Genomic DNA, 231,067 nt, shown 5'->3' on the forward strand with positions numbered 1-231,067 from the left:
CAGTACTTGAGTAAATGTAGACCTACTTAAAGGCTGTATAAGCAGCTCGTATAAGGAAATAAACATGATGTATATACAAATATATATTAGCCTATATATATTATTTCAGTTTGTTATAATTGGGAATCAGACAATATCCCTATTTTGGACTGTATACATTTTAAAAAAAAGCAAATCTTTATTATAATATTATTACAATGATTTGAAATGCTATGAAGTAAAATAAGGTCACTGTAAGAAGATTGCATTTGAAAAGTCTTCTGGTTCATTCCTTCACTCTATCATCTTCTGTCCACTCCTCAATCAATACAGGCTTCATCCTCTCATCCAGGCCTCTGGCGCTCCTGTGATTGAGCATTTGTGCATTGTTTCTTCCTTCCCTCCCTCCCTCCCTTCCTTCCCTCCGCATCCAGCTGGACTGCGGTCAGTCGGTGTACACCTGCACCACAGCGGGGCCTCATGCACACTCCGCGGTGTAAGATCTGACTCAGGGTCTGCAGGGCGGCGTGTTGTGTGCAGGGCTGAGCAGAGCCAAGGCCCGCCATTTCCCCTTCCTCTGTGGTCTTTTTTTTTCCTCTCGCAGCGCTTTAAAGCCGAGCAGCGGCGGCAGCGGCAGGAGGAGGAGGAGGAGGAGGAGGAGGAGCAGGAGCGGCGACGACTGGCGGAGCGGCGGAGGCAGGCAGGCAGGCAGGCAGGGATCCGGTGTGCCACATCGGGATGAGAGCGACACAGAGACCCGGGTCGGATGAGTCAGCGAGTGGACCCCGCAATCACGGCACCCCTGAGATCTGAATGAAAGACGGAGCCGAGCGGCGCAACGAGGAAGAAACAATCTAACATTTTTTTGATTGTTGTTGTCTGATTCCGCTTCTTTTTATTCCGCCCTCCCCTGGTCCTGGTCTGCCATAGCCTAGTTTTTCTATTTCCACCAAGGTGGGGAAATAAAGGGGAGGGGGGGTCCGGCAAAAGGTTGCGGACGAGGTGGAGGTTTTCTTTTTTCTTTTTTTTTTTTTTTTTTTTTACAACTAAAGCCTCCGAAGACCCAACCGAAGCTTGAATTCTTAAAAGTCTGTGGGGTTTTTTTTTTGTGTTGTTGTTGCATTGAGTGAGCGAAGATGTCGGGGCAGAGCATTACGGACCGGATAACTGCAGCCCAGCACAGTGTAACGGGATCCGCCGTGTCGAAAACAGTATGCAAGGCCACCACTCACGAAGTAATGGGCCCGAAAAAGAAACATTTGGATTGTGAGTATCTGTTTGTAAGAAAAGGAAACAACAAAAACAGTGTAACAGTGTTTCAAGTTAAATCACCGCAGCAGAGAGACGCCGCTGAGTTATGGCGATGGAGGAGCTACAAGGCCTCAAAGCCTCAGGATAGGCTAAATGCTACTGCTGGTTCATGTCAGGAGATTATATTGTTTTAACAGCGAGCACAGGCCTTGTCCACACACGGCTACACATAATTAAGAGGGTTTTAAAGCTGTACCACGCTTTATTTACACCTATAAATGATTCCCTTTTACATTTTTTTTTGCCATTAATTTGCTGTCAAACTAGCTTGTCTAGCTGTCTGGTTTTGTTCAATCCGCTCTCTTTCTCTTTCTCATATTCACTCACTGATTTACAGCTTGAATGTTTCAGCTCACACACCCAGTATACATAGTTATTTGACTGGTCTCTAACAGGAGAACCTTGATAAATCAGTGTGGACCGGTATAGGGGCCCCCTGCACTCACAGGCCCTGAATTAACATTTACAGGAATGCTTGCAATCCAGTTTCAGCTCCCATCTTGGTGCACCTGCAGCAGGACAAGTGTCTGTTTCAGCTACAGGGTGAAGTAACGTGACACCTGCTGTATTCTCATGATGCTTCATACCCTAAGAAATAATCACTGAGGTGCCACAAAAGAAGGAGTTTGCTTCCCTTTTTTTACCTCAGGATGTCAGGTCAGGCAGACTCCTGCATGTACCCTGACGTAAGCATAAGAGCTTAAATCCTCGTGTGATCATTAGTCTGATGCACTCCCAGTCAGAGGAGTCACTGCCTGTCTGTGCTTAGAGATGCAGTGGTAGATTTTCTGCATATCGATCTGCACTTTCAAATGTATGGGAGTAATGAAAGTGGTTTTTATGAAGGCCCTGCGTCATCATAAGAGTTCAGTAACACTCCCGGAAAAAGGTTCATGCTGTATCATCCTGTCTTAACTGGTAATAATGGTTATTTCTGGTGACTTTAATGATAAAGTTGCAGGTTTCCACACCTGTTGTGCCACTCAGGCGACTTCCCACGGAGGTGGGATGAGTGAAAGTTGGCAGAGTGACACTCTGTTGGCTCATCGTGACTGGCGTGTCTCATATGTACATAGATAATAATACAGCGTCATCTTGTTTCAGGTTGAAACAAAGGAGTCATGATGAGGCAAACACAGCAGCAAGCGTGTTTTAAAAGTTTAAAAGGATTCTTTAAGTCAGCTTAATGGTTTCTAGCAGAAATTATAGCCATTTAAATCAACTCTTTTTCATGTTTTACCTTCTTTTCTGTTTAGAGAAAGTGTTAGGAATGAAGGAATGCACAGTTTAGCTTGATATTAGTGTGGATACAATACATGAATTTAAGTCCTTTTTTATGACCTTACAGAGAAATACAAGTGTTGTTTCAACACTGTTTTGGTAACATTTTATCTGGATGGTCTGCAATAACATTTCAGCTGTTTTACTTTGTCTGTAGATCTCTAACAGGGTAGAATATATGTGACAATTCATGAACATACCCTAACCAAGATGTTTTTATGTGCCTAAACCTAACTAAACCTTAACTACAGTGTAATATCAGAAAACAGTTGTTGAATCTCAACTAATACGCTGCTGAAATGTTACAAATGAGCTATAAACTATCTGTTGGCAGACTATCCAAATAAGGTGTCACCCTTATTTCATTAAAAAATATGAAGCCAAAGTTGTTAAATGTTGTTGAAATACAAGAAGGTTTTCTGAAATTGGCAACATTTTGAAACTGATATAGACCGATACATACATAGACCGATACATACATACATACGTACATACAATCTAGGGGTGCAGCTAACAATTATTTTCATTTTTGAGTAATCTGCCAAATGCTTTCTCGATCAGTTGATTAATCATTTGGCCTTGGTGAAAAATGCTTTTGAAGGTGCACTGGCAATGTCTTGAAAACACTTGTTGTCCAAAACCTAAAAATATTTTTGACATTTTTGCTCGAAAATTGCCTTTTTTTATGAACCTTTTTATCTATACTTATTGGCCTAAAAGTGCTCTAAATTGGAAAAATTTGGATTGTACATCCTAAACCGATAAAATATTAAAGGTGCCCCGTGATGTTTTCTAGTAAACCAAAAAAAGTTATATTACATTCGATGTTTCTTATGTTCAGTGCATTGTGGGTCTCCTCAAGCTCTAACAAATGTGTTGCTACATTCACTTCCTCATAAAACATTTGCAAAGGTGAATTATTCAAATTATTATTCAAATCCAGCATTGTTTACATCCGTGTTTACATATATCTTGCAGCCTTCTTCTTTTCTCCCTTGGCTGCTTGTTGTTGCATATCTTGGTGTGTTACCGCCACCTGTTGATCAGCGGAATAATGTGAAGCGCTCCGCAGGGAACCTTTAAGTAAACAAGATTATTAATCTGACCAGACACTTGATTACAGCTTTATGATTTGTGACTATTTTGAGTAATCAGTGCTACAAACACATTTTGGTCAGTAACCAAACAGTGTTGAGGTTTGACATGCAGCCCCTACACATGATCAGTGCTACTGGTCAATACATCAATATTATAATAACAGAATTAAACACTTTTAAATCATCTAGTAGTCGTATTATGACACCGTGATTATACAACAGTGCGTTATTTCACAAAATAGTCTACAAATCAATTATTTAAAGCAAATTAAAGACAAATTTACATTTCGTTTCACACGTTCAGCACATAGAGGAGTTACAGTTCGTTACATTGGTTTTAAATCAGATATTGGAAAAATATTTTGGTATATAGATTATTATATATGTATATTATTATTAATGATACCTTAAATTGATGAAATTGTGATTTAAGTACATTGATTCCCACCGTATAACCCCGCCTTAATGATTATTTGTTTAAATGGAAGAGTTTTAAGTAACATCATGCACCATCACAACTGTTACATGAATACATTTGTGTCCCATGAATTAATTAGATCAGAAGTCATTCATGTCAACCACTGTGAATATTTAGCAGGCTGATTGTAACATGACAGTGCTGTCAATGCATCATTCTCCCCCATAGTCGTCGTCCTCCTCCTCTTCCTCCCCCACCTCCTCTGCTCGTCATCATCTTCTTCTCTGGGCAGTTCAGCCACCCATGCTAACTGCTGCTGCTGCTGCTTCTCTGGAAGGTTATCCTGTCCTACTTAAAGTCCCCCGCCTTTTAAAAAGTCAAATATAGGACAGAAAGGGAGGCCCAATTACCCCGTCAGTCTGATCACTGCTGTGAATGGCAGGGTCATTAGCGCTGCTTTGACGAACATCATTCAACCAGCACATGGGTGAACATATGAGAAGAGGAAGTGGGGCAGAACATGTTTGGTCACAAACAGCTTAATGCCTCGCACTTTATGTTGGTCCGTTAAAAGGATTTTATGTTGCCATTAACAATCAAAATAGGAACAACACAATCAGTTTCTACTCGTGCTGCAGTGATCCCTGACTGCACTGGCACAACAAGATGGTGATTTATTGTTTTATTATGCAGATTATATGTAGAAAACATCCTTGCTCAATTCACTGTTGCTCCATTTTTTACTCGCAGTATTTTAGAGTATTTTTTAAAGTTAAATACAATTACAAAGATTTTTCACAGTTTGGGCTTTTTAACAACGTACTCTCATATTTCTAATTTAACTGTTAATTTAACAAAGTGTAGGAAGATAAAACTGTTAAATGATCATCTCAGTTTCTAAATCCACTAATTTGTCTAATTCAGTGCAGGTTTCCACTAAACTGATGGAGGTGTTTGGTGATACATTTTTGAAAAAATGTTCAGTCTTTTCTTGACTAAATTTAAAAATATTCTCTTAAATAATGGCAGTTTGTGTTTCAACCTTGGGGATTTGTTGATGCCACTCACAGGTTACCAAATTAAACAAACTGCACACACGTGACCTGTTGTGGAGGACATGAGCGTGAGTCACATAAGAGACTCTTTTTGGCTCAGACTTTTTACTTTTTCATAGCAGGCGGCAGGTGTTTGTTTGCATTAACTCACAGTACGTAGGGTTTTCTATGAGTAAACCTAGCTTACTGTCATAGACGCACAGCCTGACACCTTCAGTTCAGACTTCAGGGAAGCTTACAGACAATATTGTGATATTAGTACAATCAACTTATATTACTCAACTCACCTCAGTATCCATTATGTAATGGGATTTTGGCTGTGACTGTTTGTGTTTCATACAGCATCTGATCTAAACTAGGTGGGTGATTTAATCTCAGAGAATTTGACTTCCTTTAATTGCAGTTGGGCCTTGAAGAACAGGAAGATTCAGCATTCAAGCCACATATCACGACATGATGACCGAAACACAAATAAACTCTATATTTAGGGCTTCACCTTATTTTCATTATTGAATAATCTGCTGACAATAGTGAAAAATAGCGATGTCTTCACATTAGTTTTGTCCAACTAACAACTCAAAAACCAAAAGGTAATTATTTTACTGTAACGCAAAGGAATCCACCAAGTATTGACATTAGAGAGGCTTGGAGCTTTACATTTTTGGCATTTTTGCTTAAAAGATGACTCAAGCGATTACCAAAATAGTTGCCAATTAATATTCTGTAGATAAATAATTTCAGCTCTGTCTCTATTATTGTTGCAATAAGAATATTAAGATATATCTCACAGTGTTTTTGCAGCCTTGATATTTAAAATATTTGAGGAATAAAGCATGGTATAGTGGAGAAGAGAAGTTCAACTTGATTCTGTCCCGAATCTTGACATTTTAGTGCAAAATATTTGAATTCTACGCACTCTGCTATAAATATACATAGCTACCTCCCTGTGCTGGTTGAAACCTGGCTATTGCACTTTTTGCTATTTGCTTATCTGGAGGCAGGTGACGTGTTGGCAGGCTACTTACAGTCCCCAACAGACACCAGAGAGAGTTAGCCTATCTGAGCCGTTAGCTTAGCTAATGTTACAACAGAGGTACCACAGAAACTTTTACAAACGGCTGTGAATGTGCTTCCAGTGACTGTCAAAGCTCCAGCGAAGTCCGTCACACTGCTCGCTGTTCCCTCCTGTGTCACACTTTGTAGCCACAAAGGCCACGCCCCCTCTAGGACCTAGCAAAACGTAGGGGTTCGGTGACACATTCATTTTGATGGACTAGTTTTGCAGCCTTTGACAATTAATTGCACAATTGATTTCGATTGATTATTACATGAACTGCTTCTCTTTTTGTTTCAGATTTGATCCACTGCACCAACGAGATGAACGTGAACATTCCCCAACTGGCTGACTCGCTGTTTGAGAGGACCACTAACACCAGCTGGGTGGTTGTGTTTAAGTCACTTATCACTACACACCACCTCATGGTCTATGGCAACGAGGTAAGACACTATGTTTAGATCATCCTCTAACAAAACGGGAAACTCAATCAGAAATACAAAAAAATAAAATTATCTCACAGCCGATTATTTGAGCGTTAATGTGTTATTAACCATTCGTGTTGTGTTTAACCTTTTCCTACAGCGTTTTGTCCAGTACTTGGCTTCAAGGAATACACTATTCAACCTCAGTAATTTTTTGGACAAAAGTGGTTTACAAGGTAACAATTTGATTTCTCATTTGTTTCAGTTTTAAAGCATTCTTAATTACTGCACCATTTAACAAAGAAAATATTGTTTTTAACTGTAAAACTAAATCTTCCTACTGCTGTTTTACCTTGAAGGTTACGACATGTCCACATTTATCAGGAGGTATAGTCGATATCTGAACGAGAAAGCTGTTTCATACAGACAGGTCGCCTTTGACTTCACAAAAGTTAAACGCGGGTAAGAACGTTTTTTGTGTAGTATTAAAACTGTTCTATTTTACATATGTGAAAAAGGAGGTTTATTAGGTTTGTTAATTATTGATTAATATCTCCAGTATTTTTTATAATTATTCAACAATTCATTTATTTTGAAATATGTCGATAATATGTGAATTATCCAATCACAATTGGTGATTGGATAACAGCGTGTGATGTCTACAAATAAGTTGTTTGACCCACCAACGATATTCAGTTTAAAAGGATTGAAAATAGAGAAGCCGCAAATCCTCACATTTTGAAAAGCTTGAAACAAAAAACAACAAACAAAGCAAATATTAAAATTTTTCCTTGATAAGTTAACTTTTAACGTTTATTTTTATAGGAACAAAATTGTTGAAAATAATTTCAGCACTACTTGTCTCCAATGTAAAATATTGCAAAAAAAAAGGTCAAAATATGCATGAAACAAAAACAACAGTATAATTACAGGCTTCAATGATTTTTAAGATTTTTTTTAAGAACTATTTTTTGAAAATCAAATAAATAATTTTAGTCATTTTGTAAAAAATGCAAAAATGCAACATTTCCTGGTTCCAGCTTCTCACTTATAAGGATTTGATGCTTGTCTTTGTTATATATATGATAGTAAACTGAATGTCTTTGGGTGGTTCGGACTGTTGGTCGGACAAAACAAGACCTTTAAGATTTTACCTTGGGTTGTGAGGAATTAGAACGACCATTTTACTCTATTTCTGACATTTTACAGACACAACAATGAATTGAGAAAGCAATCATCAGATTAATCAATAATGAAAATAACAGTTGCTTCCCTGTAATCGGTGTAAAAAAGGGGTCAGTCTGTTAGTGTGTTTTGAGTTGCACTGCTTTGCTCATCCATCTCTCCCTTCCTCCGTCTGCCCTCCATCTTCCGTCTCTCCTCTGTGCCCTCTCTTGCTCCGACTCTGCATGTGTCCACGCAGGGTGGACGGCGTAATGAGGACCATGAATACAGAGAAGCTGCTCAAGACTATCCCCATTATTCAGAACCAGATGGATGCCCTCCTCGATTTCAATGTGAGTTTAAGGTGAAGCGTCCCGCAGCTCTGCAGCTCGTGTAATAAAAAGGGTGTGCTGAGGCTGCTGCAAACAAAAGTCGAGATGCGTTATCTTTGTTCACATAGGCAGACGTTGTTTTTCTGTGTCAACATATCGCTGTGGAAAGGCTGTAAGATAAATGTGTTAGTTGATTGTTTTCCCTCAGGTCAATGCCAACGAGCTGACTAATGGAGTCATCAATGCAGCCTTCATGCTCCTCTTCAAAGACTCCATCAGGCTCTTTGCTGCTTATAATGAAGGCATTATCAACCTGCTTGGTAAGACCACTTCCGCTTTCAACCTTCTCTTTGTCTTTGGTTCATTTTGAGGTTGGTCATTTCAGTGTTTTTGTGTTTTTTTTCCACCAAACAGAGAAATACTTTGACATGAAGAAGACTCAGTGTAAAGAAGGTTTGGACATATACAAGAAGTTTCTCACCCGAATGACCCGGATATCGGAGTTCCTCAAAGTAGCGGAGGTAAATTATACTAAATGTTTGTCATTTTTTCTCGAATGAAATGAAATTCTTCAGTGATGCTGCAAAGGCACGATTGTAACTTTGTTTACGCTCTCGTCTTACAGCAGGTGGGCATTGATCGAGGAGACATTCCAGACCTTTCACAGGTGAGCAATTTGAAAACGCAGGGGCTCCAATAGAAGTATTTTCTTGCTTTCTTCCTCTTATTTCCAGCTCTAACTGCTCTTATTTTCATCAGCTTTGTCTTTGTCCAACTACAGTATAGTCCACCCGACACAAATGATCTTTAAAATGAGACACTTTGCATGATTTCCTTCTCGAGCGCATGTCTGCTAGAGGAGGTGGTCTTCTCCTGTTTCTTGTCCTTTTTCTTCTTCCTCTTCTTCTTCTGCTTCCTCTCCTGTTTCTTCTTACCCTCCCCGACTTCTCTTCCTTCTCTCTACAGTAAATAAAGGTGTTTTAAAGTGAGCACTGTATTTGCAACCCACTCATTAAATCTGCACAGTGACAGTTAGATGTTTTTCCTAATTGAAAATAAACTGCACATACTGTTGTGCTTTGCTATGGGAACCAATTTTTTACATAAATACTTTACCTCCGGAGAACTGCTGCTAAAATGCATTCCCCTCTGACTGTCACCACCTTTATATTCTGTATTTTCCCCCTTATCTTTCCACTTCAGTTCACAGTTTGTGTAAGTACTATCATTTCACTCTTCTTCTATGTCTGTGACTTGCTTCAGTGTTGTCTTTTTGCATGCCTCTGCTCTGACTCTGTCTCCTACATCGTGGTGAAAAACAGTTGAAGGAAAAAACACTGGCTGTGGTAAACTCTGTTCACTTTGGTCACATTATTGAGGTGTAAACCAGTGTAGCTCATCTACTGTAAAATGGCTGCCCCGTTGTGCTTAGACACGGCCAATTCAACGACGACCAGGTTGTTGAAAGTGCCGTGGTGCAGTACGTCATCCCACACAGATGTTACTCTCATCCAAAGTAGCTTTTTGGCTGGAATGCCGTCATTGATCAGTGGTGGGTAACCAATAGCCCAAAGTTGGTAGTTAACCTTTGTGGAGCAAAATCTAATCGCCTAATCAAAGACATCAGTTGGCTGTTTACACCTTGGATTAATGGTGTGATATGAGTTTGTCTATCACGGTTGCCCACCACTGTCTTGATGTCCATACAGATTACATTTTCTGTGTCTCAGGAACTTGCTGACTTGTGTGTTTTCTGTCACGACAGGCTCCCAGTAGCCTTCTTGAAGCTCTGGAGCAGCACTTGGCCTCTTTAGAGGGCAAAAAGGTCAAAGACTCCACTGCAGCCAGCAGGTACGTTAATCCTCCCATCACTTTTTCTCAATTACTGTCATCTTTTCCTTGAATCTCACACACTCTCTTTCCATAGTGCAATTCAAATTGCTTTACAGATGACTGACAAGCTGAAAATAAGACTTTGAGACTGGTGCACACAGAAAATATATAGAAATGGTGAAAATGTAACAATAAAACCAGTAAAATAGATAGGAAATCAAACAGTTTGATGTGAATTTGTACCCTTCTTGCAGGGCCAGCACTCTGTCAAATGCGGTCTCGTCGCTCGCCAGCACGGGGATGTCTTTCACTAAAGTGGATGAGCGGGAGAAGCAGGCAGCTCTCGAAGAGGAACAGGCTCGACTCAAAGCTCTGAAGGTGGGTTTGTTGTTTTTATAGAAAACCAACAATATTGCACTTAACATGCATTGAACAAACATGTTTGCAGTGTCTTTGTTGCCTGTATGTTTGAATTCGACTTCCACACTCACTCAGGAACAGAGGCTCAAAGAGTTGTCCAAGAGGCCCTCCTTCGCCACTACTGATACGTCGCCGATCTCCACCACCGGAGGCACTATCAGCACAGCACCAGCCATCGACCTCTTCTCTACACCCAGCTGCTCTAATGGGTACTGCTTAGATCTACTCTATATCCCTCTTTAGTATGGAAATTTGTTTACTATTTTATACATGTTTTAGTTTTTTAGTCCATGCATTCCTTTTAAGTTCCACTTCAGGGGCATTAAACCTGTGATGAAGTTGTGAACACTAACCTTAACATCCTCACTTCTTAAGTTGATATGGCCAAGTTGTTAGCAAACACACACACATCCAGTAGTGTTTCTGGTCACCTGGTGAATATAAAAGTTTGATATTCACTTTGTTTAGCTCTGTTTTTGGTCTCCACCAACCTCTGAGGGAAATATGTGACTCTTTAGCTGCTAAATGCTCCACTATGTCCAGCAGCTAGTTGCAAACTGTGTCTCTCTGCTGTTGTTACAATGGGTTTTCAGCTTTTTTTCTATGACACTATGAGAGCAGTGAGAGTACATCAAAACAATAAAGTTGCGGACCAGACAGCTCATATTTCCTGAGATCACTTGAGAAATTTAGTTAAAAATAAAACTAATCTACATTGTCACCTTGTTTGTGTCTCTGTATAGTATAGTATAGTATAGTATATTTTAGTCTGTTTGACCATTAACTTGGAAGACCCTTTAGACCAGAATCAGAAATCAATCAAAAGGGCTCCAGAACTGTTAACATTTTATTTTGTGTTTGTTTTTCATGCTTGTGCACAAATAAAGGGGGCGCGGGGGGTCCTTTAGAAAATGAGTTTAAAAATGTTTTTCTGCCTGCAGTGCGGTGAAGATGGAGAGTGACCTCTTTGACCTGCAGTCAACTTTCCAGCCCTCCATGCAGTCAGGCTCAACAGGGCTTCCAGTGGCAACAGCATGGGCAGGTAAAGAACACCTCCAACCAACATCTGTGTTTCTCAGTGACATGTTCTGCATGCTCTCCTTCTCTTGTTGTTGTCTGACTCTGATGCCCACCTCTTCCTCTCCACTCTTTTCTGTCTTTTCCTTTTTTTCTCTGTCTCTCTCTCCTCTGCCTGCCTAGATCCTTTCACCTCTGCTGAAGCTGGAGATGAATCCATGCCAAACCTTAACCCTTTCCTCTCAAAACTCGTTGTCGATGCCACTCACTTACCTGTCGTGTCTTCAGACGGTGTTAGCTTTTCCTCTAGGACATCTGGTCATGAAATGTTTGGTGGTAACGGCTCATTTTGTTTCTCCTCAAAAGTCTTGTCGTTCTTGTTCATTTCTCTGTAGTCACTTATAAGCATGACTAGCTTGCATGTTTACTGTGCTGCTTTAGTTTGAATGTTGATTTGTGCAAATGTCTAAATTTTCTCTTCTCTCTGTCTGAGCAATGCACCTCATTGCAGTTCATACCAAGCTCAAGTTATGTTGTTTTTTTTTAGTGAGAACACTTCTTACATGCTCTTATCAACCAGGACCCTCCATGTCCCACTATAGAGGCCATACACTCATTTTGCTTCACAGTTACCTTTCATCCTCTCTTTTAGTGAACAGTTTGGTGTTGCATTGTAATACAAACGTGCCGTAGAGCTTTAAGTTGAAACCTGTTCTTCTTTTACCAACACTATTTTTGATTCTCCAGATCGTTACAATCCCTTTATTGACACAAACTCATCCGTTTCAACCAATTACAAACGCACAGTGCGGATAGAACACTCCATCTCAGGTACTATGATGGCTCACCATCTCAGCCTATGTTTCCTGAGCCCTGGCAAACATAGGATCCTATGCAATAACCCCCCACCCCCAAGGGCTCTTATTTTTAAAATTTATGGTAAAAATGTGGACATAAACTAATTTTAAAGTAAAGGTTTGACATTTTGGGAAAAACACTTATTTGCTTTCATGCCTTAGAAGATTTATAACTCTCTCATATCCATCCATTTGTCTGCTGCCACACACATCTGCTTCTGTGTTCTCCTTTTAGGAAAACAATCTAAAACCAAAAGGGTGAAATTGATTTTTTTATTAATATTTATAAATATGTTTGTGCATTCATTATTTGTAAAACTGTTCTCCATCTACCAAATAGCATAATTTGAAACATATTTGCATAAAGCACTATGGTCATGGGCATATCCTAGGCAGAAGGTCACACTAACAGCCAGCCACCTGCTACACAATACTAGAGCCACAGACTCTGAACAAGAACCACACTAGCTTTCCTGCTAAATTCTTATCTAACTTACACACATGAACACTTCTTCTCGTGCACCATAGCTTGTTGAACGAGCCACCAAACAAACATTCACCAGGCAGAGGTGCACTGCTACATACTTGCATACATAATACAGTAGATGCTAGAGCTCGATGAGGAAAAATTCATTTGTTTTGGTGACCGATAGAGTGAAGTGTATAGTGATTGTACATATAGGCCACACTGTCAACCAATTTTAGAAATAAAGAACCAATAGAAATAAAATAAATAGATACACATCAGTAAAGAAAAAACTACAAGCATTTTTTTAAACTAAATACAATACACAGTTTATATATTGGTGCATATTGAATGACACATACGCTAATAATGATACCATGCCGGTATGTCTCCAATATGTCCGCTGGTTGCTCGGCAACTGGTCCTGTCAAGAAATAGTCCAGCATGTAACCCACGTGTTGTGTTCACACTTAATAATGTGTCAATGAATGAGCTTTAGAGGCAGATTTCATTATCTTTGGACAGAACAAGGCTTGCAGTTCGCCCCTGTTCCCACTTGTTATGCTAAGCTAAGCTAATTGCGTCCTGGCTGTCGCTTTTGTTCAGCGTACAGACATGAGAGTGGTATCAAATAAGCATATTTCCCAAAATGTCAAACTATTCCTTAAATCCCTCCCTCTTGGTTTCTACAATACTTTTCTGCACTATTTTATCCTTATACAACTCTTTACAACCCAGAATTTAACAACTACAAAATTGCTTCTTCTTCCTGTATTGTTATCATTTCACACCTGTCTCTCTGGCCTGGCCTTGAAATGCCTTTTCCTTTTGCTCTCTTTCTTCCTCTGTCTCTCTCTTCTTTGTCTTCCTGCTTCCTGTGGCGTGTCAGACTCCTTCTGTGGTCCAGTGTCCATTGCCCAGCACCTCCCACACCAGGCTCCTTTCCCCACTGAGCCCTCTACTGTAGCAGGTCTATTCAGAGGTAGAGTACAGAAGGCTCTCTCACCAGCATATTCAGCAGTAGACTAATGCTAGTTTTCAATTCTGTAGAGACCACTGTGATATTCAACTCTCCGTTCAAGTAAAAAAGTGATTGATATATGGACACTGTACTTACACAGGCCAGTGCAGAAACAATAAGAAACAAAAGTCGAAGCACTGATCAGTTTATCAGAGTAATTTCTCTTCATGTAACTCTGTGACTGGAACTGTCTTCTTTCTCATCTCTTATGAAGGATACTCAACGCCACAGGGTCCTCCACAGCAGTCAGCAGGGGGTCTCCAAGTGGACTTTGAGTCAGTTTTTGGAGCCAAAGCGACAGGCAGCAACATCCTCAATTCTGATGGTGAGGATTTAGCATTTAGATATAAGATAGATTATATAGATTTCTGTTTTTTCACTGAGGTAGACGTGCTTAATTGTAGTTTGCAAATGATGAATCATAGGCCCATTAGCTGTAGTCGAGAGATCTTGATATTAGACACACACTGTATCTGGTCCTGACGTCAGATACAGCTGAAACACCTGCAGCGCTCGGCCCGATCTTTCAAGTCACCGGTACAAGAACACACTGTTGTCTTCTCTGCACTATTTTTACCACTCCTCTGTTAGTATCTGCAAGCTGCCCAAAAGTGCAGAATGTCACTGTGTTGGTGTATTTGACCAACGCGGAGAGAAAATTGACGTCAAACCTTTGTTGCATTGCAAAAAAAATCTCTAAACTTGTAATTTATGGAATGAAAAGTCAGTTTTTTTTTTTGCGTTTAAATCAAAAAATGAGTCTTGAAGAAAATGAATATGCGACCAATTAAAATCTTAAGAGTCATGTTTCTCCAGAATTAGTGTATTTAAGTTAACAGCTCTTATCGAAGCAGAGCACTGAGCACTGATACAGGGCGTTGCCAACCACGTCCACTATTCTGAAATGGTTACATGTTGTACATCATCTCTCTCCCCTCATTTCCTACATCTTCTTTACTGTTGGCTATGTAATAAAGGCACAAAATGCACAAACAATGGGGTGCCCGGTTAGCTCAGTCAGTAGAGCTGGCGTCCCATGTACCGAGGCAGAGTCCTTGCTGCAGCGGCCCAGGTTTCGATTCCGACCTGCGGCCCCTTGCTGCGTGTCATCCCCTCTCTCTGCCCCCCTTTCCTGTCTACCTTCAGCTATCTCTATCAATTAAAGGTAATAAAAAGCCCCCAAAAAATACTTTAAAAAAAAAGAAGCAATAACAATAATGATTATTAAAAAACTGTTGTGATTGGTCAGATGTATTGAGCCATAACAACTACTTAGTTCCATTGTTGTCATTGTAAAACTACAGTGACACAGTGACTTTTAAAATTAATTTGTACCCCTATAAGAACAAATAGGTTTATTATCTGTGTATGTCTCGTCAGATATTGCCGGGGGCATCCTGAAACCGACTCTTGCCGGTTGCAACCAGCCATCTGGTCAGCAGCCAGAAAAACTGGTGTCAGATGACCTTGACTCCTCTCTGGCCAACCTCGTCGGCAGTGAGTGTGATGCTTTGCTTTCAGCTGCACTAATTAAAGTCTGTTAATTAAGGCACAAACTGGCAAAACATTTGGACCTCTAACTACCCCCTTGAATTCTCTTTTTTAGACCTCGGCATTGGGAATGGCACGATGAAAAAGTAAGTGATGGATCAGTGCTGTGTGGCTCTAACACACCCACGCCACTGTACAGAAACAACAACAGCAGCTTTGTGCTTTCAGGGCAGTTACAAGCTGGTGCTAACATCAAGTGTCTTAATCTACAGTGACATCCACTGGAGCCAGCCGGGGGAGAAGAGGATGACCGGCGGCACCAACTGGCAGCCCAAAGCGGCACCGACCACGACCTGGAACCCCGTCTCCATGGTGACACACACAGACTTTTCACTGTAGTGCTCATGATTTCTGCTCCGGCTATATTTCCTGTCTTATTTTACTGCCAAATGACCGGTCGATGCAATTGTACAATGTTGTTGTTTTTGAGGTCATTTGTGTTATAAACTCAGACATGTACTGGCCTGTTTGTGTCTCTTCAGCCACCGTCAATCATGGCCTTCCCTGCCACCACACCCACAGGCATGATGGGATATGGCATGGTCAGTATAATTGCAATGTGTAGATCTAGTAGCAGGCAAGCTTCTGTGCAGTCCTTTTAAAGTAAAAATTGTCGGATGTTACATTATGAATCTTACTAAAACAGTTCATGTCAGGTACCTGCTTATTGTTATTTAGAGAATTAATGAACTGCACTTAAACTGGGTCAAGTGAGCTGTTGTTTTGCTTTTGTCTTGTTTTATAAATAAAATGAAGGGAGGAGAATTCTCAATAGTTTCTGACCTTATAAATATTTAATTTCACTGGCAGGCACAGGCTTGTCTTTGTTATTTGCTATTTAGAACCAATTTCGTAACACGTGATTTAACATGTGATTAACCAGCATATTGACTTGTGTAACATCTCCTAGATAAATTCTGTTGATTTAAAGGCAGTATGTTTAGAATTCTACATGTAGCGGCTTTTAATTTACAAAGCAAATGAATGAAAGTTCACTATTATTGAAAGAAGTTTTGTCGTCTCTGTGCAACACGCTGCAGCCTCCACCAATGGGCTCTATGGGGATGATGAATCCACCCACCATGATGTACTCCCAGCCTGTGATGAGGCCACCCAACCCTTTTGGCTCTGTGTCTAGTGCTCAGGTGGGTGCACGGGAGTCTGACTTCTCCACCAAGCTGATGCATAATGAAGTCAGTATCTATTTGCGCAGTCATCAGGTTGAGTAAATAGGTGTATCCATTGTGCTGTGACGTGTACCATAATTAGTCACTGTGTAAGCGTGTGAATACAGCTGAAGATGATGACAGTTTTAACAATGGACCCTTCACTCTCTCGAGCTGAAAGGGACAAAAAAAAAAAACTGTGAATCATGTCCCTTGTTTTGACTCCCTGTTTTCCCCCCAACAACTCCTTTTTATTAACCCTTCTGTCATACATCACGGCTTCTCCAAACTAATCTCATCCCTCCTTCAGTCTGTACTGACTCTGACTTCTCCTTTGGTCCTCCTACTTCCTGTATTTCTTCCTGAAATAGCCCTCCGCAGCCTCTAGTCCTTCCAGCCAGAGTCCTCTCCGAGCCCCTGGACAGGACCCGTTTGCACACCTCTCTCTCAAGGATTTCTTGTAGAGCATCTCTTTAGGTACAGCATGCTCTTTGCTTGCGGGTGCATCTGCATGCATCCCATACCCAGTGCTAATACCCTTCTGTTTCTTTTTTATCTTTGCATACTCCTGATTAGATGCTACATGTATTTTTCTCATTGATCCTATTTTGTCTTGACCTTTGTTGCTTTCTTGCTTGTTTTGACATATTTACTGTGTCTTTGACGTAGCCTTTGTTCTTCCACTGTCATCACATATTGCTCAAACCTGTTTTCTCTGAACCTTGTAGCCATTGTTGACCAATTAACTGACTGTTGGCTAGGCTCTGTCCCCATAAGTTACTGTTGCCACTCCTGTTCCTTTCTCACACAGCACATAGACAGTTTACAATGATAACACTATCAGTTTTGCCATTGAAATTCAGTTTCAAAATCAAACTCATGCAGATTTGATCAGCTGTGGCTAGCTAGCTAATTTAGCTAAGGTTAACTCTAGGATAAAGTGCTGTCTCCTGAATGAATGTTTTCAGCTGACTCATTTTAAAGTCATAGAGAAGTCATCGCTCTCCCCAATTAATGATCCATGTAAAAAGTAACCACTTTGTTCTTTTATTGCAGGGTTGTGCTCTCATATAGAAAATTACTTATTTTAACACAACCCAGTTTGGTTGCTTAGCTGTTTGTATTTTCCCTTTTTAATTAAGAAAAGGCGTTTATTGCTAACGCTAATGTTGGCAGCATTTCCTGCAGTGTAAACTCAGTAGAGCAGGACAGAGCTGCTAACAGTAAACTAAATCCTGTTAGCATCCAAGATTGATAGAACGGGCATTTCCCTCCTGTAATTCAATAAAATAATGTAGTCAGTTGATGTCCTTGGCTATGGAAGTAGTGCTAGGTTTATACTGGTGTTAGTAAGCTAGCTAGCCAGACAGACTATTGCAGCTTTAAAGCAAATACACACACAGTTTAATCCTTTACCCCCTTTGCCCTTGTGCTTGTGGTTTTTGCTAAAAATAACACAACCTGCAGACCAAACCTACACCCAACGTTAACACCACCTCAGCATAAATGTGAAGCTTGACAGACTTGCCGTGTGTGCTTATGGTTGCTAAGGCCAGAACAACATTGTCCTCGGGAAGGGTTTAGCAAACAGTCATTTAACCTATTAATTATTCACATTTTAGCCCTTCACTAACATTGTCTGTTGCCTTTCTTGCAGATGCAGTTCATGTAATTTGAAGAAAAGTGTCTCTCGGAAGATGAAGCACTTAGCAGCAAAGCTTTGTCCTCGTTGCAGTCTAACTCTTCAGAGAAACATTCACACACCCCCAAATACAGACATGTCAAGAACACAATGGTGCAGCGACTGTCAGAAACCATGGTAACCATGTCCAAATGACGTTTGGCGATAGCTCACACCCATTATTCTGTAACTTGTCCGAGACGTCGAGTGATGCTGCTGTCTAAAACCCCCTTAAAGAGGATTCCTTATCCATTTTACAGTGTAATCTGTAAAGATAGTTATGGGTGCTGAGAAACTTGATGTTATGTATTTGGACTTACTGTGGTTGGATGTAAAGGCTTGATGTTCAGCGGGGAGGGGGTGGAAGGAAAAAAAAAGGAGAGCGGTCCTTCCCTTTCTTGATCCGATCATCCAGTCATCCATTCCCTACAGTTATTTAACTGTCACTAAGTAGTGATGCTAATGGCGTTTACACCTGTTTAGTTTTTGTCTTTTTTACCGTGTTTACAGTAGACATTCCTTGTGTGTTGTTTGTATTTATTTATGATTATTGGTTTAAGATTGGGGAAAAAAATTATGTAAAATCTACAGTACATTGAACACCTGTGGGAGTGCTTCAGCATTAAACAAGGACTATCATTGAGAGGTAGAGTTAAAAATAGCTATTATATAAATTACACCTATTAAGCGGAATGATAGAGCACTAAATATTCTACGAGTTTTGTGTTAAGAACATTTTTTACTAGATGAAAGATTTCACAATCTCTGTTGTACTTAAGTGCAGGGGTTAGAGTATGAGTCAGTTAACAGTATATAGTCGATTCTGTGCCTAGGGTTTTTTGCAATGGATCGGTTTCCTGTCTAGTTGAAAAAAACACTTCATCCACGAATCTGAAGCGTCGCACTGGGTGGTGGGCTCCATTTGCTTTAAGCTTGGCATGCCATTGACTCACTGACCGTATTCAAGGCTGCCTTTACTCTGAATGTGAAAGAGTTGTCTTCATGTTGCACACATCTTTCCACACTACAGTTCCTCAGTGGGAGTCAGGGTGGTGGGGGCGGGTGGGTCGAGGGCGGGAGGTGGGGTTGGGATTTGAGAGGACGGAGTGTGTCTGCTTGCTGGTTAGCCGTCGCTACGCTAATTGGGAAAAGAGTCACAGATTTGATGTAAATTAATTGTATAAAAGATCCAGAGGACCAGGGTGGAGTGGAGGAGCACTGTTGATCGGTGCTCTGTGTATATAAAAACTGACTGTTCAAAAGTGAAAGATGTATGAAATATGAAAGCAATTCAATCAAATTTGACTCTACCTAAGTTTGATTCAGGATATTCTCTGCGTTTGTCTCCGCAGATATTTTCTTTATGTAATTAGAACGTGTAGCAGACAATGACTGAAGTCTTTTCTTTCTTTTACAAATAAAGAGCAGCTTCCACAAACTATTGTACAGCATTTTTATTCCTTTATTAAAGCTGAATGTAAAATCTGTTGTTTCTGAACTCGGAAGGTTTAGACTTGTGCTGCCTGTCTGGTCGAATAGGAGGATTAGTGTAAGCTTATAAAACATATAGTACTTGCACCCAAGCAGCTCTTGACAAATACTAAAATAAAATAAATGCTGTCTGCATGAGGCACACTTTTTGTCATTTTATGAATCTACTGTAGCGGCTGTGTCTGTTCATGCTGTAAATTACTGCAGGGGCATACGTGATCCCTGGTTTGTTGTGGCAATTGGGTAAAGAATATGCACCATGTAAGGTATATACAGGGCCCGTCTTCAAGACAGAGACCCAATGGAGTGATAAAGCAGGACCCACCTCGAGGATCTTATTGTGTTACACAAGTAATCAAATTACAACAGGTTTTTGAGGGCCTCAGAAGCCCGGCCTCCCAGGACAGTCGTCCGCTTTTGTTCAGTTTGGTAACCGAGCCTCGTTGAATGGTCACAAATGAGATTAAGAAAGAAAAACATATTCCTGTTGCACTGATTAAGTAACCCAGAGTTCTTTTGAACTCATAAGTTATAAATTGGTCCCCTTAAATATCCCACAATGTATTTTCCCAGCTTCTGTCACATTCTGGTCTTACTGAGGAGATCAACAACAAACCAGGTGTTAATGGATGTACCCTGGAGTCACATCAGGATCTCAGAGATAATACTGCAGTACTTCAGGCAACTTTAAGGCTTCCACACGTATTGTTTGCACTGTGAACGTGTAATTACTGTTGGAAATACCCCATGTTCTCCTGGCCTGGGGATGTTACACCCTTTTGTCAAACACACTGAAGATATCAACCTGTGGAAACTGAGGACACCTGCTGGACACGACCTGCCATTACAGCACAGATGACACACATCAGTTTGATTTAAAAATAAATAAAATAAAGGCATACCTTTCATTTCAAATCATAAGCTGCTGCAGCAGCCTGAAAGGAAGCGGTAATGTGCTCAGCTGGCTGACTGCTGTTTCCTCTCGCTGCACACGTCGGGTCCTCCCCATCTGAAGACTGAGTCCGCCCTCCTCTCCTCAGCTCCTGTCCCACAAGTCCAGCGCATCCAGCAGCAGGAGCAGGAGCAGCCCTGTGGAGGAGGTGAAAACTTTTACTCTTTCACCTTGTTTTGTTTTTTTCAAACGGACACATCAGGATGGGAGTTATAAGAGCAGTTTATGAGAAGTCTGCAGGTGTCCTTTAAGGTAGGTGACATGTCTAATACTTGTTGTCAGAAAGTAAATGATGCCTAAAGACACGTTGAGCGATATGAAGGAAGGAAGTGGTACTCTGAATGATTAAAGGTAAACTTTTGTCACTTTTATTAACGTTTGCTTGCATTATAACGTTTATATATATGTGTATATTACTGAAGTAAAAGTACAACAGTATCAGCATTAAAATGTATTTAAAGTAAAAGTACTCATTATGCAGAGGGGGCAATTTCAGAATAATATACATTATGTTATTGGATTATAATGATTGATGCATTGCAATGTTATAAGCAGGTATAGGTGGAGCTTTAGTGATCTTTATACAGTTATACTTATTTCAATAATATTACATCATCATTTATTTGTTGATATATTTTGTAATACTCTGAAGCTGCAAGGTAACCCAGGTTATCAAATACTATAGTATAGCAGCAGATATTAGCAGAAAATGGAAGCACAAGTAGCTCAAAATTGTACTTATGTGCAGCACTTGAGTGAATATGCTTTACACCACTGTCAGTCACATGACTGTTTCTATCCTTTTTACTTTTAACAATCCATTGCTAGAGTTTCATGCAGACAAAAATCACTCACAACTGCAAATACAAAACTGACTATCCCTCTGTAATTTAAGGCAGAGATTTAGTAAAAACTGTATGTGTGCTCCCTCTAAAGCCAGATTTAACTCCGGGAAACAGTGTCATCAAATAAGTCAAGTTAAATTTAGTTTGCTAAAACTAGAAAAACAACTTGGAGGAAACATTTTCAGAAACGTTTTCACCTTTATCTCAGAATCTGCAGCTGTACAAAGACATGTATGAGTGGCCAATCTATTACTGTCAGTGACTGTATTACAAAGTCAAGGTGTTTTGACTTTGTAGAGTCTGTAGAGCTGTCTTAACATTTGTGTCAACAAATAAACCTAAATAAACATGCAAACCCTCAAGATACTTGTTATTATTTTATGGTGCAGAACCAGGGCCAGGCTCTGCTAAACAAATCTGTTTTGATTCGAATCTTGGCTTGTTTGTGAAATATTTGATCATTTATATTTATTTAAATGAAACCATGTGAGAAGTTTTGAGGAGAACTGCTAAAAACGTAGACATCTGAAATGTGTCAAAAGACTTCAACTAGACACTGCTTCTTTTGTAAGGGATCACAAGACAAAGAGATTGGGAACCACCTCTCCTTGGCATAAACAAGGTTGTTAAACTGTACGGAAACAGTGAGCAAAAGCCTTTTTTTTAAGGATGTGACAATGACATGATTTGTCTGACAGCAACAGACCCAGCTGGTGGACGTTAGCTGCTGCTGAGTGTTTCCACACCTGCCTGCTGAGAGAAGAAGGAGGAGGAACCATGATTGACCTGAGCCACCTGACGGAGGAGGAGCAGGGGGTGATAATGACGGTGCTGAGGAGGGACGCTGAACTGAAGAAGGCCGAGGAAGAGAGAATCAGGTAGAAATATGCGTCTCCCATGTATGGCAGTCAAAAGAAATGTGACATCCTGGAACAATGATTTTTATTTAAGGTGGTGAATGTTTCAGATGTCCAACAGAATCCTTCCCGGATTGTTTTACATGAGCAGAAACGTCTTCTGTGACATTTAGCCAATGTCATGTTATTCAGCTAATGTCATTTTATTGATTTAATAAGTCCTTCCAATGCCTGTTTTGTGAGAAGAGGCCTTTGTTGGACAGTAAACATACCGGTCAAAATGATACATGTCTGGCCATAATAGAATAACACAATAACAGCTTGGACGGATACAGACGTCGCCTCCATTGCGGAGATGCCTCAATGTGAGATGTGGAATTAGATTACAGCCAAGGATCATGCTGCTTCTGACCGACAGGAATAGAAACCATTAAAGGCCTCAGTGATGAGGGACACCTAACCTGTGAAGAGTGTGATGACCACAGTGAATCCCGATACTGCCTCCGTTCAACTTGGAATTAAAGACAACTTAGAAATCAGTCATTTCTAAGCTCTCTGTTTAGCCTCTGGGAGGGGTCAGACATTCCTCACAGTGTATATCAAAGGCTTGTTAAGGCAAACAAAAGGGCCTCGTATCTTTTCTGACCTCTCCAGTGTACCGAAACAGAAGTAGAAAACTTCAATCCAAATGCAACCATGCATGTAAACTAAGAAGAGAAAAAAAACCTCTTTGGAGATGTGTTTCATTTTGATTTTCAAGAGTCGAGAATGTCACGAAACAATGTGCTTTTCATTGTGAGTTTAATGGAATTGGCCGGCCAGGTTTTTCATCAGCGGGAGGCTGAATGCTCGCTGTGTCTCAACCAGTCTAGTGTAAAAGGATTAAGCCAACAGCCTGTAATAATGTGCTACCCTTTTTTCACATGACCGCCGTCGTTCTCCGTCAAGGGGGAAAGATGAGCTGGAGTGGTCATTTTAATGCATTTGATTTAATTTGAACTTGATGGAAATGTTTTCCGAATTCCTTCCTTTTCGATAGATCATGTGCAGCTGTTATATAAAGCTGATAGTGAGGCAATGAAAAGCAGAAGAGGGATAGATGGCATGATAAAGAATAGATTCATTAACGTTATGATAATATATGTCATAATAATATGATAGCATGGTTAGTTTCTTAAGATGAGTTGCCTCAGGAGATTAAAAACAGTAAAGATAAAAATAAGCAGCAGAAGTTCAAATGAATAAAATAAAACAACGGGGGAAGATTCACAGGATCTGAGTACCAATAGGAAAGATCCTGTGCATTTTATTTTTAATGCATTTACTATTTTCCAACCCTTATCTAAAATCTCCAGTTGAGCAGAAATTCATTCACGCATGTGGCGTAAACAACTTCAAAACACCCTGCTGTGGTCTGTTTCTTCTTTGTCCACCGCTGGCTTTATATTTCACCTCATATTTAGAGATTAGTGCTGCTCAAACTCAATTCAAACGGTGTCAGATTCTCGATTCAGTGTAGCTTAAAGGAAGCGCCGTCTTGTATTTGTTCATTCACAAGAGAGGGTCCTTTTTGTGTCTCCGTAGCCACTTGGCTGGAGAGGTACGGTGTCCTGTGTGTTTTTTTAAATAACTTCAGCTAGAATTAACATATTGCGTAAAAAGACAGGGAAACCTCTCAGTTTAAGCGTTTGCACACGACTCTTTTGTGTTTCCCCTCCAGCAAACTGGAGAAAATACTGAACAGTGGCTCAAAGACGGAGATCAAGCGGAAGTACCTGACCGGAGAGTGGTTTTACGAGGCCAAGTCTCGCAGGCACATGGACAAGATCCACGGGTCTGAGATCATTCTGGCCTCCATGAAACAGAAGAAACCTGTATTAGGTGTGTTCATTCTTAACTGTTGACAAAGGGCTTGTTTTAAAGCATGTGTTTTCAGCCTGTACATTACTCTGTGATTCTGTCAGAAACTTTACCTGTTATCTAGCAGCAGGTTGCATCTTCAGAGGTATTTCTATGCTCTCTCAGATGTCTACTGTCTGCCACGGAGGATACAATGTTTGCCTGGGGTGAAACCAAAGTTTAAATCTGAGCTTTTCACAGATGGCCACTGCTGATGCCTGCACAGTGGACTTATATGTTACAGCGAAGAAGAAGATCAGAGTAAAGTGGCACAGTTGGTGAAAAAATTGGATTTGAAGTTTATGATTTGGCCCCAGGCTAACATTTTATCCTTCGGAGCAGATAGTTGACAACTGTGGGATCACAAAACTATTACTGTGGCTTCTGGATAACAGGTGAAATATACCAATATAACATTTAGATTTTTACCTCTTAGGCTTGCTTATGGTGTGACTGAATCTCAGATAAATGGGGCCCGAAAATCTAATACAGCATTTTAAAACTGTGTATTGATAAACTTTTGTAAATTCAGCTCTTTTCCACTTCTCTGCTGCAGACGGGTCTCTTAGAATTGAAAGATCCAAGGCACCCAGCAGTCGAGGTTCAGATATCGTCGCTCCGCCAAAACCTGCCAGATGTTTGGAAGCACTACAGCCGCAGGATATCAAGTACACAGCCCTTTCTTATTCCCTGTCTTTCTATAACAGGAGTCTCAACTCCAGACCTACAAGCCATTTCCAGCCCTCCATCCCTCTCCCTCCAGTCGCAACATGATGTCAAAAATATCAAATAGACTTTTCTCTATTTTAAATTCCCCTTTACATGCAACTAAAAGTCCTATGAGACAACAATACCTGTGGTGACCCCAAACCAATTTGAGTTTGAGACCCCTGGTCTGTAACTTCTTCATGTTCGTGCTCAGCCTGCCGCAGTGCTGACTTTGTTCAGTGTGGTCTGAGGTGGTGTGAAATGGTGTGGAAACCTTAAACTGTTAACAAGGTTTTGAAATTTCAAAAGGTGGCGAGTGATGTCTTCATGTAGACACTTCATTGATTTGTCCAACACATATCTCAGCACTCTTAATCGAGTCTTGTATGGGTGTTTCCACTCTTAAATCTCACAGTAAAGGCTGAGATGCTACTACAAAGTGCCAATTCAGATTACATTAAATAGCTAAATTAAGTTAAAATACTTTGTTTCTTTCTCACTCTATTAGTGTGTGTGTGTGTGTGTGTGTGTGTGTGTGTGTGTGTGTGTGTGTGTGTGTGTGTGTGTGTGTGTGTCTGTGTGAGTGCAGTGTGTGTGTGCCGTGTGTGTGGTGTCTTGTGACTCAGCTTGTGTAAACATAGGTGGTTCTAACTAGGAACATGTCAGTTTTATAGCCGAGCAGCAGCTAACAGCTCACCACACTGCAGGATGTAGTCTGACGTGTTACAGAAAAAACAGGCCGACTGTTTAGCAAAGTGTTCAGTTAGAGCTCCCAGAAGAATTGCTCTAAATGAGAAATAACTGTTTGTGTTATTTCGAGAAGGATCAGGATGTTACTCTCCTGTTGTTCTGAGGTGGAATACCAGTAGCTTATCTATGTTGATATTTTTCTATCATTTTTTTAAGTAACTGGATTATTACGACATCCTGAATACTTTCACAGTGTGTTATTAAGTCCAGTTGAACTCCAGAGGAAGATGTTTTGTCTATCAGAATAAATCTTGGCAAACAAGACAAAATGTAACACCCTTCTTTGACAAGTTAAGTCAATATTTGATTTGGCCAAGCTTCTGTACTTTGTGGAGACAATGACAAATTTCCTAAACATACAAAAGACTCAAGAATGTAATTACTTAAACTCTGTCATCTGATAATGCTATGTTCCTGGGTAGTTCCTGTGTTATATTGCGTCTTATCATTCATTAATCAAAAATTAAAGATTTGCTCTCCTGTAATATGAGTCATATTGACCCACAAAATACCAGATATTGTGAGTTTATCTCATACGTTTGGAATTCCTTTGATATTGTGGTAGGTTCAGTTGGAGAGTTATTATCCTCTTTGATATCAGCGTTATTTACGAGTCAGCAAGCCCCAGTCATGCACATTACAGCATACTTGCTCCTGAGATGTTTTCCAGCAGGCACATCATGTTAAAATGCCTCTGTGTAACCTCGTCTGATGCTTTACAGTGCTTATATTTGAACTCACCTTTCCGTACTTAATGTTTAAATTGTTTTTTCCCTCAGTGATGCAGAAAAAGAGAATCTGAATTCAGCGGTCCGCTCTCCAAGAACGGTAAGCATATGTGTTACGGAACAGATCAGTCTTTTTCGGTACATTTCTTCCTTTCATTGGGGAAATCTTGTTACAGGCACATTGAGGTTATTGTAATGTAAAACATTAATTCTTGACATTTTCCTTCAAGCCAAGGCACAACCCTTTCAACCGTGCTTCCCTCATTGTTGTTGAGCCACCTGAAAATAATAATGACATGTCAACCAGTCGGGACCAGGAGTCGTCTGAAACAGGTTTGGATTGTAATTCGAAACAGACGAATACATTTATGAGGCTGTGAGATAGACATTTACTACATGATCCTTTCTTCTGTGTTTCCCTCAGAGCCCATATCTCCGCTCAAGAGCCACCCAGCGGGAGACGCTTGTCAGACTTCAGGGGGCTCCATTACTTCAGAGGGCTCATCTGTAGGGTTCAGGCCAGTGCCGAAGAAGAGGACATTTCTCTCAAGACGTACATCCACTCAGTCGGACAGCAATGGCCTGGGGTTAGATGCTCAGGTAGGGTCAGCGGCCGTTGTTCCTGCCCCAAGACCGAGCCTCCAACGAGGGTCCAGTGGGAGCTCTAACCAGTCCTACCCGAAGGGCCAAGACGAAATGCCTCAGAAAAGTGTAATTTCTGATCAAGTATCTCAGTCTGCTCAACCATCCAAATCTCTAGATGAAAACTCCCCGCAGCCACTCTGTGATGTGTCTCAGGTTTCGTCTAATTCCAGTCTGGAGAGAGAAAGAAACCCACCTTCTCTAACAAGAGACAGGTCAGTGAACAACTCTCACCTAAAAACTTTTATTAAGCCCTCTCATCTTTCCTCTGCAACTCACCACCTACACAATTACAGACCAGCCACGTACACCAGGAGTGATGCGTCCACTGACAGAGAAATCCCAAAAAAGAACGATGAACAAGAGGATGAGACACACAGGGAACGTGCAGAAGTGAACATCCTGCACACCGGCAGCATTCAGGATTCAGACAGAGAAAACAGCAGCATTGCGGGAACAGCAATGAGACAGGATGAGCTGAGTTTGCCTCAAAGCACTGGGGGTGAGTTCAGTAACAAGAAATAACTCAGTTAAAAGTTTGTACTAGCCATTTGGAGCTTGCTGGAGGCTGTTTTAGTGCTGGAGACCCAGGGTTAATTTTATATTTATGGTTTTGAGTGAAATGTCTCAACAACTGTTGGATTTAGTGCTATGAAATTTGCTACTTGTAATAAGTTTGGAGATCCCTTATTTTCTTCTGGGACCATCATCAGGTCGAAATTCAGTTTGTGCAATACTTTGTTTTATGACTAAAGTACCAGCAAAACCAGCAAAACTGATTGCATTCCCCATCAGCCTTAGCTGTACTTTGTGTTTATTGCTGATTAGCTAACACACTAAACTAAGACACTGAACATGGTACAAACAGTATATGCGCTTCATCAGCAACATCAGCTGACAGCATTGTCAGTGAGAGCATGTTAACATGCCTCACAGTGCTGCTAGCACAGTGGCTACAGTCTGGTTAATAAAAAAGTGGGCTCCTGGGAGATAAGGCGAACCTTCTGCAGGACAGACAGCAATCACTTTCTGACTTCATTTTGACAGGATTAAATTCTCTTTTCATACCTTTCTTTTCAGATCCAGATCCTCCAGTATCTTATGACCTCATCTTCATTGATAAGTCTAACAAGAAATCAAATCAGAAACATGGATTTAAATTATCCACCCAGACTACGAGTCCCACTGGTGATGAAGACTCCATTGTGAAGGTGCTGGACTGGTTCAACCGTAGTACAGACAGCAGTGAATGGTTAAATACAGATGATGGTCCAGAGGCCACAAAGAGCCCTCACAAACATGTAGAAATCAGCAAATTAAGAGGTGAAGATTCATTAAGAAAAGAAGCTGGGGATGTTATAAGTGAGAGGAAGAAAGAAAGTCTTGAAATGAAGAGAAGTCACTTACAAAAACAGTCCAATGAGGGTAAAGAGTTAAGAACAAAGGACAGAATAGGCAACAAGGAACTAACAAAAACACAAGAAGAGGTGACGAAAGATACCAGAGAAAGAATGCGGTCACAGGAATTTGTAGATAATAATGAAAGCCAACCACCGCAAATCGCTCATCTGAAGTCGTTCTGGGAGAAAAGCAATATGGGTCCTAAAATACTTATCAGCAACTCAATCACGGCCAACGACAAAGCACAAAAACCTGCTCGCCTCACAGCAGAGAAAGACGAGGAGAAAGTGAACAAACCCCCCGTGTCTGATATGTCCTCTGTGCCTGGAATATACAATGGGAAGGGGAGTTATGATAAGTACGCCTCAAATCATGGAGATGAAAGAGAACAGCTGGTAATCAGTCCACAAAAAGATATAGGAGACAATGTCCATTATAATAATAACAAGGATGTAGACAGACAAAGGAACAATAACGACCCAGCATACAACTCAGATTATTTAAAGTTAGTAGACAGACCCCAAGTAGCTGACAGAAGAGATTCAGACACTGAGATTTTAAGTGTAACTAGACTCAGTCCACAGCTAAGGGCAGCCATCCAGTCCAGACTGAGTCCAGACTCAGAGACCATCTCCTTAGTCAAACCAAATCCACAGCCTGACAGTATTTCCCAATCTAATGAAACGCCACTGCAAGACGAACTGTCCAAGACTATTCCTGCGTCTCAACTGGATATAGATCTCCAAACAAGGGACAGTCCAGACTCTGAGAAGCTCTATTTGTCCAGAAACAGCCCATATATGGACAAGCAAGGTGGGAATGATATACAGATCACCCAAAACAAACCACCAATGCGTAGAAGTTCAAGCGATGATGTTAAGAGGAGGGACAGTGAAGATAAGAGCATGCAATCCAGCATGTCTCCAAAACGAAAGGAAGATACGTCTAATAAAGACAAAATCAGCAGTCCTCACTCAAACAGACAAGGTTTACCACATCAAGAAAGTACTGCAGAGAGGATAAAGCAGCTCAAATCTTTCTGGGAGCAGGAGAGGAACAAGCCCATGTTTTACACCGGGAAACCGAAAGCTCTTGGGGATGGTAAAGTCGCTCGTGGTGCGAATCAGGCAAAACTGAATAAAAGATTTACAAAGTCGGAGTACGACTTGAGGTCAATTGGAAATTTTTCAGGCAGTGATGAGGAAGACGCTGATGGAAATAATCAAAATTTTACTGTCCTACCGTTGAATCAGAGGATAGAAAAGTCGTCCCCTAGTCTGGGCACAAGCCGAACACAATTTAACACTCTGCGTGAGTTCTGGGACGAGGCCACGTCAGATACCAAGGGATCATTTTCCTTTGACAAACCCAAAAGCCCCAAAAGGAAAGACTCAACAAGTGCCCAGCTTACATCTCAGGAGTTAAAGTGTGGTGACCCTGAGATTTACCGTGAGAAAACAAGACCAGCTGTCATGAAATCATCTCCGCCTTCTCAGAATCGATCAAAGTCGTCTCATGATACGAGGTCACGAGGAGCGAGTGACTGCAAAAACAACCTGTGGAATTATACAACAGCTGAGCAGCAGAGAGAGTCCAAAAGGAGCTCAAAAGATTCTAATAGAGAGGAAAAATCCACGAAACCACAAAGCAATTCAGGAAAAGAGACTCGCTCTCCTAAGACCAGAAAAGACAGCTTTAGCAATTCAAGCAGTCGTGGAAATTCAATGCGTCGGGCCACTAGCATGTTCGCTCTGACTGTTCCTGATGAAAAAGATCAAAGCCAGCTCAAAATGGATGTAAGCCCTGTTCACTCCCAGAGCAGGAAGCAGAGGCAGAACACTGAAAAGGGCACCATGTTGAGAAGAGCATCAGAGGACAGTGAGACTCTGACTCCACGTGCACGGGCATGTGTTCCCAGAGACTACCGCCATTACCTGGGCATGACAGATGACACCAGCGTCCACACCTCCTTCGTCCCAGCTCTTAAGGACGAGGGATCAGAGGGCAAGTCTGGGTATGAATTTGACCTGGATGGGCCGGTGAGAGCCAGCACTCCAGTGAGCTCAGACGACCGTTACGGCAGGAAGGGAAACAAGACGAGTCAGCGGCCCCTGTGGGCAAACTACAGCAGTTCAGACACAGGCCAGGAGTCATCTGTCAGCAGCACATCAGAAACCTGGTCCAACTCGAGGAATAGTTCAAACCGTGAGCACCAACTTCAGTTTTTTACAGTGTAATACATGTAACTAAAGCTGTTTTCACTGTAAGTCAAAGTATAAGAATCTAAAAATAAATGTCAGCATGCCTGCTACCTAAACCAGCCAATATAAGCTATTCTTGAAACTGCAATTTTCACCCTATCAAGTCATAGTCCTGTCTTAATGTCTGAAAGCCTCTTCTGCTCAAAACAAGTAAGGTAAACATCCCTTTTTTTGGACATGGAAGTTTATTCTTGACCTTAAAAATAAGTCTGTATTTAGTATTTTTAATAATAGTAATGATAAATAAATTGTACATAGTGCTTTTTTAATATATTCAGTTCAAGTTTTATTATATAGATTTTAAATAATCCAGATAAAATACACTAAAAAGTAGCCAAAGTAACATAAAAAAACTGAAAAACATTCAGAACACATCCAGACACTCCTTTACACAAAATGTATTGTCTAATCTTTCAGTCATGAAGACTAACAGTAAACAAATTAAATAATTAAAGGTTATTACTTGAAATTGTATTATTTACTGTGAGGCATTAAGATGCTGAGTGTTACAACACAGGTATAGAATAAAATCAAGTTTGGATAATAATAAAGAATAAAAACAAACGCAGTGAGTAAAGTTTAGTCAAGTAAAAGTTTATAATGAATGAATATGTAGATCTCCTACAGCTAGCATCTAACAGAAATGTTTTGTTTTATAAATTTCATATATACATGAGTCTTACAATGTATGGACAATCATTTGAAGTAGTAACTCCTGCTGTTTGCAAACTCATTATTATCACTGTGGGTTGTGTCCAGCAGTATCCTTGATATCATGTCTGTGTCGGGTTATCTGTGTTGGCAGAAGCAAATCTCTGTAAACACAGTGTGCACCTGCGGTCAGCTGCCCATGTTTAATTTGTGGGCTGGGCAAGATACATTGCTTTAACCTAACTGACACCACACAGATAAAAACACATTTCACCAACCTACAACTGTAACAGCAGTTACTAATGTCAGCTTTCTTTCACAGAAGTTTTAATAGCTTTGAAGCAGCAGCTATACCTATAAATGCCTCAAACACACTACAGAGAGTACATACTGAGTTGTACTGAACTGCACATTTGATGTACTCTTGTTTGGTTATTGCACACAGCATTTTATGTTTGCAAATGTAGACAGGTCAGTGGCAAATCATCCTATTTTGCTAATAAATCTATACCAAAACAATCAAATCAAACTCAAGCATGTGCAGACTCATATCTAATAGCATACACTATATATTACAAAAGTACCATTAATTATCTGCATTATTACCACAAATATTTAGATTTTCATTGATTATAAGTTGGGCTGAAATTTTGTTATCAATTATAAGACCCTTTTTCAGCAAGATAGCCTGCCAAACATTTGCTGCACCCAGGCTCTCAGGATTTGCTGTTTCCTTCGTCTAACATAATGTAATATAGTAAATTAAATATATTTGGGGTTCAGACTGTGGGTTGGACAAAATAAGACATTTAAAGATGTCACATTGTGCTCTGGGATATTATGATGGACATGTTCACAGGTTTCTCACAGGTTTTACAGACCAAACAATGAATTGATAAATTGGGAAAGAATCACGCTAATCAGTTATATAAATAATGGTTAGATAGTTACAACCCTAATTATAACTATAGACACATGAGTTCTGTGAGCAATAGACTTGCTTAAGTAAAATAATCTTCAGATCACCTTATATTGTCTCAAAATACCAACTCATTATTATATTTTAAGAGCAGTTAGAAGTTAAAACAAAGACTCTGTCCTCTGTTTAACATAATGTGTGTTCAGTATCACTGTTTACTTACTAATCTGAGCCTGTCCCGACTGTAAACCAACAAACAAAAAGTAAAGTTGATTAGAGTTTTTTTTTTTTTTTTTTGTAGGGGAGAATGACGATGAGGGCCAAAACCCTGTAAGGAAAGCATTGAGGCGAGCAGAAGCACGGCCTAAAAATCTGGCTAAAAGTATGGAGGACATCACAGCATCCTTGTCACCACGTGAGCATGCTCTCAACTTCCAGGTCAAATTGTCCATATGTGCAGATTATTTTGGATCACTGTGATTTATTTATTTATTTATTTTTCACAGGACAAGAAAGAAGGCAAGACCCGACTGCCGACATGAGACGAATCAGTGATGGTAAAAATTGCATGTTCATTTTCATTATGGATATTGTTGCAAGCACAGTGGCAAATGAGTCAAGATTTTGTATCCTCTGCTTCCCAATCCACCACTGTTTAGCTTCATCCATCCCATCACCCTCCTCATCCTTATTTTCGGATCCGGAGCACCTGAAGAAGATGAGCAAATCAGTTCCTTCGTTCTTACAGAAGGAGGTAAAACCACGCCTGCATCTTTTTGTCCAGTAGGTTAAAGCCTGCTCTGCATCCTTGTGCACAGAGCTTTCTGCGGCTGCTGTCTGTGTTTCAGGACGTTGGCAGAGACACTGACTCCAACTGCGAGGACAGTTACGACCGAGGAAGACTAATGATGGGCAACTCTTTGACTAACCTCACCAGCTCCTCTGGCATGGCGTCTGTGTCTTCTGTATGTTCACACACAGCCGCAGGAAATACTTACACATGCTTCACATTCAAACACTGCTCTCTTAAATTGTGCTGCTCTTTGGCTTTTAAGCTTAAATTGTGACATTAACCCATAATTTGTTTTTTCATTAGGAGTGGTATCGCTGTTTCAGTCAACACAATACATGTTGTGTCTAAGAGTTTAAACAAACGCTTTTCAAGTAAGGTCCAGAACAATCATTAAAAGAGTACCACTAATTTAGCATCGTTCTACTATAACACTGTCAGACTCACAAAACTAAATCTAATTTGATGCAGAGATGTCGTCCATTTTGCATTCTTCCAAAAAATCTGGAACCTACATTACACACAATGCAACTCTACCCCCAACAGTTTAGTCTATATTCAGGCATGTTATGCTGGTAGTGGCTAACATAGCCCCGAGCTGCATGCTGGTAAGCTCACTTCTGTCTAACTAAACATCCCCAGATTATTTTAATTTAACTATGCGCCACACTTGCTGGAGCCACAAAAAGCTTTATAGTGGCTTTATCCAACTATCTGCTACCTAGTAGCACCCCACAAGACTGTAAACAGACTTGTGTGTGTAAAATCAGCGGAGTTCCCCTTTAAAGGATCAGTGCGTAGGATTTAATGGCATCAACCGACTAAATACCGCTTACCCTCCAAGCATGCATGAGAAACTATGGTGGCAAAATGCAAAAGGCCCTAGCAAGAGCCAGTGTTTGGTTTGTCCCTTCTGAGCTACTGTAGAAACATGGTGGTTCAACATGGCAGACACCCTAGATGAGGACCCGCTCCCTCTGTAGATAAAAACAGCTCATTCTAAGGTAACGAAAATGCTTGAAACATGAAAAAAAAAATTTGTTCAGGTGAATAATATATTCCATTAATGCCAATAGATCCTCCTAAATGTTACACACTGGACCTTTAAAGTGGTAGCTCTGTCCCTGGCCTCTATCTCTAGGTAATACATTAGATTTTCATAAAATACAAGCCACTTATTTTTAAGATAAAACACATTATATAATGATAACAGTTATGACCGATGATATAAAATGCTTGCCTATACTTGTTTGTGTGTCCTAGCTGAGTGGAAGTGTGATGACCATGTACAGCGGGGACTTTGGGAATGTGGAGGTTCAGGGAAACATCCAGTTCTCCATCAACTACATTCAGAGGCTCAGAGAGTTTCACATCTTTGTGGCTGAGTGTCGAGATTTGGCTGCGGTCGACCCAAAGAGGGGCCGCTCAGACCCGTGAGTACTCAATTATTATCATAATAATCGAGGATAAACATTTCTATACTGTCTGCAGTGTTCATTGGCTGCTAAGTAAGACGAATGACTATCTGAAATTAACACTGAAAGAGAAATAGCTTGTTTACATACACTCTAGTTGGTTTTAAGTCATATCCTGGATGTAGCTGGCGGTGACTGAATCCTACTAACTGTTCAATAAATTGATCCATTTTGGTGAACTAACAACTTGGTTATTTAGTTTTTTTGTCCCACAAGCACTAGCTGCCAGATTCATTTTTGACTCTAGTGGAATTCACAGTTTGGTGCGGTCAAGCAAACATATACATTAATTTATTATATTAATTTCAATTATAAATTTCAATTATGAGTGTCATTTAAAGAAAAAATAGGTGATGGAAACAGCAGAACTGAATATGTCTAGGGTTACATCTTACAAAAAGTATACAATGTAAAAAATGCTCATGGTGGAAGTCATTCTTGACATGTTAGTTATTTTAGTTTACCAGTTGTTTCTGTGAATCAGAAAGGTCAATAACTGTAGCCACAGATCATATGGTATTATATACTGAAGTTGCTGTTTTTTTTACTTTTTAAGGTACGTCAAAAGCTACTTGGTTCCTGACAAAGCTAATCTTGGAAAGAGGAAAACATCTGTAAAAAAGAAGACGCTAAATCCAACTTTCAACGAGATCCTCAGGGTAAGAATCCACATATAATAAAGCCAGTAGAACTAAACATACACACTTTCCCACGCTGTACTGCGTAATACTTGGCGAGCATGACAATCAACAAACAAAAGCTGCTTGCTCTTCCCCGTCCTTACAGTATCGTGTTCGCATGGAGTACCTCAGAACCCAGACACTCATTCTCTCCGTTTGGCATCACGACACCTTTGGCAGGAACAGTTTCCTGGGCGAGGTAGACGTGGATCTTTCCAAGTGGGATTTTGACCACACCCAGATGAACTACTTAGCCCTGAAAGCAAGGGTAAGAAGAAAAACACACACACAAGGCTGCTTTATCCACAGCAGTTGTTTCCTCATCAAATAACAGCGGGTTATCTAAGAATGTGGTCAGCCTGCTCATTTCCCAAAAGTCTATTTGAGCTAGTTGTATCACATGCACTGTAGTTATTGTATAACCTGTGTACAAAGGAATTTCATTAGGGATTTTGGATCTACTGTTTTTGTAATGTATACTCTGTCAAACGTTTCAGACTATACCCACTCTAGCACCATCAAATGGTCGAGGAGAGATGAGACTAGCCGTACGTTTCCTGCCACAGATCATCCACAGCGAAGGTCGGCACACGGTTTTATTCTATTTTATAAAAACAAGCCTTGTTTTTTATGTCAATTTTAGTTATCCAAAATCCCACCCATTGTACAGGCTAGATATGGTTCTTTAAATATTTTGTATATTTTGTCATTTCTTCTTCAAAGGATTAGCTAAGGAGGCTTCAAACACTGGAGAGATTCACATTTGGGTAAAGGAATGCAAGAACCTGCCTCTAATCAGGGCCACCATTGACCCATATGTAAAGTGGTATGCACAAAACATCCATTTTAGTTCAAGAAACTGTTCTGCATGTTGGGCAATAGTCTCAGTTGCTTTCTTACTGAGAGTTAAATGAGAAGATTGATACCATTCTTAACGTCTGTACACTGGAAACAATTCAAATGTGAATCCCCTATCAGCACTAATTAACAAATTCTCTAATTAACACGTTAACACTAATTAACCTGTTTAATATGTACAAAAACAGTAGCCTAAAAACAACAATTTAGGTTTCTACAGGGGGACAGGTGCTACATTATTTCTTGGCCTCCTGGTGTATCCACTCCCTGTAACAGTGGACGGCCAACCGGATGTCATGTTACTGGATGAGAACGGGACGATAGGTCTGGACAACAAGACCCTAATAATTAATAAATTACATAAAATACGCAAAATCATTTAATTTAATATATTTATTATATTCTTTGTAAACAATAGCAACATATATCGTAATGCAGGTTTTGTTTTTCCCGTTCTGCTATTAATCGCCTGAACCCATGTGGATTCAGCATTTGTCTATGACAATTTAATCAAATTTGTCAACACAACAAGCATGAGAAAGCATTGGTGCATATTGAGACTGAACTTCTTGAATCTTGCTTCTGACAAATGCCCCCAGTATTAATTATAATAGAAAAAACTAAAACAAACTGAAAATAACTTAATTGAAAACAAAAATTTAAAATAAAATTTAAATTTAAAACAAAATGAAAATTAAAAACTAATGAAAAATACAAAACTATAATAACCCTTTGGACAGAGCTCGACTAGCTGTTTTCCTCTTGTTTTAAGTCCTTATGCTAAGCTAAGCTAACCCATTCCTGGCTGTAACATTAGCTCCATATTGAACAGGCTGATATGAGAGAGGTGTCGATCTTCCCATCTAATTCTCAGCAAGAAAGTGTATTTCCCAAAATGTCAAAAAAATTCCTTTACGGCATATTTAATTGAAGTTTTCCGCTGTATGAGTCAACATGTTTCCTTTCCCTCTTCATCCCAAGCTTTGTGCTGCCAGACACAAGCAGGAAAAGTCGCCAGAAGACACGCGTGCTGCGGAGGACAGTAGACCCAGCGTTTAACCACACGATGGTGTACGATGGCATCAGAGAGGCTGATCTAGCAGAAGCCTGTGTGGAGCTCACTGTCTGGGACAGAGACAGGCTAGCCAGCAACTTGCTAGGGGGCCTGAGGCTTGGAGCTGGAACAGGTACATCCTACTTAAGAATACACAAGCTCTAACAAATCAAGCGTTGATTTATATATAAACTGTGGCGTTATTGCTGCGATATGAAAGCAACTCACTGAGAAAGAGCAGAGGTGGCTAAAAATCTGAAGAGGGGCTTTAAACCAGGGTCATCTCATTGTGAGGTAAAAGCGGTAACCACTGAGCTACCAAACTGTTCACTTATTCAATATTCACTACTACAGTATATACACTTACATAGTATATATATAGAAAGAGAGATTTCTATTTAGAGGACAGTATTGTCTGCCAGATGACAAAATCAAAATGGTGTACAGTTTTCAGGTTTCAAATAATTTTCATTGTCGATTAATCTGGCTGTTATTTTTTTCGATTTATTGTTTGGTCAGCAAATAGTTTAAAAAAAAGAGTTAAAAAATTGCCATAACAATTCACTAAAGCTCAAGATGACATCTTTAAATTGCTTGATTTGTCAGAACAACAGTCCAAAACCCCAAGATATTCAGGTTAATATCACAAAAGACAAAAAAAAAAGCAAATCATCAGAATTTAGAGATTTTAACTCTCAAAATACCATTCTGTCGATTCCTAAATGTATCTGTTTGGATACATGATGGTAGGTCTTGGTTAATAACCATCAGTTGTACATTTCTTTATATATTCCACTGTTGGATGAAGTCCACTAAACTACCAAATGCTGGCAAAAGCCCTGTATAGCCCCGATAGTGAATGAGATCATAAATGTCTGTGTCATCCAAGAAAACTGACCTGTAGTCCTGAGAAGTCTAATCAGCCAAATACCAGACACCTGTGCGGGTGTTCCCCGGCTGTAAACACCCTGGCCATGGCACCCCTTATACAGACAATCATATCTCAAAAAGCAAAAGTCTTATCACGTAGATTTTTACTGAACATGCCAATACGTCATCGTAAAACTGGCCATGAATTGTTTAAATAATGTTACTAGATGAAAGTATGTGGGAAGAGTTCATGCAGCGCTATGTTTGTGCATTCCCACCGCTCACTTCCATATAAACAGCTGAATATCATACAGAGGTATGATAGTAAAAATTGAGAGAAAGTCCTAAATGAAAGGAAGAATTGGTAGCTCGCCTGGTTGAGCTGGCGCTGTGCTTTTCTCTGATCTCTGCTTGTTTGTGAAATATTGGATAATTTGACCACTTTGGGCTTCAAACAGTTATTTAAATGAAACCATGTGAGAAGTTTTTTAGGGGAAATATTACTTTGATGGAACTGCTATGAACTTATAGACATCTGAAATGTGACAAAAGGCCCCAAGTAAACGCTGCTTTTTTCTAAGGGGTCCCAAGCCAAAATGGTTTGGAACCACTGGTTTATTCTTTAATAATGTGATGCATTTAGAAGATTATCCTATTATGTTTTCCATGTGAATTCTTAAATTAACTAGTAACTGCAGTGGTGAAATGAATGTATGCTGCTGCTAAAAAGTTCATTATTTCACTCTGAAATGCAGTGGACATGAGTTAAATTAGTTGCATTGTTACTTTACACCACTGCATGTTTTTAATGCTTGTATTTGTCCATATGTCTCCCTGTAGGCAGAAGTTATGGGGCAGTGGTGGACTGGATGGACTCAACTCCCTATGAGGTGGCCCTATGGGAGCGCATAAAGGCCACCCCGAATGAATGGGTGGAGGACGTACTCCCGTTAAGAATGCTGAATTCTGCCAAAACTGCTTTTAAATAAGTAAAAGTATACCAAATTGTCATACTCCAAAGACAGTGTATTTTTGAGAGGTAAAACCACAGTAAAGTGCATTGATATAAATTACAGCAGCATGTTATGCCACCTAACAAAGCAGGGTGGCGTTGTGAACATTTCTGTCAACATCTTCCTCAAAGTCCACAGGTGCTCGAGGAAGAGGTGAAATGATACTATTGAAACACCCCTGGAAACTCCCCTGGAGAGTGAATTTTGTATAAATCCAGTAACTGGCACAACTGTGGGCTCTTATTCAGGCTGTAAAGAAGAAATTTAAGACACCTGCAGGTACATGTGTTTGCAGCACTGAGGCACGCAAGGAAATGTAATCATGAAACCATGCAGCGATTACACTAAATGGCCAATAAAAACATTTAAAAACCAACTCACATGGGTGCCCGGTTAGCTCAGTGGGTAGAGCTGGTGACCCATGTACTGAGTCCTTGCTGCAGCGGCCCAGGGTTTGAATCTGACCTGTGGCCCTTTGCTGCGTGTCATCCCCACTCTCTGCCCCACTTTCCTGTCTGTCTTCAGCTGTCAACTATAATAAAGGCAATAAAAGCCCAAAAAATATACTTAAAAAAAAAAATGTAACAAAACACCAAAAAACACAGGCAAGTCTGGGACAGCAGCTGTTAGATTTATATCCTCTAACACTATATACAGTATGGCTAAGGTCCACCAGTTGTATTCTAAATTTGTTAGTTACCCCCACTGTACAACAACTCTCTAAATATCTCATGAGATGATTAAGATGTAAACCAACATCCACATTAAGAAAAGTGATGGCAAGTAGTGGTAACCAAAAATGTGCTTTGCATTGTATTGATGTTTATTTATTGAAGTTTCTCAAAGAATGTTATTCAAATGTCCACAATAATAGAAGTTTATGGTAAACGGAAAAAAATAACATTTCTGCACAGAATCAGATCATACATAACATTTTCTTTAGTATTTATTATTTTTTTCCATCCCAGTACTTTAAAGCAGTGATTCTTAAACTGTTTCTGGCATGCCCCCATTCAGAAGCCAAGACAATGTCAACCCTACCAGATTTTTTATCAATCATTACCAATGATCAGGTAAGCAAATAATAAAAAAGTTGAATTTTATCAAAATAAAGGTCAGCATGATAGCATCAGCTAACTCTTGTTTGTTTATTTTCCCTGCATAAATCATCATTCAGCCCATGCACTGGCTTTATGCCCCACCAGGGGGCCCATACAACAATTTGAGAACCACTACCTTAAAGCTTTTGTCTAGTGATCTGTAGATTAACTTAACTTTGACATGTCCTTTGTTAAGAAATATCAAGACAATGTATTTTTCATTGCAGTGGACCTTTAAGAAACGTATCCTAAAAGTATATACTGTATCTATCTTATGTCACCTCAAACTATCTGAAACAATCTTTTATTCACTTATTCACTCTGAAGACCTTGTTTCTCAGACTAACATTTTGACAGTATTGTGATGAGTACATGAGATGAACTGCACTTAAGTATGTTAACCACAAGTGGGATTAAAAAAAATAAATGCAGAACAACTTTCACAATTGTTTATTTTTTGTTTTTTTGTATCCCATATTCTGATAAATGTCAGTGTTAGAGTAGAAATTAACCTACAAATGTCTGAATAACATGCTGGTTTTGAATGGAAAGTTGATGCTCCATGTCAAAATTTAAATCAACATCTACCTGATCAATTGACACAAAACTTTGTAGACTAGAAACATTCATGATTCTCTTGAAAAAATGTCTTAACTATCAGATGGATCGCCATCAAGATGGTGAACATGGTAAACGTCTGCTTAACTTCAGCACGTTTATAATTGTCTAATGTTAGTATTTAACCTCACAAACCAGGTAGCATGACTTTTTTTTTTTCAAAGTTACAGTGTCAGACCAGTTGGAAAAAGGGAATTAATTATTCATTAGGCAGGTAATTGGTACCAATTAAATATACCTTCTAGGAACATGTTTTAAAAGTACACTATTTGGGTGTTATTATTCATTAGATTCTGTAATAATTAAAACCAACATTTATTTATAATCAAATATTATTTTACTAATTCTGTGGCCCCATCTCCACATTAATCCTTGGTGTTATGTTATAAAGACACTATTGACCAAGATTACATAAAGAACTGTTATATCAAATGGAAATGTCAGTGACAGATGTCTTAAAACCTGGCAAATAAAACAAAAGCTATCCACATGGCCAAGTACCACCGGTGGATAAGTGAGAAAATATGTTGTTTTTTTTTTTTTTTTTGGTACTTTGGTGAAGCACTCTTGCAAATTGTAAGTATAGATAACTGCTGACCACCTGGTTGTGTTTGTGAAATAGAGAAGCTAAACATCTCATTTTCTACCGTATTACACTACAGTATGATAGTACTGACAACACAGTGGACATTGTAGATGATAAAGAGAGTTTCAGAGAGAAGTGAAGAGACTCTACCTTTTCTCTCTCTCTCTCTCTCTCTCTCTCTCTCTCTCTCTCTCTCTCTCTCTCTCTCTCTCTCTCCCTTAGGATATATGATTGTTTCTTTTTGGTTTTCAGGTGGAGAAAAACATAGTTAAGATGACATTGCAGACAATTACAGCCACCACAGGGATGCTGCAGCTGCTCATGCCGCGGGATGATGTACCTGTGTGAGAAAGGAAGACTCATCAAGACTTTTCATGATATCCTGCTACATGTGTCTATGTCTGTTAAGTAGTCCATCTAAGACATTTATATAAAACTAGTCTACAGACCTCATATAGGTATACACATTGTAAGTGTGATACATCACATTCAGGGTAGACTCTAATAATCAGAGTAAGATTGTTGGGATTTGAAATTGAATGACATTTTAGCCATGCTACCAGCATGGGGAGGTCTGTCAGCCCACCTCTTTGGTCCAGACTGCGATATCAACAACTATTGGATGGATTGCCCTGAAATTTTGAACAGACATTCATGGTGCCCAGAGAATCTCAATGGTCCCCCGACTATTCCTCTCGCACCACCATGAGGTTGACATTGGTGGTTTTAAGTGATTGGAAACTAGTGGAGCGCTGCCATAGCAAGCATATTACCATCATGGATGTGGTTACCATGCTGATGAAGCATCACTTTGCCTACGGTCTACAAAGCCACTAGCATGACTGACTCGTGTGATCAAGAGGAGATACTACAAGTAACTGTAACTATGATCATTATATTTTAGTTTTTTAATTACCTATAGTTAATCTAAAAATAAAGCAAGAAATGTATTTTTGTACGTATGTCTGTACTTTGCATATCTCAGGAACTGTTCATCCAATCGATTTCAAACTGAGCCAATGGTCCTCTTTGCTGACCCCAGGGAGTTGACCAGATGGTGGCGCTTTAACAACAAACTACATTTTACAAAGACTGTGTATGTGGTGAGTGGTTTAGAGAGGTGTGAAATCCAACACCAGAATGCAGAGCAGCTGAGCTAGCAATCAGGAATAAGCTAGTTTATTAAAAAAAAGGCAACGCTGTGAATTACCAGATACTTAGTTATTCATCAGAATTAAACATTTCCCACACAAACAGCTGCTGCCTGTGCCCGGTTCTTTTAGACACCGCCAGCGGTAATAACTAGGTAGGCTAAGTGGTCAATAAAAAGAAAAGACATTTTGCACTACTCTTTATGTTTCATTGTGCCAGCCCACTCATACAGATACTCTTACCGTTAAGAACTGAGGAAACTTGAGGATCTGCTGTAAAAATTAAACCAAAAATTTAATTTCAAGGTTAATATTGTTAATTCAACAAAATAGATATATAAGATAAAATAAACCAAGCACATGTGCACGTTAAGGTATTTAATTTGCTTTCCTCTTTTGCTTACGTTTGTATTTGTGATTTTCTTCAGTCTGATAGTATGAAGGGCTATTTGTGGTACTCAGACCATCAGTCACATCACTTCTCTGTTCAGTCACGAGGATGGCGGGCGAGGTGACTGTAGTTCTGTTTGACACATACTGGGCCTCTCTTTTCCGGCGGCCAACGCCAGGGCTACAATTCTGTTCCGAAAAAAGAAGAAGACAAAAGATAACTCTGTATTATTTAGATTAGTTAAAGTATGTTTGTAAGTATCTCATAAAAACTCACAAAGGAAAGCATCAGGAATCTTTTTTGGCCTTGACACTGTTGTGATTTGCTCATCATAGTTATTGCTTAATAGTCCATATGATGTCAAAAAGATGTGAAATTACATCATGTGCCTAAAAGTGTTTTGAAAAACCAACTGAGTATCAGTATATAAAATGCCCACAAAACTGAGCAAAAGAATAAAGATAATAAGACACACATGTTGGTGATAAAGCATAATGTAGAGAGTATTACAGGTATTAATTCGCTACACGAGGACACTTCACAGAGTCTGGTGGCACAGTGCAGGTAGAATGTGGAAACCGTCTGATTTTTGTGCTCCACAAATCTGAAGGCCTCAAAGGAGAATGTTGCCTTCTGAGACACCCCGTTGAGCTCCACCTTTGTTTGTGCACCACGAGTACACCTAAGGTGGGGAAAAAAAGATTTAAGTTTCAGAGTAGGTGGAAGGTATACTGTAGTTACATATATGCAACTCACCCCATAATAAGGTCATAATAGGTGCTCTGCACAGGATATGGACTTGTTGTAGCGTAACATCTGTCCAGCAGCACATTGAACCTGCGAGGACAGACAGGTCGATTTTAAGTGTTATTTTTCAGAAATTTAACTATGTAAAACTGCAGTACTGTCGGCACTTTAATGGAATAGTTCAAACATTTGAGAAATACATTTATGATGATTTGAAAAGATGTTGTATTTTTAGACTTTGTACGGATTAAAGAAACAAGATATACCCAAACATGTTAATCAATGAACTTCAGAGGTGTCACTGGGTGGATTTTGTTACCATTGGACAGAGCCAGGCTAGCTGTTTCCACCTGTTTCTGGTCTTCATGCTAAGCTAAGCTTACAGCCTCCTTGCTGTAGCGAGATTGGTATTGATCTTCTCATCTGACACTCAGCAATTAAACAAATCAGTAAATTTCACAAAATGTCCAACTATTGTTTTCAATACCTGTCTGTTAGATTTGTAGCTTCAACTGCAACATAAACCTTGGTCTTCAGGTTGAGTCCTGTTTGTGGGATAGTAAGTAACTCTTGGTACCCTTCGTCCTGTTCCACAGAAGAAACAACAAGTTAAAAATAGCAAAAAAATACTTTGTGTTTGAATCTAAAAGCTATAAAGTAGGTCTTACCTTGTAGAGCTGCATACTCAGTGTGCTGATGAAACTACCATTGTTGTCTCTTATTGCAAGATTCACTCCGGATCTGTATTAAATGAAAAGAAATTCATATACATGTATTTATCAAAAGGTTGAATGAATTATGCTGCTTATTTCACAAGCAGTGTAGGTGTCATTTGGGGTGGCACTTGATATACTCACACAGCCAGTTGAGTGTTGTTCAGGAGATACTGCATTGGGTAGAGGCAGGAGAACTTGTACAGGATCTGCGGACGATAGGTGATCATACCTGTAGAGGGGTCTACAGAGGTAACAGTCCCAGAGATGTTGACGTACTGGACATTTGAGAAGTCAGAAAACACTCCGCTTCCGATCCGATCGATTATCTATTAGAAAAACAAACATATATTGCACTGAGATCAGTTTTCAGATGTATTCTTTGATGGATCCAATCCTTGTTATTCATATGTTATTACATTCTGTAAAAATGTACGAAAAGAAAACTTTTACTATGATATATTCTGTACTTTTCTTATATTCTTATGTACTGGGAAATCTTCTTAATTGTTCTTCTAATATATATGAGAGGAAAAAGCATCTAAATTGATATATACTTTTAAAATAGTAGGTGAAGCTATTGTGAAGAGTACCTTAAAGTTATTATTGCAGGATGCGATGGAACTTTCATTTATGGGGAATCTGAATTTTAGGATTGGTGGGTCAGTGTTCCAGTCAGCTGCCCCGAAACACTCAGGTTTGTTGTACTCTCCATTGAGGACCATGAGAGACTCATTGTAAAGAGCTTGGTACACTGGGCAAAGGTAGATGCTCAGGTCCATGTGCTCAGTGCCGCAGACCACATTTATGTCAGAGTTTTCTGGGAGGGATAAAAAACAAGGGAGGATTTAAATCAACAGAAATGGAAGTGTGAAAACTACAGTAACTAAAGAACATATGAAAGAAAATGCCACAAAACCTGGGGGTCTGTTTGTGTCACTAAGAAGGCAGAGCTCTGGTATCTGGGCCTCAGTCCTCAACATTAGGCACACAAGGGTTACCAGTCTCACTGGTCTGAGGTTGCACCTGTGAGAAAACAACAAAACAATGGGGTGGTCTGTGGTGATAAACCTACAGAAAGTTATTGTCCAAGTTGGCACCTCCCTTGTTATTAAAGAGCTTTATAGTGAGTTTTAGCTCATTGTTTAGCTGTCAAGCCCACAAGTTTACTGTTTAGGACGGTTATTCATGCTGATTTCATAGTGTTTTTGGCCGGAGTAGGCTGCTGTTTCAGTGAAAAAACTCTAAAAACCCACTGTACAATACCTGCTGAGCACTAAACAGTTAGCAACAAGCTGCTGGTGAATATAGTGGAGAATTTAGCAGCTAAAGAATCAGATATTTCCTCAGGAGTTGGTGGAGACCAAAAACAAAACCTGAAGAGAGTGAATATTGGATATTTGCCAGCTTATTCTAAGGTAATACAAATACAATGATTTCATATTTTCAGGCCATTATACACTAATGAAAACATTAATGTTATATTCCATTTCTGCCAATAGAGCCTCACAAATGGACCTTACGATCAATATTAAAATTCTTAAAACTTTTCAGAGATTTTGACGTAAGACCTCTCCACGAGACGGGGATTCAAAATTGGGTGAAAATGCAGGAGCCACCTTTGGGCCTTTACCATTTCAATAGAAATTGTTACCAAACAAATTTGTAATTAATCAAATTACCAAAAGAGTAAATGACATACAGATAACCCAGAGCTTTGGCATCAAACATAGTCATGTCTATACAATATTAAGGTTTTTATCTGCATGTTTATTTCATATTTAAATGTAATTCACTGTAAGGGAGTACAGTAAAAAAACTGGGATCAAAATATTCATTTTCTTTTTTTCAGCAGGAACTACTCTGGAATAAAAAAAATCCATATCAAAACCCAAAAGGCCCATTTCTGGCTGGTCATGATTTATGCATGATCGTGTGACATTTTTTCATTTTACATGAAATTACAACTATCACTGAATTCAGTTGCATCTTCAACAAAATCTTTCCAGAGATAATTAATAGCAAACTGAGTTTTACTTTATTTCCTACAAATTTTGTACCAGATACATTTAATTAAGAAAGATACAGGTAGAAGTAACATTGGCTCCCAAGGATAGAAACAGTATTTGTTTCCATTGTTGCAATAGTGAATATTAGTACCTTCATTCAGGTATATCATTTCATATGTATTCTACATGGGGAAAGATGGTTAAGCTATTCTAGGCACTCACCTGTAAGTCTTCATTTTGTGTCTGCCTGTTTGTTTCAATACCTCTCCATTTATAGTGGCCACCAAATAACAAAGATGTGTAAGATGAAACTTGTCAGACAAAAGAGTAACATGAGCCAGGGGGCATAAAATGCAGGACTTCCTCAACAAAAAAAAAGGTTATTTTATATGTGTTATGTCCCTGTAGGAAGATCAATGCTGGAAAAAGTACACACCCATTGATACTTTGTTGATGTTCGTGAGAACATAAATCAGCTATTTGAATATGGGATGGAAAATCCACAGCAGCTCAGGAGTTTTTGATCCAACCTAGGGAAGTCCCGATTTGACCTCAACGATCGGTATCTCCGCTGATAATGTTTTACTAATACAAACTATTATATTAATTAATCCAAATACATTGGTATACTGACTAGGTGAAAATGCCCCATAGCAGAGTAGAATCATTTGTAAAGCCATGAACCTGCTGTGATGCTTGTTTTTTCTCTAGAAGTTTAGTCCTGTGCAGCAGCTTACAGTTATACAATATACTCCTTTACAATATACTGTAGGCTATTTATTCAGCATCATATGTTTCTCTGTAGTTCTGTTAACATGCAATTTGTTGGTTTGATTTGCTGAATGAACATTCAGATTATCCCTAGTTTTACATTTTATGATTACCTTTATGGTGTTTTACTTCTTTTTTCATTGTGGAGATTTTTTGTGTGATATCACTGAATGATGGCCTACAGCTGTGAGATGCTGATTAGGATAGGATACAACAGGGGTTCCCAAAATGTTTCATGTGAAGGGCCCCCATAACAGATGCACATTAGACCACAGACCAGGATGCATGAAGCCTACTGACTTTGGTAATTTCCTGTTTTTTCCTGTAGTGTCACCAACAAGTTAATTCTGTGTGAAATTTCTTAACAACCATTGGCTTGCCATCAAATGTGGTGCCAATAAAGTCCCCCAAAGGCTGAATTTGAATGACTTTGTTGATCCTCTGACTTCTCATCTTGCGCCACCAGCAGGTCAAAGCTTTGAATTATCTAGTGAAATATCTTAACATCTTCTTGATGGATTTGCTCAAAACAGAAATTGTGATCTCCTGACTTTTTTGTTGTGCCACCAGCAGGTTGAAAGTTTTATCCACAGCCAATCTTGCTTGACTGTATTTGATGGTGAGTGATTTTATACTCAGAAATGAGTCACTTATCACACAGCGCCAGTTTATTAATTAGTTTATAATCACCTGAAAAATGAGTTATTGTGTGTTTTTGGTATTGTAGCCACTGTAGTTTCGGGAGGGAGGATGTTAAGGATATTAAATGACAACGAGGAAACAATGTGACAATGTAAAAGGATGAAATGGGTGGTCTGTGGTGATAAACCTACAGAAAGTTATTGTCCAAGTTGGCACCTCCCTTTGTTATTAAAGAGCTTTATAGTGAGTTTTAGCTCATTGTTTAGCTGTCAAGCCCACAAGTTTACTGTTTAGGACGGTTATTTGTGCTGATTTCATAGTGTTTTTGGCCGGAGTAGGCTGCTGTTTCAGTGAAAAAACTCTAAAAACCCACTGTACAATACCTGCTGAGCACTAAACAGTTAGCAACAAGCTGCTGGTGAATATAGTGGAGAATTTAGCAGCTAAAGAATCAGATATTTCCCTCAGGAGTTGGTGGAGACCAAAAACAAAACCTGAAGAGAGTGAATATTGGATATTTGCCAGCTTATTCTAAGGTAATACAAATACAATGATTTCATATTTTCAGGCCATTATACACTAATGAAAACATTAATGTTATATTCCATTTCTGCCAATAGAGCCTCACAAATGGACCTTTACGATCAATATTAAAATTCTTAAAACTTTTTCAGAGATTTTGACGTAAGACCTCTCCACGAGACGGGGAGTCAAAATTGGGTGAAAATGCAGGAGCCACCTTTGGGCCTTTACCATTTCAATAGAAATTGTTACCAAACAAATTTGTAATTAATCAAATTACCAAAAGAGTAAATGACATACAGATAACCTAGAGCTTTGGCATCAAACATAGTCATGTCTATACAATATTAAGGTTTTTATCTGCATGTTTATTTCATATTTTAATGTAATTCACTGTAAGGGAGTACAGTCAAAAAAAACTGTTGTTTAGATCAGTACACAATCAGTACTCTAACTTGTGTTACATCAGTCAGTTTTTTCATCACTCAACCAACCTATAGCTTTCTCCGATTCAGTGTGTTCATGCATACAATAAGAGACAGTCAACGTTTTAATGTTTAGTTTAATGGTGTGTTTTGTTAAAGAATAAAGCACAAGTGCTTCCTTCTTTTTTTTATTTTTATTTAATATATATTTTTTTTTTTCTTTTTTTTATTATTTTTATTATTTTTTTTTTTTTTTTTTTTTTTTTTTTTTTTTTTTTTTTTTTTTTTTTTTTTTTTTTTTTTTCCCCCTTTGTTTTTTTTTTTTTTTCTAAAGGGGGGGGAATACCCCCAGGGTGTGTCCTTCAGGGACATAGCTTTGTGAGCAGGGGAAAAAGAAAAGCACAAAGATATCATATTATACTTCATGGGTATATTAATCAATATTGATGATTACTAACTGAACAGTAATGACCAAGAAAGTAGTCCATCACAGACAAATTTGCTGATTCTTACCATGAGCAGCCGATAAAGTTTGAGGGTACAGCATCATATGTTTCTCTGCAGTTCTGTTAACATGCAATTTGTTGGTTTGATTTGCTGAATGAACATTCAGATTATCCCTAGTTCTACATTTTATGATTACCTTTATGGTGTTTTACTTCTTTTTTCATTGTGGAGATTTTTTTGTGTGATATCACTGAATGATGGCCTACAGCTGTGAGATGCTGATTAGGATAGGATACAACAGGGGTTCCCAAAATGTTTCATGTGAAGGGCCCCCATAACAGATGCACATTAGACCACAGACCAAGATGCATGAAGCCTACTGACTTTGGTAATTTCCTGTTTTTTCCTGTAGTGTCAACAACAAGTTAATTCTGTGTGAAATCTCTTAACAACCATTGGCTTGCCATCAAATGTGGTGCCAATAAAGTCCCCCAAAGGCTGAATTTGAATAACTTTGTTGATCCTCTGACTTCTCATCTTGCGCCACCAGCAGGTCAAAGTTTTGAATTATCTAGTGAAATATCTTAACATCTTCTTGATGGATTTGCTCAAAACAGAAATTGTGATCTCCTGACTTTTTTGTTGTGCCACCAGCAGGTTGAAAGTTTTATCCACAGCCAATCTTGCTTGACTGTATTTGATGGTGAATGATTTTATACTCAGAAATGAGTCACTCATCACACAGCGCCAGTTTATTAATTAGTTTATAATCACCTGAAAAATGAGTTATTGTATGTTTTTGGTATTGTAGCCACTGTAGTTTCGGGAGGGAGGATGTTAAGGATATTAAATGACAACGAGGAAACAATGTGACAATGTAAAAGGATGAAATGGGTGGTCTGTGGTGATAAACCTACAGAAAGTTATTGTCCAAGTTGGCACCTCCCTTTGTTATTAAAGAGCTTTATAGTGGGTTTTAGCTCTTGTTTAGCTGTCAAGCCCACAAGTTTACTGTTTAGGACGGTTATTCGTGCTGATTTCATAGTGTTTTTGGCCGGAGTAGGCTGCTGTTTCAGTGAAAAAACTCTAAAAACCCACTGTACAATACCTGCTGAGCACTAAACAGTTAGCAACAAGCTGCTGGTGAATATAGTGGAGCATTTAGCAGCTAAAGAATCAGATATTTCCCTCAGGAGTTGGTGGAGACCAAAAACAAAACCTGAAGAGAGTGAATATTGGATATTTGCCAGCTCATTCTAAGGTAATAAAAATACAATGATTTCATATTTTCAGGCCATTATACACTAATGAAAACATTAATGTTATATTCCATTTCTGCCAATAGAGCCTCACAAATTGACCTTTACGATCAATATTAAAATTCTTAAAACTTTTTCAGAGATTTTGAAGTAAGACCTCTCCACGAGACGGTGAGTCAAAATTGGGTGAAAATGCAGGAGCCACCTTTGGGCCTTTACCATTTCAATAGAAATTGTTACCAAACAAATTTGTAATTAATCAAATTACCAAAAGAGTAAATGACATACAGATAACCTAGAGCTTTGGCATCAAACATAGTCATGTCTATACAATATTAAAGTTTTTATCTGCATGTTGATTTTATATTTTAATGTAATTCACTGTAAGGGAGTACAGTCAAAAACTGTTGTTTAGATCAGTACACAATCAGTACTCTAACTTGTGTTACATCAGTCGGTTTTTTCATCACTCAACCGACCTATAGCTTTCTCCGATTCAGTGTGTTCATGCATACAATAAGAGACAGTCAACGTTTTAATGTTTAGTTTAATGGTGTGTTTTGTTAAAGAATAAAGCACGAGTGCTTCCTTCATCATTGTCACTGAAGACATTTGTGAAAGCTTTCTTAGCCTGGAGCTAAGAAGGTTCTAAGAATACTTTTATCTTTGCTAAGTGCAGTGTGAAAAGTCCTTAAAAGTACACAATTTCTAACTGATTACAAATAATGAGACCATTCATTAAATACTTCAATATGACTCTGACAACATGATTAAAACTAACACTTAATTATAATACACAATTTTTGTACAGATTTTGTGCCCTTATCTCCACATTAATTAACTATGTGATTCACAATGATTATAAAGTTGCAAAGATTACTGCTGACCAGCTTGTTATACTGCTGTTTGTGAAATGGAAAGGCTAAATAGTACTATGACAGTATGATATATCTGATTATTGTTTCTCATGACTTGTTTTACTGTCTCAACAGCATCACGGTCATGCTTTGTAGATGATGAAGTATTAAACTGGCAGTTTGGGAGATGCGTCAAGTGACTCCACTCTCAGTCAGGTGATGTTACTGAATCATTGGTTTTCTCCGTCTGATGTACAAAGCAAAGTAAACAGCCATGGCGACGAGGAGAATAGCTAGGATGACGAGGCAGACAATTACAGCCACCACAGGGCTGCTGTAGTTGCCCTCAGGTGACATAGCTTTGTGAGCAGGGGAAAAAGAAAAGCACAAAGATATCATATTATACTTCATGGGTATATTAATCAATATTGATGATTACTAACTGAACAGTAATGACCAAGAAAGTAGTCCATCACAGACAAATTTGCTGATTCTTACCATGAGCAGCCGATAAAGTTTGAGGGTCTCCTGAAAAATGGAGCCAAAACTATGGTCAGTAATTTAGGATTCACATTTTGTGTCATTATTGGTAAAAAATAACTGATTAAATGAACAGTTTGACATTTTAGGAAATGTGCTTATTCGCTTTCTTGCTGAGAATTAGATTAGATTGATAAAGCTACTGTCAGTAGTCTTTCAACTTAGCTTAGCATAGATACTGGATACATGGGGAAACAGTTGGCCTGGCTCTGGTGAAAAAAATCTACCTATTAGCACCTATAAAGCTCAATAATAAACACATTAGCCATTGTTTAATACAAACAAAAGTGTAAAAATAACATTACAATTTAAGGTTCTTAATGTAATTGACTGCTGGCTGTAGCTTCGTTTGTAGCACATACACGAGAGTGGTTTCAATCTTCTCATCTCCACTCAACAAAGTAAATAATTGCATTTCCTAAAATCTCAAACTATTTCTTTAATAGAAGACACCACAAGGACAGATGGCCATTTTATAATTTCAAGTGTCCTCCAGACAAATCCATTGACATATATTAAGTTATTCATCTGGTTTAATTTGCACATTTTAAGGTAATACTGTTTATTTAGCATTTGTATCTATTCACCATATAAAATGTCATTGTGATTAGATGTAGGAATATCTGTGTTTGTTACAATTTGCCCTAAAGGCTCACCAATGCTCTGTTTTCCCACAAGAATGGCAGTCGAGGAGACTGTAGCGTTGGCCAACACATCCTCAGCTTCTCTCTTTCTCCTGCTTGGGGAACTTCCACAGTTCTGTTCAAGATTGATAAAATTAACAATCAAGACTGATGTAGACTGATGTATGGATTAATTACAGTTCCTATTTGTGATATCTTAAAATATCTACTCACAGGCATTATTCCACTACACAAGGACACTTCACAGAGTCTGGTAACACAGTGCAGGTAGAATGTGGAAATCGTCTGATTTTTGTGCTCCACAAATCTGAAGGCCTCAAAGGAGAAGTGTGCCTTCTGAGACATCCCGTTGAGCTCCACCTTAGTTTGTCCGTCCCTTGCACACCTTGGGTGAAAAAGAGATGGGAAGCGTGACTGCACATGTGGAAGTAGAATGAAGCTGAGTGTAAGTTGGAAGTTATGTACATGTGTGACTCACCCTATAAAAAGGTCATAATAGTAGTCAGACATGGGATTTGGAGTTGTGGTTGCGTAGCATCTGTCAAGCAGCACGTTGAACCTTTTAGGACAGACAGGTGAATTTTTAGTGTCTATTCTTTATATTGTAACTTTGTTTACTGTAACTTGATAAAACTTAAATACCTGTCTGTCAGATTAGTAGCCTTAACTGCAACATAAATCTTGGTCTTAAGGTTGAGTCCTGTTTGTGGGATAGTAAGTATATCTTGGTACAGTTGATCCTGTTCCACAGGATGGTAGAAACAAAATCAAGTTATTAAATGTTACAAAAATACTGTCTAAATCTAAAAGTTATAGAGTAGGTCTTACCTTGTAGAGCTGCATACTCAGTGTGCTGATAAAACTACCATTGTTGTCTCTTATTGCAAGATTCACACCTGATCTGTATTAAATGAGAATAAATTCATATGTTAGAAGGTCGAATGAATCAAAAATGTAGTTGATTCATGCTTATGTCACAAGCAGTATAGGTGTCATTTGGGGTGGCACTTGATATACTCACACAGCCAGTTGAGTGTTGTTCAGGAGATACTGCATCGGGTAGAGGCAGGAGAACTTGTACAGGATCTGCGGACGATAGGTGATCATACCTGCAGAGGGGTCTACAGAGGTAACAGTCCCAGAGATGTTGACGTACTGGACATTTGAGAAGTCAGAAAACGCTCCGCTTCCAACCTGATCGATTATCTATTAGAAAAACAAACATATATTGCACTGAGATCAGTTTTCAGATGTATTCTTTGATGGATCCAATCCTTGTTATTCATATGTTATTACATTCTGTAAAAATGTACGAAAAGAAAACTTTTACTATGATATATTCTGTACTTTTCTTATATTCTTATGTACTGGGAAGTCTTCTTAATTGTTCCTCTAATATATATGAGAGGAAAAAGCATCTAAATTGATATATACTTTTAAAATAGTAGGTGAAGCTATTGTGAAGAGTACCTTAAAATTATTATTGCAGGATGCGATGGAACTTTCATTTATGGGGAATCTGAATTTTAGGACTGGTGGGTCAGTGTTCCAGTCAGCTGCCCCCAAACACTCAGGTTTGCTGTACTCTCCATTGAGGACCATGAGAGACTCATTGTAAAGAGCTTGGTACACTGGGCAAAGGTAGATGCTCAGATCCATGTGCTCAGTGCCGCAGACCACATTTATGTCAGAGTTTTCTGGGAGGGATAAAAAACAAGGGAGGATTTAAATCAAAAGAAGTGAAAGTGTGAAAACTACAGTAACTAAAGAACATATGAAAGAAAATGCCACAAAACCTGGGGGTCTGTTTGTGTCACTAAGAAGGCAGAGCTCTGGTATCTGGGCCTTGGTCCTCAGAATGAGGCCAAGTTGGCACACAAGGAGGACCAGCCTCATTGTTCTGAGTGTGGACCTGTGAGAAGAACAAAGTGCTTTGAAAGAAAAGTTTTCAGAAATAGCCAATTTTTTTGCGTCAAAGACAACTGATCAACTTTCTTTACTTGAGGGAAAAATCCAACAAAGGTAGTAGAGTTACTTGAACCTATTATGCAATATACAGTTATTAGCCACTGGAAGGAAAGAGGAAAAACTTTAAGAAGCTGTAATTTATGTTATTTCCAATGAAATGACAAATATCTTTCAATTCAGTTGAATCTTTGAAAGACATTATTCAAGAGACAACTGATGCATATACTAGTTGTACTTCTGTATTAACTTTAACGTTTTTTGTTTTTTTTTCAAATAAACTGTCATTATTGATCAGATAAAGACCCTCAAATTCTATCTCTTATATCAAGTTATATTTGAAGATGCATTGAATCCAGAACCAAAATCACTGTATTTGTAAACTCTATTTTCTTCTTTGTTATTGGTATTTGGTATAGCAATAAAAATGAAAAGAAACAACATTGCACTAATTCGAACAATTCCATGATAGATTTTTCATCCAATGAATGAGAAATAAATCCAACCTAAAGTATTAAAGTAGCAGGAAAAAGAGGTGATAAAGTTATTGTAGCACTCACCCGTAAGTCTTCATCTTGTGGCGCGTTGTCAGCCACAAGATCCCTTTATACTGTCGCCTCTACAGGGCGTGTGAGGGAATGTCTCAGATAAAATTGTAACATGAGATGGGCCTGTGACATCCTCACTTTTCTGACTGTTTTACATACACTTCAAAATGTCAACAAAATGTCAACATCGATTGTAAGCAGTTTCTTTGAAGCAACAGCCAGCTATCTTTACTGGTGTTAAGTGATGGTATGTAATAATAATGAATATCCATTTCTATATACATGCAAGGGGAATTTGTTTTAAGGAAACAATAGAGTGGGGCTTCAGGATTCATCTGGAAACAATTAGCCTGGATGATGGTTTCTTAATCTGCATTTACCCTGATTGTATTACACAGCAGTTTAATTGAAGATATTCATCATAAGAGTTCAGTCTATTAATCTTAAATCATTATCCACACTTCCTGGATTCAAATATTGACATTGCAATACCTTTGAAGTTTATAATGTTTCCTATGACATCCAGCCTGTTTTTGGTCTCATTGCTTAGTTGCAGTAATCGGTCTTCATGCCATATGTCTGCAACTTGGTCGTATTAGTGTATTATGTGATGGTATTGATTTCCGCAAAGAAGATTTATTTTGGCTTGTCCCAATCCTCATTGAGGTCAGCCAGAGAAGTCCACTAAAGCAGCTGGCAGCTGGTGAGTATGGCATTTAAACAGTGGTATTTATTGCTTTTCTTTTAGAGATGAATGAGGTCCCAGAAGTTATCGCTTTAAAACTAATAATCAGTTTTTTGGATGTAATAAAGAGGAAGTGGATGACATACTGTGGTACCTTGTTATCACAAATAATAAAAAAAAAAAGACAAAAGTGTGAATATGAATGTTTACCACAGATTCATGACTCTTTTTGTTTACAGCAGTCAGCTTTAAACTTCCAGTAATGCATTAGCAATCATCTCACATTCGGTCTGGCACAAGATATTACTTTATATGTAAGATAATGCAAGCCTAATGGCTGGTGATAATGTTATGCAATGGAAAAACACTTGACTGCTGTCTCATATGGACAGGGAGAGAGTTGCATAGGAAACCATAATGTATACAAACAGTGTTTTATTTTTCATAGGCCTATGAAAGAGTAGGATCGCTTTTTTGAGATCTTTTTATGTGAGAAAAGTCTCATTATTGTTCTTCAGAGTGTTACTTTTGTAATGGATCAGTTTTTGTTATGGCCTCAGGCTGTAAACTGTACATAGAACATTTCAGTGCTGTTTTGTACAGTCAGCGAATAAAAGACACACCTATCTGAGAGAAATCCAAAGTCTTTTGTGAAGCATCATGACACGAAAGGGACTCCTGAGTAACTCGGGTCCCTAAAGAATAACACCACAATGCACCATGAGGATACAGCCTGAAAAAGGTGCCTGCTAGATTACTTTAGTCGTATCCAATGTCAAATGCCAGTTTTAATCTCTCCTTTGTTGTTTAAATAAGCATTTGTCATCAAGCCATGCCATCAGTGTTACTGAGGGCACATTTCTTAAAAACTTGGACCCAAAAGCAGTAATTGTGGTCACCCTTGGGAAATAATAATACTAACCTGGTACATGCCTGTGGCAGATTTAGGTCAGGACCTGTGATCAAAAAGACAAATGTTCTGTTTTTAAAAAAGGAGTGGACAGTGCGTGTTTGCTGCAGGTCTTTTAAATGTCTATAGTTCCCACAAATGTAATATCTTTGGAATTATGTCCCACTTATGGTGACTCATGACTCAGCTCGAAGTTTGAGGAATTTAACCTCAATTTGTACTTGATCAGGTAGTCAGTTAAAAAATACAGGCCGATACGAAGACATAGGGCGTTGAATATTTTGATTAAACAAGAATGAAGGATAGGATGACGCTGTAGCCCTGACATTGTGTAAACCAAGAACATGTTTTGTGAGCTTTCCTGGGATGCATGCAGGGCGAGGCTTATCACGGATATATCAGTAACAATGTATATGTCGGTCAACAAGTAACAAGAAATTGTTGTGCAAAAATGCCATCGATATGTCTACGGCATACGTGCCTTCAGTTTATCCTTCAAAGAGCACTAACAGGTTTATTATTCAACTAAAATGTCCCACTCAGTACATATCTTGGTTATAATTTTGTAATTAACCAAATTTAAAGGAATTGTTCAACATTACATGCTTAAATCGCTTTCCGGCAGAGGCACAAAGAATGGAAATGGGGGAAACAGCTTTCCTGTCTAACCCAGTCCACCATTAACAAATCCACCCACCAGCACCTCTAAAGGTAACTGAGACGTTATATGTAATTTTTTTAATCCATACCAGAAACCAAAGACAAGTATTTGCTGTTTTAATTAGGATTATGTGCCAGACTAGGCCTATTTCTTGGCTCTGAGGAGTTACCAGGCAACCAGCAGAGAGTCAGGGAAATGTGTGTTGTTTTAAGATTTTTTGTACTGATTAAACAAAAAAAGATATAAAGATAGTTGTTAAAGCAGCTATCAATGCCATTTTTATAACAACGATCCATCAAAAGACAATGTGGTATTGGTCACTCGTAGTAATGCACCTAGAAAGAGCAGCTCCCCTCAACTTTAGAGCTTTACAGTGAGTTTCAGCTAATTTTTCAGCTGTCTGTCATTGCAGCTTTACTGTTTCTAGCTATCTAATGGCTTATGGACTTATTTTTGGCCACCGCAGACAGTTGTTTTTCTGTGAGATCAGACACAGTTAATGAGTAGCTGGTGAACACAGTGGAGCATTTAGCAGTTAAAAAGCCTGACACGTATTTCCCATTCATCAGGAGACCAGAAACACAACTCCAAATGAACGATAATGTTGCTCCAGTAAGGTAAGCAGCTGTTTGCCATATCTACATAAAAGGTGACGATATGTCAGTGTTGTGTTCAACGCTTGTTTGTGCTGCCCCCAAGTGGCCAAACAAATCAGTTTCTTTATAGTACCTTTCTCACTGTTTTGTTTTTCTGGCTGCAACTCACCTCTTTACCTCCGCTTTCATCATTTTCAGCCCAGTTTTTGGTCACAGCAGTAACTAAGCTACTGGTTCAAGTATAGTTCAAGGTTCAAAGGTGGTCTTTTAGTATTGGATCTGAATGGCCTCCATTTGCTGAATGAACACTGTGAGATGCAATTGAACGCTCAGAAAGCAATTTAAGTGAATGTGAGTGTTCCTGAAGGTCAATAAAGAACACAATTTTCCCCCAATAATAATCTCTGAAAACATGTTGTACTTGCTGTTCCTGGAAAACATAAAGAAAAAAGGGATCTTGGAGTATATATATCTGTAATTGTTAAACTCCAAAAACTCTTACTTTATTGTCAGCACAGAACAGCTCCATCTATATGTCCAATTTGCCTCAAAGGGTAGTGTTTGGTTAATGACTTTATCAACATGCACCCCTTAGCAACAATGGTAGGCCACTGCTCATATCACTCTCATGTGTCCATGAATGTGACTCACAGATAATGGGTACAAAGGCACCTATGGATGTTTACACTGGAATAACAACAGTAACGTAAGTCCCAGAGGATAAAACAAGTGTCTTGTCTCTATAGGCAGTCAAGGCAATTCATGTGCAAAGAGGCTCTTGGGAACAAAATCTAAATTACATAACATGGCACAGTGAACACCAAATGTTTACATAAGATCTGACATTTTTAGTCATGTTTTTGACATGCTAAACAATAAGGAGTTGTCAATACTTGAACTGAGCCAAGCATGTGCAGATATGAAACAACCTGCTTTCCACATTCAAACCTACTGACTGCATAAGCTGCCAAATTAATGTGAAATTCGCTGTGAATTAATAGTTTTATGTCACAATGCTTAAAAATATCTGACAGTGGATACATTTCCTATCATATGTTACATCTTATATCTGGCTATGATATTTTTATTTTTATTTTATTCTAGTCATGTACATTTTATTTATATTTATTGTACATAATACTTGTTACATCCATCTTATCAGATCTTCCTTTCTTTTTTATATTGTAGGGTCAAATTCACCGGAATTGTTTGGTTTAAGTTCACAATAGGTTTATTTTGAACAATAGCTATTGACTGTAATTAGAACATGCTGTTCAGTGAGTCACACTATTAAACACATGCACCTGAGCAGTGTCATAATGTATTATAACAGTAACATTGGAGGAGTCCCATTTTTTTTTTAAAGTCACATCAGGACACAACACCTGTCTGTGCTGCACTGTAAATGGTAAACCAATCCCAGGGTTATAAAACTTGATGATCTGTGACCTACTTGGTTTTTTTTTTTTTTTTTTTTGATTGTTATCTCAGAAATCCACCCCAACCTCAGTGTCAGTGTCTAAACATAATATTTGATGTTGCATTAAAGATCATGTTATTTCTTAAAGATACTATATTTCAGTATCATTGAGGCTAAAATGCCTCACTTTAACCCTGGTGTGTGGTATTAAGCTGTCCCTTTTCTCCCAGAGTCTGCTTGTACTTTAACTCCTCTTCTGGAAGAAGAACCTTTACTCAATTAAAATTACAAACAACATACTGTAAATTTTAAATTCATGCATTCAAAATCTTTTTAGAAGTACATACAGCAGAATGACCCCTCTCAGAGTAATATGCATACAATAGAAATAGTATTGTAGGATTTCTATACACATAAGTTTAATCTTGTTGTTGGTCAGAGTGAAGCTAATTTTTAACTACTTAAATATTTACTTATATACTCATATACTGTAGTGTACTGTGGGGTAATGATACATCATATTTTTTAAACTAATCAATGTTTTATATGTAAAATGGAATGTAAAAAAGTAATAATTAGCTGTCTGTATTGTGGAGTAAAAAAGTTAATTTCACTTAAAGTAGTGGTATGTAGTAGCAGAAAACAGCAGTAAACCGAGCAGTGAAGAAGTCTGTCACTAAACCTTACTAAAGTATAATTTGTCACAAGAGGACGTGGACAGATTTTTTTTTGGACCAACAGGATCCAGGAAAGAAAATTATTTCGTTTCTGAGACGTTATAGCGCCACCATCTGGCCAAATTGTATCTAATTCAGCACTTCATTGAGTCTTCAGCAATACACCCTCTAAGTGTGAAGTTGATCGGGTGAATAATTGTTGAGAAAATTGACGGACATACATACATACAGTATGTATATGTAAACATACATATAGAACCTACCTACATATATACATACATATAATACCTATATATACATACATACCCTCATACATATAGTGCCTACATATACATATATATATATATATATATATATATATATATATATATATAGATACACACATACATACGTTTGTATATATATAAGTAGGTACTATATGTATGTATATGTATGTATGTATATAAATAGGTACTTTATGTAGGTTATGTATGTAGAGAGACATAGAGAGACAGACACATTAGTGCTTTACAGGATCTGAATACTTTTTCTAATACTCTGATCAACCAGTGTTCTATGGAATAACATTGAAGTCAATATTAAATAAATAATAAAAATGTTAAAAAATAACTGTTATTCATTGCCATATATTTTTTTGTTAAATCCACAGGGAGCCACTGCAGAGGGGCAAAAGAGACACATTACTCCGAAGCCGCAGGTCGCCTACCTTTGTAGCTTTTGAAGTAAGTTTGAATCTTGTGTGTATCTTAAGATTTCCGTGATCTCGCAAGAAGGTGTTAACACCAACACACCCGTGATGTGCCAATCTCCCACTCTAGGCAGAGTAGTTTGCTACTGCCTCCTCATTTGTATAATGAAGCAGAAATGCATAAAGAATTGTAAAAAGTACTTACAGAAATAAATAAGTGGCAGCGAGTGGCAATAAGATATTATATTATATATAATCGTATTATATAAGATATACATAATAAGAAATAAAATAATTAAATTAATGCTTAAAACTATTTTTTAAAATAATTTTAGTGTATTTAATGGCATAATAATTTTATTTAATGAGTCATTCATTTATTTCTAATTTATTTTAGATTTTGGCAGTTTGGGTCCTCCATAGAAAGCCACTTAAAATCTGCTGCATCCCGCCGATCTTGGTAGCAACTGCGGTGGAAAGCAGCAAACTGAATTTTTTAATTGGACCATTTATAGAGGCGGTGGTATGATGGCAGGTGATTGGCCAGAACCGCTCCTCCTGCGTTCTAGACGGTTCTAGACCGTTGAGTGGAAATTTAGTTGAGGAGGCGCGGCCGCTCCCACCTCACTGACAGCGGGGACAGACGACCTGACGGACCGAGAGTCACTCAGGGTGAAAAGCCAGCCTGCAGTATTAAAAAAAAAAAAAAACCCAGCGCTAACGATAAGCTGATTAAACAACATATTCTGAATTTAACGGAGGTGAGTATATATATATATATGCGAATAACGTGTTGAGTAACTTTTCAGACAGGTTTTATAAGAATTAAAGGAATGTAGCCAGTTAACGTTAAATCCGTTAGTCATTCGATAACGTCATTAGTGTCAACGGCTGCTTAGTTTACGTTACAAAAAAATAAAGCAACAGTTTAAGCTAGCTAACATTTTTGCTGTCGGTATCCATTCAAATAAAGCTGCATCTCGTGATTTACGCCAACTTCTCTTAATGATGACTAATTAATGCCGTAAGCTAACTTTTTATGTTTTATTTTGTAACGTCGCTGCGCTGCACGAGAAGGCGAACCCTGTATTGTTATTTTGTATAACATAAAAAGTTAACGTTAGATAGAGGCCGTGGCTAACAACAGGTATGAGCTGATGCTGGTTCCTCTCTGCAACATCAGACTGCGACTTGCACTGGAGAATTTATTTATTTTTAGGGGGTGGGGGGGGTTTGCAAAGTTGCTAATGTGCGTCCAAGTGACGCCTTATCTGCAGGATATGTTGCACAACGCCTTGCAATTTGTGTACAAGTTACAAGGAAGTGAAGGGAATAAGTCCAGAAAGTTCTCAGCCTCCAGAGGTTACACGCCCTCCTGCAGCGTTACTGAGGCTGCTGGTGACAGCTAACGTTCAGCTAATGGTCCAACATGTTGTGCAAAAAAACTAAAAGAACAACCCCCTTCAGCCTGACACCAAATTACTATTTACAACCTTTAACAATATTAGGGAAACTACTGCAGTAACAACAGGTTGGGTTGTATCAGTCAGTCTGTTTCTCATTAGCTTTTGTAATGTAAATGAAGATATTATATTCTTCATATTTCTGATTTGACTGACATACTGGTTTGATGAGCATCACCCGTTTTTTTTTTTTTTCCTGTCAGAAAAAATATTATTTTCATTATTGACTAACCAATTAATCATTTAGACTATAAGTTGTCATAAAATAGTTCAGAGCTCTAATTGTTGCAGCAGTGCACCAACAGTTGTAGTATTTTTTTGCTTGGAAAATTATTTTAAGATTTAATTGATTATCAAAATAGCTGAATTAATTTCTGATTGACTAATATATGAATATTTGTTTCAGCCCTATTTTTCTTCCTGAATCCTAAAACCCTTTCAGTCATCAGAGCACATCTCCACATTTTTACCCTGTCATGTACACTCCCCTGCAATAACCCTAATGCTCCACCAGAGGAGCCCACCCCCCAGTATGAGAGCCACTGCTTCAGAAGTAATGACCTCCCATGTGGCTTAACATTTGACTAACATTACAGCATATTGATGACCTGCTACTGTAGCAACAGTAAACATGGGGGCCAAGGCATTACTGCGTACTGAGTCATCTTAGTAACTTTGTTGTTGAGTGAAACAGGATCTTTATTTCATCAGCTCATTTTCCAGCTGATATATGGTTTTACTGAGCAAGTGATCTAGATAATTCATGAACCCAGCCTCTGAAACAATACAAACTGTATTTAATATAAATTATATTTAATAAAATAGCTCCAAGAAATGTCCCAGAGTTTACATATTCTAGTATATTTGTTTTTTGTTTCAAACCCAAATATAGGAATACAGTGATACAGGCTGGCTACAGTAAACCTGCTCCTTAGATAAATGCCCTCTCCTCCCTGTTGCCTGTTGCTGCCATAATAAAAGCAGCCGTTGCTAAGCTGTCAAATGTGGGAGGCTTGAAAACAGGTGCTCTGGACTTTCACTTCACTGACAGTTTGTTTCCACTTGTGTTTGAGTTGCTCAGTCTCTGATAATAGCCTCATTACCCCATCCTACAAATGTACATCCTGGTAGCCACCTGCAGTGTTTAACTCAAGTTGTTCATCTGTCACATACCCAGATTTTGTTATCTAGTGCCAGTATGTGATTAACAGCTCATCATTTTTATATTCTCAGGAACCATGTCCAAGGGACCAGCAGTCGGCATTGATCTGGGCACTACCTACTCCTGCGTAGGAGTGTTTCAACATGGCAAAGTTGAAATCATTGCCAATGACCAAGGAAACAGGACCACGCCCAGTTATGTTGCCTTCACTGACACAGAGAGGCTGATTGGGGATGCAGCCAAGAATCAGGTGGCTCTGAACCCCAACAACACAGTATTCGGTATGAAACATTTTTTAAGTATGATCAGTTAAGTTTGATGTTTTTTGATTACTTACTGTAACTTTTATTGTCCTTCAGATGCAAAGCGCCTCATTGGACGTCGGTTCGATGATAGCGTTGTCCAGTCGGACATGAAACACTGGCCATTTACAGTCATTAATGATGCTTCACGCCCCAAAGTTAAAGTGGAGTACAAGGGCGAGACCAAGACCTTCTACCCAGAGGAGATCTCCTCCATGGTGCTAATCAAAATGAAGGAGATTGCAGAGGCGTACCTTGGGAAGGTACACCTGTGTCCTTTTTTTGTTTTACAAAAATAATTTGTGTGTATTTGTTTACAGAAGGGGATATTTGTAACACACAATCTCACAAGTGTATTTTTATTTTCCTAGTCCAAAGTTTCTATGGTTCTACTATATTAATATAATGTTAATGTAAATAGGCTAGAGATCTTTGCGCTCTAATTTGATATGATAAAAACTGTACCTTTAATGTTGAGAAAGCCATTAATGTTTCATTAACTGCTGTAATATTTCCTTCTTCCAGACTGTAACAAATGCTGTAGTGACTGTGCCTGCCTACTTCAATGACTCTCAGCGCCAGGCCACCAAAGATGCAGGGACCATTTCTGGGCTGAATGTCCTTCGTATCATCAATGAACCGACTGCTGCTGCTATTGCCTATGGTCTGGACAAAAAGGTAAAATAATTGTTTAGGCTACAACATACAGTTTTTAGTTTTAAGGCATTTTGACAGTCTCACTTGAAATTTTAAGGTTTTTCCTTTGTTACAGTTTTATGTTTATTCTGGGTCTTTAAGTGTAATGTACTGCAGACTTTTAATGTGAGGTTTTTCAAAAAGTGCCTGCTGTAAGTGAATTAAATACAGTCAAATTACAGGTTGGATCTGAAAGAAACGTCCTCATCTTTGACCTTGGCGGTGGCACGTTTGACGTCTCCATCTTGACTATTGAAGATGGCATCTTTGAGGTCAAGTCCACAGCAGGCGACACACACTTGGGTGGAGAAGACTTCGATAACCGCATGGTCAACCACTTCATCTCCGAGTTCAAACGCAAGTACAAGAAAGACATCAGCGACAACAAGAGGGCTGTGCGTCGCTTGCGCACAGCGTGTGAGAGGGCCAAGCGCACTTTGTCATCCAGCACCCAGGCCAGCATCGAAATCGATTCTCTGTACGAGGGAATCGATTTCTACACCTCAATCACAAGGGCCCGCTTTGAGGAGCTGAATGCAGACTTATTCCGAGGAACCCTGGAGCCTGTGGAGAAGGCCCTCCGTGACGCCAAGATGGACAAGGCTCAAATCAATGACATTGTCTTGGTGGGAGGTTCCACTCGTATTCCGAAGATCCAGAAGCTCCTTCAGGACTTTTTCAATGGGAAAGACCTCAATAAGAGCATTAACCCTGATGAAGCAGTGGCCTATGGTGCAGGTATAACCCTGTTCTCTCTATAAACATAGCAGTGTACTAAAAAAACATCCTGACAAAGAAACTGAATAAGAAATGATCAATTACAAATGTAAAAGTCCACCTGTTTGTCCTGCAGCTGTGCAGGCAGCCATCCTGTCAGGCGACAAATCGGAGAATGTGCAGGACCTGCTGCTGCTGGATGTGACCCCCCTGTCTCTGGGCATCGAGACTGCTGGAGGAGTCATGACTGTTCTCATCAAGAGGAACACCACCATCCCCACGAAGCAGACCCAGACTTTTACCACTTACTCAGACAATCAGCCTGGTGTTCTCATTCAGGTATGACCACCATCTTTGAAAGGAACACTTAATTGTTTTAGAGAATTTCCAATAAATCATTTATTAATGGACTGCTCTGACATTATATCTACAGGTGTTTGAGGGTGAAAGGGCCATGACCAAAGACAACAACCTTCTGGGGAAATTTGAGCTGGTTGGGATTCCCCCTGCCCCCCGCGGGGTTCCTCAGATTGAGGTGACCTTTGATATCGACGCTAATGGCATCATGAATGTGTCTGCAGTCGACAAGAGCACTGGGAAGGAGAACAAGATCACAATCACCAACGACAAAGGTAACCTGAAGAAGAACTTCACCACTGTATTTTAATTGTGAAATGAATAAAGTGAAAGTGACGTACAGTACTCAGGCTTGTTTTCCTTTGAAATACAATCCATCAGGTCGCTTGAGCAAGGAGGAAATTGAGCGTATGGTCCAGGAAGCGGACAAGTACAAGGCTGAGGATGATGTGCAGAGAGAGAAGGTGACTGCCAAGAACGGCCTAGAGTCTTACGCCTTCAATATGAAGTCCACTGTGGAAGATGAGAAGCTGAAGGGCAAGATCAGCGACGAGGACAAACAGAAGATTACGGACAAGTGTAACGAGGTCATCAGCTGGCTGGATAAAAACCAGGTATGAAATAGAAGGGTAGTCTACTTCTGAGGTTTTACACATTACGCAACACAAGTGTTAATATAATTGTTGGGCTGGCATCAGATTGATACTTTGATACTTAAATTCTAATATGTCTTCCTCCCTTTTCTCAGTCTGCAGAAAAAGATGAGTTTGAACATCAGCAGAAGGAGTTGGAGAAGGTGTGTAACCCCATCATGACCAAGCTGTACCAGAGTGCTGGGGGAGTGCCCGGTGGGATGCCAGGTGGAATGCCAGGGGGCTTCCCCGGAGCTGGTGGGGCTCCTGGAGGAGGAGCGTCCTCCGGCCCCACCATCGAGGAGGTCGACTAAACTAGAGCAGACTTGCATGAGCTTGTTATCTTTTGAGGTTGGTGTGAGGGGTGATCACAGTCATAATATCACAGTTATCAAAATGGTTATACTCATAACTATTAACCAGGATTGTTTTGGGATTGTTTTCATCATTTTGTATGCCAGGCTTAAGGCAGCACTTCCACTGTGGCTTTTTCTGGTGGGCGGTCTTTTCAGGCCACTGTTGCTTTCAGGTGAACCAGTTAATGTTTGCATTGCCATGGTGTGTTTTTCTTTCTGAGTTGGTCATGTGGCTGAAAGGGTTGATTTTGCAAAATGAGACGAAATAAAAGATTGTTTTGAGTTTGGACTCATCGCCCATGTACTCTGATTGAAACAGATAACATCACACCTTATTCTAATATTGAGTGTAGGTGTTACAGTATATATAATATATATATAATATCACATCATCTTTTCAGAAAGGACACAAATATTTAATACCTCCTTTGAGTGGTTTGTATGATGTTGAGTGCAGGTCTTTTCTTAAGTGGCTTGTTGTTGGTAGTACACCAAGAAATCAAACAGGTGTATCAATCAGATAGCTATAACATTGTAACTACACACTCCGCTGATGGTGAATACTTTATGGTAATACAGACTTAAATCACACAGACATTTTACCCTCCAATAAAAAATGTTTATTACTTTGTCATTGTGATGTGATTTTAAACTGACATTCATTTGCTGATCCCAAATACAGTGAGCTGTATCAGCTCTCATACTTGTGTCCTCCACTTCTATACTGTGTTTAATTTGTATTTAAATAAGATACAGAGACAATACAGACAACAGTGTTTTCTTTCATTTATTTTGCTTATTCATCAATATTTATGTTAACAGGAAATGGAAAGCTCATTGGGGTGTTGATTGGGTCCTCTTGGCCGTATATTATGGACCAGTGCTTGTGTGAATGTGTGTGTTGATGTCTTTTGCAGGTTAGCGTGAGTTAGAGTTTCTTGGGCATTCATGCATTCTGTAGGCACACATGTAGAAGATACCTAGAAGACAATAATCACATTATTAGGATTACAAACATGAGAATGATCCACAACAATGTGTCTTTACTGGTTAATGTGGTAGGATGCATACCTGAGAAGAATGTGAGCACCACTGCCACCCAGCCCATTATATAGGACCAGGAAAATCGCCAGCTGCCATAGCGTTTACCATAGTAGTTCACTGTCACTCCTGTGTACACAGCCATAGCCAGCAACACAAAGAAGCCTGCACAAGAATAGAAATCATTTGGGTTAACTGATGAATGTCTTCACTACATCCGAGAGGCTTGCATGTATCTACTGAGGCTGAGGAGCTTACAGGAGATGAAGAAAAGGATGCCGGCTGCAAATGTCTTGTCAAATCCGTCAAAGGAGGAGTAGTGGATGAAGGCCATGACGCCGATCACAATGCCGATGAAACAAGCCAGCAGGGAAAGAATCATGAAGGCCCGGGTGGCATCCCAGTACGCTGTGGGGGGGAGAGAAGACGGGGAAAATCTTAAAAACTGGGAGACCAGACTTATATGTACGTCCAGTAGTAAATGAAGAATCATTTAAGTCTTTTTTAGTTTTATGCAGCCAACTCGACTCAACCCAACTCTGTAATGTATACAGTAGGTGTGTTTCATTTTCACAGCTCGTCCTGCTTTTCTCCAGCTCAAGCTTGCCTTCTAGTGTTTGGCCATGGATTTGCACCTGATTTGATGAATTAAAAGGACAGATGACTGAAAATAAAACCTGTTTTTACCTAAACTATATACAATGAGTGGTGAAAACTATTCCTGAAAAGTCCCAAAAAATAACCTGCACACTTTCCTAAGCAGAAATCTTCTAATACAGCAACTATACAAAAAAGAAACATCTGGGTTTTTTTTTTAAAGATTTCTTGATTTACATGACAGTAACAATTTCCATCTTCTTTGCACATGAATCTCAGCCATATTTTACCCCATCCATGCCCCAGAGGGAAGGAACCCCCAGTGTTGATCAGGGTTAGTGGGCGAGGTCACGCACTGATTGTCAGCAGACTAATAAATATAAATGAGGATCTGCTTGTGGAAGACACCAAGAGCGAGTCTTACCAATGCTGTCTGTGTGTGTCATGCATTTCCCCGGCACACAGTACCGCCACAGGCCCTGGTGCATGTAATTGCTGGAGTGACGGTACTGCATCCAGTAGTCAGTTGCCGTGGAGACAATGAGGAGTATGTTCCCGACTCCGGCACAGAACAACCCACCTCCCATGAAGCTGTACATCCTGCCAAAAAAAAAAAAACACTGACTGACACACAGAGAAAACAGAGCAGGTCAGGGCCTCGCCACATCTGGCCCCTGTTATACCAATTATAGCAGGCACTTCCTGTTACAGGGCATGGAGAGACAGATATGAATAAAACAATATCTAAATGCATTCAGCAGGATGCCACAAATGTTATGCCAGAGCTAGACAGATCTGATTATAGAAACATTACTCATTAGACAGTAACACTGAGAGGAAACTTACAAGCTTGACAAGCAGCGAACTCAGTCTGACAAGTCATTAACCTGTAACACTTCCACACTGAGAGGTGGGTCCATCTTTAAAAACACATGTTGTGCCGGCAAGCATTTTTCAAATCCAAACACATGTATTTTCAATTCTTATTAAGACCACCAGGTTTCCAAAGATACCAAACATGTACTGCTGAACTATGAGGAAAAGTTTATAAAATGATGCAAAAGAATAGCTAGAATATTATTTTTTTCTCGATTTGATTCAATGCTGCATCCATAAAAACATGGCTTCTTGGGTTTCAGTAATTCATAAATATTTGGATTTCCCCTAATTTTGAAGCTACTTAAAAGGACATTTATTTTGGAAAGTTCAATTGCAGCAATGAAGAAAGAGAACTCTGAAATACAAAATATTTCCACACATGGTTTGATATGAATGACCTACCTTTTATCTTTTTTTTCCTGCAGAAAAAGTCAGAGATTCCAATATTTCGGGTTGCCAAAGCACAGAGGAGCCCAATATTGCCCAGGGTGGCAGGAAAGTTTTGTTTGTGCGTAGGAAACCAAGCGAACAAACGGGCTGATGGAACAATGGAGCGTGCTGAGCCACAACCAATCACAGGGGATGAGTTTTGTGTTTTAGGGAATCTGCTGAAAATACAAAACTGTTAAAGCGCTGTGCACATCTCAGTAATACTGATGACACAGGGTTTTTTATTCAAAATGCTGCACAACCACACACAGTAAACTCATGGCCTGCAATAGGCTCACCCACAGCCATTGCTGGAAAAGTGTGTTTAACAGATTATTTTAAGCGGTAAAAATTTAAAAACTGAATCATTTGGAATTATGTTTGAGTTGATGTGTTTTTGACTAAATCCTTTTTGACTACTATGCTGAAGGAAACATTATTTTCATTAAACATCAGATTATTTCTGCCTTTAAATATAATTCTCTGTCCTGCCTCTTGAACACAAATTATTAAAATTCAAATTGTGAAATGCTCTAATTTACATAAAATCAATTCAGCTTTTTTTTTTTCCAGGCATGTGGAAGAAATGATGAAGAAAATACAGCAACTGCTCTCACTGCACATCCCTCATAATAACAAACTGAAGAGTAATTCATTAATATTACATTTAGTCTCATATTTTCTAGGTCCTGGCATTTATTCGGCACACACCCCGGAGGAATTGATCTAATAATTACACATGATTATAAAAAAACAAAAACAAAAAACAAACAAATGTAACAGTGTACTTGGGAATAAATTCACAAGACAAGATGTTAAGTTGGCAGAACAGAGCACGATGAGCTGGCAGGTGGGCGGCTAAGTCGTGAATTTGTCCAGTTTGGGTGAAGTCTTTTCAATAATTGTGATTTGTCTTTGTTGCGCGTCTTGTAGAGAGATAAGGAGTTGAAAGAGAGAATTATGGTTAAGTAATTAGTATTTTATTTGCTCGCTTGATGGTGTAACTGGTGTAGCACACTGTATATGAAGAGGCGTTGCTGTGGAAAGAATCAGGGAGGAACGGTTGAAGAGTTTTTAAATCAGGGACGTGATCAGAATCATAAATAAGGCCAGGCCTCACCTGATTTAAGAGCAGAGTTACTCCAAAAAAGCCCGGCATTTTTCATTTCAAGCTTTTCTATTTTACTTTAAAACCACCGTGGACCAGGCGACTTCATTGGTCGAACATGTTGACACATACAAGCAATTTGATCCCAGTTCTTAGTATCCTCAGTGTGCTTAAACACAGTCTATGGGGTGGCAAGACACGAACAATCACATATATCAATATATTCTTGAAAAAGCCCCTAAATTACGATATTTGAACTCAACAACATTACACAGTTGTGGCTCATTTGTAAAGCATTAATAGAAATATATAATGGTGGCATTAGAAATCAATAGATTGTTTTGTATCCAAATCTTCATACATTTTTCTAAACACAGGTATTCTTTCCATTAAACTTAAGCTTATGACTTAGTCCAAAATATGGCCATAACAGATAATTAAATTATGTTAATTTCTGTTTTCTAACTCCTTATTTTTTGTTTTGAGTGTTAAAACCGCATTTGACATCAAACTTCGGAGGCAGTTTGGGTGGCACTTTTTATGGGATGGCAGCCCTGTGCCAAGCCTCTAGATCCACCTCTGATACAACTAAAGAAATATAAACAAACTTTAACATTATATGTACGGTATGTACAGATATTATGTACAATTAGGCTGCTGTCAGAGGCCTAAACCATAAGATAGACCTTCAGCTATCAACTAGCTCTATAATACCTGTTATATATCCTTTAATTACATAAGAAATTTTATCAATTATGTTGAGGTTCTTATTGAGAGCATTGGGTGTTGAAATGTGTTCAATAGGCCATTTTGCAAAAAAAAAAGTAAATACTTAAGACAGAAAAGAGGTCAGGTCTGTCCTTTTTGTGGAGTATCTCTACTCTTCTAAATTCTTCTAAATATCAGTAGATCTCTTGGTGATTTATATTCTATTTCACAGAAAGTTCAGTGTCAATTACTGATGACCAACAAAATCCAGTGCAGGGACTTTGCATTACAGTTACCCTGAATGTCCCAGTTCTGACCACTAGATGGGGCCTTGTAACAAACAAAGGCTGAATCATTAGTTGGATTTTCTCTCATATGATCACATTTTAGGAATCTCAATCTTGAATCTCTCTTCACTGATGATTATGTTTTTTTTTACATGCTCAGTCAGACAGTGATGGCTTTTTGTGTCTGCTTCCTTTACTCTAAATCATTTTCTATCTTCAGTCATCATTCAGTCCCGTATTCCATGCAGAATGTTTTATTCAGTTCCTGCTTCCTTTAAATTGAGGCTTAAAACATTTTCTATTTGCCACTGCGTTTTATTAAATTATAAAGATATATTCTCTTGTTCATTACGTTTAAGGTTATTTTATTTTTCTCTCTATTTCTCCATTTTCATCTTGTCTTTTTATCTTGCATTCTGTTTCTTTTCTTATTGTATGCCTCTTTATGTCCCATGTAAAGCACTTTGAATTATGTTGTTGTCAAAAAAATGTACAACCAACTTGCCTTGCCTTAATTATTATTGATCCCATATACAGGGTCATACAGATGAACACCTGTAGAGCCGATGCAACAGCTTACTTAAAAGGTCCACTGTGTAGGATTTAGTGACATCTAGTGGTGTTTCAACCCCTTTGCCTCACACTCCAAGCCCTAAAGGTCCAGTGTGTAACATTTAGAAGGTTATATTGGCAGAAATGGAATATAATATTTATGGGTGTATTTTCATCAGTCACCTGAAAATAAGAATATTTTTTGTTACCTTATAATTAGTTGTTTTTAGGCCTCTAGATGTGGCCTTTTACGTTTTTTGTTTCGCTGCCACCATAGTTTGAGTGAGCTACGTGCAGTTGGTTGCTATCTGTAATTTCACGGCTAGATGCCACTAAATCCTGCACACTGGTCCTTTAAGTGAAGAGGAACTTTAACTGTGCAGCAGAACACTGTGATAATAAAACATTGTATGTTGTATGTTTCAGCACCTCACAAACTAAAGGACTTATTTCACTTTCTTTAAGAACTCTTTGTTATAAACAGTTATAACATGAACATAATATGTAATTATCTTTTTTTGTGGGTAAATGACATATTACATCAATTATTTAAAATAACTTTATATGTCTTAAAACGTGTCTGGAATGGATGTTTAAAGTAAACAAAAACAGTTAAAATACACTGATTTAAGAGAATAGGTTCCTATAGCAGAGGGGAAAAAATCTTATTGTTGACCCAGTTGAATACATTTGTTGACAAATGTGAAGTGGCTTCAGTAACAGAGTGTAGCTGGACGAGCTGAGCCATCTATGCGGGAGGGGTTGTGTAAACCACAGAGACCCTAATCCATGCCACAGGCCTAAAAGCATAAAATTGTAGAACCCTTCTAAATTGCATAACCCCTTCAAATTGCATCGGATTACCATTATCCTCATAGCCTGGTGGGACCCAGTGGGTATACGCCAAAGGCAGTGTCCAACTCACTTTCCACATCATCCAACTGCCTTCCTGCCAAAATACTGTAGTACTAAAATCTAAAAAGATCTGCACACAAGAGGCAGATGAAGGTGCAGACGTGAAGAAAGCCTCTTTATATCCCATCTCTGACATATTTCAGGAGTGGTACAGCAAGATGAAGGTCTCATTAAGCCCTATTCACAAACATGTCTTTTCACAACACTGCAATCTGAAGAAGGCATCAAACCTTATACAATATCTTGTATCAGAGTAGTCATTTTCTGGGAACATGAGATAACAGACTCAGAGTTCATTCAGACATCAGGGACATTTGGCTCTGATGGAAGAATTTGAGCTCATTCCCACCTCCTTTTATTTATTTTTTTTACCTCTTTCTCTCTGTCGTCTCTCTATATGCTGGAAAGGCATCTGATACATTTAATTTAAAAAAATATATTTTGTTCACTTTGCCCAAACGGTCAAATACAAGAATTATTTCAAAATATCTCCAAAATAGTATTTTCCATTACAAATAAAATATATTAATATATAAGAGTAAGAGGCTGTACTTAGCATGGTATTAGGATCAGCTGTAGTTTGTGCTGGATGCTAATGTCAGCAGGCTAACAATGATTACAATGACATTTCCGCATGCTGATGTTTAGCGGGTATAATGTTTACCACGTTCCATCTTAATTTTGTGTTTTATTGTGCTAATTAGCACCACACACAAAGTACAGCTGGGGCTGATGAGAATGTTTGGTAATTAATGTAATGAACAAATCATTCCAGAGCCCAAGAATGGGGGAATGTAGCCTATTTGTGCGCTTGATTTAGTAATTATTGATTAATAATTCAAATTAATCATTTATGAGCTCAATGTAGCCTAATTTATCACCTTCATGTGGTAAGCTTGTCTTAAGTTTCGTATTACTTAAGCTTCACTCTCATTATGAATGACTTGAATTTAATATTGTTTTATTTTTGGACTGAGATACATGTTTTGGTTGTTCACAGCAATGATGTGTGTTCTCTTTAAGACCCCTCGATGTATTTTAGGCTAATGGACTGTTCAGCTGTAAAAACTTTGATTATACTGCAGATGCACTGAAAATTAATTTGAGAATACAATTTATTCAATGGTGCGCACAAATTGCGCAAAGAGTTTTTTTTTTTTGACACCTCCAGATCTCCATAGATCATAAACGTGTGTACAAAATTACAAAAGTTTACAACCTTGATGATGGCATTAGTTATAGAGACAGAGCACATGCAAGGGGAAAACAATACATCGCTCTCCATTGACTTGTATTGCATGAAGGTGTCCTGTCACATCTGGCAGCAAGCAAACCCCAGCCTAAAAGCTGCTGTGTTTGTATGTTTTTAAGCCACCCATCCAAAAAACTGAGCCAAAAGTGGATACAGACATGAGGCATCAGCAATAAAAACTGTGAGGGGAAAACTGTGGGACCCTGACACTCAGTATGTCTAGTTTGTAGCAAAAATTTTAAAAATGATTTCGAACTGTAGAGGCTGAATCTAACTAAGTTATGCGAGGCCTGGTTTTGATCTCTGTTACCTTACATGATTATCTTACCTAGTGATTTGATCAAATGGTCGTAGTATTTCACTTCTGGCCATTGAGTGGGATCATTTCTCCAAGAAAAGCAAAGTAAGGAGAAGGGACACTGAGACAGACAGATATACTTTTCCTGTTTGGTAGACAAAGGGTGCTAAAATAATCCTCTGTCATGCTGAAATCTAATGTTTTGAGCTAGCTACTGGCATTCTGTTGGTGTTTCAGCCCTTGGTTTCATATTATGGTGCTGATTGTTTTACCCTCCGGTGGGCATGATGATGTGTTGCACGATCTCTCTATGTCGTCTTTGTCAGGGGAAGGGGAATATATTAAATGATAATAAAGCAAGAACAGAAAATATTCATTTGTGTGCACCAAATATTAATTTGAGAAAACAAGTCTCTATTGTAGTTCGGGGCATGAATGTCTGTACCAAATTTCATGACAATCCATTCAGCAACTTTTGAGATATTACAGACCAACATGGCCATACAAAGAGATATGTAACAATTCATGAACCCACCCCAACCATTTTTTTGTGCCTAAACCTAACCAAACCTTAATTTGTGAAACATTCCTTAATCTCTACTAATTGAAATGTTAAAAATATAAACTCTGTAGGCGGACAGTACAAATAAAGTGGAACCTTTCCTTCCGTAATATTCAGTATTATTTAAACACACACACTGTGGCACTTTTGTAATAAATGTTTTATTGGTCAGTTTAAAAATCTTGACAGAACTAACACACTGGTGATCTACAGGGATACCACAGTACACAGTCACACAGAGATGAGAGATAAAAACAGTAACACACACAAACACTACACACATGCACTGACACACACACACACACACACACACACACACACTCACACATCCGCATATGATGGTTTATTAACACATTTTCTGCTTCATGTCTTCTCCAGTCTTCTGAAACAAACAAACACACACACACACACACACACACACACACGCCATCATAGTTTCATGTTCAGGAGTAAACAGAAGATACATTCATTAATCTGCTGTACAATAATGTAGTAGTTACATTTACTTCCCTTTGCCTAAAAATACAGTATTTTTTTAAACCCCAGATCCATTTTAGTAATATATCTGATCACATCTTTTAAAAAATTGAAAATATGTCTATATACATGGAGAAAGGGTGAAGCAAATCACATTAAATAAAGATTAAAATCATCAAGATAAAAGAAAAAATGTTTGTGAAAAGGCAGATGGCTAGCCTTGACGCTTTCCCTTTAGTCTTCAGTTTTTCAACATGGCAACAGATTGATGGTTTCGCAAAGACAGGATATCATGGAGGAAAGAGGAGGATGTCATATCGTGTAATCGGCGTCTGTCTACATGAGGTTCTGGAAAAAATAAATAAAAATAGGGACGGTGAGAGAGAGGATCATTTAAACACCAGTTACATACAGAACCATGGAGGCTGTTACACAGAATAGAGTCTGACAGTGGCTGAATAGTTTAAGGTCAATACCAATATCAATATTTTAGGTATGTATTTTTCTATCCCCCCCCCCAATTCATAAATACATAGCACGAGCAAACAGCGTATAAAGGCGCCTTTGATTTTATTATTTCTGACAAGGACATTTTATCAATGAAAAATAAACGTCAAGTTCTTTCCTCTTCTCTGGTGGACAATCTATCAGTTCCTTTCCATCCACCTATTTTTATACGCATTTTCTTTTGCGAGTGGAAAAATAAGGCAAAATATTGCAAAGAAAGAAGATGTTTGTGCTCTTGGAGGAAGTGGAAAAATAAAATTAAAAAAATAAATCAGAATGTAAATGAAGCATAATCGCTTCTATCCTTCTTCAAATTAACACATATAAGAAACATAAATGTCATTTTTTCATCACGTTGTCATCATATGGTTTTACAGGCACTGTCATCTCAAAAAAGGGGTGCTTCTTCTGCGATGGTTTAATTGAAATATTATTAGTGCACCAACTGTTCTCCTGATGCACCCAACTCCTGTCTTTACATTACGGTAGTGAGTGAAAATGCACAATAATTCACATTTTCTTTTTCCCATTTTATGAAAATTCTGTTCATATTTGTGCTACATTTGGATGGAAACTTGACTTATGTAATGGTTGTGTTCTGCAATCCCCAGTTAATTATCAGCTGACATATATATTACAAACAGTATGCCAAAACCAATATACACAACAGCAAAACTGATGATATTGGCAGTGCCAACATATACTGTAATTCAGGTTCTAATGTACTTGCCAAATCATTCTGCTTCTTGCAGCTGAGAAAATAAATAAAGGTATAGTGACAAATATTATCTCAAAAAGAGGTGCCAAACCATCATTTCCAAATTAGCTTTTAAATTGAATCATAACTGAACATGCTGAGCACACGATGAGTAGCCCAAAAAAGTATTATTAATGTTACACTAGCCTTCATGATATCAAGCTCGTTACAGTTTCCAAACCCTTATTCAAGTCCATGCACATTTACCAACAAGAAAAGTTAGGGGGGAGTTCCGCATAGAAACAAATGGAAACTCAGCCTTTAGTTGAGTCACTATGTAAGATAACAACTTTTGTCAACAGCAAAATTCTTTCCATCCGCTGTCTCAAGAAATCTGACAAGCAGCTCAAACCGCCCTTTGAGTTTACTGTTGAACTGGCTGTGACCCACACTTTTGCAGACACAATGTGTGTTCAGCAGTTCTTACTGTAAGTCTAGACATACCTCATCTCTCCTCCGACTGGTGGTGGAGGGTCGTGAAAACACTCCTCCACCCAGAGACCCGTAGTCTGACATCTGGACGTTGGGCAGGAAGCTGGACTGTCCATATGGGATTACATTCTCATCTGCGGATGACAAACAAATCACTCACTAAGTTACAGCTGTATTTATATAGGTTAAGCCCTAAGTGATGCAACAAACTGAAAATAGACCCCCTGCTACTAAAAGCAGAGCTGCTACTACGAGATAATAAGTGTGTATGCACTCGTGGCAGTTGTTTCTAAGCTCAAAGGGGATTTGTATGAAGCATCAAGATAATATTAATACACATCTATTTGTGTTCCAGCTGTTGGAGAAAAATGGCTGCGGGGATAAAAACTGTTCTTTTATCTATTGTTGAGAGATACAGAATGATGCTACAGAGGTGAGTATCACACATTGTACTTACCCTGTGATGTCCACTTTGTAGGTCCTCTCCTTTGAGGTGAGAAATGTTCTCCCCTCTTCTGAACAGTAGGTGAGTCGCCCCCCTCTTTTCTTTCACTGTCTGTTCGGCTGCGGCTCAAAACATCAGCCAAGAGCTGCAGGGAGTCATCTGTAGGGGGAGGGGCTGGTGGAGGGGGAAGTTCTGCATATGATTGATCAACGGTGATTAATAAACTACAGACAGAAATGCTCCTTTAAAGGAATAGTTTGATATTTTGGAAAATATTCTCTTTCTTGCCAAGAGTTTCTTGCCTTTGCCTTAAATATGAAGCTCCAAACTGCAGTCAATTAGCTTAGCTTAGTATACAGACTGGAAACATAGGGATAAAGCTAGCGTGTCATATCTCATTTCTTTAATCCATATAAAAAAAGACACTGTGTAAAAATCACAATTGACTGTTTTACAGGGGTTAAAATGTGCCAAACTATTTCTTGCCCATGACATGTTGCCAGGCAACCAGTGCAGACTCCAGGACGTGACTGGTCCCGGCCAATAAAGAGTCACATAACACCCCGTAAAAACTCTCTGCAAGAAAGCCCATAAGCGTATTTCCCAAAATGTCAAACCTTTCCGTTAATAGTCTTTGAAATTATTTGACCAGAAAAATGCAAATTTAATTCCTAATCATCTTCACACATCTCTGTGAGGTTGTTAGAGGGGGTCTGCAGCCACGCCAGCAGCTCTGTTGTGCTGTACTTTGGCACAGTGGCGCTTTGAGCTAAATGTTAACATCAGCATGCTAAAATGCTCACAATGACAATGGCGAACATGCTGATGGTGAGCAGGTATAATGTTTACCAAGTTAATCATCTTGGCTTAGCCTAAGAGTGTTAGCATGCTAACATTTGCCAATTAGCACTCACCACAAAGTACCGGCGCAGCCTGATGAGTTTTTCAGGTATTTGGACAGAAATCAAATTATTGGACAAATTGGGATTATGACCTGATGATGACCCCAGGTGACAAATTCATTTTAATTAAGAGTTTATTGCAATTCAGCCTGTGGGTGTCATGAATGTTGTACCAAATTTAAATGCAATCTATCCAATAATAGTTGAGATATTTAAGTCTATGGACCAAAATGGACTATCATACCAACAGTAGAAGTGTTTCATACCTGCTTGGTTGTGTAGCTCTCGCCTGAGTTGTCCATCCTTGGGTGTCCTTTTCTTACTCCTGGATCTGTGCGCCTGGGCTGCGGGGCTCGACTCGGCAGCAGGAGCCACAGATTGTCCTGACAAGAAAGCACACTGATGTCATCCTCAAGAAACTTAGAATAAACTAAGGAACACTAAGCTGCACTTTGAATAAATGCAACATGATTTCCATGTACAAATACTTTCTGTTAGGTAACATAAAATAAATTATACATGACAATGTGTGGTTGTGCGCTGCCTCTTGGGAAGTCATTTCCAAAGATATGAGGCATTAAACTGAATTGGAACTGACCTTTGCCGAGGCTTTCCCCTTTGAAATCTTCTGCCCATTGACGGGTGTGGTACACCTCACCACCGGCTTCCCGAGCCTTGGTATTGGTAAACAGATCTGGGTTGGACTGAGAGACCTGTGAGCCTGACTGGTGACGGGTCAAGAGGTCAAAGTGCTGCAGCCGTGGACTCTCACCGGGCTTGTGTGTTTCTCGCTGGGGGGAAGACCTCAGTGTTGCTGTCAAGGACTGCTCGTCTGGTTTGGAGGGCAGGCTGGAGAGCTCCTCCCTGGAAGTGTCCATCAGGTAGGTCCTGGCAGGCAGCGGAGGACACCAGTCGTCATCGTCCTCCTCAGAGCTAGAGGATGGACAATGAATAACAGCAGCATGAGTGTGTGCCTCAGAGGGAAACACGGAGCATGTGACACACTTATATATAATAAATGTAAGTAAAACAACAGCAGGGCTCTGTGAAGCTGCACCAGCAGTGCTTTGAGCTTAATGCTAATGTTTACCACACCTGCAAACATTTAGGTTTCAAAATACAGGAGGTTTTCATGGTGGGGGAAGGGTTCAGTCCAACTCTGCTTAAATCTGCAGGTGTATTTAGAATTTTTTAGGTGGGACGGCGTCCTGCTCTGACATTTTAACAACAGATAACATTTGAGAAAGCTGGCCCGTCCCTGCATGACCCTTGAATCGGGTTGTGGGTTACCAGGTTGCAGTGACAGATGGGTTGAATCGTAGCGTGTGGATTGTGTTTCATAGATGACCGACCATGCAAATTACAGGAGTTTCCCGGGAGAAAGTACAAAACGATTACCTTAAGAAACCTGGGAAAAATGGGAACGTTGGCAAGTACGATGTTTATCATGGATAACATGTTAGTGTAGCATCTTAGCATGCTAACGCTTGTTAATTAACACTAAATTCAAAAGTACAGCTGAACGATGAGTAATTGACTAGTTAAGGGATTACCAGAGTTATTACAAATGGGGGATGGGAAATTATACTGCACTCCATCTAAAAGTTGAAGTCTTGAAAAGATGTTAACATATTCACATTATCAGTACTTATTATAAACATTCAATACACTTCTGTCAGTCATATACTGTAGCATAAACTTACTTCAATCACTATACATTGTCATATTTTTGTATCATTGTATCATAATGAACATACTTAGACTCTTTATTTATATTTAAGTATTTTCTATTTTTGCTTTTATTTTATATATGTATACCGATATATACATTTCTGTTTTTATTTCTAGATATAACGTTAGATTTTTCTATATAATTATTATTTCTATTTTTTAATGTCGTGTGAGCACCTTGAGCAGCTGTAATGAACAAATTTCCCCGGGGATCAATAAAGTATCTCTAATTCTGATTCTGACTATCCATAGAGAATTACCACTAACATGGCTAAAAATAATAAATATAAAAAAAAAACAATGTAGTACATATGAGTAAGGGAATGAAGACAGAGTTAGAGGGAACGAGACCCACCTCCATGATTTGTGTTGTCACTCCAGCGCCGTCAGGGCTAATTTAATGATGGAGTTGTCATTCAAAATGGAAAGTACTAATCTAGACTGTCAGATGGCGGCTAATGTCATTATAAAAGACACGGCACAGTCAGAACAGCCTTCCGATCCCACCCCGTTATGTCCGCAATCTTATCTGTCACAACTAGTTACAGGAGACGACCCACTCTGTAACCCCAAAGCACAATCTACTCACTGCCTGCAGACACAACTGTTGTTAATTTGAAAACTCCCCAAACTCCAAACTTTACTCAAGTTTTTGTTTGACAGTCTTGGCAGAGTTACAGGGCAGGTTTTGATATCCATCTGCCTTAATTCTTTCTGTCATGTAGGTGAAGTCAGTGGCCTTGATGCTAATAATAAACGGACTGAGTGAACATTAGACAGCACGAAAAGCAATGAGGAATAAAGGGTCTTCATTTAAAATATTGCAGATTTCTAAGTCTCACCTGTGTTGCTCCTCTTCTTTGTCTGTCTTTGTGTGACCTCTGTCTTTGTTGGCAGGAAGAGGCAGCGACAAAACGTCCACCCAGGTGAGAGGAGCTGATTTGAATGAGGACCCAGTGGACCTCTGCTTTACCAGTTTGTCTATAAAGACAAAACACAACATGTCATATAGTTTAAAAGGTGTAATCGGCGTGTTTTTATTATCTACACCATCTGACCCTGAGGATGAAACCGCCGGTGCTGTTTGAAATCACTGAACAAGCTCAGCTAAACACAGGCTTTTAAAACCCTCCTCTCCCCTTCCTCTGCGTATGAGTGCCTGAAGGACGTTTCTTTGTGTTGACCAGTTTTTTCACATTCAAGAGCATCCTAAGGTTCGCCCTAGAATTACGGAATGTGAAACTAAATGAGAACTTGGTCTCCTTTTTCTTTTACGGTCTTAGTTTCTGTACGTTTCCATTCAAATCTTAAGGCGAGGTTATGAGTAAATAGCAGGCAGAAGTAGTAGGCCAAGAGCTGTACGTGATCCATAAAAAGACAAAGAAAGCAAGAAAACATAAAGACATACCATACATGAATGAATAAAATGAAATGCGAAAAATTCCCACATGGCAAAGACTTGCGTCAGTGACTAATGCCATGCAAATGCAAGTAAAAGATTATATTATTAAAGAAGCATCACTATTCTTTTGTTACTGTTACATTATAGCATACATTATTTTAAATTAATAAGTCTAATATATATCCATATTTATTGTACAACATGCACTACAAAAAAATGCACAGGTGGAAGAATGAGAGTCAACCCTACGTTTGCTTGATTTTTATTTGAGATAGCAATGTTTGAAAGTTTACACAACGTCCTTAATAATGTTCGGCAGGCATAAAAACTGAATCAGCATGCATCAAACACAGTTTCAGTCAACAGAAAAACACATTGTTGGAAATCATTGTGCTAGGTGTACTAGACTGCAGGTAACCATGGCAACAATACTAAAGCTTCATGCTACATTATACGGTAACTTTGTGGTTTAAAATGAGTATAAAGTTGAACTATGGATAAAAAAACAAACACAGCTTATATATGTGCTCTGTAAAGTCGCCATTATATTACAAACTCACACTGTATGAGATCAGGTGAGATGTAATCACATTTCTTTCCTGTTTTCCGAAATTAAAATGGATTAAAGAGGCGGAAAGCACTCACCGTTGCTTTTCTTGGTATACTGGAGTTTTGCATATTCAGAGCCAGATTGACCAGACTGGATGGTCCACTGGTCCAGGTCCTGCTCCAGACCCACAAGGCCACTGTTCGACAGTATTGGATTGCTGCTGTATGGGTCTGGACCCTGGTTGTAGGACGTGCTGGAGTAGGTGTCGTAGTACGCCAGCAGGTCATCCTCAGCTGCTGTGTTGATGGTGCTGTAGATGGGACTGTCGTTGGACGCCGTGCTGCGTTTCTCCGACTGGTTCGGATAGTTGATGATACCAACTGCTGAACAGAAAGTGATTATGTTACATTACCAAATACAATTATCTATTCAATATTCTAATAAGAGTAATTTTCACTTACTGTTACTATAAAATCTGTCTGAGTCCAGTTTGCCAGAGCAGCAGTTGACAGAGTCTTTGCTGTTATGAGTGAGGTTTGGTGTGGGCCAAGAGTCAGCTAGCCAAGGGTAGTTGCCCATGTTTGATCCTAACAAGCCAGGCCTGGAATAGAGGGTTGAGATTATATCAACAGGTTTTTCTTTACATAAAATAAACAGTTGTCTGAATCAAATCATAATCTTCAGTTTACCCTCCATTGATGATTCCCGATCCCTCACTGTGAGCAAAGCCAACTGCAAGAAGAAAAAGCTCTTAGTTATGAATCTTGTTTTACTGCAGAAAATATTTTGTCTTAAAAGGACCAGTGTGTAGGGTTTAGTGAAATCTAGACAACAACAACGCTAGCATCTGTATTTGACGGTCTGGGCTGGGAAGTGTGTAAGAGAAACTACGGTGGCTGCAAAGCACACAAAAAAAGCAACCGCCACCATCTACAGCCAGTGTTTGGTTTGTCCATTCTGGGCTACTGTAGAAACCATGGAGGTTCACCATGACTCCACGGAAGGCAACCTGTGACGTCTGTAGATAAAAACGGCTCACTCTATGGTAATGAAAACATGCTGATTCCTATATTCAGGTGATTATACAATAACGAAAACATACCTTTGAATACTATATTCATTTTCTGCTAATAGATCTTCAAATAGAATAAGTTTTACACACTGGACCTTTAAGACTGATTCACTGGTTCAATGCATTTTGAACTAATTTATTCCCCAATCCAAGTAAACAGTTTGTCATAAACAGGGTTAAAGAGTGCATATTTTAATGGATATTTAATGGAAAATACACTGTTGACCTACATAAACTAAGAGGTGCACAGCAGATCTATTTATAAAATGCAAATGTCATTTGATCAACTGATGAACCTACGTCTGCTGCTGTATGTAGAGTCTACAACCTCTAAATGAACAAGATGATAATTGAACCAAAACTAAAACATGAATAAATACAATGTTTTGTCATTAGTCTAGCAGGAATATTAAATATTTATGGACAATCAAATGTTTTACTTAAAGCTTTAGGCTCCATTGAGTATTTATGATCTACAACAAAAATTTCTCAAAGTCAGAAAACAACTCACAACAACACAATGTGTTTATGTGCTCATGTGCCGAAGGGTATGTTCTAAAATAAACCACATGTAGTGGTTACTGTTTACATGTGTTTCACTGTGTCTTCACTGTTTTCCTTTATTACTGCCTTGAAAACAGCCAAGTGGGGATAAATACATTTTAATTAACTGAATATGCAGGGAAAATGCATGTGTCGCTTCACTAAAATAAAAACTAAAATTGCAAACATTCATCACCGCTGGAAATATCCTCAGCGGTCTATTAAGAACATTGTCACTGTCACTTAATGAAAATATAATCAGATCTTTCTTTACAACAACTGAAGCCTTTTTCTTCTCTCTGACATCTCCTTTTCATGAACATTTTATTCATTATATATATATATATATATATATATATATATATAATGTGACAAAGTGCATGTCAGGGTGTATGAAAATCCTGTCAATGTAACTTTTTCTGCTTTTTACAGTTAATTCTTTAAGGAGCAATCTTCCGGACATAAAAACATCCAAATGTGCTAAAAAATTTGACATTCTGGAAACACGACCTCAGAATATATGTGATATTTTCCAGTTAATACTTTGAACACCCAGCACCTGTCACAATGCAAAAAAAGATCAGATAGAAAAGTCAAAACTTCTCCCACTTACCTGCTGGTGTGTATGCGAAGGATGTGGTATAGTGTCCCAGCTGTTTCCTCCTGCGGTGACGGCAGTACAGCCAGCCACTGAAGCCCATTAGCACCAACCACGCTGCCACGCCCAGTCCTGCGATGAAGGCCGGCTGCCGGACAACACTTGTGATCTGCTCTGATATGCTGAGGTTACCGCCTTTCGTCACAGGCGTTAAAGTCTTGTCAATCGGGAGAGCTGAAAGAAAAGCAGTAACAGTTTAACACAAGGCAGAGGGCTGTTAGCATCTTTAATGTGATATCCTATCCTTATCCTGTATGATTTAGATGATATAATAACAATCTAGAGACAGTTTAAAGAAACAGGTTGGGGAAAGATTGGCACCACTCTCATGTCTGCCAGTAGATTGTTAGCTTAGTTTAACATAAAGCCTGGAAAGAGCTGGAAACAGCTAGTCTGGCTCTGTCCAAAGACAACAAAAGCCCTAAACTCACTAATGAACACATAAGAGGCCGTTTGTTTGATCCATACAAAAACTGAAGTGTAAAAATGACACTTTGTGGTTTTATTGGTGGCATAAATCTACAGAGTAACGTTTTTACGATTTGGTTTTTGCATAAATGAAGCAAACAAGATATATCTTGTTAATTGCTGAGCTTCAGAGCTGCTGGTATTGATTTTGTTACCTTTGGACAGCAGGCTAGCTGTTTCCAGGCTTTATGCTGAGCTAAGTTAACCGGCTGCTGGCCTCAGCTTCATTTTTACTGTACAGACATGACAGCTGGTATCAATCTTCTTACAAAATGTCTAACTTGTGTAAACAAAAAATAACTATTCCTCCCCAAAAAATGCCGCATAAGGGAAAACCAGAATGCTGTCAGCCACCAAATGTTATTCAGTATCCCTTCTAAACATGTACTAACCCACGTATGTGAAACAGTGTTAATAAACTTTCAATAATCACTACACGGTTTACCTTTTCATACTTAAAACACAAGTGCTGGTGATGCCTCTGTTGTGAAGTCACATCACACAACACAATCAACCTTTCACATACAGTTTACTGCGGTAAACATGCTGAGAGTGCATCTTGCCATATTCCTCTATCTGTCGTAGCTGCAACAGTTTGAGTGACTCACTGAGAAGCAGGCTGACAGGCGGGCTTTGAGCGCCCACACCCAGGCTGGTGACAGCAGCCACCACGACGGTGTAGCGGACGTCAGGCAGCAAGCCTGTCAGCAGGATGGACAAAACTGCTCCATCCACTGTTCGGTTTATTTGGTTCTCCGGCTCCATACTGCTGCCCAGACACCAGACCTGATCAACACCAGACACGGAGGGTTAATGTTAGAATCTTAAAAGATATTAACACATAAAGACATTCATTTATCCTGCAGACCATGTGACAAGAAGAGGTCTGTTATTATAATACATTTTTTTGGAATTGAAGCTTTATCTGGAAGCACATGGTGGAGATTGACAGATACAGCAGAGATAAAAAAGAAAGGGATGTCAGTGCAATGACAGTAAAAAAAAGATTTTAAATCCCGATGTTGCATATCGTGCCTGCAAATCTGCAGTGGCAGAAATATTCAGATTTCTTAAACCTTCTACAAGAAGTTTTTTAATGGTTATGAAACAATCTCACTTTAATACTGATGCTCTATATGACCTACATAAGCACAAGACCATCAGCGAGAAGATTGGATATGCATATCTATTTATTCCCCAAATGCCACTAAATCTTACACAGAGGTCCTCTGTGTAAGATTTAATAGAATATAAGTAAAAGATAGCAACTCCACAGTGCTAAAATACTTTACTGTAAGTAAAGTCCTTCCAAATTTTACTCACATCAAAGCAAGCACATGTAACTTAAGCCTGTTTTTTTAGCTCAATATTTAATAGTTGCTGATGTAATTCATGTTCTTAAAGCTGTAGATTATGAGCAGTTATATATATATATATATATATATATATATATATATTCATTTGTGAGAAGAGGAATGTGTTCATTCTTCTGTCAAAAGCTACATAGTCTCACTTTAAAAGCAAAATGTACCCAAAGTTTCAAAATAAAAGCACTCTTGTAGAATGTTAATGGCAATTTCATGTTGGTTGAAGTGGAGATAATGTCAGCTATTCTATATAATGATGAGTAATTTAATTAACAATCACATTTTATAAAATGAACATACTGTTTGTTTTTTTATATAAAAAGTAGTAAGAAGTAAAAAATATTTAGTTTGGACTCAGAACATTAACGTGAGTAAATGGTCTTAATTCTGTCTCTGCTATATCCGCATAATGTAAAATTAATCAACTTTTTATTAATGGAGATTTCGTAAAACTGTAAAACTGACTCAACATTTACATTTTAACATTCAAGCCATGTGAGGCTTGTACAACACACAGTGCAGTTTTCAACAAATTGAATGTTTAAAGGGATTAAGTCTGATCCTTGCCTCCGGCTGATGAGCCCCCACATACAAAAGGATCTGGTATTTCATGATCAGACTTGCTTGCGTGGGGTTTTCTCATAACTTTCTACATGCAGACGCAGATGGGAAAAATAATTTCAAAACAATAGAACTGTGTGTTCCTTTTCAATGTTTTTTTCTTTTCTTTGGAATAGCAGCCTGATGATTAGTAATCAGTGTTGTGCTCATGCTCAGACACAGATAATCAGAACTCCGTGTTTTTTCACAGAGTAAACAGATGACAGGGACAGTCAGCGTTCACAATCTGATGACAAAATTGAGTCTTTTTCGGCATCGCATGTACTGGCAGCAGATACCAGGCAATGAGTAATTACTAATTGTTAATTAAAATCTGTGTTTTTCATAAGTATCTAAACAACACTGCAATGTAGTTATGTCTGCACACAAATACAAACATTACAGATCACAAGAACAATTTGTTCTACTTTTTTTTTCTACAGCTGCGTCACTAATTGAGGTCTTAGTGACTGAGACAGATGGACAGGTGTTGACTCAGGAGTCGGGTGTAGTCATACGCTGAGAGTTGCAGTCTCACCTTGTACTCCCGAATGATGCCACTCTGAGTATTGTGAGGCGGAGGCTCCCAGGACACGCTGATACTGGAGCTGTTGGTGAGCTGAACCACTGATACAGCCTGTGGAGGTGCACTTAAAACTGCAGACAGAGATAAGAAGAAAAATTATATTTCAATTATTACTATTAACTGACTCCAGTGTTATGATAAATCTCTATTTTACAGGTCTGTCGTTTCTGGATAATTTCCCCATAACGTCCAAGAACTTTCCTTGAAACAATTTGATACTATCTTTCTGGAAAATGGGAATGTCCTTTAAAGAAAAGCTCAATTTAAATCCAATTAATATATCAGTTATTTATTTATTATTGAAAATGTTATTCTCAATTAATGGCACATTTTTTGCATTTTCAGTGGGCCTGCTGTGCACTGAATAAAAGACCAGTCAGTGCACAATAACACTAGCAAACGAATTAATTTGAAGTTTACCAATTGAGCACTTTCTCATTATTACTTCCTAAATTACACACTTCTTTCAAGCAACTTTTTGGAAATTAATAACACAATAATGGACGATAAACTATGGTATTACCCACATTTTGCCCTCTATTTTCATTTCATTTCATTTAACTATACTTGAAATTATTTAATTTTTCTCTTTTTGTGTTTTCAAACCTGTTTCAAATATTTTTTTTCCTTATGTAAAGTCTTTTAAATTGTACATATATATAATACACATATAAAGTTTGTTTGCCAGTGTTACAAAATGTTAATGAATAAATGACAATTTCTGACAATTATTTACTTCTATTTTATACTAATATCTTTACTTTATACTATTTATATTTTGAAAACAGGTTACTTTAGTTTTAATGCATTATCGATTATTATTATCAATATTATTATTATTATTTTGCGTCATTGCACACCTTCCCAACATCAAGACTGCTGCATATCACACATAACAGATGAAAATCGAAGAAGACAAAAACAACGTAGTGACGTAACAAAAACAGACAGGAGAGGAAGTTGTGAATATTTTGACAGATAGTGTGATTGTGATATGATTCATGATTAGTGGGAATGATCATTTTTGCATCACTATTTTATTTTATTTTTTTATTTTCACTGAAGAATGTCACATTTGTTGGGGTCTGTACCAAACAAACATGTTTTTTTCCATCTGGAGAACAAGATATGTAGGCCATTGATTTTCTGCAATACTACAGTACTTAATTATAATGCTGTTTTGACACAAATTTGAAATTTTTCAAATAATTGCAGCGTCAAGCTTGCAATTTTGATATTGCATTTGCCATATTGCAATTTGGATAATATTGTAATTAACTGTGCAGTCCTAGTTAATTCAGTCTTTTTTTACACAAGTATCTGTACTTCTACTTGAATAAAGAACGTGTGAATTAGTGAGCTTTAGATGTGCTGGGAGGCAGATTTTGTTACCTTTGGACAGAGCCAGGCTAGCTGTTTCCCCCCATATCCAGTCTTTATGCTAAGCTAAGCTAACCCGTTGACTGTTGCTTCATATTCTCGGCACAGACGTGAGAGTGGAATCAATCAATCTTCTTATTTAATTCTCCTCCACAAATAATATAAGCACATTTCTGAAAACATTTAACAGTTCCTTTAAGGACAATAATATCAACAATTATTACTTGATAAGAGTTCTATGCTATAGATAAAAGTTATTGATAATCATTTCTCACCTTCCTCAGGCGTACGCAGCAGAGCCATGAGGCTGTCATGTCCCTGTAACTCATTGAAGTAAGGGCGTATTTTGACTTCGTACTCTGTATTGCTGTGCAGATCTACTAAGATGGCACTATAGTCAGATGTGGCCTCCACATCCTGGACCAACCAGGAGCTGCCAATAGTACGATAGAATATACGATAACCCTGAACGTAGCGAGACTGAAGGGCAACCTGAAAAAAGTTGGCAAGACAAAAAAAAAACCATCAGTACAACATTTACATCAGTAATCAAAAGCAGAACCAGCTGTGTTTGAACTTCAAGCTAATCTGTTTGTGTCACGTAATGTTTGGAGGAGTTTTTGAAGTTAATGTTCAGAGATTAGCGTGTCCTCCGCACACTGCAAGCCGACTTTGAAAAGTTGATTTTTTCATAAACCAAGTATTCAACTCACAGTCCATGAAATCCTGGCGCTGGTAGGAGACAGAACCACAGGCTTCTGCAGGTAGACAGACACCTCTCCCAACTCTCTCTGCACCTGTCTATGGTCCACACCCTGTTCTGTAGGACTCCCGTCTGAAACAACAAACACATCCACTCAATCCAGGCCAAAAAACAGCTGAATAGCAGCTACTTAGCTGAAGAAAAAAAAAAGAAAAGCTTTTTGATGAAATTCAACATTGCTCAGGGCGGAAGAGCATCACACTGAGAAAGCAATTAGTTTTGAGACCGCACATGAAAAAGCAACTTTTTCTAAACCATGGCACATTATCTTGGCTGCCAGCCTTACATTCAATATCTCAAATTTCTTGCTTTAAAAATATAAACTGAAATCAAGATTGTACTCGAAGTCTTACATTATTAAAAGTTTTTTTGCTCATGTCACTCACCCTGCGTCCTGACGGGCTCGGAGATGGGACTGGGGTCGCTGAGGCCATAAGAGTTGACTGCTCGGACAATAAAGAGATAAACAGTGTTGGGGAAGAGTCCAATTACTGTGTGCCTCTCGTGCTTCACGTGGTCCGCCACCGTTTGCCAGGTACTGCCCACTGATTGGCTGAGGGGGGAAAAAAGAGAGATTTCGTCTAAGAAAAGATTTAATTATCTCAAAATCTAAATGTATTTCTTGTGTTCCCGGTTTAACTACACCAACATCGTGATAAAACGAGATGATTTCACACTTGAAGGTTAAGATCTTAATCAGGAGGATGTTTCCTGCCTTTAAACAAGGCTGATTATTAAACATACAGCAAGCAGGCAGTTTTTAAGGTACATTTCATTTTAAATAGGCAAATGTGTTGCCTTCTGTTGAGAATGTAATATTAACTCCTGCTACCTTGAGAGCAGAGCTTCATTATCATGTCATCTTAAGATAACAAGGTAATGGCTTTGATCCCAACTCCTGGCCCGTTCCTGATCGCCTGATAGTACCAAATGGATTAAGGTGAAACAGGCAACTGGGATTAGGGCTGCACTTGAAGATTATTTTCAGTTTTTGGTAATGTGTGTTTTTGCCAATCACATTTTTCCAGAGCACAAGGAAACAGTAACCAAGAGTCCATAACCTAAAATATATTCAATTTTCATGTCAATTCAGTAAACAGTTACTTGATCAATTTATCATTTCCGCATTGGTTGGGATCTTAAAGCAATAGATTTACATTTTGGGAGGATTGAGAAGATTGATATGCATGTCTTTATAATATGAAGCTATGCCACCACCAGCAATTTAGCTTAGCTTAGCATAATGACTGGAAACGGGGAAACAGCTTTATTGGCGCTTTCAAATGGTAACAAAATTCAGCTACCAGCATCACAAAAGCTCACTAATAAACAAGTCATATCTTGTTTGTTTAATTTGTAAAAAGATTGAGGAGTAAAAATGACAATTTGGGGTGTCCCCTAGTCTTTATGGTCAGCTAAGATCACCATCTCCTGGCTGTACTTTCATATTTAACAGACAGATATAAGAGTGGTATCGATCCTCATCTGATTTTCAGCAAAAAAACAAACACAGCATTTGAACAATTCCTTAAATGACGCAGACAATGTCAGAAATGTAAAGCCAGTCATCTATTGACATTGCCATGGCTCTTAAACACGAATGACTAAATGAGTGAACAAATGCATCAGCTGCTTCAGCTTGGATCCACGAGTTTCTGTGCATTTAAAAACACATCTCTGCTCTCAGCAGACAGACCGATGACAAGTTTTATTCCCTCTTTTTATTGCAGCAGGTTATAATGACGGTTTCTGAATGGGTCCAGCGGGGAAACAACAGCCCGATGCTGTGCAGTGAAGGGGACTATCAAACAGCATGAGCGCAATTTAACATTTTCTTCAACTCTGTGGAGGAGAAAATGGCGAGGTAATTACAACAAGCAGGCCACAGCATTTTCCTATCATCAATGGTTTCTCTTCTGCCACCTTAAACAACAGCAGCTGCTTTTACATAAATCCATCAAGATTTCTCCTCTTTTAAATCAGAAATATAGTATAGCTATGTGCTGTCCACAAGAATGAATACTAGAACAGAAAAATATATGTTTGTACTCCTTTCTTTGCTCCTGCTGATGCCTGAAAACACTTCCAAACAATTTGTTGGTGGTGAAGCGTGCAACAGTGAGTGGATCTTCATCACCAGCTCTGCGTGCCAGTCTGCCACACTGAGCTTTTCTTTACACACAGAACTAACTGGACTTGTGTGTGCGTGTGTGTGTGTTTGTGTCTGCACCCTCTCTCCTGCCTCTGTAATGAATGAACTCTCCAACTGGGCTACAGCAGCCCCTCCTTCAGTTGCCCCAGGACAGGACAGAGCTGCTGAGCTGACCACTGCAGTAATTGTCTCCTCTTTCACTCACTGTCTGTCTCACTAAAGCCTCTGGTTGGTTGTTAGGAGCTGCTATGGCTCTCCTCGGGATGCCACAGCTAAATACTGATGCAGTGAGTGTCACGGTTTCACTTCAGGACGTCGCTTAAAAGGACTGTCTCCCCCCCAGGCAGAGAGGAGTCATTCCCGAACTCTAATGACTCTAAATTAAGAAGACTTCATTATCCTGGACTAGTCTAAATACTAACAGAATAACACAGAAACATAGAGAGTGTGGATATAGTTAGAATTGCTACAGTACACACCCTTTTTAAATAGCTACAGTACACTTCCTTTCTCAAGAAGACTATCAGACACTGAGAAATTTTGTTGAACTATAAGTCAGACACAAGTAAAATGAGGGTGAATAAATAGTTTTAATGAGGCATTCCACCAATTTCACATCTAAAAGACAATTTCACAGTCTAGTAGTACTACATAGCCTCTGAAAACGGTTGTATGTTGTCTTGTGTCGTTCACCTGAGAAAAGTGACAGCGTATTCACCAGAACCGATGTTATAACATGCTTGAGACATATTTCTCCACACTTTATTGAAAGGGATGTATGTCATTATATTAAATATAATAAAATGTATTATTATTATTATTATTATTATTATTATTATTATTATTATTATTATTATTATTATTATTATTATTATTAATTCCGGTCTCAGCATAAGTAGTTAACACGGTTTACATAAAGTACAAAATGCAGCTGCACAGATTGTAACCAGATCAAGGAAGTATGAAGTTACTACACACTAAGTACAAGTTACTCTTAGAAGTGATTTAGAAAATGTTGTTGTTATGTAACTTATAAAGCCATTCACGGTCTCGCTTTATTTCATCAAGGACGAGCAACAGCCTATTTGTTCTCTTTGGCAGAGCTGCCCCTCTGGGTGAACTATATATCTATATATATATCTATATATATATATATATATATATATATATATATATATATATATATCTATATATATCTAATATATATATATATATATATATATATATACAAGATATATATAGATATATATATATAGATATATAGATATATATAGATATAGATATATAGATATAGATATACACACATATATTTTATGCTGTTGTGGCTGCATAAGTACATAAATACAAGTAACCTGTAAATACCAGAGATTAACCAAATTAAATCACCATATCATTCAAACTTGCATTACTCTTTGGTAGGCGTACCTCCGTGGGATACAGAAATGGGCAGCCCGCACCCATAAAAAGAAAGAAAAGTGATGCCTATTATTACTATAATGATATTGTGCTATCACATGAACAAACCTTAGCGAGCTAGCTAGCAGGCTAACATATAGGCAGCAGGGTTAGGGTTAGCACTTTCTCAGGTTAGAGCAACAGCCCATTAAAATGTCTGCGCAAGTCCTTGGTGTTCATGACCTGAATCAGTGGCTTTGTAACAGCCAACCCGAGGATCTCTTTTGATTAGTGTTTTACTTGCAACCTTGTTAGGAATGGTGCTGTATAAATATAGATTATAACTATCATTATTAATCCTCCCAACTCTGATTAACATGATAAACAAGTAGTGAATAACTCACGTACATACTATACATTTTGTATACTGTTATTAATGATCAACTATATGTGTATATTCTTGTTTTAATCAATCTGTATGTTTTTATTTTATGTGTACTGGGTGTTTTTACTTGTGGGCCATGTCAAAGGCAAATATCCATTACTTGGTGATGGACAATAAACATTTTCTGAATCTGCTGCTGACATTTAATAACTGATGTGCTGTTTTAACCAGGCAACCATATTAGAGAAATGTCAGCATTTAATGATATGCAGAGCGAAGCTTCAAGTGCTGATCAGAATAAAATGCTTTGTTAAGTAGGAGTTTAGCTACAAACTAAAAGTCACTCAAATTAACTCAAATCAGAGTTTTCAGCCTTGAAACATGTCTGAAAATGGTTCTCACAAACCTACTTTGACAGTCATGGGTGTCACTACATACCTGAAGGCCTCGATAATGTAGGAGGTGACAGCGGCGCCGCCTTCATGAGGGTTGGACTGCCAGGTAAGGGTGACGGTGTTTTTGGTCACCTCCGTCACTACAGGCTTCTGCGGAGGCCCTGGAAGCTGGATGAACTCAGAAGCTCTGGATATTGAAGAGACTCCATCTTCTGTCACACAAACAGGTAACAGATTTTGATCAACATTTTGCCTGAAACCGGAGCGGATCCTTGTCCTATTATGGCCACGGACTGTGCTCTTATGAAGACCACTGGCAGTGTGTAGTCGGAGGTGTAGCATGAGAGTGATAGAGTGTGAAGTGTAACAGAGAGACAGAGTGTGAGTGTGAGTGGTGTTAGTACCTCTGACAGTCAACATCCCACTCCAGCTTGACTCCCCTGTGGTGCTGGATACCACGCACGTGTACATCCCAGAGTCTGCGTCCTGTTAAACAGCAGCAAACATTTGAGACAGACACCCCGGAAAAGAAAAAAAGCGAAGAGAACAAGCAAGCAGTTTTACATTTTTGGAGTATGGTTTGGATCTATTTGGATTATGGAAAGAATGTTTAGATCAACAAAGTCTACGGCAAAATCCTGTTTTTACTCATTATATTTTCAGTTTGATTGTATAATGTAGCCACAGCAACTTATTGCTTACATGTTTGTGGATCATAATATAATATATATAACAATATAAGTCCATATAATGTAAGTAATTTCCTATTAACCTCCAATCCAATATGTTTTCAGTATGTAATTTAAAACTAATCATGGAGAAAATGAGAATGTCCTTGAAATAACAGCTCAGTTTGGACACAATGAATTATTCTAATTATACATTATTAATTTATTATTGGAAATGTATAGCTCTATATTATGTACTGCATGTTTGCCTTTAGACATTGTGCATGTTCAGCTGTGCATTTGAAAAATGCTCTACGTTATATATAATTATGGTCTTGTACCAAGTGAATCGCTTTTTTCCCCAATTACTGGTACTAAATTACATACAGGGTTCCTTCCATTTGCATGGAAATCATTTGGAAATTACAGATCTGTAAAACAAAAGGGTTAAACCTGCAGTATTTAATTTTTTGGCCACTTGGGGACAGTGGAAAACAAGGTGTAGACAATGGTGAGAAATTATCACCTCATTAAGTTAATATGGCAAACAGTTGCTTACACATAAATAATTTACAGAATTTATCATTTGTAGTTGTGTTGGAGGCCACCTGTTAAATGTAAGTCAAATTCTCTCCTCTAGCTCTGTTTTTGGTCTGTGCCAACTCCTGGGGGAAATATATGGCTATATTTAGCTGCTAAATGCTCCACTATGTTCACCAGCTAGTCACTAACTTTCCGTGACAGCTGCTGATGAGAGCAGTGAGAACGAACAAAACTGGAATATTGCGACCCATAAAACCCAAACAACGAGATGACAGACACCAAAAAGCTGCGTAAAAGTAAGGGGAACAGCAGTGTAAGGTGATAATTCTCTCCGGCTTTGTAGCAGCTTTACGTAAAAGGATCTGAATACTTTGCTGTCTGCCATCATCAGTTCATCATTCAAAAGTAATCCATGCATACCTAAAATATGACATTTTCATTCAGCAGTCGTCATCTAAGCCTCTAAAAGCTTCACTGCTACAAACCACGAGGCACCACACCACACCCTACTATACCTGCTCTCCTGTTAACATTATGAACTGTATACTGTGTATGTCTGCATGCTTCACTGACACTCTTGGTGTTTGCTCCAGCCCTGTGCTGGCTGAGAGCCAGTCTGCTGGAACTTATCATCAGACCATATGAGATCATCCACCGCAGTGTTGACCTCTGACTGACAGACAGCACAGCGTGTGGTGCAGGTGAACTTCTTTAGATGACTCCAACTACTGCTAAAATATTGATGCCGGGTAGGGGCATCAGCAGGGTAAATATTTTTAGTCCCTAACTCGTCATCTCCATTTCCCCTCTTTCTTTTTTCCCTTGTCATCCCCCTTGATGCCACACTAATGCATCTCTTCTGTTCCATTGAGCACATTGGCATGGCAGATTTCCCCCGCCTCAGTGGTGCACTGGACCAAAACTTAATTCTCCAAGTTTGCTGAGCACCACAGCCACAGAAACAGGATGAGAAAGGAAGTGAATAAGCCTAGTCCTGGAAGGAGGTTTAATTAAAAGCCGGTTAGATGATTAATCATCTATCGCCAGTCAATTAAGGGAAATTATGCTGCTTTTGCTCTGTCCTGCGTGCACTCACTGACCTCCAGGTGGGGTGATAGCACAAAGGGGCGACTGACTGCTCTTCCATCAAAGCAGAACACATTAGCATTTACAAACAAGCACCTTCATTTACATTACAATTACACACCGCATGAGCACATAATTGCGCTGGAGAGATATGCCCTGCCTTAGAGAGATTGGTCTTTGAAACTCAGCCTCAACCTTAATTCTACAAACAAAAACAGAATTTATAATGGAAAAGGGAGAAAAAAAAATATGTTGGCACGTGGGCTGCAAAGAAAGTGAAACAAGGTCAGAGATCAGGCAGGAATGTTTATAGTATTCTGTGCAGTTTTTTTTGTCATTTCCATCGGTCACACAGTCAATTTTTCTTTCAGTTTAAGAGCAAACGCCTTTCAAAAGTCATCCTTTTCATGCCCTTTCCAATAAATGACACTCACTTAACACAAACCCACACACACACAAACACACACACCTTTATGTCTGTGATTTGCAAAGTGCCATTCTCCATCAAGGTCATTTGCAGTTTATTTCCCTGAAGTCTCTCTCCATCCTTCTCCCATGAAATCTTTACTGAGGGCCCTCCGATCACACGGCAGTGCAGCTGCGCCGTCGCACCCCGGGATACAGTCTGATTGGCTGGGCCTTGGCGAATAATCGGGGGGACGCGACCTGAAGGACCTACCATTTTTTGGGGAGAGAAAAGGCAGAACATTATGTTAGGGGGTGTCATCTGTCTTCTGATTAGCTACACAGTGAAGATAAACATATTTGGAAGGCGTAAAAAAAAGGCCTACAGAAAATAATAAATAATAAAGTTGCCAGCCGCAAAGGGTGAAAATACTTTAGATGCTTAGTAGGCAGAAAATTATAGGTTGCATAAAGAGAAGGAAAATAGCTTAAATCTGCTGCTTACAAGCTGCCTGAGGAAGAACATTAAGTCTGAAATGCATTGCTCATCCAGCATGGGGTCTCTAACTGTGTTCTTTCTTTGCCTTCATGAGCCTTATTGTTATGCGCCTACTTAGTAATTAATATGTGTTCTCCTCATTAGCTGATATTGCAGAATAAAGCACAGACCTCCCCCAGGTTAAAAAAACGTGACTGTGCGAACTGTGTGGACCTGTGTGTTGAAGTCTCACCTCCCTCCACCTCCAACAGAGCCTTCGTCAAAACACTTCCTGCTACACTGATGGCCTGGCAGATGTAGAAACCAGAGTCCTCGGGGTGGACATCAGTGATAGTCAGCTCTCCGCTCATGGAAACAGAGTACCGACCAGACTGTGATGGCGGCTGGCCGGGGAACAACAACATCTAAACACAAAAAACAGACAAGCCAATCAGAAAATAGATATTGGACTACATTGTGTCTGTTCTTTAATAAATCCGTTAATCATTTAGTCTGTAAAATGTCAGGAAATAGTGAAAAATTGGCCCATGGTGGCATCTTCAAATTGCTTCAATTTCCAATCCAAAGATATTCACAGAAAAAAACTATTTTTTTTCCTTTTTTTTCCTTTATTTTGGAGAACAACCAATTAATAAAACAATTAATCAATTCAAATGTATTATCAGCTATGTTCTTGTGTTGTTGGACTAATTATTAACACTTCATTTACTAACAATAGTTTAGATTACTGATTAGTCTCTGTATTAGGCTATTTCTTCAGTTTATTTATATACAGTGATTATTTTATGTCTATAAAATGTCTGAAAATAATTAAATCACAATGTTCAAAAGCCCAAGGTGGCTTTTTGTCCAACAGTTCAAAACTCAAAGATCCCAAAGTCAACTTACTAGCACAGAAGATAAAGAAAAACAGCAAATATTAACATTTGAGGAATGGCAAACGATTAACTGATTATCAAAATTGATACAGATTGTTAAACTAATTTATTACGTGATTATCTGTTCCATTTCTTCACATTTTAGATGTTTATATACATTAAACCCTCTAGGGCACATCCCATTAAACAGAGTCTACAACCAGCAGCTCTGTAAGACTACCAAACTAATTAAATGCTAACATCAAAATCAAATGTCATTAAAATCCATCCAGGAAAACTCTGGGATCACCAAAGTTTTTAGGAACAATAATAGACCTTTTTCACAGCAGACATTTTTTGACATGAAATAGTAGGGTAAACACAGTGATGATACTACTTAAGGCTCTGTTCCATTTATTGTAGCGGAGCATTTACAACCTGCACAAAAGCAGCACTTGAACTAAACAGAACTTTAATTAGTATTATTGGTAACACCTACAGTATGTTTACCCTACTATTTCATGTCAAAAGGAAACAAATCTAAGCATAATCATCCAACAGATACTTCAGTCTGGACCAAAGTAGTGGGCCGACAGACAAACATTGCCACTAAAATGTCTAAAACAAAGGTCAGATCTGGGAGAGATGTGTTGTTTTGGGATGATTCCCACTAACAGACGTTTCATGCTGCCCATTCTGTTTTTATGTAAGTGAGATGGACGTGAACAAGGGGGGGATGCACATCAATCCAGTCAGCCATCCATTTCATTCCTCTAAGAGGCTTAGACTTCAGTGGAGGGACCAAGGTTATAAGGCTACACATAATCCCCCAAATACAGCAAAAAAAAGCTTTACAAACAGCCAAACCTTGCCTCAACCATCCTGCAGACTCAAGCTTATTCACAAAATCTGTGGCTGAACTTCCAGTTTGCTCTCCGACAAGCTTCTAAAAACATCTGAAGCTGCTCCTCCAAGTCAGTGAGCTCAGCTGCTGTTGAGCAACAGGGTATTTATAGTTGGGTACAATGTGGAAGGAGGACAGTATTTGTCTGCAGGTTTGCCCTGAAGAAGCAGTTTCCACACCTGGTGTACTTCAAGCTACCTCTCCCTCCTTCCTTTCTACTTCTTCCACCCCCTCCTCCCCATCACTACTCTCTTACACTGTGGTCGCGAAGCAGGAGCAACATTTGCCGCCAACGCAATACAGCAAAGCCTTCCAACACTTTGTCTCTATATCTCTGAGCCAAATGCAAATGTGCTGCTCTCCCTTGTTCGCCTCTCGCCCATTTCGCTTGGAAAAATGTGTCTTGAATAGTGTGGGCAACCCAAAAAAAAAGCGCCATAAAAAAAAGGATGATTAAATCAGACAAAACCTGTTCGTGCTGCGGTGAGTCTTTCTCGCCTTTGGAACAAAGGAGGTGTGAAACTCTGCCCGTTGATATATGACAAACAAAACAGTACGAGTAACGTTTTGGAAAAATCCCCAAACCACACATAACAACCTGAGGCTTGTTGGACAGCAAATTTATTCATATGAACTCATCAAGTGATTTGTAAAATAGGACACTGGATGTCTGTGTTACCGCAATAAACAGCATTAGAGGATCTCTTGTTCCCTGCTCCAGCCTCTTACCTGGCTGCCCTCTTTCTGCCAGAAGATGGCAGGTGGAGGGTTTCCTGTGGTGCCGCATTGGAAGGTGATGCTCTTCCCCTGGCTGGCAATCTGGTCACGGGGCTTTGTGGCAATCTGAGGTGGTACTGGAAGAGGAAAAGGAGTGTGACCACAAACGGCTTTTTGAATTCTGTTTTTCTCCTGTAAGAAGTTGGTTATGAAACAGTCTCAACACTGATGCCTCTGTATGACCTAAATAAGCACATAAGACCGTCAAGCAAGAAGATTGGCTATTTCTAGGTAGTTATTCTTAATGCCTGCCACCGGATCAGATTCTGTTGTATTCCCCTTGAAATCAGTAAAACAAGGCGGTGGAAACACTACTGCTTTTGTCCAAAGGGGCCACCAGAATCATTAAAAACTGAAAGTTCCTTGTTTCTGCATTAAGTAAAAGTACCAGTACAACAAAGTTACAGGGTCCTGCATTTAAAATCCTACTGAAGTGAAAGCACAGAAGCAAAATATAGACTATTTTAACTGTCAAAAGTAAAAGTACTCATTCTGTATAAAAAGTGAGTGTGAGTTACAAATTATTATAGATTACAGTCATATTGTCAATGCGCAAGCAGCATTTTACTGTTTGACTTTATATAAGGTAAGGTTGACTATTCAGCTCCTCTAAAGCGTCACATGATAAATCTGATTTTCAATAACCTTTGTAAAACAGTGAAGGCATTGTGCCTACAAACTCCACCACTGCTTTTCACCCTGATATGTATCAATAAAGCACTAATCAGCCCTAAACAAGCAAGATTTAAGAGTTGCCTCTTTAACCTTCTAAACTTTGAGATCCATCACTACACACTCATCGCCCTCTCATCTTTAATGAGAGACATCAGCTCAGTGTCCTCTGAAAAAACAAATCATCACAGCACACAGCAGCACTGGTCTGATGACATTTACCCAGTTATTCTGGGTACAGTCTGGGCAGAGCTGCCAATTTCCAGCTCGGGTCAGATCATTGCGTTAGCCACATCATCATCACATCCTCTGTAGATTTACACTGACCACCGCCTTCTACCTCCCGTCTGAATAATTGGCTCACACTTCCCGTCAGATGAGAAGCTTCTCCAGCTTGGATTCATCCTCTCTACAAATCTCTGCATGGCACATATGCAGAGACACACACACACACACACATATTTGGCTCAGTACACAAGATATCTGAGTCATCTGTGTTGAGTCGTAATGTTCTCACTAAAAGCATGTTCCCAAACACAGAAGACGTCTCACACGTTAATCAACATGAGTGTTTTTGATTATGTTTTTGTGAATTTTCCTTTTATTGATTTGTAATGTCTTTAAACAAATCTGATGTCTTAGTCTTATATGCGTATTGTCATATAATCTGTTTAATGCCGCTATAGTTAGAAATTAAAATGCTTAATATGAACAAGCTACACAGACTGTCGTGGAGAGAGAATATTTCTAAGTATGAGGCCTTAGGTTTCTTTCCCAATTAGAGAGATAGAGAGACAAAAATGGTGCCTATAGGGATAAGGATTATCATTCGACACCGACTTTGTATCGGATTTACTGCTTATCTGCTGTTTTGAGAGTTCATCTGATCAGATTGTTCAACCCAATTCATTTTAATATTTGAGTGTAGTGATTTCTACTTTCTGGTAGACAATATTGATCATTTTCACTGTAATTGTAGTTGTGTTACTTGTGTTATATTTATCTTGGATATAGATGATGTTATACAGGCTGGTTATGTTATACATAAATAAAAGCAAGAAATTCTAGCAGTGGTCTGTACATTTGTCTCCTGCATATTATCTGTCAAGGGTCAGCATTTTTCACTGTTCACATTTTTCTTTTGGCAGGTTAGTTTCACTCCTGCACCCAGAATTAAATAATTTGTTTGTTTGGCCTGGGTTCACCCCTAATATATAAGAGGTCTTCTAGTCTCACAAGGTCTGATTTGGTTTGGCCAGGGGTTGGTTGAATGAATGAATGAATGAATGAATGAATACATATATACATACATACATAAATAAATGAATGAATAAATATATAAATGCATAAATAAATGGAAGACAAGTCTTAATATTATAATAGTAAATCTACACAAGATGCTTCTACTACTACTACTACTACTACTACTACTACTACTACTACTACTATTATTACTTGTAGTACTATTACCTGAAGAGGCACGCCACTAATTTCATGTCTTATGCAGCTCTGGAGCAACTTTTTTCAAGTCTGACAAAAATAACCCTAGTAGTGTCATAATGATGTCATCATCATTTTGACTTGAGCTTGACTTGAACCTCCAAATTTATAACAAACATTGTTTGTTTTTAATTTGTGTTACAAACAAGGGGCATGGAAGAAAGGTGATGTGGTTGTTCACCGGTCATTGTAATGGAAAAATCCTATAGAGTTGCATTATGGGAAGTGTAGGTTCCAGTATTTTTTAGAGCTTGACCCATATATGGGACTAAAAGTCAGGATACGTCAGATTCTTATCTTAATAAATCTTAATTTTACTCTGTTTCTTATGAGCCTCCTAAATTACAGAAGAGCAATTCTAAATGGCTGGAGAGACCCTTTAATAATAATTCTGTACCTTGTCCTTATTTAAAAGTGAAGACCAAGACCATCACTGAGTTGTAATTAAAAACCTTACAGCTGCATTTTGAACTACTGTAGCTGCAAATGAGAGAAGGATTTACATGGTATCACAGTATTCTGACACACTCCCGCTACATGGCAGATGTGGGTTTGATAGGAGTCAGTAATCTGTTGTACATTAAGTCACTGTGGCTTACTTAATGCCTGACAGCAGCAACAGGCATGTTGTCATGAAGTCAGTGCCTAATGGAGGAACTTATTTACACCATTAGGCATTGATTGTTGATTTAAAAACCATTAAGAATACCGTACAGAAAGAAGCATGAAATACATTAGCATAACATAAAATGCCTTTTTGTAGAGAAGAATTAGATGGAAAGTGAACTTACGGAACGGGCCAACTGGAATGATGATAGGGTTTGAAACATGATGGAAAGAGATGGAAAATTAATGAGAGGGATGAAACGCTGAGCTACAAAACAAAACCGGTGATAGCATGGAAAAAAGCCCCCCCCCACACTCACACACACACACACACACACACACACACACACACACACACACACAAAAAAAAAAAAAAAATACTGAACAAAGAAGCAGAGTGAATAGAAAACTGCCTCGGTTTGGATTTCATTTACACCGATAAAGCATTAGTGGATGAAGTCGTCTGAGACAATTTAAACCAAGACTCGCGGAGAGAAAGAAAAAGGGCACACAGACTGAGGAGGCGCGAGGAGATAGAGAGACAGGAAGAGAGAGGGAAAGAGTCATGTCTTATTAATACTGGGACTGCACTCTGGCAGTGAGTTAAAGCACACATCTACCAAACATCTGTCACATGGCGTAATCCATACGGTTTAGCATAAGCTCTTGGCAGCACCACTGGACAGGGACTCAGAAAGATACACTGATATAAAAATACAGCGCATTGGAAAGGAAATGGAAATTTGCATGATACTGTTGCTATGTGCCTCGATGTTACCTTATGCATGCACATGGCTCTAGGTATGAGAGCTTTTATATGCATGCCTAAGTATGTGTGTGTGTGTGTGTGTGTGTGTGTGTGTGTGTGTATGTGTGGGCTTCCATACAATATGCATGATGTGTTTCGTACCGTGGACCTGCAACATGGCTGAGGCCTCTGTCTTGCCCACACTGTTCTCAGATGTGCAGGTATATGTCCCTTCATCCTGCTCTTTCACACGGAACAAACGGAGGCTGTTGCCGTTGCGGATTTCAAACCTGGGAATGAGAAAAAGAGAGATTATGAAAGATCTAACAGGAAAGCATGGCAAAAACGAAAAAAAAAATGAGCATACTAATCTACACAAAGCAAAGAAAATCTGTCAGGGGTACAAGATAATGTAATTTCTTGCCTTGTCAATCAACCTGTTGCAGGGATATTTTTTTTCCAATCAGGTGACATTATCTTGAAAGGAGGGAAATAATGTGCCTTATCTGCCTTAGATGTTGTTAGTGGATCCCAGGAAAATACTTGATTTAGGAAAAACAGCACTTTTATCTCTTAACAGCTGATTAAATATGAAGGATGGACAGAATTATTTAAATTACCAAATACAACCACAGTACAGAAAAGCTAATTCACCTGTCTATGCCTATGCAAGGGATGCAATGGATCAAATCAGTATAAGTCACTTTATTCCTCAGACTTATAAAACAGAAGAAAAAAAAAAGAAAAAAAGATGAACGACAGAATATAATATAGCTCTTAACAAACCTGAAAAACAACTTTGTCAGAGCGACTCTGTTGTAATTTATATTATAACGGTTCTCTACCTTGTCTGAGATATGCCTACATTAATACATAAGGATTTCTATCACTGTTGGATACGTGGGCTGACATACAAGCACTTTAAAATATTAATAATAAAAAAAAACCTATTAGCATGACTGTGCGACTTTAAGTCTGCGGAAGCTGCCCTTTTCTATATCTACAGATTAGCATTATAGCCCACAGTGAGTCCTTAACAGCCATACCTTCACATCAGTTGTGCATGGGTTACATTTATGGACAAGGGTGAACATGATAATATATAATAGACATCATCCTTTAGGTCATATCTGACATATCTGACATTTTCTGAGACCTATTCACTTTCTTGCCAAGAGTTAGATATGAAGATAGACTACTCCCATGTCTGTATGGTATAAAGCTACATCCAGGAGATGGTTAGTCAACTGTTTCTTGTTTTTATCTTAAGCTAAGCTAACCATCCCCTGGATGTAGTTTCGTATTTACAATAACTGAACAGGATCTCATGCATGCAGAATAAATATGAAGCTACTGCCAGCAGCCTGTTAGCTTAGCTTAGCATAAAGTCTGGAAACAGGTGCACAACAGGTAGCCTAGCTCTGTCCAAAGGCAATAAAATCCAGCTACCAGCACCTTTAAAGCTCACAATTAACACGTGGGTTTAAACAAGTTATAAAGGGTCATTATGCTTAGCTGACCAACTGCTTGCTGTACAGTTTTACTAACTGTACTAATGAGGGGGGCATTGATTTTATCATCTAACTCTGCATTTCCCAAATTGTTGAACTATTCTTTCAAAATAATGTCCACTAACTCTGGAAGTACTGTTTTTTTAATCTTCTTTATGTAGAATTATCACTAAATTCTTCTTTTTGGCATTCAATCTGCTTTCTGCACCATAATGGGACGAAACACTCAACAGCTGTTGTTGAGAGGCACTGCAGGGAGAAAATGTAAAATCATCTGCATTAATTAATGAAGTGACTTAATGATATATATAATGTATAACTCACATAGCTCAACATACAGTGTAAAACAGCATTTCTTAACCTACATTATTGGTTGTACTGTATAAGTGATTAGTTCTATGGATGTATTATTTTATTATTAGAGTTTTATAGAATTACGTTTTAGAGCAATATAATGCTGGAAATTGAAAAAAATGTAATTATTAACAGGCTTAGCTAAATATACATTACATTGAGTTTAGATAGAAAAAAGCATGAATCTGGTCACCGGAGGATTCTGCCAAGTAATGAATCCTCTTTTGTCTCTTCCATTTATGAATTTATATTAGCAAACTGATAGACAGACATGAATTAATGAACAATTACTCCACATATGTTTTCTGGGTCACATGAGTTAATAATCCAACACACAGCTCATCTCTGGTAAAGCTGTATTTCTTATTCATATGTATGTGCATCACCGGTCTGACTGTCTCTTACCTCCCACGGGGAAGCTCCCCTTCCTCTCGGCGCCATCGAACAGTGGGGGCGGGATCTCCGTGGACCTCACATAGGAAGTCAACAGTATCTTCCTCCATGACCACCTGGTTCACCGGCCTCCGTACCAACACAGGACGTTCTGCAGGAAGAGGGAAGGTTTGTCTAGCTTATGCTCTTTAAAAAGGACTTACCTAAGGTATATACATACATATATATCAGAAACTCACCATACACCACCAGCTCTGCAGGATCGCTGTCCCTCTCTCCAACCATATTTGTGCCCACACAAACATACATGCCAGCATCGTTCTTCCTGGTGTTAGAGATCATCAGTTTGCCCCCACGCATCTGAAAAACAATGACAGCTCTACAGATTAGTCTTAAGGGTGCCCTGAGTGAAGACGCCAGATATTATTCATTTTTATTTTCGCAGTCTTTAATAGAAAAATAATCTATATTTGTATACTCTTGCACTCCTGCAAACCTTAATTCATATTCAAGGCACTGTGCAATTCTACTTGCAATTGAATACATCAGTTATAATAACTCAATACTGTTTAATACTGTAACACCCACAGGGGCTAACCTATTCTACACTGATTGTTTTTACATGTTGCTAACTATACTTTCACGTAAGTAATATTTTTAATGCAGGACTTTTGCTTGTATTTTTATAGTGTCTTAGTTTTACTTAAATAAAGGTTCTGAATACTTCCGCCCCCCTCTGCTTCTACTACTGAACGTCCTTCATCAACTTCAGCTTGTGAATTCCAACATTTAAAAAAAACATCTGAAATTGTGTTCTGGTGTTAATTTTACACTTGAGAGGAGATAACAAAAGTGACAGTAGATTCTGAGGCATTTTCTGGTCCATAGAAAACCAAGGTGTCTGCGTCAAATTAGGGTCTATTGAAACTACTGTCATTGAAAATCAGTACCTGTGCCATTCTCCTGGACTGCTGAAAGTCAGTAATAAATGTTGAGTTTATAAAGATGTGAAGAAAAAGTACTTTTTATTTTTTTTAGAATTGTTTCTTTATAGTACTTAAGTGTAGATTTTTTTTTGTTAATTGAAAATGTATCCACAGGAATAAGAGAAACAAAACAACAAAATGGGCCTGAAATTCAAGGTTAACCTCTTGTACTCCTGATTTTCCCCTTAAAAGATAAGATTCTATACTACAATCTCATGAAAATACCACAACCAACAATGAGTCAGCCAGCCTCTCAATACTTTCTCATTTGCGTACCAAGTCTATGGCTCTCAACCTCAAGGCCATTTGTTCCTACAGAGGACATACATGTAATTCTATTTCCAGTTGTGGATTTATACACAGTTAGTGATCTAGTGAGAATTTATGGAATTCATTCTCATTTCATGTTCTTGAAAATTCACTTAAGAACTGCACTAAATTTGGATGGAAACTGCATAACACGGAGGGTATTAGATAGCTGTGTTTGTAAATGACTATCTATTTGGAAATGGGAGTCTGCCTTGTTCAGCCTTCATCCAGCGTTTATGTTGAACTCACAGAGATGCGTTCATCCTTGGTGCTGACTCGGGCGTTGTTGCGTTTCCAGGACACGGTGGGCTCAGGGTGACCACGTGGAGGCACACACTCTAACACAGCAGGCTCACCAGCGGCCACCACCACGTCACTCGGGGCCTGCCGGAAATCATCTCTCAGGACTGAAGAAGAAAACACAAAGAAATCTAATTAGCTTCAGAAGCCCTGTCTGTCTGATGTATTTTAAACAAAGGCTGGAAATCAGACCCACAGATCGGTGAGCAGCAGCGCAGACACATGACTGCTGTAATCAAAAGGAACACCAATTTGTCTTGGATATCATTTTAGACTTGTTCTCTTGAGTGAACCATCTTCTCCCTGAAGCTTGGCTGAAAACAAGCTTATTGAGAGAGAGTTGATTATTATATTTGTATGTGCATGACTGCTCAAATGCTTGGCAACGTCCTTGTTAGACTGCGCACTCGCTTTTAATGTTTTCCCAGGACCGTGTCCTACTCTGCTGTCTCTCCTGTCAGAGCAGATGAATAATGCACATCTCTCAGTCCAACATGGAGTAAACAAATAACAGCACATTCATAATTTAGCCCATGTGTGAGGGAGAAAAAATGGCCTCTGCATTAATGAAGGGATTGTGTCTCTGATTCCAAGCGCTATCTTATCTGACTCCAATAAAATCAGCACTGACGGAGAAAAGCCTATCCTTGTGTCACCCCTGAAGTTTGCACTCCCAGCACCCGGTGGAGGACGACAGGATGAGATGACTTTGACATGACGACCTTTGATATCTTCTAATCTTCTGCTGTGATTGACAGATAAAAGACTCAGTGTGAACTGTGAACTGCAGCCTTCTCATGAGACCTCCTGTACAATGGAAACTCATACTCGGATGCTGACAGGCTCACATTTTCAATCACACACACACACACACACTCGCACACACCGATGGCTTCACTCGTCATGTTGGACCACATCCTGTAGCTACAGCATACAGCCTTTTTTTTCCTCCACCAAAGTGTATTATTCCAGCATAATCAATCAATACAATCTCCTTTTACACTTTCATGAATATTTTAGCGATCTTTCACAGACCCAAAGATGAAAGATCATCTGCTTTTCTGTCAATTTGACAATACATGGCAACAGACTCACTATTAACACTTCTCCAACATCAACTGAGTGATCACATTTCACCTCCAAAAAGCAATTATCCAATCATAGCTTAGCAACCATAATTAGGGAAGGCAGGCCTGTCAAGTCAAGAGTATTTTTTTTATCCTTTCCAAAAACCAAACACATGAGAGAAAAAGTGTAAGGAATAGATTAAACTAAGTTCAACTGCTCTAAAGGAAGCTGCAAACATTTGAATGTCTGGCAAATTAGCTCGCTACCTATTAGCCTAGCATTACTTCCAAAGAGAAGGGCTATTATATGTCATTGGTTATCTACATCATTAAGATTGGGAATTAAGATGGTATAATATTTAAGTTGAGAGTAATGCAGCTCTGTCCTGTGCTGTATTTGGTTTGGGGAAGTTTATACTCCAGCCAACAAAGTGTTGTTTGACCAACACTAACACATAATAATAAGAATAATAAGAATAATGATTATTAATATATATGTTTTTATTTTAATTAACACACAGGTCTGAGCACACACTGAAATCTATACACATGCAACTGACATTGCTTGTCCAAGTATGTTTTTCTATTGACGGGTTGTGCCTGCAGCAAGGGAGTAAAAAACGCAGTGCTACAATATCATGACAGCTAATTCTGGACAATTTCAGTATTAAAATATGAGGAAAACTTCTGAAAACAAATCCAAAGGTAAATTTGTATGTGAGACTGGTTAATTACATTTTCAAAACATGTTACCACACGCCTGTCTTAGCCGGTCAGCTCTGGGTAACATGGGTAATGGGTAATGGGTAATATGACACCTAATTCCAGTGTGAAACTACAGCTAGAAGCAACAATAATACTAACTGAAACCACACCAATTTGGCTGTACAGGTAGTGAGAAATGTGAGTCCAACAGAGGTGGCAGCACACATTAAAAGTACAGAAACCTTGCTTGCACTAAGTAACATTAGCATTTTTGATAAATTAACATACTATATGCATGAAATTGCTGCTATATGCTGCAAAAGTCAAGAGCACACAATCTTTCCCCCATTGTATTCTACAATTAGCTTGTAAGCATACCAAATGCAAGTGCTTCTTAGAATAAATCACATTTTAATTACATATTTGATCATAATGCAGTAGGGCTGCACAATTAATCAAAATATTATTGAAATCGCAATATGGTCAAGTGCAATATGTAAATCACAGAAGCTGCCGTTTGTTGATAAAAGGTAAAATGTGTGACCAAACAGCATTATAATGAAGTATTGTAGTGCTGCAGAGATTCCCTGGCCTACAAATCTTGTTCTCCAGATTTAAGAAAACATATTTGTTTGGTATAGAGCCCAAACAATTTTACATCATCATGTTAATAATTTTATTCAGTGAAAATGAAAGAAAAGGGATATAAATTTGTGATGCAAAAATGATCATTCCCTTACTAATTGCAAATCTTAATGCAATACCTGTCAATATGATGTCCTCCCATATTGTGCAGCCCTATAATGCAGTAATACTGGGTCTGATCTATGTCTACCCTGTTCAGTTATTTTCATTTTTACATGGATAATCACTTGATTAAGATGCTGCATGATGGACACACTTCACAATCTCAGTCTCTTAGCATTCATTCATGTATGTAACCACCAAGTGCATTCATGACTTCTTGTTTGTCAGCAGGAAACTTCCAAAATTTTCATCAAATTGTAGAGTTAGCGTTTATCCTATCTAGCTGCATTTGATACAATCGAACAATTGTTTTAATTACTTAAACTTTCCAGCATTATCACTGTAAACTGCATACAGTGCTAGAACAGAAAGAGGTGTAGCTACAGAAAACAGTGACCAATCAGTTTTTAATCTCAGTTAGTCTTTACTCATTAGGATTTAGTAACGATACTGTAATCCACCTTAAACCAACTTAACTAAGCACTTAGTTAAGTCTAAGCTAATTACTAAATCTACGACATTAATTATCCACCAGTACTACATCTGACAGGTCTACGTCAACATGGCAGTACTGGCCTTTAGTGTAGCATCAATATTCAGACCCACTGGGCATGAATAAAATCTCATCTGAAATGACTTCATCACAGCTATTTACAGACTGAAAATCATTCCTCACTCTGTTCCACGTCTGTAATTGTCTTGGGTAAACGGTTATGAATATTCTAAAACTTGAAGCGGCAGACAGTTTTCCCTCAGGTCTGAGGTGGACATCAGTCAATCCGTACTTACATGCCCTTTTCTATAACTTGCTCCATGAGTTAATCAATCACACATACTCACCTCCTTAAACTAAACTTTATTGAAATGAAGTGGAAGTTTACTCTGTTCACCAAGTGGGATTTGTTTTTTAAGGCTAAGGAGGAGTGAGAAGTCTTTACAAAACGAAGACTTATTCGGAACTTCTAACATCTTTGACATTATTACATTTCATCCTCTTGTCATTATGCTGCAGTGATATTTAATAATTATTCATAGTCGAACACTGCAATACATCTCAGAGCATATTATGTGACAACAAAGGAAGAACCTCACTGACCAGGGGTGTGGGGAGCTTGCATATATATATATATATATATATGTATACACACATACATATATAGTGTGTGGACATCTGCCTTAAAAAGTTAAACACATTAAAGATCCTTATTAAACAGGACAATTAAGGAGCTTTTGCAGGAGCTATAACCAGTAAAGGCACTCACACTCCTCCCAAAGGTCTGTTCACCAAATAACCCCGACCCTGTTCACTTGGCTGCCTGCTTCAAATGCTTTGCAGAGCTGAAGGGCTAATTGAAAGCACTGCATTATTTTTAGACTTCCGTCTGTAAGGCCTGGTTAGATGTGTGCACAGAGACCTTTGTTTCACTGCCATGGTGACTGAAAGGAAAAAGTTATGGGTAGAGAGCTAATCCCTGAACTGCTCACATACACACCAACAGATACAGATACACATAGACGCAAACACAAATGCACGCACACACCTTTAGCATTTGAAACCCAGAGTCCCCGGGCACAGACTCCCAGAAAGTGGGACATTTGAGGGTTGAAACACATGCCAGAGAGCAGAATATATTCCTGACACCACTACCCCCAAACACTGCACAACACAAGCTCCAAAATGTTCTTTGAAGCTGTGTTCAAGTTAATGTGATCTTTCCTTGCTCCGACTTTAAAGCTTGCTATGCCAAACAGAGTTTGCCACGGATGTTTGTATGCAAGGATGATCCTACCATGGAATCAACCAATCTCCTCAGAAACACAGAGACGAACCACCCCTCCTTAGGGGCTACTGTCCCTAACTTAACTTCTTAGACATAATACGACTAGGTCTGCCAAATAATCTTCTAAACGAGGCCCTGTGCTATGGCTTGTGCCCGTCCACGCTGGGCTCAGACATGGAGCGTGGTTACTGCAGGGCAGCTGAGGTTTGACCCTGTGTCTGCAGAGACAAATCCTCATATTCCCCAAAGGCACTTCCTGTGAGCTTAAATAATGGCAAAGCAGGGCTAAATGACTTTCAGCGGTTTCATTTCTGTGGGCGCTATTCTGAGAGCGCCCATTCATTTTCATGACTTTAATATTTCAGGGATATACAGATTAGGAGATTTAATCTCCCAGAGAATATTCATCACTTGATTTTTAAGTGACATTTATCTCTATAATATTAGTGTTTAGCAGAGAGGAGCTCTAGGACTGCAGAAAGGCCATCTGTTAGTGTTTTTGGAAGAATGAACAGAGGGATATTAATCATAAGAAAATGCTATATGGCATTTGCACTTTATATTGCACATAAAGCTGCTTCATGTATATTGTTGACAGGGTTTTCTGTTGGTTTGTTTTGTTAATTGATTGTGACTTTGTCTAAAATCAAGCAGCCACAGGGCAAATTACTTAACAGTTCACAGACAATTTCCGTACCCAGCAAACTGAAAGAAACATGATGGGTGAGTTTGACAGACAGGACAGAAATAAAAGCGTTTATATTAAACATGAGGTGACAGTGAGTGTAGGAAGCAGACAGCAGACAGCGTGGGCCGGACAGATGTGTGAATGGCTACCAGGCTCTGTGTTTTCACACTGACAGGTAGGAGGGTGGACAGACAGGTTAAAGGACAGTGGAAGCGTGCTCATTTTTGAGAGCCTGCATACGACCCGCTGCCTGGCTCCTATTGTTCTTTTATTTCAGAGAGCAGTAAACCCGTTAGGGAGGTGGTCTAATCCCATTGCTATGATACTGCCCTGTCATAGCTAATGGAAGCTTTGCCTACAGAGAAGAGAGATTGCTTTAATCCATCCATTGTCTGATTGTGTTGATGGAGGATGAGAAAAGACTCCAGGGCAAATAGCCTTTATGAAAAACTCATGGCTATAAATTCCTCCACTTTCCAAGAATATGATGATGTTTCAATTACGAACAGACACTGCATATAGACATCGCATTTTGCATTATTAGTGAGGATTGACTGTGCTCATATAAACCATAGCAGTGATGATTTGCACAATTCTAGAGCCAAACTTAAGGGCCGTCCACACCAAGAGCAATAACTATAATAATAACTGTAACGATAACAATGTGAGCATCCACACAGATGTATAATAACATAGTGTAAACAGTGGCCCCGAGCTTGTGCTGTGCACTCCAGCTGTATCGGTAGCTTGGTAGAAATATAAAAGTTATTAATCAGCTGTTACTGCGTTACGTTGACCAGAGAAACAAAAAGAAAACCAGAGGGATATGGGTTAACAAAGTTCTTGTTGTCGTCTATAAAAGTCAATTTGTATTCATACTTTAATTTAAAAAAGAGAGGACATCATTAAGGACTTCAGAGGCCCCATCAGTGCTAAAGACCAGTTGCCAGTATGTGTGATTTGCAGCCTAAAAATTATGTTATATAAGCATTTATTAAGTTGTCAACCACAATATCATTCATTAAATTGCTCTGAAAGTAATCCCAACAATATTGTTTGCCCTTGTCATTGTCGCCATAGTCGTGTAAAATCCACTGGAGTAAGAACGAGTTATGGTTATGGTTATAGTTATGGTTCTCGGTGTAGACGGCTCTTTAGGCTGACAATTTGTCTTGCATCCAAGTGCAGATCAACTGTAAACTACACGTATAAACTGTATCCATCAGCGATGATATATATCAGAGGATTCTCCCTGGTGAAAAGAGAATGTAAAGCAGAACAAGCCAAGAAACAAGCTGCAAACAGAAGTTTGATTCCTTCATAATCCCTCATCAGGAGTAAGAGGAACATCTGGCTCTAAAGCCTTTTAAACAAGTTTTATTCTTTATTTGTCCTACTTTATTCTAATCCTGCCGCATCATGTGACTGTCTCCTCCCTGATACAGGCAGACACTCACATTCATGATTTTGAAACAGACACCATTACTGCGTCCTCCCCTTTTTGCTTCGTTTTAATGCCAAAGAACACTGTTTGGAAGAATGGAGGAATAGATTTCAGTCTTCTCCTACTATCTCATTATTCTGGTTTTTCAACAGCCAGGCAAGTCAGCCGGTCACTGGCAGCTTATAGTAAAAAGGCAAGAAAAAAAAAGACTAGAATAATGACTGCTGCTGGCATTTCAGAGCAAAGCGAGCTCCTACTACGAGCTACTCTAGGAGGGAGCAACTGCAGATATACCAAAAACAGAACTTGTGGACCTCAGGGTGCACAAAATGTGAATTGAGCATAAAAAACATTACCTCAGATACAACTGTGCAGCAAATAGGGAGTGACTGTACAGAAGAAAGAAATCTTAGTTCTTAAATCGTTTTTATGTCTTGACAAAAACCTCCATGACTCAGAGGTGAAGTCAGCATTTGTTCTCTATATATCTTCTTCTATGAATCTATATCCACATTATTCCTCACCCATGATACCTTGCATGAATTATGGGTGTGAGATTTCTTGCATTTCCTTTCAAGTAAGCGCCATATGCAAGAGTTGGCGGTACGCTAAAGATGTTCTACAAACAAAAAGCCACTGATTCCAGATTCTCCAATAAAGCTGTTCTCGGTCATACATCCCTGAAACAAATATAGAAAACTTAATATTCTTAATATGCAGGTCTGCACAACAAGATTTGGGAGGTGTGCGCATTGGTTCCTCTGCAATCATCGGCGATCTACAGTTACCCATAATGCCAGCTAAATGTCACACACGCCAGAATAAGCGGAAGCGGTGGCAATACTTCACGCAAAGTTTCCTGGGGCTAGGAAATACGTTGCTAGAGTGAGTGATGTGCAAATCTGTGAGTGCACTGCAGAAAAGAGGCTTAGTCATGCAGCACAATATATTATGGATCATTCACTGGCAATTAAAGTGTAATTAATGTGGTTAAACCTAGGTTGGTGTCAGCGCTCCTGCTCCCAACGCAGCGACATACCAACAGTCGAACAGATGCATCGATATTAATTACTGCTCAGTGGGAGTTTTAAAGCTCTTCCTCCTCCCACCTGTTGTCCCTCAGACTCCTACTTCACACAAAGCCACCACCAACACACACACACGCACTCATAGATTTCTGCAAGACCACCAGCTTAAAACTGGCCTCTCATTAGCACTACATACTCCCCCCACCTCCCTCCCTGCCAGAGCTAATTGGGTCACTACTTACCCCACAGTCAGCACAACCTCACACAGAGGGGCGGGGGGAGTCTAAGACCACCACCACGCTGCCTTAGCATATGCCCTTGCTAGCCGGAGGCAGTGAGATTAGAACAAAACAGGCACTTATTAATACCGTTAGTCACTCAGTGCCTGCAGGTGAGTCATCCATTTACTAATATGACTTTACTGTAATCTCCAGCTGCACACAACGGTAAATTTCATTATCAACCATTTAAAAGAGGCAATATGACAGCATATGCATCATCTCTTCTCCCAGCTTGGATATTTGCATTACTTGCAGCTGCTTATAGGTTCCAATATACAGTATATCTGAGGAGGCTGTCACTATTTTTGGACATGAGCTACAGATGAGTTCAGCCATCCCTGAGCACTTACACACACAGTAAGGAAGTCTCAATATGGTAGAAGATAAGACTGGGTTGAAATTGCTGTTTTGTGTGTTTTAACGAGGACAGTTCGACCTTGCTAATCTGTTATGCTCCTTCCCCTAATCAACCCAAAGACTAATCCATTTCCTCATGCCAAAGAGAGCTGCAGTTCACTCCAGGGCCGAGCCACACTGGCACAATTAGGAGGGAAGGAAGACAATGGCACGTGTCCTGGACCGAGGAGGGAAAATAATAGACACGGCTCCTAGTGGGAGCTTTTTACTTCAGTGCACTTTCACAAAGATAGGAGGAAAGCTCATACTCCCCTGCTGCATTCTTCGGCAGCAGAGAACACGTCTGTCCAGGCTATACATGCATGCTCACACATATGATGTTGTTGGCACACACAGAGAGGATCTCTCAGGTGATGTGATGATAATCTGGCTACCACAGAGAGGGTCAGCAACAGCAGCTGTGTCACATTTCTCAATATAACTGAGCAGTGACGGTTTATCTTCTAGAGACATGATCAAAAACTTCACTGGTTACAATTTCTCAAGTGTGATGATTTGCTATATATGAGTGAACTAAATATATTTGGGCTTTGGACTGTTGATTTTTCACCTTGGACTCAGAAAATTGGGAATTTTTCACTATTTTTAACATTTTATAGACAAAACACTAAAATTATCAATAATGGGCGCCTGGTTAGCTCTTTCGGTAGAGCTGACAACCAATGTACGGAGTTGCTGCAGCGGCCCGGGTTCAAATCCGACCTGCGGCCCTTTGCTGCATGTCATCCCCTCTCTCCCTACTCCCCTTTCCTGTCTATCTACTGCTGTCACTATCAAAAAAAGGCCAAAAAAATTTAATTTTAGTCATTTAAGAGTAAATTCCAACATTGTCAACCTGGGTGTTATTCTCACACTTTTGTTCATTAGTCATAATAACATTTTATTCACCACCTCCACTATAAAAATTTGGGAAACTCAGACTCTGGCGAGAAAAACACCGATCAGGGCAACAAGCACAATCCTCCTACATCTTTCTAAAACACCTCAGTCAAACATGACAGTAAACCTTAAAAAATAGTCCCCCTTTAGCCGTTGTACTGAGATGCATAGCATAACGCATCGACTGTGACACAAACACAAGTGTTTGAGGTGATGTGTTTTTCTGTTTTTTCTTGAAGTGTTTTGAATGTTGTAGGAGCATTGAACTTTTTTACTGACTGATGTTGATCTTGCCAGAGTCTGTTTTTACCAAATCTCTACAACAGAGGTTAAATTAGGGATCCAACTTTTTCTTTACTGAAACTGACCACAAACTGAACAGATACAGGTCTATTACTAGTGCCAAATTTAAAATATGTATACCACACATTCACTGAAATATGTTTTATGTAAGGTAACATGACATTCAGGGATACTGTGGTTCTACAAACCTGAGCCATCCTGACAACACTGACAAAAACAACTCGGATTTTTGGCACCTAGTGGTGATCCAAGCATGTGAAAAAATGTGAAAGGCCCTATCTAGTGTTTGGTTTTGTCCATTCGACAACAATTCTGATTTTCAGGTACCCACATACACTAATAAAAACATATAGGCTATATTAGGCAACAAGTGAACATTTTGAGGCAGCGTGAGGATGTGAGCGACTTTGACCAGGGCCAAATTGTAATGTCTGGACGACTGGGTTAGAGGATCTCCTAAACTGCAGCTTTTGTGGGCTGTTCCCGGTCTGCAGTGATCAGTACCTATCAAGAGTAGTCCAAGGAAGGTAAAGCAGTGAACCAGAGACAGGGTCATGTGTGGGCAAAGCTCACTGATGCATGTGGGGAGCGAAGACTGGCCCCTGTGGTCTGATCCAACAGACGAGCTACTGTAGCTCAAATTAATGCTGGTTCTGATATTCTGATCCTAATTCTATTGTTATTATCCTCATGTCACTATAAAGTCACATACCTAAACTGTTAAGATTCGTCAGCTAAGTAATTAACATGCTAAAATGACCCAAAATTGTTTAACTTCACTCTCAAAACACCTAAAATAAAAAAACCAAAGGGCTAAAAGATGAAATAGATTATTGTCACAGCAGCCTAAAATTAGGAACGACTCCTCAGGCTATTACTTAATACTGAATATATGTCCACCATCTTCTCAGAGTTTGCTTCCTGCAGTCTGGTTGTTTCATATCATTATTTTTAAGCACAGCCAACTCTCCAGTGGACTTCCACAAAGCTGCCAGACGGCTGCAAAAAGATCTGGGACACAACGTGCAAAGCATCTGCACACTGTTCACACACATCAACATATAGTGCCAAAAAGGTGCAGACACACACACACACACACACACACACACACACACTTTTAGGACTATGATCATCATAGAGCCTTACTGGCAACATCAAGTGAAGCATTGCGGCTTATGGCCTCTCCCAAGTAGTTGCGTGCCACACAGGTGTAGACGCCCTCGTCCGGTTTGCTTCGTCGTCCGTGTACAATGCGGAGGAAGAAGAGGGAGCCGCTGGGCAGGAGCATGCGGTGAGATCGGGGGTCATCTTTGTCTGTCTCCACGCGCTCGCCATCCTTATACCACTCTATAGTCGGGGTGGGTCGCCCATCTGCCTTGCAGTTGAGGGTGGCAGGCTCCCCCTTCGAGACAATCAAATCCGAGGGGTCCTCCACAATCCGTGGTGCACTGTCTTCAAACCGTGCCCGGGACCCTGTGAAGTGCAGATGAGGACACATGTTATCTACCATCCAACAACCTACGATTCATGAAAGCATCTCTTTGTAACAGGACAGACAGCGGCAAAACCAAAGGGAAGAATGTCTTTTAGATATGCTTTTTGAGAGTTGGATAAATTTGTGTGTAGCGAAGCAGCAAATCACCGGTAATCTCTCTTTGAAGGTTGACTCTGAATTCAAGATAAGACATCACACTTTCCAATAACAGCCTGTGCCTTTCAGATTTGATATCCATTTGTTCTTGCTATATTCTGCAAATAGCAAAACACAGTAGCCCCATATATTGGTGGAGAGAACATATATGGTAGAGTGCTTTCACTGAAAACACCACCTGTACAGAGGATGCAATCACCCATGTGATATAGTAATGGCCAATCTCTGTGTCAATCAGGAATGTCGCAGAGGTAGAGATGATAGCTGGTAGAAAACTGAGAATAAGACCACAGGTAGACCTACGTATGTATTTACAAGGAGAGAGACCCGAGTTGAGAGAATGAGCGAAGCAGACAGATATAGATAACTCCCATATTCTTCTCTCTGGGGATCCATTACTATCTTCCCTTGGCTGTGAGGGAAAGACACACTTCTTCAAGTCATGAGGTAAGCTTTTAGAGCAAGACCAAATGTCTCTAACAGTGTGTTACAGTTAGAAAAATGAATAATTCAAAATGCCGCTGCTTTTAGTTTGGTTCTGAGGAACAGATGGTCTCTCCCTCACTCTCAGAAAAGAAAAAAAAGAAAATGAAATGGTCACTGTGCCACTGATTATTGTGCCGCTCTGTCTGGGGCATTATTTTCAGCACATAATCTAGACATGCATGACAATCCTCCATTATCATAGTAGAGGAGCAGTCAGGAGTAACCTAATGACACACATGTTGTTGCCCATGCTTCTGCTACATTATACTTAAATCTAGAGGCATCAGGATAAACCCTCACTTTTCAGCTGTAAGCAGATTTATGTCCTTTTCCTGAACTGATTTGATCCACGAGGGGCCAGGAGTCGCCATCATGGCATAAACCTGAAGTAAACATCTAAAGAACGATCTGAGCGCTCTCAGCTAACACCCCGGGGTCACAAACCAGGACAGCTCAAAACGCTAATGCAGGATGTGGATGAATACTAATCGAGGCATTAAAATGTGCCATAGCACCTCCAGTCAGTCCTGACAAAAACACATACTTTGTTTACAAAAAGAGAACAAGTGTAAATCATTTCATGCGAGGCCTGGAAACTAATCCTTTCAGATATTAAAATGGACTTTACTATAGATTATATTCTATCACATCTGTATCTGCGAAGAGTACATATTGACACAACGGACTGTTTGTCCACAGAAAATGTATTTGGATGATGATTTTAAAGAAGCGTCTCTACAACACATTCATGTCCTGGTGGTGACCCGTGTTTTCAAAGCATGCAAATGATTCACTGGCAGTATCAAATCCCAACTGATGTTATACAGTTACATCACTTTGAACTCTTCCTCTTCCATCATAATTGGATTTTATCCCAAAAACAAATACTGCGAGAGAGTCGACCTCTTAAAAAAAAGATTACTCCCGCAGTTTAATGTTGCATTTCCATGAAGTTTGTATACATGGAAAAAAAAGAATGGTTGAAATCTACGCAGCAAAGTCCAAAATACATCTACTTAAAATCTTTAACATTAACATCACTCTCTTATAGCTCTGTTTTTTGGTCTCTGCCAACTCCTGAGGGAAGTATCTGTCTCTTTAGCTGCTAAATGTTGCACTATTTTTCACCAGCTAATTGCTGAATTTGTACGTCTGTTGTTTGTAAATGACGCTGATGGGAGGGGAGAAACTGCGGGGCAATAAAAACCAAAACAATGAGCTAAAAGACACAAACATTCCCTGCAGAGCTGAGGGGAGCTGCAGAGTCGTGTGTTGTTTCTCTCTGGATGCGTCATTACAAGCTACCCCTTTCTGTTAATGTAAGAGGAACACTCATTCTTCTGAGGGACTTTAAAGGTTTTTGGAGCTCACATTTTTAATAATATATGTGATTGTTTTAATTAGTGTGGCTGTGTGTGTGTGGAGATTGTTTTGCGTGAATAATCTTATTGTGATCTTCTGTAAATGTCATTTGAATTTTTAATTGCCTGAATAAATAAACTAATTCAGTATAAAATAATTTTTCAGATTTGTATTACATTTTTTTCTTTACTCATGTATAATCCTTGAAACACTCAAATGTCTCTCGAGACAACTCCACTAGTTTCCACTTCAAATGCATCTAAACTATCTGTATTGTTTAAAACTGTTATTTGTCTCTTGTAATTATTGATTACATTTTAATGGTGCACAAACTCTCCAAGGAAAATGGAAAAGAGCTTTTTTTTATATGCTGACAAATTACATTATATTTACTCACAGGAATAGAAGCTCAGTAATACCAATAAAACCATCCATCTGCCATTAACAACACCATTAACCATTAACGATGGGTAGTTTTAATCCTTTTATTATACACATTCATAGCGGCTGTAGTCCTGGCTCTCTGTCTTGTTCCCTTTCCAGTGTTTATGAGATCCAGCTGTCCTTGTACTCGGTTTGTCAGCACATATTGTGAAGTCTGACTGCTTTCAGTTGGTTTGAATGACTTGAATATCAGCATAACAAATTCTTGTGTATCCATTTTATTAGGTAGGTGCGTATTTGAATGAGCCTTTGAAAATATATAGAAGAAACCAGTTAAAGTATTAAAATGTATCAGAAACACGTTATTAATGAGGGTTGATGGGTACAAAACACAGCTACAAATATCCTGCAACAGAATCAATGTGCTGCCATCCTGATGTAATACTGAGAAAAATAGTCTTGTCAAAAAAGAACAGCAAACAGCTTCAGGTGGCCAAAGTGACAACAACAACCTGCTCCTGTGACAAGTGTGCAATCAGAGAAAAGTCTATGCCACCTTGAGCACGACAGCAACACATTTTCTTTGAGAGAAAGAATATTTTCACAGTAATGTTGGCTTCATGACAGGAAGATTGTGGTGCAGTGGTTGAAAGCACCTTTCAGCAAAAAGAAACTCTGTCAGCCCCGCCTGTGACATGGAAAAATGAACGTCACACGCGATAATGGGGATGTTAGGTATGATTTTAGTCGGATCATAAGCACGGCCCATTAGAGCCAGCAGTAGCTCCTCGGAGAGTGCCTGTGGGAATTTAGTTGTTGAGTTGATTTGTGTGAAAAATATTAATCTGGGGCATTCTGGTGTGAAATCACTTTCGAATTTACAAGGGATGAACAAGTAGGGAAGGACATCGGTTACTCATGTAGTTTCAGAACAAATTACATAAACAGAATAAAAGATGTTTTGCAAACTGCTGCTTCATTTAAATGCTGTTGTTACGATTCACAAGATGTACAGCTTTGATCAATAAGGAGAATATTTTCAATTTACTGTTACATTAAAAATGGGTCTTATTTAGAATAAAACACAAAGCATGAACAAATACAACCAGATGAGTTCAAAAAGAAAAATAACACAAGATATCAGCTCACAGCGCTGTTCCACAGATTATTTTTTAACCAAACAGGAGCTACATTGTTCAGCTCAACATGTGTATTGATTCAAAAGGTTTGTTTTGAATGTTACAATGCATTGTTAAACCACCCATGGCTTTGCCGTGTCAGAGTGTACGAATCAATGAAACACTTTTAAACACATCTTAACTTGTACGAACCTCACAAACCTTCAGCTCAAGGGGAAAAAGAGAGCGAGATAATACATAAGTGTGAATGGCAGCCAACCTTGGGCTGTCATCCAGTGTGGAGGGGCTCTTTGAATGAGAGTGTACTGGCCTCATGCAAGGTTATTGCTCTCCAGTACACTCTCAAGGCTACCCTGTGTACAAATGAATGTGTCCGTTCATGAGCCAGAGGTTCTTTTCATGGAGAAACAAACAAATTTAACAGGTCTACTCATAAGAAACGTGTTGAAATTAACCCTGATATTTTCTATCTTTAATTAGAATCATTTTGTTAAAAGTTCCAATATTTATGGATCCTCCCATTACTAGGCTTACAGTATATATATATATATATATATATATATATATACACTGTATACTGTATATCCAGGGCGAGAGACTGGCCCAGTGATACTCAACTTAAAAAGGTCCACTGTGCAGGATTTAGTGGCCTCTAGTGGTGTAGTTGCAGATTGCAACTCACTTGCTTCACCTTCCGCCTTACAAATTACAGGGGATTATATATTAATGAATACATACCTATGAATATTATATTCCATGTCTACCAATAGATTCTCCTAAATGTTACACACTGGATCTTTAGGGCGTGCTGGCTAAACCTGGCCCGCAACAGGGTGCAGTGTGGCCCTCTGACCATTTTTTAATTCACAATCAAAATAAACTGATTTGCACTGGGAATGTTTTGTTTATACCAATTAGTGAATGTTCAGCGCCGGGCTGGATTTGCCTCTTGGCAAAGATGAGCGAGGACGACAAACATAGAAAGGTTGACAATGAAAACAGGCAATTCAATGAAAAATGGACGGATGAGTTTGCTTTTATTTTACTTATCCTAAAGCGCTGTAATTAATTTGCCAAATTACAATTTCAGTATGCAAGGCTGCTATATCAGGCACAGTCATGATTCCAAATATTCTAACTTCACTGCAGTGTTCCTGCCTGTTAGCAATGCAAGAAAATAGAAAATTACAACATTAAAGTCCTCAATGATTCTAATGTTTATTAATGTTATCTGATAAACATTATGTTTGTTTATTAACTGGCCCCTGGTCTCCTGTCATTTTGCAAAAGCAAGTTAGCCATATACTGTATGTAAGGTGCTGTCTGTCTATATGAACTTTGATAAAGGTCTGAGGCCTGAAAAGTGATGAGCAATGTGTGGCATATTTTGCTCTCTTCTCAGTGGTGTTAATAGAATTAGAGCTATAGCCTTAACTCATTATGATCTGTTCATGTGTGTGAGTATGATTAGTTGTAGTAATTGTCATGATTGCATCTGATCTGCGAGAATTTCCTCATTTATTCACAAAGCTAATGGAAAAATCCAGAGAAAGCAAGCAACTGCAGTCAAACAAAAGCCCATTAGTACCGCACGCAGCTCTGATAGACAAGCTATCACATTGGTCCTAATTGCAAACTCAGACACACACCCACATGTTTGCTCATGGCGTCTCAGACATTTCTGCCTCATTGAACATACAGAGTTATCAGGGCAAGAGCTGAGGGGGTGATCAAGATCACATCTCGAAAACCCTGTTGATTCAGGCTATATTTGGCATTTCTCTGCTCCAAGCTGTGGCAATGCATAACGAGGGGCGCTTTAATTAATTAGTATTTCTAAATATTAACCTTGCATCCTCCCCAGGGGTAGAAGTGTACTGCTGTCACGCTAATGTGTGAAAACAACAGAGCCTCAGAGGGGACATCCCTGTTTTGCTTCAGATCTCAGTGGCTTTTAAAGACAGCCAGGCTTGAAGCGAAACTCATACAAGAACCTGGACCTGTCTGAGCTCACAGCTTGATATCTGGTGAAAAACACAACTATGTACCTGTTAGGCAGACTGCTCAGAGACTAACTTTACGTGCAAGTAAAAGTGAGACATGAGCAGAAGGCTGGCAGCTTGTCTGTGGGGCTGGTGGCTGTCTACTGAGATTTACTTTTGTCTTTTTCAATTTTCATTCATTTACATACTTAAAAAGGCCAAATACATTCAAGGAGTTCTTGTGACTTTGCCAAGTAATCTCTGCGGGGGTGCGATAACGTGCCACAGCAAACTAAATTTCAAAGCAGAGAAGTCAGGTTTAAATTTCTTCTGGCAACAGTCTAGGCTTTTTGAGCCTTTGTTTGGCAACTGTCCTCCTCACCCGTAATCTCATCCCTAAATGATGTCATCGCCGAGAAGTGGGACATCATCAACATCCGGCAACATGACTCAAGCCTGTGGCACGTAGTGGTTTCATCATCCATGGTCGTTTCATCAAGACGGACTGTGAGAGGCTTTAGTCAGCCTCCAGCCATATTTGTCACTAAGTAATGAGCAGGAGGACAGAGTGGACACAAATCACCAGCAAAGGGTTGTTTAGCATCGATTAGTTACACAGCGAGCGTGCCAACAGCTGAGTCTGAATGCAACTCAAGATAACTGAGATTTCAGTGAGAACTATTAGGGTCTACACTGATTGCGCCTTAATTGAGATTTGGTTTGTGTGAGAAAAAGCTGCCGTGTGAAATCGAACGCAATTTGTGAAGGACGCTGTTGTTGTTTTTGCTTTCGATCACACAGAGAAACACATATAAAACCCCCAGTACGCGTCTGACCAACAGAGACGAGATTAACAAACATATCTCACTATAACTAACACATTTCTTATTTCTTTTATATAAAGAACAACAGAATAAACAACCACTGAGGTATTTGTCTCAACGCAGTTCCCGCAGAGCTCATGAGGCCTGTTTGAAACCGTCTCTCTCAAGTATTTTTATGAAAATATGTATCACCCATCGGGAACATGCAGTATAACAGAGGTGGGAATGAGAGAAAATACCCACTCCAGATTAATGGATGTAGGCAGATAGTGTGGGTGTTGAAAAGGGCCTTTAATGTTGAGAGGTGGCACCAGTTTATTGAAGCAGAGTGAGTGGCAAGAGGAGTCACTGGGGTCACACAGCTCAGATTATAATATATCATTAAGGAAGATGTAAAATGGCTGATATTTCAGCTGATATTACCTTGTTTCAGATGTACTGGTATTAACCTGTATTTAAGCCATTAAGTGACAAAGATATGTTTCAGGTCATTTTCAATTCAATTCAATTAAATTCAATTTTATTTGTATAGCGCCAATTCATAACAGAAGTTATCTCAGGACACAATTTTGAAACACAGTTCTTTAAAGTCGCTGTAATCAATTAACAAGAGATCACATGACTACCATAAAACTTTAAATAAAAGCACACAGCGAATAATCACCGGGCTTCGCAGTCTCACGCAGTTGTTGCCAAGTGTTTTGGCATCTTTCAGCTCATTCAAGCTCTAAAAACTCACTTCATGCTACCTGCTCAGCACCAAACAGCAGACAAACCAGTGACTAGCTGGTGAACATAGTGGAGCCATTACTGTAGCAGCTAAGGAGAATGAGATTTCCCTCCGGAGGAGACCAAAAACAGAGCTAAAAGGAGACATAAAACGTCAGTGTTGTGTTTACAGCTTGTTTCCACTGCCAAGTGGCCAAAAACAATATCAGTTATTGCTGGTTAAAAAAACGAATTTATAATTTGGAATTGTAAACACACAGAAATTATGTTTATATTCATCTTCTAACCAGAATGCATTATGTGTATTCTTGAGGCCTAAAACAGAGCATTTCCTTCCTTTAACATTTTAAATCCTGCGTCGTGTTAACTTACTAGAAGTCTTCTTCTGGCACATTAATGCTTTCAGTAGCAGGTCCGCCCACAGAAATGGCTGAGCCCCTGAAAAGGTCCAGTGAATGGGCCCTGCTCAAATCTGCTTTACTCACATCTTCACATGCACATGCTGCCTCTGCCCTACATAAACATATGCATAAACTGAGAGAAACCTACTCAGTATCAGTGGCTAAAGGAACACACAGATGGTGGTGGCTCCTTCACTGTTACTAGCTAACCTATTGGCTCATTCATTCGTAAACTTAAAACTGATTTGGTCATGACATTATTATTTGGGTTAAAGTCGAAAATAACAATAAAAATTCAAAATGAAATTTGGTCACTTAAATATGGTGGCTTGGCTCCAGATAGCTTTTCACTCCACCCCCTTATGTTTGGCCCTGATCAGTAGTGTAGCATGAATGAAACCAGCAGCAGGAGGGCTGCCATGTACTCGTGTATGATACAAACAAAACAGGAGCCCACTCGTAAAAACATTGCTCCATAGCACTACTAGTGGTAAAAAAATTAAACACGGTACCTTCAATTAATCTTGTTCTGTATGTTATGTTTGTCAGCCTATACATTGTTTTCAGATTTTTAAAACTGAAATATAAATTTAAGTATTTACCTCAAACATACAGTATGAGTCAGACTCTTACGTGAATTATGACTGACCTGTAGCATCAGTGAAGATTTCTTTGTTTATTTTTTTCATTTTGCTGAAAGATTAAAACTGAAACACACCATTGCAGACATTTAATACATGATCACAATATATTGCAATTTGTCTGAGAATAATAAAAACGTCTGCACTCTCATGAATTGTTTTTCTGAGCCCTGCCTTTATTGAGGGTTTGGATTAAGGCTCAGAAATTTAAGCTGTTATAAGAGCAATGGTTAAAAAAATTATATAATCTCTATCTAAAAAGTAATCAAAATGAGCTTTTAAAAGCATTTTTTTTTTTTTTGTATACTATGTGTGCATCCTCAAACCCAGGGCTTGTCAGACTATGACACTGTCCATGAGAGTTAATGTGCTCACAGCTGAACTAAAAGTGAGAGTTAAATGGTTTCACTTTGGCTACAGTGGAGCCTCTTTTGACCCCTCCTGCTGCCTAATGGTCCCTCTTGTGCGACCGCCTGAGCGCTCGGGGGGGAGGATGAAATGTGCATCTTCTTGGCATTCACCCGTGGTATTCAAATGCTGCAAATTAATGCGTGTGTGACATTTGCCTTTCCTATAATTCATTTTGTCGGGACGATGCGCTCAGTTCCCACAACTGTCTCGGGGAAACGTGTTTGAGGAATCCAGCTAAAACACAACATTTGCGTCCATCTGGAGGGACAGAAAACACGATAAGGCGAGTCAAACAGGGCTACACTATGAGACAGTCACGCCATATGGTTTGTTTGTGTGTGTGTGGTGTGTGTGTGTGTGTGTGTGTGTGTGTGTGTGGAGAGAGAGAGAGAGAGAGAGAGAGAGAGAGAGAGAGAGAGAGAGAGAGGGAGAGGGGAGATGCACCTTTAAAAGACATTTCTGCTCAATTATATAAATATTTTTACCTGCTGTGATGGTGATGAATGAGACAGTCACAAGTAGTAAATTTCCAAAGTTCATCTCCACACTCTCCCGGTGTCAGACCCTCTGGAGTCTGCAGCCTCTTGGCAGTCAACTCAAATGATCAATTAAAGCTCCAGTCAAACAAAAATCGCTCCAGATTTGGACTACAACCAGGTAAACGCAGCCGCTGTGGAGCCTGAGCCTCAGCTGGAATATTTCAAGCGAGTAAAATCAGCCCCCAAAAAAACTTTGATGTCACTCCCAGAAACCCAGGACAGCAGCAGGATGACCATCAGCAGTAGCAGCAGCACCGCCCCGGAGAAACCTAATAACAAAACTCAGCAGCAGCACTTCTTCATCCCCGCATGGTCTCACACAGAGAGACTTCTTTCTAAAGATGCCCTGGAAACAAAAAAAGGGGGGGACGGGGGGTTAACTATATTTAGCCCGGTCATAAATAAAATAATTCCCCTTTCTGTGCTCTGATCCGGGCAGTTGCAGGTTGCGGCGTCAGTTTGAGCGAATATGAGGCGCTGCACATGCCGAGCTGGGCTGCGCACTCCCTGCTATCCGCACCAAATCCTCTCCAACCTCCAGGAGTCAGTGTTTTAAAGGGACAGACACGACATCTGCCTCCTGTGTGTGTGTGTGTGTGTGTGTGTGTGTGTGTGTGTGTGTGTGTGTGAACATGTGATCCCTATAGCTATGTGGACGGAAAAAGTCCTCAAAAGACAGTGTAAGGGGAAATAAATTCAATATTTTTCTTTTTTTAAAAGTTATTTTTGTCATTATTGAAGTTATATGCGTTAAAATGGTGGATTTTGGGCTATGGGTTAGGTTGCGAATAAAACTGATTTAAAGGTTATGTTTGGGAAACCTGGATTTGAGTATTTGGATTAAAAAGGATGGCAAAGAACAACACTAAGTTAAAAAGTCGTTACAAAGAGTCCTTAAAGATAGGGTTGGGTGTTGGGTGTTTTAGCATTGGGTTTGGGGTCGTGGTTTCCAGCTAGGGGGTCCAAGGATACATCTGAGGAGAATTTGATTAAGAAAATGGTATAAAGATGTTTTTATTCTCACTTTTCACCAATTTAGTTATCAATTTATCTAAAGTAGTTTGAACAAGGTGTCAACGTGATTTTATCCAAATTTTAGGCCTGAAATGTCTTAAAATCTCTTTTTATAATGATAGGTCTTAAAATTTGATTGGATCAATAAAACTGTGAAAAAGTTGCATTTTTCAGTCAAACTTTTAAATATGTTTTCTTGATCTCGCTGTAACAACAACAAAACTAAACAGACATGAAACCAATATCGATTTTCCTTCATATCCTTCAGTTTTTTCCAGTATGGACGTTAAATAAATTGCATTCATACTGGTCTTAAAAAGGTCTTTAAAGGTTCAGTGTGTAGGATTTAGTTGCATCTAGCAGATCGCAACTTGCTCACTTCACCCTCTCCTTCGGAGTGCAAAGGTTAAACTACAGTGGCTGCAAAACATGTGGTTCAACATGGTGACCAGTTCCTATATCCAGGTGATTATATACTAATGAATTGCTGCCAGTAGCACCTTGTTAATGTTACACACTGGACTTTTAAGTCTTAAATTTGACCTATCCAAACCTACAGAATCCCTGTTGAATACTGAATACTTTTTTGCCTTTTAGGTGTAAAAAAATATCAGTTTTGTTAAACTCATGTACACACTAGCACACTAAACTGTGATGAGGGGTCACAAGTCCATATTGTTTAATTTTAAGGGGCCACAAGCCAAGATGGTTCATAATTCAAAAGATGAGGTAAACAGTATAATCTTTATTTCTCATTCTTAATTTGGGTTTTTGTGTTCATTTCCTTTATAAGCCATCTATTTTAACCTTAAACTCCAATTTCCTTTCCATATCACATCTCCCTTCAGCCACCAGTAGACGTGTTCACTTTGTACTATTTCCTTGTGATTGCCTTGTTTGGTTGCTGCTTCGACAAGATATTGCCCCTCCTGTTGTATATTTCCCCGTATCAGGCTGCCTAAATTCAGCAAAACAATTTATGTTTTCCTTCTCAGAATCAAGCGTCTAATGATAGAAGATGTTGTGATGTGAGGCGAATATGTGAAAATGTGCTGTATGAATAAACTTGACTTTGCACTCCGAAATGAGTTGTTTATTAACAATCAAGAACCTCGACACCTCAACACAACCATCATCACTTTCTCTGTTCCATCATCATCGCCATCGTCACTGCTGCTGTTGATGATGACGATGGAGAGCGTTGACTGTGCATCTCACCCCTCCAGATCGTTTCAGTCCTGCTGTTCAGCATCCACTCTCTGATTTATTAAGCAGCTGTTGTTTCACACCCACTCCTCCACAATCTGGCCCCCGCTGGAGCCTCTGGTGCCTGACCGGGACTTCCTCTCCGGAGGGGGGTCAGTTTGGACACACACAGCTCCCTCGAGGGTATGAGCTCTGTTTCACTCAATCCCCCTGCTCCAGCAACAGACCAGACCGGTTCCTCGGTGCCGTTGCTTCTTCTACCTCTACCTCATTGTCTCCGTGTCAGGCTGCGAGAGCACAACATGATGGAGAGTGACTTTTGGACGGTCAAACGCCTGCTCTCCTTTGTCCCTGTTGAATGGGACTGGAAATTGGGCAACAGAAGAGGAGTCCAGATGTCTGTTGTAAGGCGTGACACAAAGAGGGGCCCACAATGGCTTCAATCTTAGCTTCACTGGAAGTGTGTAGCTTATTAAGGGCCACAAAGGCTAAACGGGCATAAAATAGAGGCATCTCAACCGGAGAGCGGCTGCAGCCTTGGAGGTGTCAGATGGGAATTGTGGTCTCACTTTTAACTAAAAACCTCAGAGAAGCTATCAGTACACATAACAAATTCCCCTCCAGGGATCAATAAAGTATTTCTGATTCTGATTCTGATTCTGATATCACTTCATGTGGCTCTTCATGCTTCCTGAAGGCTCCAGTTCTATATTTCTTTATGCTTCAAAAGAGCACTTTAATGTTTTTGTTTCAACTGTTTCTTTCCTCTGTTAAAGAAAGATTTTGTGTGTGTGAGAGTGTGTAAATCATTTTTAAGAATCAGTTCCTTCTCCAACTTTAGTCAGTTCATCACATGTGATCTTGGCATCATTAATTAATCAATATAATATTCACATTTGAGAGAGTTTGCAGCATTTGGACAGGAAACCTCCCCGCCAGTTTGCAACATTTGAATATAAGGAGCAGATGTCAGTCAATCAGTGTCTGGTGTTGTGACTATGTATAGAAAAGCCTGACATTCATTCAGTAAGAAAAAAAATTTAAAGGAATAGCTTGACATTTTCGGGACATGTGTATTCCAACAAGTCCTCCAAAATTAAAAAACTTGATGGAAGAGTTTTCTGATCTGACGCCGCTATCAGCAGGATATGATTTCTCTGTGCATTCACAAACATTTACAAACCACTGCTTTAAATCAGTTTCATGATGTGACAACACTCTCTACAGTTTGGTTAGGTTTAGGGAAAGATCGTGGTTTTGGGTTATGATGATTTCTGACCTCCATCGTCATGGTTATAATAATACACACATGGTTATGGTTTGGGGATGAGCAGGATCATGCTTTTCAATAAACAAACAGCAGTCTCATCTGTTGAAGCCTGATGTTTTGACCCATCCATTCACCCCAAACTGCTTCATACATGGATTTCTCACTTGATAATAATTTAACCTGGCTTCCTCCTTCACTCCTGGCCACTATTACTACGGTTGCTAGAAGGCTTTGTGAGTTGAGTGCAAACATGCAGTTGAGAAACAACTGAAGGTGTCGTTCTTCTCAGTCACTTTCTTACCGAGAGTTCGATAAGAAGATTACAAATCAAGTTGGCAACAATTAGCTAAAGCATAAAGATTGGACACAAGGGTAAACCTGGCTAGCCTGGTTGGCTCCAAAAAAATCTACCTGCACCTCTAAAGTTTGTTGATCAACACGTTTTATCTCTCCTTTCTTTTTAAGTAAATGAACACACTGCGGTTTTAAGGGGGTTATGTGCCGGACTGTTTCTTGGCTGGGAGAAGTGACTTCCTGGAATCTCTTGGCAACAAGCAAATACGCATATTTTCCAAAATATCAAACTATTCCTTAAAGTATATGTATTTGTAAAGCATTAGGAAAACCTTAACAAACAATCCACCTGAATTATTTCTTTGTTCTTCCTTGTGTCCTCCTTTTTTGTATGTGTCCGAGCTTTAGGATTTAACAGGATTTAAGGTGACACTTTTTTCCTGCTTGCTGTAGGTAGGTTAGTGTGTGTGTGTGTGTGTGTGTGTGTGTTGACAGAACAAGGAGGTGCAGATGGTGGGATGTGGCAGTCTGTCTGACTGCGGTGAAGAATGTGAGATTCAGCTGTTGGCCTTTCACCCCCCTGCTCTGACCTTATGTGTCTCTGATCACTGACTGGCTGCATCTCATTATGACAAACTCCATATTGCTTCACTCTCACTGTGCAACCGCAACAATTACCGGACAAAAAAAACCCAAATATGTCAAAAAAGGCATTCGTGGCAGTGATAAAAGCTGACATTCCTCTTAGGACATGCATTAGTCCCTAATTGAGCTCTCTTTACACCGTGGAGGGTCTTGGCTGTTGACCCGCTACGATACCTTGTCAGCAGATTTCCTTAGTCACAGGAGCAGGGCTTTTGTTTCCCTGTGGGGTTTGTGTGTGGGCATGTGTGTGTAAGTGCAAAGGACCTTCAGATAGCCAGGAGGACCTCAGAGTTTATTTATAGGCTGGTTGTCACAGAAGCGCAGGGCCAACAGCAGCAACTCATTTACATCCAATGCACCAGAATGCGAAGGTAAGCAGCTACTATTGCTGAAACATTTGGCTTAAAGGCTCAGCTTTTTTTTAAAGTCTCAGCTTTTTTTTTTTTTATGTTATGGGACCCTTGCCAGCAGAGGGAGCAATACATGGCAACACTGCTCCTCTTTTGTCATGCTCTTAAATGGCGTTGTCACATTATCTAATAGTTGATTGTACTGATCTGTGCACATAGCTGGAAGAGCCCTGGAGGAGCCCCGACTCCTGCTGCATCTGATAACTCTATATAATGAGCCTGTAAGAGGCTGTTTACACTACATTACACTGTGTGATAAATGTTGCAGCTCCTCCAGACTCATTTGACTTATTAACTAAATGTAGGTTTGTGCTCTCAAGACATCTTCTTCTCTGGAGGGAACGTTTAAAGAGCAGTTTTTGTTTTTGTTTTTCATTCAGATCTGATTTCTCTGGGGGAAAAAAACCATACAAAATGTTGTAACTTATTATCTTACAATTGTTATAGCCCCAACAAAGAACTTTCATTTTGTGTTCATTCTGGAAGCCCCGGTGGACAAAGGCGGTGATATTTCTACCGCGTCATTTCATTGACTTCAAGGGGAAACCAACCTAATCTGACCTGGCAATAGGCATTAAGAATAACTAAAATAACCTACATTATTATTATATATATATATATATATTATTATTATTACCTTATAATATCTTCTCACTGATGGTCTTGTTTGCTTATGTAGGTCATATAGAGGTATCAGTATTAAATTGAGACTGTTTCACAACCAGTTAAAAACTCTTTGTAACAGGGTTAAGTATGGATGCTAATTTCTTCCAGACAAAGATTGAAATTTAGTCATGATGAAAACATTTTTAAATACTAATTTTAAAGTGAAAATAATTTATTAATAAAATTAATAATTTAATTTTGTCTTTTTATCTTATCATTTTGATTTACCATGATCATTTTTTTAATCTTTACTAACTTTTAAACTCTCCCCCCCTTTCCTGGCAGAAATGAGCTTCCATAGATAATTAAAATGGTTGCTGTTTAGTGATGCAGCAAGCAGAAGTAGCGATATCAGACACAACAAATGATGATTTACTCATGTATGCATGCTTATTCACAACTTCAAATTGCTTCATTCATTATCAACCTTTTGTTTCTTTCAAGTCACAGTGATCTGTCAACATCCCCCTATGACCCGTGGCTTTTAAATGTATGTGAGGATAATGCATGTAGCTTCAGACAGCTGTGTGTGCAGTAGATTTAGTTGGAGAGTTCTGTGTATTGTTTTGGAGTAAAAATGCATTTTATGGGAAAATAATTAAAACGTTACTTGTTTGTGGCATTGTGAAGCACTGCGACAGGCTGAGATGAGCTCTACTTAACAACGTCATTAAATGATTCCGATATTTGCAGAAAAAAATGACTTCTCAGTTTCCACTTCTTCAGCCACTGATTGCTTGGTACAAATGGATCTCTCATGTAATTGCCACTTATGCTTGAGAGCCCATTTATCTATTCTGCAATGTTACGTCACAGGCCTCAAATCCTTGTCTCTCCTCCATGTTTCTGTGATGAAAATATCAGAAATGTTTTGCATCTGCTGCAGTTAAAACAGCGTTTAAACAGAGTTAATCTGCTAGGGTTGTGTAAAAATGCTCTGTCCTCCTGTTTTGTACATCTACTGAGTATTATGTGCTGGTTTCATCTGTGCAGCACAGTGCGTACCGAACACAACAGCATGTGGACTTTTTCAATGACCTTATCCAACAATGCAAAGAAAGGAGTATTGAAGAGAGTGAATGGGAGGGAATCATTTAGATTTAACAGTGTTCAGAGCAGCGGCTGATTCCAGTCGAGGTTCATGGGAGTCCTCTACTGGTCTGATGTCAGAACTGCATATCTTTCCTGTGAGATAGCAGGGCTGCACAAGTCAGCAGAAGCAACAGCACTGATACAGGTTTTAAATTGAATTTTAGCTTGTAGGTTGGCCACCATGTTTTTACCAGAAAAAAAAAAAAAAAATCATCAAACACTATCTAACAGGAAATATATTATTTATAAGTATAGGTATTTGCAACAATTCAAACCAGAAGGTATTCAGTTTAAAACTGACCTTCCAGTGGGTCAGTATAAACTCATGCTGTGCAGCCAAACTTTGTCCAGATCCACTGAAGATTATTTTAAATTGTTGTTTTGAAGGTCCTACATTTTCCAAAGATATCCCAAAAAAGTCAAGCTGAACTTTGTAGAAATGTGTATAAAATGATAATACAAATACATCATCATACAGATTCGATGAAAAGTTGGAACGAGTTGATACAGAATATATATGAAACTGTCAGACAGTTTGAAAAAGACGATTCTTACAGCTTCAAAGCTTCTTGAGGAGAAACAAAAGGGGTTAATATTTTATAAGACAAAGGGAAACAGCAATAGAGCTATAGAGCTCCAATGATTAGTCAATTTATTGACAAAATACCATTATGAATGCCATGTTGGTCATCATTCATTCTTAATTTGTGTCCGTTTGGAAAAAAAATGTAGGCTGATGAATTTTATTCTTTTTTTTTCATTGTTTATACTTTTTTCTACCAATTGTAATATTCATGTTTTATCCTGCTTGATTAATCTGTTACTCCATCAACCTACTACAGACAGCTATATCTGGTGCAATAATATGCACCATTAAATGAACAATAATATTAAATAAAATAAATATTTGGATTCTACAAAAAAAAAAGTATAGACATTTATCACAATTTTCTGACATTTCATTGACCAAACATGTGTCAAGTCTTGTCTAAGTCGTGTCAAGTCTAATATTTAGCAATTAAAATGATAATTACACAGCCATTTTCATTAATTAGGCCACAATTTGGTCAGTATTCTCCACATCTACAGGTGACAGCTCTTTCATTTATCTGTCTCCATCAATCAGCCCCAAGATAAAAACATTTTTAAATCTGCAATAAGATAGCAGCTCAGCTGAATCTCCACTCCTGTTTATTGGGTCTACTGTCCTGCTGCTGGAGCAACATCTGTGTGGCATCATTGTATCATATTATCTAGGTAGGATGATATCAACATAAACAGCGACCATCTTTTTGTACACATCACATTTCATTATCTCTCTCAGCTTGTTGTCACCTTCTTTTGAATGGAATTCATCATGAGAGGGCGAGTCAGAGCACCCTCTCCAGGCCACTGTTATTAAAAAGACGAAGGAAGAGTCTGGTCTAAGATATACAGAGACATCCGGCGAGGCTCAACTGTAATATCTCATATTTTGAACATCTTTTCAGGCTCGTTTTGTTGCCTATAAACCCTAACCCAGTTCAAGCCAGCCTGCAGAAGAAAACAGCTACTACTTACAGAGACCCGGGCTCAGATGTTTGAAAATAAAAATCCTCAGAAAACAGTTCTTTTGTTTCAGGCTCTCTGTAGTGCTGAGCTACAAAACAGTTGTCATTTACAGTATCATGGGGAGAGCATAAAACAGATGCAATGCTAGCGTGAAGCAAATTGGCAATTAAGATTAAATCAGAATCACTAGTGTTTTCAGCCTCTGGAGAGAAACAGAATGAGGATGGTGCAGATTTACAGCTGATGATCTTGCTGAGTCACAGTACAGCAGCCTGCAAGAATTGATGCATATCTCTAACTGAAATGCAAAAAATCTGATTCAGACTCATAGAGAGAATAACAGAATGTGTTATTGTGTTGCACAAGCAGAACTGCATTATCTCTCCCTGAAAATAACAAAATCAAAACTTTGATGCATATCTCAGGCTCGGACAAGGTCATCTTCATATTCCTTATGCTCGCACAAATCTAATCTGCTCCGTAATGACGGGAAAGAGTGATAAATGACAGAGGGCCCATTACACAGTGGGCTCATATCACAAAACATGTGGCAGACATCCAGCCTCACACACAAACAGCCTCTGAGATTATTCACCGGCCCGACTGTCACTGCTGTGTCCCCGCTGCACAATATGAGCGTGTCAGTGTGACTCCTAAATTTTTAATGGAAACGTAGGAAGGAAGCAGTCAATGTCCACAGCAAACTAATAGCTCCAATTTCACAGTAAGGATTCTTCAAACTCTTGACACCTATAAACATCACATTTCCAGCACAATATCTGTAAGAAAAGAGGACTTTTTTTGGGAACAGAGAGGGAAATTAATTTAAAAGAATTCAGTTACAAGATATGGAGAAATTCATTCCAATTTACTTCACAGAGGATAGAAATTATTCATGATTTTATTTGTTTTCCATTTTGAGGCTCATAACTTTGCCGAAATTCCTGTTACTTTCATGTCTCTGATGTTCTCGTGTGAGTAGGCGTCAAAGTTTTAACATCGAGCATAAGTGTCAGGTCTGGCTGCTGTATATTCACCACAGTAAAGTGATGTGTTGGAGAGGTCACTACAATAATACGGTCTACGATGGCTGAGATTTGGTGTAGGTGGATTTTAATGTCATTCAACCAAATTCAACCTTTTCAATCCATCACATCTTTTAACAACAACACAACAACAAACAAACATTATTATGACCTGAAATGGCAGCGTAGTGAGGGCAGTTTGTTCGAAAAGAGAACTAGGTTCTCTATCAGCAGACCTAACTAGGCCAAAGCTGTTTAACAGACATATGCAAAAATACAAGATGCGTTGCCAATATCTTATTTGATGAGGGTTGTCCAAGTTAAGGCATGATGTGCCAAGAATATGACACAGCATAACAGAATAAGTTAACAACATTACATCTATTATCTGTGTCACAAAGTATACTGTAAATTTGATTTTGCATGGACTCAGAGAACACACCACATTTGCTGTGATGTTGCCTCGGATTTCGAGGTGTTAATGTGGAGCATAAAATGTTCAAGATACATTAATTAGACTCTTATACTCCTGATTTTCCCCATGAATTTCAAATTAATTAACATATAAGACACATTACCCGCTCTGTATATGAGTGTCAGAAAGTGAAAATGTCCTGTTTCTGCTTGTTTCGACACTTTATTGAAGCTTATATTTGAATGTTCACTGTACACAAAGTCAAAGTCAGACACATATAAAGACTGTGAATGTTTTTTCCCAAAATCAGCCTGATATATTTGGTAGCAGCATGGTCCAGACTGAAATGTCTCAACAACTACTTGATAGAGTGCAATGCATGTACATTTTAGACATTCATGCCCCCCTCAGGCTGAACTGTAACTTTGGTGATAGACTAACTGTTCATCTAGCGCCATCATCAGGTCAGCATTTAAATTTGTTCAGCCCTTTTGTTTATGTCCAAATAAACGCAAAACTAATGACATTCTCATCAACAGTGGTGTAGTGCATGGTATACACACTTATTTTTAAGTCAACATTGGATATACTCCCTTCTAAATCCCTTTTGATGCACATTACTCAGTAGTGTTCTGTGAGCTGTAGGGAATAACGAACACTTCCCTCAAAATGTGTAACTATGTAGTTGTTTCACTATAGTCCATGGGCCAGTATTGATAGCGAAATATGTAGCTCTTCTGTGGCAAATGCTAATTTCCTAATGTTCATTAAGTCACAAAGCAGAAGTTAAGTGACAATGTGTAAATACTACTGGCCCATTTTAGGTGAGCTAAATATATAAGAGTAGTTTTATACGTTACTGTTTATAACCTTTGCTGGACAAGAGGCTTAAGTCTCATCATTTAAGCCCATTTCTCCAGGCACCACTACACCACTGCCCATTAACCTGAGCTGTGCTTTGGTTTTTTAATTAGCAAACTAAGATGGTGACAATTGTATTTGTTTAACATCGGCATGTTAGCATTGTAAACATGTTAGCTTGCTGACGACGGCACGTAGCTTAAAGCGCCATGACCACAAAGTACGACCTCACAGAGCCTCTAGGCTAGAGGCTCTAGCATGGCTGCAGACTTTTAACTGTTAGTCTTGTTATTGTAGGGACTGCTTCACTTCCAAAGTGCACAAAGAAACACCTTTATTGCTATATTGTATTATTATAGTACTAGAGTTGTTTCTTTATACAAGTGTTGCAGGAATTTTAGCCTCTTTGCTATTTTTTATCAGCAATTCCATCCATTCCATAAAGATGTAGACTGATAAAATGTTTATTGACTAGATTAAGATTCTCCTTTTGTGAGTAAGACCAAGAAAACTTGATGGTACTTCACATTTTAAATAAAACAGCCTGCTGAGAAAAATGGTGGTTTATGTCTATAGGAACAGACGGTCTCGGGACTGGGTGGCACAGAGACGGACGATGGGATGCATTGAGGAATGGACTCAGATCGTTGGTTTAAGGATTTTGTTGACAATGAGATTAACATTACAGCAGCATAATCCTTTAATGAGCAGCAGAAATGATATCAATCAATACCTAATAAAACATTTTCCAACAATCTCAGTAATAATTACAATTTTGACTATTAAACTGTATGCATTTAAAAAGATTATTTGACATTATGATCCTCTCTTGTGAACATTTCTCATTTTAAACAGTAGTATCCTCCGGTGGTCAAAACCTGTCAATTATAAAGACACAGGTTCTGCTGTGGCCTTTTCTATGAGGACATTGCATGTTGTCATCATGCTCTCAAATGAATTTCCTCTGGGTGTTTCCTTCCTCTGTCCAAAGACACACAGGTCAGGAGTGAAGCTGCCAACAGTTACGCAAGCATGAGTGTGAATGATTGTCTGTCAATCTGTATTAGCCCTGCGAGGGACTGCTGACCTGTTCACTGTTGTTTACCTGCAGCCAACCCACAGCTACTCCCCCGCCAACCCCTAAAAATAATTTTAAAAAGCAGGTAGAGGTGATGAATAAAGACACAGAGACTTCACCGTTGCTGCAGGTGTAGACCACTAGATGGCACAAAAGAATCAATCAATCTGAACTCTTTGCACTTGGTTGGAAAACCAGAAATGGTCTCTACAAAGAAATAGGAGTAGACTGTCAAGGCTCATCTTCCACCATCTGGCAGCGAGATAGCAGCATATCCGCCAACTTCAACAATGGGTGTATTCAGGAAGACGACGGGGAGTGTTTTCCTCACATAGATAGCCGCTGAAAGTGACACAAATCAGAAAGATAGTGAAGAAATCCACCACAGATACATTTCCCCAACCAAATGCCAACCAATGAAGATTAGATTCTGTCATGTCAGTGTCTTTTGTGCAGTCGTAAATCAGGTGCACACTGCATGAAAGCACAGGTGGTGGAGTAGTCAGTAACATTTCTGCTGAAGTCATTTCTGAAATCTACCTGACCCACTGAAAATGTAGCTCATTGAAGGGGAACAGGGCTGGAAAGGTCTGAACTTGCAAGCAGTGCAGTTTCATATTAGTGCTTCCTTCGCACTTAAGCAATCAATTATTCACACATGGCAGTGACATCAAATTTCTAATGTAGTGTAGTAGTAGTGTCCAAGATTTACACATTTTTGACACAAACCCACCCAATTATAGACATGATAAAAGTCATATTTTGATACAAGATATGACTTGATTAAATACAGAAGGTTAGACGGTTAAACATATAGCTGTATTTTCAAGAGTTAGTCGACTGCACTTTCATAATTAGTACAAAAGGGATAAACAGTATTTCCACCATATCCCATATTATTTCCATGCATACACATCTCCTGCTTCCATACAGCATGATGTAGTTGATGCTATTAAGTGTTTTAAGACTTACATGCAGTTGCCACCCAGCTAAAATGAATGCAGTCTAATGCAACCGGCAATAAATCTCACATTCATGAAGGTTATTCTGTTTAGAGAGGCGTTGATTCAATTCCATGATTATTTTGGAGGCAGTAGTTTGTGGTGCTGTTGAGCTGTTGCAGAGAGAAAGACATGTTTATTTATATCAATAATGAAGGTAGAGTTTGTTTTGGCCATGGCGGTACCCTAGCCTTTTCCTTGTGTTTTCTTGTGTTTCCCCCTCCCCTGTGTCTCCTGTCTGTGTCTGTGTGTTGTGGTTTTCCATCTGCAATCGACTCGTCAACTCTCTCAGTCTGCTCACCTGCCTCCAATCAACCCAACAGTATATCTCAGTCTACTACAGTGGAGTCAAGTACCTTGCTGTCGCAGAGTTAAATTTTTTTGTAGTTTTACAGTTTCCTATGTTGTAGTCCTGTCTAATCGCTACTCTGGTGCTTTAGGTTTAAACCTGCCCGCCTGCCAGCCAGGCATCCATCAGCTCTTCACCAGCCACTGCTAGTAAGCCAAACCCTCCACCCTCTCCTCATCATCACCATCTTCAATAAAAATCTACCAAACGTCATCATAAGTCTGAATCTGTGTCTTGCATTTGGGTCCACATCTTTATCTAATGTAAGAGTTTATGCAGGTCGTATTAGACTGGATTAGTTTTAGCTATGTGGACTCGATAAACTAGAAACCGGATGTTTCAAGGGATTGTTTTTGTAAATAAAAAAGCATAAAAATGTTTTCCCCCATTTTTCCTGCCTTGTTACCCAGTAATTTAATAGGACAATTAGGTTCTCAGTAATTAAAACAATACATGCAGCACTGTGTAATTTCCTCTTAATCACAAAGTTGTTATTCCCTTAGATCTTGTCTTCTTGTACTAACATATTTGTCACAGTATCAGCACTAGATAATTATTTTATTAATGTCCTTATATGTAATTTACAGGTTGTAATATGGAGCATTATCAAAATGTGCAGTTTGTTCCCACATATATTGGTATTTTGGCATGTTTCAAGTGCAGTTTAATTCATAAAAAGTCTCGTTAGACTGAGAGTGAGTCATGTTTATTTTCAGTAAAAATTTAACCAGGTCTAATCTTAAAACAACAATAGAAGAAGACAGGGGACAGCAGGTTCCACAATATGAAAGCAACATAAATAAGTCAGACGTGTAACTGCCTCCTGTCAGACAGTAACTCTATAGAAGCAGATTAAAAAAACAACACAGGATCTTTATATCCGTCTTCATTTGACTGAATGAGGGTTGGTGGCTTCATGCGTGTTTAATTGCAAACCTCCAGTGCAAGGCTCTCAGAAAACATGTGAAGCTTAATATCATGTAATAAATCCATTATATTCCATTAAAAATACAACACATCGACCCACCTACATTAATATTTCACCTGACAACCCATTTATTGTGAGCTGAGCTGGGACCCTTAGACTTACATTTCTATGTAAAATCCCACAGCAGCTCCGGTTCTCTTGTATAAGTGGCTGCACAGTGTGTTCTTGTGAGACTTTTACCAGTGACTCTTGATTCTGCTCTGAATTAGACTTTATAATATATCAGTTAATGCATGATAATTGAGTTGACGTTACATTTTACAGTATTAAGTGTATTTGAGAGTTGTTCTGGAGGAGTTTTCATTCTTTCAATGTTTCCAGATAAAATAGATGTAATACTTTAAATACTCAAAGCTTTATAAGCCATGGGTAAACGGGCTGCTAATTTTCTTACAGAAATTGAAGGAATTTCAAGAATTTTCAAGATAGAAAAAAGTGCTCTGCTCTGCTTATCCTCCAATCAAGCAAATAAAAAATTAGAAGTCTTGCATTTGGGTTCACATCTTTATTTTGTTGTTAAAAATTGATGAAGGTAATGATGGTCTGAAAAAAAAGAAAAAATTATAAGTTTAAAGGACCAGTGTGTAGTATTGCAACACTCTCCCCTTTCAAGCTTGTAGGAGAAACTACAGTGGCCCAATCTAGAGCCAGTGTTTGGTTTGTCCCTTGTGTGTTACTGTAGAAACATTGCAGTTTAACATGGCAAAAAATGTTAATGCTTAATGTTACACACTGGACCTTTTAAAAGAGTGACTTAAGACCCCCTGAAAATCTTGTAAAGCTAACCAGGGGTTTAACTTGTCACCTTGTTGCAGTGATGTAGAAGTGTTCTCCAGGGTCACATAGAGGGAATGGAACCACTCAATCAAAGAGGGAAACACGTAAACAGACAACAATTCACACACACCTATGAGTGATTTGGACGTTGCTATCCTGCCAGACTGTATAACAAACTGGAAGGAACCCATGCAAACATGAGGAGGACATGCAAACTCCCAGTTTATTGTGGTTTTACACATTGTAACATAGTACATAGCTTTACAATACATACATCCTGCTTTTCAACTGATGTCAGTATAAATGCCATAAAACAGCATGGCAAAAAAGGAGCCAAAAATGTAAAGAAATAAGAGAAAGATGCCACTTTGTTGGCACACCCACTGCCACTGCACCAGTGCCTATAAGATAAGACGAGATGAGATGAAAGAAGGGACATTCGCTTGTTACATCAGCTTCAGATACATCACAACACAAAAAGAGTGCTAGAAAAAAAAAGAAAAGAAAAGAAAGAAAGATATAATAGAAAAAGAAAATAATTATGATATGCATTATATACATCCTCTTTATATCATATGTTTGATGGATCATCATCAACTGCACACATTATTAAATACATATTGTGTGTGTGTGTGTGTGTGTGTGTGTGTGTGTGTGTCTTGAAAGATGAATGAAATCACACAGCAGGAGGTAGTTGCACAGTGTAAATAAATAAAATTGCGGTATATACCTTAAGTATAATTTAAATGAAATATGTTTATATATCGAGACTGTTGTGCATATGTGTACATATGAATAAGTATTATGTATAACCTGAGTTAAATATATGATAAACTGTGCAAAAGAAAGTGGTGGGTGATAAACTTTAATTTTATTTTAGGTCTATGTCTATTAAAAAAGATAAAAAGTCATCATATACACTGTTTACCAGCCTAATAAAGGCCACTGTAGATATTTATTGAGCAACGAGGTGCAGTTGAGGTTCTGATGCCAGGGGGCGACACCGAGCAGCTCCGGCAGGTGAATAAGCTCCTACAGTTTACTGTACTAATGTGTGAGCTGCACACAGCAAGGAGCGACACACTGAAGGAGCCCCACAGACGAGCAGCAGAAGTGGATTCAACATATGAAAAACGGCAGAAAAAGAAAAAAGAAAACCTGAATTGTTTCCCCGTGGTTTGTAAAGTAGGAGGCGAGAGGAGCCGCCGGTGCGCTCCGCGATGTCAGCCGCAGTTTGTAGGCGGGATGGGGAGAGGAGAGCGGGCTTTATTCGCAGGAGCTGCCTCGCTGCTTTCTGTTAATTGCTACTTGGAGACAATTAAGCAGCAGTTGAGGAGCGAAGAGAGTGTTCGGCGTCAACTTTAAAAAGAAAAAAAGCTCCTCGTCTGCTGGAGCTTGCCGGTGGATGTTGGGCCATGGAGATAAAGAGAAGACTCCGAGCCATACTGATGTTAATATGGATCTTTCAAGGTAAGCTAATTAATTGACAGGACGGGCTGCTGGAAGTGGAAGTCTGTGAGTGAAACCAGAGTCCACTGCAGTTTGTTAGAATTATGTAAAGGGGTAAATATATAGCCTACTTGTAACGACATTTATAAAGAAAAACCAGTTAGAAAGTAACAATTCCTCTTTTAACCAACTTATTCCACACAGGACAAGCTGGTGTGGGTTTTAAGGGTTAACTGTGATGAATTGAGGCAATGAAATACAATAAATAAAGAAAGTACTGTATGTACTGTACCTGTATGACCTTTAACACAAGCTGCATTAACAGCAGATTTCACTTTGCATTATAACCTGAGTGAGTGTAAATGTATTCAAATGCATTACTCAGATTCATATTATTGGCAGTTAGGAGAAGCTATTAGCCTGCTCAGATGCCTAAGATGTGTCCATCTGAAAAGACCAGACCCCCCCCCCTCCTCCTCTTCCCTTCTTCCTCCAGCAAAATTTTGAATTCAAATGAAGGAACAAGCACGCTGACAATTCATGAAATATGTAATTTTTATTGCTGTGGCTGCTGCTGCTGCTTGTGGTTTTAGCAGAGGTCCCCTTTTAAGCACGCAGCAGAGTACTTTTCATCTTAAGAGGGCATAATGTTGTTGCATGGTTGAATGCTCTGAAATTTCAAGGAAGTCAAATGTTGTTGCTTTTTTTGATTTCTTTTGATGGTTATAGCCCCTTGTGAGATTAAAAATAACATAAAAGCATATGAGACTACCTGATAAGAGAGAGATGTCATTTTAAAAATTCTAGACAAGAAATCCCAGCTGTCACATGTTGGATATGCGTCACTTCATGAACATAATGGTCACACAGGTTCAAAGTCCTGCACTCAGTTTTGGCTTTTTACTGGCTTGCATGCATGTCGTTAGCAATTAGTGTAATGACAAACTGATCAAATTTCAATTAATTTGGCGGAATAACTTGGACCATAAACATCTCATTTGGAGCCAAAACTGGGAGCCGTTTTCCAGCTGGATGCTATTACCTCACATAATCACAAGCAAACACAAAAATATTGACAAGATGTGTTAAATCGTATTAATTTTCCTGTCTCTTACGAACACATATTCGGCATCATTCAGGCTCAAAGAAGCCCATAGGCTCTTCTGACTTGGCCAATCTTGTTCCTGTCAGCTGTGCTGCTGCATCATTTCTTACCAGTTGTTGGCTTTTCTCCATTGTGGAAATCAGAGATTGTTACAGCTCGTGTCTTTTATGTCAGGATTTGTTTGCTTCTTTCAGGTTTTCACTGGAAAAGACAAAACAGGAACATTACATCCATCTTTAACTTACTTTTGAATGCTGAAATTACTTAGAAAGTGTGTATGCTGTCCTTCAACAATACAGAGGACACCTGGCTTAAAATCTGTGGTGTGACATTATATCTGCCATCCTTTGATTTGGAGTGAATGCTAAATGAAACAACAAATGAATTCAGTTTTGCGGCTCACTGACAAGCAACTTCTGCCGCTTCCAGTTCTGAAGATGGGAGGGATTTATTCATTTTCATGATGGATTTCTTTTCACATTCCTGACAGCAGCTAAGCCTGTCAAAAAAAAAAAAGAGAACAACCCAGTCCTGCCTGTCAGAAACGTCATGTTTAGTGAATAAGAAGCTACGGCGCAAAACTGTGTTGCCCGTCTGTCCGACTTCACATGAGCAAAGTAGAGCCAGCTGGTATTGATGAAACTGAGCAGCTCATTGGCTTTACATGAGAAGATCCGTAGCTAATTGGTTACTAAACTCTAAAATAAATCTGTTAATACTTAGCTGCCTGCAGGATCCTTTCATTTTTATGATCTGAGACAGATGCTGAACATTTTTAAACTGTTATAACCACTGGAAAGCAATAAATCACATTCTGGCTGTACCATCCAGTGTGTCTCTCTCACTCTTACACATTACCGCTGCCCATCAGATAGCTCAAACTGGCCTGAGGACAATGAAAAGGTGACTTGGCTCCCAGCTGTCTGGATGTAGAGTTAGGTTAGCGTGCCAACCTCACCCCCCTCTTGTAAAAATGCCTTTCTCTTCGGCCCCGGCTATTAAAATATTGTCATGTCCTCAGCTGATTGTGTTCAGTGACGGCTGGTTTATAATGAGACGGGAACCATCTTGGCTCTGGTGTAAGCTGGTGTTTGCTCGCGAGCCAGCTATATCCCTTTTCACAGAATAACTCACAGAGCTTAGGGTAATTCTGATTATGTATCGCATGATTAACTAAACAAGAAATTAGTCGGTCAGGGTCCATCGTCGAAACAAACAGCGTTCCCGGCAGGGTGCTGCATGAGAATTAACTATCAGTGCAAAGCTTCTCTTTGAATGGCGCCAGCAGCTACCAGAGAGAGGCAATAAAGAGACATTTAGAGATCTGGAAGATATCTGGAAGAGCACAAGTCAAAGTCAAAGACTTAAACAGTCAATCCAGCTGCCATTGAGTGGGTAGCCTACTTCTAGATACCAAACTTTGTGTGTAATGGCCGCGTTAATACAGTAGTTTTGGAAGGTACTTTGGTAAATTGGAAAATTAACTGTATGCATGACAAAACATTTTTTATCTCAAGATCCGCTGACATGGTTGTGTGTCCCCGAGCTTTCAGCTACAACTGGTGGCCTTCATCAGCAGGTGGAGTTTACTCAGTCGTCATACAGTACCTCAGTCCATAGGGACTTGGGTTAGGACCACGGTTGGGGGTGTGGACTAGCAGCTGAAGAGTTGCCTGTTCACTTCCTGGGCACTGGCAAAGTTGTTTGTTGTCACATATTCTAGGTATGAAATGTTGCTCATTAATTGCTACTGAACATAAAAAACTACATAAAATATATAAAATAATACAAACTCTGATATCTGTAACAGGGCTATCACTTATACACAAAGTCTATTAAAAAAACTTTTTTTAATGAGAACCAAAAAAGTATTTTCCTCATACATCACCAATTTAAAAGAGATGTCTGTGTAACTGCTCAATTATCACTTTTTGTATCATGCATTTTTAATTTTATTTGCACAAAACTTGTGATGTGAAACCAGGAAGCATAAAAACTTAAGCTCATGTGCTGGGTGAGTAATTTTCTATTAAAATAAAGGTCCGGGATCCAGTTCTCATACTGCATCCATGCAGTGATTTCACATTTGTCACTGTAAGGCAATGTCATTTTTAAAAGCCAGTTTATCTTTATCCACGTTTTCCATCAGTGGTGTGAATCCAAAACGCCTCCTGGCATTTTACTGCTGAGATGGTTTGGTGTCATGATCATCTGTTAAGCACAGCTCGCTAGTTTCCTCCCTGTTGCATACAGATGGGCAGAAGCTGTGCATTTTAGTCTTTTATGCTATGTTATGTCCTTTCTAATGACCTTTAGTGCACTCAGACTGTACGTATCAGACGACTGGTCACGGTGTGGATGTAAACACAGAACTTCTGATTGGTTTTGTCCATCCACAGTTCCAGTAAAGTTTTCTTTGAACACTATGGCTGCGCTCTTAGAATGGTTTAAAATAGATGTTTATTTCTGCTTTGAAGGGAAAGCAAGACAAGTCACAGTTGGCTGCACGATATATAGTAAAAACATATTGCAATATGACTTACGATTACACACAATTATCCAGTTTTTCATCATAAATTCATTTTCACTAAAAAAAGATTTGTAGTTCAGAGCATTTCTGCAGCACAGCAGTACTTCATTAGTGCTGTTTTGTCACAGACATAACAGTCAAATTTCAGTTTAATCTACCTTGGCTGAGTCCTTGCTGCAGCGGCCACAGGTTTGACCTGTGGCCCTTAGCTGCATGTCGTCCCCTCTCTCCTCTTTCCTTTCACTCTACAGCTGTCGCTATTGATTAAAGGCCCAAACAATTATTATTATTATTATTTCCATCACAGAATCAAGACTGCGGTTCATTACAGTTCATAACAGATCTTTAGACAGGTTATTGATTGTTCAATAAATCAGGCATTGTAACTCCCCTCACACTGCAGGTAGAGCAGCTAATTAAACCTATGAATGGGAGATATTTTTGTGCGACAGTGTGTGAAGTTGTTGAATGAGATGGAAAATGTAATACATTTCGTTGTTGTTTCTAGTTTTTTATACATTTTTAATGGTAGTTTTGTCAAGACAAATAGGTTAACAATAGCTTTTGTTTAAAAAATGAACGCAGATGTGCTCCGCTTTTGGGATAAAGAATCACAAAGAGTTGTAGAGTTAGTCAAGTTTAGGAATTTAGGAAAATTCAAACTGTCTACCAGAATCTATTCTCAGAGAAAGTGCATCAGTTTCCTCTCCTCTTGCAGGCCGATAAGCTGAAAAACATTAAAAGCGAACACATTAGCCATCATTCTTCCTTGTCACCAGCAGAATCTGCTGCTGAGAAAACATCCGTACATCGTCTGAGTCTCTTTATTGATCTGAATTTATCTTCTCTGACTCAAACGGGGTTACATTTGTTAGGCTAACGCATAGCTTTAGTGTGGGTGTCCACTCTGTGTGCCACAAACACACAGAAGACCCCTGCAGAGGGTACACACACTGATTAGAGGCAGAAAGAGCCGGTGCTACCTAAAAGATTCTCTCATGTAAATCTAGGTCAAATGAATAGGCTCGCACTCACCACACAATAAAAGAGGACAGCGGTGCTCAGATGTTTCTGTTCCTACACACACAACAGCTGCTGCATGTTCAACTTTACACTATAAAGTGGCAGTTCCAGTAGCGCAGGCTGAGAGGTGTTGATTGTGGCTTTGCATGGCCGGCTCATTCAGATAATGTGACTTTGAGGCAGGTGATCAGAACAACGCGAATGTGCTGAGTGAACTTTGATGGACGCGGGACTATGTTAACACTGACACAGTACAGATTTTTACACTCAGTTATATAAACTCTTAAGGTTTTACAGTGACAGTGACAGTCTTTCTCATCCCTCTGCATTTCCCACATTACAGCAAAAAACAATTAATGTTTATATTATGCATGCTATCATTGCACTCATTTTCAAATATTCTCGTTACAGTCGGCAGCTTGTGTTTTCTTTGCTGCTATAAAGGTGATATAATTATATTTCTTGCACATTTTAGCTGATGCACATTAAATTAACATCCATGTTTCCCCAACATCAGACAGAAAAATGTAGTACACAATGTTACCCATTGTGTTCACAAAAACTAATCAGCATTTTTCTACTGGAACGGCTCACTTTGATGTTTGGTACTGTGCTGCATTAGTGATTTGCTGTCCGCAGCACACTTTAACAGTCCAACATCATCATCATGCTTATTCAGTAAGAAATAGTTTAGAAGTGACACAAAGTCTGACTGGAAGAGTGCTGTCAAATGTTGGCTAAAAACAACTTTCGATTATTTGTTCAAGGAGCACGCGCACAACCGTATATTTATAACATCTGCGGTACTGTGGGAATGTATTAGAGGAGGAAGAGAGAGCCATCTGTACAACTAAATCCCTAATAAAATATGGTTAAACAAGAAGCGATTTAAGACTTAAGATTGTAGTGGCCCACCAAAATAACTCCAGTAACTCCAGAACTCATTTATAAGTTTTATAAAACTCTCACTTTTCTACAGTTTTATTCACAGGTATTGTACTATTCCAGACCCCATGTGGTGTACTTGAATTATATAAATTGCTGTAAGAAAGGGCTGCTCCTGGTCATGAATATGTTAGGGATGGTGTCATTCAGCAGTATAGTGACCTTCAAAATTGACCTTTAAAATTGTCTCAGCTGCTTAATACAAATCTATACCAAATACATTTATAATCTGACCTTTAGCATTAACAGCAGAGGTGTGTATAACAGGTGCAATACTATAAACTGTATCTGTAGTAAACAATTAAGAGACAGGTGGGGGCGGATACTTTAAATTGGACCAGAAGGAAGCTTAAATTATGTCTGTCAAACCCCTCAGCTACAGTAAAAGAAAACTACATATTGTCTTGATAATATGCAAAATCCTGGAGGATAAATTCTTCTTATCTGATGTGATATTCATATTTTTAACTGACAACAGATGCCAAATGAAAACAAGCTTCTCTCCCCAAAAACATGTGACAAGATGTGAACATATTCTCTGTGAAAAGATACCTTAAAATACCGAAAGACACTCAAGTTGATTAGACATACAGTGTATCTGCTTGACTTTGTATAGTAGAAACAGATGGTGAGTTGCTGTTTCATGCACACCATTATACAAGATCATATGGTTGGTTTCTCTCAAGTGAGGTGTTCAGATGGCGAGCATTCAGCTCTTATGGAATTGAAATGTAAAAAGACAGAACATCAATTTAATGCATTTTAACCCTCAGAGGTTTTGTTTCATAAGCGAAGTGGTTCTTGTTTAGCAAAGTCAGTTGTAAGGTAGGCTTGCTGTGGTAGTTAGTGTTACCGATGTTACATGGTGTTCAGGCATACACTGATTATATTACTTGCCCACCACCCCCACTTCAGAGTCGCAGCACAGAGTAGCAGGAGTCACTTTTCACTCACCATGTAACGGGAAGAGAGTTGACAGATAAGACGAGGGCGATGATGTGGTATCAAACTAAAAGCAAAAGTGGTCCGAGTATCATCGGATCAAACACAATTCAAAACAGGGAACCTGATCAACTTTGTCTAATGAAGGTGGCAGCACCTGGAGGCTACAAACACACCACAAGAGGGTTTCTGGCAACATGATGAGATCAAAGCGCTCTACAGATGTCAGTGTTTGTTTTCACCAGATTACATTAATGAATTACTCTTGTTGGGAAGCTTTTATTGCACTACCAGTAACGTACCAGTAGGGATGAAATGATACACTCGACTCACGAGTCGATACAATTCACAAAACGACATTTCTCATGATTCTTTTTAACCAAATGAGATTGACGACAAATTATGACTGAAAAGATTTTCTCAGACACAAATCCACAAAACATGTTTTCTATTTATTTCTGAACTAGGATATATACTGTGCAAAACAATTAATATTTCCTTTTATTTGTAAAAAATTTAACTTTTCATCTCATGATTCGAATCCTGCATACAAGTTGTTGTGAACCGGAGGAACTCTATATTCAGTTCATTTGTGTCTCTGCTCCACTTTGTGTGTGTTTCACCGAGCCTGCCCCTGAATGCTATAGATGTCAATGAGTGCCCATTTGTCATCAACACATTTTTCTTCTTGTAAAATGTCCGTATCAGACCGTATTTGGTCACACTGGTGTTTATCAGGAGGTAGATCCCTCCAGTGTGAATCATTATTAAGTCTACAGCTAGGTTAGCTGTAAACACAGCTTACGTCAATGAAAGTCATCATTTTACCTCATTAACACCCACTGCTCAATAATGTCAGGCTTTGCGTCAGACTTCCACAAAGGCTTCATTAAAAAGCAGTCGCTCTATATTCTGTTTATTTAGCTGATTAAATCCATTTTAAAGCCTACCTACAGGTTGTGAATCAGCTGGTGGTATAATTAAACTTAAATATTCAGTGCAGTGAATCACACTAAAGCACAGGCTGATTGAGCGAGTGGTAAAGCTGCAGCCTGACAGGTGTGTTTCACCTGTTGTCACCTCTGCAGCCATCTTCCGTCTTCATGTGACTAATGATGTGGCCACTGGTGACCAGTCCGGTTTGTCCACCACAGAGATGACACTATCAGCCCACTCTTCAGTCTTCCCACTCTGCCAATTAGATAGTCATTTTGCTCTTTAAGTCTTACCTCAGCTTACGGTACCTTCAGAGTATCTGAAAAACAGAACTTCTGCAAAGGAAAAAGCATCCAAATGAGGTGTGTTGCGTATGTACTAACCACTGGTTTCCCCTGCTGATCGTAGCCCATAAATGATGCATCTCAGGGAAGTGTGTCATTTACACCCCGGGCGTAGGCGAGGGTCGTGATCATTTAAACCAGGTGCACCCTGGATGCACCCTGGGCACCACTAATGAGGTACATTCCCTCTTTAAATGAAACCTTTGCTCTGGGTAGAAACCAGTGTGTGAACTTCAGAGACCAGGCATCCAAACACACATATACACAACGAAAGGCCGCTAACTGTTCCAGCGACATTTGATTTGCTGAGAGGCATTTATCTTGAGGTTCGAGAGAAAGAAATGCTATTAATGCTGGTGTTTGTGGCTCGAGTAGGCAGTTCTGCAATTCATCACAATTACTCTGAAAAGCGTTGTCAAAACTGTAATTGCAAGATGTCGTTACATTAGGAGACAATATGAGTGGAAAAAACGGGTTCAGCATCAGCATTTTAAAGCGCTTGTATCAAAAGAGGGAGATTGATTTTCAAAAGTAAAATGCGTGAAAATTGCTGGTCTGTAAAGAAAAAAACCTTTATTCTTTTGGCTTTGTGGTGCAGGTAGAAACTGGGCTGTCTCGTGGCTGCAGATGAGTTTTGCACTAAGACGTTAGAAGATTATAGTCCTGTTTGGCTGTTACAGTAAAGCAATAGGAGATGGGATTTTTCTCTCTGTGGTGTCATAGGGTTGGATGGATTTTCTGCCATGCTGTATTGATGATAGGTTAGTTCTAAAATGATAGTTGATGGCTCGGTGAAAGAGACGATTTTTTTATGTGTAAAAGGGCGGAATTTGTCATTGATTTGGAAGCAGGATGGCTTTGTTTGAGCCAGAGATGAGAGATTAGTATTCATTGAGGAGTGAGAGGCATCCCTGCTCCTTTCTCCTGTTGCTCGACTGTCTCGCCAGATGGAGGGGAGGGTTGTTGTGGCCAGATTAATGCTGTCATCTGGTTTGAGGTGTAACTTGGCCTCGCAGGCTAAAGAAGGTGCCTCAGGTCAATCCTGTGGTGGCGAGGCAACTCAGGTGCACAGGCTGCAGTTATTCCTCCTTACAGATTAAAACTGCATTACGCTGTGCCTGTGTAATGTTACTTCCTCTCATGTAATGCACTCTTCAAGGAAAGTGTGCCTTTTTATTCTCCTTTACTGAAAACTTTCCTTAATATTTTTTGACCTTGGAATTATAAGGTTTTATCTATGAGTGGTTTTGAGGCATTGAGGTTTACACATCTTATATATTAAAACTGATATACCATATTATTTTCTTTTATTGGTCAAGATACCAAATGTCCAAAAGGCACTCTAAATATATAATATCAAAATCCTATCATATTTTATCCATGCTAGAAGCATGGCTGTATGGATGCCACTATCGGTTGGTCCACTGCTTTGGTTCAAGCTGAAATATCTCAACAATTATTGGAGAAAATGCTGATCCCGATCCGATTCCATCCTGATCCGATACTTGTATTTTGCTAGGTAATACATGTGCATTAAAGTTATTAAAATCAATCCAATGTATACGCTAACTAAAAAAATGCATTAAGAAAAAATTGCCTTCATCAAAGCTGTTCCTTAATGTTTTTTATATTTTTTTATTTTACAAAATATAGAATAACAAACTCTCCATGTAATCTTTCTCCCAGTGTTTGCCGCTTCAGTGCATCCTTACAGAGTTACCTGAATGAACTCTATTCTGTTGAGTGTTTGTTTTCATTGCCTGAACATCTTTTGCACAGATTACATTAATAAATTAGTGTTATTGACTTTTTGCTCACAGGCCTTTTGTTGCACTTGGAGTGGTGTGGTCAGTGTGCGCCACTCCACCGCTGTCTGTCTCTCCTGTGGGAGAGAACAATGGGCAATGGGCTCAGCCAGGCAGGCAGACACCAGAGAGAGTTGACGATGTCTAAGTCATATAGCGACAGCTTACATAAAAAACAAATGATCAGATTGGGCTCATATACTCAGGCTGTATGCTCTTAGCCTTGTTTCAGTTAGCTTTTTGTGCTATGTTGCAGTAATCTCTGCTGTAGCCAAACTAACTTCAGTTACTACCACTAAAATTAATTCCAATTAATTAAAGATTCAACTTTTTTTCCCTTAAAGTTATTTTTTTGGCCTTTTCATGGCTTTATTGGATAGGACAGCTGAAGATTGACAGGAAAAGTGGGTAGAGAGAGAGGGGATGACACGCAGCAAGGGGCTGAAGGTCGGATTCGAACCAAGGCCGCTGCAGTAACTCCGTATATGGGGTGCCAGCTCTACTGACTGAGCTAATCAGGCACCCCCTAATGTTCAACTTTTCACTTAGTTGACATTTGTGTCCACATGTAAGTTACTCAACATGTGCAACATTTTGTAATTTTTTCTTTCTGCTTCTTTAACCCCAGTCACAGAGCAATGAGGTGACACGATAAAGACGTGGTAGAACCGTGTAGAACCAAGTATAGAATGACTTTGGCAAGAGCACATTTTCTTATTTCAAGTTTTACTGCCATTAATGCTTAAAAGACAAAACAAAACCACACAAAATGTTACCTTCACTTCATCTCCTCACCGGTTATGTTACATTAAATCCTCTGGGTATGGCCTTTGTCATTTCCATAAATCCCCTCGCTTCATATCCAGCCCTCAAGTGTTTATTGCAGCTGTAACATCAATTTAGTTTGTGGATCAAATTTTCACTCTGTTTGGTCCCTCTGGTGGTGAGGCAATTGCCATTAGAATTAATACCTTGGGGTGTTGACGCTCAAAATAGAAACAACCTACCAAGCAGAATACGAGGCCAAACTGTATTTTATAATCTCAGTGATCTGTCAAACCCTGGAATAATTGGCTCTTTGGGATGACTGAGAATTGAAGCTGGGCAGAGTAATGACCTTACCATCACTTGAAGAGACTCTCCTGTCTGTAAGCCTCTCCAGATGTCATTAGTATGACCAGGAAGGTTTGATAAGAGAATTTTTTCCTCAGCCACATCACCATTGTTAGCCGTTCTGCAAGGACTGTCCTGTCCAGGTGAGATTCATATTTTTTTATTTTGCGCACCAACAAGTTCAGGAAAAATGTATTGTATCTTCATTTCCCGGTTTGTGAGGAACACAACTATATCACACACCGTTTCTGTGTCACCAACATTTTCACACAGAAAATATGATCAAAACACACGAATCACACAGAGGCCGCTGTGCAAGAGTTCAAACGAGAAGCATTTAGATCAAATAAAAAAGAAATTTGCATTTTGCATCAAACAGTGTTTTTCTACATTGAACTTCAGTTTAGAGATTATGTGGAAGTTCAGTGAAATACAGTCAGTTATTCATCATGAAGCTGTTCCCCATGTTGTCACTGACACTGAAATATTGCCTTGGCTTTCCTTCCATTTAGGGCCTGTGTCCGGGTCAAGATGCAAGCTATTTGAATAAGATTAATATCTACAATGTAGGAAGAATATATTCTGCTTAATTATCACTAGCAATTTTAAAAATTTCAATCTCGTCCCGAGGAGCCATGTCAATTATTTCTCCTTCCTGACCACAGTGTACATTTCTGCCTCAATTATTTGCTGTTTTTCAGTTTGCTGGTGGTTTGTGTTTCAGCCCATTTGCAGATATGTGTGCAGCAGTCATCCTACTTTTCTAGAGTTGCTTGAGAGAGCTGACTTTGTTTGATGAGTTTGACTGGGGATTGTTTACCCATTTGTTCAAACACATTAAATATACAGCCAGCATCAATAATACACTTCCAATACTGTCTCTAACAGAATCCATGTATAGATGAATAGTTGCCATCCTCCCTGATTAAGAACCATTAGCCTCACATAATACACTACACTATGCACTATTGTTTGTTTAGTAACCATTAGTGTACAATAGACATGGACTGTACAGAGCATAAACATGCCATGATGATTTAACACACACAGCTCCATTTTAACTTCACGGTACTTAGTCTGGCACCATGTATGCATAAAAGTCTGATTAAATCACTTGAAACTGTTTTAACAGACAATTTGCTTACACAGTAACTGGGTGGCAGAGCTATTTGAATCATCAGTTTTATACCCTCTCTAAAACAGTCATGCGAGTGCTGAAAAATAGCTTTTTTTGATAGCATATTTAGCAACCCTGAAATTAAATTGGCATAACATGTATCCAAAAAACATGAACTGCTTTGTGAAGCACTGTCCTGTTTCTCTGTCAGCAAAGTGGCAACAGGCAGTCATGCATTAAGTTACATATATTAGGATCTATAGAGGGAGTCTTACCTTATGGGTTTTTTCAGGTGGGGAATTTGCTCATTTCTATTTCCAGCCCAGAGGTTGGTTCGTCCTCTAAATTGATCTGGCGACACACAGCTGCTTCTAAGAAACCTGCTCAGACCTGATAAGCCCAGTAACCATGGCACCTTTACCGGCAAAGCTCAGACATCAAATATGCTTCATTTCAGATTGGAAGGTGAAGTCAGAAACTTTCTCTGGTATCAAGTCTACCTCTAAAATATAGAGTTTATTCTGAAACTGGTGAGATATAGGAGAAAAGATTCAGCCGTGAAAACTGTGCCTTGCTGTACAGTAGCTACAGTGCTACAGTACTGTTGTATTAAGCCTGCTTATACTCTTCAGGTAAGATATTTGAAGGCGCGTGTCTGCAACATGTGTCTAGTTTCAAAGTATTGTGAGGAAACTAAAACATTCGTGAAGTTGACCATTCAATTTGTATCTGAAGGAAACATTCTCCTACCTTGATTGGAAGGTCTGCAGTTCTCTAAATGTACACCACAGAGCATGTGACAGTATTATCAGGTGATAATTGTGGATGTCTGTATTGTTGAGAATAGCTGATTTTTTGTAATTTTGGAAAATTGGTGAGGAGATCTCTAACACAGACCGAATGATCGGGGTGATAATATGACATTTTGTCTGCCAGCCTTGTCAGTGTTTTAGTTGGTTAGTGCTCCCCCTTGTGAGATTTGGGAAGGTTGTGAAAAGTTTAGTTTAGAGGCCTGTACTATAACTCTCAGTGCACTGTGCTGTAAACGCCTACATTTCCTCAGTGACCTTTGTGTCTTCTAAATTACAGTAAATCTAATCTAAAACCTTTATTGGCTAGCATTATATATATATTATGTAATAATGTGTAGAATAATGTTGTGGCTGACATACTGTTACCCCGCTCTCCCTTAAATATCATGTATTTTAGACTGTAATGTGCATGGAATAATGGTAATATACATGACTTTTTTTTGGAGGGGGGGGGGGGTATCTGAATTATATAAAGGCCATCGGCAGCCCTGCTCTCTATATATCGAAATTGGCCATTGAAAGACCCCTATCAGTCGAACAACTAGTAATCAAATTTCCACCAAATGGAAGTGAGATTGGTAGGAAGGAACTGACCTTGATGATCATAAGGGTACCATCTTTGATGTAATGAAACAATTCTGGTTACGATGAGTCCTTTAAACTTTGCTACATTATTGTTTTTATTTGATATTCTATCATCACAGAGTGCTGCAGCCACCGCAGGAAGAGAGGGAAGGGAGTTGGAATATGAGCTAAACTAAACCATTTTGGAACCAGCCGACTCCTGGCTAATGTAAAATGTAATGGATGAAATTGAACTGTTGTGCCCACATCTTGCAGAGACCTGGCTCCATCACAACATCCTGGACCGAGCTTTGCACTCGACAGGCAGAAGAAAATCGCTGTGTTTACATCAGTGCTGCTTGGTGCTCAAATGTAGTCAAAGTTAGTGTTTGCCCGATGTCGAGTTTTTAATGTTAAGATGCCTTATCAACACAATGCTGCTGTTTATATTCCCCCATTCCTAGTGCTCCACTAACTTCCCCAGCTAGTCTCTCACTGTGTCTGTCTTCTGTTATGCTGGACAGATAGTGTACAGTCAGTTTATCAGAACAGAGAAAGAGAGTGAACCAGAGCAGTAAAGTTGAGGCCTCAAACCCAAAACAATGGGCTGAAAGATGCTAAAATCCTCCACAGTTGGGTGATCATTCTTTGTGGGTTGATCACTACGAGCGACTCTATTTACATACATATAGTTGTTCGATCCATTATTATTTATTAGTGTAGCGTGTTTGCTGGTTCCAGCTCCTCAAATGTGATGATTTAAAGTTTGTGTGTAAATTGATATCTTTACAATTTGAAGACATCACACCCGGACCTTTTCACTATTTTCTGACATTTTATAGACTTAATACATTTTAATGCAACTCTACTATGAAAGCTATTGTTGTTATTGACATTTGCTTTTAATTGTATTATTAAGTTCTTTATCTAAATGCTCTCTAATGGTGAAATACACTCACACTGACAAGGACAGATGTAATCCTAAATATGGTTGTTTTGTAAATAGGGATGACAGGATAGTTGTCATTCTTACAGTTCATTATGAATGTGCCTGCGGACGAGAGAAGATAAAAGTGAAAATTAGTTTACACCCTCTTTTTCAAAAAGTCACAATATTAACGGACCACAACGCAGAGATTGACAGCTTGAAAGAATGAAACTTACTTGTCACTTGCTACAAATAATTTTATCAGAGATGTATTATTATTCAGGGTTAAGGAAAAAATAGCTCTATTACCAGTGCTCCATTTTCATATTGTAGCAAATCACATGCAGTTTGTGATTAATCAGTGATTCAGATTCAAACATTTTCTTGTTTTTGTAGCGTTTAAGACAGTGTTTCATTATTCATCTCTTCTCATCCACGCTGAATCTGACTAATTGCCCAAAAGAAGAACAAAGTATGGACGGAGATCGTGCTGGAGTTTTCAGTAAAGTCCTGGAGTGGAGACGACTGTCCCGCATTTAGATCTTCTAATCAGTGCACTCGTGCGTCCTCCCTGATTTGAAATGAGAAAATTAGTATAACTGCTGCAGTCACAAAGCTGCAGTATTAAGGGACATACATCTCTCCCTGCAATGCCAGAAGAGTGTTCGTATTTTGAAAACAGCTGTGAAGAAAAATACAAAAGAGCATGTAACGGTAAAGTTTTCGTAAACATCAAGAAATCAAATGATTTATATTATTTCAATGTATACTTTTCAAGCATACTTCCAAGTGTATAAGGGTTATGTTAAGAGATGTCTTGTTTTGTTGAGTTGTGCTGAGAAACAAAACACTTGAGGAAAAGTAGATATATTTCCACAAGTATTGCTGCACAGTACAGACCATCTAGCCCAGCTATTTATAAAAAGGAAGCACCTATATAAACAGCGGTATCAGTGGTAATAGCATTTTGCACTAACTGAACTCAGTCATTTTATAGTAGCATAGTAAGTGTAGGAAAAAGTGGACACCCTCTTAAGTCCCACAATCTTTGTTCAGATGTTGCAAAACACAAATACAAATTATAATACATTGATATCAGAAGGCTGAAGTGGATGAATGTCATAAGTAGCTACTGTAGGTCAAGATGTCATTTTCCCCGGTTTCGTGGTAAACAGCCTAACATCACTAGCTTAGTTTACTGACAGGTCAATAGGTTATTCTGTAGGTCAGGCTGATGGTGGAAGTCTTGTAATCCAGCCCTCAGAAAACTACTTCAAATGGTCTGTTGCGGTCTGTTCAGAGTGTACATTTTAAATTCAAACAGGTCATTACATTTCTAAAATGAACCAAAAAATGTTGGAGTTTTGAATCAAAAGTGACACCCCTACTACTTAAGTAATAAATGAAAAACACCTGATGAAGTTAAAATATGACATTGCACCATCAAAACAGAAATATCAGAACAGGAGCAAGGAGTTGATCATTGATACTACACACAAAATGTACATTATCTATCTTTCTCGGAGTAAAAGTGAACACCTCTGCAGAGTTACAAATGTATTTATACTTCTTTTGTCAGAGTTGGGTGGGGTGAGGGGACAGCAGCAGTTTACCAACACTTACACCTAATTGGTTTAGCTGAAGGACAATGGTTTGTGCCTGCAGCAGCTCGCTGCTCTTCTTAGAAGACTGTTTTCTTTGAAATGGCTTTAAAACGAAGGTTAGTCACTTTTCGCCAGGTTAGTGTTAGTGCTTTTCTCCTCACATACAAAAGGTCACCAGTGTTTGCGGTCATTAAAAAGCATAATTGAGTTCACAATCCGTGGGTTGTTGGCTGCACTTTTGCATGTTTTGCAACGCATAGAATTTGAAATTGGCACCAGTTTCTTTTCTTGCTTTCTTTATCTACATAGCAGTCGAAAAAAAATCAACTCTGACCTAAAATGTTGGAGCTGACAGAAAGGTCTCCTTGACTCTTGAAATGAAACCAGTAAATGATTGATTTAAAAATGTGTATATGCTGGAGCACTATTCAAAAGTCTCTCAGTATTTATGCTCTTCATGCTTTTGTGTAAAATAAATAGGTAAATGGACGTAACCAGAACTCAACTGAAACTGAATCGACATTGCAATCACTGCTTGTTTTGTTTGTTTTCTGTCATTTGATAGCTGTAATAAACATAAATTACATACAAATGGGTAATACAATATGAAACAGAGGTATTCCAATTAAAAGCATAACAGCCCAACTAATTTTGATAGACACTGTTAAACTAAATTTTTCACCTTAAAAATATAATTGATTATGCATGTGTGTCAATTTGTGATGTCAAAGCAATGAGACAGTATTATGCAGGGAAATACTGTGATGGTATAGATTATCCCTCCAGAGCATAGTCTTATTGAATAGTTATGGAAAATCTTTAAGTACCGTCACAAATAGGGGTACAAATGATGGTAAAAACATTATATTGCAATTATTTTGACAGATATTGGAATGTGATTTGCAATTAGAGCGGGAATGATCTTTTTTTTTTTTTTTTTGTTACATTTTTCGGGGTCTGTACCAAGCAAACATGGTTTCTTAAATCTGGAGAATAAGATTTTGAGGCCAGGGAATCTCTGCAGTACTACAGTAAAAAATGGCAGCTTCTGCGATTTGCATATTGCACTTGGCCATATTGCAATTTTGATAATAGTTAAATTAATTGTGCAGCCCTCCTCACACCCACACACAGACAGGCCATGCTCACTACCAGGTTCTTCTGCCTACTGTAATGCGATTGTCTCCAGAGTCAAAGGACAGCAGCCATGTTATAATGCCTTCTTGTGTACGACTTTTGTCTATCTCGTCTCCCTGCCTGCTAAAGCCAGCTTGGGCCGATAATAAGATTAGAGCGTAGAGAGGCAGCTTAGCAACCTGGCCAAAGAAACAGTGATCGTTTATCCGTGAGGCTGCTGCTGATAGACATGGCCGGGGAAAGGGGTCTCAGAGCAGAGAGTGGGTGTGAGGCAGCTGAGGTTAAAGGGCAACGGGCGCCATTCAGTCACTGCACAAATGTGTCTATAAAACCACTGTGTGCCTGGCTTTAATTGCCAGTGCAGAGAACACACACAAGCGTGCTGACATTTATCCTCAGAAACACCTCACAGTGCACACACACACAAACACACACACACACACACACACACACACACACACACACACACACACACACACACAACATCTAACATCGAAAGAAAAACTAAAATGTAATGTTTTATTTTATGTGCATGCGAGCACTTTGTTTAAGTCTCCATCCATAATCACCTCCTCCACAACAAGCGCAACTTTCCCCTCCATCAGTGGCCACATCCATTGAAGCTAATCAATGATCTGTTGAACTGTGGCAGAATTAAAGGCTTAACCCCTTTGCTGCCAACTGTCCACACAGATCTTAACAGAAGCAGAGATTTAGAGAAGGCACTTTAAAACGTATTTTGGAGCATAAGACACATTCAACAGTTTAGAAATACTGTCTTCAGTGAGCTTCCAAGGTTTAGACGATGAATCAGTTATTAAATGTTTGTTTGTTGGGTCTAATTATTACTGTTACTTTGAAATGCCTAATGTTAGTAGAGGCTAACGCAATTTCACGTAAGTAAGTCATGTAAGATAATTGTGTTTGGTGTCTGGAATACTGACATTTTATTTATAAAACACAACATAAACAATGTGTAATTAGGTGTCTTGTTCCCTTTATTAATGTCTACACCTACTCTTATTATATTGGAACTGTTCTTGAAATGAACACATCCTCCATCCATCTGTGACAGTTCAGTCAAATTCTTAATCCAAAACAGTTTCAGCACCAATGCACCAATGTTTTTTTTTATTCCTTCCTCAGAGGAATACACACACCTCTCAAGTGTTAATGTAGTCTACTTTCTATGATGTTGGATGTTAGAGGGACTTCTGACAGTGTGTTCTTTATACTATGAAATTATTTATTGTATAGTATAGTTTTATATGACAGTGACATTTTGAATTGCAATATATCGTCTTGCTTACAGTATTACAATATACCCCAATATATTTAATTGTAATCACTGTATCACATCATAATCCCATCGCCAGATTCTCGACAAATACACAACCCTAGTAATCACACCTTTCCATCTCATTTACTGTCTGTAATCTCCACTTTATAAGAAGAAGAAAAAAAAAACGATTTTAACCTTCTGGAGTTAATTTTTGTTAAGTTTTCTGATGCATTCATTTTACTTTTTGTTTTGCACCGTTTCAACGGTCTCATCTCCACATGTATGTCTTACTTATCTTTTAGCAATTTACCGAAGTATAAAGTATAAAGCTGCCAGCAGGCAGAAAGACGCCTTTACAAATGTACAAATCTTATAAATTATGTTATATTACTGTAATTGAAACATGCTCCAGAGCATTAATAATAGTTAATTATTTGTATGAATCACTTTCTAAACTAAATTTTCATACATTTCCTAGTTTCAGCCTCTTATTCATTGTGAAGATTTGCTGTCTTTCCCTCTGTAAACTGCATATCTTTGGGTTTCGGACATCATCAGCATTTTTCATGATTTTCTGACATTTTATACACCAGATGATTAATCAATTAATCAACAAAATAATCAGAACATTGATAGATAATGAAAATAATCATTAGTTGCAACCCTAGATCAGTAGGGCAGTAGATAGTACCAAAAATGTAATGTAACCAGACTGAAGTAAACACTAATTTCCTCCACTTTGCCCATTTGTTTCTGGCCCTACACCTCAGAGTAAATGCCACTTGGCAGGTGTGTTGTCATTAAGACACCAGCCTCTAATCAATCAACTTATTGTGGCGAAAAGTAAAGTAGCTCAAGAGGATTAGACAAAATAAATCTCTTTCATTTGTCTTTGACCATTACACAGAGACACCACACGGTCAGTCTCAGGGGGGCAACTGTTCTCCATCTAATCCCAACACAGAAGGGAGCACTTTTACAAAAGCACAGTTTATAATGCATTCACAAGCAGACCCTCGAGAGGCCTTAAAAGCCTCTCTCGCTTAATCTATCATGTCAGGGTGTGGGAGCCATCAAATCCTTTTTACGCTTTGATATAATCCATGTTGATTACAATCCTCTCATCTCTCTTAATTACTGCTGCTTTTAATTGTAGGGATGCACCAATCCGACTTTTTCAGTCCCGATACCGATACCAGTACCTGGGCTTTAGGTATCGGCCGATACCGAGTACAGGTACAGGTGCAGCAATCAATGAGCTGTATGTGTGCTTTACTGTATGCAAGAGACTGGGATTAATCTTTTATGTGGAAGGAAACATCTGACTTAAAATTGCTAGTATATTAAATAAACGTTTGAACGCCTGGTTCAAAAAAGTTTTAGTCCCTTCAGAGAGACTGCATCCACACCCCATGAAACATTGACTTTTCAGATATTATTCCAAGTAGTTGTAGAACTTGTTGTTAGCTCCCTCCTTGCTGGGTTGCTCCCTTCTTCTTCCTGTGAGCAAAATGTGTGTGTAGTGTGTATAGATAGACATAGAATTTAATTGAATAGATGGGCGCCATTGTCACCGATAACCGATCCAACTATTTGAGTCAGTATTGGACCAATATCTGATATCGGTCTCAGATCAGTGCATTCCTATTTAATTGTAGGGAATGCAAGTAGTCTCTGTTGTGTTTTTTCTCTTTCACGGTGTGTACTATGTGTGTCTGTTGGGCACCGTTTTATCAAATTTTCTTGGATATAGAGAACATGAAAGATTTCAGGTACAATAACTAGATTTTGGGGTCCATCACGTTGCAACAATTTCTCTTTATTGTGTTTTTGAGTCTATTTGTTAGTTATTGGAAATCTATCAGTGGCTGTTAAATAAAACCTTTTTTTCCCTTCTCCATCTCTTTTAACTTAATCACCCAATCTGTCCCTCGCTCACTCATTGCTAATCATTCTTTGAAAGCAATCTGCTTTTTCAATCCACCGTCAACTTAAAGAAAATGTTCAATTTGTCTGGTCTTCTTTCTAGTTTTGGTTTAGATAACATTGTGATATCACTCCAACAAGGCAAACAGTATAAGCTGTGCAAACCTCCCGGTATAGTTGTGGTATCTAAAGCTGTATGTTCCCAACATTACGTTACTACCAGGTAACCAGGGCTTCCAATAACATTTGTTTTCATTATCAATTAATCTGCTGATTATTTTCTTAATTGATGATTAACCATTTGATCAGCAAAATGTCAGAAAATGCCCACTGCAATTTCGTAAAACCCATGATGACATCTTTAAAGTTTTACATGACTTTGTGAGCTGCTTGTGCAATAATTGCCTTGAAACCTAGTGCAGTATGTCTTCTGCATGTTTCGGCATCAATTAAGTAAAGGTCAAGTAAATTGTCCCCCACTTGACCTCTCGATTGTTTGTCTATTTTCCTATTGCTGTTGCAGATAGGTAACAGAAGGTTTTAGATAGAGTTTCTTCAGGAGAGGTTTCTGAGATTGAAGGTCTAACTTGTTTGAAATAATACACAAACTCCTGATCAAAAGCATTTATTTGCAAGTGAAGTCCAAAGTGAATGTCCATTAAAATGAATTATAAATACTCATTACATACAACAACTATTATATGGTTGGTACCATGGCTTACTCTATTGTAAGTACATTAGGTCCAAATTAAACCAGGAACCTGGACTGCAGAATCTAAATTATTTACCATGGACAGATAGTAAAGGAAGTATGGCAGAATTTTTAGGGCTGCATTTTTTAAATCACAAGTACAATACTCAAATCGTAGAAGCTGCAGTTTTGTTATGAAGGTCAAATGTGTGACAAGATATAAGAAAACATGTTTGGTACAGACTCCAACAAATATCATCATATCATTTTATCATGCTGCCCCAGTTTCTTTTATAATTTGTCAGATTGTGTGACTGCATGTGGTCCTGGCCCTCGTGAACTTACTGACACACTTCAACCATGTCAATTTCTACATTTTTACCATACTTTTAATGATTCAATGATTCTGCAGCAAAGAAATGTAATGTAATCATAACCGAGAGGAGTGATGGCCCAAAAGTATTAAAATAACATTTTCCTTGAATTAAATTAAAAAATCTGAACTATGCAGTACGTATGTTAACTTATATACATTCAATGTCAGTGTGCTCTTACTGGAAACATGTGCTTTTGGCAGCATATTGAGTTTAGTGACTGTCCTTCAACCACAGGCCATAGGTTTAAGACCCCATGTCGGCAAACATCCTTCAACAAGACACTGAATCTTTACCAGCTGTTCGGCTGTTCTCTTCTGTTACTGACCCTGCACTTAGACCTTGCTGTGAAAAGAGAATTTCCCTACAGGGATCAATAAAGTGTCACATTAACACGATAATGCACAGCAGGGAAGTAAAGCCAGAGCGAAATTACCAGGTACAAATCACTGCTGCACATTAATCATGCCTGTGATTTGCGAGCGTGCCAAACAGACGACTACAACCCACTTCACTCAGCGGTAAAATGTCACACATGAACACTGCCGGCTGCTACAGAGGAAAACCGATGCACTGCACAGCAATAACTGCATGGCTGATGGACTAAACATCTGATTTTACATGTAACATCATCTGCACATGTACATGTAAATGCATCTTCTGTGTTGTAACTGAAGAAATGTACATTTAACTTATTTTCTGTTTTATAAATCTACAGACTTGACAGCATCAGGTCTTTTGGATATCAAGAGGAAAGCACTGTTAATGATTATTTGTAATACAGTCACTGGTTTTTAGATGTACTGTAATGGCATAAATGGTCTTCTTATGGCATATTATACTGTCCTTGGCTGCCTAACTGAAACATTTCAGAAAAAAAAAAGATATCTGCAAAGATCTCACCAGGTTGGAAAATATCTTTTCATGTCACTTCCTTCATTGTGTAATCATGCACCTCCAGTTGTCTGCAGTTTGAGTGAGCTGCACCAAGCATTTTGGGGCAAAATGTTAAAGGGCCAGTTCACCCAAAATTATCCCAGCAAAAAAAAAAAAAAAAGGACTCTCGAAAAAGGTCTGTGGATTATCCAATGTAACTGGGATATGGACGTTACTGTTGAGATTTTCAGACATAATATTCTCACAGCAGATATCAACCAGTTAAATCTAAAGTACATAGAAAGATATTATTAAGGCTACAGTGAGACAGACGGTAAAAACACAACACAATGCAACATCATCTGGCAAGAGGCTGCGTTGGCCAATCAAACACATACAAGCATTCCCTCCTAATGTGAACACTATACTTTTAATTAGGGCTGGGCGATTAATAAAATTTAATTTTTAACACGATTTTGGCCTCCATCAAGTATGAAAACAAGATAATGAGATAAAACGATTATTGTGCCTCATGTTCCTCAACCGTTTGCTTTACAACAGTGCGCTTTTGCCGCTCCCAATGTGACATGTTAAGTTCAGAAAGCCTTTGGCCATATTCACATCAAATCAGGCGTTGGGGAGACTATAGCACAGCGGTGTGGGTGTGTAACTGCTGTGAAACAATCAGGAAATAACATTAATTTCTCTGATTTACCGGCTTTCTCGCTACAACCGCCCCCTCTCCTGCTTTTATGTTTCTGGACCAATGCTGGAGATATGATGCGCACAGCCAGCACATGTAAACACACGCTCATACAGTGAATTTATGTTGGCAGAGCAGACACTGTGGCAAACCCAAAACCTTGCACAAATAAGTCAGAGAGCTGACAGCGTGTTGCTGGTCACCAAACACGTTCAATACTGAATGAGTTAATGAAAACTCTTGAAAATTGAATAAAAGGATACATTAAGCCCATGATGCCACAGTACATATTACATCTATTTATTTGTTTGTTTTTCAGTTTAATTATATTTATAATCCAAGGAAATCTACTTTTTAAAAAACATGTTTTGTTATTTGTTTTAAAGTTCAGTGAATCCAATGAATAATTGTATTAAATATTCGTGATCTCAGTATTCACCCAAACAATCTTGATTATGACTTTTGACATAATCAAGCAGTCCTACTTTTACTGTTTATCTGGCAATCGTCAGACCAACTATAAAATGATTTAAATCAACAATGCATATTGTATCAAAGTATTATAAACCACTGTGCAGTGTTTTGTGGTCTAACAAGCTTTCAACCTGGATGGGTCTATCACTCAACCTGGCGATTTGGGTGTACAGACCCTTTATTGTGTCCTCGAAAGTGAAGAGCAGACCAGAAGTAAGCCAGCTGGGCTCAGGTGGGAGACATGCTGGGTCAAGTTATTTCCACTGTTCTCTATAGGCTCTAAGCTGCCACTCTCACCCTTGTCCAGGCCCCTCAGCTGTACTGTAGGTGGACATGTGGGTGGATGAGAGGATCACTTAGGTTCATCTGACTGTATCAGACGTGTTTGATGTAATGAACAGTGGAGATGAGGGCCAGCAGGGCTCTACTGACCATCCCTACTGACCATCTGAGCCCTGACCCACAAAGTCACTTTCATTGAGAGCAGTTCATCTCAGCATTTCAAAGGTAGCACGTTATGCAAGGCTGTTTTCATTCTAAAGACGTTGTATATCCAGAAATCGTAGACTTGTGTCATTCTTTGCCCGTGTGAGTGTCTTGCTCTATTATGTGCAGTGAATTCTGTCTACCATGTCATGACATGTTAAGATGGCATGCTAAAATTAGGATTTAAATTGGGATTCATAAATATTGATTTAGCCTATGTAATGGCCTTTGCACCAGGTGATGTTAATTATTAACTACCTCATTTCTGTCCTCAAGGTAAAGATAGAGGTTGAGATGTAAGGTGTTCACTTGAGTTTGAATTTGACCAAGACCTGATGTATTGTGGTGGACAAAAAAATAAAAAAATCTTTTTAATGATTTTTTCAACATAAATTCATATCTGAAAGCTAAAGTGTTCTGCAGCCGCTCAATTTGATGTTCAGGTTGATTTATTGTATGAAAACTCTTTGGAAATCTAAATGCAGTATAATAGCACTTATAGGTTTAGTTTTCCACAAAACAAATGACTTAATCCATGAAAAGAACCCTGCTGAATCATATTGATTTGTAACCTCAAAGTCAGTTATATAGATTGGATTTCACTTTATAAAATCCATACCTGGTCTTGGGGAGTAGCTCTGGCTGTGGGAACTGATGATACTCTCAGTGCTTTGATTTCACGACGGGGGCACATAGACCAAGACTTAACCCCTAGAAAGCCTGGAGAAAGATGAATTCAGACCTTCTCTTTTCCTATTAATGGAATGGCTTATTCGCTTTCTGGGGGAGAGTTAGACGAAAAGTTCTGAAGCTCACTATTGTAATTAACATGTCATGCCTTGTTTGTTTAAACTTTACAAAAACCGAAGTGTCATTATACAGGGGGTCAATGAGAGTATATCTAGGTGCAATTAGTGAGCTTTAGTGGTACTGGTGAGTGAATTTTGTTGCCTCTGGACCAGGGGTGTAGTGGTAAATACAGAATTTACCCCCCCCGATTGTTACAGTTGATCTGGAAATAGATGAGTCAACTCTCATTTCAAAGAGGTGGATAAGCAGTTTACTTGGGTTTAACCCCATTACGACCCTGCTTCTTGTCTTCTAACTCTCAGCAAGAAAGAGAATAAAAAATGGACAGCAAGCAGACACACAAACAAACGAGAGAGAACTGTCTCATCCTCCAGATGTTGAAACCTGCATTCAAATTACTTGTACCTTACACCTCTCCTATGATGAACTTGGGAGGCATTTGAGTGTTCGGCGTTACATATGGATTATAAGCCTGTAATTCCTCTCTGATGAGAAGCTCAGTGGAAATCTGAAATCAGATCACTCAACTTCTTAATTACAGTCTCACTGCATTAAGCCCTCCCCGTGTCCCACAGGCAGTGAAGTGGCGAGGCAGTCGGGGCCTCAGCCGCCGTGTTCGACCCTGGACTTGTGCAGCAGCAGCCCTATCAGCCCTCACTCTGTCACTCTGTCAGTGACACAGCTCGCCTCGTGCATGGTAACACATGACAGATCTGGGAGATAAAACAGCCAACCCTCGCCCCGCTGCCACACTAATGGTTTATAAATATCTTCTTCAAAGACCCGAGACGGTGTGAGGGGTGGCAGGGTGGTTATGGGCTCTGTTGTGGTTGCAGACCCATATTAGCTCTCAGTCTGCCTTTCATTCCCTGCCACTAGGACCCAAGAGTTGGCTGAAAGAGCACTGTGGGACTTGTGATGGACAGCTAGGATGAAAAGGCCACTGGCATCCACTAGTTCGAGTCCGACTAACCAACACAACCGCAATCAGATGCTGGTTGTTCACTGTGAGACTGTTGTTTTTCAGTACAGTTAAATTAAATGAATACCCATGCACATGCACAGATGTAAACCTTTCCCCCAACTTACATAATTCACAAAAGTTGTTCTACAATGAGAGCCTTTGTTTTCCCACATAAACAAATATATCCCCTGTGTGTGTGGTATTTGCATGTGATCAAAGCCTTAGCCCACTGCTCCCCTCCTTTCCCTCGCTGACTATAGAAATCCGTTTCTCTGTTTCCCCTTTTGCCTGTGTCTTGGTTTAGCTCAGAGGGCATTGTGGTTAAACGTGTTGGATGTCAGAGCTGTAAGAAGACATGTAAGGCATTCAGCCTGCATGCCTCTGTCGCTTTAACTGCGTAATCATGGATGTAAGTAAACACTGTAAGAAGAGTGGGAGGACAAACGGCAAGTGTGCGAAAAGGTTCAAAAGGTCATTGAACTGTAGTGGGCTCACACAAAACACACATATAAACAGTTAAGGTTGTGACAGTAGTAATCATATTTGTGCTGATTTAATGTTTAGGAAATTAAGGTTATAAATAGTTTCAGCAATAAGAAATAACAGGGGAGCTTTTTTTTTTTAACAATGACTGAGTATCAACGTTTGCCTCCATCCTTCAAGAGATGGTGGCGTGATTAACAATGTGGCCACAGTGCTCCAAGCAGTGAGGAAATGAATGCTCAGTAGGGTTTTTTTTTATTGCTTCCTTGCTATGGCAGATTTGTTCATTTATCAGTCTCCCCAGGAAGTTGCGATGTTGCGATCACAACAATTAACGCAAAGTCAACCAATCCATGTGAATTGCAATTTTACTTTTGTCCAATCGCTGCAATTTTTCTACAAATCTGACATGTACTTGTTTCTAGTGGCAGACCATGCAGACAAGTGCAACGCAAATATTTCACATTTACCCTCAAACAGTGTTATTTTATTCTTACTGGAACAAGTTGCCCTTAATTTTTTTTTATTGCACTAAAATAAATCGCAATTTTAACTATTTCCCACAATTACACTGCAAAAAATGTCTAAGAAAAGACTACAACATGAAAATTAGACATTTTAGGCTGCAACAATCCCACAAAAAGCCTGTAGGGACTAATTTATGTTTGCACTTACAGATGAGTCTGCACCACTCTTGAAGGACAAGTGCAACATGTTCCAGGCTGTCCTTTAAGTGGCTCTAATCATTATATTCATATTAACAATGGATCATATGACCACTGGTATATGAGAAAATCAGCCAATTATTATGGGCATGTGGGCGTACATGAACCTGGTGGCTGCTACTTGGAAGCATTTTTGTTCACTTTCTTTTACTCATATCAAAACATTTTTGCATTCTCAAACTGAATCTTGTACCTAAGTCAGTGAGCACGGAAATCCTCTCAGTAAGTAGTACAGTAAACTAGTTCGACACTCTAAGCTGCCACTTTCCTGTCATGAGTGGGCTGGCACATCTGCTGTGACCTCAAGGTGATGGTGTAAAAAAAAATTATTATATATTTAAGAGTGTGTTGTGTGTGTGTTTATGTGACTGGCTTTACATGTGCATTTTTGCATGTGAGAGTGAGTTTGCAAGCGAGAACCGGAGGGAGGTTGTGGGAGTTTGGAGCCATGTGTGCAAGGAGAATCAATTTAAACACAATCAAAAGTTAAGAGGGATTAAAGCTACTGTGATGAGATAGCACACTCAAAATGGTTTAAAATAGCTGCAGAGATTACACTAATGTAATCCAATTTAAAGGAGCCTTCCCCAAATATTTATTATTAAAGCACCATCTGTTTGAAGCCTGTGGGGTCAGTCCAATATGCAGTTTTATACCAACAAGGCTATTTTGTTGTCCTACATTCCTTCCCTGTCTTGTCTGTCAAAAAGTCAGGGAATAACCCAATTTTCTTTGGCTCTGTCATAATCTTTGTTCATGTTTGTCCTCGTTTTACATCAGCGAATCTGGAACATCGGTTCTTCACTTGTTAAATCCTTTAGTAAAAGTAAAACTCAAGGTCATCCAGATTTCTTAACCAGCTAGACTAATGAACGATTATAATGAGGAAGGGAAATCTGATGCCTAAATAATTTATCATTATGTTGTCTGCCCTTCCGTGGGCTCGGCATTTATGGGGTCATTTTAAGACTTTGTTGTCACTGCTCTGACACGGATCCCAGCTCAGCTCAGACAAAGCCTGCCGTAGAGATCAGACGAGAACTTTTTAATGCACATCAGCTGTGTTTCTGACCAGAAAACTGATCTCCTCTTCAATTAATGATGTAGTTTAGGATTGATGGACATCCCATACTGTTTATATCGAGATAGCTATTCCTCAGATAGCTCTGGTTGGTAACTGGATATTGCAGGAAATGTTGCAAAGTCAGTGAGCAGGAATGCTTAATGCCAATATTGGACTTACAGAATTGTTGCATGCTTATTTTAGCATTTATACTACTAAATTACTACGATAATCTGTCAGGTATTGACTCGATTAGATGTCAAACTGACATTCTTTTCTTTATTTTATCTATAAATCATTTCCAACTGAAGTCAGTGTCATTTCCTGCAGCTTTTTTTGTAGATGAGGCGAGCCACACCTGAAACAAAGAGAGCCTCTGCTAATGTCAGAATAAACTGTTACATTTTTATAAAATATAATGTTAGGTAATTGTGTAAACCGTTATATTGTAACCACACTGATAATGAGATAAGATGCTTCAGGATCTGTCTGATTCAGCACAACAAGCAGGTGATAAATATAAGATATATTAGATAAAGTTCTGTTTTACAGTAATATTATTGTTTTTATACTTTCCATCCACAAAAAAAATCGACTGGCTGTGAAAAGCCTTCAAATTAGTTCAAGTCTGCTGCTATACCTGCATGGCATACTCCTCTCACTGCAACACATCCAATCTTGGCATTGTACATAAGCGTCAGTGTCCTCAGGTCACATGCCCACTGCCAAGCGGCTCACCTGAAAGGTATGCTGACTGCTGATGGAGCGGCTGCTGCTGTTCATATATATTTTAAAAGCCCCACCTCCACCCCAGCATCCACCTGTAGGCTCTGACTCTCTACCATCCCCCCCTATCGCCGCTCCCCACTCCCTGCTGTGTTGAGTTTAATGCTTCCTTCTGGTGTAATTGAGGTGAAACGGCAAACATTGATGCTGCACATTTTCTGCATTCACATAATAAATGTGAGTCGGCTAAACTGAAGTCATATTGAGACATCCTCAGCATGAAGAAATGTTTAATGTTTACTTGGACACGGTTGACAGAGTTATCCTTCAGTGTTGATTAGTACATTCATGGGGAAATGATTAATTGACAAATGTTGATAATTGACTCAAGGAATATCAAAATGTGTTTTTCTTTGATATTGTTACAAAAGGCTTTTGCATGAATTTTGGCTTTTTACTCAAGGTCGACAAAGTTACCTTGAGCTGAGGGAAATTCTGACGTTTTTTAAGTATTTCAAGTGATGGAAAATGTTGAAAAATAAGTCTGCATAAAGAAGAAACATAAACATGAAGCATTTTGGAAAATTTAAGACACCTTTTGATAAACTAAAAAGTGCATTGTCCCCTCAGTTCCAACCCACTCTTATGACCTTTAGATCCTGTTTGCGCTGCTCTCACTTGTTTCAGATTATCAGTTCATTTTTAAGGCGGCAGGCTGTTTTATCGATGGGGAGAAGGGAGGGGTAGAGGTGTAAATGGAGAGTAAATCTGAGCCTCAGCTAAAGCTTTAGCTCCAGAGAGGGACTCACATGAGAGAAAGACATGGGAGGAAGCAGAGATTACTCGGAGAGATAGAGTGGGGCTGGTTAAAGAGGATCAGTTTATCTTCACACAGGCCTACGTTGCTCCCTGAGGGCTTTGAGAGAGGGACTGACTTTTTATCCATCATTTGATCACAATGACGCACGGAATCAGGTTGGGATGCCTTGTTAGACATGCAAATTATATGTATTTCAGTCATAAATTAGACACCTGTTTGTTTATTTTTAGCCTGCCTGGTTTAACTCTAATTTATTTGCATTGCTTCAGTTTACACATACATTCACTGAGTCTTGTATTCAGAGATTTTGGTGATATGATGATTTTCCACTGTGGTTTTATCGATGATCAGATGATCTCATTTAGCATATGAATGTGCTGCCCCCTGTGGACGTCTCACGGTACTACAACAAACTCACTTCTGATCTCTTAATTGTGCCCCAGCTCAGACAGGCATGACAGGGTTGACTTTTCTTTGATTGTTCTGTGCAGGTTTGCGAGTCCGGCGTTTCCCACCGTCTTAATTGCTGTTGCAGCTGAGACTCCACCAATATATAATAGCCGGGATGCCCTGCAGGGAAACAAAAAACATTGTTTATTCTAAAGAGAAGAATCCAATTAGCAGATATAAAGCGTGGCTAGGCTGAACGATAGCCTACGGCAAAATGTAATTAGGACAGAGTTTACTGAGGCTTCATAGTATCATATCTGTATCCTCTTTATTGGCAGCTTTTCTTGATTTTTTTTTTCCTCCCATTGTGAAGGATTTAGGTTGACTTCATACCCATATCCACATCTTGAACTGTCTTTATCTGTCTGTGTCTGCAGCCAAACACGCATCCCAGATGGAGACAGCCACGGATTAGTGAAGATTTTCCTTCATTTAATAAACAATTGAATGACACAGTTCTGAGGATAAACCTGCTCAAAGAAGCACAAGAATAGTCAGGAGTGAGGGGACTACAGGGCTTTATCCTACTTCATCAAGGAATATCTGTTATCATTCAGAATTGGTTGTGCGCATCCATCGCTTTGCATTCACATGACGAAACAGCGTCATCAACCTACAGAAAACCTGATCCGTTCTGATTGTGTCTCTGGTGTACAATATATATTAATAAACATACAACGCTGTACAGCACGTCATTGCGTTATCTAAGGAGAGAGATTTCCAGCATCCATCCCTGTAGACACAATCACAGCCTCATCCCAAACGAGACCTTTTTACTCAGCGCTGTTACATAATTGTTACAGCACATCGGTTTATTGGTTGGCGCGACGGCAAAGACAATAGCTGGTGGAAATGAAATCAGAGCACCAACAGGATTTGGAAGGGAAAACTATGCTTCAAATCTGGAAAAAAAAAGACAATTCCTCTGCACTCTGGGCAGCTGTACATTATGAATCAAAAACAAGCTGATATGACGGCGATGAAGATGATAAAGAAATTAATCTCATGCATGGATAGATGGATATGAAGACATGCTTTGTGATTAGATGGGGGAAGCTTTTTGCATTCATGTCTCATAGTACACATGACAGGGTCTCATATTTTTTTGTGTGCTGATGAAAGCATGGACTTTGCTGTGGGTAGATGCATCACCTGTAGGTTGATAGTGGATAGTTAAGTGGCTGCTTAGGGCCCCACAGCCAGGAGGCCCCCAAACTCATGCATCGTTTGCTGAATTGTCCATTGAATTCTCTTTATTATTCTACCAATTAAAACACATTTCTAGCCAAAATAGAGACAAAACAGTAATGTTACAGGCTAACATACAATATATACCTTGTGTTCAGAGTGCATGCAGAAATTAAAACTCACCTGCGTGAGTAGATCACTGGGTAGTAGTGCAACTGCCTCTTCAGCCTCTTGTGGCTGAAATGATGATTACAACAGTGAACACATAAGCAAAAATCACCTGGCAAAACTGTCTTTTTTCAGGGCTTCCATAGAAAGGTTCATAAAGATACAGTCACATTAGCCAACTCAGCAAAAATTCACTCGGTCTCTTTTTCACTTTAATTGAAGACCAACAACTGACAAGTTCAGGAATGTGTTTCCTTTTTCAGCTCAATTTCCTTGCAGGTGCAGGAGTTGCACATTCGGCCAATAGTGACACTGATGTACTGTGTTTCTAACTGTGCCATCACCTTGTTGTGTAACATATTACACAACTAGACCACAGAAAGCAGCATCACTCTGTTTGTATCTATACTGTTTATGATCCCTATAGTGCCTATAGTATTGCTGGAGGGAAGACTAATTTGACCGTACTTGCACACGCATGCGTACATGCATTTTTTGTCCGTGTGCTGGATGCCTCATTTTAAACTCATACCATGTGGAATCCACAAACAGGCTTGCATGACATGAAGCGATCTGCTAATCGTAATTTAGTGAATGCAAATGCTGTTGCAGCGGTGATGATGATGATGACAGTGACAGCAGCGTTGCTGGGTGAAGTGACCATGTGTCACATCGTATCCATGTCCAGCTGAGCGCTCACGTGAGGTGAGAGGATTGAGCCTGGGATTCTTTAGGGATTAGTCAGCAGGACTTACCAGATTCAGAGATTCAGAAATTAAGGGACAGCAGCAGCGCAGCTGCGGGGTCACATTGTCCCGGGAGGAATAAGAAAGTCACAGAGTCACAAGTCAAAAACAAGTTCTGTGTCTCTCTTTCTCTCTCGTGCTTTCTGCCATTTCACACTTAAAATCTCTAACCCCCACCCCTCTTCCCCACCCAACCCACCACCACCACCACCACCACCACCACCAATCACCTAATTCTCCTGGCTCTAAACGCATTCAGTCTGGAAAAGAAGGAAGGCGTGCCTGGTTGAACAGATGTGGAGATTTCAGCTGCCTGTCTATGGATCATAACTGTAACACCCTGTCCGGCCTGTCTGTCCATTCGAGTGTATCAGGGACACTTTTCACAGCTTCAGTGAAAGGATTTAGTGGCGAGAATACATTTTTCTTTGCGTGAGTTTTTTAAAACCAATCTTCAAGCTGGAGACACAAGTGGACACCGACTGCTGGGATCAGTTGATCCAGGTTCAGCTGTCCGGTTCAGGTGACTGGGCACCCTGTGAGTTGGACATTCTTCTTTGTTATCTTTAATATCTTGTCTTCCTCTATTTCATCCTTCCTTTTTTACTCATGTCTCCTGTGTGAAATCAATATTAAGCTTTTTCTTGGCAGTCGCTTTGTACTTTCTTGACATTTGTGAGCATCTTTATGTACTATAAGGCCAAAAAAGGCCTTAATCTCCACATGATTAAGGTTTTTTTTCTCATAATTCATGCACCAAATTTTTTGAATATTTTTTTTTTGATTTACCAAAAATCTTTAATCTTTAATCTTTTTATCTTCAAGATTAGCTTTTGTTTTTTGTTTCTTTTTCAAATGATATATGCTTGCCTTGTGTGTTGACTTTTACTCTGGAAATGTAGGTGTTTTGTAAACTGAATGTTACATTCAGACCAGTATAGTGATCTTGCAATGTAATTCTGTAAAACTTGCAAAATGCACTTTTACATGGCTGTCCCTCAAAATATGAGAAAATATAGCCCTTTTCTTTTTTTTTCTCGCTTCATCTATCAGAACGTGTGTAAATATTAGTGAAATTTCATTACATGATAAGAGAATTATCAGGCATGGTACTGAATGTGGAAGCTAATGAGACTGGCACGTGATTACTGTCCACTGAAAATCATGTGATTCCCATTTTAATTTTTCAGATAAACAGCACGATTGCATGCTCCCTAATTGTTTAAGAAGATTTTTCTATTTCTGCAGCAAAATAAACCAATTTAAAACCCCAATAGATTATCTGTAACATGTACGGATACAAAGAAACAGGGCTGAGTAGTCAGCTATGTACTTTATAATATGATCATTCATCTGACTGATTAAAAAAAAAACTTTATTCAGCTTTACTGTCACTGAAGCACAAGCAAACACGTCAAGAGGAAGTCAAAGCATGTTTGGGACTGACTGGTCCTGACGTTGATTATCAAGGAGCATAACAGATCCAATCAGCTGATGTTACATTTATGAAATCCAAATTGATGACAGAATCCACTGGAAATGTTACGTTATGTTATTGTTGTTTCACTCACAATTTTCAGCATTTTTACTGTTACTGTTCGATCTTTTTATGTTTCATCTGTCTTCTGTGTTTTACATCGACAAATTCCAACAACAAAGACACGTATAGCTTATATGTTTACCAGTATCTGATTCGTTCTAAAGAAAACATACACAATTGTCCAAAAACAGAGCTGAAGTAATAGTCGAATAATTGATTACAGAAAATTAATCATCACAATCAAAATTAATCAGCAACTATCTTCATAATCAAATAATCGTTATTTTTCAAGCAAAATTACCCCTTTTTGGTGCATTTCTCTGTTGTTTTTTTTTACTATTTTAAAGTGAATATCTTTGGGTTTCTGACTGTAAGTCTGACAAAACGTTGTTTGAAGACGTTACATTTTTCACTATTTTATTCCATTTTTTGGACAAAATGATTAATCGAGAACATGGGACCGGGGCGTGCAAAGAGAAAGGATCTCAAATAAAACTGTTTCAGTGTGTAGGATTTAGTGGCATCTAGCTGTGAAGTCACAGATTGCAACCATTTAAATAGATCAGCCTCAGCCAGGAAAACTATGTGAAAGGCCCTTTCTAGAGCCAGTGTTTGGTTTGTCCATTCTGGGCTACTGTAGAAACATGGCAGCCTCCGTAGAAGAAGACCCGCTCCCCCTTTTAGATAAAACACAACCATTCTAATTATTTATTTAGAATGGTTGTGTTTTATAATAATAACTAATTATTAATTTGAAATGATTATACACTTACTTCTGCCAGCAGATCCTCCTAAATGTTACACTTTGTAACTTTAATGCCACCGGTTCATTTGGTTGAATTCCCCTTAAAATCAACATCGTTAAAATCAAACAACGGTGAAAACACTACCGCCTTTTTTAAAATGACAAATGAAAGTTCCTTGTTGCTGCTTTAACAGCAACTAACTATAAATATCTTATAACACAAACAAGCATTTTTATGCATAAAATTGAAACATGGCACTAAAATAACTTATCTCCAGCTTGTGCCAAATCACGTTAACAATAAAAAAAACGCTGTGCCTCTGCTACATTACAGTTGTGATTAACCTTTTCTCTACTGGTCTGTGTTGTTGTTCTAGGTGACACCCAAAAGGTGGAGATCCCCAGAGGAGAGATGGAGGTAGTGAAGGGCCAGATGGTGGTGTTACAAGCCTGGTACAGCCCCAACTCAGACATTTCCAAAAACTCTGTCATTTGGCAATTCGTTGGAAATGAGTCTAAGCAGGTGAGAAGGTCAAAACTTAAACCTGAGATGATCTACTGTAGTTAACCCTGCTCTGACCTCTAGTGGAATACAGTAAAAGTCTCAAAGGATTACATTTAAGTACAATGTGTTTACTGATCCTCCTACAAATGAAAGGGTTATATCTACAAACCAAAAGCTTAAACAATGAATGAATAACTACTTTGAAAATTCTCCAATGTGAAGCCTTGCTGCTTTTCTTTATCATTTTCATTTGAAATATCTTTGAGTTTAAATTGTTGGTCAGACAAAAGAAGACTTTTTCCATTTTATAGATGTATTAATTGAGAGAATAAACCCCCACAAAATACGGAAAACCTAACTAAGGTAAGTATAATTATTTAAGACGTCTGTTTACATGCAAGGCCTTCCTCACCTTTGAATCTGTGCAAGATTACGTGAGCATTTTTAGTATTGCATGACACTGTTATATCCTGAGAAACCAATCTAGTGGTATGTAAAGGTGAAAAAGATGATCTGTAGAGATTAGGATTATTTCCAACACCACTGCCGATATCTGACTCGTAGCAAAAGCAAGGAAGGGACGGATGTTATTAACAAATGGATGCCACTAATGACATGTCATCTCTACATTTTAGTGCACCTCCTATATGTAGCACGAACCGCTGCTGAAACTGTACATTACTATATATGTGTGTGTGTGTGTGTGTGTGTGTGTGTGTGTGTGTGTGTGTGTGTGTGTGTGCAGAGTGTGTTGGGTATTTGCATGATTAATATAATCTAAATAGTTTCAGTGTCTGATGCCTGCGAGCTTATCTCAAACAGAAAATCAGCCTAAAATTCAGCATCCACCATCTGTACATGTCAGGATTATCTTTATGAAGGACGTTGATTTCTGTTATATAGTTAATCTGTGCATCTTGAAATGGCTCCAGCAAATTAAAAAAAAAAAATATTCCCCTTAAATGACCAGAGAGAAAAGTCTCCGTCGTACCTTATTTTCAAAATGTGTTATATTTATATTTAAAAAGGGACTCTAATTATGTGTATTACTAATTAACAGTGTTATGATACTATGCTGCTGCTCTGTTAAGTCCATCGCTTTCATGTTCAGGTGATAAACTTCAGCTCAGGTGAGGTCGGGCACGGCCAGAACGACTTTTCCAAAAGAGTGGGCTTCAGCGTGACCATGCCCTCAGCAAACCTCTCCATCTACATCAACAACACCCAGGAGTCCGACTCTGGACGCTATGTCTGCATTGTCGTCATCCCTGGAGGTGGCATAACCGGAGAGATGCACCTTAATGTCAAAGGTAATGGACCACAGCATCAGAGAAACTTCAAAGGTTAGATGTAATCAGGACGCTGCGACACAGCTCACACGTTTTCTTGGATTTGAAAAATCCAGGCAGTGCTCAACATGTTTTATAGGATTCAGACCCAAGCAGTCTGTTGAAAATCATATTTATGTGAGCAAGCACTAAGCACAAATAAAACTCATCTGCTGTTTAGGGATTCGCTGGGCTCTGAGGTCATTATGTCATGTCCTCCAGCAGCAGATGGAAACAGGGAGGCGAGGGGAGGGTGGTCAAAACATTTTCCTTATTTGTATCCAATATGGCTACTGGTCTGAGAAATCTCCACGTCGTCTGCAGTGGATTAAAGCCTAACGTACAAGTTCACTAAAAGGTCACTCATCCTACGTTCTGATGTTACATGTGTTAACTTCTAATCTCTGTCTGTCTGTCTCTGCAGTCCCTCCCTCTCCACCAGTATGCACCATGACAGGGAACCCAGTGGTGAAGGGCAATGTGACTCTGAGCTGTAAGTCCAGTCATGGAAAACCCGTCCCTCAGTACAAGTGGACCAAGGCTGCACCCATGTCTGAGGTCTTCTTCTCCCCAATGCAGAGTGAGTATTTTAACCAGGATGTAACTCTTATACTGAAATGGTCAGTTCACCCAAATAACATATTTTCTTACACGCTCTATGTACCTCGAGTAGTATCTATCCACAGAGAAAGTTTTTATTTGCCCAGGTTTTTGACCATCTTGCTTTGAGGTTTTTGTTGCGTGCAGCATTAAAAACACACACATTCAGTATCTTTTCTTGATATTTTCTATTGTAGAAATAGTCCTGCAAAAACAGCTGACAGTGTGTTAATAGGCTAATCAAAGTCGCCTCATTAACACACACTCACACCAATTGAGCTGTAGGGAATGTGGCCAAGTTCTTTTTACCTGAGTTTTGCCTATCAGGCTACATACAGGTTCCCTTATGTTACTGGTGGAGGTTTTAGGGAGGGTTTTATGCAGCCCGAGAGGAAGACTGCACAAACTACTCAACTGTAAAAGAGGCTCTCACCTCCTCTGCATGCTTTTCAGTTTTAAAACAAATAATTTATCAACTATGCCCCCCCTCCCATTCTGTGTTTGTACGTTTTATACAGAACGGCGAGGCGGAATAACGGCGTAACATTCCCGACTTGAACAGCCGGTATAAAAGGGGCTCATGTCGTCAGGTCACACACATGATCAGACACAGCCTATGGGGCTTTGCTGATAGATGTTCCAGATGCACCTCATGAGGAAGATCCTCGGTTATGCCACAACATGCAGTGTGAAATCCTCTTTACAGATTGGGACAAGTCAAACCGCACCACACTCCTCTTCACAGCAGCCCATGCAAGAGAGAAAAAAGATGTATTTGCACATGCTGTGCATATACTTCTGTTGTTACATTACTTTGTAGATGTTTGTTCCAGCTGATGCTGCAGAGAAAACACCATCTGTTTCTGAACAACAGGACTTAGCATGATTGATTTAGTATTGACTTAACTGCTTTGATCTTTGGCCCTCATTTTTTTATAGCAGAAAAGTCCTCAGACTCATGAAATAAAAACAACTCCCTCTGATTGTGCTTTGACCCAGGGTTTTGTGGTGCAGTATGCACACTCACGCCTAGACCACATGTGTGTCTGCACCCTGTTACATGCCACTGACACTCGAGTTCAAACTCATCTTTTTATCTGCATTGATGTATGCTCTCTCCCTATGACACTTGAACTTTTGTCTGCTATCACTGCTTATCTCTTTCAGCAATCTCTCTCTCTCTGTTTTCTCTCTCTGCTGATCCTCTCTCGGCACTCCTCATTTCCTGTTGACCTTGGTGCCTAATCTAACAAGCCCCATGTCATTACTTGATCAACCCCTCTAAGAGGCATAAGTTGGATTTGGTTTGAGAGTGCAGCGCATCTCACTCTTTCACCCCTCCCCATCAATCTGCATCCCTTCATTCATGCTCACTTTCTCTCTGCCATCTTTCCCTCTGCAAAAAACAAAAAAAAAAACAGAATGGAGAACTTGCCCCCAGCCCATGCTTGTCCTTGGGTACATGGGTAAGGGTTTTCACTCATACATTTTCCACTTACTTCCCCTCCAACTCCATCCCACCTTTACCTGCAAACCGTGACATCCCGAGGAGTCACGGTTTCTAGAGTCGACATGTCACTCCTGGAATCACAGACATGAGCTGTAGAAAAGCTTTAAAGGAAAAAAATCAACCCAATTTGTAAGAATGCTTATAGGATTAGGTTTCAGTAATGATTAACATCAAAAAAAGAAAAGAAGAAAAAGCTCAGCTTAAGTGTCAAGCCTGATGATAATCCCACTCAACCTTAAAAATGTACATTATCCTTGCACATTCATTGGTTAAATAATTAAAAAATGAAAAAATGTGGCTGTTAAGCTCTTGAGGAATAACAGGTGGTAGTTTATCTCCACTATAATCATGTGGAATAATGAACAGCTGTTTTAAACTGTGATATTCCCTGAATATATAATGAGGATTTTGCATATATTTCCATTTTTTTTAAAAGAAGGGTTGAATTTGATCTTTAAATCTTTCTAGTATGTGTGTTGTGTTAGATTTAGCTGTCATCCCATTTCATTCATTAATCTTTTCATTGTGTGCTATATTTAGACTCAATAAGCAGCTAGACAGTGTGCACTTAGATTGTTCTGACCATCTCTTTGAACCAAAGGACAACATTGATATTTGTTTGAGTCCATGATGATAATACACTATTATTATTGTTGTTATTGATATTATTATTAGTAGTAGTATTCAAAAGAATAGTTTTGTAGTATTTTGTAAAATATGCTGATTTCCTGTTGAGAGTTAGCTGGGCTAGATACCACTGTCGTGTATCAAAATGATCTTTAGGACATAAGACAAACAACTTCTCTCAGTTAAGAAGTTTATTAAGAATTGTATAATTAAAATAATACTTGTACAAGGATCTTGTTGGATTGAGAAGCCACAGTCAGCGGAGTGCTGTTACTCTTTTCTCGCCCCAAAAAGAGTAGTGATCAAAGGTTACAAGAGGTTATATCTGTTTTACATTAAGCGATGTGATTGGTTGACTATACGATGGAAGCAACCGGGGTTTAGACTTGGTGCTTCATTGTTGGTGCACCGGCTGGTCCCAGCCTCTTGGCACACGACCCAACCAAATCCGAGAGACAGCGCCCTAAAAGAAAATTAATTATTCCACCCTGCTCTCCCTAACAACTAAATATTACTTATAAAACGAGAGCAACGGTCAGATCTGGGTGCCTCTGACCTTGGAGATAACCACTCTTCCTCCCCCGGCCAGGTGTTTGCAGCTAGTGTAATTCACAGGCCGAGATGAAACTGTGTCTCTGTGCTTCTTGTCTTTGTGTAGGCTACTAGCTTTAAAGAAATGCAGGCTATTGATCTTCTCATCTAACTCTCGGCAACAACGCAAATAACTAGGGCTGCACAGTTAATCAAAATATTATAGGAATCGCAATATGGCCAAGTGCAACATGCAAATCGCTTTAGTTGTTATATATTCGAGCTGTAATTATTCGTTAAAGGTACAACTTTTGGTAGAACAGCACCATAATGAAGTACTGTAGTGCTGCAGAGGGGCTCTGGTCTACAAATCTTGTTCTCCAGATTTAAGAAAACATGTTTGTTTTTACAGATACCCAAAAATGTAATTGTTCTTTGTTTTGTTTTGTTATGAAAATTCCCACATAATTACAAATTGGAATTCACCATATCGTGCAGCCCTGTGAATTAGCCAATAAAATTAAAAATCCTCATAATAAGAATATCAAACAATAATTAGTTCCAGCCTCTAAAGTTTGAAGATTTGCTGCTTTGCTGTTTTATATAATATAAACTGAATTTGTTTGTTTTGTAGCATATTTTCATTACTTGCAGCCCTACTCCTTAGCCACAGTATACAATATATCACATGTAAATTAAGGGCAATGAATGAATAAATAGAACAGTGAGTGAATAGACAGATGTGTCCTGTACAGTCCTAAGTTTTAGTGCCAGTAGATTTTAGTAGAAATGTATTTTTTTAATCGCTGCACCCACTAGTCATGCAAGAGGAAATTAATGGCAGGGAGTAAATTACAATAATTGGTACTGCATCGTTTTCTGATTCCTATCTGGTTTTAAAGGTGTCTTGACACGTGAATGTGTGCGCTTTTACATTAATTATGATAACTAATCCACTGTAGCTTGGGCGATGTCATGTGAGTAGGCAAACTATATACCGTGAGCGTCATATAGAAATGCTGCTGATTTACACTAATCACGTTTCATGTGTCAGGGCTTTGACAAATGCTGCTTATTGACCTTGCAGTGATGACAGGGTAATATGAGTAATGCTTCTGTCCTGATATGAGGCAGCTCCTAAACTGTAACGTCAGATCCCCTCCAGCTCTGCCGCCGCTGGGATCTGATCACTGTACGGGCTTGAACTCGCTCCAAGGTCAGAGTCAGCTGATGTTCTGCTAATCTGTCACAATTGGGTTCGGTTCTTCCCAGCTGGTTTTCTAGCCCGGGGATTAAATATTAGGAGAGGGACAGGTGGATATTACATTTACTTCTACTGTTTTATTTGGCACCCGTTTTGTTTTGATTTCTGAAACATGATTTTAATACTCTGTTTGATAGCTTAACAATAAAGCTGTTAAGCAGCTATGCTTACTTTCAATTTCAATAATTTTAGTGCATATGGATGTTTTTCATTGGGTGATCACATGTACTCACATTGGATGAAAAACCAGCAGACCAACAAACACATTACAACAGACCTTTTCATCCAGTTACACTTGTTTTAGTAACTAAAATCAAAATAACTAAAAGTTAGTATCTGTAAATCTGCCTACATTAACCTCCTCCCTGGTGGTGGTTCAGTAGCAGATGGTGGTGGCCAAAACTCAAAACTCAGTCCACCCAAACTTTGATAGGAAGGCAGCTGGTGTGGACACAATGATTGTTAAGAATTTTCTGGTCTCTTGCATTAATTTGCTGCATGCTGCTATAATGCAAACCTTGACTTTTCATCTGGGATGATTTGGATGCGTCCACCCCGGGTTGCATCACTTTTCTCTTTGTGAGGATAGACTGGGTGCAGAGTGCGACGTGTGCGCAAAGATTTACAATACACCCACCCGATCCAACACTTTAAGAGGGCGATTCCACAAAACAGACGCGCACTCACTCTCATTTCCTTTGCGATCCCCACGAAAGCAAAAACACATCAGATGAAGAGTAGACATGCTGCAATGTGAAGTCTAAGATTGGATTTCAGAGGATTTGTTGTGATAAGTCCCTCATGAAGCTTGTTTATTTTTCTACAGCCTATGTTTACAACAACACAGCATTTTAAAACCAGATGTGTCAAGAGGAACAGATTGTGTTGAATGGAAATAACAAGTTGTGAAAGCACAGACACACACACACACACACACACTTACTGCTGTGTCATGACCTTGGAGTGAGAAAGTATTAAAACAAAAATTGCTGACAAACATATTACGTAGCAGAATCATCCGTAGATCTGTGGGATTGCACAAATGCCAAACTATACACAGTAGGTATTAGATATTGGCTAATAGTGGATTCAATTCTGGATTAAGGCTGAGAACCAGTAATTAATGATTCAACGCTACCAGGATGTTTTGCACACAGTAATGGTATGGTGATATCATTTACATTAAGAGAAGAATATACCCCAAAAATAACAAAATTAGGAATCAGTGCAAGCTTTTTTAACAAACACTAGGGGTGGGGATTTTTTGGCACCCCACGATTCGATTCGATTCCGATTCAGAGGTCAACGATTCGATTGTAAACCGATTATCGATGCATCTCGATGCAACAGTTTTTTAATGTACATTTTCATGCGTGATTTTAAAATATATATATCTACATCTGAGTTTGCTACTCAGAGTTTGCTAATCACTTCCTACTACTTTTGTGATTTTCATTAAAGACAATCAACAGATGAATGACCTTCTCTATATTTTATTAGAGAAAAAGCTTTTCTTGTCACAAATATGACTTTCTATGAACAATGCAGCTTGCATTTTAACACAATATGGAAGTATGTAAAAAAAAAAAGATTCATTTTTCTTTTCTTTCTAATCTTTCTTTTCTATGTCATTAAAGAAAAATGAGTCTTAGTCAATTATAAGAATTTGCCCCCTCAATTGTAATTGTAATAAACTGGCTGCCATCAGGAACGGGTCGCTTTTCTCCCAACTCTGAGTGGTGTCGAGAAATGTGGTTTCGCAGATGGTTGTATTTCCGAAGTATTTAATTTGACTTCTACACACCTTACACACAGTGTAGGTCTTGTCCATCTTCCCATCGACCTCATAGAACCCAAAATGCTGCCATATCGCAGCTTTTAAAGAAGCTGGTGCAGGCCGTATAGGTTTGTCGCTCGCAGCCGTTTTGTTGCCACTAAACTTTGGACGTAAACAACTCGCACGTGTTTGGTGCGCATGCGTGTTGGCGGAGAACCGGCAGGCAGAAAGGAGAGTTTTCTGTAGCACTCTGCAGCGGGCGAACAGAATGTTGCAGCACGCAAACTAATTAAATTTTTAAAATTCCGATTATTAACTTATCTGCATTGAGACGGAATCGTTCTAGAGAGAATCGTGATGCATCGAAGAATCGATTATTTCCCACCCCTAACAAACACCAACATGCAGAAATATGCAGCCCAAAAAATGTCTAAGATACACAATCCATGAGAGATTTCCATACAGTTCATTCTTGCATTACGTTGTATTATGACAGTAAAGTTGTGTTTGTAACTTTGACAATATACTCCTCTAATGTGTTATATAGTAGTATAAGTTTAATGTCAACCTGCATAGTTTTGCTAGTTGTACCGAGCCCACATGCCAGGATCACATAAATATATCATTATGATGTGTGTGTGTAACTGTTGTTTTGTAGATGAGAGACACGGCACCCTCAGGCTGAGCAACCTCACTAAAAGCATGTCAGGGAAGTACATCTGCCGAGCCAGCAACACTGCCGGCTCCGACAGCTGCTCCATTAACCTGGAGGTTATCACCTGTACGTACGCAGTAAAGGGCTCTGCTTTTACTCCACTGCACACACGCCATTATTCAACAGTGTGTTTTATAAATAACACAGCTGTGACACTCATTAGGTGTCAATACTGATCTGTGATCTGTTTCACAGCTTCCAATGCAGGCATGATTGCAGCAGCCACACTGGGGTCGATAGTGGGACTGGTGGCCATGGCGCTCTTCCTCATATTCATACTGAAAAGGAGGCGGGACACCGAGGAGGAGATAGCCAACGAGATCAAGTGAGAGTTTCACTATACACTAAGTGGACAATTTATTAGGTACACTCGTACCAGTGCAGCACGAAGCACAGTGTGGATTGTAGATATTGTAGATTGTACAGGTGTACCTAATAAAGTGTGTTGAAACTGGCTTTAATTTAATAATCTGCAGCCAGACTGTGACAGCTGTTACACATTATTTATTTGCAGTGGTGAAAAGAAACAAAGTACATTTATTCAACTTAAGTTTTGAGGCACTTTTATGTTTCTTTATATTTGTAGGCTCAAATTATTAATAAATTCACAAATAAGTAGGGTGAGCATGAGCGCACACATTTTCTTCTTGCATTTTTATTTATTAATTCAAATAAAAGCAACAATCTATCTGCATTTAATAATTATATTACTGTTTTGATAAGAATAATGCATTGAAATGCTTATTTCTGAAGTCAGTGGTACTTAATACTTGCATTGCAATACATTTCAGAAGAAACATTGTAAATGTCACAGATATTTTCTTGTCTGACAGCTATAAATTACTAGAAACTTTAATTATTCAGACTTTACGTAACAAAAATTATGATCATCTAATAAAATATAATCTGTTGTTATAGATTAAATGAACCAATAGTTTAGAAAGTTTGTAAAAGTAGCTCCACCATGACCAGCTAAATCATTAAAATGGTGCTTATATGCTAATACTTTGGTAATAATATTCTAATAATAACAGTATACTGTAGATGTGTAATATTGTTACCTTTTATTTGTAAGTATTTTTACAATCTGCTATTACTATTTTAAGAATCTTAATATTTAGCTCATTATTGTATATTACTGTAATAAATACTATAACAGACGGTATGGGTCATTTAAAAATCTGTCTCACTGTGAGTGCAAAATACTGTGTGTTTTGTATTATCACCTTTATTTATTCATTCATTTTTCCCAGTTCGGCAAAACAGTAATATAATATATAATAGTATTAATAAACACAATAAGATGAGACAGTTGCGACTCTTCATGTTGACAATGACATAAAGTTTATTTTTGTATTTAAAGACAGAACAAGCCGGTGATATTACAGTGGACCCTTATATCACAAATACTGTATGTGGGTATGGAAATGTGTCACAAAAAAGGATCAAGACAAATAAATATATCTAAAACAAGACCCACAAGCAGAAATGAATCAAATGAAAATAAAACCAGCAACAATCAAATAAAGAATATACAAATATATAAATATGTTATTAGCACTCAAAAAAGGTCAGAATGTTGACTTATGAATAACATTAGCAGTCAAAACTTATTCTCAACATAATCAATGAAGTGAAAGGTCAATTTAAAGTCACATCATGACCTGTTTGATCCTCCGTATAAAAGAACGATGGCCTTCCACATAAAGAGGATGTATTATCACTTTATTTAAGTAAGTCAAGATTTCACCTATTTCCTTTTCGTCTTCATTTTCATTAACTTTGAGTTTCTCTTTCCTCTCTGTCTGCCATAGGGAGGATGCTCAGGCACCGAAGCGAGTGTCATGGGCAAAGAGCAACACCGGCTCAGACATCGTATCCAAGAACGGCACGCTATCCTCCATAGCCACCAGCCCCCGCCCCGAGACCCCCCACCAGCCAAACTTCCACTACCCGTACTCCCCTATCTCAGCTTCAGACAGCTCAGTGATCAACGCCTACCAGCTGCGACCCGGAGAAGCCAACCCCCTACAGGGACTTCCTGGTTACAACATCGGAGGCACCCCGTCGCGCAAACACAAGCGACCTCCCAGCACGAACGGGGGCCCTCCGCAGGTTCTAAGGAGCCCTGTGGTCGCCATCCCCAACAGGACTGAGGGGGCTCAGCCTCAGGTGCCACCTCCACTCACTGTGTCCCCACAAATGAGCTCCTCCACTCTGACGCGCATGGGAGCCGTTGCTGTCATGGTGCCTGCTCAAAGCCAAGCCGGCTCGCTGGTGTAGCCGGCGGAAGCGTCTCTGACTCGGAACAAAAGGGACAGTGGTTGTGGATGGAGAGAAAGTATGCCTTGAAATGGAAAAGCACGTTCTCCATGAAGAGACCCGGGAGGTAGTGAGAGGGGAAAATGTCTCACAGGTGTGGTTTGTGCTTCATTTGCACAAAATCTCCCTTCAGCATATAAAGTTTCTCTCTGTATGCTGCTTCACTAAAAAGGAATATATTTTTATTTACACGCTTATAAACAGATCTTCAAAATCTCATCCAAAAATCATCACAGTCTTTTAAGAGTATACATATAATGCCATTTATTTCAAGAGAGTTAAAGGGACCAGTGTGTAGGATTCAGTGGCATCTAAAGGTAAAGTTGCCGATTGGAACACCCTCGCCTCACCATCCCATTCCGAACATGCAGGAGCAACTACAGTGGCCAGGAAAAACACCAAAAGCCAGTGTTTAGTTTGTCCGCTTGGGTTACTGTAGAAAACATGACGGTTCAATGTGACAAACATGGAAGATAATCTGCTCCCTCTGTAGATAAAAACAACTAATTCTAAGGTTATTAAAACACAGACATTTTTGGTGATTTTCAGGTGATTATACACTAATAAAAACATATCTACGAATAGTATTTTCATATTCATATACATTTCTGCCAATAGATCCTCCTAAATGTCACACACTGGACCTTTAATGCAGTGTGTCTAGATACTGTTAACTATAATAAACAGCTAAGTTAGCCTTGCAGGTCTTGCAAAAGTATATAACATTTTGGCTACATTTGTACAATAAATGAACAAAGTAAAAATAAACAAATTTTTATAATTTAATTTCTGTCACTGTACCTGGCTGTGTAAGGATCACTTCTCTCAGGCTATCTGCACTAGTTCAGAGCAAAAAAAAAACCCCAGCAAAGTCACAATTCAGGTATTTAATTCACGTAACCTTTCAAACGTCTCGCTTTTCTTTGACCCACATTTACGCGTGTTTATGTGAGGGTTGTTTATTTGACCTGTTACAATGTCAGTATGGTTTCATGACACTGATGTCTGCTGAGAGAACATACTTTGTGAGTATATTGCCTGTAATGGTAGATGGAATGTAACCAAAATAGTGAGTACGACATTGTTGAAGTTGATTATTTCTGACTATTTTGTTCAAAGGTGCTTTGTATAACTTGATATAACTACTGCAAACCTACGGGGCCATTAACTGAGGAGAGCACTGCTGATGGTCTTGTTTGTTTTCTTGTAAGTATACTAAACTCTGCAAATGATTTGGCAGTGATGTGTTGAAGCAGAAAGGCTACCTGTAGCACTTTCAATGCAGTTTTGATTGTTGACAGTTTTTTCAATAAAGTGTTCTGGTGTGTTTGGTTTTAGCATGACTGACTTAAAATCCCTTATAAAACACAATTCATATAAAATGACTGTAAATAATAGTTCCCAGTCAGGTGACAATAAAAAGGCTGATTCTTTTTATGAAAGCTGAGGTTATTTTATTTGGAGTGTGATCAGCAAACATAATTTGCAAAGTGACATTTCAACCCACAATACACCACCCATATATTTTTAAATGTAGCACACAGCATGTTTTTATCTGTGGCCATTTTACACACTACAGAACACACAAGAGGGTAAAAAGAAAAATATGATCTGAAGGCCACTTAATGGGCAGAGATGGTTAGACTGCATGTGATATAGATGTGTGATGTACAGTAGAACCACCATACTCTTATTAACACTGAGGTTTGTGTTTAGTCATTTTAAATGAATGGGGGGGGGGAGACAGACATCTTTTCACAAATTGAAACTGTTAGAAGAGGTAAGGTTAAGAGCAGTTTTATAGAAAAACAAGACTACAGTATATCCACACTGGCATCTTCGCAGGAAGCAACCTTTTTGGATGAAAAGTTACCAAAATTAAAAGTTTTTAGCTATGGTAGCAGCATGGCTTTAGGACTGGCAATACCAATAGGTCAGTTGGTCCACCACTTTAAATATCTCAACAACTACATTTTGTAAAGACATTCGTGGTCCACAGAGGATGAATCATACTAACCTTGGAGATTCTATTAATTGTCCTCTGGTGTCACCATTAGGTTGATCTTTACTATTGGAAACTATTGGATTCATTTCCATGAGAAGTTTTACACACATCTATGTCTCTCTCTCCAGGATGAATTGTTATAACGCGCCATCAGGTCAAGATTTCACTTTTTCCAAATACCCACTAAACGAATGACATTCCCATCAGCCTCAGGTGTCCTTTGTTATTTGAGCTAATTAGCAAATGTTGGCATGCTACTAAGATGCTGGACATGATTAACGTTACACCTGCTAAACATCGGTATGTTAACGTTGTCACTGTGAGCATGTTAGCATGCCGGTGTTATGGCTCAAAGCACCACTGTGCCTAAGTATAGCCTCACAGAGCTGCTATGACGACAGCAGACTCTTGTTCCTACATACAATGTCTTTAATATGACTCACAGCTGACCTATGGCTCATATGACGGACAAACTTTGTTAGTGTTTATGAGTTGCATTCTGTACTTAAATAAAATGTGCTTTGTCTACTTTAATTATACATTAGATCTGTTGAAGGCTAATGTATATTTTAACATTTCATATTTATTTTATTTCATATATTAGCATTCATCTCGAAGTATAGCCTGGAATTCAGTCAATACATATAGAAGTGTAGTTGGTGCCAGGGGGTCACTGCTTTCATTTGGATTCATCCTCTTTTAACAACAAATGTATCACATTTTCTTGGAAATCTGTGCAATTGTTCCTAAGATATTTCGCTGTAGACCAGTGTCAGACGGCAGACTGATGAGTCAACATTGCCTTCCCTAGAGCCTTGCCACCTGTGTAGATAAAAATGAAACAAACTAGAAAAACCTACATTTTACTGACTGGTTTACCCCAAATCCTCCAATGACCTTTGTCAGCGTTAGAAAACCTGCGATGCAGAGGGCATTTCAGGACGCCAGTCACACAGTAACAAACCCGAGAGGAAGACCATAACAACATGGTCACTACTGCAGTCACTTGAAGACCCAGGGGAAAAAAGATTCATCATGACTCTGTCAGCAGATTTCGGGAAATGATCATCCTCATCACCTCATTTGTGCCTTTACGGGAAAAAAAGGGAGGAAATAAAAGAATCACACAAACTGTAATTGTTACAAAATCATAGCATGAAGGCCCCTCTTAAATTTCAGGAAATTAATCTTTCAAATGCGATACGCAAGACATACAGGATAAGATCAAAGTTATAGACAGTGTAGTTATATATAAAGCTCACCTTCTAGGATCTGATGTACTCTGATGTCCCGGACAAACTGCTGCACTGCGTAGTCTTTGAGGTAACCGTACCCACCGTGCATCTGAAGAGCCTGGTTGCAGATCTGTTGAGCAGGAACAAATGTAGAAAAGTGTTAGAGTTAACAATGCAGAAAAAAGGGAAACAAGTGCAAACAACAGTCCCACTATCACACGGTATCACTCACATTAAAACACTCATCTGTAACAAAGAGCTTGGCCATGGAGCAGAGAGAAACTGCGTCAGACCGGCTCTCCTGCAGCGCCGTCGCAGCCTCACGCACCAGTAAACGAGATGCAACCAACTTGGTGGCCATTTCTGCCAGTTTGAACTGAAGAAACTATACACACACACACACACACACACACACACACACACACACACACACACACACACACACACACACACACACAGAAGGACAAATTCAAGATAGCTTCTCAGGAGCAGTAGCTAAGCAATTTGGATCTTGGTTCACTGGATCCTTGGAAAATGCAGCTCCTTTACCTGGTTGTTGGAGAGCGTCTCTCCAAACTGCTTGCGTACCAACAGATGATCCCTCGCTAGCTGTACGCAGGCATGCGCCGCCCCAAGAGAACACGATGCTGTTGGCAGAGTGTTTATATGAAAACTGCTGATTGAGAAGCTGTTTTTACTCTTAAAGCTAGTATGTAACTAAATAACAGCCCATGTTAAAACAGTAACAGCAAGCACAACTAGAGAAGTACACTTATACATATTTATTACATACTCACTCTAATGTCAGTAACGCATCAATGTATCTAAAGTTGACTAACATTAGCCACCATAAACAACTGGTCCAGCCAAGTAAGGCTGCAGCTGCAGTTTGCAGTGAGTGTACTGACTTGAGCTAGGTTGTATTTTAAGAATCCTCTTGGAAAAGTTACATAGTCTTCCAAAAACACAAGACTCTTTTCTTTTTTTAACAATATGCTCACATCTGTTGCCAACAATCTAATTTCCACCTGTTTAGGAGACTGACTCGCTCCGGTTTATTGAATAATTTAGTTTAGTTAGATCACAGAAAATCTATGATTTGATTTGATCATTTCCATAATAAGAGTGATTCCAGTCATTTTCTTTAACTATGGGAATACATTACATATCTAAGTATTGTTAACTGTAGGATAATACATGTTGTTACCACTTAGATAGTATTTTCCTCCTCACCAATATTAATCCTGCCTCCATTCAGGCCTTTCATGGCGATACCGAATCCTTGTCCCTCCTCACCGAGCCGGTTGGTCACTGGAACAGCGCAATCCTCAAATATCACCGCTCTGGTCGGCTGTGAGTTCCAACCCACCTGGAGAACAGATTGAGAAACAGCCGAGTGGACGATGACTCAAATCTGCCATCTAGTGGTTTTCTGCCAACACTAGCTACAGTGCAACATAATTCACCATAATTCAAAAAATCACCACAACACCAATGAACTCTACCTTCTTTTCTTTTTTGCCAAAACTGAGGCCCGGGGTTTCCTTCTCTACCACCAAACATGAGATTCCTTTTGGTCCTTTACCTCCTGTTCTGCACATCACAACATAGACGTCGGTGTCTCCTCCTCCGCTGATGAAGGCCTGAAAGAGACGAGACGTGTGTTTCCGCCTCACTGTTGTCCTTTTAACAGAAACTGGTCGCAGTTACATCGTGGGCATAGACAGGCTTAGTTACCTTCGAACCATTTAAGATGTAATGGTCACCTTTCAGCTGCGCCGTGGTCAGAAGTGAAGCAGCATCACTGCCACTGCCTGAAATCAAAGATCAAAGGTTTATTATGTTCATCTTTAACTGAGGTACACATGTGTATTAGAGAAACAGCATGGATGGTACTTACATAACCAACTAAATTATCTTTATTTGCAATACATATAGAAGGAAAAGACTGACCCGGTTCAGTGAGACAATAGGAAGCAAACTTTTCCATCGAACAGAGATCAGGACAGAACTTCTCTCTCTGCTCAGTGTTGCCGAAGGTGTCAATCATCCAGGCACACATGCTGCAAAATAAGAGTCCCAGCTATCGTTACGGTGCCCGATATGGTCACATTGTAATGTTTATTATCTTTACTTCTCCTTTACAATATATCTGACAAAGTAGGAAAAAATCTACCAGATTTTTTTTAGGTTATTTGAAGAAAATTATGTTTCACAACCACCAAAAACACAACTCTTTTCTATTACATTTTTAAACTTCCTGAAGCTGTAACTCTGTGTATCGTAACAGCCTCATAAAACTGTGGCAAATTTGCTTATCTGGGCCATTTCATGAATTTCTAACCTAAACAACTCAACCAGAAGAAATCCTATTTGAATTGCAGTTACAGGCCAGTGTGGCTATATGAGGGGGGTCGTACTTGTGGATGCTGATGTAAGCTGTGGTGCTGACACATCCTGTGGACAGAGCCTCAAAGATAACTGATGTGTCCAGCCGAGAAAGACCCGACCCTCCGACATCCGGCTGAACGTAGATCCCACCAAACCCCAGCTGGGCTGCTTTTCGCATCGTCTCTATGGGAAACATTTCCTGGGGGCGGGGGGAGAACATATACATATAAATAAATGATGATGACGGTAAACTTAAAAGAAACATGCCTCGCTCCAACATACCTTCTCGTCCCACTCTGCCATGTGTGGGGCCATTTCATTGGCTGCAAAGTCAAAGGCCACTTTTTGAAACTCCCTCTGTTCATCTGAGAGTCCATGAGCAGCTGTCAACAAAGAGCAGAGCACATAAAGCACATGAGGATGAAAAGCATATGCAACCTAAATGTGGTGTAGTATGATGTAAACTGTGTTGGCAGTGAGTGATCCTGTAGGTGACAGACATTTTGAGCGCTTTGGTTGTATGTTAAGTAGGAGGCTAAACTCTAAACTCAAGACAATAAATCATTCAAGTATTAAATTATCCAACTCAGGCTTGTTTACATCCCCCAGACATATTAAACAACCTGCCTGAGAAGAGGGGCGGTGTTAAGGAGGGGTGTGTAGCTCCCTCTGCCTTATGACTGGAGGACCAGGAGGAGCAAAACTAACCAATGGCGGAAAGCTTAGCTATCTTTAATAACTGTATGTGGGTAATCTTCTTTTATGAAAAATACATACCCACATTGGTCTGTTAGCGAACAACCCTCAGTTATGGCCACCCTCCTGCCATTCAGCTTTTCTTTCATTAATACACAGCTGTCATTATTAACGCTAAGAGCTCTCGTTTTCTGGGACTTACGGTCGATACATGAAGCTATTCCTCGTCTCTGTGGGCTCCTGTTGAAGATTAAACGATGGTTCCTGCAGATGCCGGAGCCCAGTCTGGAGATTCTCGCTAGAGGTCCGACAGGCGCCATGTTTACCTCCACAGTGTTGAATTATGTCACACGGCCGCGGCTGCTGCTGGGAAATGTAGTTTATTGTCTGTCGCCGAGTGTCGGGCTCATTGTTGCCCCCTGTGGCTATTAGAGGGACAACATCAACTACACCTTTTTTTGTTTTTGTTTTTTCTTATTAAATAATAATATGAAACATATAGGAACTCGTGGAGGATACAAACTTTAAATACAACATGAAACAAAAATAGGGGGATTTATAAGAATAATTATGGAAACAAAATAAATTAACGAGGAGCAAGAAATTAAAAAACAAAACACCATAAACTATGAAATATCCCCATAAATCTTCTGTACTATTTTACTGGAATAAAATGTTTTTAAAAATAATTTAAAGTAATTTAAAAAAACATAAATAAAGGCTTACTATTTCTCAATTTACAACAGTAAATACGACATTTACCAATAATATGAATGATCATATATTTATAGATTAATTTAAAGTGTGCACATAAAAGAAACCGTCATACACCAGTAGGTGTTTCCTGCCCGCTGACCACAGGGGGCAGTAATGAGCTCAGTACAGTTTGGCGCAACACAATGAGGCGAAGAAAAGAAAACACTAGAAAACTTACTTGAATAAAAACGACACAAAGGTGAGATTAATACTTTATTTAAAGTGTTTTCAAACAGGATTTTGTGATTTTACAAAAGAAAAGACTTCAAGGATGAAGACCTGGTTGTTGTATCCGTTAATGTACGTCCGGTTAACCGCCACACGTCCGTTAAAGAGCAGCTTACTACGGACCACTGCCTCCCTCACAGTGGGTGAGAGACTGTAGCTACACTCATGAACCATTGGCTGGAAGTGGAGGAGCTGCTAAATAAATCAAGTGCACCGATACGTTTGTTGACATCACGTGTTTTGGGGTTTTTCTCGCGGGCTTTGAAGGCGGACCACCACCTACCTGCAGCACTGTGTGACTAAAGGTAGGATTTATCAGGACTTAACAGAGGTCATCTACTCACCAGAGCTCTGCTTTATAATCGGGACTACTTTCACACTGTAAGGCACGTTTAGTTTCCACGTGTTGCTCAGATTTGTGCACAGTCTGAACTAATCTCTGTCATGCATGTCAGATGATGATGATGAGGAAGAGGAAGCATGTGCCTCTCAGTTTTGAGGGCTCAAACTAGGAGAGTACAACTGGGAAAAGGGTTTATATTCCTATTTCCTAGGTAGGAAGTTTAACATGTGAAATGGAATCAACACTATAATATATATACATATATAAATATAATGTGATGGTAGGATTTACTGCAGGGCTGTTGTGTTATTCTGCATTAGTTTTAGATTGATGTAACTGATCAGCTGATAACTGGATATCTAATTTTTGTTCCCAGGAAAATATAAAATGCTTTCATAGTATTTCTCTTTTTTTTTTTTTTGGTGTCAAGCTGCAATAAGTCAATCAACAGAAAATGAATCAGTATTAATAAATCAGTATCAATCAGCAACTATTTTGATAAGCAGTTGTCTTTAAAGTGAATATTTTCTGGTTTCCTTAATCTTCAGTGGTTGTAAATTTAATATATTTGTGGGTTGGACTGTTTGTCGAACAAAACAAGACACATGAACTTGACCTTTTTTCACTTTTGTCTAAAATCTTATAGACAAGACAATTAACTGAAAGAATAATCAGGGGATTATAAATGCAGATAGTTAAAAAACCCTAATGGCAAGGGTTTTTTGGTTAAATCATTTCAGAAATTGTTAATAAAATGAACATATAGTAACGTCTCGCAAAAAGCATATGAAAATATAATATTGCAATAAAGACAACCATTGATTTGCACCATTGCTTTCAATAGTTTAATAGATCTCGAGAGACAAATTGATTTCATCTCAAGGTATAGATATTGTCATATCACCATCACCAACCATATTGTGGATGATAAAATGTTTTAACGTTACAGACTGTGAGAGATGCCACCAAAGACAAGGGCCAGAGTCAGTAAAAGAGCAGCTGATTCAGGTAAAACAATTGAACTCATAAAGTAAAACCTATTCTCTGGTATGGTATACCTTCTGATGAGTGACTATTAATGTCTCCACAGGCAAAGACGATGATGGTAAAACAGCTGTCGGTAAAAGGAAGAAGACGGGAAAGGCGAAGGAGAGCTCAGTATCAGCTGGTTCTCCAGAGTACTGCCACTGGCTGATGAAGTCTGAGCCCGAGAGCCGCTTTGAGAACGGGATCGACGTGAAGGTACGCAGCAGTGACGGCCTTCTCAGCACAGTATGTTGTTAAACTGGAGAATGTGGGTGGGCTGCTCTTGTCTGACGCATCTGGTTCATTCTGCAGTTCGGGATCGAGGATCTGAAGGCTTTGCCTAATCAGACTGGCTGCTGGGATGGCGTCCGCAATTATCAGGTAGAAACACAAAACTGTAATGAAAACGCCTCAGATAAGGCACCAGCACAATGCCACTCTGAAAAGGCTTTTCGTCATGTTCTCCTCACCAGCCTCGGTTCTCTCTGTGGGAATGTTCCTCTAAATTATCTATCATCTGATCTGCAGGCGCGCAATTTTATGAGGCAGATGAAAGTCGGGCAGTTGGCTTTCTTTTACCACAGCAACTGCAAGGAACCGGGCATAGCAGGAGTCATGAAAGTAAGTCATTCTCCCCGCTGAGAGTATTAGAATTATTTCAACAAAGCTACAGACAGGCCTGATTCTCTGCTGTGTTTCCTTTTTTAGATTGTGAAGGAAGCCTATGTGGACCACACTCAGTTTGATAAGAAGGATGTCCATTTTGATGCAAACAGTAAACCAGACAACCCCAAGTGGAGCATGGTAGGCTAATTTAAGAATAACAGCAAATGAATACTGCCTAAAATACCAATGCCAATGCTATCAATCATGCAGGCTTAGTAGTATATTAAAAAATAATGATTTATATAGTATATTTTAACGGCTGATACACAAAGGTATGGGGACATCTCTAATAACACATGATATTGAAGCCCGAAGGTTGATCTTGTTTTCTTCTCTCTCAGGTAGATGTTCAGTATCAAAGAATGACGAAGCGTTTTCTTCCTCTGTCCGAGTTGAAAAAGTACCACCTGCAGCATCGCGCTGCAGGAGGGCCTCTAAAGGACATGGCGCTTTTCACAAGAGCCAGACTCTCTGTGCAACCCCTAACCACTGGTAAGTGTAGCAGGAGGAGCATGTTACTTATTATACTATGTAATATCTGTGTCTTTTTATTTCTATTATATAGCTCGTTATTCTGCTTTTTCTCTGCAGAGGAGTTTGACTTTGTCCTGAGTTTGGAGGACAAAGAGCCTTTGTGAGGATTTGGACCAACTGATGCTTTCTGACACTGAAATCATGAAGCAGCAGCAGCTTACTGTTTTTTCTTCTCTTGTTCATAAATGTTATTAAATGTGTTTTGCTCAAATTATGGCTCAAACACAGTTTTTACCCTGTACCTCTGAACGACTTTAATTGGACAACTTCAGCCCTGAAACTACAGGCTCTGGATACCAAAGTGCAGCAGTATTTAAAGCAGTACTCATATACAAGTATGTAATGTTGACAAGAACTGCCGTTTTCCCTCAGTATAGCTTGTTTTATCGCCATTACTCAATATGTAATTTTTGTATAGCAGCATAAGTGACCATTCTTCACAATCCCCAACGCCCATTTAATGCAAATTTCACCTGATACAAATTACTTAACATTCTGCGCTCCATAAATTTCCCTAATGAGGTCCACTGCTGTCCAGTGATGAGGAAGTGAGGGGGAAGATAAACGTTGATGTCAAGCAGAACTCGTAATTCCTTCAGCACTGTGTATGTTAAAATGATCATTTATTATAGAAACAGCAGCGACTGACGTATTAATTAATTGTTTCAGCTTAAGTTTGATGCATTATTATGGAACCGATCACTAGCTGCAGTTACATGCACTTTCTGATCGAAGATTTTGGATCACCTGTTTACATGGGCTGTGATCTATGTACAGTCTGGTGTTTATGACACTTTAATTTAGAACAGCTGTGTGACATTTCTGGGTATGATCCACTTGTATTGTTTTGGGGATTTAGCGTGTTAAGAGGCAGCAGCTTTCAAAGTTTTCCAGCAGTTTTTAAATTACACCTCAGTTTATCCCAGCTTAATTCCTTTTTTCTTGAATGTTACGCTCTGTGTAAAAGTAGCTACTCTGAGGATCCATATGCTTTTGAAAAATCTGAAAAATCACTGACTACCTGCTCAAAGCTGTTACGTTGTGTTAAATGTCTCTCCAAGGTTACACAACTCACCCATTTACTGTATGTAGCATTGTTAGTAGATCTTTGTCATGTGGTGTTTTAATTATCATGAACACTTTCACTCATTTCTACAATACAACCAAAGTCTGAGGTTTTTTTTCCATTTGGCATCAATTTATTTGACTTTTGGGGACAAGGAAGAATTGATTAGCATTTTGCAAAAGATAGATAGTTCTAATGTAACATTTCTCTGGTTAAAAGACTAAAATTATGTTAGAGGCAGGAGGATTTCATTTGCTTGATACACTTAGGCACAACTTTCAAGTCTCTAATAAAGAGGATACAGAAGACTTCATACTATCAGACCTTAACACAACACCCTTTCCTAACAATACTGGAATGCTGAGGTAAAGCATATGAACATGAAAGGTCATTTTGTGGCACCGTGTACTACTGTATAGTCAACGTACACAAGCAGGACCAGGGAACAAGATTAAAGGTTTTAGCTGGTCTTATTTACAGATAATAAAAAAAATGTGTGGGTTAATACTTGAGCCCTCTCACTCAAAAAGGAAAAAAGATTCCAGTTTCCACTATTTTTTTTTGTGCAAACACAGAAACACAAAGAGAAAAATGTGTTCAGCCAGATATAGCAGTGCAAAGTATCTCAGATTTCTTGACCTCATAACAGTGTTAGGAATGCAGTCATTTAAGGTGGAATGTTGTTGAAAATTCATGACAATTCAGTTGCGTTAATGAAGAGATTAGAAATCAATTTATCCCGAGAAAAGCGTTAAGAGTGTAACCAACAGAAGGCTTACAAATTCAATAATTTCACATGAAACATTTACACATTGCGACAGGTGATTAGTTTGATTCCCATAAAGAAAAAGAATTAATGCATTAATGAGGAAGGACAAGACCAGCAGCCTGAAGCCACTCTGAATGCCTCATGCAAACTGTTTCATTGTTCACATACTCTATTACTGTATGTATGGTCTCCCTTCTTCCTCCCAGCAGCGGCTACAAATAAAAACAGCTGCTTCACCAGATGTTGTACAGTTGACAGGTACCTCCGACACTCCGTCGCAGACGCTGATGAGTGCCGAAAGAGGAGACTGGAGGGGCTGCGGCTCTACCCGCTCTCCTCCTTCGCGGCCTGCTCCAGCGCGCTCTCTGAAGCAGCAGAGCCCTCGAACCTCTGAGAGGCGATGGCGGCCTGATGAGACATGCTCTTCCTCACCACGTCCCCTTTCCTCCACAGTGTGATTTCCTGGAGGACAAGGAGTGGAGAAAAATAAGGGTATTAATAAGCTCAGGGATCTTTTGTCCTTTCAATCGAACGACACTGTAGCACAACAAAACTCTTTCACAGCAGTCATTGTTGCCTGGTATGGTTTGTCATAGTAGGAAAGGCACAGTTGTCACTAATAACATTAACAATGGCTCAGTTCCATCAAGTAAACCAGCCTGGACAACACCAGCACCCTGCAACCTTAAATCTATTTCAATGTTTTACAGCCCAATACTCAAAGCTTTCTCAAAATGAGTACGTAGTATAGAATCGGGACACAGATACAGTAGTTTTTTTTACTACTGAATATTTCTCTTTCTCTCTGGTCTATTCCATGCAAAGGAAACCCAGGCAGCGGTTGGCCAAGTACTCAAGTTTCTGCAGCAGCAATATAACTGTATTACAGTGCTGGGGCTACATATTACACTTACACAGATGTTTCTAAACTCTGATTACTGCTGGAAGTGAAGAATATTAAGGATATTGTAATACATGTAAACACACTGAGCGGCCAGTCTGACTTTTGGCTTTGAGTACCATCCTTTATTATCACTAGCCTACCTGTTGTTTGAAGTAACGTCTCTCCTCCTCATCGATCAGCACCAGGTTCAAGTAGTAGCGCACAGAGAACTTCTTGTTGATGTCTCGCATGGTGGGAGTCAGATCATAACCAGCCAGAAATAACCGGATGGGAATGGACTCTCCTGAAATATGAAACACGTTGTGACAGTTGGATGATGTTGATCTCAACTGAATGACGAGATGCTTCGTGATTAAAATCAAAGACTGAAGTGTTGTTTACCCCTGACCGGAGCACCGTCCATAATCTCGTACTTGGCGATAGTGTCGTTTTCATGGTACACACTTGGGCCGGTGCCCGTTGTCTCACGTTTTATGATGTCAATCTCCATGTGCTTAATCTTAATCCTCACCAGCAGGAAATAGATCTTTCCTACAATTACATCTTTCAGGTGGTACCTGTCAGAGAACGAGTGAAGACACAAATGAAGAGAACGAGGGCTGGAAATAACAAGTCGTTTGGTAACTGAGCACAAACAGAATATTGTTATATTATAGATTGTTTCTCCAGTGTCTGCATACTTTACACTGCCCCTGGACATCATGAAATAACTCTATTACAGTTTAAATTATTGGTTGATTAATCAAAAATGTATCACCAACTATTTGGATTTTTAATTGATTAACTGTTGCTGGTTTCAGCTTCTTTGTCTTCTGTGATGGTAAGCTGAATATATTTTAGGTTTGGACTGCTGCTCAGACAAAACAAGGCACCAGGGCTCTGGGAACTTGCAATGTACTGACATTTTATAGACCAAACGATTAATTAATCAATAATGAAAATAGCTTTCAGTTGCAGCCCTAACTGTCTCTGCATTACAAGCTTGACTCAGACTAGAACGACTATACTACGTAGCACTCATTCTGGTGTATGAGTGGTGTATTTTTTGTTATTATTTGTGCTCACTTTAACAAACTGGGTACATGAAACTATAATGTATGATAATGAATGATGATGATGAATGAATGAATAATGACAATGAAATGATAATGAAAAAAAACAGTTTGTTAGCTACAAGTCTTACTTGGATTTGTTGTATTCAAACTCAATGTGGAGACAATCCTCAATTCCAACTTCCATTTTAATGGAGGAGTTGAGTTCGGGGTAAGTGCTCAATGTGTGGACCACGATGTCCATCTCTTTACTGATGTCGTTTAATCTTCTGATCACTGTGGCACGAAGAAAATATCTGCAAATGGAACAAACAGAGACTTTAAACAATACTGTTTCCACATTATCCCAACCAACCCATAAAATATATACCACAGGTAAACGTAGACAACATCTGTTTAAATTTAACCACATGACAGACAGGTTAAAGAGTGACACCGACAGTCAGTCATTTCACTAACGTAGAGTGAATGATCAAACTTACCTTAGCTTGACATTCTGGCCTGTGTAGGACTCGTAAGGTTTTTCAACATGAGTAAACTCAAAGTCGAAGGTCTGCGACTGAGTTATTTCACCCGGTCTTGCGAGATCTTTCACAAGGGAAACAAACTCATGATGGTTTCCTCTGTCGTAATACAGCTCTAGAAAAGAAAGACGCAATTAACAAAATAAGTGACGTCCACTTTAAGAATTTGCATGATGTTTACACAACAAGATAATGTCAACATTTACTGATGTAAATGATAAATGTAAGTTTTGTAACAGGAAATCATATGTGTTTATTTCATGGTTGGCCCTCATGAAGTAAGTTTTAGACGGATAAACAATCATATACTTCGATTTTAACTTTCACCTGAAGTTTTGATCTCTACCAACTACTGAGGGAAATATCTGGCTCTTTATCTCATAAATGCTCCACTATGTGTGCCATCTAGTCTTTAACTGTGTCTTCTGTTCAGTATTTGAGCAGGTTGTGTTCCCTGAAAACTGCTGTGGCTAAAAACTACACTACAGGAGCTGTGAGAGTGAATCAATACAGTTAAGTTTTGGGTCTGAAAGCTGAACAATGAGCGGAAACATTGTAAAGCTCAGTAGGGGGGGGGTTTTTTTTGGGGGTTCATCAAAAGACCTCATACTTTCACACTGTTATAGACTCGATTATAAAAATATAATTACAGTTATTTTGGTCAATATTCTCTGTGTGATACGTCTGATTTCTCTCTCTAACTCGCTCACCAGCGACACACTGTCAACTCTCGGCATGTTACCTACACACACACACACACACACACACACACACACACACACACCACCGAGAGTTGATACGTGCGCTGCAAGCTGTCATTTGCTTAGGCTCTCTTCTCATTTGTACAAGGTTTTGAGACTTGTCACATATTCTAAATACGCAAAAGGCCCGACCTACAACCAGAGCAGCACCAGTAACCTGTGTCACCTGTAGATTAAAAGAAACTTCTCATTCTAAGGTAACAAAAACACAACAATTCCTAAACTGAGGTGATTATACACTAATGAAAACACACCTTATATTCTATTTCTGTTAGTAGATCCTCCTTAATCTTACACACCCGACCTTTAATTGTGCAGCCCTGATGTTAATACTTTAGAGACCCTGCTCAGTGTTATTATTTTCTTAAAAAAGACACAAATACACTATCTAAAATTAACATTAATACTATGGTAGTGGTAAGTGGTACAATTCATTTAATTAAAAGGTGCACAAATAATTTATGGTTGTGTACTGCTGCTCCCCACCACAGTAATTTGTGTACAGTCCCTAATATAAATGGCTTTTGGTCTATTCTATGTCTTGTTGATAAAGAAAAAAAGGAGGAAGAAGCTAGACTGTACTGCACACTGTATGAACTCACCGGTGAATGTTAAAATGTGTAAGTTATTATATTTTCTACCCACCTATTTGGCCCACAAATTCAATTTTGATCCCTTGGTGCTCCAGTCTCTTCCCGGGGTTCTTCAGTGTGACATTCACCTTTCCACTAACAGTCTCGCCATCATAGAAAAGAAAGTATTTGTCTTTCTTTCCATCTTCAGTCTTGTGTTCAGCCTTCTTCCTCGTCTCAGCATCATTCAGGACTACATCAATTTCAGCACTTTGTCCGAAACTAAAGAAACTCATTGTAACGTTACAATGTGTGTGTGTGCTACGTAAAAAAAACTAAAAAAAAAAAACCGTAACGTTACTCTGACTTGTTAGAAAAAAAACAACAACAACAACAAAACAAACCTGCTAATGTTGTGAAGTAGAAAAGAAAACACACACAGAAGGCCTGCAGGGGAGTGCGACCTCACTTCCCTCTCGGAGCACACAACACACTGTCAAACATGGAGGGGAGAAAAGTCGACGATATTTTACAGAAAAACTCCACATTAGCTACATGTCCGCACTCATTTCCAACGACGAAGCAAAATAGCGATACGATGGCACAACGCGAGATAATACGTCCATCAGCAGAACTGGTCGTTTCTTTTTTTCTTTTTTTTTCTCCCTTCTGTTGCCCTTAATGCCTCCAATGAATAGTCTACACTGGCCACAACCTAGTCTGCGTCGTAATGGACACAATCCTCGCTGGGTGAATATATTTTACATGTTTGTTTTTCTGTAAGAAAAGACGATGAATGTTGTCAAACGACTAGGATGTACGCCATCTGCATTGGGTGAACTCTTTCCGGGTGGAGCTTTTCAAAATAAAATACAGAGAAGGGGAATTTCTTTAGGGGCTGGTGCTCCAAACCGGATGTGAGAGCTTTTTAAAAAAACAAAACAAACAGATGGGTGACAAAATTAAAGGTAAAAAAAAAAAAGGAACGACACATAATGAATGCAGATGCTTTAACATCAGTGCACTGCATGGTGCAATTAAACAGTTAATCAGAACCACTGTTATTGGCCCGGTATGTGCTCCAGTTTTACATTGCTCTCAATGTACAAACACAGATTAAGCATAAACAAACAAGACGAAAAAGCTTCACAAAATAGACATAGACTACTATGTGCAGTTGTACATGTATAAACACAACCAAAAAACAATAATAATTTGTAGGCAGTAGACAATAGTGCAAAGGATGCTGAAATTAATATTTACGTGCAGGTTTCTTTATGTAGATGAGGTAGGTGGATATGACAGATAGCAAGAGGAAAATATCTATGTCCATGGTTCCCAGCCTTTTTCCTTTAGGGACCCCTTTTCTATCATTTAGTAAACTGACGACCCCTGCTTAAGTGACATATTTGATGGGCATTTCATATTTTAGTAAAAACTGTATTAACCCAAATAGAAAACTTAGAAAGAAGTTTGTGTAAAACGAAAGATTTTGATGAATATTGATCGGATTATTATTCAGTGTTTTCTTGTCCATTAAGCTTGGCCATTGTTCTGTTCCATCTACTTTACATTTACTTTTCTTCACAAAAGTGACCTGAATGCTGAAATATAGGCCTGCTGTGTATAAAATCAAGAAGGCCTCATGAACCCTCATGAAGCTTTGGTGACCCCTTGTGGGGGTCCTGACCCCATGTTGGGAACCAGTGATCTAGGTCACTTATGTGTGCGTTCTTTATTAGGGCACGGATGGCAGGAGCTTCAGTCACAACGACTGCTTAACTTGCTCGTGCTTTAATAGCAAGAGTGACTAAAGTGACGTATGCATTTTGATCCATGGGAAAGAAATCAACTAATAGGGTTGGAAATTGTGATTGACCCGGCACATTTCATGATCGTTATGCTCGAGCATTAGTGCAATATATAGGCCTATGGAAAAACATAAGAGCAGTTCTTCCTCACATGACTGAGAATGTCAATGCAGGCTGTGACCAGACTGACAGAAAGAACAGTCCATCGACGCATAAAGAGGGATATCAGAGTTGCAGCGCATAAATAACAACAACAGAAACCATAGGCTCTGGTCTACAGGGAGGTAGAAAAAAGTGACATGGTCAGATGAGTCATCCTTCACCATATTCTTGACAAGTGGGCGACTGCATGTGTGTCATGTCAAGTAACGTCAAGTCACTCTTTATTTATAGCAAAAAAACACAAATCTCAATTTTCCTTGGGGGGCCTTACAATTTGTACATCTGTGTGTCTTACACCAAGAGAACAGTACAGGCCTGAATGCTTGACCCCCGCAGTGCAGGGATCAGGTGGCTCTGTTATGCTGTTGGGGGGCATTTCGCTGGCATGGAGGGAAGGGTCACTGCAAATCAATACAAAGTTGTTCTAAGTGGTCACCTTAATCCTATGATGAATCATTTCTATCCTGTATGATGTGAATCATATGCTATGGCCTCCGCTGTCAGCCATATCGCAACCCAGTTATACACCTATGGGAGATTTTGCATCAACGTGTTAGACGGCGCTCTCCACCACCATCCTAAAAACATACACTTGATGTTGGTTTCTCCTTGTTGTCACCTGTCTCTATATACTGCATCACAATATTGTATATGACTTTGTACTTTGAGTTATCTATCTTAATTTAAGTAAGTAAGACCAGAGGAGAAAACTAATATTCATATAATAGTATATTTACTCAGGCTCCTGTACTTAAGAATATTTTTTAGAAAGCAATGGTGGAAGTATCCAGGTCCTTTCAGAGGTTGGTAAATAAAGGTGATAAAGTACAGGCTTGGATGTGTACTTTTTGTACTTGTAGTAAAAAGTACTCACTTGGTTTCTCTGAAGGACATTTCTACCAGTTTTTTCCATGCAAAGCTAACTGAAACTTCAAATAGGGTTGAGTCTCCCCCTCTCCCTCTTGTTATGCAAAGGTCCTGATGTTGGGAAAGTGTGCAATGATGAAAAAAAATAATAAGAATCAAAATTCCCCTCAAATGCATTAAAACCAAAAGTAGAAAGTATAGATATTTGTATATAAATGTAGGCGTACAAGTAAAGTGTTGTCAGGAAAATAAATACAAAGATATTTAGATATTTAAAAGAACTACTTAATTACAGTGACAAAGTATTTGTACTTAGTTTACTTAAGTAAAACATTACAAGTTAAAATAAATAAATAAAAAACATTCAAAAACATTCAAAGATACAAATGTAAGCATCCAAAGTAGTTATACAGTACATTACATTAGTACAGTACATTATACAGAAGAATGACCTTATATATATTATAATATTGGATTATAATTACTGATATAAGCAGCTAGTGGAGCTGTTTTAAACTTATTTTGTGTAGTTTAATCTTTAATAATGCGTATATCATATATTTTAGCTCATCACATTTTTGTATATAGCACCTTAATATGTTAAGTAACCGGTAGCTATAGCTGTCAAAAATGTTCGGGAGAAGAAGTATAAAGCAGCAAAAAATAGAAATATTATACTTTTTACTCTGCTACTTATCAGACAGCTGTTGTCTGTTTTTAAAGAGAAGATTAAGATTGTTAGAGGCAAAAATAAGAATTTACGATACGATTAATTGTTGATTAAAGATAATAACAATAATAAAGTTGTTAAAATTAGTTCCACCTTGTCCAGCTCCACTATTAAAATGCTGTTTATATACTTTAACATTCTGCTTGACTGTGTGCATACACATGTTTAAATTTAAGACTAAATAGTTTCACAGTATCCTATGAAGAAATATATTTTTCTAGTTTGCAGCTGATAATTTCTATGTCCTTTCTCAAACTGATATCTGACAATACTCCCATAATAACCACATCAAACATTTGAGTCTCCACAACATTTCAACAGTTCAAATGTATTTAATTGTAACAAAATAACATGAACATATAGCATTAATATCAAATGAACAGTGGACATTTTACAACAGTTCCTGAGTTGTTACACAAATCATTGACACTAATGTTTGAAATGACAGGCTCAACACTTCAGAAACACACTGAACAGTAAATACTGTAAATTTATTTCCAACAAACAGTTTTATTGCATATTTACAATAAGGTATGGAGTGCAATGTATGAAAATTAAAAGATCAAAAAATGTTATGTATTTATGTACATTAAATACTGAGTCAAAACTGGACAATATGTCCAATACTCACAAAATAATTATTAAAGCACAGAAGGTCACTTATACACAGAAACAGCACTCTAAAAATCATACTTCACCACCTTTATAGTACATATTGACTTTGCAGCATAGTGGGATATATGGTATTCAAATTCACGGGTTACTCGTACATACTTGTTATCTGTAAATATAAGAAAGGCTGATAAATTGTGCCTTATGAATCTGAGCTCATCAGCCTTATACAGTCTGCTGCTTATTGCCTGTATAACTACAGTATATACAAAAACAAGTTTCAACTCTCCCCCACGTAAAACAGAATACGAACATGTTTATCTTATGAACAAATATAATGTAAAGGAGTTTTGTAAAACAATTTTAGTGTGTACTCAGTAAAAAGTTTGAGAGTTATAAAAGAGGATTTGTCCAAAAAACTGTGAAGGAATGTAGCTTCTAGCATCTTTTGCGATGATACCATGGGCCAAATATCAAATTCCACAGCTTTGTGATGGTTTTACTGTTTAATAAAAACATGCTGGAAAATAAACTAAATAAGGAGTAAAAAATAATGTTTTAATTGGAAAATAATACGAACAGAGAATAAAATTTAAAAAATGCTATTACGTTATAAAAAACATGAAACAGTGCCACAAAATGATATTAAAATTACTTTGGCAAGTTGGTTGATTTGAGTTTTATGTGCATCAGAGAATAATGTGCCATGTTACACCTCAAACTTTATCATCTGGAGCATCGTTGTAGCAAGTTAACCGTATCAGTTTTGTGTTTGTCCCGGTTCCATCTTATCGTCTGTCTCAGCTGTCAAATAATGAATGAAGACTTGTGGCGAAAATGGCCCTGTGAAAAATAGGAATCAGACATTTAGTATGCAGTACACCTCCTTCAATAGCTTCCTTTGTTCACAGTAAGACATGCAGTAAACTCCTTGTTTACCTCATCTGCATCGCCATAGTCAACGCCATCAGTCTGTGCTGGCCAGTTGTAGCTGAAACAAACAAAACAAATACATAATAAAATACAAAATCCTTCACATGATGTAGAATTAAAGAAACCGATTAACACATGGTCTCTTTCCTGCTCCAGACCTGTAGTGTACACTCACTTATTTTCATTGTGACCTTTTTTGTGGAAGCATCCACGTCTAAGGGAATGACAGATGGAACCAGTCAGACAGACGAATACAATCAGTGCACCAAATGACTTGAGGAAAATCCCAAGGATGTCGACGTCATCTGCAACAGGACACAGAGAGGATATCTTAACAGAGTTAGGTGGCCTGACAGATATGAATGACCTGTAATTTTGACTTACATCAACAGAGCACAATGATCTTTGTTCTTGTATATTTTGTTTATATTTATTTTACATGAAAGTACTGAAGTACTGAAAGTAATTGATAAAATTTGATAATCCTAGCCTACCAAGTAAAGATATCATAAATGTGCCTCTATCAGCATCTGATCACATTACACTATTGTTGTTACTGTGCATCTTTGTCTCTGTCGCTGCCCATCTCTCTTTAACAATATAATAAATAATATTAATAATAAATACAATGAAATAAAATAGCTTGATAAAAACTGCGGGCTCTGATATTTTGTGTATATAATATTGACATGTGCATGTTTTGATTGAACATAAAGAATCAGTAGTGAAAACCATGTTGTATCTGCAGTCCTAGTATTATAAAATATTATGTCAAACACGATACATGCAGGAATTTATGACCTTCTGCAGCACATAGTTTCCCACAACTACATATTGTTATTTAATATAATAGTATGTTGTCTATAGTGCACCACATAACCTGAAACTGTAGGAATGGTTGATCCATTCTTCTCTTCTTCCTCTCCTGTCCTCTCCTCACTTACTTAGTATATTACGGTTCGCCTGTCACGTTTCATACTTGCAGATCTCCTGAGCTCATTAATTCAATTCAATTCAGTTTTGTTTGTATAGCGCCAATTCATAACAGAAGTTATCTCACGACACTTTTCAAATAGAGCAGGTCTAGACGGAACTCCTTATAATATTATTTGCCGAGACCCAACAATACCACCATGAGTAAGCACTTACCCACCTTCTCAGTCATTACCCATTAGTACTACAGAATAATGTACATTACCTATGTAGCCCTGTTTCTGAACTTCTGTCCCCTATTGTGTTGATATGTTTAGAATATTTTGATTACCTGCCCTTCTAGACTTGTTCGCTCGATATATCTCCACCCTTTTAAATGTGATTTTTGTAGCACTGTCAACACACATTACAGAAACCAACATACAGACATCTTTATCCAAGAAAGTCTCTTGAAACGCTGACACAGACGTTTAGACACTCACAGACTTCCATCATCAGCGGGGGACACTGCGCATGTCCTGCATCATTCTTTGCCTGGCAGTAGTACTCCCCTGCGTCCTCCTTCCTCACTCTTCGAAATTTCTGAGGATATATTTTTAGAAATGTTTCAGTGCAATGACACATTGCATTGTCAACAAAATGCTGAAGGGTGTTGGCTGTGAATAAATTCTTATGGCATTTTCTGAGGACCGATTGTCTTTAACTGTGTTGTAACACATGATATGGACTTGAAATGTCCTCCTTTACTTTCCTGCCAGTTGCTGCATGGATTAATCCTGCCATTAGTCATACAATGGTTTTCTTCAGATTAAGCTGTTCACATTTACATTATGTAAGCTGTAATTAAGCAGTCCCATCCATAAACAGAACAGTCAGCCACTGAGGCAGAGTCTAAGGCTTTAATGTACCAGCAGCAGACAAAGCTATGCCCCTGTCTCTCCTACCAGGCCTCCAGTGTCGGGGTTGATGCTGTAGGAAGAGTTGACCAACTTCGGGCTGTTTTTGGGGTCCTGAGGAAGCTCCTCGTTGTTGTGGAACCAGCGGTACTGAGGAGCTGGGAAGCCCTCGTTCTCCAGACACCGCAGCTCAGTTGATGTTCCAACTGTGACTGCCTCTGGCACGCTGCACCGTGGTACCACAGGTTTCACTGCACACAGACACACATCAATCTTTTGTTATTGATTAATTAATTGATTGTTTTTTTCATTTATTTGAATGGATTTATTTATGAATGACATAAAGGAATAGTCTGACATTTTAGGAAATACACTATTTGTTTCCTTGCCAAGAGTTAGATATCTGTCCCTTACATAGGGAGCTATAGCCAGAAGATGGTTAGATTGGTATAAAGACTGGAAACACTGTAAGTAATTAAAAATGTACTTATATGACACATTTCAATGTACAACGTGCTTCACAATAGAAACATTAAATATCAAACAAGCCGGATAGTAACAAAGAAAACAGCAACAAAAAATAATTTACAATACAATAACATCATCAAAGGCCAGTACATAAAAGTGAGGGAATATAATCCTTGTGAAAGGTCCTCAGAGAGAGACCTGAGGAAGTCACAGCACGTAAAGTTCAGATCATAACTCTTTGTAAAACCTTTTCAGCCTTTCAACCTTTTGTTTTCACTTTTCAGTTCCTGCACAGATTTAACTAACAAGTTGTAACGTGTAAACTAATGAGCTTTAGAGGTGCTGGTAGGCAGATTTTGTGACCTTTGGACAGAGCCTGCTACTGGTTTTCATCTGTTTCCAGTCTTTGAGCTAAGCTGATTGGTTGCTGGCTGTAATTTCATATTTAAGGTACAAATTTAAGATTCGTATTGAAAATGTTTATGCTATAATATAAATGCACAATCATTTTCAGTTTAATCTCATAAAAATGTAGATCTAGATGTGCTGCAAGTCTCAGCCAGTCATGGACCGGTCAGCAGTACCCGCTCACCATACCTCTTACTGCAAGACTAATAAGTATCTCATCAAAGTCCCTTTGATCATCAATGGCGGCCACCTCGCAGCGGTACTCGGCAGTGTCTGACCGAGTGGTGTTGAAGATCAGGATGTTGGCTGGCTCTCTAAGCTGAGCTCTGTGCTCCAAGTCCCCTTTTGAGGAAGAAAAAAAACCCACTTTACAATTGCTCATTCACATACACAGCGTGACTTCACAGTTCAGAAAAACAGAACTCAGTGCCAATTTCTTTCAAGGTACCATTCATTCGGCTAAGCTTTGAGTCCTGAGACATTACTTTAGAAAGCTGTGGTCTAAATGGTTGATGGGGTTTTCAAAAAGAGAGACTTTCCAAGCGGTTTACCTGCTATCCTGTTTTGAAAGTACACATAACTGGGGACACCGTTCTTAATCTTTTTCCACTCAATCCTCGGGTTGTTTGTCGAGATGGACTCTATTAAACAGGTCAGCTCGATGGCTGTGAAGAAAAATGAAAGCATGAGAGCAGGAGAAAGCATCCCAAATCAGGAAAAAATAAAAGATTTTTAAAAAAGCTACTTTGGCTGAATAGGTTGGGAGTTATTTTCCAGCAACTTACACTCAAACTCATTTGCCCACACAGTCTTGTCTGTGGTTCGGAGGATTACCCCGAATGATGATGGAATGTGACCTGCGGGGGGAAAAAAACAAAAACACTAAATGCTGAGTAACCCTGATGGCACACACAAACACTTTCATTAGCAGACATTATCAACTGGCATGTTGCCTAATAAACAGCGGATTAGAGTGATAAATATAGAACCTCTCGGAGAGCGTGAGAGCCTGTGGGATCTGGTTTACGGTCAACATATCTCATTGCTTCACATTGCTGTTTAAGAAGATTAACACCTGGGGCCACGATGTGTACGTTTATATATTCATTTTAATGCGTATTATTTACTGCACAGTTCAGGCTTCAGTATTTGATTTGAGTCTTTATGGTGGTTAATTGGATTATCATTTGGATGGTGATGGCACACTGACAGAGAGAGAGCAGGTTCTAAATGTTAAGTTGCTGCGATGAAAATATGAATTGAGGAGTGTGTCTGTAAATATCTGTCTCTAAAATCTATTTTTTTATAATAGTGAGAGATTTTTTTTTATTTGTTTTGGCCTCACTCTACCGCACTGAATTTAAAGTGAAACCCTGACTTGGTTGAAGTGCTGACTTTCAGTTTTTTTTTTGTGTGAGGGCGTTTACAGACCCTGGAGAGCCAGTGTGGGAAGACTTATATACATAGTCCCTCCAGTTTTAGGACAATGCAGCAGGATAATAATAATTATAAGCATACAGACAAAGCAACCAAGGAGTTTTTCAGTGCCAAAGCCCGTCACCTGATCACAGCCCAAACGAGCATTCATGTCAATTACTGAAGATCAAGACTGAAGGCAAAATCCCAAAGTCAAATCTCATGATGGGACTGCAGTATGGTTATTCATAAACAAGGGATTTTCTGACTTCATTTTTGTTTATAGTGCTTATTTTAGTTCAGAATATCCTGATACGCTGCCATAAATGAGGGAATCAATGCCAATGCCACTGATTCCAAGGAAAAACAGAGATGATGCTCTCAGACACAAAGCGGTTGGAGATGTCTGAATTCTGTCAAAAACTAATCTTAATTTAGGATATGAGCATCTGTGTCATTAGTTCACTTGATCCCACTAGTGTCTGGGTGACACAACGTGCCTCGAAGGAATACAGCTGGAATTGGTCGATGATGTGTCACTCATTAGAGGGGCGAGCTCCCATTTATTTTCTCTAACAAATGATTTCAATCATCAGTTTTAGTTAAATCTTTCACTTTTTTTCTTTTTGTGAAGGAGCTTCTTTGCTAAACTGTGAGGCTAATTTGTGCTGAAGTTTGCAGGATAAATAATTCATCAAGATCCCCAAACAAAACAAATCAGAAGCCCAAAAATAACTTAACAGTGGGAATGTGCTTGAATTCAAAGCGCATTTAATCATCCGTCTTGGTTTCCCCCTGGCACAAACAGCACGTGAGATATACTTATTTTAGGTTCCTTGCTTGAGTGCACTCCTTTAAGCAAGCAGTGTTATTTTGTAAATGTCATTTTAATGGCAAGAGGCATAATTCACAAGTTTCGTCATTTTGGGCCAGCAGAATGCCGATTTAAGTGGAGAATAAGTGAGTATAGAGCGAGGGGTGTGCAACAACAAATTAAGAAAATGTGAAAATTACAATGATTCCACAATGTGGCTGATTCTTTTAATGCTGAGGATAAATGAGCATGTTCCCACCTTTCACTGGTACCCTATACTCAACCTATTGTGTCTGTGCCACTTCCAAATGCAATAATTGCTAGGTACACGTGCGACTAACAGCACCCATGCTGAGTAATGAAGGCATTCCCGCTCCCAGTGGGGGCAGTATGAAGGGTTTCAAATGAAGGCTGAAATTAAATAACAATTATCTGAGCAGGCCTTGAATACTGCAAGACCTCCCCTCATGTTGGCCCCGAGGCACTCTGACTAACTCTGAGGTATTTATTCAAAGCAGCCACGCTACCACACGAGTGACCCTGAGATGTACAGTAGGTAGCACACAGCCTGAAACTGATGGAAACATGGGTCCTGCCAAAGCATCCGGCTGCAGACACTGATGAGATCTGACTCCCAGGTCTCAGCTTCCGTCTATGTTGCTGACTTTCCCACCCTGTACATCAAGAGCTATTTTTAGCCCAGCTGTGACTGGACATCCTGAGAGAGACACAAGCCTGACCAACAAACGCTCCCTCAGCATATGCACGTACTGGGTATCAGGCCTTAAAACTACTCTGCACAAGTATCATATCACAGAAAAAAAACTATAAATACGCATTACAAAACTCTAACAGCCTCGTCATCATTGCAACACGACAGTGTGTAATGTGATAGCCGAAGTTTAAAGGAAATTATGAAATTAATTATGTTTTGCTCAAGTCCATCTGTTTTGTGTTGTGTAACACTGATAAAAGGTCCTTGGTGCTTCCCCTCTTCACTCTTTGGCCAAACATTTCCAAAAAAAAAAAAAAACCCAGAAAATGTTCCACATCCAAGTTTTCTGTCCTTATTATTCACAGTAAAGAAGTGAAAGTGCAGACACACGTTGGAGTATGGTGTGTACACACTAGAGTAACCAAAAATCAAACATCAGTGTGCATACTACCAGGCACAGTGTTGACATGATTCTTAAAGAAAGAAAAAGTAGGCCGTGGGAAAGAATAACCACAGACAATTAACAAGACAATGTGTACCTAATTACTAATACAAGCTTAGAATAAAAGCGTTCATACAACAATGGTTGTTGTCCCCGGTGACACAATGTAGGCTGAAGAGAAGACAATATTTTTGAATTATGAAAATAATCTCAGCGCTTGCAGGAAAGCAAACACTCACGGCTCATTTTTAATCCCTCTGTCATTGTAATGCATAGACAAAGTAGGTCTATAGTCTGTTCTGAGAGAAATGTGCTCTTTAATAGGCACATTCTGCAATCCTCTTATGTGCTAAATATGAAAACAACTACCCATCCCCATCCCTGCTACAAACAAATGTGTTGAACGGGTGCATCTAAAAAAAGCTTCTTTCCCAGACATTCCAATGCAGTCGACGCAAATGTGCTGAAGGCTGAAGTTAGCTGCGAGCAACGCGGAGAGACCGAGGGCCACGGGGACTCACAGCATACTGGAGTGACTGTGTGATAACAACTAATCATTCCAGTAGATTAGTACGAGACAGTCATGTTGTCATAAGTACTTGAGGGAAATTTAAGAAAGGGACACGTGAACTGTATTTAGCTCTTTCCAGGCTACGCGAATGACACCAAGTCCCCGAACTGCAGGATAGAGTGAATAACCACTGAGATATTTCCAGATGGTTTGAGTCCCACTGCCTGCTGATGTGCCAAACAGCACAAACTAATGGTTCATTGGAGATCACACATTTTACAAGATACCGAATACGTCATTTTATTTTTTGGGGGGGAAATGCCCATAAATCTAAAGTATTTTCATTAAACTGAATGGTGTAGCATGGAGACCAGGGTTTAAATATTTCATTCTGTGAAAACTAGAGTTGTAAATTTGTCCGCAAGTATTTTGATTAGGAAATATTGATTTTTTTTTTCAGCCGATACGATAACTGTTAATCACCTGCTTCTCATGGCCGATTCCAATAAGATAGCTTTCAAAGAGGAGCCTATAACCTGTAGTTTTTACACGCCTGAGGGTAAAGATGGATGATTTAATATTCTATTCTGTTCTAATAAAATCGAACTGTTGTTATTGTTAACAACAACAACAACAAACAACAGTTCTGACTCTTCAAATGTTCATTTTCATACAATATAAAGTCAGTCAAACGTCAAGTCAAAATACATTCTTATTATTATGGACCAATAATTTATTGTGTGTCATTTAACTATGTGAATAATTCATAATAATATAGATTTCACATTGACAGTCGTTAATTTGTCTTCCCAGATAATTTTCATGCATCCCATATTTTGATAATCGATTAATCTTTTTTTTAAATTTCTTTGTCATATATGATTGTAAACTGAATATATTTGTACGTTTTGGTTGAAAACAACAAGCAATTTGAATACATTTCCTAGCTCTGTGGGAAATCAGAACAGGTTTTTTTCACTATTGTCTGACATTTTATGGACAAAACAATTAATTTATCGATCGAGAAACTAATAGAAAAGACAAATGGATAATGAAAATAACAATTTGTTATACTCAGTTTGGAAAAACATGATTTTTCCAACCTTAAAGATACTGAAATGGAAAATCTGAGGAAACTGGATGTTTATGGATTACCATCATCTTCATCCAAAATCAGAACCAGAGTAGGGAAGGCAAAAACTTTAATTCTGTCTTAATTTAAACAAAGTTATTTAAATGTATGCGCCACTGTTGCCAAGTTACATGAAGCATGCATTATACAATGTTAAAACGAATTAATATTAATTATTTAAACCTTAAGGGCAGGCTAAAACTTGAGGGCAGAATTTTACACTATCCACATTAGTCTAAAAACTTTTAATAATTTCTCCAGATACTCTGCACCCACCATAACGTCAGCCCGCAGCTTCACAGCCAAAACACACTGGACATAATAAATGAAGCCTGCCAGTCGCTTATTCGTTTGACTCACACTTGCAGAGAGTATCTGGGTGAAAAGTTCAACACTTACTGATGCAATCTGCCATTTGGAAAATGACCCACTCCACTGCCAGTTTTCACCAGCAGCAGGGTGACCTCACGCTCACACTGAGTGCACACCAGGGTGGATACAGCACATCACCCGGCACCAGCTGAATTGATCTGCCCCAAAAGCTATACAGCTGTTGCTGGACAGGGGGGGGGATGATAAAGCATGTCATTTTCACCATGTGACCCACCATGACTGACTCTTCATTTTCTCTCACCACCATCAGTCATCCCCTTGATCACTAAAGGTCAATACACGCATTTATCAAATCCACCACTCAAGATAGGATTCAAGCTGCTTACAGGGATGACATTTGAACTTTGGATAACCGCATACGTTGTTTTGTTTTTTTTAAATGCATGTGTCTGTGGTTATGCTGCATGCACAATGCACAACGCATACACAGTAGACGCATGTTATTTGAGATGCTGTTGCAGGCCTGTGATTTCTGGTACCCTTCCTCCCTGCTGACACCAGGTCCAACTACCATGTGGCTACCTTTTTTTTTTTTTTCTCTGTCGCCCCAAAGTAACATTTGCTCTGTTTTCATTCTGGAAAATTTCCTCATAATTACTCGCCAGTGACAAACAAACACATGAGGTGATGTCAAAGCTTGGTTAAATGTCCCTACAATAGAGAAATAAAGCGACACTTAACGTTAACGTCGTTTCCTACGCTGCCGTCAACGGCTCCGGTTAGCAACATCAACTCAAACGTTAAAACGTGAAGGATGCTCTTACAGCTTACGTTAATTTCTCAGGTTTGAGTCGCACAACAGCAACGCAACATTATCGTTAATGGGAGAAAAAATATCCCAGTGACAATAGAAACCAAACGTAACACTACAATACAATACGACAAGGCTTTTTTTTTTTTAAATATATATAATCTCAACCTGTTTATGTGAAGCTAACATCTGCTTTCACGCTAGCTTTGACAGCTCCGTTACAACAGCTTTTACATTTTTATCGCCGCACCTCGTTAAGTCCCGAAACCGCCGCGATAATAGGCACCGTGGGAAAGGGGGAAAACAACTTACCGAGGCTGGTGTAAAGAACAAAACAAGCTACGAGTCGCGCAATCGCCATCTTGCAGCGTCTAATTTATCGGTTACAGTAGCACACACTCAGCACCTCTGAGAGGTATGAGGATGAGGGCAGAGCAGACTGGTGGATGTTGCCATCGACGAGTTTCCATAGCTACAAGGAACAAGGGGGGGAGGAGCCCTCAACGCTGTCTCACAGGCGGTGGGCGGCGCTAAACATGTTTACTCCTCCTCCAAAACCAGTGTTGTTGTTTTTTTCCTCAGGGTCTTTTTTTAAAAAAAAATTGTTATTATTATTATTGGTATTTAAAGTCATACAAAAAGCAATAAATCACAAATAGACCCCTCCTCTCAAGGTTTGGTTCCAGCACAACCCCATCCCTATTATAGTGCTACTGTACCGTTTTTGCAATTAAACAGAATTAATTTCAGAAACAAGACACGAAACATGTGACACAAAAAATAGCAATAGTGAAAATACAATAAACGACTTAAAAAAGCATTAAAAATAAACAATAATTCAAAAAGGAGTAGCAAAGATATACAGAAAGTAAGATAAAATTTAAAAATTACAAATAGACAATTTAACTACCTGCATTGCAAATTTTACTGTCAAGCAATGTTTAACTCCTTTAGTGAACTTCTTCAGCAAAAATGCAAATTTCAACATATTATTTACTAACACTTATTTCCACTTACAGCACATTCCTCTTGCAAGGTTACTGTCAACAACTGTCTCTAAGCATCCTATATCAATGAACTCCCACACTGCAGCAATGAATCATGAGCGCCTCCTCCTTTGTAGATAAAACAATGACTCACATTAGGACATGAGAAACAATAAACATTACATATAATAATTTAGGAGGATCTATTGGCAGAAATTGAATATAATATTCATGTTTTCATTAGTATATAATCACCTGAAAATAAGAATCATTATTAGTTTCCATTTCACGCTTGGAAGAGGAGGGTGAGGTGAGGGAGTTGCAATTTGCAACTACAGTGCTGGATTTATACAATATTCATATATTGTATATATTTATACACACTGGCCCTTTAAAAACCTTTAAAAAATGGCTCAATGTGAAAACTCTTGAATAACACTTTGAGTGGTCTGTAGACCAGAAAGAGGTAAATTTACCATTTACTATTTGTCACGCTAATCTGCCAAACTACAATAGACATTTATGGAATAAAGTCGTATCAGATGGAGATCTCTAAGACTTTGTGTTATCAAATATGAGTTGGACAAAATGTTGGACAAACCAAACATGGACTCTAGTTAAGGCCCTTCATATTTTTCCTGAATTTCGTGGCCATCGTAGTGTCTTCTGTGCTTGGAAGGTAGTCAGTTGGTTGCAATCTGTAACTTCACCACTAGATAAAGTATTAAAAGTACTCAGTGCAGAAAAATGTCTCCTGTCACCAGAGGTGGACGAAGGGCTCAGATCTTGTACTTGAGTGCAATTGTAATACAACTGTGTAGAAACGCTCACATTTTACGTAAGTATTGCCATCAAAATATACTTAAAGTACCAAAAGTCCTCATTATGCAGAGTTTCCCCCTAGTTTTATTTTTCTTTATTATATTACATCAAAATTTCTTTGTTAATATATTTTGTATTAATAATCAAGTTACTAAAGTTGTCTAATAAATGTAGAGGAGTTAAAAGCAGGCTATACTTTTCCTTTTGAATTGTAGTTGAGTAGAAGTATAAAGTAGGATGAGATTGAACTAGTCCAGTAAAGTACAAGTACCAGAAATGTATACTTAAGTACAGTACTTGAGTAAATGTACTTAGTTACATTCCACCACGGTCCAAAACAGACATGACAAAAAAAAGATGTTGTGGGAAAGTGTCGACCTTCAGCCTCTAGTGGTTATGTGTGCTGGTAGGAGTTCAAATGACCATACAAGTAATTTTTTTTAAGATTATTCTTTGGCAGTTTTACTTTCTTTAGACAGTGACCGCTGGAGAGAGACAGGAAAGGCAGGAGAGAAAGGAAGGAATCAAACACAGACTGCCGGGGTAAGGACTCAACCTTGACACATGCTATACCAGGTGAGCAACCGGAGCCGCCCCCATACCAGTGATATTATATCTTTGTCCATTTACAAATCACGTACTATATCAGATAACAGCTAACCACAAATACACCACAGAGACACTGTCCGAAATATAAATGTGTGACATATTAAACCAGATGTTTGGGTTGGTGAGAAAATAGTTATGCTTTGAGCCTAAATTCTGTGAATACTGAATACTGTGGTGTTTGGAACCATTGGGACACATTTTAATCACAAATGGGCCATTTTACAGTTTTGGTTTTGGCACCTTTAAACAAGGTGTAACCAAATAAATTGGTTTGAATTACAGGCAGACTTTTTGGTTCTGATAGACAACTGAGAGGCTTAATGTTAAAGAAGAACCTCAAATACTTTTCATGTAATGTCTTGGAAACCTTTAACTCCAATAAAGCCTAAATGTTTAATCCATGAGCCAGCTAACATGAGAAATACATTTTAGACACAAATAAATAAAAAATAAAATTTGGTTCCATCTATCATACCTACAGGACCGTATCATCATCATTTTATGAATTTAATTCAGCACTGAGAGAGAACCCTTATTTCCAATGGTGTAGAGGTACACATATACAAAAGGAGACGACACAGTATCTATCTATCTATCTATCTATCTATCTATCTATCTATCTATCTATCTATCTATCTATCTATCTATCTATCTATCTATCTATCTATCTATCTATCTATCTATCTATCTATCTATCAGTGACAATGGTTGCTGCCTGGAAGACAACAATGAGGGCACCAGTATCCTAAATTAACCACTACAAGGGCATCAGGGCGGAAGATGGACCCTTCACAGACAGGAAATGCCTGTGCCTCATAGTGTCAAGCCTTGATCTCTAAAATAAACATATTGGAGCAGTCCTCATTCCAAAACAAATATCATAAAATCACTGATTGTGCAAAATGCTAAATTAAATTAAAGGATTATTTTGCAATATCAGAATTCTGAACAAAAATAACAGCATCCTTTATAAGTAGGTCTGTGCTGCTGACATCAAAGAGGCCCGTCTGAGATTCAATTTCTGCATGGTAATTTAACTTTGTATTTCTTTTCATTGCTCATGTAGAGCAGCTGCTTGGATTCCTGCAAATAAACAGCAGGTGGCAGTGTAAAACCAGACATTATTGCAGCTGTCGATACATCAGACATCCAATAACAGCACCATCACATGTGAACTTACGATAAGAATGATATTCATATTATATTCAGTTAAGTTTGTCATTCTTCACAAAACTTGTTATTTTATAGGGAGTATTGTGTTATTATTACATGCAATTTTCCAATTCTTAGTCACAAGAAACACAGGCTGAATTTACGTTACAGTAAACTAAACTCACAGACTGATGTGTGTGCCGTCTGAACACAAACCCTCTGATCCACCCACTAAAATATAAAAAAAGCCTCTTTGAATGCTTCCACAGCACCGGGCCATCCTGTAGGATGCTGGCCCTCCACTGTTGCAGTGTTGGTTGTATATATTGCTAGGCAATCATTCCTCTGTTGCAAGCCTTGTATTGCATTCCCATTGTTTTACAGATAATGTTTGTATTGTTGTTTTTCCCTCTGAGAACAGACTCAGTGAGTTTTTACTGTAATTTCAATTTCAGGACAATTGAATTACAACTGAATGTGATCATGTGGGAAAAATCTGTGTAGGAAATAGTGATGTTCAGCTTGTTTGTACTTTAGTTAATTGAGGTAAATTTCATTCTGAGCCAAATTAGTGGCACCATCACTGAATCACTGAGTCATATTCCAGGTGTTGCTTATTGACACGTTCATTTCATCGCTGAACAAGCTCATGACTATCTGCTTGGTTCATTTGCACAGTGAATGTATATTTTTCACGATATGAAGAACGCACTGCTGTTGGTTTTTGGATTTAATATTCACTCATCTATCCAGTCTCAAACCCATGAGCCCTGTTCCCCTGTTCCTGTAAGCTTGACAGACAGGCCTTACACCACCTGAGCTATTTAATGTGTGCACTGTGTTGAAATAAGCACAGGATATGAAAGCGTATCAGCCTGCATTATTATGCAAAATCTACAGTGAAATGAAACGGCACATTTCTTTTACATAAACAGAGATTATAACACTCAGGTGCTGCAGGTTGAATAAGTTAATATTCTTTCCAATACACTGACGTCTATAAAAAAAAGAAACATAATACAGTATACTTATTACAGTCAATCAATAAAACAACTGTTGTTGGGCTTTATTTGTGCAAAATGTGGACAAAAGCCTCATAAACAAGTAGGAATCTTCAGAAGTATATACATCTACATACTAAAATGGTATTTTACATACTAATGCTTTGTCTATTTTGTTTCCTTGAAATATGGTTAAAATACATTATTATAATAGAAATATTGAGATACTTATTGAAAATAATAATAATAATAATCATTTCTATTTAAAGTGTGATTTTCAAGGAACTCAAAGACACTTCACACAGGTTAAAATACATAAGTTAAAAATACTGAGAAAGTTTGTCATTATTTTGAGATACTAAGTCAATAAAAAGTTTCTCATTATAATGAATTAGAGACTCACATTGGCAGGAATGGGTTCCATAGAAGACAGACTAAGTCGTCTACAGTGGATAACTTGTAAATTTGTTTTTATTACTGCACAGAGTTGTTAATTCATATCTTAATTCAAACATTAAGAGAGATGTTAAAGAACATACAGTGCGGATCAAGTAGAAGCAGCGTGAATTCCAAAAATACAGCCAAATGTAAAGTCTTATTGACATTTTAAAAAATTATTATTGATCCAGAGCAAAGTATTATACAAAACAATACATTTAGCTCATATTGGTGCATGTTAATGTGAGCTATACTACACAATCTCTGCCTTCAAGATAAATGATACACGGGTGGGATTGATAATGGCACTCCAAGTCTTAAGTGATTCAAAGAAATGCTAATGTATACTATATATGGCTGTCTATTGGTCATATCTGTCACAGTTTCTGTGATGAATATTCTTGTCTCTAAGTAACCTTCTGTGAGTGTCAAAAACCTGCTCTTTGAAGATTCCCATAGAGCTCCCAACCTGCTATCTTGCAGCTATTATTAGCGTGCATGTAAATACATTTCCTTTCCTGCTAATATTTCTGCTACTTATTGTTCTTTTCCCACTAACGCTGTAATCAAATTCATTCTTCAAGATGTTAGTCTGCATCCCAACTTAAAACTAAGGAGACTCCTCGGGGTGTGTGTGCTTTTTCAAGTCTTCGCTCTTAAGAGTTTTATATTATACATGCCGAAGATTGCAGCTGACACACATTCAGCTATAGCTTTCATTAAAAAGCTGCAGCCAGAAAGTGTCAGCGGGGCTCCTCAGAGCAGGAGTGGGACTTTAAGAAGCAGCTTGAGGTTCAGAGGAGGGGGCGGCTCTGAAATTCCCAGACATGATCAGATGGAAAAGGCTAAAGAACAAAGCAGGGGAGGACAAAGTTTCATCATCGTGGCGGCTGAGTGATTGAAGGAGGAGTGACTTAGAGATGTGTCCATTCTGAGGGGTTTACAGTTTCTTTGAATTTACAGCATTCATTATTTTACTTTAAAACCTTTTTTTGACAATTATTAAATCGATTCAACTTGGATGTTTGACTTGGCTTGGACCTACATCATACAGTTACTCATGATAACTTTTATACCTTTGGCTATTTTTTTAAATATCTTTACCTTTGAGTACAGTCTGCAAATAGGCATGCCAATACGTTTATTATCTTATTAGTTCAGTTGTCCTCCAGTGTCCTCGGCACTGGTCTGTAAATATCCCACCTAATGTAATTTTCCTCCATAAATGATACAGTACAGAAGAGTAATCTTGTTTTCTAAAGTGATTTGTTAATTTAATATTATAATATAATATTAATATATATATATATATATATATATATATATATAATATATAATAAATATATTATAATAATATTAAATTTTAACTAGTTATTAAACATTACAGCGTGCAAGTAAAAACATAATGTTTGAAAAAATAAAACAATTTTTTCTCTGCTAAATGTATTTCACAGCTACAGTTACAGAGTTGCAGATTGAGATTACGTATAGAAAACCTTTGATCACTTTATTGAAAATGGGATTGGTACAGATTAAACTGTCCAACAGTGCATCAGGTAGTTAAAATTAGATTACCGGTTACAACATTAAAATGATTGTTATAGGTTCATGCTTCAATAATAATAATCCTTCCATCACTGATATTTTTGAATGATGTATTATACAGAGATTACACCCTTTTGGTTGGCACATTCATTACAAGGTCTTCAAATAAAAATCGACCCTGCAATAACCTAATTTTAAATGCTGTGAAACCGCCTTTAAATAAATAGAAAAACTGCCAGACACTTACACATGACAATTAATTATGTGCCAAAAACAGCCTTTTTCACTGTATTCCTATTTATAATTTGCTGTTAGCATTGAAGTTAACTCAATTTATGGTTTATGCTCAGCATGAGGCAGCGCTGGTAAAGCCAAATCTGCCTTTAAGTGTCAATATCTCAGAGAAACATGAGAGCTGAATAATGCAACATGTCATGACCAGCACTCAGTGGTGGAAGAAGGATTCAAATCACTTTCTGAAGGAAAAGTAGCAATACAACACTATGAAAATACTCCATTAGGTAAAAGTTCTGTATTCAAAGTAAAAGTACAGTCTCAAAGCAAAGGTACTCATTATGCAGAATAGAACCTGTCAGAAGTATATGAGGCTATATTATTGGCTGATTGATTGAATTAATGTGTAAGCATGTTGTAAATTAGTTGGTCGATGTGGATGTAATTTTAACCACTTCATGCCTCATATTCTATAAACTGATTTATATCCATAAATAGTATGTTAAATCTTAATCTGAAAATTAATCAGTGACTTTATTTGTAAAATAAATATAGTGGCTTAAAAAGTACAATATTCCCATCTGAAATGTTGAGGAGCAGAAGTATAAAGTAGCATAAAATGGTTGCAATGCTTATTTTAGTTCACAGGGATGGACCTGACACTAATCTCTTCTGTGATCCATTCATGTAATGCAAACACAGAAGCTCGGTGCAACGATTAAACAGAGGGCTGATAGAAAGACCATCAATCATCTCCTTGGTTACCACCAGTTAAATAAGCAACCAATCCATTAGGTGAGATTAGATAAACTTTACAGACTGGCCCTAAAATACACCCAAAAGTGACCAATCACTTCTTTCAATCGAAAAAGTATTCAGATCCTTGACTTTAAAAGTAAAAGCACTAGTATCTGTGAAAATACTCCACTACAAGTAAAAGTCCTTTCAAAACCTTTCTTAAAATGAGTTCAACCTTAAACATCTACAGCAGTAAAAATGTAACACACATTAATGCAGCAGACCATTGTTTCCGACAGAAAGAACACTACTTTTACTACTTTAATGACATTTTAATGATAATACTTGAATACTTTTTATGTACTACTTTATATACTGTTGGGTAGTTTAATCTATAGTAATGTACCATATTCTATGATGTTAAAGGCAAGGCAGTTTTATTCATAAAGCTTGTTTCATACACAAAGGTAGATTCAAGGTGTTATACAGTGTGTTAAAAGCAAGGCAGTTCAAAGATAGTTAAAAAAGAGCATAAAAAAAGATATATATATAAATATATATATATATAGAAATAGATTAGAAATAAGATAAAAGAAAAAAAAATTAATCTTTTTAAAAATAATAATAGCACAATGATAATAAGGTAAAAGCTTTTCAGTTTGGATTTAACTGTGATGGGTCCTAAGGCAGTCTGTTTCAGTGCTGTGCTGCATATTGACTAAAGGCTGCTTCTTCTTGTTTAGATTTTGCCCTTGGCACAACTAGCAGTCCACTTAAAAAATAAACTAAAGAGTAACAAGTACTATATTTGCCTCTGAGATAGACCTAAAGTTGCATGAAATGGAAATATTAAAGTACAAGTGCCTCGAATTTAAGGGCAGTATTTGAATAACTATCCAACACCTGCCAATCACATCCAGTAGGTCCATTCATGTTCTCCATGTGAGCTGTTCCTTCACTGTAATGCCGTCATTTGGCAGCAGGTTGTTGAGTTGCTACCTTTTCCCTCTGGTGAGTCATCAACCCTACAGATATTAAGCTCAAGCATACTGTGGGTATGACGATACACAGTCAGTCTATACTATCATATCTTTGTGGATGTTAACACACGCCCCACACCTTTTCTCTTCATACGTATTACCATTGAAATTAGAGGCAAAGATGTCTAAATGTGATTACATGAGCTAAATCTGACTTTGAGTGAGTCAGTAAATGTAATCACTGAGTACAAATGTTAGCAGGTAATTAGTGACAGTTTTAATTCTGCTGTAATAATAACTCTCTCCAAGAAACAGTCTAACCTCAATAGCTACAGTAGTATTAATCACTTGGGAATAGACTGTACCGATCAGCTGGCTGGCAGGCTGAATCCGTTTGTGTTGCCAAGCACTTCAGAAAGTTTCTATATTGGTCGCAATGGGATTAACTCTCTCTGAAAGATATCACAAGTCAAAAAACAATAACAGGCTGAACAGGCCCTCTCTGACACATACAGATTCTCCCCTCGGCCACAACTCCTTGTTCTTTTCCACTTAAGAGATGCTGTTCATTGAGTTTGGGGCTAAATGGCACTATGATGCTATACAGAACATATCATAGTTGGCAGAAATTAGCAGGCACTGCATCTACAGCTCAATTAGCACTGTGGTATTAATAGATTTCACAAGTGAGCTGAAAGACAGCACGATGTAGGAGAAACTTGATGACTTCAGTGTGATAAAGGAGAATAGACAGCTTTAAATTAAGATTTTTGTTTAATTATCACATTGTGTAACTGTCCTGTTGTTCGAAATAATAATAACTGAGTGTGTTTAACCAATAAGGAACGCTACACGTACACCTGTGTGAGATATGTGAAACCATGGCAACCATATGTTAGCTCCAGCTGAACTGGTTCTACATCACATTTTTTAATCGTGTGTATGTGTGATACAGGAAAGCTGAGTGCAGTGCTTTTAATAGGGGTGTAGATACTGTGTGATAGTTCTGATGGATTAACTGTCTGAGGTGAATCAGTGTGCAGATACTGTTGAAGTTGCAGTAAACTAAGAAAGACAAACGGTGGCGCTTCGCTGCTCCCATGTTTTCCCCACAGATCCACGCTTTAGGTGGGTTGTTCACAGACTCGACTGATGACCACCGAACATGACAAGTTATTCTCATCTGAGGAGCGGTGCCGAGAATGAAAGTGACTTTGAGGCCCAAAGCCCTCCTGCCAACGCAATGTGTGTGTCATTTAAATCTGCTGCTTCATAGACAGAGAGCGAGAGAAAAACGCCACAGGGAAGTCAGTGAAGTTGACTTGTTTCAGTCCTGGTATTAGAGTTCAAATCACATTTTTATTATAACATGACACTGTACTGTCTCTATCAGCACATTAAGGGGAAAAAAAGACACCATATCCAGTGATAAAGTAATTAAATGAAACTTGATTATGCAGTAGATATCACAAAATCTTAGGCTGTTGATTGCTTTGTAAAAGTGAAATGTGTCGGTGCTGACTGTTGACATCAGCGCCGACGAGAGAATATGCTTTTCATATCAGAGACACGGGGTCTAAGAACTGTGCACAATGAGATAATGGTGCATATCATCTCAAAACATTAATTTCATGTTGCACCGACACTAATTAGAAACAAATGGAACCTCAAAGTAATTTGTTACAGTTTAGTTTGACATCCGATTTCACCAGGACACTGGGGAAATCTCTCAAGGTCTCCTGAATCCCTGCACCTCACTTCAAAAGCAACCGTGCTTTTGAGGCTATGATTCAATTATTATGAAGCACTACAAGAGATGCTTTTCATGAGAGGCATACGTCTTTACTGCACAGACTATTAGGCTACCTTCAAAAGTTGTATATTCTTCCTTGACGCCAAAGGACTGATTGAAATCAGTCAAATTAGATACTGTTATTATAGTTACTGCTGACAGTACAATCTCATATGAGGAATTTTTTTACTACTGTAGCTGTTCATTCCAGTGCCGGCCCGTGGCATAGGCAGTAAAGGCAAATGCTAAGGGTGCTGTCCATCTAGGGGTATTAATATCATTTATTTATCATAATCATTTTTGCTCAAATATTCACAAATAAAAAGCAAATTTACAGCCACAGCAGCTATCTGCAAATGTAATGATTTATCTAAAAGTGCATTATAGTACACAATAAAGTAGTATAATATAGTCCCAAAATATCAGTTGATTACAATTAAAGACTCATTTCATTCATTATACTGTATTGCTGAAATGTTTATGTACACAATGAGGGTAATTTTTTCAAAAAAGACATCTTGATTATTCAAACATATTATTCTTCTCATCTGCTGAAATTGATGCGACAATGACTTGTTTGTCTGAGGTTAATTTCTAATGAAATCAAAGATAAACTGAATTAAGTTATTAAGAGGCATAGTAATCCCACATCTCATTTGGTCCAAATCATTGACAAATGTTAACATTTAAATACACATAAACAAATAAAACAACTGAAAAGTGAGGGTAGTCTCTTGTGTAAAACACTGCTGACCACTACTGGTCAAAAGTGTGAATTATGCTCAGAAGCAGCGTGAGACTATAAGGACATACAGAGCTTGTAAAACACCATAAACAGACATGCAACAGAACATCTGTTCAGCAGCTGGCGTGCACGACATCTTGTTTTGTCGCAGGCAGGTTAGTCAGCTGCAGGCTGACTGACGGATGCTGGATGGGGCCCTCAGTGTACACATCCATATGTCTCTGTCACTAAAGCATCTGAGTCTGTTGAAGCGTAAGGGTCTTTGCTTAGTCACACCAATGTACAGATTTACACAACATGGGAAAAAAGGACAGTGCAAGAATTCACTTTGGTTTTGGTTGAACATTATAAATCAGGAATGGCATAATTGTATTATTCTTTCAGTTTTTGATCTAGTCTTCTGCTGTAGTGGACATAGAATAAGACCTTCACTAATGTAGACATCAAAAAGCTGCCTGCTCACAGCAGTGACAGACCACAGAGTTCCCACTGGACAATGACCCTAAAAATAAACCAAATGTGCTGCACTTGAGGACAAATATCTATTAATTTTTCATTCCATTATTTTTGTCAGGGCACCTGAAAGACAGCTGACTCAGGTTCTGATCTTACCTTACAGGGTTTGAAAGTAACTTTTTTTTTTACTCACTCTGGTCTACCATGGAAGTTCTGCTAGTTGTTCCCTGCAATTATATCTGAATACAAAATTGACTTACGTGTTTGGCCACAATACAATTTCATTATTCTTTATTCATTAATTAAGTTTCTTCATTTCTAACTGATCGGTTAATGCATTGCTGCAAACTGCAGTGCAAATAGAAACTGATTGGTTTATGTCGATGGAAATTTACATAGACACACCAAATGATCACAGACTCACTACAGAGACATCGTATATTTGAAGTCAAATTTTGTTTTGTTTTTAAGAGAGGGAGAAGTATTTTCCGATGTACAAGTTAAACAACCTAATCCAGAGATCTGTTACAGAGAGAGAGGATCAAACCAGCCCCACTGGCCACACCTACCGACTGCATTGTGCAAAAGAAGAGGAAGAGACTCCGGCGCTGTTGGCAGAGGAGCTGTGGACTGCGATTACTTTGAGCAGCATGCATAGGAATGAGTTACAATATACTGACAATGAGACATCCTTAATTTCGAGCACTGTTACCTCGATCCAGCAGAAAAGAAACATTCTGTATGGTTTTCTTTAATGCTGCTTAAAAGAAGACACTGACTGTTATGTACTGTACAGCCAAGAAAATAAGAGCCAAAGCAACAAAGCTCTTATTTCTCTTGTTTCAGATCCATGGAGCTTTTTTCAGTGAATCCTTGTAACAGCTTTGAAAAGAGCGGAGTGGACACAATGACCATTACTGTAATGGGATAAATCCTTTTTCTGATTGCTGAGAGGCTGCGAGTTCAAACATGCACATGAAACTCAATAAAAGAGGAATCTGATGAATCATGCATGTAACAAAGTGATATGAGCATTTTTTTGCCGAAAATAATCCTGAAGTTGTTTTTCTGGGCAGCGCCACTGGTCTCCGCTGCACTAAAAAACATTTAGAAACATTTCATGTTCCCTCACTGCCCTTTGGCAACACAACCATCCCCAGTCTCCCCTAACAGAGCTGCAAAACTAATGGTTTGGTTGCATAAGAGATTATCTTAACTGTTCTTATCTTTTCTCTGCCCTGGCTTGTAGGAAATCAAATATGGACCCAAAAAAAGAAAAAACAATCTCCTGTGGTCTTATGATGCAAATGCCATTATGTCATGCATGTGTCGCCGTGGAAACCTACTTTATACTTAGCAATGCTCATGCTACTGATGGTATATGCCTGCTGTACAGCCTGCTGTATGTTCTGGTGCTGTCTCAGCACTTCTCTAACTTTAGGTGAGGGTTGGAGGGGTGTGTAGGTAATGTGACCTTGTTTTGCCATGCAGCAGTCACAGCACACTATTGTACACCTCCCCTGACAGTAATTGTGAGAATCTGATGGATGCTCCACCTTCAAAATGGCTTGGTCATTGACAGTAACAATTCTTCCATGCAGCCGTCTTGTGTAGTTATATAATTTTCTGTTTAGTCACACAGCTACACAAGAACTTCCTGCCACACAGCTATTGATAATTAGGATCCATAACTTATGACTCATAGCTTCAGTTGTATATGCCACTGAGTCTTCTGCAGAGTGAAGCTCCAGCAATAGTCACGTTGCTCTCTTGCAGGCACATTTGTTAGAGGAGGTGTTTC

The 231,067-nt window shown here is 38.8% G+C and overlaps 11 protein-coding genes across 41 annotated transcripts; 5 read left to right on the forward strand and 6 right to left on the reverse strand.

Annotated features, from left to right (window-relative positions):
* Window positions 1-484: 484 nt before the first annotated feature.
* picalmb (phosphatidylinositol binding clathrin assembly protein b) lies at window positions 485-19,566 on the forward strand. Of its 11 annotated transcripts, none has more exons than XM_051397633.1 (23): window positions 485-1,245; window positions 6,496-6,638; window positions 6,781-6,856; window positions 6,980-7,082; window positions 8,044-8,137; window positions 8,325-8,436; window positions 8,531-8,637; window positions 8,742-8,783; window positions 9,882-9,967; window positions 10,204-10,327; window positions 10,445-10,578; window positions 11,311-11,411; window positions 11,570-11,722; window positions 12,134-12,217; window positions 13,599-13,691; window positions 13,945-14,055; window positions 15,111-15,227; window positions 15,337-15,367; window positions 15,494-15,593; window positions 15,764-15,823; window positions 16,322-16,474; window positions 16,819-16,924; window positions 18,105-19,566. In XM_051397633.1, the coding sequence occupies exons 1-22, from the start codon at window positions 1,116-1,118 to the stop codon at window positions 16,909-16,911; spliced, it is 2,247 nt and encodes a 748-aa protein (XP_051253593.1). In that variant the 5' UTR covers window positions 485-1,115; the 3' UTR covers window positions 16,912-16,924; window positions 18,105-19,566. The 11 variants fall into 11 exon arrangements, with proteins under 11 accessions (XP_051253593.1, XP_051253594.1, XP_051253596.1 ...); XM_051397634.1 differs by having other exon boundaries at window positions 10,451-10,578; XM_051397635.1 differs by having other exon boundaries at window positions 487-1,245; window positions 16,322-16,426.
* A 1,003-nt stretch (window positions 19,567-20,569) lies between these two features.
* On the forward strand, window positions 20,570-39,552 carry sytl2b (synaptotagmin-like 2b). 6 transcript variants are annotated; one of them, XM_051396977.1, is made up of 20 exons: window positions 20,576-20,823; window positions 22,115-22,294; window positions 23,994-24,154; window positions 24,729-24,840; window positions 26,410-26,458; window positions 26,589-26,691; window positions 26,783-27,215; window positions 27,297-27,502; window positions 28,081-30,606; window positions 32,534-32,647; window positions 32,739-32,789; window positions 32,892-32,986; window positions 33,081-33,197; window positions 34,286-34,455; window positions 35,054-35,156; window positions 35,284-35,445; window positions 35,675-35,759; window positions 35,901-36,003; window positions 37,017-37,222; window positions 38,800-39,552. In XM_051396977.1, the coding sequence occupies exons 2-20, from the start codon at window positions 22,194-22,196 to the stop codon at window positions 38,946-38,948; spliced, it is 5,046 nt and encodes a 1,681-aa protein (XP_051252937.1). In that variant the 5' UTR covers window positions 20,576-20,823; window positions 22,115-22,193; the 3' UTR covers window positions 38,949-39,552. The 6 variants fall into 6 exon arrangements, with proteins under 6 accessions (XP_051252941.1, XP_051252942.1, XP_051252937.1 ...); XM_051396978.1 differs by having other exon boundaries at window positions 22,121-22,294; XM_051396979.1 differs by having other exon boundaries at window positions 20,576-20,719.
* A 955-nt stretch (window positions 39,553-40,507) lies between these two features.
* Window positions 40,508-54,935, reverse strand: si:dkey-4p15.5 (zona pellucida-like domain-containing protein 1). Of its 6 annotated transcripts, none has more exons than XM_051396991.1 (11): window positions 49,291-49,308; window positions 45,198-45,304; window positions 44,872-45,098; window positions 44,423-44,607; window positions 44,234-44,306; window positions 44,053-44,150; window positions 43,575-43,655; window positions 43,329-43,500; window positions 42,832-43,006; window positions 42,671-42,700; window positions 40,508-41,616 (listed from the first exon to the last, which is right to left on the reverse strand). In XM_051396991.1, exons 2-11 carry the CDS (start codon window positions 45,259-45,261, stop codon window positions 41,525-41,527), a joined length of 1,197 nt encoding a protein of 398 aa, XP_051252951.1. In that variant the 5' UTR covers window positions 45,262-45,304; window positions 49,291-49,308; the 3' UTR covers window positions 40,508-41,524. The 6 variants fall into 6 exon arrangements, with proteins under 6 accessions (XP_051252951.1, XP_051252948.1, XP_051252949.1 ...); XM_051396988.1 differs by lacking the exon at window positions 49,291-49,308 and adding an exon at window positions 47,888-48,202 and having other exon boundaries at window positions 45,198-45,349; XM_051396989.1 differs by lacking the exon at window positions 49,291-49,308 and adding an exon at window positions 47,172-47,189.
* Window positions 54,936-61,141: 6,206 nt separating this feature from the next.
* hspa8b (heat shock protein family A (Hsp70) member 8b) lies at window positions 61,142-66,278 on the forward strand. The gene is made up of 9 exons (XM_051396983.1): window positions 61,142-61,305; window positions 63,241-63,450; window positions 63,529-63,734; window positions 63,997-64,149; window positions 64,350-64,905; window positions 65,021-65,223; window positions 65,318-65,516; window positions 65,623-65,855; window positions 65,990-66,278. The coding sequence occupies exons 2-9, from the start codon at window positions 63,246-63,248 to the stop codon at window positions 66,185-66,187; spliced, it is 1,953 nt and encodes a 650-aa protein (XP_051252943.1). The 5' UTR covers window positions 61,142-61,305; window positions 63,241-63,245; the 3' UTR covers window positions 66,188-66,278.
* An 832-nt stretch (window positions 66,279-67,110) lies between these two features.
* Window positions 67,111-69,312, reverse strand: lim2.3 (lens intrinsic membrane protein 2.3). 2 transcript variants are annotated; one of them, XM_051396993.1, is made up of 5 exons: window positions 69,149-69,312; window positions 68,292-68,491; window positions 67,529-67,678; window positions 67,301-67,435; window positions 67,111-67,209 (listed from the first exon to the last, which is right to left on the reverse strand). In XM_051396993.1, the coding sequence occupies exons 2-5, from the start codon at window positions 68,464-68,466 to the stop codon at window positions 67,148-67,150; spliced, it is 522 nt and encodes a 173-aa protein (XP_051252953.1). In that variant the 5' UTR covers window positions 68,467-68,491; window positions 69,149-69,312; the 3' UTR covers window positions 67,111-67,147. The 2 variants fall into 2 exon arrangements, with proteins under 2 accessions (XP_051252953.1, XP_051252952.1); XM_051396992.1 differs by having other exon boundaries at window positions 68,292-68,467; window positions 69,149-69,308.
* Window positions 69,313-74,999: 5,687 nt separating this feature from the next.
* zgc:77784 (uncharacterized protein LOC402947 homolog) lies at window positions 75,000-127,354 on the reverse strand. Of its 5 annotated transcripts, none has more exons than XM_051398739.1 (27): window positions 126,778-127,354; window positions 117,429-117,755; window positions 106,892-107,049; window positions 105,587-105,707; window positions 105,360-105,498; window positions 103,252-103,379; window positions 102,527-102,538; window positions 99,516-99,640; window positions 97,258-97,429; window positions 96,591-96,796; window positions 94,229-94,310; window positions 93,868-94,036; window positions 89,884-90,050; window positions 89,448-89,569; window positions 89,010-89,226; window positions 87,307-87,425; window positions 85,410-85,587; window positions 84,289-84,507; window positions 82,750-82,792; window positions 82,522-82,661; window positions 82,156-82,440; window positions 80,951-81,089; window positions 78,976-79,310; window positions 78,644-78,760; window positions 77,488-77,667; window positions 77,043-77,164; window positions 75,000-75,682 (listed from the first exon to the last, which is right to left on the reverse strand). In XM_051398739.1, exons 1-27 carry the CDS (start codon window positions 126,830-126,832, stop codon window positions 75,671-75,673), a joined length of 4,089 nt encoding a protein of 1,362 aa, XP_051254699.1. In that variant the 5' UTR covers window positions 126,833-127,354; the 3' UTR covers window positions 75,000-75,670. The 5 variants fall into 5 exon arrangements, with proteins under 5 accessions (XP_051254699.1, XP_051254702.1, XP_051254698.1 ...); XM_051398742.1 differs by having other exon boundaries at window positions 77,488-77,649; window positions 82,156-82,443; XM_051398738.1 differs by having other exon boundaries at window positions 82,156-82,443.
* A 15,192-nt stretch (window positions 127,355-142,546) lies between these two features.
* esamb (endothelial cell adhesion molecule b) lies at window positions 142,547-188,249 on the forward strand. 3 transcript variants are annotated; one of them, XM_051397311.1, is made up of 8 exons: window positions 142,547-142,943; window positions 177,445-177,590; window positions 178,684-178,882; window positions 179,325-179,480; window positions 180,922-180,966; window positions 185,868-185,990; window positions 186,120-186,249; window positions 187,739-188,249. In XM_051397311.1, exons 1-8 carry the CDS (start codon window positions 142,889-142,891, stop codon window positions 188,205-188,207), a joined length of 1,323 nt encoding a protein of 440 aa, XP_051253271.1. In that variant the 5' UTR covers window positions 142,547-142,888; the 3' UTR covers window positions 188,208-188,249. The 3 variants fall into 3 exon arrangements, with proteins under 3 accessions (XP_051253271.1, XP_051253272.1, XP_051253273.1); XM_051397312.1 differs by lacking the exon at window positions 180,922-180,966; XM_051397313.1 differs by lacking the exons at window positions 142,547-142,943; window positions 180,922-180,966 and adding an exon at window positions 175,042-175,320.
* A 1,425-nt stretch (window positions 188,250-189,674) lies between these two features.
* On the reverse strand, window positions 189,675-194,935 carry acad8 (acyl-CoA dehydrogenase family, member 8). Its single transcript, XM_051397314.1, has 11 exons — window positions 194,776-194,935; window positions 194,160-194,260; window positions 193,907-194,076; window positions 193,440-193,549; window positions 193,224-193,300; window positions 192,992-193,129; window positions 192,720-192,855; window positions 192,036-192,133; window positions 191,719-191,871; window positions 191,514-191,616; window positions 189,675-191,340 (listed from the first exon to the last, which is right to left on the reverse strand). The coding sequence occupies exons 1-11, from the start codon at window positions 194,891-194,893 to the stop codon at window positions 191,285-191,287; spliced, it is 1,260 nt and encodes a 419-aa protein (XP_051253274.1). The 5' UTR covers window positions 194,894-194,935; the 3' UTR covers window positions 189,675-191,284.
* A 520-nt stretch (window positions 194,936-195,455) lies between these two features.
* thyn1 (thymocyte nuclear protein 1) lies at window positions 195,456-198,337 on the forward strand. Of its 4 annotated transcripts, none has more exons than XM_051397319.1 (8): window positions 195,456-195,528; window positions 196,850-196,908; window positions 196,991-197,142; window positions 197,239-197,307; window positions 197,455-197,547; window positions 197,635-197,730; window positions 197,934-198,084; window positions 198,184-198,337. In XM_051397319.1, the coding sequence occupies exons 2-8, from the start codon at window positions 196,860-196,862 to the stop codon at window positions 198,228-198,230; spliced, it is 657 nt and encodes a 218-aa protein (XP_051253279.1). In that variant the 5' UTR covers window positions 195,456-195,528; window positions 196,850-196,859; the 3' UTR covers window positions 198,231-198,337. The 4 variants fall into 4 exon arrangements, with proteins under 4 accessions (XP_051253279.1, XP_051253280.1, XP_051253278.1 ...); XM_051397320.1 differs by lacking the exon at window positions 195,456-195,528 and adding an exon at window positions 195,535-195,943; XM_051397318.1 differs by lacking the exon at window positions 195,456-195,528 and adding an exon at window positions 195,535-195,938.
* A 965-nt stretch (window positions 198,338-199,302) lies between these two features.
* On the reverse strand, window positions 199,303-204,627 carry vps26b (VPS26, retromer complex component B). Its single transcript, XM_051397315.1, has 6 exons — window positions 203,848-204,627; window positions 202,400-202,556; window positions 202,049-202,213; window positions 201,247-201,422; window positions 201,006-201,148; window positions 199,303-200,423 (listed from the first exon to the last, which is right to left on the reverse strand). Exons 1-6 carry the CDS (start codon window positions 204,068-204,070, stop codon window positions 200,286-200,288), a joined length of 1,002 nt encoding a protein of 333 aa, XP_051253275.1. The 5' UTR covers window positions 204,071-204,627; the 3' UTR covers window positions 199,303-200,285.
* A 3,029-nt stretch (window positions 204,628-207,656) lies between these two features.
* Window positions 207,657-218,230, reverse strand: jam3a (junctional adhesion molecule 3a). Its single transcript, XM_051398758.1, has 9 exons — window positions 218,081-218,230; window positions 212,380-212,451; window positions 212,146-212,259; window positions 211,784-211,936; window positions 210,767-210,969; window positions 210,305-210,404; window positions 209,065-209,194; window positions 208,896-208,947; window positions 207,657-208,799 (listed from the first exon to the last, which is right to left on the reverse strand). The coding sequence occupies exons 1-9, from the start codon at window positions 218,127-218,129 to the stop codon at window positions 208,764-208,766; spliced, it is 909 nt and encodes a 302-aa protein (XP_051254718.1). The 5' UTR covers window positions 218,130-218,230; the 3' UTR covers window positions 207,657-208,763.
* Window positions 218,231-231,067: the final 12,837 nt, after the last annotated feature.

The sequence above is a fragment of the Dicentrarchus labrax genome, unplaced genomic scaffold (genome assembly GCF_905237075.1).
Source record: "Dicentrarchus labrax unplaced genomic scaffold, dlabrax2021, whole genome shotgun sequence".
NCBI classification, from domain to species: Eukaryota; Metazoa; Chordata; class Actinopteri; family Moronidae; genus Dicentrarchus; species Dicentrarchus labrax.

What these genes read in the sequence shown, in the direction of transcription:
- jam3a (XM_051398758.1), bottom strand. Translation starts at nt 218,129, where the DNA reads ATGGCGATTGCGCGACTCGTAGCTTGTTTTGTTCTTTACACCAGCCTC. An exon ending in ACCCCGACACTGGAGGCCTG is followed by an intron (nt 210,405 to 210,766) that starts GTAGGAGAGACA and finishes ATATATCCTCAG; the next exon opens with AAATTTCGAAGAGTGAGGAA. An exon ending in ACTATGGCGATGCAGATGAG is followed by an intron (nt 208,800 to 208,895) that starts GTAAACAAGGAG and finishes TATTTTTCACAG; the next exon opens with GGCCATTTTCGCCACAAGTC.
- sytl2b (XM_051396977.1), top strand. Translation starts at nt 22,194, where the DNA reads ATGATTGACCTGAGCCACCTGACGGAGGAGGAGCAGGGGGTGATAATG. An exon ending in CATGAGACGAATCAGTGATG is followed by an intron (nt 32,790 to 32,891) that starts GTAAAAATTGCA and finishes ACCACTGTTTAG; the next exon opens with CTTCATCCATCCCATCACCC. An exon ending in AAGAGGGGCCGCTCAGACCC is followed by an intron (nt 34,456 to 35,053) that starts GTGAGTACTCAA and finishes TTACTTTTTAAG; the next exon opens with GTACGTCAAAAGCTACTTGG.
- lim2.3 (XM_051396993.1), bottom strand. Translation starts at nt 68,466, where the DNA reads ATGTACAGCTTCATGGGAGGTGGGTTGTTCTGTGCCGGAGTCGGGAAC. An exon ending in GACACACACAGACAGCATTG is followed by an intron (nt 67,679 to 68,291) that starts GTAAGACTCGCT and finishes TCCCCCCCACAG; the next exon opens with CGTACTGGGATGCCACCCGG. An exon ending in GGTGCTCACATTCTTCTCAG is followed by an intron (nt 67,210 to 67,300) that starts GTATGCATCCTA and finishes ATTGTCTTCTAG; the next exon opens with GTATCTTCTACATGTGTGCC.
- vps26b (XM_051397315.1), bottom strand. Translation starts at nt 204,070, where the DNA reads ATGAGTTTCTTTAGTTTCGGACAAAGTGCTGAAATTGATGTAGTCCTG. An exon ending in TGAATTTGTGGGCCAAATAG is followed by an intron (nt 202,557 to 203,847) that starts GTGGGTAGAAAA and finishes TTTCTTTTCTAG; the next exon opens with AGCTGTATTACGACAGAGGA. An exon ending in GGCCAGAATGTCAAGCTAAG is followed by an intron (nt 202,214 to 202,399) that starts GTAAGTTTGATC and finishes TTCCATTTGCAG; the next exon opens with ATATTTTCTTCGTGCCACAG.
- acad8 (XM_051397314.1), bottom strand. Translation starts at nt 194,893, where the DNA reads ATGGCGCCTGTCGGACCTCTAGCGAGAATCTCCAGACTGGGCTCCGGC. An exon ending in TGGAGGCAGGATTAATATTG is followed by an intron (nt 192,134 to 192,719) that starts GTGAGGAGGAAA and finishes CTCTGCCAACAG; the next exon opens with CATCGTGTTCTCTTGGGGCG. An exon ending in AGACGCTCTCCAACAACCAG is followed by an intron (nt 191,872 to 192,035) that starts GTAAAGGAGCTG and finishes GTGTGTGTATAG; the next exon opens with TTTCTTCAGTTCAAACTGGC.
- esamb (XM_051397311.1), top strand. Translation starts at nt 142,889, where the DNA reads ATGGAGATAAAGAGAAGACTCCGAGCCATACTGATGTTAATATGGATC. An exon ending in GCTTGTCCTTGGGTACATGG is followed by an intron (nt 180,967 to 185,867) that starts GTAAGGGTTTTC and finishes GTTGTTTTGTAG; the next exon opens with ATGAGAGACACGGCACCCTC. An exon ending in GAGATAGCCAACGAGATCAA is followed by an intron (nt 186,250 to 187,738) that starts GTGAGAGTTTCA and finishes TGTCTGCCATAG; the next exon opens with GGAGGATGCTCAGGCACCGA.
- si:dkey-4p15.5 (XM_051396985.1), bottom strand. An exon ending in TGAGTATGCAGCTCTACAAG is followed by an intron (nt 44,151 to 44,233) that starts GTAAGACCTACT and finishes TCTGTGGAACAG; the next exon opens with GACGAAGGGTACCAAGAGTT. An exon ending in AGAAAATCACAAATACAAAC is followed by an intron (nt 42,701 to 42,831) that starts GTAAGCAAAAGA and finishes TAATTTTTACAG; the next exon opens with CAGATCCTCAAGTTTCCTCA.
- picalmb (XM_051397633.1), top strand. Translation starts at nt 1,116, where the DNA reads ATGTCGGGGCAGAGCATTACGGACCGGATAACTGCAGCCCAGCACAGT. An exon ending in ATGCCCTCCTCGATTTCAAT is followed by an intron (nt 8,138 to 8,324) that starts GTGAGTTTAAGG and finishes GTTTTCCCTCAG; the next exon opens with GTCAATGCCAACGAGCTGAC. An exon ending in ACACCCAGCTGCTCTAATGG is followed by an intron (nt 10,579 to 11,310) that starts GTACTGCTTAGA and finishes TTCTGCCTGCAG; the next exon opens with TGCGGTGAAGATGGAGAGTG.
- thyn1 (XM_051397319.1), top strand. Translation starts at nt 196,860, where the DNA reads ATGCCACCAAAGACAAGGGCCAGAGTCAGTAAAAGAGCAGCTGATTCA. An exon ending in AGAACGGGATCGACGTGAAG is followed by an intron (nt 197,143 to 197,238) that starts GTACGCAGCAGT and finishes TTCATTCTGCAG; the next exon opens with TTCGGGATCGAGGATCTGAA. An exon ending in ATGGCGTCCGCAATTATCAG is followed by an intron (nt 197,308 to 197,454) that starts GTAGAAACACAA and finishes TCTGATCTGCAG; the next exon opens with GCGCGCAATTTTATGAGGCA.
- zgc:77784 (XM_051398738.1), bottom strand. Translation starts at nt 126,832, where the DNA reads ATGAACTTTGGAAATTTACTACTTGTGACTGTCTCATTCATCACCATC. An exon ending in TGCTTCACTTGATGTTGCCA is followed by an intron (nt 107,050 to 117,428) that starts GTAAGGCTCTAT and finishes TTTCTTCTTCAG; the next exon opens with TCCTGAGAGATGATTTCCGG. An exon ending in AAAGAAGAGGAGCAACACAG is followed by an intron (nt 79,311 to 80,950) that starts GTGAGACTTAGA and finishes TCCATCCTCTAG; the next exon opens with CTCTGAGGAGGACGATGACG.
- hspa8b (XM_051396983.1), top strand. Translation starts at nt 63,246, where the DNA reads ATGTCCAAGGGACCAGCAGTCGGCATTGATCTGGGCACTACCTACTCC. An exon ending in CCCCAACAACACAGTATTCG is followed by an intron (nt 63,451 to 63,528) that starts GTATGAAACATT and finishes ATTGTCCTTCAG; the next exon opens with ATGCAAAGCGCCTCATTGGA. An exon ending in CAGAGGCGTACCTTGGGAAG is followed by an intron (nt 63,735 to 63,996) that starts GTACACCTGTGT and finishes TCCTTCTTCCAG; the next exon opens with ACTGTAACAAATGCTGTAGT.